The sequence below is a fragment of the Coffea arabica genome, chromosome 3e, assembly GCF_036785885.1.
Source record: "Coffea arabica cultivar ET-39 chromosome 3e, Coffea Arabica ET-39 HiFi, whole genome shotgun sequence".
Classification (NCBI taxonomy): Eukaryota; Viridiplantae; Streptophyta; class Magnoliopsida; order Gentianales; family Rubiaceae; genus Coffea; species Coffea arabica.
In genome coordinates, this window is record NC_092315.1 from 8660945 (window position 1) to 8929893 (window position 268949).

Genomic DNA, 268949 nt, shown 5'->3' on the forward strand with positions numbered 1-268949 from the left:
TGGTTTTTCAATCAAATATTGTTGGTTTTGGTCATTGAATGTGAGATGTCCAATATTGCCGTTTGTTTCTATTGATACAACAGGAATGTCATATTCACAGTAGTACCTGTGGCTAGGCATAAAAAAGAAAAAAAAAATCCAGTCTATTGAGGCACTTGTAAGTGTCATGATAAGGGTTTTTTGTAGTAGAAATTTTCTTGTTACGTAGCAGGTTTTTGAGGCATTTTAAAACATCTTTTAAAGGTTAATATAGAGGCACTTGCCAATATCTACATTAAGATATATAGTGACACATTTGCGTGCCTCAATAACAACTATTTTCTGACAAATACTATTGTCTCAATAACCTTGTTATGGCACTTTTAGATGTCTGAATTGTTTTCTATGTCATGGCACTTAATTGTGCCTTTAAAAGCTTTTGTGACATAGGTTTTACATGGCACACTAGGTATGTGCCTCAATATATTAAGTGCCTCAACAAGGTGTGACTTGTGACATTTTGATGTGCCTCTATAAGTTGTTTTTCTTGTAGTGGGATAGGAATAAGAGCATATTCCCTCATGCGATTGTTGTGGTTGAATGTGAAAACAAAGAGACTTGGTCATAGTTCTTTCATTTCTCTGAAGAATACTTTGGTCCATTTGATAGCCAATTGCCTCTAACATTTATGAGTGATAGAAAAAATGTACTTTTTGTTCTACTCACAAATGTCCCATTTCTACTATCATATGACTTAACTGCCAATCTTCTATTTGCGCTAATTAAATTATGTTAAATGTGGGGTCTGAACTTAGCATATGAAGGACTGATACCATACACTAATGCAAGATACTACTGTAGGCATATTCAGAGTAACTTTAAACTGTCCTTTCGAGGGTAACTGCTTAGTAATTACTTCTAATAGGCAGCTATTCAGAGTAACTTTAAACTGTCCTTTCGAGGGTAACTGCTTAGTAATTACTTCTAATAGGCAGCTAAGAGCTTTGATGCAACTGGTCATAAAGAGGTAATGGAGAGAATTAAAGAGATAAATATTGAAGTTTGGAAATACTTGACAAAGATATGGCTAACAGCTTGGGCGATGATTACGGTGATGCACATGTTTAGCTGCATAGTCTACTTCATTTATGGTGGATTTTTCTTTTCTTTTGCAGATACAATTGCCGCTATTTAGCAACTTCAGATTTTGTTTTACTGAAAAATTAACACTTGTCTCACGGTAATTGAGAAATCTTCAATCCTACAACTGTAATGACCATGATATCCTTTGGTTTTGTTAGTCTTAACATGAATAATAAACGGAACGACCAACAATATACACATTTTACAAGTTTGATGAGTAATTTGGCATCTTTAATAATTGAAGGGCCAAAAGCATACAAACTTAATAATTCAAGGGCCATTTTAAGTTTTTTTGCCCTTTTCGAACTGATACCTTGAAATATAGATTTTATTTCATAAGTATTCAGTACATAGCACCTACCTCTCTTTTGCTGGTAAACATAGCAAAAGGTCTTTTCCACGTAATATGTAATGTTATGTTACAATCGTGGCGTAAGTAATTTAATTTATTTAGGTATCATAGTCGATCAACTTTAAAAGGAGATTTCAATCAACTTCTACGAATTGGTTTCGCGGCCTCCAATCAGGGAATCCCATACCCATACCCAATTGGGATTCCCTCAGTCGGCTGACTGGGTTGATAGGATGGTATCTTCTTTGTTGCATACACTTTGCCATTACTCCCGTATTCATCTGCAATTTCAAAAGTACAGGATAAAAAATAAATGATCGCAGTTTCTGTCACATTAGAAAAGAATCTGAAGTTTAAACTTTAGTTGGTATACTGTTTTGACTTTATCCAATTGTCTTCGATTATTGTGTGATTTTTATAAAACTTGGAATGTACGCAGACACATCGTTGTACTCCTTAAAAGATTATATATATATATATATATATATATATATATATATATATATATATATATATACACGAACAAAACCCACATAATCAGTAAAATAATAATACAAATCTACACCAAATTATGTAAAAATGACAACAGAAGCACATTACCGAACACACAGCCTTACCCACTCCATCCCCACAGGTGGAAGATGTAAACATGAATAATTACAAAGACAATTAAGACTTTTAAACGATGAGTACATATATACCAGTAATCTTTTTTCTCTTCTCTTTTCTTTTTCTGATCATTTTTATCAGTAATTTATAACTATGAGAGATGGAATTTTAGAACTGCAAAAGTGGGACTTACTCGTCTCTAGGATCTTTCTTGCTGATGAAGGTACTAGGATGGGTTGAGTTGAGAGAAAGAAGAGAAACAAAAGGGCAGTGATCAGAGCCTTGTTGTTGCCAGCCATGTTCGTTTGTTATAGAGAGGGTTGAGAACTTAAGATTGGTTCTATTCTAATATTCGTTTCTTGATGATTGTAGGCAGCGAACCAGACTTTTATAGCCGTTTCTGACCGGACCGACGGGACCGAGTTTCTCAGACTAATTGGCAATTTGCCGAGGTCCAGATGGGATGAGCTAATGTGATCCTATTCGAGTGGACAACATGAAATTGAGTGGCTCGAATTGGATCAAGCTGATGTCTACTATGGGATGTAAACTAGCGTCAGCAGTTCTGGGTCTATTTGGTAGGCCTACTTTTAGGACCAGGGCTATGGGGGACAGTGACAAAACAGTGTAAGGATTTTTGAATTAATAATTTTGCATATTCTTATAATAGACAAACAATTATTATACATGAAATTCATATAAATAATAATACTCCCTCTGTCGAGGGAAGGATGAAAACGCCAGACAATTAGTACTCTCCCAATTCCAAATTGTTTGTCGCATTTTTGGATTCCAATTTTTTAAAAATAATGACTTGGCGATAATATTAATAGATTTTTTTGTAAAATTGCACTAAAAAATTCAAATTTTAAATTTAAATTTAATATAAAATATGGATAAAGAGTATATGACATTGAAAAAAAGAAATCATAAATAACTTTGACTTTGATAAATTGATAAATATTTTAAAATATTTCAAAATAAAAAATATGAAACTTCCAATGTAACACTTTCAAAATAAGAACCCGTGGTTCTCTTGTTTGCAAGCAATGGTATTGTGATTTTTTTTTTTTTTTGATAATATGGAGGTGGGTTTACGCTTCCCGTCCTTTCATTTTTTTCTTCCCCACCAGGATCCCAACTTTATTAAAAGGCTAGTGGCGTGGTGTCCGCATGAGTAAATTTCTGAAGAGCGTGATTCTTAAGATATTCCAAAAGAATGATCTAAAAAGTGAAAAAAATTATTCACTGAATGCAACGTTTTTCAAAAATTGCATTGATAGGATGCATTCTTTAATTTGTCTCCATTTTTTTTTTCTTAAAAATACATTCATTGAATATTAAAAAATTCATTTCAAAAGGGAAAATGCACTTTTCATCCATAATGTTTAAGGTGTTAATCAATTTGGTCTCTAAAGTTTCATGCAATATACATTTCATTCTTGTAATTTTATAATATTTGACTAATTCCATCTTTAAAGTGTTTCACGCAAACACATTTCATCCTTCATAGTTTCATAATTTAGCTAACTGCGGACAATTGATATATTGTCAAGCAATTTGAATGGAATATCGTCGCTGGACCACAGCATGCCCATTAGTAAAATTAACATTGGATCAACAAAAACTTCAAAAAACTTTTCTTAATTCACTTTTTCATTTTAGTACATCAAAAACCTAAGAACCTTTTAGCGACCATTACTTTCTTCTTAATTACAATCGAACAAGAAGATCCATAGAAAACAAAGTCGTAGAAAAGAAACAAACCCACTATAACCAATTAGAGAAAAATGTCAAACAACTCCACTACAACTAATTGGAGAAAAATATTAATGCGATAGACAGAATGGTTTGGATTGTCATTTATTTGCAAAATTTTGTTTTGTTACATGATTTTCAATCATCTATTTGTTTTTATCTTAAATACATCATATTACAAATTTTTTTTTAAAAAAGGAGATAGTCTTCTATCCAAAAACACTTGTTGTTATTTTTGTAATTTAATTAATAACTAAATTAAGTATTAATAATACAATTACTAACGGGACATGTCATGATATTATATCCAAATTAGTTAACAATCATTTAATTATCCTCAATTGATAAAAATTATAAAATTATGAGGATGAAATGTGTTCTACGTAAACTTTAGGAATAAAATTAATCAAAATGATAAAATTATGAGAGTGAAACGTGTTTTGCATGAAACTTTAGAAACAAAATTAATTAACATCTTAAACATTGGTATGAAAAATGCATTTTTTCCGTTTCAAAAACCTTTAGAAATTTGCTCAAGTCCGCACGCCATAGTTGACCTCGTACATTCCCAATATGTGTCTTATCAATGGAGAGGACAAATACTGCCCTTCTTTTTTTGTCTTTTTTGATTAAATATACTACCCTTCTTAATCCATCTCCTTTCTCAAATACAACCTTTCAATCCGCAAAGAGAATCACTGACAAAACGGCAAATTTCCAATTTGTGGGCCCATGGAACTGATCAATCGAAACAAACTCAATAATATCACCCACACCAAAATAAATCCAAAAAATTTGGTCAAGTGTAGAATTAATTTTTGGGGAACTCAGTACCACCTGCATCAAAATCAATCCAAAATTTTTAGTCAAGTCTACAATTGATGAATGGGGCTCGGATGGTGAGGTTTTTTTTTTCTTTTTTCACCTAAAGGTGCAAGCTTTGTTTGGACTTTGGAGAGTGGTTGCCAAAGGGCTGTAGGAGAAAATAATGCAGGCTCGGTTCTTTCGCTCGGGGGCAATGATGTACACAAAAATATACACTAAGTGGATCGGAGGGATTCGCGTCAACTATAGAGCGTGAATATTTCCAAAAAAAAAAAAAAAAATTTCCAACATGGGTGTGTTTGGATAGGATTTATTTGCAAAATAATTATTTAGTTGTATCATAAATATATTTTTTAACACATTTTTTATCTTGGCAATCACTTTTTTATCTTACATATATCATATTACAAAAAGTGCTACAATAATTATTTCAAATGATATTTTAAATAATCTCCTATCCAAATGTCATTTTATAAAAATAGAAGTGTCTCTATCAATACTCATAACATTCTTTCAATTTTACCCTACAAAATCGAAATTCAAATAATATGGAGACAGTGGATAAGAGTGGAGGAAAAAGGTAAATGAATATGTTTTGAATTTTGGAATTAAAATAAAAAACTTTTAGAACATGGAAAACTAAGAAACATGAAATTTCAATGGGACAGAAAAAAGTACTTCAAGTTAACATATATCTAGTGGCTGTTACTATTAATTAGAATGTGAAAACTCTATTCATTCAGAAAGAAAAACTAAATAGAGAGAGAGAAGACAGAAAGTTGAAGTAATGTTTACGGGAAAATAAAAACAAAAAATAAAAGATAAGGGCCAATTTAGAGGCTTAGTATGCATGTACATGTACATCAAATGGATGTAACATGGGAGTCGCCTTTCCAACTTCTTAGATTCCACCCACACCTTATCTAAGGCGGCGGAAATTCTGACCCCATCCTCCTCACTGTCCCATGTTTCTTCTTCCAACTAGGCATGGCCACAGTTCCAAAACCGTCGGTTCTGGTTCTTCAAAGAGATAGAACCAGAATCGCACCATATAAGATGGTTCTGGTTCTGGTTTCAGAACTGTCGGTTCTGGTTCTTCAAAGAGGTAGAACCAGAACCGCATAGTTCTGATTTTGGTTCCTTATGATTCTGGTTCTGATTTCCGATTCCGTATAATTGTATACAATTTTATTTAATTCCTTATCCTTATCAATTTTAATACAAATATAACAATATGTTTAAAATTTCAAATAAAATGTAAACAAATAAATACAAAATAAAGATAGGTGACACCCATGTATACAAGTTTGGTGAGACTCCACAGCTGTTAGACTAGAGTACCATACAGTTAGTTGGGTACAAGTTGTTAGAGTACTAATGATTTTGTAAATATCAAACCAACGTTATCGTTATGTTAAACCAATTGTATGGTATTTTAGGAGTTTAGAGTTTCTTACAAGTTGCACTCAAATATATACACGATCAGCGCTAATACGAAATAATCTAGGCAATTAGTATTCCAAGTAGGAAAACAAAACAAAACAAAAATGCTTTACAAGCAACAACTATTTGTCTCCTGATAAACACATGTAACAATTAACCTCAAACAAATGTACACATTAGTATCTTAAAGATAAGAAAATCAAACTAGTAAAAACCTTCTAAAATATATCGCAATAGCATAAAATTACCTCCGATGAGTAGAAATTGTAAATAGAGGATTTGTTTCGCGATTCATTAATCAAGTCCTGAAGCATTAACTGTCTACCAAAAAATAAAATTAAATTGTGAAAGTAAGAAAGTAAATATCAAGTATGTGCGTAGATATCTTACTGTGTGTTTTGATGAGTGCCTCAAAGCATCAGCGAGAAAAATTCCAAAGTCAAAATCACTTGACCATCTTACCCCTCTTATAGTTATCACATTTTTATATTTTGGAAGGCTTATAAAAGTGGTTACCATAGATTAAAGTCATCATAATAGAGACTATTTGAAAATTATTGATGGAGGACAAAAAGGAGAGATTAGAAAAGGGGCAGCATTAGCAATACTTAGATATGCACAAGACTGGGAACAAGAGGGTGGAGAATTGACAATACTTAGCTACGTACAAGACTGGAGAGGGCTAAATTTAATTTCAAACACGTTGTTAGGTGGCAAACACTAATTTGCTAAGGACCCACTTGAAAAACAATAATGTTTTAATGTCAAGAAGTAGAAATTTCAAGATCTTGGTGATTGGTCACCCCCCCCCCCCACCTCCCATTTCCCACGTTGAGGATATGTTGATTAAAAAAAAAAAGAAAAGAAAGAAAGACTAGCAACACATCCTTATTCCTTAAACAGTAGGGTAGGGAACAACATCATTATCCTTAAAAAACAGGGTAGGCAATGTATCCTCATCTTGACTTGGAATTCCTCTAGACCTTTGTCAAGAAGAATTAAGGGTAGGAATGATACCATTCTTGAAGGTTGAAGGGCAGGCTTAGTCAAAAAAAAAAAAAATGTAAGACTCAGTCATTTTTTATGTATGTTAACTTTAGATCGTGTTCAAATAAAAGACTCGCAATTGGTTTGAAATGGACAAAATTGTATAACAATTATTCAGTTGCAACCATTTGCGCCCCTATTCTTGCCAACAAGGTCCATCAACAAATATATTTGAAAACAATCACAACTGTCGTGTCCAAAAATCATTTTTACTTGATCCTTATTTAATAGGAAGGTAGTAAATTCATACCTTTCTATTCTAAATTCACAATAAAATGGTATAAGGTGTAGATTTAGGATGGAGAGTTGTGGATTTAGTCCCTCTTGACTACTTTTTTTTTTTTAAACCTCGACTAATTTTTCTTGCAATAATTTATTCATCTTTGTTTGTCAATTATTCATCAGATTATATTGAAACAACTAAAATTTCTAATAGTTGTCCAATTATATCATTACTCTTTATCTTGATCAATAGATTAATATATTTAAAAACAAATCAAATCAATAATGTATAAGCAGCAAAAAAACACCAAAATTTGACAATGGTCATCGCTCCATCCACTATAAAATAAAATAAAAAAAGCTCCAATTAATAGCATAATTGTAACTTAGCAGACTTATTGAAAAAGACACTACTTGCATAAAAAATTATAAAATAAGACACAAACTGTAGACAAGTACTAAAATCTTGACTCTATACAAAAATATTGAATATTTAAATAAAAACTTTCACAATTGATTTTTAATAATTTTTTCCAGCAAATGAGGTGTGGGATTTAAGAAACGAGAAGGGGGCAGGGGGATTTGAACCCAAGACCTCTAGTAAAAAATTTTTAGACTTGGTTTATTTGTCATAATAATAGGTGATCAGTAGATATCAATAAATTCTATGAATTGGTTTCACACTCTCAAATTAAGGGCCATCTAAACCATTTGGGATTCCCTCCGTTGGCCGACAGAGCTCATAATTTGGTGTGAAAATAGCCAGTTTCAAATTTCTTTGCCGCATATATGATATACTTTTTCATGACTCTCAAATTCATCCGCAATTTTCAAAAGTAAATGATAAAAAAAAACACGATCCCAGTGTCTCTCACATTAGAATGGAATCTACGACACATTATATAGATGGTAGGCACGTTATCACTTATCACTATCAATTTAAAGAATCTGACGATGTGCTTTCAAGGTGCTTTAATAGTAAACAAATTGATTAAATTTTTATTGTCTTATTCAATTCTTTATTATGTCAATTCACCCTTTAAAATTTTAAAGCTGCTCTATTTTAGCCATTCTATTAATTTGCCTTAATTACCTCAAAGAGATTAACTAAGGCAAATCAATAGTGATAGTGCACTTCTTCTTCTTCTTCTCATTTTCTATTTTTTTTTTTTTGGAAAATGGTGCACTTCAATCTGAGATAGCTATCAAAAAGAAAATAATAACAAAATATCTTCAATAAGCAAATTAAAAATTTTGAATAATTTTGTCGAGTCTAATACACTTTAGCCTTTGATCCATTAATTTAATAAACTGAATGTCAACCATGGGAACTTTATCTATTGCCCAATTCATTCAATGTGAAAGGAAAAACTTTCCGATGGAAGTTAAATAGCTCAAACCACAAATGCTTAGAACTAATACATCTAAAGTTTCTACATGGAAAATATGCATATGCGACTAGACTCATTTAAACTTTGGCCTGCCCCATCCATATGGATCGGAGATCTGGGAAGCTAGGGTTTTGACTTCAATTGTTTTCGATTACTGCAATTCTTATAAAACTTGGTATATATGTGCACATATGGTTGCATTTCTTATAATAGTTATATACATGAGCAAAATTCACACATATAATAAAGTAATATAATTATGCATCAAATCATGTAAAAAAGACGATAAATATTCACTACCGTACACAAACACAACCATATCTACTCCATTCTCATGGGTGGCAGTTGTAGACATGAAATAATATTATTTCAATATGCCATCACAAAGATAAAGACTCGTAGGTGATGAGTACATATATGCCAGTAATCTTTTTTCTTTTTTTTTCAATCTTTTTTTTTTTTTTGGCAAGAAGTTCATCAATAACACCTAAATTAACCCCACAAGATACAACCCAAAGACTAACTTTTGGTTGCACCCATGGAACTTAAGTATTACTCACGCACACACTCAACAAATGATGTGAGACACAGGAGAGGGAACAGGGGAGTCTCTACTAAGCACTAACTAGCACTCACTCACTCTTGTTTTTTTTTCAATCATGAATATCAATAATCCATAAAAATGAAAGATGGACTTTTAGAACTATGAAGTAGGACGGACTTGTTCCAAGGATCTTTCTCGCTGTTGAAGGTGCGATTGATTGAGTTGACATCAAGAAGAGAAAGAAGAAATACAGCGATCAGAGCCTTGCTATTGCTAGCCATTGTCTTTTTTATAGAGAGGGTCATAAGAACTTAATAATGTTTCTATTTTATTATCCTTTCTTGATTTTTTTCATAAAAAAATTGGGTGGATACAATTTTGATTACCATAGTGGGTCAGAACATATTCTCGGGACCATAGGTTAGTTATAGGGATTCTTATAGATTGTTCATCAATGTAGTCCTCGCATCGGCAGTTGAATCCGAATATATGCCCTTTTGTAAAGTGATCTATTTTTATCAATTGAACCAACTTGTATTTGACTAATGATAGTTGCATGGAATGAATCATACTTTTATAGTCCGGACCGAGTTTCTCAACAATTACATTGACAATTTCTGTCTTAGGTTAGCAGTCCAAATGGGATGAGCTAACATGGTCCAATTAGAGGGGTCAACTTGAAACTTCATTTAAATTGAGTGGCTCGAATTGGGTCATGCTGACATCTAATATGGGACGTGAAGGGTATAGAGCCTTTCTAGTTCCAATTCTCTCCAATTGTGTAAACTAATAAAATTTTGATATAAATATAATTTATAATTGAATTGGTGCAAAACTCACGATTATACCAAAAATCTATTAGTGTACACCAAAATTGTGCCAGTTTATTCAATTAGACGGCATTCGATCGTACCTCAACTGGAAAAGCCCCGAATTCGAACGTAAACTACTCCCAGTAATTGCAATCGCTGATTGGACAAGAACCTTAAGACCCATAATCAGAATAATTCTATACGAAATTCATGCACAGAGAAATAAAGGCATCATCGAATTGGAGACTCGTGTCTTTTGTTAAGGAGGTTGAGGGAAGGACGAGGATATTAACGGATGAAAACGTAGGATAATTAGTATTTGTTTGCCTTGCCACTGCTTGTTGGGTAAGAACTGGTGTTTCTTTTGTTTGGAAGCTCTGGTATTGTAATTTTTTGATAACGTGAAGGTGGGTTTACACTCCCTGTCCTTCTTTTCTAACCCTGTCCTCCCTCTTACCCCTTTCGAGAACCCTAACTTTTTGAAAAGATTAGTGGTATGGTTTCCACACTAGTAAATTCTCAAAGAGTGTGAGTTTATAAAATTTCCCAAATGATGATGGTTCTTTAATTTGTCTAAATTTTGGAAATTTTCTCGTATCCACACTCCATATTTGACTTCGTGTATTCCAAGCATATGTCTTATCAATCGAGAGGACAAATATGATCATTCTTAATCCATCTTCCTTCTCCTATACAACATTTCAATCCACAAAGAGATTCGTGGACCATGGAACTCAATATCAGTCACAAAATAGCAAATTTCCAATTTGTGGACCATGGAACTCAATATCACAAATACAACCCTTCTTAATCCATATTCCTTATCAAAAGTTACGTTCATAAAATATGTACTTCTTTACTTTGTCTAAGTTTTGAAAATTTTCTTGTGTCCGCACTCCATATTTGACATTGTACATTCCAAGCATGCGTCTTATCAATGAAGAGGACAAATACGACTATTCTTAATCTATCTTCCTTCTCCTGACAACCTTTCAATCCACAAAGATATTCACTCATAGAATAGTGAATTTCTAATTTTATGGACTCGTGGAACTCAATATCAACTGTGCCAAAATCAATCCTAAAACTTTAGTCAAGTCTACCAAATGAAACTTGGATGGTGAGGGTTTTGGATCAACCAAAAGGTGGTGAGCTTTTGTTTGGAGAGTGGTTGCCAAAGGCCTATAGGGGAAAAACGATGTAGGCTTGGTTCTTTCATTATGGCAATGGTGTTAACAAAAATATGAACCAAGTGGATTGAAGGGCTTTGCATCAAATATGGAACATGAATATAATCTCCTTTTATAAAAATAGAAGTGTCTAAAGCAATACTCATAGCATTCTTCCAATTTTATCCTATAAAATTGAAATTCACATGATATGGAGACAATGAATAAGAGCGGGGGAAAAAGTAGATGAATACGTTTTGACCTTTGGAGATAAAAAATTTTTACAACATGTAAAACTAAGAAACATAAAATTTCAATGGGACAGAAAAAAGTACTTCAAATTAACATATATCTAGTGGGAGTTACTATTAATTACAATGAGAAAACTCTATTCATTTAAAAAGAAAAAAACACAGAGAGAGAAGAGAAATTTAAATTAACGTTTAGGTGAAAACAAATAAAAGAATAAGATAAGAGGCAATTTAGAGGCTTGATATGCATAATGTCACTGTGGTTAAGACAGCTCCAGTCAGGCTAAATAAAAAAAGGCTTGGTAAGCCTAATGTTTAATTGGGCTAAATAGAGATTAGACTTGAATATTAGGCCCAAATTAAAAACGAGTTGGGTTTTGACTTTGCTAGATTTAGGCTCAATTAATGCCCACTGGTGTATAAATATTATTATATACATAAAAATATATAATATAATTATATATTATAGCATCGAATATTAATAACTTATATATAAATTTATAGTAATTCATAATTATTAAATATATATTATGTATAGATATGTATTTAATTATGAGCTCGAATTGAACCCAAAACTCATCTAGAATTGTGAACTGAGTTTGAGCCTTTTAATTGGACTTGAGCTTGAAAGTCCGAAAATCTAAAAGCTCTCTTAGTTCATAAGTCAAGTTTGAACTTGTAAAGATCCAATTCAGAGGTCTCGATGAACAGTTCTACATATACATACATACATATATATATATACACACACATACACATTAAGGCTTTTCCAGCTTGTCACTTATGGTGGTGGCGGCGGCGCCCGCCCGGCAAAAGGGGGGGGGGGGGGTTTAAGGCGATCTCTCCCTTTACTCCCTGTTCCCCCATGTTTAACTTGCAACCCCATTGCCATTCCGATGGAGAGTAGTGCTCGCTAACAAGTCTGGGCGATCAAGTACCTTCTTCAATGGGGTATGATGCTGGGCTTGTTGCTTTGCTAGTGTTTATGTAAGGAAGAAAATAATGAAAAAATAGAAGGCAAAGTTAAGTAAAAACAACTAAAAAATAGAAAAGAGTTTTGCTATTTATGAAGGGATAGTACGGTATTTTCAAATCTTTGTGTAAATGTAGACAAATCTCGTCTATTTTCCACTACAGTTTAAAGCACTAGGGTTTCTCTAAATATTTTTAAGTGACGAGGGAGAATTCTGAATTTCTAAACCACAAAGGATTTTAACAAAATGAAAGAGGAGAAAAAATTACTTAAACGAAAGAAGGTCTACATTTTTACCCCCTTTCCAGCCATAGGAAATGAAGTAGACGCAAATGAAATTTTTGCAAACTGAAGAAAGAGTTTAATACATAATTGAGGGAGGGAAAGATCGAGTGATTTTGATGGTACTGTAAATAAGAGATCACTGGAATCCTTCCATTTACACCATAAAAAATAAAGCTTAATACGTAACCAGTTGATCCTAGTTAGTGGAGTACTTAGGCGCCCAATACAGTAATACCACAACAGCATGAATGATTATGACTAGTTCACCATGGATGGCAATGTATGTAATTCCTCTTCTGTTTTTCTATGACCATTAAATGCTCAAAACTCACAAGTTATAAAACGTATATAGTTCTTCTTCTTATACAACAATTTAAGAAGCAATGAATATGGAAGTTGTTTGTAGAAAAAAGTTGTACAAATTTCTCAAAGTAAAAATTCTTCCTCAAAAACTATGGGGCTGCAATAAAAAAAAATACAAAAAAGCAAGACAGCTGCAAAATTATAACACTCAAGCGACCTTCATATTTTGGGCGATATCCATATTTAGACATGGGCAAAAATTATAATCTACATGGCAGTTAAATTATTTACCCTTTTCCCGTGTTGAACATAATTTCTTGATACGAGTTGACATTCAGCAATTCACATCGTTTCTTCAATCTATTATTATAAAAGGAATATTATAAATTTTGCACATGAGTATTACTAAAATTGTGTTTAGAGGCCAAGAAATTAGAGAATTCGGGTTCAAATCTTTTTGTTCCCTTCTTTATTTCTTAAATCCCATCTCCTCTCTTTTAGAAAATTTTAAAAAAAAAATTGCAAGATGGATATTTGCGCGAGGGCGGAGGAAGGATACGAAGAAAAGTTGTAGGAATTAATTAATATTTATTTGGCAAAATCCCCTATTGGGTGTCCAACTCCCCTGCTAATTAACCAGATATCCTTAAAAGTGCTAAAACACTATTAAGTACCCAAAGACAATGTAATGCAAGTTGAGTTATATCTTAACCATTGGGCTAAAGCCCAACTTCAGATAACAAAATAAACATAATTGGCTCATAGTTCAGCCCAACAAAATTTATTCCCTCTCAGGTCTGGCGTCTTCTTTTTTCCCACTGAAATCAAGAAACTCACTGCAGCTGCAGAGTGTCCTCTCTGCAATGGAGCAACAGCCGTCCAATTCTTCAAAAATGGAAACGTTTCGCCTTTTTGATGGCAATCCCCAACCTGGGTTTGGCTTAAATTTTCTTGAATCTCCGGAAAAACCCTTTTCCCCTCTACCTCCTTGCGTTGAAGTCCTCCCCTCTCAGGTACTTTTTATTTCTTGATTCTTTTTGGTCTAAAGAAACTGATGTTTATTTCCTTATTGAGAGCTTGTATATGAGTCCTTATACCTCTATAGTCTATTTATCAATTTATTTTTGTGGGATGTTTTCATCTGGAGTAGGTATCATCAAATGTGAAGTATACGGTGGAAAGTGTAGATATTGATGGGATTACACTGATTAAGGTAATACTATCGTTTTTGGAACTTTACATAGTACTAAAAGTGTGAAATTTTGGATGAGTGTTGAGTGTGCATGTGTGTATCTGATTGGCGTCTGTGTGTGTTGTACTATAAGCGAAATGAAGCATTGGTTCAAATATGTTGAATGTTGATTGTTGCTTATCAGTAGGAATGTGAATGGCTTTAATTTTGCGTCCATTACTTGCAGGGAAGGGTGAACACTAAGGAGGTTTACGCCTTTTCTAATTTGGATTTAGTGCCAGGGAAATATGAAGGTTTGCTGCATCTTTTTCTTTTCTTCTTTTTTTTAGGGGTTGTTATGGTTTTCTGGTTTTACTGTCATACTAGCAAGAGCCTGCCATTGTAACAGACTCTCACATACACGGTTTGCAATTTTCTGTTTCTTGGCTCCTTTTTTTCTTCCTAGAGTCTTGTTACTGATTAGTGTAATTTATTCTGTAGGAGGGTTGAAATTATGGGAAGGTTCGGTGGATTTAGTGAAAACTCTTCAATCAGAGATGCAAGATGGGAAGTTGTCACTTGCTGGAAAGCGAGTTTTAGAGGTGGGCTTCAATTGCTGAGGTGATCGTACAATCTTCTGCTGCCATGTTTATCTATGACTTTTCAAAAACCTTGTTGCTGTTTGCCAATTTTTTACTGATTTTTGTGCTCAAATGTAAAACAGAGATGCTCTTTGGGTGGTATCAAAGTATTCTTGTGGTTGATATTTAATAATGCTTTACATTTTTCTGTTCTTCTCTCTCTCTCTGAATTTTTTTTATTACATTTCTCTGTTAAATTGATGTAATTTTTTGGTGCTGGTATGTGTAACTATCAACTGAGACTAACAGCGATTATCTTTGATTTTATGTCTTTAGAGTGAGTCATTGAGTTTTCTGCATGACGATTTATTGTAATTTCTCTAGAACACTTTATGGTAATCTTGTTGCAACTACTGGTCAAAATATCAAACTTTCTTGAACCCAGCAGAGCAGGAGGTTTTCTAGATGTGATCCTTCTTAGAATATTCACTCATATAGGAACTAGTAACCCCTAAACTGTTGGTATTTTCTTGATTTTTCCCAATTTTACTTATTTTAATTTTTCCTGCAGATTGATTTGATTTTAGGCTCAAAATACATATCTGCTTTTCGAATTTCTTTCACGGTGAATGCTCAAACCAATTTCTTAAACTGTTGGGCTTCTCCTTGGCAAGGGATCCGGACTGAGGAAGATATTCTTGTGCTGTTGATGCATCTATGCTTTCATATAAAATATTAACTTTTGGAGAGAAATATAATTGTCTTATTGGTTAAAAAAAACATTGTCTCAAAGAAGTCGTTCTCATGGTCTTGCTCTGCTTCAAGTTAATTCTTAACATAATTCAGCTAGAAACTGGAACAATTTTTGTGCCTATGCTTGTCAAACCAATTTGTAAATGATTGTAACTGGATGTAAATATCATGGTTTGATTGGCGGTAACCATGTATTTGTTTATCTGCTAACTCTCCTCTAATAGCTTTTCAGCTTGGATGTGGCCATGGGCTTCCTGGAATTTTTGCATGCCTTATGGTAAACCTACATTTCATCACTCCTAGATAGTTTTTGCCAAAATGCTCTATGTGCTGCATATTAAATGAATCTAAATGTTGTCCTGTTTTAGGGATCTAGCTCTGTTCACTTCCAGGATTTTAATGCTGAGGTCCTGCAAAGTCTCACCATTCCTAATGTAAATGCTAACATTCAACAGAAGCCAAAGTCCATAGGTACAGATATGACAGAATGTAACACTAAGACAGAAACTCGTTTCTTTGCGGGTGACTGGAGTGAAGTCCAAAATATTCTTCCTTATGTACGTGGTGATGACTGTGGAATCAACTCTGATCAAGAAGTGGGTAATGGAGGTGGTTATGATGTTATTCTCATGGCAGAGACAGTTTATGCAATCTACGCTCTTCCTACGCTCTATCAACTTCTTAAGAAGGTTCTTAAGTGTATTCTTTAGATACTTGAATTCAGATCTCTAGATTTTCTGTTGTTGACCTCCTTTTTTCTTTTTGTCTTGTCAGTGCCTAACTAGTCCTCATGGAGTTGTGTACATGGCAGCAAAGAAGCATTATTTTGGAGTTGGAGGAGGATCAAGGAGGTTTCTCTCTATTGTCGAGAAAGATGGTGAGCTACACTTTCTTTTGTTACCTTCTGCTGAACTCTATAAAGGTTTAGTTATTTGATTTCCCAGATGGCGAACAAAGCATCCTGATGTTCCCCAATTTTTGTTTTAGGTCCAGGTGTTATCTTTTATATGGCTATTGATATGTCAATTTTTATAGATCCTTGATTTAGAAATTCTTGCATTAAGTTAAGGTGATGATGCCTGAGCCCATACATGATTCAAGCACTAAGTTGGATTGTTTAGGTTGATGTCTATGCAAGGGAATTTCTTTTCCTGTTCCTAGTATGAACATCTTGGTGCAGGGAGGGGATAGCAATTTATACATTCATCAGTACCTTATCTTGTGTTTCCTCTTTTGCAGTTTTCTTTGTGTAAAAGATAAGTACCTTGATGCATGGATTATACAAATGGATCTAGACGGTATCTTGTATGCCATGTACCACTTTCACTCTCATGAAATAGCTGGCCTTTGTGCAATTATTATTTTTTCAGATTGATAATTTCTAAAATGTAAAATATCTGAAAACTGAGAAAGGGGGTCAGGGAGGAAGAAGAAATATCCTTGTTGGATCCAAAAGAATTGTTTAAAGAGAGAGTGGCATCACCAAAGAAGGGAAACATAATGTTTGTATTGTGCTTAATGTGCCAAGGATCTTAAGGCTATTGCACCAGTACATTCAGAAAGTGAGCTTTTAGGTTTCCTTATTAACCTTGAACTCCTTGTCCTAGGTGTTTTGGCATCGACAATGGTTGCTGAGATTGCAGACGGGTCCTCTAATCTTCGAGAAGTGTGGAAATTTCATTTTAGGTGAATTACTGGTTATACGTGAAGGAAGCTAATGATTTTGTTGTCTAATTGTTTACAGCAACTAGAAAGTTTGATATTAAAGCTAAAGTGTCTGCTCAAATGATTGCAAGATGTCTTTTATCATCAGAACCTTTACTCTTCATCTGTGAAGTGCTCTTTGTGGGCATCTTTTACGTCAAAATTCACATTTCTATTTGAGAGAATTCTAATTGAGGCTCAAATGCATTTCATTTTGATCTTGCCGGTCTACTTATGTAGCTTTTGATGTTTTGCACTTTGTCTCTGTTCTTTCTCCATGAGTACTGGATTTTGTACTTCCTGCAAAGCAGAGAAGATTTGTTTGACCTTCTAGGCTATTCATGTAGCAACCTTTATGATCATTATTAGGAAGCAAAGCAAATTTTTGGGAAAAAGATGTCGAATTTCAATCTTACTCCCTGGAAAGAGAAAAATGAGCAAAATCTATGGAAGAGAAATGAAAGCCATAAAATAGTTGAGAAGAAAACAGGTATGGAACAGCAAGCAAAGAGTACTTCCTCTATCCAATTGCGTTACCCTCCGAAATCTTGTTCTTCCTCCTCTACATTTAAACTTTAGGATGGCGAGAATAACTATTCTCATGTAGATTTGATTAGACTATGTCTCGAGTAAGATGTTAAAAGTGACTGCATATATGACCAGCTAAGATGTAGGTGGTACTTGGAGAAACAATAGGAAACTTTGATTTGCTCCTGTTTCTGGGAAAAAATACATGGAATGTTTTAGGAGTTCTTGGCGATCAATATTTTGTACAAAGAGTTGCACAAAGCCCCATTTGTACATAGCAAAAGCAGAATATGATAATCTTTTATCTCCAGAATCATGTGTCTACTGTACTCTAGGCATTTTGGCGGCACTTATAATATGCAGAACAACCTCGATTATAACGGTTAGATTGAGGAGGGAGACATCCTTCACTTGAAGAATATGGTTCACCCCTACCACCACCATTGCAGGCTGGCTCATCCCTCCTCAAAGCCCCATTAGAGATATACCTCTTTTCTGCAAGAAACCTTCTGCTTATCTCCGAATCCATCAGGGTTTCAAAGTCTTGACTACACTCTGCTATTGAGCCATTACATGTTGAGCGTGCATCATTGACACTGGAAACAGCAATGATGAAAAACAGGAGGGCTAGGAGTAAAAAGAAGAGACTGGAAAGAAGCTTTCTTGAAACTGATTTCATTTCCCCTGTGGATATAATCTTTGTTTTTCATCATCAAGCACTATATAGTGTGCTCTACTTTACTAGTGATAGTGGATTGCACACTACTGGCAGAGGGACCGCACTTCACCTAACTCAGTATGGTTGCCATTTTTGTTATTATCTTTGTTTCAAATATTGGAGATGCAGAATTAACAAAACATTTATACAGGGACTAAGAACATTTTTGCCATCAATACAGGTTTGATGGTTTTTGTTTAGAAGTATCTTGCTAATATGTAAACGAAATGAATTTGGTTCTTAGAATTAACAAATTACTTCAGGTTTGCTCTTTGAGCTGGTAAATCATGGATACCATTTTCAAAGTAGGAGAACATTATACAAAGAAGTAAATTTTACAAGTACAAACTGAGAGAATAGGGACAAAGAAAAAGTTATTTTGCTCAGAGGAAACTAACAGAGGACGCGTTAGGCACTTATACCAGTAGTTGTTAAAACTCTCAATCCTCTTCTTAAGGATGTTACGAATCCAGGTGCCGATTTATAAATTTGATTCCGATTCCAATAGGATCAATAGTATATATGGAATTATAACTAGATAATTTTGTAGTGTAACTCCATATTATGCAGATTAAGGGTGCATTTGATAAAACTGAAATCTAAAATTTGAAATTAATTATTATTAAATTATTAAGTATTAAAATCCTAACATTTGAGTATATTTATAGGTTTATCAAGTTTTGCCTCGGAAATTAGTATCACTTAACTAATTAAGATGTTCTATTTTTTTTGTTGTCAAATACGTCTGAATATGATAAAATATGAAATCATTAAATTTAAGTACTGAATAGAGTTATCTAACAGGTCTAAGAAAATGTTTTGATAATTGGGAGTTTGGAGTCTTCAATTCATGAATTTATATCAATAGTATTTTTTTTAATAAGTTTTCAGTCAAAAGTAGAATTAATTCTGACATGACTTCAACTTTATTGTTATCAACATAATGCTACAAAGTATGAATTTCAGTTGAAGAAATATAATTTTTGGCTAACATTGCGTTTTATTTTTTTTACATTTATTTGTACATGTATCCATGAATTATAAGGTTATAAACAAATAAAATATTGTACTTTTGCACTTTTGGCAGGACTTTAGGATTTGAGAATTTTACCTATGATCCGTTCTCGTTGTTTCCAAAACAATCGACTGGGGATCTACTTTAAAAGTTTAAAAACCTTGGCCTGCATACGCAAGCCCTGTATTTGATTCAGACTAGGACTGGCCAATATCCAGTAGCCACCATGTTTTACTCGCCGTTCGCCCTTGACTATGCTATCTAAAGTTCATTGTTTTTCTTTTTCTTTTTTTCTTTTTTATTTTTCTAATATGATTTTGGATGACCAGAGTTCCTGTAACAAATATATTTGTGAAAGCAGAAGAAAGTGCAAGTGGGAGCCTTGATTCGAGTTCTCGAAAGGGCAAAATGCCAAATAGCTCTCAAATCATTATAAAATTTAACTTTTGGCCCTCGAATTATTAAATGAATTGTTTTAGCTCTCTAACTAATTCAAACGAATATTGATAATCCTTCCATCAACTTGAGTTGTTATATCTAATAGAATAATAGAGGTAGTTCTTAATACTTATGACTTTTTTCCTGTTGGACATAACAATTTAAATTGACGAGAGGATTATAAGTATACGTTTTAATTAATTGGAGGGTTCAAATTATATATTTAATAGTTGAAGGATCAAAAATTAAAATTTATAACAGTTTTGAGGGCCACTAGAGCATTTTGCCCTTTTTAAAAATATAAGGAGACGCTGTATATATCTCACGGGATATAAATGTACGAAGCTCACTTGCTCTAGCAATTGGGATTGATTGTGGTCCTGTTATTGCAGTAATATTGATCAATTTGAGGGGCGTTTGGTTAGGGATAGGACCGGTTATGTTATAATTTTTTACAATTTCAGTGGCAATTGCTGTAGGCTTTCTTTAGTCTTTCGTGTGTGTGTTTTATGCTGCCAACAACTAATGTTCAGTGGACTGGTTATGCTGTAATTTTGGATAAATTTGGGGGGTTTATTGAATCTGGATGCAGTTAGTGGGTGCTGAGTCGTTGCTTTTTTACTGTTTGCATGTTGGTGGATTGAATTACAGCCGTTGATTGTGTGTTGAGTCTCCATCTCCGCTTTCGCTTCCGCTCTCGCTCCCGCTCCCGCTCCCGCTTCCGCTTGAACTCTGCCATTACCTTCCCGAAACTTCACTCTCCATGTACCTGCAACCCTCCTCCTTACTTGGCCTGCTACTGCCGGCATTCCGATTAACTTCAATCCCACCTCCCAGTTCTCCACAAAGCATTCAAATCAGAAACCATCATTTTCTTCTTGCATTCCTATGTAAGTTTTTGCTTGATTTATTGACAAAATGTTAAGTAAATTAATAATCTCATAATGTGAATGTTGTCAATCTTTACGTGAATTTATTGAGACAACTTGCTTATCAAATTAGCTAGGCGAAAGAATATTTGTGCCAACTACAACTTATGGAGATCTACGCGGACATTCGACATCTACGGGCGAGAAGAATGTAAGATTCTTGATTTTTGCTTCACCTCCGGCGGTGAGTTTTGTTTATTTGCATGTCTGAGTTTACAGGTATGATTGATCACATTCACACTACACAAATCTGTGTTTATAGTAAAGCTCGAATAGAGAAATTGCTTGATGTTTTTTATTGGTTTAATGTAATTCAATCAGTGCATGCTTCGTTTGTGGTCCGAATCAGCAGTGGGTCTCCCTCTAAATATTTCTTTTTACTTGTTGGTAGCAGACTTGACTACCCATGTCAATTTGTTAAGTATTTTCTTTATTTACTACTTTTAGCATCTGGGTTCTTTGAATATGATCTGCCCATCTGGAAAGAATATAGACTGGAAATTGTAATCTTGTAATTCAATAGTTCTTGAATGCCTTAAATATGGATCAGATAGACAGATTTGAAATATCCGTTTAGAGATTGATTTCATCTAATAGTAATTGGTCAGTATAGATAATATCTCACAATTTGATAAATCTACCCTGTTTTGTATAACACTTGCTCTTTCATAACAGCACAACATGAATAAAGAGAACGAAATTTAAGCTCGCAAGTTAGATACAACGACACAATTCTGAGTGAAATTAGCAGCTTGTACATTGTGTAGAAATACAACTAATAGTGGATCTTTTATCTGCTTTAGATCGTTTAGCACATAGAAAAGTTCAGTTTGAATTCATGTAAGTGATTTTGAAGAGACACCTTATTCTTTTTCTGTTTGCGAAAAGACTGAGTTATTCACCACTTCTGACGTATCAGTGGGCATTTTGTTTTTAACAAAATTTTTAATGTATGGTCTCTTTTCTAACATTCTACTTAAAATATCATTTACGAAGTTCCAGTTGAGTTAAAGCTTGAAGTTAATGTAATACATGTTATCGGGCTATTCAGATAGAAATTTGGCCACCTAGTAGGAGACAACATTTTGTTAAGAATTACATCCAAGCATCTTTTATGCCACATGAAGCTTGCTCTATATAAGAGGGAATTGTGGATGTAATAGGTGGCACAAAAAATATTAATGCTGACATTGAAAAGTTGATAATTTAACTGAGATAACTACAGAATCGCTTGAACTTTTATCCTTTTTTTTTTCCTCCTGTTTTCCTTTGGTAGTTGGGTCACTGTTTTTGGATATATGTTGATTGAACTATAATTGCATTTAGGTGCAAGAGAAGCAGTTGGACTTATTTCTCTGAACCAGAAGGTGAGCTTTGTATGCATTTTCTATTTCTTTACTTTTGTATATCCAAATCTCCAACTGTTTTGGCTAATCTTTACTTTTGGGTAATTGATTGTTTGTTGATATATGGCTGTATGATGGACATTCTCTTCAAATCTGATTTATATAGCAGAGAAAATATGCAAGCCTAGAAGAGGATCAGGTGGAGAGGAATAGAAAAAGGGTGCGAGCAGCGAGCTGCTTCAAATGCAAAAATCACGATACAGGGACAATTCCAAGTTATATTATGTACTATGGCCGTGACTGCATTTAGCGTACGCTAGCCAATGAGCAAAGTTCAGTTCTTGTCTATCATCATGGTAGCTCTTCAGTTGTTTCTACAAGTCCTGTCGTCGATCACCCTACCCGTTAACCTATTGATAACTTGGGGAATCAAAGCATGGTATGTTTAAACTTGGCAATTTCTGTTTCTTTATGTTAACATGTAAGAGACCTAATTCAATTGTTTATGCTTTATTTGAGTAAATTGTGTTAAGTCTTAGTCAAACATATAATGGAATTTAGATATTTTGGATTCAATGACAGATGTATCACCATTGTTGATGAATATTTGCTCCATTTGTACATGAATTTCCATATTAGAAAATTATGTGTATTGCATTATATATATAGAAACCTAAAATTATGTATGTTAAGCTTAAGCCTGGGCATTGCCGCTCCAATGTGTGGCAGCCAAAAACTAGTAGTATTACTTGAAAGACCTTGACACCAAAATCCCAAAGGTTAGTGATCAATAAATGAAAGTGTAGATTTACAGGTAAAAATGTACAATTACGACTCCAAAGTGTACTGATAGGTTGCAATTTTACCATTTATTTTATTATTAATTTCCCCTATTATCTGACATAATGTGGATTAATTGCTAGATTCTATTCACTTTTGATATTTTGCATTTATTTCAGGGAGTAGAATGAAAATATGATAATAAGTGCCAATTTAACAAGAAAAGAGCCCAAATAACAGAGCTTATCCCAGGGGCATTATTGGCAAAGGAACACTTGAGCCCATTTTCGTAATTACCGCAAAGGCTAGGACGGCTGGAGGGCTTCTTCTTGCTGGTAGGAGCCGCCGCACAGGGATCTTAGTTAGTATTTAGATAGAATAAGAATTGCAGAGGAGGACTATCTCGGGAGAGTTTTTGCTCTCTGACTTTTCTTTTGTTAGTTTAGGAATAGCTTCTCTTACGCATGGCAGAGGAGCACTAGCTTAGCTTTTTGAATTGTTGACTTTTCCTTAGTTTCTTGCAAGTGGAGTTCTCCTGCGGATGGCAGGAGCAATTAGGAAGACATTATTGTATCACACTCTGCAACTTTGCTTTGCTTTATAACTTTGACCGAATTGAATTTGTGCATTTCCCAATTGATGGCTGCGGCTTCCTCTTCAATTTTGCGTGGGATTTGTTCACCAAAAATGAACTAATTCCCTTTGTCTAGTCAAGGGACAACGGATGCTTTGGGTCACCTAAAAATTGTGAGATCGATTTAATTTTATCTTTTTCTCTATTTATTAGTATTCACATATTCCTTGGTTGCAGTGCTTATGATTGTTCAATTAATTGATTGTCTTGGATTCGGATAATTAGTTAATTTGATAATCTATTGTCAATTAGGACGTTGAATCCGTAATTGTTTAATGGTTTCAAAATAGTGATAACTGACATGATTGGGTTCGTGTCAGGGGGATATGCGGGCTAATCTAAAATAACCCTAGTAGTGCGTTATTTGGTTAGAATAGGGCTCCTCTAATACGTAAGGCAATTGGGGAATTAAATTCTATGGGCGTACCTAGGATTGTTTTTCAATTAGAGCAGTGATTAACGGGCGTACCTTGATCATCGATACAGTAAGGAGGGGTTGACTGTCATCGCTTGTTTGGCAGTTATAACCTATTTATTGGTAAATAATTGGAATTGCCTTTGTTTCAATGATCAATTAGGTGAACCATTGCTAAAGTTATTCCTTGGCTAGATCCTTTGATTTTAGTAAATTGTTATTTAATTTCTAGTTGGCTATTTTATTTTTATTATTTTACTTTTAGTTGAATTGCTTAACTTGTCATCCCTGAGATAAAAACACCCCCCTTTTCACTGTGAATTTGAAAAGAAACAATTACTCCCAGTCCCTGTGGATTCGACCCTGCTTTCCACTATTTACAGAAATTAGCTTTAGTTGAGCAGATTTTTATTATTGCACAGGCTGACACCCTGTCAATTTTTGGCGCCGTTGCCGGGGACTGGTGCCAGATTAATTTGTTTCTTTTTGAGTTCATCTTGTTTTTATTTTTTTTATTGATTTTTCTCTTATTTTTTTTATATAGTTTATGGCTTTTAACACTCCGTATTTTGGTGATAGACTGGATTTTGTTTCCAGGGAAGGCAATGAGGCTTGTTTTTTTCCTGAGTTTGCATATGCAGAGGCACTAAACTCTATTAGAGAAAGAATGGCTACTGCAACCTGTAAAATTTGTTATGCCAGAGATCATTCAACCGGTATGTGCCCCGAATATCAAGATAATCTGAGTGTCCCATTCAATAATTATGGAGATTTTTCACCCTGGTCTCAAACGTGGTATAACCCTAATCCAAACGAGTATGATCATGGATGGTGGGATAACTCCAATTATAATTATACAACGGGGCCAATGAATTTTCAGCAGTATGAGTCTCAAGAATCGTCATCTATGTCAGGTATGTCTCTTGAAAAAATAGTTGAATCAATAGCTACTAATACATACCAATTCCAACAGGAGACACAAATGAGGAATGAGATGATGAAGGATGCAATGAGTAATCTGGCAGATCAACTATGTCTATTGACATCCAGAATAAATCGATTGGCTTCTCAAATGGAAGAATTGCCCTCGAAAATCATTGTTGATCTGGAAGAAAATGAGAGTGCAATTTGCTTGACTAGTGATGAGGAGATGCAAGAGTGTCAAAATGAGAAATCTACAGATGCAGTTGAAAAAGAAGCCGAAAAGGAAGAAATGGAACCCCAACCGCAACCCATTCAAGTGAAAGAATCCAGTGAAGAATCATCAAATGTGGTGACACCACCTCCATTCCCTAACCCGCATTTTCTTAACTCTTACTCCATGATTTCTGTTAATGAGATTGATTTTGTTATACCGGAAGTTTTTGAGTCTCATGGCAGAAATAAGTTAAGAGTAGCTATGGTCAAATATCTTGAATCGTTGAGTGCTCTTGATGGAGGAGTGGATGAAGAATTGAGATCACTGCTTGATTATTTGGCGCCATCAACTAGTCCATGGAAGACCGTAGCTCGTGTGTTCAAAGATTACTCCATCTATGAGGGTTACCAGGATCACATTGAAAATGAAGCATTGAAGCGAGCCATAAGATTTTATCCTCCATGAGCAAAACATGATAATATCTAGCCAAAAACATTAAAGAAAGGCGCTCATTGGGAGGCAACCCAATTGTTTCTTTTAATTGTTTATTTTGATTTCGTGTGATAGTTTAAATATGTTTTTCTTGAATTTGACTGATTTCGGGTTTCAATTTTCATTTTTGATGATTTGTAGGTGTCTTTTTGTCATGACGCGCCAGCGTCATGACGTCTGGAGAGCTCACGGTCAGAATCGTCAGCAGGGGTTCCTGCCCTCATGACGTGCCCGCGTCATGTCATATGGAGAGCTCCAGATTCCGTACCTTCATGACGTGCCCACGTCACATTCGCGGAAAAGGTAAGTATTCAAAAAAAACTCAAGAACGGTTATTGATTTTCGGTTAATCTCTAATTTTGAATTTCGAAAATAATATTTGCAAAAAAAAAAAAAAATTATTAAAAAAAAACAAAAAAAAAAATTTTCAACCGTAGCTAGGTTTCTCAATTTCAAAAGAAAAAAAAACATTTTGTTTTTCTCTTTTTTCTTTCTTTTCTTCCTTTTTCTTTCTTTCTTTCTTCTTCTTTCTCTTTTCTTTCTTTCCTCTCCCCTGTTTCTTCTTCCTTTCTGTCGGCCAAGCACACCTCATGCCCGCTGCCATCTCCTTCACCCGCGACCAACGCCCAGCCCGTCTCCACCTCTGCCGCAGCTCACCTTCACGCACGACGAACAACGCCGCAACAGGCCGCCGTCGATCTCTCTAATTGCGCGCCGCCAGCAAAGCCACCGTCGCTGCCTGCGATCTCGCCGTCGCCAGGTGCACGGCTGCAGTGCCTCGCGCCCAAGCAGAGGGGCGCCGCCGTCCCTCACAGCCAAGCAACCGCAAGCCGCGCGCTACCACCTCTCTCTCTGCCCGCTGCCCACAGTCGCGCGACTCCAGCTCCAACATCGCCTTACGCCAGAGCTCCACCCGGCTGACTTTCTCTTCTCTCTCCTCGCGCCTCCACCAGCGATGACCAGTCTAACACAGCAGCCTCTTCTCATGCGCACCACCCTTCCGTACTTGTCTCCTCCCTTGCGACAGCTCGCACGCCACCAGTCCAGCCACACATCTCCACCACAGCGCTGCTGTCGCCCCTTGCCGGTTCCATTACCTACTACCACCACTGACACCGTTGGGTAGTAGGCAGGTATCTCTGAGTCCCTCTATTTCCGAATTGCCCTTTAGTCTATTGCATTCTTAGTTATCAATTTTTGGGCTCCATTGAAGGTTTTGTGATTCATTTGCTCCGTGAGACATTCCAGTAGCCGATGTGAGCTTCTGCAGTGCTGTTAAGCTGAATTGTTGATTTCTTGAATTGGGGACATTTGTTGATTTATTCGAACACTAGCACTGTATCTAGTCCTGTTGAGTAGAATTGATGCATTATTTGGGGGTGACTTGGGGAGTTACTTGTCAATTGATTTCCGTTTTAATTTCTGCTATTCTCCGGTACTGATTGGTGTGTTTGAAATTGTCAAATGATTTCGGCTAGCCATTTGATTTAATTTTTTTTCTCTGTGCATTCACCAGTGGTACTGTGATGGTAGTTGTTTAACATTTGTTAATCCTTGTGCATTTTGTTAATTGCGTTGACCGTTTGAGTTATTTCATTATCTGTGGAGTACACCAGTGGTACTGGTTAGGGTATTTTGCCTAGCATTTGTTATTTCTAATTGGTTGGCTGCCTGATTGAAAAGAGAAAACTTGTAATTGTGTGGTTATTCTCCAACTTCTCTACTGCTATTACTGGAATTGCTGCTTTTGAGTTGAGAAATTAACTGTCTAATTGGAGGCTTTGTTGAGATTTTGGGTGGACAGAGTTTTGCATTTGCTGGTTGAATTGAGTTGAGATGTCTCAGACCTTGGCCGCGTACTTCTATCACATCAGTTTCCGTGCACCATTCCCGCCTACCCTTTCGCCACTCGTGAGGGAAGTTTCGTTGCCCTCTTCGTTTTAATTGCTTTAATCCCTCCATTGAGGACAATGTAGGATCTAGGTGTGGGGGGGACAGCTATACTAATTCTTTATTTTTAGTTTGTTATTTGTCCACCTCTCGTTCATTTTTTTTTTCTTTCTAGTGATTGGCTCGTAAGTGCATGCCAAGGTTTGATGTTGGATTATTGCCTCTATTTCTACTTTTGCCAAGTTTTAATAATAAAAGGGTATCAAGTTAATGTGGTTGAATCCAAAAACATCTCTTTGGTGAATATCGATGATTGTTTTACTCTTATAATTTTTGGTTAACTCTCCTAGGCATAGGGAATGACTGTTGGCATTTTCATGTGAATTGGTCCGGTCATTAACCTTAGTTCTTCATATTTAAAAATGAGGCTAGCAGCTGCAAAGTTCCTTTTGATTTTTGTGTTATTTTGAATTTTTGGCATTATTTGGCTGTGAATAAGGGTTGACTGTGCTCCGCTAGTATTTACTACCGAATAACCGGGGATCTTCACCAAAAGTGTTGATTCTCGCGTCAAAAAGTAGTAATTGCTATGAGTGCGTGGTCACGTGGCAATAGAAGCTGAGTAACCGGGCTCTTTCATCTAACAAATGTCAGAGTTCGCGTCAAAAGGATCTAATGGCTAGCTACTAAGTCTTTGTCGAATATGAAGAAAAGAAAAAAAGAGAAGAGTAGAAAAATGTGAAAAAAAAGTGAATGTTGTGTTAGTGTATAATAAAAGTCAGCTTGCCGATTTATGGATTTAATATTGAGATTTTGGTTAATAGTTGGACCATTTGCTGATAAATGTTATGCGTCATTTCTTTTTCTTAGATTAGTTAATCTGAAATTAGAGGTGTCTATGGTTTAGAAGCTAACCGAAGTGATGTTTCTTGGATTTTGATCGCTGATGCTTGATATATATTTTTCTTGGTATCTTGACAATTTGGTAGATAGAACAATAGCCATTGTCGAATATTGGTGTTTGTTTACTGTTCTTATGCTTGAGGACAAGCATGATTTAGGTGTGGGGGGAATTACGACTCCAAAGTGTACGTTGTCACAAGCTATTAATAAGTTGCTTTTTACTTCAACTGGTGTCCCTTACAATTTGACCTTAATTTTGGGGTCCTTTTCGACTTGCATTCACTAGAGGCACTGATCCTTTGACAGACAAAATTTCTGGTCGGTTTGTAATGCAAATTCCACAATCAATTGAATTTTCAAAGTCTCCATTCAATAATTGAATTTCTGAATTTCACTAAACCTGTTTAGAAAAAGTAAACACTAGGGTGAGAAAGGAAAAACAAATTGTAGGCTCGACTTGAACTCTACTGACTTGGTTTTTGTCTCAATAGAGAAAGGAGAAACATTTTTTTTTTCCTTTTTTGCTTACTGGCACAGGCCTTTTTTCATGTTTCATTAACTTCACAAATAGAGGTGTCAAAATGGGTGATTTGGACGGGTTTGGGTTAGATAAAATGGGTAATGGGTATAAGTGAGTTAACCTATTTATACCCATTTAATTAGATGGGTATAAATGGGTAAGTCAAAAAATGAATTGGGTAATTCAATTACCCATTTATAACCCATTTAGTTTTAACTTTTTGTAAATTCATTTATATTCATTTTTACAAACTAAGTTATCAATTTATACCATCCTTTGACCCCATCATTAGTTTTAAATATTTATTTATAATACTCAATAAATCTAATTATTAATTTTTCCCATCTGTACTCTATGTCGCAAAATTACAAACTATTTAATAATTAAACAATAGGAATATAAAAATTTGAACTAAGTACTATAAAAGTTAAAATAAAAACTTAATCCAAAAATTTTGAACATCTAGCATTTTTTCGTGTGTAAATTTAAAATTTCATTTTGGAAAAGTAAAAAAAGAGACTAAAACTTGTCATAAATTGGTAATGTTGAAAAATGAGCAAGTTAACAAACTAAAAGAAAATAAAATGATAAGATAAAACCAACAAATAATGATAATAATGAAACAAAAGTAGTTAATATCATGGCAAAGTGAAAATTTTGAAAAAAAAAATGGGTGGAGGAAGAGAGGAGGTTTGAGGGAAGACAATTCTAAATGGGTTAATTGAATTTGATGGGTTACCCAATAATACCTATTTAATAAAGGGTATTATTGGGTAACCCATTTATACCCATATGAAAAAATTTAAGACACCCATACTCATCTATTCATGGGCGGGTATGGATAAATTTAGTTAAATGGGTTTGTTTGACAGCTATATTCACAAACAATTAATCTTCATTTAACAAACACAAAATTACAGTATAGATGACATTAGAAATTGTATCTAAGTATTTAATTAGATGGGTGGATCGGATATCGAAAATAAGAGCTTTATAAATTTTGTTGGCAAAAATTTTAAAAATTTTTCTAAAACGTTAAATGTTTATATACTTTATGCTTGCAAATAATTAAAAAAAAAAATCAATCCATAGGTTGTATATTTCATCATAAATTTGTATGCTTGTACTTTGTAGCCTTGTAGGTTTATCACTTGTGCGTGATTATCCGCTTCTGAAACTATAATAGAGAATTAGCTAAGATAGACCAAGAAAAAAGATGATTTATCAGAAATTTTGAAATTTCTAGAGGATCACCATCAATAATGCATCTACAGAAACCTACTAGAGAGTCCACAAACATAATACAGAGAAAAGATGAAAAGAAGACGTGTAATATGTCATGAAGATTTGAAGGTCGAATATTATGAATTCCACTCCAAATTTGATTGAATATTGAAATAATACTCCTTAATGACTGATAAGCTTTTCTTGATCTTAATAGTTATATTCATGTCAACCTACAGGCACGGTTGGACTTTGTACTCATCAACTTATTAAATTGAGAAAATTGTTTAAAATATCTTTCACATTTTGTCAAATGAATTTTTGGTTCTTCACTTTTAAAATGCTAATTTTACGTCCTTTACAAATTCAAATCAACAAAATTTGATCCCAACTTAAGTTTTCAACCATTTTTTAAGTCTGAAATCAGCATGTGATCTAATGCAGTCATTTTTTATTTGCAAAAAAAAAAAAGAGTCAGATATCACTTTTTTTAATGGCAGAAATGAATATAAATTAGCCTAGATCTAGCTTTCTTAGAAGAAAAATAAATATAGTTCGGATTAAATTCATGAAGATTTGGAGGTCGAATATTATGAATTCCACTCCGAATTTGATTGAATATTGAAATGCTATTACTCCTTAATGAATGATAAGCTTTTTCTTGATCTTGCCAGTTGTATTCATATCAACGTCTAGGTACGGTTGGAAGTTGTACTTAACCACTTACCAAATTTTAGTCTCTAACTTTTTGGGAGACTTGACTGACTTCCTGTTTAGTCTCATTCAAAGTAAACTGCAATTATACAGTAATGCTGAATTCATAATATGTTGAATAGAACCGAAATTATCAGTTGAATTTATCATGACAACATTGTTTCATCCTCAAATGCATGAAATAGTGATAATCCAATAACTATAATAAGCCATTAAAAATAAATGAGAAGACCTTTGAATTCTTGCCAAGTGAAGGGCAGAGCAATAATTACCTGTTTCACCAGTATTTATAACCAATATCTGCACCTCTTGTTGAACCAAGAAAAGAAACCATGGATTACTTGAACATAAGAAAGTCTTTCTTTGCATTCCTATTGGTCCTGTTTGTTTCATCATATTCTGCTAAAGCTAATGCATCAACTTCTGATGAAGAGGCTGCTGCTCTTTTGAAATGGAAAGCAAGTTCTGGAAACGAGAACAATAGCTTCCTGACTTCATGGAATCTTCAGCCTACGAATGCCAAAAATTCTTCAAATCCTTGCACATGGGCTGGTGTTTCATGCATTGATGGAAGTGTAAACAGGTTGAAACTCACAAATTCAAGTGTCAAAGGTACACTCGAAGACTTTCCGTTTTCATCCCTCCCAAATCTTGAATATTTGGATCTCAGCTTGAATGAAATTTCTGGCAGCATACCTCCTGTGATCGGTAATCTCTCGAAGCTCATTCATCTTAATTTGTCTTCAAATTTGTTGTCCAAAAAAATCCCACCTGAAATCGGCCTGTTATCAAAACTTGAAACCCTCCTCCTAAGTTTAAACAACTTTTGTGGCTCAATTCCAATGGAAGTAGGCCAATTAAGGTCACTTATGCAGCTTTCTTTGCATGCAAACAACATCCATGGTCCTGTTCCCAGTTCCCTTGGCAATATGAAAAACTTGACTTTTCTCTGTCTCGGCTACAATATGCTTTCAGGTCCGATTCCCACAGAAATAGGAAATCTGACAGGTGCCGAACCTGTACAATAATAAATATCTACTCGAGAAAAATACAGATTTTGTATATAGCGGTGAGTAGGGTCGAATCCACAGGGACTGGGGATAATTCGTTTTTTCTAGAGTCCAAAGTATGGGGGGTTTTTGGATTAAATACTAACTAAATAAATTAACTGCAGGAAATAATTGATTAAGAGAAATAATTAAGGGAAAACTCTAGCCAAGGGTACACTTCAGAAATGGTTCAGGCACTGATCATTGATGCAGAAATAATTCCAACATTTAGTAATAGATTGGTTATAGTTGTCATGCACGCGATAAACAACCAACCCTTCCTTAATTTCTCGATAGCTAAGGTACGACCGTTAGCTATTTCTCTAACCCAAAAATAACCCTAGGTACGACCGTAGGATTTAATTTCTAGATTGCATTAATAATTAGAAAGGCCCAATCCTAACCAACAAACACGCTACGAGGTTTTGTTTAAACTAGATCATATGCTCCCCTGACATAAACCCAATTACGCCAGTTGCTACTAAGATAGAGATAACGAACAATTACGGATTCAATTACCTCTATTTAGCAAAATAGCCTATATGAATAATTAATTATTGCGCACTAATCAATCATACACAAGGTCATAGCAATTAAAATCAAGGAACATATAAATATCAATAAATGAAGAAAATAATTAAAACAGATTCGATCTCACAGTAATTGTCGAACCAAATCGTCAGTTGTCCCCTTGACTAGAAAAACTTAACCACGCCTCATGAGAAAATCTCCCCGTTAGGGAATATTGTCGAATACCTGGCGTGTGTCAGAGGCCAGTCCAAAGAAAGAAAACTAGAACTCAACTAAAAAACCAAAACTAAAGCCCTAGATATCTTTTGCTTCTGTACGTTGTCCCCTTTTAAAGCAACAAAAGAAAGATGACTAAAAGCTATCTAGGTGGTCCCCACACATGTGGACAAAGCCTCCCAAGTACTTCTTGTTCCAAGTCTCTCTACGTTGCTTTCTTTGAAGCCCAAATGACCAAATGCCTTTCACTAGCTTGTGGTCCCCCCACCAATTCAAGGGCCCAAGGATTGAAGCCCTTAGAAGTCTCCATATTTTTCACAAAGTCCCTCCTTTTTGGTAGTTTTCTGCTTCATTCCTGAAATTGATTCCAAATACCAAATATGAGTAAATATCAGCAATTAACACAATATTTGTCAGGGATAGAAGGGAAAATTAATAATAAAAATACTAACAAATTATACTCTATCAAAATCTTTCCAATCTAGCTTACATTAATATGCAAAGCAACTATTTAACAGGTCCTATTCCCCCAGAGATAGGGAATTTGAAAGCACTTGAAAGTCTGAGCTTGTCTGAAAATAATCTCACAGGTTCAATCCCAAAATCACTAGGTAGCACAACCAACTTGGCTCTTCTTTCCCTGGACAGAAACCAATTTTCTGGTTCAATTCCTGCTTCCTTAGGCAATTTGAGTAAACTGGAAATTCTGGAACTCCACGATAACAAACTTTCTGATGCCATTCCGGAAGAGTTGGGACAAATACCAGAGTTGGTTATGTTGGAGATGAGGGAAAATCAGCTCTCTGGTCAGCTACCCAAACAACTTTGTCAAAATAGCAAATTTATGTACTTCAGTGTGAGCAACAACTTGCTTACTGGTCCAATCCCAAGATGCCTGAGAAACTGCTTAAGCTTAATTAGGGCCACTTTTAGTGGGAACCAGCTAACTGGTAACCTGAGAGATGTTTGATATACTTCCAGGCTTGAATATGATGGACCTTAGCAATAACCATTTCTACGGGGAGCTCTCAGGATATTTGTTGAGATCTGCAAATCTGAGAATTTTGCGGATGGCAAACAATAACATCTCAGGTTTTATACCTTCAGGATTGGGGAACTTATCTCAATTAAATGAACTTGATCTTTCTTCAAATCAATTAACTGGTGAAATTCCAAAGGAAATTGGGAAAGTAGCTTCTATTATATATCTGCGTCTGCAAGACAATCAATTTTATGGAAGCATACCTCTAGAAATAGGAATCCTAACAAATCTGCTTTATCTCGATGTGTCCTCAAACACCTTGACTGGATCCATTCCAGGATACTTGGGAGATTGCCAGCAACTTTCTTATTTAAACTTGAGCAACAACAATTTAAGCCAAAAGATTCCAGTTCAAATAGTTAGGTTAGATCACTTATCCCTTTTGGATTTAAGTAATAATTTGTTATCAGGAGAGATACCTTCTGAACTAAGCAGTTTGGAGAACCTCGAAGTGTTGGATCTCTCACACAATAACCTCTCTGGCTCTATTCCTAGGGGCTTGGGAAAATTGCCTGACTCAGTTCATATTGACCTATCCTTTAATAACTTAGAGGGTCCAGTTCCAAATGGAACGGCTTTCAGGAATGCCACCATAGAAGAGTTAAAGGGAAACAAAGGCCTGTGTGGCAACAATGCAGGGCTAAAACCTTGTGAAAATCCTCAAAGGAAGGAGAAGGGGCACAAACGTGTTCTCATAATTGTACTCCCTCTTGTGGGATCTCTCATACTAGTTTGTGCATCTTTGGGAGTTCTTATCTGTTGTGAAAGAAGAAAAAGTAAAAGAACAACCAATGGACATGGCATGGATGTAAAGGATGACAATCTGTTTTCTATATCCACATTTGATGGAGAAGCAATGTACAGAGAAATCTTAAAAGCAACACAAGAATTCAGTGACTTGTTTTACATTGGAGGAGGAGGTTATGGAAGTGTTTACAAGGCACAACTTTTGTCTGGTGCCACACTGGCTGTAAAGAGACTTCATGACTTGTCCGAAATGGCAGATCATGGAGGTTTCTTGAATGAGATAAGAGCTTTGACAAGAATCAAACATCAAAATATTGTCAACCTTTATGGTTTCTGCTCAAATGCTACACATTCTCTTTTGGTTTATGAGTACCTCGGACAAGGTAGCTTGGCCAAAATTTTGAGAATAGATAAAGAAGCCACGGAGCTGGATTGGGAAAAGAGGGTGAATATCATTAGGGGTGTTGCTGATGCTTTATCTTATATGCATCATGATTGTTCACAACCAATAGTTCATCGGGATATTTCCAGCTACAATGTCTTGCTTGATTCAGAATATCAGCCTCGTATTTCTGACTTTGGCACTGCAAAGCTTCTCAAGAAGGGCTCGTCTAATTGGAGTGCTCTTCCAGGTAGATGTGGATCTATTGCACCAGGTATTAACTTTGCAATTTTTGTTGGTGGGCTCTATTTTGGTATAGCTTGTTCGTTAGAGCATAAGCACCAGCAATCCTGACATGATTTTTGCTGCAGAACTTTCATACACGATGAAGGCAACAGAGAAGTGTGATGTTTATAGCTTTGGCATCCTGACATTAGAAATAATCAGAGGGAGGCACCCTGGGGACCTAATAGATGTATTGATGTCTCAAAAACAGGGAAACATAGAACTGAAGGAGTTGCTGGATCAGAGACTTGCATATCCCTCACCAGAAAATGAAAAGATTTTGGTATCTATCCTCAAAATAGCAAGATCATGTTTAGAGGTTGATCCAAAATCTAGGCCAACAATGCTTGTCATTTATAGGTTGTTATCAATCGGAGCACCAGTTGTGCAGCATCCTGGTGAGTAACAATGGAAGTTTGGAAGTATTTCTGTTACATTATTTAGCTGACAAGTAGAATAATTCAGTCAATGTTCTTTTTAATTTGGTTATGCATTTTGCTTGATTTGCTATGAAAATCTCTTATTTCTTTCCTTTCCATGGTAGGGCAAACAGCAGTGTGGATTGGAGATGAGACAATGGATGTCTAGAAGATCTTGAGGCATTACTGCATGAAAATCAAATTCCAACATTGTTAGACAAAGTTTTAATGGGCATGTGAAGATAGTTACTTGGAATAATCTATTGTCTTGAGTTTCATTGGCAAATTTATCTGGTTTTGAAACCAGAGGATTCCCTTTGATTGTTTAGATGTTTGCTGTAATTTAATTTTTTTTATTTAAATGATTGATTTTACCATGGAGATATAAATAAAAATTTGAAGTTGAGAAAAGGAGGTTGTGAATTTGGAGATAGAAAAGTTGCATATAAGTTATTTCATTACAAAAAATATATATATTCAACTTTTTATATCTTTTTGTTTTGAAAGAAAAATTCAATCTTTTTGGTCGATTAAGAAATTAATACAAACTTAGCAAAAAAAAATTTTTTTTTTTGGTCGATTCCACTGGAGTATGTACCAAGAAATTTAGAGGACAAATGTACTCGGGAAATTGAACACGATTTTCATGTATTATATATTACTTTGCTATATGGCTACGCACTATTATAAGGAAGTAATCCTTTATGGAAAGAGTGACACAATGAATAAAAATAGAATACCAAACATATTTAAGGGGCAGAAAGAACTCAAATCTTTTTGAAGAAATAGTCAAAATCTCCAATTTCTTCCTTTCTGATAGGCTTGAGAGTAGAGCAGATGGGAAATTTACTTACTAGTGAACTCTTCTGTATTTTTTTGATTTGATGTATTCACCTCCAAATATATATTCTCCCATACAATCCATTATCGGTGTATATTTCCCACTCAGCAGGAAAAAAATAGAAAATATATCAAAAGATATGTAGGACAAATTACAAGTTTTTTTGTCAATTTAATTCATCATATCAATTACCAAAGAGAGGATATCATGGTGGGCAAGAAATCTAAGGCAGTTTCAAGGGCAGCTCCTACATCTGATTCATTAGCCAAACATATTGTTATTACCATGAGACGCATTGTTGTGGGTTGGAGGAAAGTGCAAAGGATTCGAGCTAACAGGGAATTTAGATTAGAATAGAATTTTGATTAGCTGATGTATTTAATTTTAGTGATAATTTTAGAAACCTCCTCTAAGATTTTTGACACTTTCACTAATCTCCGCTAAGGTTTTAAAAATTACACTGATCTTCCTTGTAAAAAACTTTGGCCTATTGCTTGCATGAGTTGTAGTGAAAGTACTACTTTGCCCTAAAACATATGCTTTATTACAAATAGATATTTGACAAAAAAAGAAGGTTAGAACACTAAATAAATGAGATTAACTAATTAAACCAGAATAATGGTTGTTTCATCTCAAATTAGCAATCATAATTACAATAAAAAAATGGTGTCAATTACTACCCTAAGATGGCGCCATTTTTGTGATTGACATTACTTGACAAGGATAAGGACAGTCAACCTTATATAATCTGCATAGAAGGATTTTATGAGCAAGAAAAATAGAAGGAATTTTTGATTGGTTGTTTTGTTGAATTTTGTGTCAAAACAAAATTAATTCATGTTTTTATTGCTGATTTGTTGACTAAACCCATATTTTTCCTGTATCAATACTTTACTTTCATCTTGCCAACTACAATAAAAAGGTTAATTTTTCTACCCCAAATTTAGATGCTTATATTGATAATTTGATAGCTTTAGAGAATTAGTTGCATCCTTTATACGTAGTTGTAATGGCTAGAAAATATGGGCGTTGTAGTTTGTGCTAACTGTTGCAAAGATCATTATCGCTTCACGTTGTTGCTACTGCATCTCTATGAATTTCACTTATACCTCCTAAGTTTTATTAATTATTTCATTCTTTAAGAATGCAACTTGAGGACAATTAGAAAAGGGTATATATGGAACAAAATTATCATCTCATTCCTCAAAATACTTTTTTAATAGCACTTTGTCTGAATTGAATTGATTCTGTCACCTTAAGTTCAAAGGAGGTTAGTATAATTTTTAAAACCTTAGAGGAGGTCAATGAAAGTGTTAGAAACTTCGGGGGAGGTTTTTGAAATTATCCCTTAATTTTATTTTTAATTTATCATTTATTTATTTATTTATAATATTAGCTGGACTACTTTCATGCTTTATCTAATAACAGGTAATTTTCGCCTAAACAAAGGATATTGTGATTCATGGAAGGCTTAGATTTTTTTAATTAAAAAATCATCTCTTCATGCTTATTGTTCTTTGAAATTTATATCATGCAAGGCGTACTAATTTTTGGAAACTACTTCGTATTTTGAGCTGTAATAAGCTACCCCTATCTTCAGAATTTGTATTTTTCGGGCAAAATGTCTTAGTGGTCCTCAAACTATTACACAATTTAACTTTTGGTCCTCCAACTATTAATTTATAAGTATTAGCTCTTCAAGTAATTAAAACATATAATTCTAGTTCTTTTATCGACTTGAGTTGTTATGTCTAATAGAAATAGCCCAATGTACATCCCAGTGGCCCTTAAACTATTACAAATTTTAACTTTTGACCGTCTAACTATTAATTGATAAGTTTAATCTTTCAATTAATTAAAATGTATAATTCTAATTCTTCCGTCAATTTGAGACGTTAGGTCAAATAAAAAATTACCATGTGCTCGCTAGGGGCCACTAAAATATTCAATTTATTCACTTACGTCACATACTTCTTTTTGTGCTTTGAAAACTTTATGTTATGTAGAAGTGTTCAAGAACTCTTTTGCAGAAGTATGCTTGGCCCCTTAGAATGCTCATTAGGCACTAGTGATTTTCTAAATATTAAATTCCTGTCCTATATTATTTAATTTGTACGCTGCAAGATTAAACTATATCTTGGAAAACCGTTAATATCTGAGTAAACTATATTTATTGTGTCAATTCGTGAATAAACAGGTGATGATCCATGATTGGGTTCAAAGTTTCTAACAAGATTCAGGAACACGATAACTAAATACAATATTGACACTATACTGGCAATCGCCACAAACCCCCCTTTATTTTTTATTTTCTTTGGGGGCAATGGCCACGGACCCTAGAGACATTGACCGTTGACTATCAAAACTTGTGTTCAGATTGTGATGTGAACGCCGCATGGCTGCTAACCATTTTCATTATTCAATAACTGGAGTTCTGAAATCGATAAAACGTGGTTTGAACACGAAAACACAAAGGTGAGAAAGGAAAACAAATTGTAGGCTTGAAGTAAAGTCATTTGCTTTCGTTTCAATACTGAAGAAGAAATGGACTACCTTTTATTTGTACTAAAATTGGCATAATACCAAGAGAATAGACGGGAGAGGATCTGACTCAACCCCCAAGCCCCGAGGAAAAAGAGAAGCGAAATTTAATCATAATTCGGGTGAAATGGTTTTTCACTGCAAATTTGGCATTGCATTGAGAATAAACCGTGAATATATGTTATTTTTAATTTGAATAAGCAAACGACGCACACGGATTCTTCTTTAATTCCAAACAGGCGTCTGTAGACGATGATCACGCATTGTTGTGGGCTGGAGGAAAGTGCAAAGGACTCGAACTAATAGGGAATTTAGATTAGAATAGAATTTTGATTGGCTGATGTATTTAATTTTAGCGATAATTTTAGAAACCTCCTCTAATATGTCTGACACTTTTACTAACCTCCACTGAAGTTTTAAAAATTACATTGATCTCCCCTATAAAAAATTTGGGCCCATTGCTTATTTGAGTTGTTGTGAAAGTACTACTTTGCCCTAAGACATTATGTTTTTATTACAAATAGATATTTGACAAAAAAGAAGTTTAGAGCACTAAATAAATGAGATTAACTAATTAAACCAGAATAATGGTTGTTTCATCTCAAATTAGCAATCATAATTACAATAAAAAAAATGGTGTCAATTACTATCCTAAGATGGTGCCATTTTTGTGATTGAAATTAATTGACAAGGATAAGGATAGTCAACCTTATATAATCTATATAGAAGGATTTTATGAGCAAGGGAAATAGAAGGAATTTTTGACTAGCTTGTTTTGTTGAATTTTGTGTCAAGACAAAATTAATTCATGTTTTTGTTGCTGATTTGTGGACTAAACCCATATTTTTCTTGCATCAATACTTTACTTTCATCTTGCCAACTACAATAAAAAGATTAACTTTTTTTACCCCAAATTTAGATGCTTATGCTGATAATTTGATAGCTTTATAGAACTAGTTGTGTCCTTTATATGTAGTTGTAATGGATAGAAAATATGGCCGTTGCAATTTGTGCTATCTGTTGCAAAGATCATTATCGCTTTAGGTTGTTGCTGCTGCATCTTTTTGAACTTCACTTATACCTCCTGAGTTGTATTAATTATTTCATTCTTTACAAATGCAACTTGAGGACAATTAGAAAAGGGTATATGTGGAACAAAATTATCAACTCATTCCTCAAAATACCTTTATAATAGTACTTTGTCTGAATTGAATTGATTCCGTTACTCAAACCTTAAGTCCAAAGGAAGTTAGTGTAATTTTTAAAATATTAGAGGAGGTCAGTGAAGGTGTTAGAAACTTCGGGGGAGGTTTCTGAAATTATCCCTTAATTTTATTTTTATTTTTATTTTTATCATTTATTTATTTTTAATATTAGCTAGACTCCTTTCATGCTTTATCTAATAACAGGTAATTTTCGCCTAACCAAAGGATATCATGATTCATGCAAGGCTTAGATTTTTTTTTTAATTAAAAAAGTATCTCTTCATGCTTATTGTTCTTTAAAAAATTATATCATGCAAGGCGTACTGATTTTTGGAAACAACTTCGTATTTTGAGTTGTAATAAGCTACCCCAATCTTCAAACTTTTTATTTTTTGGGCAAAATGTCCTCAAACTATTATAAAATTTAACTTTTAGTCCTCCAACTATTAATTTATAAGTATTAGCTCTCCAATTAATTAAAAGGATGACAATAAAAAAGCCCCCTGTGGTTTAGCTATCATACAGAAAAGCCACCTGTGGTTTCATATCATACGCATCGGTACCCCATGGTTTGAATTATTCTGAAAAGTAGACAGAAATCATTAAAACAAACGGAGCTGAGTGAAAAGACAAAAATACCCTTTTGAAATAAGCAAAAATTGCAGAAATAATTTTGCACTTTCATTCTGTCGAAACCAACGAAGAGAGAGAGAAAGAAATAGAAAACCCTAGATAGAGATAGAGAAGCCCCTTTTCTAGCCAATTTTCAATTGTTATTTCAATCAAATATCAAGATCAACGGAAAATACGAGGAAGTGAAGATTTGCGGTGAAAAATCGAAGAAAAATGGGTTAGTATATCATCTCTCATCTATTTCGATTCGGGTTTTGGGGTATGTTGTGGAAGGAAAATTGTCATTTACTGATTTCAGATTTAATTGGGAGGCCATTATTTAACAAAGATAAGTTTTTCGATGTATTTACGTATGTTGTTAATGAAGATGAAGGTTTTTGATGTATGCCCAGCAAACCTAGCTGCCTAGATAGACAGCTTAAGCGTCCCTTTCAAATTGCTAAAGTTTTGATAATTATTGAAAGCTTAAAAAGACATAGCTTTATAGAAGAGGTCCCTCCAAAAACGCGTTTACCAACTTCAGTTCCAATGCCTCAATTGTTTGGGATGATAAGGCTACGCGTTTCAGGTCCTAATCTGGTCACCCCTTCTTTTTGGTCAGACTCAATTGTTGAGTATGACAGTCCGTCTTTTTGGCTTGAAGTTATACTATCAAAGTGCAGTATTACTTCTATTGAACAATTACTACTGTTAAATGCCATGACTAGTCAAGCACGCCAGCTTCTATAATCTCTCATTATCTTAATGTGGCTTTATATCGAGACATGTTGTGGTCCAATGTGGTCCCCAATTGTTTGTTTTGATTGTGTTATATTAGTTTTTTTGTGTACTTGTGAAAGACAAATTACTAATATCTGAGAACTTTATTGCTTATCATGCTATAGCAGAGGAGAAATCTGAGGACAAAGTTGACATACACATGTATTTTGGTGAGAAATTTAGAGAAAAACCAAGGCTCCACTACACAGTAACCCACATGGCTATTTTCAAAGACAGAATTGAAGATCAGTTATCGATAGTGAGCCTGTGCAGAATGTTTAAAAAAGTAGATGAAGGAGCAACTAGAGTAACGTTTTGGTTTTGTGTCCCAGATGTTGATTTAAAAGGTGGTCTACACCCAATTAGAGACCATAATGATATTAATTTAATGAACCAGTGCTACTGGAACTTGCCTAAGGAAAGGCTAATTTATGCTTGCAGTGGGGATGAGCCATTTGAAAAAGAGCCAGAAGATGGTGGGGTCAGTGATGGAATAAAAAATAAAAGCCCTGATACAGGTGCATATGAGGATGGTGGGGTCACTAACACTACGGGGACTGGTGCATGTGAAGATGATGAAGAGCCAGAATAGTTAAAAGATAGGTTGAAAACAATAGAAAATGAAGACATCTTTAGCCCGAAGAAAGATGCTGTTGGAGATAGCAACTATAACAAAAAAGGTGGGGCAGGGGCAGGGGCAGATGGAGACATAAAAAAAAGGTGATGGCACCACTGCTTCCTCAAAATTGCCAATGCATTTATTTTCATTTGCTGGAAAGACAGATGAAAAAGTTCTCCTAAAAGGGGTTCTGTGAGAAAGAAAAGGGCTAGTAAAACTTCACAATCTAGAGGGCCTGATGTGATTCAGTAAATTACACCACTTGTTTCATCTCAAAGGCCATCAGAAGTTGAAGATGTAAGCATTAAAAAAGGACCTGTTTTATCTCAAGGACCATTAGAAGATGAAGCTGTAAACATTGAAAAACCACCTGCAACATTTAGAGAATTAGATTTGAGAGAAGAAGACGAAAGGGTAGGGAATGCTGAGATGACTGAAAAGAATTGGCAAGAACTTGTGGTTCAGGATGAAGAGTTGCTGGACAAATTTAGATCTGGTGGTGGAGAAGAAGATGATTGCCTTGACTTTAATCCTGAAGTTGAGTTTAGCAAGCCACACTTTGAGCTGAAAGTGGGGCAGAAGTTTACTAATTTTAGAGTGTTTAGATCTGTGTTGTGTGAATGGCTAGTAAGAGAGGGTTATGAAGTTACTTGGGTGAAAAACTACTCCAAGAAAATTATTGCCAACTGTACAAAAGGTTGTAGCTGGAGGATTCGGGCAACACCAATTCAAGATGAATCAACCTTCCAAATAAAGTCACTGAAGGGTGAGCATGTGTGTGCTCGAGAATATCAAAATAAGCATGCATCAACCACATATCTGAGTAACAAATATCAAGATAAGATCAGGGATAATTCAAAAGTTGATTTGATGGGATTGAAGAATGACATCAGAAGAGATTTAATGATTAATGTGTCAATTGCTAAGGTTGGTAGAGCTAAGCGTAAGGCAAAGGATATGATGCTTGGCATAGACATGGAGCAGTATCAAAAACTCTGGAGTTATAAAGCCATCGTCCAAGACACAAATGCTAGAAGTACTGTAAAAATTCAGATTGACAAACCACCTGATGGTTCAAGAGGTATATTTCAAAGGTTATATTATTGCTTGCATGCCTGTAAGCAGGGTTTCCTTGATGGTTATAGACCAATAATTGGTCTAGATGATTGTTTTCTTAAGACAACATTTGGTGGACAATTATTGTCAGCACTTGGCAGAGATGGCAACGACAACATGGTGCCAATAGCAATTGCAGTGGTAGAGGTAGAGCGGTATAACTCCTGGAAATGGTTTTTGGAGTTGCTAATGGCTAATTTAGGCATGTGAAGAGATAACATTCCTTGCACCTTTATCTCAGATAGACAAAAAGGGCTTGTGCATGCCGTGAATTAACTGTTTCCAAATTCAAAACATAGATTTTGCTTGAGGCATATGTACCAGAATTTTAACCAAAGGTTCAAAGGAAAGGAAATGAAAGACATGTTTTGGGCTGCTGCAAGTGCTGGCAATGAAAGGGAATGAAAAGTGGCAATGAAAGGGAATGGAAAGTGGCAATGATTGAACTAGAAAAGCCCAACAAAGAAGCTGCTGAATGGTTGAGTAGAATTCCACCAACTCTTTGGAGTAGATCACATTTTACAGGAAGTAGTAAATGTGACATTCTGGTAAACAACCTAAATGAGTCATTCAGCAACTATATATTAGAAGTAAGAGAGTTACCTATCATTGGGATGCTTGAATAGATAAGGAGGAGATTGATGCAGAGAATTCAAACAAAGAGATCTAGAATGCAAAAGTTTCAAGGAGAAATCTGTCCTAATATAGCAGAAAAGATTGACAAGAATCAGAGGTTGAGTAGGACGTTTGTTGCGACTTGGGACGGTGATCACAAGTATGAGGTTGACTGTGGTGTGAGAAAATATGTAGTAGTAGACTTGCGTGAATGGACATGTACTAGTAGGTATTTTCAATTAACAGTTTATCCTTGTACCCATGCATGTGCTGCGATAGGAATGTGTAGATTACCTATAAAAAATTATGTGCATACTTGCTACACTAGAGCAGAATATCTGAAAACATATGCATATACTATCACACCCGTTCCAAGTGATATTTACAGGATAAATTGCGAATAAGAGGCCATAAACCCCCATGTGGTTAGGAGAATGCCTAGTAGACCAAAGAAACTGTGCCAAAGAGGACAAGATGAGCCGAAGAAGGGTCAAGTATCAACTAGAAAGGGTCTTATAGTACATTGCAATAGATGTTTTCAGCCAAAGCATAACTCACGGACGTGCAAGAATCCCATTCACCCTAACTCCAAATTTTACAAGGTAATTTTCCTTGTACGCTTAAATGTCATTGTTATAGCATCTGTATGTATTAATAATGTTAAATGGCATTTATAGGCACCTGAAGCAAGCGTAGCTGAATCCATTCAATCACAACCAATTGCTGAGTCGTTCACTCAATCACAGCCAACTATTGAAGGAGCTCCTGCTGCTCGAAGTACTACAATGACCAACAAACAGGCTAGGAAGGTGCGCACTCAATCAAGCTTTTATTGATTTAATAAGTTACATAAAAATAGACGGAGTACTGGTATACATCTAAGTTCTTTTTTTATTTTAATTGCAGTATGTGGATGGTACAAATATGAATGGGGGTAACAGGGCTGATGCCACCACTGCAACAACAAAAAGAACTAGAGCTCCAACTGTTATTGATGTCCTGCGGAAGTTAAGGTTAAGATATCAAAAGCTATCCAGGCTTAATTACCTGCCTAATAGTTGCCTAGCTGTAGTTTGACCTTCATTTTGGAATATTACATGTAGTTGCAATGATGCCAGCAACTATCTTTCCTGTAGAATGATTGATTGTCCATGGAAATGTAATGTCTACTTTTTCATATACTTGGCTTATGTATTACTATTTTTGTAGTGACTAAATGAAGTTCTTGGCAACCAGATTAATGTTATGTGAAATGGTAACCAGATTTTGTAGTTATTGAATGAATGTGGAAACAGTTCTGAATCTATGTTCTGGAAACAGATTTTGTAGTTATAGATTTTGTAGTTACTGAATGAAGTTCTTGGCAAATAGAGATTAATGTTATGTGAAATGGCAACTAAATTCATTTTTGTCTTCTTTTTTTGTCTTCTATATCACTTGTTGTCCAATTTTAAGCAGGTGTATTTCTTAGCTGTAGTGGAAACACTAGAACAAATCTAACCATTATTTGATGGGTAGACATCAAAAAAACTCCACAACTAGTTGAGCTAAGACTACCTGCTGAAATGTAGATTACCAAACAAAACTCCAACTAGCTTATTTCATTCAATTTTTGGTGTTTTCAAAATGCAGATTACCAAAACAAAACTCCAAAATGCAGATTACCAATTTCGTTCATTTTCACTGCAACAAAACTCCATACATCAACAGCAGCCTACCAACTAGCAATTTGGTAGATGAAGAACTACATCATCAACAACAGCTTAACATTATCTTATCTGGTAGACATCAGCAACAGTAAAGTAGAAAAAATAGATACCATAACACAACCTCCAACTAGCAATTTCAAGTTCTTCATTTCATTGTCCAAATTTTCCTACAAATTTTCTTGAACAGGTTGGCTCATTACGGGGACAGGTGCATCTCGATCTGGCTCGTCTCTGTAAATTGGATTACACCATGAAAAGAACCCACATTCATCTTTTTCACACACAAAATATAACATTCCTTTCGATGGCTTTTCCGACTCAGCAATCTTTAGCTTTGCCTTCCTTCAACAATTACATATCTTGTACTGCTATCGAAGACCTCTACCTCCGTTTCCCCAACTGGTTGGTCGAAAACTTGAGGAAGACATCGTGGGGGTACTTTCTGCACTTTCCCTTCAGAATTTACAAACAAAATATATACAGATAGAGTTCACATTTTTACCTTAAGGCTTTGTTTCCTGCAATTCCTTTGTTGGCTTGCAACCTCTGGTTGATTGATTACTTACAATTTTGCACAGGCATCGAATGCTGCCTTCAATTTTGGTCGAAGTCGAAGACTCGAAAGCTCGTCTCTTGTTATTAAAGTGTGAAGAGTAAAGTAGGCATATCAGGTGAAAGTTTGTGGTAGAAATCTATTTTTCGCAAAAAACACGCGCCTTTCTAGTGCATTTAAGACACACGCCGTACATTTGACGATTTTCGTCGAATTTTCAGAATAATTCAAACCATGGGGTATCGACTCGTATGATATGAAACCACAGGGGGCTTTTCTGTATGATGGCTAAATCATAGGGGGTTTTTTTGTTGTTAACCCTTAATTAAAACATATAATTTTGGCACTTCTATCAACTTGAGTCATTATGCCTAAGAAAAATAGCATGATATGCGTCACAATGGTTCTTGAACTATTACAAATTTCAACTTTTGACTATCTAACAATTAATTGATAAGTTTTAAATTTTCAACTAATTAAAACATATAATTCTTATCCTTTCATCAATTTGAATCGTTATGTCAAATAGAAATTACCACATGCATGGCAAGGGGCCACTAAAATATTCAACTTATTTGCGCACATCACATACTTCTTTTTGTGCTTTGAAATCTTTATGTTAGGGAAAATTTCAGAAACCTCCCTTGAGTCAGTCACCTCCTCTGAAGTTTACAAACTATTAGTTACCTCTCTTGTCAAATTATTGGGCCCTAATTGTGACATCATGGATGATGAATTGACAGAAATATCCTCAGTAGTTATCATATATTCTGAAATGGGCAATGAAATAATTAGTGAAATGAGTAATACATAGAATTAACTAACTTAACTGGAATTTGGATGCAAAATCAATTCCTAGTTTCGATTTAGAGAAAAGATGCCAAAGCTGGGCTAGTCCCTTTTGCTGATTGATGTGACAATAAGAGCTAATTGATCGTTTATTTTGGTGAGAAATATAGCTTCATCAGCCATATTGAGGAAAAATAGCTAAAGAGTTGAAGTGGGAGAGGTGAAGTTTTGCTGGAAGAGGTGAAGTATTCCAGACCTAAGAGCATATGAAGCAAAGCAAGGTTAGATACTACAAATTTCTACTATAAACTGTATGAAAATTGCATACTTTGGTTGAAGATGTTAAGATGTTTGTCATTGATATGTCTTCTTATTTTTGGCCGTCTAGTTTGTGTGATGTGTTGTGTTAAAGTTGATTTTATGACAACTTTTTCGTAATTTCTAGTTATAATAGCTATAAACTGGAATGTGTATTCATGCATATGTGATAGTGCTATTTATATCAATCATAGAAAGTTTTTTACATGAGATCGAAGGAGTTACAGTGAGCTGGTATTATATGTTTTGTTTATATCATTCATAAAAAGTCTACTAACATTGTAGGATAGTGACTGGTGATATTCATGACATTGTGCTCCATTGTGGGGGGACCAAAGTACGAATTCCTAATATGGATCCTCAAAATTATTTGTTCATTAATCTGCTGAATGATATTGCTGAGAAGGCATTACATGAAATGCCTGGAAATGTTAATCTTCTGCTACATATGAGGTGTGCAATACCTGGAACAGAAGGTTACATTGATGTGAATGATGATGAAAGCTGTTCATGAAATATTCAAGGTATATGAAGGTCAACTAGTCATCAACATACAGGTGTTCAATATGGACATTATCCCTGCTAAACAGGGTGACATGTTGAACAGAAATATTGATGGTGACTATAAGAATTTAGGAATTCAGAATAAACATGTTGTGAGGAAAGAGCAGCATATTGATGGTGTTATCAACTCTGAGGATAAGGGGTATGGATGTGAATCTACTAGTTGAACCAAGGTTCCTGAGACTTTTTCTCAGCTTTAAAGGACAAAAAGATGGCTTTTTGGCAGGTTGTAGAGCCTTTGTTGGATTTGATGGATGTCATTTGAAAGGCAATTTTGGTGGAGTATTGTTGACTGCTGTTGCATTGGATGCTAATAACAGCATATTTCCCATTGCATTTGCTATTGCTGAGGTCGAAAACAAAGAGATATGGAGTTGGTTATTTCATTTCTTTGAAGAATTCTTTGGACCATTTTATAACTATATTCGCTTAACTTTCGTGAGTGATAGACAAAAGATATTAAACACATTATCTTATCAGTTTAAATTTCTACAACCTATTGTGTACCTTGGTATCCTCTGACTGGTTTTGCTCTTCATGTAGGGGTTGAACCTTGCATATGAACAGCTACTGCCATCTGTGACTAGAAGATATTGTTGCTGACACATTTGCAGTAACTTCAAAGCTCTGTTTCTTGGAGTGTTATGGACCAGCTTCTTTTGGCAGGCTACTAAGAGTTATGATGCAATTGGCTACAATGAAGCAATGCAAAGTATCAAGGACATGAATGTAGAATCATGGAGATACTTATCCAAGATTCTAGTCTCTGCTTGGACTAGGCATGCATTCTCAACAGAGATGAAATGTGATCTTGTCACAAGCAATTTTCTCAGTTTGTAATAGTAACCTTGGTTTTTTCCATCAATTTCATATACACCCCCTGAAATTTCATTGTTGTACCTTTGTACTATTCAACATAAATTAACTCACTGATGACAATCTTGAGGGCAGAGGTGGAATATAATTATTTTCTCTCTCCTGATCATATTTTATATTGATTGTCCACCTCAAATGGGTTGAATTTGATACCACCTATTTAGTTCTAGGGGAAGTTGCTGATAATTTGCAAACTTCAAGAGAGATGACTGAGACTGGTAGAAATTTCAGGGAAAGTTTCTGAAATTATCCCTTTATGTTATGTAGAAGTGTTCAAGAACCTTTTTGCAGAAGTATGCTTGGACTCTTAGAATGCTCATTTGGCACTAGTGATTTTCTAAATATTAAATTCCTGTCCTATATTATTTAATTTGTATGCTGCAAGGTTAAACAATATGTTGGAAAACCGTTAATATCTAATTAAATTATATGGATAATTTCACAAACCTCTCCTGAAGTATCTAATAGTTGCAGAGTGTTTCTCTCAAGTTTTAGAAATTACGCCTAGTTCCCTTGCTTTTACTATTTAGGTAACAAGATAGACCCATCAGGCTAAATTTTTCCTCAAATACCCTAAATTACCTTTGTTCTATTAAAAACAAAGAAAACTAGTTTCCTCAACATTTTCTTCCAAATTTGCAACAACACCACCACCATGCAAACACTTCAAACTTCAATGCCAAATCTAATTATTTCCAAACATGCAACCAACCTACTAGGCAAACAGTTTGAATAATTCAAGAATTTCAGTAGCTTCAAAAATCCCAACATCTATCTTGTAATATCATCCCAGCCTAAATGTTTTTGAAAAATCAATCCTCCCTTGACAACTAATAACCAAACTCATACTCTAAACTTCAATTCAATACCTACCACTATCTTAAAACAAGTAATAATCTAACCAACCACTACCAGTAGAATAATATTCTGACCTCCACAAAAATATATATTAACATTGTAAAACAGAGTAAAGCCATCCAAAACAAAATAGAACCAACAATATTAATCAAGTAAAGAAAATCAAATGCATTTATTAACATCCTATACAAGTTTTCAGGATAATAACCAGCCCAACAATTTTCCCACTAATCCCTCATCTTCCATGCTTCTTAGTTATCAATTACATTATTTATTTCTTTATCATCACTATAAGCATATTCCTTTCTATTTAGTTGACAATGAAATTTGCTTTTGCGAGTAAAATAGTGCCATATTCATCAAGTAAATAGAAATGGTTATGGTATGGTGGGTCATCATTAAGATAAACATAGATATGGATATAGCAAAAGCATAAGAGGAAAGGAAAAGCAAAGAGACAATAAGAGAAAGGAAGAACTTTACAAGAGTGAGAGAAAGGAAGAAAGAAAGAATGGTTATTGGTGGAGAATAGAAGAGGTACGGTTTCTTTTTCTTTTTTCTTTTTCTTGGTTTTTTTATCCCTTGCATCATAGTGTAAATTATTTATTAAATGAAGGACATTATAGTTGTATTATCACACCAAGGGAGGTTAGTGCAATTTCTTAAACCTGAAAGGAGTTGAGTAAAATTGTCAAAAATCTCAGGGGAGGTTTGTGAAATTATCCCTAAACTATATCTATTGTGTCAATTCGTGAATAAACCGGTAATGATCACGAAACTTAATGGTCCATGATTGGGTTCAAAGTTTAAACGAGAACGCGATAACTACTCAATACAATATTGACACCATACTCCCCCCGGTTTTTTTTTTGGGGCAATGGCCACGGACCCTAGAGACATTGACCGTTGACAATCAAAACTTGTGTTCAGATTGTGATGTGAATGCTACATGATTGATCACGAGTTTGATTATTCAATCACTGGAGTTCTGAAATCGATAAAACGTGGTTTGAACAAGAAAACACAAAGGTGAGAGAGGAAAACAAATTGTAGGCTTGAAGTAATGTCATTTTGCTTTAGTTTCAATACTGAAGAAGAAATGGACTACCTTTTAATTGTACTAAAATTGGCATGATACCTATCAGACCAGGAGAATATACGGGAGAGGATATGACTCAAGCCCCAAGCCCCAAGGAAAAAGAGAAGCGAAATTTAATCAGAATTCCGGTGAAATGGTTTTTCACTGCAAATTTGCCATTGCTTTAAGAGTAAATCAAGAATTTATGTTATTTTTAATTTGAATAAGCAAACGATGAACACGAATTTTTCTTAAATCCCAAACAGGCGTCTGCAGACCAATTTATCGCTTTTGAAAGAAATTGCTAATATTAGTGTCAGTTAACCACGCATTGACTAGATGATCATGATAATTGTTTTCTTGGATTCTGAGCTTGTGGAAAAGATTGTTGGGAAAGTTGGCTAAAAACATTTTTCAACTTTTTAAAAATTTATCTCTTATGCTAATCCGGACAAATGACTAGCTTGGGAGTATGTGCATTACAATGTGTGTCTCTGCCGTTTGTCGTAATTTTTAAAATTTAAAATTAATGAAGTGAAAGAAAGAAAGTCTACATCTTTCATATGTTTCTTTGATTTTAAATGTGATCTGAAATGTTCTTAAATTTTATTGACTTCGATTTTTTGTAATTTAGTTTTAACACTTGAATTTTTTTTTTTTTATTGGTTTAAGGCATTGCTGACTGCTTGTACTTGAGCCTAGCAGTCAGCAATGCCTTTAATTAACTATATTAAATTATAATCTATTTAAAATTCTATAAATAATCAAACTTCAGATAAATCAAATAAGAATGGAACGAACGACTCAGACTCCAACATCAATCAAAGTCTACTTGTCCAGCGATCAATCGATGGCCATGAGTTTATTTTAGGGTTATATATATTTATCTGACTCATAACTCAAACTCATCGAGTAAGTAAGTATCACAAGTCTTTTGAAACAATTTCCTAAACATGATTTTACAGCAAGCATAATTTCCAAAGAACGATATGAGCAAAATCTTTTATTTACTTATCAAACTTTTCTTTAATAGGTTATTGTGTAAAAAAAAAAGTTTTTTACCTTCAAGATTTTTGAAAAACTAGCATCCGGACCTGTGCTACGCACGGTTTTATATTTCAACCTCCAAACTGAAGAGTTAAAATTTGAAGCAAGAAAATATTCTCATAACTTGCAATTTAGTTTTACACTTTGAATGCTCATTAGGGACTAATGATGCTCTAAATATTAAATTCATGTTCTGTTTATACTAAATTGCCGGGTTTATTTTAGGTTAATAGTATGGCCTGTGATTGCGTTCAGGTTTTTAACAAGAACACGGTAACAACCGTTGATTTTCAAATTCTGTTTCAGTTTGTAATGTAAACGCCACTGATTGATTATCAATAATTGAATTCTGAAATTTATAGAACGTGTTCAGGAAAAGGAAACACAAGGGTTGAATATTTCAAGTCATTTTGCTTTCAAGTCTCGATGCTGGGAAATAAAATGGACAGCCTATTATTTGTATTGAAATTTTCAAATCGGGCCAAGAGAACACACGGTACCAATGGAGGTCCAAAATTGACTACCTAATTATTTTCAACGCGCAGTTCAAAGAATAGAAAGAGAAGCCCTCCAGAGCCTTGTATTTAAATAAATCAGAAAGAATTCCACGAATTTCTTTTAACAAGGGTCCGAGAGTGATACATGATCAACCCTCAAACAAGATTTACCGATTTCTCCAGCACACATGGACACCAACGCTCTCACCACAATTTTGTTTCTCATCTTACTTTCAACTTCATCCATGCCATCTGCAACATCAAGAACACTTCCCGGGACACCAGGTGAGTTTTGTAGACCATAAGTACCTTAATAACATTTGAGATCCTGGTTTACTTGCTTATGTATGTTGTAATCTGGTCTTATGCAGATGACTTCAGGGGCAGCGGTTCTAATATTCATCCGAAGTTAAAGATTTCCCGACCTGCCTACCATTCACCACATTCACCCGGCCGCATCCACCCTCCTCCATGCTGCATTTGATGATTGATTTCCCACAGGAGACGATACTTCAGGATTCGGGCTGGGATGTTGGTTCTTTTTATAATAGTTTCTTGTAAGCCTAGAAGCGAATATGCATGTAAAGTATCAAAATGATATGAAATCATGAAAATTTGTTTTCATATGTCCTCGTTTCTTCACTCAATGGAAAACTTCAATAATCAGTTTTCTGTTGTTTGTTTTGTGGTCCATTTGGACAGTGCTTGATCTGTTCATGTTTGGTACATATCTAAACAATCATCTCATGATTGAAGTGTCATGGTGATGCTTCCTGATAACATAGCTTCTTATATCCATATAAATTGAATCTTATGGTAAGTTGATGGATTTGAATCGATTATCATGTCATCAACATAAATCTAATTTTAAAAAAAAAAAAGAAAAGAAAAGATCACACAAAGTCTATGGAAGACTGTTTGACTTGAACAATGCAATCTCGATCGGAGATGGCTAATAATCGCAAGGGTGCAAGCAGATCAGATATCTGAGCCGCAGCTCCGGTCTGCATTCATATGATTATTCGTGTATAGCAGACGATATCTGCTAGAGCAGATATCTGGCTTTGACAGATCCGGAGCTGGACCCTCTTATATGTTTAGCCAAATAAATTGCAAAAAAAAAAATTCAACTTGCATTATCATTAATGCACTGGAACAAGTATCTACTGAAGAATGAACAATGATGAAGAGTGTCTCTGACATAGACCATCGATTGATGACATCGAAGCTTCTTCAAAATGGTACAGCGGTTTCTACCATTTCATTGGTATTAGACTGACACAATTGTACATGGTATTCTGCCGCACATCAAGTCAATAGGAACCAAAGGACAACAACTGACAATGGTGACTTCACCTTGAAAAATGAAGCACAAAATAAAAGAATAGAAATAAAAGATTACCGGTAACCTGATAAAGAAGTGTGCTGAGAATTGCGCACAAGATAGGCAGGTTATGAATGTGAATGTTTAGTTATATATTAAAATGATAATATTTCAATAAAAATAAATTTGGTCTCTAAAATTTATAATTTTAAGCACATTTAAAACAATTGATGGAACTTAACATTTACTCAAAATCGATTTAGCAATAAAATCCTATTTCAATTTTTCCTATACTACAACCTCCTATATCAAATGTGTATTATTATTCAATTTTAACTTATTTAATAAAGATATACTTTCTAGCTTAGATGATAATTGGTTTGTTTGGATAGCTTTATTATCCCAAAAAATATTTCGCTTGCATCATAAACACATTTCCCAACCCACTTTTTTATATTCCCAATCACCTTTTTATCTCACATACATCACATCACAAAAAGTGTTACAGTAATTATTCCAAATAATATTTCAAATGATACCCTATCCAAATAATACAGAAATTAATGTTGTGCCTATATTATTCTATATAAAGTACATAGTGGTTAACAACATTGTGTCATCTTATTTGAATTATTTATCTATAGAACCAAAGAAGTAAAACAATCAAATATATTTCATAAAAAAAAAAAAAAACTATAGTAGGTCAACTACATATAACCAACAGACATTTAAAATACTTTGAACTCGTGCTAAATTGCTCTCTTAGTGGGGACACAATTTATTTACTTTTCAATCTATTAAATCCAATTAATTTATTTTTCTATCTATTAAATCCAAAGTTTCAATGGAAAGTTTTAAAATAGTTACTTCGCTATTTTGTTTACCTTAATATTTTACCCTACACCTTTCTCCTGTTACCTTAATTATTTTATTGAATGAATCAAACAATTATACAAAATATTAATTTCATCTTAAATTCAACTGATAATCTATTAAAATTGAAAAAAGAAAACGAATCTGATTTACTTATAGTTCATATTCTTTATAGTTTGAATGGATATCTAATTGAGCATTTAAATATCAATACAAGTAACAAAAAAATAATAGAATCCATTATCAATTAATTCTCCATAATGCAAAACCATACATACATATATTATGCTACATTTGAGACCAGTTATGCAAGAGTAAAAGTCTATGAGAACAAATGGGATGAATACACAAAATAAAAGAAAGAAGTTTCTTGAACTTTCGCATATTTTCGACAAAATTTTAATCTAATTTGCATTTCTTTTCCTTTGAAACCATTAATATCACTATTTAAAATCTAAAACACCATGATGATCCAAATTCGAAACATTGCTATAAAAAATGCAGAGTCAAAACTATTGAGTAGTGGCAAATTGACTTTGATCCTTAATCATCATTTTTTCGTCAATTATCCTAAATATGCTTAAGATTTGAAACTTTGGGAACCAAATTTGTTTTTATCCAAACATTAATGATCAGTCCTACACACATGCAAAGTATTATAAACAAAAATTGTATTTCTTCCAAAATTTTGGATATATGTCATGTATTGATTTAAGAAATAATTTTTCCTACAATGACAGTGTATACATTATCAGCGTTGGATGAATGACAACTATGCAGAATTTGAATTTGAAATTCAATCTTTACACACATGTCATGAATCAAACGGCTATAGTATATATACTGTCAGTATATATAAGATTTACTCTTGATTTAAATTACAACTTTTAAACTTATTTTCTTCATAATGGTTGGTTAGTAATGATTTAGTTTTAATATTATTGTGATATCATTTTCTAATAAAGTGGAGTTGATTTTGTCACTTAATCATAAATTTTTATCTCCTTTTGCCTAAAAATATGTTCAAGTTCGGGAGTACCAACTGTAAAAAGTTTTTTTATGTTGTTTGAAAGAAAATTATTCATTCATTAGTAAATTCGGGCATGTCATCTTGTATTATATTATCCATGAAAGTATATGGAATACTTTTAATGTGAAGATTGTTTGTTGTCCTACTTTTAGAATAGATAATGAGGAATTATATTTTTGTATTTACACCTATTAAAAATATTCTTAATTGTATCACCACATAGTCTAATCAATACGGATATTTGATTTCAAGCATGTATACATTAGTGCAAATACCATTAGTATTACTAGTGATAAAGGGCACACTCAATCTACGTGTAATTTAAAACAATCACGTTATATATGGAAGAAATTGGTATAAAATCTTAATAAACAAAAAACCTTTGATCTTTTAAAAGCTTTTTTAATATTATTTTATGAATTAGGTAATTATAATGTTTATGGTTGGTTATCGATGAAAGTTAGTTGTGCTATTGAATGACAATACATAGACAATATGTTAATCAAATGATAAAAGTATAATTAAGTGATTATGATGATAATGTTGAAAATTTAAAAGTGACAAGTGTGGTCTAATTAAATTTCACCTATTTGCACTTTGGTTATTATGTCATCACTTTATTCTCATTAATTTGGACTAATATCATTACAAATGCATTTTTTAAACATTTATTTATGTTCTACCCACAAATATAATAAAAGAATCATATTAATTAATTCTCATATAATAAAACAACATATTACTTCTCCTACAAATATTCTATCTCAACTAATTAATTAACCATTCGTTTACTCCTTTACAATTATTAATTCCTATGATTGGTTTAATTAATTGTACATATTATTCCAAAATTTCTTCTAAAATATTTAAATTATCTACTATTTTGTCAATTTATGTAATTAAATGAATCAAAGTTTATCTAATTTTGCACATACATATATTATTTATTTTTTTAATTTCTTTTTAGTTATGTATCTAACTTTGCATTTTCTTCATGTCTATTGTTCATAAATTAGAAAAGGGATAATTTCATAAACCTCCCCTGAGGTTTTATGAAATATCACCTACCTTCCTTGAGGTTTTCAAAATCTCACTTAGCATCCTTTGAATTGACATTTTGGTAACATTGAAAGGCCTTCTAACCAAAAGTAATATTAAAAAATTCATGTTTGAGGAGAGAGATTATTTTAGTGCCTTTAATACCCTTAGGCTATAAAAAAATGAACATTTTACAAACCAAGGAAAAAAAGTACTAAATTGGAACAATCTTAAAAGTGAGGAGATGAAAATTGGTAAGATTTTATGTTACAGCCAAATCCAATAGTCACTTCTGCAGTGGGAAGAGATAGTAAAAGCAAATACTATTTTTTAAACCATTTCTATAAATAGAACCCTTCATAGCGTTGAAGGTAATTAGCATGTAAAATCATACATTTGAGCAAAAAAATTAGTAATAGATAAAATTTAACTTCAATATCATACAAAAAATTTACTCAAAATAGACAGACTTTTTTTATGGGTGTGAAATATGAAAATTTTATTATAGAAAAAGTCAGAATTTGAAAAACTTTTTGGAGTTTCAATTACTTTATTTCTCTTGCGCTCTACATGAATAGGAATAAATAAATAAATTTGTGAAACACCAAAAAAGGGACAAAATAAAAAGAACCTGCAGTTATTCTTCTCCAAATGCATTGAATATTTTATTGATTAAATCCTATATTTTATTGACATTTGCAATTTAATTATACATATATATGTATATATATGTATATACATATATATATATATATTTTATTGATTAAATCCTATATATATGTATGTATATATGTATGTTTGTATAGACACTGTTAAAGAAAAGTAGGAAATTTAGAGAAAGAAAAACAAGTTCAGAAAATTTAAATATGAGGGTATTATTGACAATTCATCACCTTTGATATTAGTATATAGCCCTACTATCACTTCAAGGGTACTAAGTGAGATTTTGAAAAGTTTAGGGGAGCAAGGTGATATTTCATGAAACCTCAAGGGAGGTTTCTGAAATTATCCCATTAGAAAACAATAATAATGTCTTGGGTCTTTTCACATGGGTTGACGTGGGTGAACCCACAGTGGAGGTGAACCCATGTGACTGACAAATTGTCTTGATCATTTCAATGTGGAACCCACCATTACAACACTCATTTAAGTTCCGGCAGCCATAGCCCACACCAAAAACAACCTTGAAATTGGTTTTTCCTAACGTGTTTTGCTCCTACCACATCCGTACCACATCAAACCACTTTACAAATGCATTGGTACAAACCACTATACCAATCCTTAGAATTTTCGTTGATGACATACGAATATCTTTTGACTAGGTTGAATGTCTTGGATATGGATTGGATCCCTAAGGAAGCCAATAGAGTTACACATGAGTCAGCAAAATTTGTCAAAAAAAAAACCACACACACACACACACACACAGGGCTGCAAATGAGCCGAGTCGAGCCGAGTTTTGACCTAATTGAACCGAGTCTTGATTTAATTTCATCGAACTCGAACTCGAGCTTGAGCTCGACGAGCTGACAATTTCAAGCTCGAGCTAGAGCTCGAGCTCGAAAAAAATTAAAAAATAATTATTTTATATTTAAAAAATAAATAAAATAATATTTTTTCTTAATAAATAATAAAATATTAAGGATATATATGTAATTTTACTATTAAAATTAAAAAATATATATATACTTAAAATAAAAAATATATATATATATATACTTAAAATAAAAAAAAATATATATATATATATATATACTCGAGCTCTCGAGTCGGCTCGCGAGATAACAAGCTTAATATTTTGAACTCGAGTTCGAGCTCGATTTCGACTCGAGCCAACTCAAGCTGCTCGCGAGCGGCTCGATTCGTTTGCAGCCCTACACACACAGATACATCTCGTTTGTTTCCTCTAGAATAGCGACTCTGATTTTCTAAATCATGCTGGATATTTTCCAATATTTTTGTTAATAAAAACTTCTCCTTTTATCAAATGCACTTGCCAACAGTTTTTTCTGCATATTAACTCGCTCTTCATCGCCTATATCACTTGGTTTATTCTTATCCTTTACAACATATTCAAATAAATCTCTATAATACAAATAATCTTTCATTCTAATTTTTCAAGTCGAATAATTAATTACATTTAATTTTATTATACAGCCACTATTTGAGTCATCCATTTTAATCAGTATAAATGAGCAACCCAATATGATTGCTCGGATACCACTTTGTGAATCAGGCACACGATATTAGAATTAACCAAAGATAAATTACTCTTTCCTTAAGTGCTAATGAAAATAGATTTAACCAATTTACCAAACAATGACATCAATAACAATAATAAAATGTAAAAAAGAAAAAGTCACAAGACACCAAGAGTTTAATATAAAAAATCCAAATTGAGAAAAACTATGAGACCTAATCTAGTCAAAGAATCTCTATTATAACAATGGGATACACAAGTCTTTTTAGGAAATATAAAATAAGAATGGTAGATTAGTAGAGTTTGATAAAAGGGTCACATCTCTAAATTTTCTTCTCAATCATATTTTAATTCACCATCCAATCAAGGTTTTGAAGATTCACGAACTTCTCTCTTCTGGTCTTGTCTCCCCAGTCTCACCCATTATCTCTCTTCGTCACCTCACTCGGTTGGCGGCTGCTCACAATTCTTGTTTCAAGTGAAATCCACGGCTTTAAGCAAGATTTCACAATAATCCAAGTTGTTAGCAAACATGTTTGACTTTAGAAAATTAACACCATAGAACTCGAAGCTACAGCAGACTTCCACGCACCATTCCGGACCTATGACCTATCCGGCCCACTATTTCGTCCGAATTGCTACAAGGCCACCACCGTAGCAACACCTCAACTGGTCACTTAATTCCTGTCGCACATGCTGGGGAAATTTTTTTTTTTCAAAGTTCTTATTAATTTTTTGTAAAACCTCTTGACTGTTCTTGTTGCAATAGACTAACCCTTGTTTGATAGTTCAATTTAATATTTAAATTTAATGGGTTCAAATTTTAACATGTTTATACACGTTTGATAATAAAAAATAGGGCAAATTCCACTTTACCCCCATGTGATTTAGTATTTTTTCACATAACCCCCCTATAGTTTCAAAAACTATACATAACCCCCTTATGATTTGGATTAAAGTGTCAAAGTGACGGAAATGATCATTCATAACGGCGTCACCTAAAATATCAAAAATACCCATATGTAAAGTTGAAATTTATGTATTAACCAAGGAGGGTTATGTGTATATTTTGAAAATCATAAGGGGGTTATATGATAAAGTATTAAATCATAAGGGAGTTATATGGTAAAATATAAAAATCATACGGGGATAATGTGTCATGTATTTATAAGGGTAATTTCGATATTTTTAGAAGTTCCGTTACGAGTGACTATTTCCATTACTTTGACACTTTAATCCAAACCATGAGGGGGTTATGTATAGTTTTTGAAATCATAGGAGGGTTATGTAAAAAAAGGGTAGACCACAGGGGGGTAAAATATAATTTACCCTAAAAAATAAAATATCTGAATTAATTAAGTAGTACTTAATTTCTTAAGTAAAATTTATTTCCAAAAATAAATATTATTTATCACTTAATGTGATATACACTCAAATGTATCAGATTTAGTATTTAACAATTCAGTAATTTAATGTATTCATATTTCAATTTTCAATTTTTACAGTTCGGTTTTATCAAATGCATCCTAAAAGAATTATTGTTCTAAGAATTTGGCGAAAGTGCTTGATTCTTATTTTGATACCACAAGTATAGCCATAGAAACTTCTAAAATCCTTCCCTTGGAATTGCTTCCAAATATGAACTTTTATTCTTCAAGAAAATTAAGGTAATATATTTCAATATCAACTTTATTTCTAAAATTACATAAATAAACTCAAATAGCATAAGTAAGGCAAGACTAAAAAAACTACATTAAATTATACTAGGGGGGGAGTGCTCGCGCATCGCGCGAGTGTTTCGTACCTATAATTAGAGGGATAATTTCAGAAGAAATAGTTAAAGAAGCTGGAGTTTGATATTTTATGTAAAACGTGTTTGCTGTACAAATGTTAAATGGCATATTCAGGGCATGGTGCGGAGGAGCAGCCGGTACCGGTGATGGTATCATAGAAGTAAGCGCTCTTGTCAAAAGGAGTAAGGACTCAATGCCCAAAGTCAACTGCTAGTGGTTCAAGAAATTAATCAGATTCATCCTACATAAAGTAAAAAGCGCCAATACAAAAGTGTGTAAACTATAAAAAGAAGTCAAGGTGAATAAGCTTACCTTTATAATCAATTAGCAAGTGACTACAGTTACCTAAAGGCAAAGAGGAGCTCATCAAGGCTAACAGGAATGGCTAACCCCAACCGTGGTAGAACCTTCCTTTTTCAATTGAGGACTAATTTGCTTAGCCAGCTTAGGAAAGAAAGGCAGGTAGCCGTATTCCCGTTAAAGGGATATTCCCTGATGGCTACTAATTTAGCAAGAAGGTTTACTATGTCACTAAAAGAAAAAGAAAGAGTTTGTTGTAGGAATTTTTGACCTCTCAACAGTAAATTAGTCGCTTAGTTTTCTAAGAAAGCAAATAGCTAGCACATCTCTTCCCCCGTCAAGCAAACCATTCACTTTCTCTAACAAAACGAGCGAGGAAAATGCTTGAAAGCCAAAAACTCTATAAGATCCCAGTCGTTCTCCTGTCCTGCCTTACATCGATGGATTTCTGTCCTGCTACTGGCTATTCCCAAAAGGAAAGAGGAAGTGAATCTCTTATTTCATATAGCAGAAAATACACCATGACCGGATTAATGTAGTAAACTAGAGGACCCTAGAAAGCTGACCTTGTTCCAAATACCTCCAGGGAAGTTTTTTCTTAAAGTTCTCCGAACCTATCATTATAAGCAAACCAGTTAAATTTCAGAGGACACCGATTCTGTGCAAAAATCTTCATCTTGCAGCTAAACTACACAACCAAAGTTTCAAATTTTAGGATTTGACCACACATTGATGCTACAAACCACAAGAACCACCCACATAAACAACAAAATTGAGGAACTAATCTAATCTCAAGCTAAACCACCATGAATAGCTGCGGCTGAATACCATTCTGAGATGTTTAGTATAAAGGCCGCAAAAAATATCCCAATTCCAGAAACCGAAAGGGGAGAAACTGAAGAAGGTGAAAGGGGAAGCATTGAAACAACCATAGCGATGCTCAGCCGTTTATTCATTCAATACCCATGTTTTTGGCTATTTAATTGAGATATAAATGGGAAAATGAATGGGTTGTTTTAGACGTGAGCTCATATGAGTTGGGAAACGATCAGACAAGTTGTTTCAAACAAAAAAATAATCTCAAATGAGTAGTTATAGCAACATGTCTTTGTTTTAATTGCACAACAAAACCACAATTAAATTAAATGTATCTATAATATCATTCCAGTAATTACACCAACATATAAGCATATATGAGTTGTACACGGTGCAAAAATGGTTGAAAAATAATTTTACCTTCCAGAAATACCCAGATGCCTATATAAATCAAAACTTCTAATGTACCAAAATAAGAATATTTCGGTAAACATACCCAAATACATGCTCCACTCAATTGTACCAAAAGTTTTAAGAAAACCAAACAACATCCCACATTCCCAAAAAACCCCTATCACGCGGTTGAAATTCAACCCGATCTTTGACCAAAACTCAATCTTATATAATATAAGGATAAGGATATTGAGGACATCGTCGGAGTACGAAATCTAATGCACCAATCAGCTACTAGATAGTATAATAGTATAATATAGAAGGTCTTTTCAACTGCCCTTTAGAAGCATTGACTGTTGACTATTAAAATCTCTGGTAGGTTTGTAATGTAAAATCAAAATGCCACATTGATTTACTTTTCAAAGTCCTTACTGAATAATTAACTTCTGAAATTTGATAGACGTGTTTAGAAAAAGAGAATAGTGGGTTTTTATTAAACTCTACTGATCTACTTTCGTTTTCATACAGAAAGGTGACAAGAATGGCCTTTATCAGAACCGGGAAACTACCTAACAGGCCAAGACAAAACTTGGGTCCAATTAAGGACAAAGAATCAATTTTCAATGTGTACTTTATCTGTATGACAGAAGAATAGGGAGAAGAAAGAAAGAAAAGGACGACCTCTGGAGTCTTGTATTTAAAGGGATGAACCATCAATATCTCATCATGCAGTTCATTAGATAAACAAAGTGAACCAATTTGATCCAGCTTCAGCTGAGCGTGAGCTAAAGAAATCATGCGTACTGGCGTGACAAGAGAAGCCTTTTTCATGTTTCTTTTTGTGCTATATACACTAGCCCCATCATTTCCACCCGAAGTTTGTGCGTCAGCTTTTGCGGAAGAGGCTGCTGCCCTCTTAAAATGGAAAGCCGGTTTTGCCAACCAGAATGGTCCCCTCGTGATTTCATGGAATATTACGCCTACCAAAGCCAAGAATTCTTCCAGCCCTTGCACTTGGGCGGGTGTCTCATGCAACATTGGTGGAAGCGTCAACAGATTGAACCTCACAAATTCCAAAGTCAGCTCTACACTCTATGACTTCCCATTTTCATCCTTGCCAAATCTTGAATACGTTGATCTGTCCATGAATGAACTTTTTGGCAGCATACCACCCCAGGTTGGTAATCTTTCCAAGCTCATTTATCTCGATTTCTCGGCCAATATGTTGTCAGAAGAAATCCCACCGGAAATTGGCTTGTTAAAAAATCTTCAAGTCCTTCATCTAAACGAAAATCACTTGTCCGGTCCAATTCCCGAGGAATTAAGCCATTTAGTCCATCTTACTGAGCTTGACTTGAATACCAATAACATCAGCGGCACTATTCCATCTTCCTTGGCAAATCTGAGAAACTTGACATACTTGTCTTTGTATGAGAATCAATTTTCAGGCCCCATTCCTCCAGAAATAGGAAACTTATCCAATCTAGTCACTGCTTTTCTGAGCTCTAATCATTTAACAGGTTCAATTCCACATGTTCTAGGTAACCTCAATAAGCTAGAGACATTGTTCCTTTTCCAAAACGATCTGTCCGGTCCCATTCCAGTAGAGTTAGGGCAGTTGAAATCACTCCAGAGTTTGAGCTTGTTTGGAAATAATCTCATTGGGACAATTCCAACATCACTGGGTAATCTGACGAATTTGACTGTCCTCCATCTCTATGATAACCAACTCTCAGGCTCAATTCCCCAAGAGTTGGGCAACCTAGAGCTACTTACAGATTTGGAACTAGACAGGAATGAACTGAATGGTTCTATTCCTAAATCATTTGGTGATCTGAGCAACCTGGAATTTCTGTTTCTCCGTGAAAACCAGTTTTCTGGTTCCATTCCAGTGGAGCTCGGGCAATTGACAAAGTTGGCTGTGATGGAACTGGATACAAATCAATTGTCTGGTCATCTGCCAGAACATCTTTGCCAAAACGGAACACTTCAAAACTTCACAGTAAGCAACAACAGGCTAACTGGTCCAATCCCTGTAAGCTTGAAAAACTGCTCCAGTTTAATCAGAGTTCGATTTGATGGAAACCAACTAACCGGGAACCTGTCAGAGATGTTTGGTATCTATCCAAACTTGAATTTCATGGATCTTAGGAACAATGATTTCTTTGGTGGACTTTCTGGCAACTGGGGTAGATGCCCAAACTTGGCAGCACTTTTGCTTGCAGACAATCACATCACAGGTAGAATCCCTTCGCAGCTGGGAAACGCGTCTCAACTTCAAAGGCTTGATCTTTCTTCCAATAACTTGATTGGGAAAATTCCAGAGCAAGTTATGAATCTGGCTTCTCTGCTAAATCTAACTCTTCAATATAACCACCTTTCTGGCAAAATACCTGAAGAATTAGGTTTGCTAAAAAATCTGCTTTATCTAGACCTGTCAGGAAACTTCTTGAGTGGATCTATCCCAGAAAATTTAGGACGTTGCCAACAATTGTTTTACCTGAACTTGAGCAACAACAATCTAAGTCAAATGATTCCACCTCAGATGGCCAAGTTAACTCACCTTTCTATCTTGGATCTGAGTCATAATTACATCACGGGAAAAATACCATCTGAGTTCAGGAGTTTTCAGAGTCTAGAAATATTGGATCTTTCTCATAACAACCTCTCTGGTTTCCTTCCAAATGCTTTGGCAGAACTACCTGGTTCATTGCATATTAACATATCTTTCAATAACTTAGAGGGGCCAATTCCTTATGGAGGAGCCTTTAAAACTCTCGCCATAAAAGAATTGAGGGGAAACAAAGGATTGTGTGGCAATATTCCTGGTTTACAAGCTTGTGAAAGTCCTCAATTAATTAGAAAGCATGTAAAGAATAAGGGGTTGAATCTTGTACTTGTAATTGTGCTCCCTCTTCTAGGATCACTCTTACTTCTTTCTGCATTCTTTGGAGCTCTTAAAATATGTCGACAAAGAAAAAGGAAGACCACAGAGAATGTCAAGGATGCTGATTTGTTTTCCATATCCACATATGATGGCAAAGCAATGTACAGAGAAATTATAAAAGCAACAGAAGAGTTCAGTGAAATATTCTGCGTAGGTGAAGGAGGTTTTGGAAGTGTCTACAAAGCAATTCTACCACCTTCTAACTTAGTAGCTGTAAAGAGGCTTCACCTGTTGCCCGAGAAGGTGTGCTTCAACAGTTTCTTGAACGAGATAAGGGCATTGACAAACATCAAGCATAGAAACATTGTGAAGCTCCATGGTTACTGCTCAAATTCTAAACACTCCTTTTTGGTCTACGAGTACCTCAAGCGAGGTAGCTTGGCCAAAATTTTCAGCATTGACGAACAAGCTAAGGAACTAGATTGGGAAAAGAGGGTGAACATCATCAAAGGTGTCGCTCAAGCACTATCTTACATGCATCATGATTGTTCACCTTCAATAGTTCATCGAGACATTTCAAGCAACAATGTGTTGCTTGATTCAGAATATGAGGCTCATGTTTCGGACTTTGGCACTGCTAAATTTCTCAGGAGGGACTCATCCAATTGGACCACTCCAGCTGGCACATTGGGATACATTGCACCAGGTAATTAACAGGGTTATAATTTCTCTCTATTTTCGAGTATTATGTGTACAGGTTTCGCTGATAACATGATTTTCCATGCAGAATTTGCCTACACAATGAGAGTCACTGAAAAATGTGATGTTTATAGCTTTGGGGTACTGACATTGGAAATAATCAAGGGGAAGCACCCTGGTGAATTTGTTGCCCATCTAATGTCTTCAACAACTGGAGACATAGAATTGAAAGAGTTGTTGGACCAGAGACTTTCGCATCCCACACAAGAAATTGAAAAGATCCTGGTATTCATCCTCAAGATAGCAGAGGCATGTTTACATGTGAATCCAGAATCTAGGCCAACCATGCATATGATTTCTAGTTTGTTATCTGTGGGTGCAACATGTGGCCAACAAGTAGGTAGGTATTAGTTAACAAATGGCCCCAGAAAGGATATTTCTTATTTTTCTTTTTTTTTTGGTAACAAATAAATTAAGGTGTAATTTCATTTTGCCTTGAATCTTGCCTCCTTTTCATTCAATATCTCGTGTTTATTATTTTGTCCGTGATAGGACAGTGAGCAAAGCAGATGAGCATTTTACTTACTAAGCCCAGTTGGCTCCTCTACATTTTTGGGTGCCATTCAAGTATTTTTTCCATATCATTCCAGCCATATCAAACATCACGTTTACCTTTGAAAAATCATTCTCTATAATATACGTCTTACATAAGCACTTTTTTTTTTTACCCTAATAACTTCAATTCATCACATGAATTGCCAAACATGAAAGATATACAACATCACGTTTACCTTTCTAAGATCAAATCTCTATAATATAATATTTTGTATCTGAGAACCAAATTGATCCTGCCTAAAACTTACCTAAGTTAAGATTCGAAACATATTATTGCAACATTATTCTAGTCAAACAATTATTCTTTGTCTATTACTCTTGTTCATTTTTGTAAATTTATCCAAAATACTATTGTTAATTAAAGAAAAAAATCGCCCAACACGTAGTAATAAAACTTGACTTGGTCCGACGGTCAAACCGATCAACTTGGTGAATCAGTCATAGGGTCGGGTTGGGTCAATAATTAGATCGGTCAAGTGACAAACCCGTTGACTAGTCAGCGACTATACGGTCCAATCGGTGAACCAGGAAAAGTCCGTCCAAGCACCGTTGATTGAGAGTTATTGTGGAATCTGCAATTGAACCGGTAATCTGATGAACTCATCACCTTTCTGACTCGAAATTCAAGTCAGATTTAATAACTATGCCCCAATGACTTAAATCAGTTATGAACATCAAGATATGAGTGGTTCATGGATTTTGCCTAAATTCACTCGGGCCCAATCAGCACAGAAATAGCCTAAATTGACTCTTGAACGTCAATGTATCAGTCATCTTTAGATTTAGACCCAAATCTGCATAAACCGATAGACCCAAAAAATTTGGACCATTTCTCAATCTGTGCGTGTGATCGTTGCACAGGGGTCATGCTAATCTTTTCTGTATCATTCCAATTTTATAGAATGTGATGTTTAAGGACAGGCAATTATAATTTCATGTACACGACCGATGAGGGAACTAAGCAGCAATTAGAAGGATTTAACGTTGTTTATTGCCATCAAAACTGGCTCAAAACATTCAACATTGAACTATTGAATGGATATGCATTTTGCCTAATTTTCAATCCACAAAAGGAGAACTTGACTTCATATGAATCGTTCTAATTTCCCTGTCCCCTCTCTGTTGCTTAAATTCCACCCTTTTCCGACTAGAAAAAAATTATACAAACTCCATCTAAATCTAATCATCGGATCTGGTCTACTATTAAGCCAAAATATGAGAAGAATTCATCTCAAGACAATAGTATTTCTTTGCTTGGTTATTTTGTAAATAAGAGTCTCCATCTCTTGTAAAAAATTGCATTATATTCATATTGTTTCTACAATAAAAAAAATCCCACAATTTTTTTTAAGAAATACTCACACAATTTAGCTATATATATATATATATATATATATATATATATATATATATAAAGCTTGTTCAATTTATGAAAAAAATTTGAAATTTTGTCAAGGATGATGTCATTTTTTTTAAGTTATAAAGCACGTAGTTATGATACATAAGAAAATTCAGATAAATTTATACACATAAAATTCAAAAGATGATGAAAATTAAAATACTCTTTTGTCTCATACATAAGGATATGAGTTAAAATTGATATTAATGTAGCATAATCTTTTAAATTCATAATAATTCACCAATTTTTTTTAACCTGATAAATTATGAATTTGGTCATACTATTCACACAGACATTTATATGTGCTATTTCCTTCAACTCATAATTTTGTATCAAATTTTTAATCGTACTTAAAAAAAATTTTGATAAACGTATGTGGAATAATTGATATTATAATCGTTCAGTGTTTTACTAAATATGTCTCTCAATTAAATACAAGGAAATCCAAGTAGAACAGAAAGTGTTACTGCCAGTGTGTGAATCAGTTCCAAACATCATTGAACAATAGTCATGATCCATTTTGGTGTCTCCAATTCCATATAGAGATTTTGGAAAATTTCCCCTTCACCATTGCCCTTTTACTCTTGGAAATAACGCCAATAGGGAATATCTTCTCCCATAACATAACAAACACGGACTAATTCAGAAAGGTAACTAACAACACAAGTACTAAGTGTTACATACATTTTCTTGAATTTATAAAGGGACACAAGTACGATTCCTTTTAATGTAAAGTAGTAAAGAAGTAAGCATGACTAATCATCAAGAATAGAACTGGCGACAAAACCCATAACCTAACAACTCACCCCCATTGATTAGTTGGGTCGTACGGTAACCAGTTCACGGGCCCAGATACCCACTGTCGACAAAAAAAAAAAAAAAAAAAAAACTCACCCTCATTTATTTTAAAGGATAGGTTAGGTTAGTTGAGTTATGGGTTTTGTTGGGTTGAGTAATAACAAACTAAATTATTCATTTGGCGGATTGAGCTTTTTATTAGGGCATCCAATACCCAACTTGTTTAAAAATAGTTCAAAACAATAAATATAAAATTCAATATACATACGCCAAACCACTTGCATTTGGACATGTGTTAATAATTTATTGACCAATTTGTATTCAAAATTCTCATATATATGTTTTCAATTATTTTTTAGTTTTTATTTAAAAGAAAAAAAGAAACTTGAAATAAAATATCATGCTCATTCTTCTTTTACAATAGTGTTTATAGTTGCTCAACTTCTATAATAGTTTATTATGCCTTTTAAGAGTCTGTTATTTTCCTCCCCTTTTTTTCTTTTTTTTTATCGCTAATCTCCAATTGCTACTTGATTCTATTTGTTAATATTTTTGTGTACCTAGAATAGAGTTTTAAATTTGTTCTAATTGCATTCTTTCACTTTTCTCTAACTTGTTTTATTTCATTGTTAATAATTCCTCATCAATATTATAATACAACAAATTATGTCTTTTAATTACATTTTCAAGCATAATATAATCTAGCATTCAATAATTTAAATACATTTTAGAACTTACAATAGAGAAAATATGAATGGTTAAAGTGTTAAATAAGTTGTGACAAAAAAAAGTTTCAATCAATTAGTAGTTTTAAATAGTATAACGTAAACGAATTTTTTTTAGCTAATCTATTTAAATGTTGAATTTATTATCTAAAATTCACAATACAACCAATATGAAATATTATTCTATTTATGATGTGTTTCCGAGAAGGTTAATAACTGAGTGTGCGTTTGTGTGTGTGAAATATATTTGTGTAAGTGAAAATGTGTTTATGTATGTCAAAAAAGTCTTTTTGTGTGTGTAAATAAATGTAAGAAGTTTATATATCAAAATGTATTAATTAAACCTGGCAATTATGCTCAAAACCCAACAACCCACCCAACCCTTGCTTTCATAACACAATTCCTTCTGCATTTTACTGCAAAATACACACTACGCTAAATCCATTTCTGACACCACTAACCCATGCCAAAACCCCCCATCTCTTCCCATATCATACATGTGTATTTTAGTGTGTTTGTATGTGTAAACATAAAGTATTTCAAAAGAACTTAAAAAGTGAGTATGCGTTTGTATCTGTGAGTGTTTTAGTATGTGAAAATATGTCTATCTATGTAAAAAATGTGCTTATGTGTGTGAAATTTTTTTTTTTAATGTGAAAATATATTTGAGAGAGTTTATGTATCAAAATCTATTAATTAATATATTTGGTCATATTTGGGTCATGGGTTTGAGATGACCCAATATGAGCAAACCCAAAATTAACCCAATCTAAAGTTTGATAGATTGGGTGTAACCCATTTAAATGAAAACCTAATAGTAATCCATCCAAAACCCGTCCAACCCGCCCAATTGCCAGGTATAGTATTAATTAATAAGTTGGGCCATGAATTTGACATGATCTAATATGATCCAATCCAAAATCAATCAAATCTAAAGTTGGGCTAATTGAAGATAACTTATTTAAATGAAAATCAAATATAAACCCACCTAAAATAAGCCGAACCCGCCCAATTGCCAGATATAATCAATAATGTAATTTATCCTCCCAGATGGATTGGTCAATTGCTGGTTGTAGTGTACAGCCCAAATTGGCCCCTTTCCGATGATCCGTTGAGTCCAGTTACTCCAGTCCACTCTTATCTAGTTTCTCATTCACTGCTTCATTGGAATTCATGATAGCTCAAGTTGACTGAAATCTTGTACTGTCTAATCCCGTATAACTTAGAAACCAGGGCGAAGAAGACCTTTAATTTCTAGCCATAGATGTACAGATTATATATTTAGAAAGAAACTCCTCAGCCGTCTTGAGGGGTAAAGAAATCATGAATTCTTTGTTAATATTTTCACTTTCATTTTCGTCCTACTTGTGTGCTTGTTATTTTCTCTTCTAAGCTATCTAGTCTACTCTTAAAATTATAGTTTTGCACATTTTTAATTACTCATCATTCTTTCACAAATTTATCCAAATTATACCCTTTTGATGAATATCCACTCTTTCTTTTTCCATTTTCCAAATCTTCCCTATATATAATTGTTGGTTTTTAGAGTATAAACTAAGAAAGAACATCTTAGTTATTGTTACAAAAAAAAACTTATAATAGACTTGTATTAAGGGTTGGAAAATGAACTTGAGTTCTTCATTCATCAGTAACCTATTTACAGTATTTATAAAACAACAAACTAGCACAATTTCAGTTAACAATTCTCTAAAAAAACTCAACAAAACTACTTGATAAATTAATTCTCTGCTTAGCAAATTTTAGCTAAAATATATGTTAACAAACCAACATCATCTTCGATTAACAAATATCCTAACAACAAGACGTATTTAGCTACTAACTAAATTATTCTAATATAAAAAATAATTTAAAAATTTATAGAAAAAGTTGGCATATCTCAACAATAATTGAGCATTTGCATCAAGTGTTCCATCAAATCCTTCTTTAACCATTTCCTAAATCTTCCCTATACATAATTGAGCATTTGCACCAACTTTTCTAATACGTGGTGGCTACAAAGAATTTGCCGCTCTCTCCAGAATTCATGAATCCCAACGCTCTCACCACACTCTTCTTTCTGGTCTTACTTTTAACTTCATCCATCTTATCTGCAGCATCAAGAACAGTTTCCGGGACGACAAGTAAGTTTCGTAGTTCAATACCTTAAATAACCCCTGATATCTTGGTTTATCGTTTTATGTATGCCGTACTTTGGTCTCATGCCGGTGAATTTTGAGGGTTACCTCTAGAACCTACTGGACTAAGTTCCACATTGAACTAGAGGAGTGCTGTAAATGAGTTGCGTTAAGTCGAATTTTGGTCTAATTGAGCTAAATTTTGATTTAATTTTATCAAGCTCGAGCTTGATGAGCTCTCAATGTAAAGTTCAAACTTAAGCTTGATTCAAATTTGAGTGAGCTTGAGTTTGAGCTTAAAAAAATAAAAAATAATTATTTTATTTTTTAAAATATGAATAAAAAATAATTTTTCTTAACATATAATAAAATATTAAGAATATATATGTAATTTCGCTAATAAAATAAAAAAATATAAATATAAATATATAAAATTAAGTCGACTCACGAGTTAATGAGTTAAATATCTTTGAGTTTGAACTTAATGAACTTAATAAAGAAACAAATAATAACGCCAGTCCCCGGCAACGGCGCCAAAAATTGACAGGTGCCGAACCTGTGCAATAATAATAATAAAATCCTAACTACCACTAAAAGCAGTCGATAATTAATCCTAGGTACTGGAGCAGGGACTCTAGGTGTGCAATGGGTTACTTGATTCACCCTGTTCCCGAAGAGTTTGCTTAACCCGATATACCAGAATTAATTAGGTGACAAAGATTACTGAATAGTAGACAGTGGCAAGTAGGGTCGTCTCCTCAGGGACTGGGGATATTTGTCTCTTTTTAAGTGCCAATTGGTAAGGGGGGATTTCACCAGAATGAAACTAAAATCAATTGAATAATTCAACAAAAATAAATAAATAACTAACTAGCACAACTAAAGCAGGAGTTAAATCAAGAATGAATAAATTCTAGCCAAGGATGCAACTACTCAGGCACAGTCCATTTATCCGATCATTGATGTAGGAGAGGTTCACTTAATTTATTAATAGGCTAGTTATAGTCTGACGACCAATTTTTCCTTAAATTATTGATAACCAAGGTACGACCATTGATCACCCCTAACCAGAAAATACTCCTAGGTACGACCGTAGGAATTAATTTCCCAATTGCATTAGTATTAGAAAAACCTAGCCCTAACCAATAACGCGCTACGAGGGTTATTTAAATTAGATCGCACGTTCCCCTAATGTGTAAACGCACCAGTTGCCACTAATATTAATCAATCAAACAATTACGGATTTAATTAACTAAATTGGCACGAGATTAATAAATCACATTGAACATCGGGCCCTTGACATCCAATTAATAAAATAATCTCATGAAAATTCAAGTAGACAACGTGCAAATATTAATAAATAAAGGAACACGTGAAAACTAATTAGATCTCACAGATTTCCGGGACTGCGCTGTCGAGTTGACCCTTGACTAGACGGAAGACTTAGCCACGCCGCATAATTAAATCACCACATGCATTAATAGATTGCAAAGGCATTGCGTTTTCTATTAAGAAGCAAGGAATAAAAGATGTTTTTCCCGTTGGGAAATATTATCGAACACCTGGCGTGTGTCAGAGGCCAGTCAGGAGGAAAGAAGAACTAAAACTAAAACAAAAGACTAAAACTAGAGGTCCAAAATAAAAGCCAGCCGTCTTCTGTACGTTTGTTCCCTATTTAAAACCAAAAGAAAGATATCCAGTGGTCCCCACCAGTTGGCCACAAGCTGCCGAATTCATCTCCTTGTTTTGAGCCTCTGCGCGGTCCCCACCAATTAGCCACAAGCCTGCTGAATTACTTCTTGTTCCTAAGGCTTTGTACGTTGCCTTTACTAGCTCTTGTAGCTCTTGTGGTCCCCGCCAATTGAGGCTTTCTGCTGGAGTCTCCCAAATTTGCATCCAGAAGTCCCTCTTGTTGTAGTTATCTGCTCCACTCCTGGAATTGGATCCAGATACCAAATATGAGTAAATATCAGCAATTAACACAATATTTGTCCGGAATAGAAGGGGAAATTAATAATAAAATTACTAACAAATTATACCCTATCAGTGCTGTAAATGAGTTGCGTTAAGTCGAATTTTGGTCTAATTGAGCTAAATTTTGATTTAATTTTATCAAGCTCGAGCTTGATGAGCTCTCAATGTAAAGTTCAAACTTAAGCTTGATTCAAATTTGAGTGAGCTTGAGTTTGAGCTTAAAAAAATAAAAAATAATTATTTTATTTTTTAAAATATGAATAAAAAATAATTTTTCTTAACATATAATAAAATATTAAGAATATATATGTAATTTCGCTAATAAAATAAAAAAATATAAATATAAATATATAAAATTAAGTCGACTCACGAGTTAATGAGTTAAATATCTTTGAGTTTGAGTTCAACTTGGTTAACTCGAACTCAATTCGAGTTCGATGTTAACTGAACTCGAGTCAAGTTTTGAGTCAAGCTACTCGCGATCTATTCGTGAATAGCTCGACTCGTGTGAAGCCCTAGATGGAGGCCACCTCTAGAGTTCGAACATGATAAAGTGGACAGTTTAGATTTTGATGGGTTTTACGAGAACGCAAAGTCTTAAAAGTGGGAAAAATGTAGCATTCCACATCGGAAGAGGAAGAGCAAAGTAAATGGTTTAAGAACTAGAGTTCATGGGCTACTATGTAACTTGGGTTAATCATTTTGGGCTAGTGGATTTCAACCCAAAAATTACTTGGGCCAGCTCTTGGACTCAGGTTGTGACAAAGATCACACGCGTCAGTCACAGGTCATCCGGCTCAGTCCCCCTAGTAGCCTCCTCCAGGCAGCCTTAGATGATTGATTTCCCACAATCAGATGATACTTCAGGACTTGAGCTGGGATGTTGCTCCTTTTTATAGTTGTTTGTAAGCCTATATTCGAATATGCATGTCAAGTATCAAAATGATACGAAATCGTGAAAATATTCAGTTTTCTGTTGTTTGTTTTCTGGTTCATTTGGGCAGTGCTTGATCTGTTCATGGTTGGTATGTATATCTAAACAACCATCTCATGACTGAAGCATCATGCCATGCAGACAAGATAGTGAACTCACCATAGTGATGCTCTGAAATTAACATAACATAACATAGCCTATGTTAAGTTGATGGATTTGAATAAATTATCTTGTCATCCGTATAAATCTAATTAGAAACCAAAAAAAATTAAAGAAAAGAAAGGACCACACATATGAAAGATGGCGTCTAATTCCAGGGATGCAAGCAGATGAGATATCTAAGCCACTGATCCAATCTGCATTCATATGATTATTCGTGTATAGGAGAGGATATCTGCTCAATCTGCTTGAGCAGATATTGAGCAGCTATCCTGTTTTAACGGATCCGGTTCCGTGCATGCGCAAACTGCACACTGTTATATGTTTTGCCAAATAGATTTAAGGACAAAATTCACATCACATTATCATTAATGCACTCGAACAAATATCTACTGAAGAATGATGAATGATGATATAGAAATATCTTTGAAAAGGTTGATTGTCTTAGCTACGGATTAGATTCTTAAGGAAGCCAATAGAGTTGCATATGAGTTAGCCAATTTTGTCAAACAAGATAAGACATCTCGCTTATTTTGGCTTAGCTATGGATTGGATTTCTCGGATTTACTAATTTTTGCACACCCCTACCTAATTCCACCCAAACAGCGGGTATAGCCATACCAGAATTTTTCCAAAAATTGATTATCGGAAGTGTCAGCGGCAGCAATGAATCAACTCACTATTCGAGAGGTACATATACAAGTAGCTAATTACAGTAATTTAATCTAGTTTGAATGTCAACATGAATTCGTAGGGTGGGTGTTTTACACGCTACTAAAGTGAGTACCACTGCGGAAGGCCCATGACTGACTGAGAATTTTTTACTTGCTCGTGTATTCCAATACCAACGTAAACTATGGACGTCAAGTAGAGTAGTCACTTGAGTCAAGGGAAAAGAGAAGTGGAATTTGGTCTGGCTGAAGTGGTTTTTCCAAAATGTAAAAATTGCAATTGAGTTCATTCAACATGCCGACTTATCCACTCATGAATATGCACCTACCTATTCTTGCTGATTGCAGTCCCTCATCGCATCACTAAACCAAATCACTTCTGTGCTGATTGGCTAGCAAGAAAAGGAAGGGACCAACAAGAAGACTTTTTGTTATTGAATATAATGCCATCAGATGTAGCTTCCTGACCTGAAGCAGATTTCTTAGGAGTATATACTCCGCGTTTTGTACTGGATGATGTTTAATTTCAGTTAACGTTTCTTGTTTTACCAAAAAAAAAAAAAAAGTGGTTTTTTCAACGTAAAATCGTAACAGCCTCCAAGTAAATGCCAAACATAGAGAAAGCCAAATATCTGAAAGCACCACAGGTTGAAATTCTTGGTTCAGGGTTTCGCAAGAACATGGAATTTAACACGGCACAATAACGACACTACACAAGGCATTATCAGCCCCTACCGTCATCCCTCTGAAAATGTGGATTAGAATAAATTGCCATTTACTTCAACTGTTGTCCCAAACAATTGGTGCTTAGTTTATGATGTTGTCTTTTTCAACTTGCTTTTAAAGGAGCTGACCGGTGACTGTCAAATTCTACTTTTGATTGACTTCACAGTGTCTTTTATACTCAATACTTGAATTCTGAAACTTCATGAAACTTGTTTAGAAAAAGAAACACAAAGGTGAGAAAGGAAGACAAATTGTTGGCCTGAATTAAACTCTATTGATTTCGCTTTCGTTCCAATTCGGAGGACAAATGGATTTCCTTTGTCTGCATTGGAAAGGGATAATTTAAGAAATCTCTGTCGAAGTTTTTAAGAATTTCAACTAACTCCCTTCTAATTTCAAAAAATTACACCTTCACCCCTTATTTCGATGAACTCGATCACTAATAAGCCCCAGTTTGCTTATGTCAACAAAAGATATTAGATGAATATCCAATATATCATTGTGGAACTTTATACTAAAAGTTAAAAAAAAAAAGTAAAGAAAAGATAAACTCTTTTTCGCTCCTTTGTCTCGCACCAAAACTATGACCATAGCTATTTTTTTTAGAGTAGAATTGAACCACTATTGGGGGAGAGTTGGATTGGATGGTATGGGAAGAGAGATTGTAAGTAGGAGATCCTAAATTCAAAATCTTTCACTTCTAAAAAAAAAATATAAAAACACACCACTGTCACCAAGTCCGCGTTTATTACTAGTATCATAGACTATAAGCAAAAGAAAAAGAAAAAAAATAGAAAACTCAAGAAAAAAAAAAAAGCAATAGAAAACTCTTTGTTCTACTACTAGAGCCATGACCACCACAATCAATTCCACTATGTTTCTACTATCATAACCCAAAGGCACAAATTGCCGCCCAAAGAAGAAAATATCTCAAAAAGATATTCCAACAACCCAAAATGCACATTCTACAAGCCAAAAAGCAAAAACTCAAGCACAGTGATGTGCTTGCATATCATCTTTATTACATCCACTTCTATGTTCCTCATCTTTATTGCATCCACTTCTATATTAGTTATTGTTAATAAAATTCAATATATCATTGCTGAGTTTATTTTTCGTAAACAAAGAAGCGAAGGAAGGTTGAATTGGATGGTAAGATAGAAGAGATCATAAATAAGAGATCCTATTTTCAAAACCTTCCACTTATCCAAAAAAAAAAGGTGACTACTGCCCTCTTAAAATGAAAAATTAGTAGGCTTGCCAATCGGGCCTTGTAAATTGGGTTTTAACAAATTCAATCTCAACTCATGTAATTAGTACCACTTTCGGGTTTACGATTATGAATTTTAGATTGATAAATATGAAACTCATACTTGGTCATAAAATATTCGGATTGTGAGTCTAATTCTGGCTCAACCAAACTTACTTATTACTCTTTAATTTTCTTAATATAATTACTATAACTATTAAGTTCTAAAGTTAATTTAACATCCATAAGACCACAATATTAAAATATACACGAACTAGTAATATTTCATTGAAAAGTACATAAATCAAGAATTTTTTAACAATAATATATCCAATTAATTCAAAATACATGAAAAATAGTAATAAAATATAATCAACAGTTAATACATCTTGAAAGGTCCTCAATTTGTTCATACTAAGACTCGTCCAGTCCCTTTGATCACATTGACCAGATTTAAAGAGAAATACAGTTTTTGAATCCAAATAGAAGTAAACAAATTGATTTGTCTCATGAATCACAAACAGAACTTACAAAAAAGAATAAAATGGATCAAGAAATGATGGTGGTCAGTTTTACTAGAGTTTAAACAGGTGGAGTATATAAAAGGCATGCTTTGTCACTGAAACTACCCATGTATGTTTAGTTAAAATACAAGCAGCTATTACAAAAGGCAGTGAATCAGTATCTATATAACATATTAAATATATTGAGATAGCTAAACCAAGAATTTGACTACTTGGCATTTACTAAATAAAAAAGAAAGTTAGAATTTAAGCTATGAATTATCAGTATTGACCCTCAAGAAAGCAAAAGAATTGTTGATTCTAACTCACAAGTATATTTAGGGATTTGTATAGTTGCCTATGTTTTGAAACTTTTGACATAATTTTGTATATTTAATATTTCTTATGTATATTAATGTATTTGGACACATAACTCAAAAGTATAAAGTATTAATATTACATATCTAGATATATAATTATATATGTCAAAATATGAATATATTATAATAACTATTTATATAGATACAAATCATAAGGTTGGACATATATCGGGTTTGGCCCTAATAAAGTTTAAACTCAACTTACAATTAATTCGGCTTATATTTAGGTTCAACCTCAACCCAATTCAACAAAAATTAGGATCATCGGACTTTTTTTCTTGAGTCAAACGAGCCAAATTTGGGTTGGCCGGGCCTTATTGCAAGCCCTAAAAGTCAGTTTTGCCAACCTGAATAATTCCCTCTTGATTTCAAGGAATACATAGCCGACCAAAGCTAAGAATTCTTCCGACCCTTGCACTTGGTGTTTCATGCAATAATGATAGAGGTGTCAAATGTCAACAGATTGAACCTCAAAAATTCTACCATCAGCACTACACACTATGACTTCTCAAATTCATCATTGCAAAATACTGAATACGTTGATCTGTCCATGAATGAACTTTTTGGCAGCATATGACCCCAGATCTATTTGGCAGCATATCAGCACTACACGCTATGACTTCTCATTTATCTCGACGTCACGTTCAATCTGCTGCCACGAAAAAATCCAACCTGAATTTCGCTTGTTATGAAATCTTCAAGTCCTCCACTTAAAACGAAAATCACTTGAATAATTCAATTCCAAAGACAATAAGCCAGCTAGTCTCGGAAACTCATCATTGCACGCTTTTTGGACCTCTAACCATTTTTTTTTATTTTTTAACAGGTCCAATTCCACCTACTTTACATAACCTGAATAAGCTGGAGACTTTGTTCCAATTGACGGCAAAATATTAAGTTTCAACTTGTACGTTCATAAGGAAAGAAGAATGGCCAAAAAAAATAAAAAGATAAAACGACCTCCGAAGTCTTGTATTTAAAGGGAGGATCCATCAATGTCTCATTTTGTAGTTCATACAAGTAAACAAATTAACCAATTGGTCCATCTTCAGCTGAGATAGAGCAAAAGCAATCATGCTTCCAAATTTCATAAGAGAGGTTTTTTTCATGTTTATTTTAGTACTACATACACTAGCGCCAACACTTCCTTCCAAAGTTTGTGCATCAGATTTTGCTGAAGAGGCTGCTTCACTCTTGAAATGGAAAGCCAATTTTGCCAACAAGAATAGTTCCCTTTTCATTTCATGGAATATATCGCCAACCCAAGCCAAGAATTCTTCCAGCCCTTGCACTTGGGCTGGTGTTTCATGCAATATTGATGGAAGTGTCAACAGATTGAACCTCACAAATTCCAATGTCAGCACGACACTCTCTGACTTTCCATTTTCATCCTTGCCAAACCTTGAATACGTTCATCTTTCCATGAATGAACTTTTTGGCAGCATACCGCCCCAGATTGGTAATCTTTCCAATCTCATTTATCTCGATTTCTCGTTCAATCAGCTGTCACAAGAAATCCCACCGGAAATTGGCTTGTTACGAAATCTTCAAGTCCTCCATCTGAACGAAAATCAATTATCTGGTCCAATTCCTGAGGAATTAAGCCATTTAGTCTGTCTTACTGAGCTTCTTTTGAATACCAATAACATCAGTGGCACAATTTCATCTACCTTGGCAAATCTGACAAACTTGACATACTTGTCTTTGTATGAAAACCTATTATCAGGTTCCATTCCTCCAGAAATAGGAAACCTATCCAATCTTGTCACTGCCTTTTTGAGCTCTAACCTTCTAAAAGGTTCAATTCCACCTGTTCTAGGTAACCTCAATAAGTTGGAGACCTTGTTCCTTTTCCAAAACGATCTGTCCCGTTCCATTCCAGTTGAGTTCAAATTTTAGAGGTGGAAAATAACGAACAACTCAAATTTCATTTTTTTTTTTAAGAAAAAGGCAATAGTGGTAAACTATACATATGTCAACAAAAAATGACAATAATACTAGTCCAAAAGTATATATAAAATAAAATAATAAAAAAATTATTTTTTAAGCTAAAATCAAGTTTAGTATTGCCTTTGTTTCAAAATTTTAGTAATTGTGTTTATTTTTAGTATTGTTCTATTTATCCATTTTGATTGACATAAAGTCTAATAAATTGACCGAAGCATATATAAGTGAATAGTAGTCCAATAAAAAAAATTTTAAAGATATAAATTAAATGTAAATTTTTTAGCTTTTCCAATTTTATATTTTTGTATAATTGATATGATAGGGAAGATGTATATCTTTTAAGAATGAAAGAAAATAATTCTAAGTTATAGTTAATTTCATAACAAAAGGATACTAATTTTTGTTTTTGTATTTCCAACCTTGACTTAGGGCTGTGAATCGGTCATTTGAGCCGAGTTTTAACAAGTCCGGGTTTGACTGATCCTACTAGTAAGACATTTAGGTTTCGAACCATGAGTTTTGGACTAATAAATGTATAACTCATAATATGTTCAAGTTTTGAGACTAATTCGAGTTTACCCAAACTTGTTATTTCTTAATTTCCTTAAGGTAATCACTATAACCACAAAGTGGTAAAGCTAATTTGAAATCTATGGCATTAAATCTACACATAAACCAATACTGATTACTAATTATACATTAAATATATTTAAGGTTATACATTAAAACTACACATAATATATTCACCAGTCCGGCTTGGCCCTACTGTTAGCCCTACTTTGACTAGTTTTTATGAGGGTATAGTGCATATATTTAAGGTTGACAGAGAGTAAAGTGTGACGATCTCCTAAATTCAGGAGGGCAAAGTGTTATTAACCCTTGTTAATTTTTTTTTTTTTTGTTCTCACAGTACCTGTAAGTGCTATATGAGTAAATGGATTAGAGTTTTCGGGTATATTTGAGGTGAGCGTGTCGTCAATCATAGTAGACCATTAATATCTTGGAAAACGTTTAACGGATTTAACTATTTGTAGAGTGTCAATTCATGAATAAACAGGTAATGATGATGACAACTTAATAGCCCGTGATGGGGTTGAGGTCTCCAACAAAAACACCATGACAACCCGGCAAAATATTCACACCACGCCGCCAACGGCCACTGACTGTTTTTTTTTTTTAGGTAATCAGGCAGATGTATCACATATCCGTATATGAATTTAGAACAAATCTCATATTGAGACACATTAATGGGAAGTAAGATTTGAGCCTTTGACTTCCCACCTACAATTAATGTGATAGCCAACTCGATTAGTTAATGGCCACTGACTGTTAATTAGTTAAATTTGTGTTCAGTTTGTGATGAACACCACATTTGACCATTCAAATTCATTATTCGATAACTGGTATTTTGAAATTCATTAAACGTGTATAGAAAGAGAAAACACAAAGGTGAGAAAGGAAGACAAATTGTAGGGCTTGAACTAAAGTCATTTTGCTTTCGTTTCAGTATCAGGTGAAGAGAATATACGGGACTAAGTGTGGTCCAAAATTAACTACGGAATTACTTTCAATGTGTAGTTTAAAGAGTAGAAAGAAAGCCTTAAGTTGGCCTTGTTTGGAAAGCAATTTTTCAAAGAAAAAATACTACGTTTTCCGTGAATACATTTTTCAATCACTTTTTTACCTCACATATATTTAATCGCTACAGTAGTTTTCCTACAAAAAATTCAGAAAAATACAATCCAAACATAACCTTACTTTTGCACTCACAAGAAAATTTGGTTAAAAAAAATTCGAAGATATTTGATTAATAATGAGAGTAGTTTGAAAAATAAAGTCCTAACGAGACCTATTTATAGCCCAATATGCCCGAAACTAAAAAGGAAAGAAAAATTGAGCTCTTGCCAGTAACAAAATTGGTAAAAAAGTTGCAACAGCGCTTATATATTTTGGGCTTTAATAAAAGGATATTTTTTTATTTATAAAATTTGGCCAAAATATGAGGCATACCACTAAAAGCTTGGCGGCAAAGTTTTAGTTGCAGCAATTCATATTATTTTTTTTTTTTTTTTTTTGTCTTTTCAGTAAACTTTTCAAGGTTTCGTGGTAATTCCGATTGGCATACTACACTTGTGAACTTCAAACCTCTCTCACCATTTCCTAAATCTTCCTATATATAGTTGAGCAATTGCACCATCCTTTCGATAGGTGGTAGCTTCCAAAATTTACCGGTTTCTGTAGAATTCATGGCCGCCAAAGCTCTAACCACACTTTTCTTTCTCGTCTTACTTTCAACTTCATCCACCTTATCTGTAGCATCAAGAAAAGTTTCTGGGACAAGAAGTAAGTTTCGTAGTCCATTACCTTAAATAAGCTCTGATATCTTGGTTTATCGTTTTATGCATGTTGTTCTCTGGTCTCATGCAGATGGATTTCGGGGTAAAGTTGCCAATCTTCCAGAGGTAAAGATAGGCCCACCTGTCTATCATTCACCATCTTCTCCGCGAGGACACGTACCAACAGGCGGCCGAAGATGATTGATTTTCCCCAGTCGGACGATACTTCAAGATTTGGGCTGGGATGTTGCTTCTTTTTATAGTTGTTTGTAAGCCTAGATACGAATGGGCATCTCAAGTTTCAAAATAATCTGTTTTTATGTGTCCTCGTTTTGCTTATGGAAAGCTGTATATTCAGTTTCCTGTTGTTTGTTTTTGTGGTTCATTTGGACAGTGCTTGGTTTGTTCATGGTTGGTAAATATCAAAACAACCATCCCATGACTCATGCATAACGTAATCGGTTCTATCCATATAAATTGATGCCTTTGCTAAGTTGATGGATTCGAATCGCTTATCATGTCATCTATATAAATCTAAGGATTTTTCTAACGAGTGTTTCATAAACATTCATTAGCACTCACCTAATCTACTATATTATTCTCTGTTATATTTATGTACTTTCTCTATTTAATCTTATCTACTATTCTTTGTATTTATTTCCTTTTCCTAACTAATCTTGTATTTTAAAAAATAGGACACATGAAATATGTCTCACAAGTGCTATAGTTGACAAACCCTAAATGTAATAATTAAAAAAAAACCCCAAAATCTATGGAAGACTGTTTGACTCAACCAACCCAATCTCGATCAATGATGGCTCCTAATCTACGGTCACAAACAGATCAGATATGTGAGCCTAACATGATTAATCCGTATATAGAATAGGATGGGCTTATTCTCAATGATAGGTTGAAATTTTATCATTTATTTTATTATTAATTTCTCTTATTATCTGACCTGATGTGGATTAATTGCTATATTCTACTCACTTTTTAGTATTTTGCATTCATTTCAGGGAGTAGAACGAAATTATGATAATAAGTACCAATTTAGCAAAAAAGGAGCCCAAGTGATAAAGCTTGCCCCAGGGGCATTTTTGGAAAAGAAGATGTCACGCCCATTTCGGTAATTTCTGCTGAGGAATGACGGACGAAGGGTTTCTTTCTCTTGGGAGCCGCCACACATCTGGGAGAGGCAGAGGATAAAAACCAAAAAGAGAGCAGAGGAAGGATGGCTGATTTTATTCTTAGTCTTTCGTCCTGTAGCATAGACTCACTTTTTGACTTTTCTTCTTAGCCTTTTGTGGGCATTCTCACGGTTGTGAGAAAAACAACGAGGAGTACTAGCTTAGCATTTCATTAACTTTTTCCTTTAGAATTCTTTTTGCTTGTTCTCACGCATGTCAGGAGATTGGAGGCTATCCTCTTTGACTTTTCCTCCTTGTACCTTTTGAGTGGCGTTGCTCTACGGATGCTGGGAACAATAAAGAGATTCAATTGTTACCTGTGACTTTCATTTGCTCTCTAATTGTTCGACGAATTGTGGCTTCCTGAAATGCAGACAATGGCAGTGACTTTTGCTGAAATTTCCCGTGGACTTAGTTCATCAAATAGAACTAATTTCCTCATTCTAGTCAAGAAACGACGGATACTTTGGGTTGCCTAAAAATTGTGAGATCGATTTAATCTAATCTTTTCCTTTTATTTATTGGTATTCGCATATTCCTTGATTGCTATGCTTATGGTTATTTAATTAATTGGTTGTCTTGGATCCGGATAATTAATTGATTGGATAATCTATTGTCAATTGGGGCGTTAAATCCGTAATTGTTTAATTGCCCTGAATTAGTGACAACTGGCATGATTGGGTTTGTGTCAGGGGAACACGCGGGCTAACCTAAAGTAACACTGGTAGTGTGTTATTTGGTTAGAATAGGGCTCCTCTAATACGTAAGGCAATTGGAAAATTAAATCTTACGGGCGTACCTAGGATTATTTCCTAATTAGAGTAGTAATTAACGGGTGTACCTTAATCACCGGCACAGTAAGGAGGGGTTGACTGCCATCGCTTGTTTGGTAGTTATAACCTATTTATTGATGAATAATTGGAATTGCCCTTGCTTCGATGATCAATTAGGTGAACCATTGCTGAAGTTATTTCTTGGCTAGATCTTTAATTAATATTACCTTGATTTTAGTGAATTGCCATTTGACTTTTAGTTGCCTACTTTATTTTATTTTTAATTGTTTTCTTGTTTTAATTGGTTTAGGCCTTTAATTATTGTTATTCTAAGTTCAGTGAATCGTGGTTTAATACCTAGTTAGTTATTTAGTTTTATTTTCTTATTTGAATTTATTTGATTGTCATTGTCCCTACAAAATCACCCCCCTGTGTTACTCTGGATTTCTTAAGAAACAAATATACACAATCCCTGTGGATACGACCCTACTCGCCCTGTCTACAATTCATAATTATCTGTGAAAAGAAATAACCATTCCATTCGGGTATATCGGATCAAGCAAACTCTTCGGGAACAGGGTGAATCAAGTAACCCATTGCACACCTAGAGTCCCTGCTCCAGTACTTGGAATGGGTACGTTTTCAATTGATTTTGAAAACTTGATTTAACTTCTGATTTTCGAAAAACTATTTTTGTGCTATCATCTGATTTTAAAATTTTTGATTTTTTTTTTGTCTAAAAAAGCTTAAAATCAGAAGCATCTCTTTGACTACTTTTGGCTTTTCGATTCTAGGATGCTCTTTCATACAGACAAACATACCTTTCAAACTTTTTAACATAATTACTGAGGCCGGGAAAAATATTACTTCCATACACATCTCTGTCATTTATTACTATTTGAACCTCACTTCTAAATTCGCCTTTGTCTCCACTCATCTTCTTCTTTTCCAATATTTAGTCTTTACAAGAAAAACAATTAATTACATAAAAAATACCATTTAATTAGTACAAATGTCATTACTTTGCCAACTATTGAACCCCTCTTGGCCAGATTGGAAATGAGATTAGTGTACTTGCCTAGGAAAATTGAAGTAGCTGGTATCTAAATTTTCTTTCTTGTTTCTTTTTCTTCCCCATTCTTCTTTTTTTAAACGGACACATAAAGATCAATACTTTGCCAATTATTGAACCCTTATATGCTCTTGGCCTGATGGGTTGTTTGCCATTTTGCCATTTTTAATACAAGTAAAGGCAATCCATTTCTCCTTCCGGTAGCGCCCCCCCCCCCCAAAATAAAGAGTAATTAATTTTCTTTAATCTAAGCCTGCAATTTCTTTTCCTTTTCTTCCCGTTTTGGAAACGTTTAACAAATTCCAAAAGTCAATAATTGAACGTTGCACTATCACATTGTCACATTTGGAACAAAACTAACGCAGGACTTTGAAAATTTGGTCAATATGGCTATTATATTACAGAGTAATAATTGACAAGCCGAACTCCAACCCATCCGAATTCACTCTAACACCTCCAAGAATCTACGGTAATGGTGATCGAGCTCCCGGCCAACTCCAGTGAATCAAATTTAACGCGTGGAGGGGACTGACCGGATTACAAGAAACTTTAGAAAATACACTATTTTAATGCTTTTTGTTTTCACATCAGCTACAGGAATTGCATGAATAAATGTGTTAGAATTTTCTCAAATCTGTGGTCTTCTATCAATCAGATCATTAGAGGACCTGAAATGGTCCATTTTGACTATTCTGTCTAATAAATGCCTCAGGAATTTTGGAAGGGATTCTTGGGTCGTTTCTTGTGAAGACATGAACGCAATATTTTGAAAATTGGATCGAATCGGTTGGTTCGATCGATTGAATCGTGAATCGGTCATAACATCGATTTGATTCTATGTTAGAGTTGACTTTGTCAAAATTGGAATAGCTTTCAAAGTAAATGCCAAACATAGAGAGAGCAAAATGTCTCAAAGCACGGCAGAGCTTGCAATTCTTGAGTGCTACTTTTGATTGACTTCACAAAGTTGTTGTACTCAACACTTGAATTCTGAAACTTCATGAAACTTGTTTAGAAAAGAAACACAATGGTGAGAAAGGAAGACAAATTGTAGGCCGGAATTAAACTCTATCGATTTCACTTTCGTTCCAATTCCGAGGACAAATAGATTTCTAATTTCAAAAAATTACACCTTCACCCCTTATTTCCATGTATTTGATCACTTATAAATCCGGTTTGCTTATGTCAACAAATAGATATTAGATGAATATCCAATATACCATTATGAACCTTTATACTAAAAGTTTAAACAAAAAAGAAAAGAAAAACTCTTTCGCTTCTTTCTCTCCCACCAAACTATGACCACAACAGTTTTTTAAGGAGCAGAGTTGCACTATTGTTGGGGGAGGGTTAAGATAGATGGTAGGGGGAGAATTGTAAGCAAGAGATTCTAGATTTAAAATCTTTCTGTTGCCAAAAACAAATAAAAAAAAATAAAAGCACACCATTGTCGCCAAGTCCACGTTTATTAATGGTATCACAGGCTGTAAGCAAAAAAGAAAAACAAGAAGAGCAATAGAAAGCTCTTTGTTCTACTACTAGAGTAACGACCACCACAGTCAATTCCACTATGGTTCTACTATCGTAACCCAAAAAGATATTCCAACAACACAAAATGCATATTCTATAAGCCAGAAAGGAAAAACTCACGCACAGTGATGTGCTTGCATATCATCCTTATTACATCCACTTCTATGTTACTCATCTTTATTGCATCCACTTATATATTAGTCATTGTTAATAAAATTCAATATATCATTTCTTAGTTTATTCAAATAAATAAAGTGACGGAAAGGTTGGATTGGATGGTAAAATAAAAAAAATTATAAGTAGAAGATTCTGTTTTTGAAGATCTCCCACTTACGGAAAAAAAAATATGACTGCTGCCCTCTTAAAATGGAAAGTTAGTTTTGTCAACCAGAATAATTCCCTCTTTATATCATGGAAAAATGGCTAACCAAAACCAGGTGCTGGTGTTTCATTCAATAATGATAGATGTGTCAAGTGTCAATAGATTGAACCTCAAAAATTCTAATATCAACACTACACTCTATGACTTCTCATTTTCATCATTGCTAAATATTGAATACTGAGGAGGGTATTTCCAGCTCGGATAGTATTGGGGCCTCACCCTGTGGTACTTCTGGAACCACCGCCTCGGCAAGGCCCCTCGTGCCGTGACCTCAGCCCAATTATCAACTCGGCCAAGACCTTCGGTCATAAAGCCGAAGTGACGTTTAAAGACCTGACCGCCGAAGAGGTGGGACATGACCTCTGACACCTCTGACAAAGCTGTTCTGACACATGCGCCGCCTGACGCTGACAACTGTTCCGGCGCACCTTTCCGCAGAGCCCATCAAATCACCTTGATGCACTGCCCCTATCAGATCTCTAGGGACCTGCGCTAGCAGTCTCTCTCTCTCTCTCTTCCTCGTCTCTTATAAATACCCAATATTTCCCACTGAGAAGGGGATGACCAATTCCTGGTAAAACACTTCACTGATTCTCTGTTATTACACCATTTTTCTAATCCCGAACTGACTTAAGCTTCGGAAGTATATCGGGGGACCCAGCCCCTCTTGTAATCTAAGCAGGTGATCTAGACCACCGTGACCTTTTCAACTGTGGTGCCGTCAGCTCACGGTTCACTCCCGCCGGTCAGAATTCGCCTCTTCAATTGGCACCGTTTGTGGGAACGCGAAGACATTGGAGAATGAAGCCTACGCGTTCTAGGAGTAGGAAAGCTCTCACTATTGGGGCTGAGCAGAGTAATGCGGCTCAGTAAGAAGATATTTCCGAAGGGCAGGAGTCCCCGAGAACTCAGCCCGCAAACGAAGAAGCCATAACCCGTATGGCCGAGTTTGTGACCGAGAACTCTAACATCTTTGAGGAGTTAGGGAGGTATCTTAAGAGACAAGGCAAGCAGAAGGCCGAGTCCTCTAAAAGGAAGTCAGATGGATCTCCTGAAGGCTCGTCTGAAGAAGAATCTGACGGGAGGCGCTTGAGCCGAAGTGTTTCAAAGAGAGCATTCTCCAAGGCCATTTCTAAGGTAGCCTCCCTGACCAGGTCATTGTCAAGAGGGCTCTTGGGCCGACGACCTGAGGAACCTCGACCCATGGAGAGAGCTGGGGTGGATTACCAAAGGGCTCCACCCTTCACGGATGACATAAATGAGGAGAGGCTTCCTCCCAACTTCAAGCTCCCCTCGATACCATCTTACGACGGCCGAGGTGATCCTGAAGACCACATTCATGCCTTCATCTCGGCCTTCCGCCTGTATTGCATCCCTGACCCCGTCATATGCCGGGCTTTCCCAGTATTCCTCCAGGGGACAGCTCGAAAATGGTTCTGGGATTTAGAACCTAGGAGCATTTCAACCCTGGAGGAATTAGTGGAGAAATTTCTTCACCGTTTTGTCTCCTCCCGACCTACGACCAGGACCTCGGCTTATCTGTTGAACATGCAACAGAACCCGGGAGAATCACTTCGATCGTACGTCCAGAGGTTCCACGAAGAAAGCGTGCAGATACCTAATCCTAATGAGCAGGTCACCATTGCTGCTTTTACCTATGGGCTCGTTGCCGGAGTATTCAATACGGGGATTCACAAGAAGTATCCCCGCACACTCCATGAACTGTGGTTGAAGGTCGAGAAGGGCATACAGGCCGAAAACCTCAACTGCATGAAGAAAGAGGTCCAGACCACCCGCTCAAGGACCGATCCCCGAAGGGGAAAAGAGGCTGGCCGAAGTGAAGTGGGGGTAGGGAGTGGCTTCCAAAACCCTAACCGAGACCGCCGCAGCATGTTCGACCGAATCTCCAAGGGGAAAGCATCCATCCCCGGGTCCGAGTTGACCCCTTTGAACACTATTCGGTCCCGGGTGTTGTCCATGATGGAACAGAACAACCTCGAGAAAGCACCTCTGAAGATGTTCGGTAGCAGGGACAAGAGGAACTCTAACCTCTACTGTCTGTATCACCGAGACATCAGGCACGAGACCGAGGACTGCAACGACCTTAAGAAGGAGATTGAAAACCTTATCAGGCAGGGGCACCTGAAGCAGTTCATCCGTCGAGGTGGAGGTCACCAACGTAGTGAACCCCGATGTGACAGGCGGGGTGATCAACGCCGAGACGAAAGGCGGACGTCTAGAAGCAGTTGCAGGCCCCCAGACGATCCTAGGGAGACAAAAAGGCCTCCCCGAGACGGATCTTCAGGTCATGGATTAGGGTATGGACCCAACATAGTCGGGGTCATCAATACCATCGCCGGAGGTCCGACGGGAGGAGATAGTCAAAACTCCCGGAAGAGGACCTATAGGCAAGCCAACCCGGATCAGGCCGAGTCTAGCTCTCGCCTATCCGAGGTGTTCTCTTACAGATCTAGTGATCCTGTCCCAGTTGCCTCGAGTAGCCATGAGGCTTTGGTGACTGAAGTGCTCACCAACAATTACATTGTGAAGAAAGTCTACATTGATCCAGGAAGCTCGGTGGACGTCATGTACCTCCGCACGTTTGATAGCCTTAAACTGGCCAGGGAGCGCATGATCCCAGTAAGAACCCCCTTGGTAGGGTTCGGGGGACACGTTGTGCATCCCGAAGGGATGGTGACCCTGACGGTAACCGTGGGATGTCACCCCCGTTGCCGAACTATCCCTGTCAATTTTGTCGTGGTAAAGGCTGACTCCCCGTACAACATGCTCCTGGGACGACCCACGCTCAACGCTTTGCGAGCGGTATACTCAACATTCCATCTGAGCTTTAAGTTTCCCACCTCCGCAGGGGTCACCGAGGTGAGCAGCGACGTCTGCGCTGCCCGGGAGTGTTACCTCGTCACTTTACAAGCGGCCTTTCCATCTACCTCTGATAGAAGGTCCGAAAAGATGTCGGACATTCTCTCAATTGATTGCATCGACCCTCAACAAACGGTGAAGCTCCAGAGGCTGGAAACCGGAGATGAGGTGGAGGAGATCCCCATGGACCCCACGAATCCGGATCAAATGATCCGCGTTGGCATCTGTTTGCCTGACTCAGTTAAGAAAGGAATGGTGGATCTTCTCAGAGAATACCGGGACGTCTTCGCTTGGGCCGCAGATGAGGTCCAAGGAGTCCCGCATCACCTCATGCTACACGAGCTTAACGTTGACCCCCAGGCACGGCCGGTCAAACAAAAAAGGAGGCACCTCGGCCCTGAGCGTAGCCGAGCTATTGGTGAAGAAGTGGACAAGCTCCTGCCCGCAAAGATAATCCGGGAGATCCAGTATCCGACCTGGTTATCCAACCCGGTCATGGTCAAGAAGGACGCAAGAGCTTGGAGGATGTGCGTCGACTTCACCGATCTCAATAAGGCCTGCCCCAAACACTGCTACCCATTGCCCAAGGTCGACACCTTGGTGGACTCGGCAATGGGTTATGAAGTCCTCTGTTTCCTTGATGCTTTCAAAGGGTATCACCAGATCGGAATGAGTCCGGATGACCAGGAGAATACGGCCTTCTATACTGACCAAGGCACCTACTGCTACACCACCATACCTTTTGGATTAAAGAATGCCGGGGCCACATATCAACGCTTGGTTAACCAAGCTTTCAAGTCCCAGATCGGGCGAAATGTCGAAGCCTACGTGGATGACATTCTCCTCAAGAGCCAGACAACCTCTACTTTTCTTTCTAACCTGAGAGAAGTCCTTGAAGTCCTCCGGGAAATGCGAATGATGCTAAACCCTAAGAAATGTGTCTTCGGGGTCATTTCGGGAAAATTTCTGGGCTACCTTGTCTCCAGACGAGGCATAGAAGCGAATCCGGATAAGGTGAGAGCGATCCAAGAAATGTCCCCACCTCGGTGTATCCGCGACGTGCAGAGGCTTACAGGGCGGTTGGCAGCCCTGAACCGGTTCTTATCGCAGTCGGCCTCTAAGGCGTTGCCCTTTTTCAAAGTTCTGAAGAAGGCAGACAGCTTCTCCTGGACTGAAGAATGTCAACGGGCGTTTGAACAGCTGAAGGAGTACCTTCACTGCCTCCCGACGCTCACCTCACCTCGTCCGGGGGACAAGTTGTTCTAGTACTGGTAAGGGAAGAAGGTGTACAAGTTCCAGTTTACTACGTCAGCCGAGTCCTCCGAGGTCCGGAGACCAGGTACACACAAGCGGAGAAACTTGTGCTAGCCCTGATCCACGCTGCCCGCAGGCTCAAATCCTACTTCTTAGCTCACCACATTTGTCTGAGAACTGACCAACTCCTCAGGCAAGTCTTATCACGACCGGAGGCTTCCGGATGTCTTACTAAATGGGCTATTGAGTTGGGGGAGTATGACCTGTCTTACGAACCTCGGACGGCTATCAAAGCTCAAGCCCTGGCGGATTTTTTGGCCGAACTCACGTTCAATGAGGTGAATAAGTCCACCCCGACCACCACTGACCCTCAACGATGGATTCTGCATGTGGATGGCTCATCCAACAGTGAGGGTAGTGGAGCAGGTTTGCTCCTCGAAGACCCTCAGGGAGAGGTGTGCTCATATGCCTTAAGGTTTGACTTCGTTGCTTCTAACAACGAAGCCGAATACGAGGCAGTCATTGCCGGACTCCAACTAACCCGCAAACTCGGCGCCGGGCACATCTTGGTTTAGAGTGACTCCCAACTGGTCGTGTGCCAGATACTGGGTGAATATGAGGCCAGAGAAGAGGTCATGCATCGCTACCTCTCCAAGGTCCACCAGTTGATCGCACACTTCGAGTCTTTCGAAATCCAAAAGATATCACGGTCGCAGAACAAACGAGTTGACGCTCTCTCTCGGCTCGCCTCCACCTCGTTCTCTGACTTGAACAAGTCGGTACTCGTGGAAGTCTTAGTCGAGCCGAGGTACTTAGAAGAAGTCGTGTGCCCCGTTTACCTAGGTGACACCTGGATGGGCCCCTTGATCCGATTTTTCAGTCGGGGGGAGCTCCCTAATGATCGAGCTGAGTCAAGAAAGCTTCAGCGTAAAGCAGCTCGGTATGCCCTTCGACAAGATCTCTTGTACAAGAGGTCCTACCTCGGCCCGTGGTTACGGTGTGTCACACCAGAGGAGGGTGAACGGATCCTCCAGGACATACATGAGAGATTTTGCGGGGCTCACGTCAGCTACAGGATGCTCGTCAAAAAGGCTCTGTTGCTTGGGTATTTCTGGCCCACCATGAGGGTAGATGCCCAGATCATGGTTCTTAGTTGTCCTTCTTGTCAGCACCACGCCCCTGAGCACCACCAGCCGACCAACCTCATGATCCCTATCACCTCACCATGGCCGTTTGAACAATGGGGTACTGACATAATTGGCTCTTTCCGTAGGGCTTCAGGGAATTATGTTCACGTAGTGGTGGCAGTAGACTACTTCACCAAAAGGGTCGAGGCTGAGCCTCTGAGAACCATCACTGGGTTAGCAGTCCAAAAATTTTTCTGGAAGAACGTAGTTTGTCGCTTCGGCCTGCCCCGGATGGTCATCTCGGATAACGGCAGGCAGTTCGCTGATAATCCATTCAAGGCGTGGTGCGAGAACTTTGGGATTAAACAGCATTTCACCTCGGTTGAATACCTCCAGGCCAATGGGCAGGCTGAAAATTTCAACCGCACTCTCCTCCATGGCCTCAAAACCAGGCTGCACCGAGCCGGATCATCTTGGATGGAGGAACTCCCTAGTGTGTTGTGGTCTTACAGGACCACCCCGAGATCGGCAACACAAGAGACCCCGTTCTCTTTAACGTATGGGTCCGAAACTGTGGTCCCAGCCGAGTTCATCACGCCGAACCCACGAATGGCCGCATATGCTGCCGAAGTTAATGAAGAATAGCGGCAAGTTGACCTCGACCTCGTCGAAGAGAAGCGTGATATGGCAGCGGCCAAAGTTGCCCTTTATAAAAATATCTTAGCTGGCTACTACAATGCCCGGGTCAAAAACCTACGGTTCAGTCCGGGAGACCTAGTACTCCGGAAGAATTCGTTCTGCCGAGCTGAATCTCAAGGAAAACTTAGCCTCAAGTGGGAGGGACCCTACCAGGTTGTCGAGTCCAGCCAAAACGGATATTGTAAATTAACTTATCGAGATGGTTCTCGGGTGCCTCGACCGTGGCACGCTGAGAACCTTAGATTGTATTACCCTTAAATGGTGCGTGCTTTAAATTTTAAGTTTGAGTTATTTCTCACTTATTCTCATTTCATCAAGTGAAAAATAAGGGGACAAGCAGCAGCAAATAGAAGAAATAAAGAGAAGAAAATCGAGCTCAATTAAAGAGGCAAAAATACAAAGTTATATTGAAGTACAAAAAGAAGACCGAGGTCCGGAATGCTCCTAAGCATCCACGACCTCGGCCCTTAGGTACAAAAGGGATTGTCTCTAAGCATTCCCTGCCCCGGAGCCTTCTCCACCCATAGTTTCTTCTCCTACCCCGTCGTCTTGCTGACCTTCAGCCTCTCCGCCGGTCTTGTCCCCTTCGAGACCATCGCCATCCAAGTCGAACTCTTGAAACCACTTGTTGAACTAGGCGCGGACCTCGATTAGGTTACTTCCGGCTTTGATGCCTTCGGCCATGCGGTCACACAGCTCTTTGGCATCCTCGTTGTAGTTCGGCGCATCTTGAAGAGATTCCAGCTGTTCAGAAGAGAGGAAGGGCGCCGCGTCATTGACTGCTGTGGTGTAGCCAAACATGAAACTCGGCAGCGTCAGCTCGTTGAGGTCGCGGTTGAAAGACTCCGACTTGCGGAAGGCTTCCAAGGCTGACACCCCGGCCATCTCTATTGCTCTTTTGGATGACTGCTCCTCCTGGACTCTTCTCTCTTTTTCTTCACCAAGGGCGGTTATCAGAGAGTTCTTTGTCACCTCGGCACGGTCTCTGGCCGCCTCGGCTTTATCTCGCTCCAGCTCGGTTGCTCTTAATCTCTCTTCCAGTTCGGCAATTTTCTTCTGAAGCGCGTCTGGTGGCTCGTATGTCTCCATTAAATTCCCATAATGCTGAATCATCTCGGCGAAAAAGGCCGTGGTGGATGCCCATGAAACTAAGGCACTCTGCATCAGCTCGCTAGGGGTGAGCTTCCTGGCATAAGTGTTGTCTCGCGGCAGCACTGAATGCACGAGGAGCTCCTGTGCGACCATAGGGTTTTTGTAACGGTCGTTGACATTGATGCTCCACTCCGAGCACCACTGTGCTCCGGAGTGCCTCTTGTCCTCCCCGACCTCTTGAGAAGGTACGTGGTGGAGATTGAACAATGAAGACCCCGTGACGGGGCGAGTTGGAAAAGGCGTTACACCCTGGCCCCGGGGTGGAGAAGCTATAGTCACTCCTCGAACGGGAACCCCCACCGAAATGGCTGAGGCTTGGGATCCCCCTGGAGTGGCCGAGGTGCGTGAGCCTTCCCCCACAATCACCACGTGTCGCGGCAGTCTTCTTGGCCGGCCTGGTGGAGGGCTCGGCAGTATCCTTGCGTTTCTTTGGTCTTTTGGCCACCTCGGCTGCCGTCCCGGTTGTTATCAAGTCAGAAACCCTCGTCACTGCGAAGTACGAAAGGAGAGTTAGTTAGAATCAAGGAAAAACAAACAAAGTAGGGAATGAAAAAGTACAAGGTTTCTGTAGCTTAGAGGAGAAGAAAACGGGGTAATCCGAGCTGATCAGGGCTCGACTGAGCCCGCCGTCGGCAAGAACTGCCTCGGGAAAATCCTAGCAGTTGATTCTGAGGCCCGACCCCGTCAGTTTCTTGAAGTTGTCCTCCTCCAGTTTACCCGGAGAGGTTTCTTTGACCGAGGTGGGAGGTCTCCACCAGAACCCTCTAGGGAAGTCCTCAGCTGGAACGAAGATGAAGTTCCCCTTCCACTCCTTTATCGAAGTAAGGGCATCCACCACCAACTTCGGGATCTTGTTCCCGAAATAAAACCAACCCTTTTCACTTCCGCTGTTTTTGAGCGAGTAACATCGGCGGAAGAGGTTGACAGTGGGTTCTATTTCCTGATGTCGGCAGAGCAGTTGAAAGCCGATGAGAACGCGAATGGCATTGAGGGTGAGTTGAGTGATTCTCACCCCCCAATACCTCAGGCAGTCCCGGAGGAACCTCGTGGTGGGCATCCTGAGCCCGGCCTCCAGTTGATCCACATAAATAGCCATCCTACCCCTTGGCGGTAGTGCGGCTGATTGATGTGACCGAGGCGGATAGAGGCTGTAATTTCTCCTTCAGGGATACCGGCGAATCACCTTGGCTACCAGCGTCTGATTCATGACGCTGTCGAACGTAGGCATCTGGCCGTAGTTGAGTGCTGATATATCCGGAGGGGTGGTCGGCTCTTGCACACCCTCATCCCTGGGAACCTCATTGTCGAGGTCGTCGTTATAAAGGACCTCAGCTTCAACCTCTATCTCCTCTTCCTGCTCTTGGAGTACCTCGGTCTGGTGGGACGCTCCGGCCTCCCCTTCCTCGGCCTCAGAAGCGGTTCTCTCCTCGGAAGGGTCGGGCCTCTCTACCTCGGTGAAGTCGGGCCTCACGATTTCTTTGTGGGTACGAGCTGTTCTAGCCATTACTAAAGAGGGAGAAGTGAACTTACTCAGAAGATGTAGTTTAAGAGATTGTCGAAGTGAAAAGACAGAGAAACAGAGCTCTGAGGTGATTTTTGATTTCCGGTAAAGAGTGAAACGGTAAAAAGGGACTCCTATTATAGGCCAACAGGGGGAAGATGAAAAGGCGGAACCTTTGGAATTCTCGAGGGCACGACCTCTCTCCTCATTAATGAGAGTGCTGTTCATCTGACCCTTTATTTCGCGTCTATCCATGGATCTGTCAATAAAGCTGACAGCCATCATTTCACCTCCTTCCCAGTCCCATCCGCACAGTCATGACGTGTACTTGCTGTATTCCGTGTCCTACACACTTGTCAGCCTCGGGAAGTAACTATCTCGGGAAGCAACGACCTCGCCCTTCCCAAGGTTTGGGGGGCTTAGTGAGGAGGGTATTTCCAGCGCGGATAGTACTGGAGCCTCACCCTGTGGTACTTCTGGAACCACTGCCTCGGCAAGGCCCCTCGTGCCGTGACCTCGGCCCAATTATCAACTCGGGCAAGACCTTCGGTCATAAAGCCGAAGTGACGTTTAAAGACCTGACCGCCGAAGAGGTGGGACATGACCTCTGACACCTCTGACAAAGCTGTTCTGACACATGCGCCGCCTGACGCTGACAACTGTTCCGGCGCACCTTTCCGCAGAGCCCATCAAATCACCTTGATGCACTACCCCTGTCAGATCTCTAGGGACCTGCGCTAGCAGTCTCTCTCTCTCTCTTCCTCGTCTCTTATAAATACCCAACATTTCCCACTGAGAAGGGGATGACCAATTCCTGGTAAAACACTCCACTGATTCTCTGCTATTACACCATTTTTCTAATCCCGAACTGACTTAAGTTTCGGAGTTATATCGGGGGACCCAACCCCTCTTGTAACCTAAGCAGGTGATCTAAACTGTCGTGACCTTTTCAACTGTGGTGCCGTCGGCTCACGGTTCACTCCCGCCGGTCAGAATTCGCCTCTTCAAATACGTTGATCCATCCATGAATGAGCTTTTTGGCAGCATATTACCCCGGATTGGTAAGATTTCACGTTCAATCTGTTGCCACGAATATCGAGCCTGAATTTGGCTTGTTTTAAAATCTTCAAGTCCTCCACTTGAACGAAAATCACTTGACTGATTCAATTCCAAAGCCAATAAGCCAGCTAGTCTCGGAAACTTATCATTGCATTCTTTTTATACCTCTAAACATTTTTTTTAGGTCTAACCATTTACCAGCTCCAATTCCACCTACTTTACATAACCCGAATAAGCTGGAGAATTTGTTCCTCTTCCAAAACAACATTTATTGTCTCATTCCAGTTGGAGTATGGCAGTTGAAATCATTTTTACTAATTCTCATTAGATGATTTTACTAATTAATCACAACAATTGAATTAAATACGATTCTACCGGAAATATTCTGGTTGAACAAAATTAATATGTTACTCACTAATTGAATAATCTTAATTGAAACTACAAATTATTTTTTGTTATAGTCATGAATTAACAAGTTGGTAATCGAATAATTCCCGGAGAACATGAGTTTTGTTAACTTATAATTCATTTTGGAATAGCATGTGCAAGAAATGAAACCAATAGTTGTCACTGGTTGTCTTTTAAAGCAAGTAGCATCGGTTTAATTCAATTCAAGGCTACTTAAACATTTTCTTTATACAAAATCGGTATTTTATGCACAAATCGATGTACTGTTTGTGTAATTTGACAGGTTGTCGAAACCTGTGTAATAATAAAAATAAACCTAATTGCCAATTAAAATAGCCAAAACCCGATTCCAAGTACTGGAGTAGGGACTCTAGGTGTGCAATGGATTACTTGATTCACCCTATTCTCGAAGAGTTTGCTTGATCCGATACACCCGAATGGGATGACTTTTACACAAAAATTATTAATTTGTAAACAGGGCAAGTAGGGTCGTATCCTCAGGAATTGAGTGTATTTGTCTCTTTAGAAATCCAAAGTAACATAGGGGGTGTTTTTGTATAGAGGATGATAATTAAAACAATTCAACTAAAAATAAAGTAGCCAACTAAAAATAAAATGACAATTCACAAAAATCAAGGCAATAATAATTAAATGTCTAGCCAAGAAATAACTTCAGCAATGGTTCACCTAATTGATTATCGATGCACAAGCAATTCCAATTATTTATTAATAAATAGGTTATAACTGCCAGACAAGCGATGACAGTCAACCCCTCCTTACTGTGTCGGTGATTAAGGTACGCCCATTAATCACTACTCTAATTAAGAAATAATCTTAGATACGTCCATAAGATTTAATTCCCCAATTGCCTTACATATTAGAGGAACCCTATTCTAACCAAATAACGTACTACCAGGGTTATTTCATATTAGCCCCCGTATCCCCCTGATACAAATCTAATTGTGCCAGTTGTCACTATTTCAAGGCAAATAAATAATTATGGATTTAAATGCCCTAATTGACAATAGATTACCAAATTAACTAATTATCCGGATCTAAGATAATCAATTAATTAAATAATCATAAGTGCTGCAATCAAAGAATATGCGAATACCAATAAATAAGAGAAAAAGATAAAATCAAAGAATATGGCCGCTACTGTTCCTTGACTATTGTGATAAAATTAGTTCATCCTTGATGAACGAAGCCCACAGGAAATTGAAGCAACAGTAGCGGCCATTAGCCTTGTTCGTGAGAGTTCAATTTGATCGATTGAATAAGGAAAAACCAGCAACTATAGAGAATGATTCAATTCTTTATAAGATTTCTGACATGCGGAGGAGTACTCCACAACCAAAAGCTAAGAAGGAAAAGTCCAAAAAGAAAATGCTAAGCTAGAGGTCCCTTATACGAAGAAGGAAAAGCTCCCAAAGAAAAGTCAACAACTAAGCTTCCAAGTAGTCCGCCAGTTCTCTGCGTTTCATTCTAATCTCTATCCCCCGCTCTCTGCTGTGCGGCGGCCAAGGAAAATAATATTTTAGCCATCCTTTCCTCTCCAGCAATTACTAAAATGGGCAAAAAATTTTCTTTGCCAGCAATGTCTCTGGAATAAGTTCTGTGACTTGGACTCCTTTCCTGTCAAATTGACACTTATTATCATATTTTTGTTATACTCTCTGAAATAAATGTAAAATGCTAAAAGTAAGTAGAATTCAACAATTAATCCACATCGAGTCAGGTAATAGGGGAAACTAATAATAAAATAAATGATAAAATTGCAATCTATCAATCCCCCCCACACCTAAACCATGCTTACTCTCAAGCATGAAAACAGCAAACAAGCACTAATATTTGACCATGGTCATTGCTCCATCTACCATATTGCCAAGATACTAAGAGAAAATCATATATCAAATATCAGTGATCAAAATCCGAGAAACATCACCCCGGTTAGTTTCTAAACCACAAACTCCTTCAATTTCAAGTTAACTAATCTAAGAAAAAGAAATGACGCACAACATTTATCAGCAAATGGTCCAAATATTAACCAAAATCTCAACATTAAATCCATAAATTGGCAAGCTGACTTCTATCACACACTAACACAACCTACGTTTTTTTTCACGTTTTCTATTATTTATTTTTTCCTTTTTTCTTTTTTTTTTAAGATAGCACAAAAGGCTTAGTCTCTAGCCATTGGAGCCTTTTGACGCGAACTCCAACATTTTCAGATGAAGGAGCCCGGTTACTCAACTCCTATCGCTATACGACCACGTACTCATAGAAATTACTACTTTTTGACTCGAAAATTGATACTTTTAGGTGAAGATCCTCGGTTATTCAGTAGTAACTAATAGCGGAGTACGGTCAAGTTTATTCACAGTCAAATAACATAATAATGCAGAATAACACCACTAAAAACAAAAATAGGAGCAGCTAGCCTCATTATTGCCAAACATGGAGAACTAAAGTTAATATTGGACCAATTCACATGAAAATGCCAACAATTATTCCTTATGCCTTGAAAAATTAACCAAGATCTCAAAAAAGTCAAGCAATCACTGATATTCACCAAAGAGATGTTATGGACTCAACCACATTAACTCGATACACTTTTATTATTATAATTTGGCAATAATAGAATTAGAGTCAACAATCCAATATCAAACTTTGGCATTCACATGAGAGCTAATTACTAAAAAAAAAAGAAAGAGACTGAATGAAAGATAGACAAATAATAAACTAGAAATAAAGGAAAAACACCTAAAAACTAAAAACTACTAAAAACTAGAACCACAACTGATCCCCCCTACACCTAAACGATACATTACCCTCAATGTAGCAAATAAACATCAAAAGTAGGAGAAAGGGCAACAAAACTTCCCTGAAATCGGATCAAAGTGGTGGGTGATAACCAAAGTGAGGCGTAAGACCTGCATGATAGATGAGGGCTACCAAATTCAAGTGCGTTTCCGAAGCACGATGATGGAGCGGTTGGAAGTGGCGGCGAAGCGACGTGGATGGTGAGTGAGCAGCAACGGCAGGCTTGGTGGCCACGCGAGTTGCTATGGGTGGCGTCGGCGAGAGAGTGAGAGAGATTGGAGCTGGCGGCTGGATCGAGAAGAGAGAGACAAAGGGCGAGCTGGAGGAGGGTCACGCGCCAGGTGGTGTGCGTTGGTCGCGCGCTCAGGATGGCGGCAGGCTGGACTACAGCGGCTGGTTCGTGGCAGACAGGAGCTCGCGGGTGGCGCTGGGGTGGATCGATGAGAGAGAGAGAGAGAGATGGTGAGAGAGAGAAGCGTGGCAGTGGAGAGAGGAAGACGGCAGCGGACGACTGCGGACAGGGAAGGACGGCGGCATGCAAGCGAGGTGGAGGAGATGGTGGTGGGCATAAGGGGTGCTCGGTCGAAAGAGAAGAAGGAACAGGGGAGAAGAAAGAAAGAAAAGAGGAAGAAAGAAGAAGAAAGAAAGAAAAGAGGAAGAAAGAAGAAGAAAGAAAGAAAGAAAAAGAAGAGGAAGAAAAAAGAAGAAAGAAAGAAAGAAAAAGAAAAGAAAGAAAGAAAGAAAAGGAAGAAAAGAAAAGAGAAAAACAAAAGCAAAATAGTTTTTGTTTTTTTTTTCATTTTTAGATTTTTTGTAAATTCTAATTTTGAAAATCAAAAGTTATAACTAAACGAAAAGTCTTTTTTTTTGTAATTAAATTTTTGTATAAAATTTTTTATTTTTTTTAATATTATTATTATGGACAAAACTTATTTTCAAAATTCAAAATTAGAGAGTAACAGGAAATTGAAAACTGTCTTCGAGTTTTGAATACTTACCTTTCTCGCGAAGGTGACGTGGGCACGTCAAGAGGGTAAGAACCCTTTTGACTATGAGCTCTCCTTACAACTTGACGCGGGCGTCTAAAAAAGGCAAGAATCCTTCTGACCATGAGCTCTTCATACGACTTGATGCGGACGCGTCATGTCAGAGAGACACCTACGAATCATCAAAACGAAAATTGAAACCCGAAATCAATCAAACTCAAGGAAAACATATTTAAACAGTCAAACAAATCGAATAAACAACTAAAAAAAATTGGGTTGCCTCCCAATGAGCGCCTCTCTTTAATGTCTTTAACTAGACATTAAACACCACTTTTCAATTTGGATGTAATTCAATTTTTCTTGTAATCGGTGGTCATCCTCCGGAATCCAAATAACCATTGAGTGCAGCCTTCTTTCTTGATTTTTTATTCATTTTCATTTCATAAATTGCTTTCATCCCCTGATACTTACTCGTAGCAACTTTGAATTTATCCCTACAAGCGAACTCATAAAATTCTTGTACAGAGGAATTAATAGCATGAATAACAAACACAGAGTGAAAATTTACAAGATATTCCATTGTATCAAAAATATTAAAGTAGACTATTTCTTCATCAAATTCCATGGACAAGGTACCCTTATTAACATCAATTTTTGTCTGTGATGTGCTCAAAAAGAGTCTACCTAATAGCAAAGGTGAGGGGTTAGGGGAATGATCATCATCCATGTCAAATATATAAAAGTCAGTTGGAAATACCAAATCATTAATTTTGACCAACACATCCTCAATCAACCTATTAGGGTATGCATTGGTTCGGTCAGCTAACTGAATTATTATCCCAGTTTCTTTTAATAGACCAAGACTTAGAGAAACATAGATAGATTTAGGCATTACATTAATCGATGATTCTAAGTCCAGCATGACCTTCCTAATCAAAGTGTTGCCTATTCTACAGGGGATAGTGAACATACCTGAATGCCCACACTTCGGTGGGAGTTTCTTTTGTAGAACCGCTGACACATTCTCCCCCACGATAACCCTTTCATCTCCCCTCGCCTTCTTTGGTTGACGCATAAATCTCTCAAAAATTTTGCATACTTTGGCACTTGTTTGATTGTGTCTAGCCGGAGGATATTGATCTCTACCTTGCGAAACACCTCCAAGATCTCTTTCTCTTTGTCCTGCTTCTTCGGTTTCTTCAAACTGTTAAGAAATGGAGGGGGATTAGTTTTAATGTCTTTGATCAGGTCAGGGAGTACCACTGGATTTTTTCTGCTTGTGTTCTCTGCCTTAAGCTCTTTCTCAATCTTCTCTTCATCCTTGTCCTTTGGAGTCACGAGTTTGGGCTCCTGAATTTCCTTCCCGCTCCTTAAGATTATTGCACTTACATTCTTCAGGTTCAATTCAGGTTGAGATGACAATTTTTCATAAACTTGGGATTCTAGGCGGTTGATTGCCACTGCCATCTGACTCATCTGACTTTGCATTTCTTGTATCTTGTCCAGTTGATTCTTCATACTTTGTAAGTCAGAATCCTTCTTTTGTTGATTAGCAATTAATTGTTTCATCATCTCTTCCATAGATAGACTTGAGTTTGAAGGGGGTGGTGGCGGACAAGGTTGGTACTATTGTTGGTACCATTGCTGCCTATTTGGTGCAAAATTGGGCTGCCTATATCCTTCATAGTTAAAGTTGGGGTGATCTCTCCAGCAGGGATTATACGTATTCGAGTACGGGTCATAGGGCTTTCTTAGCGCGGGCGCGTGACCAGCCATGTTCACTTGCTCCGCACTTTCCTCTTGAATCAGTGGGCACATCGCCGTAGAATGACCCATACCAGTGTAAATCCTGCACACTTTGGTCTGAGATGCATTTCCTACAGCCAGTTGCCTAACAAAAGAAGTCAACTCAGTCAACTGCTGCTGGATAGACGATGTCTCTACCTCATTCACCTTGCGTATCGGGACATCTTCCCTTATACCAAATTATTGCGAATTCTCAGCCATTCGTTCAATTAGCTCCCATGCTTCCCGAGGAGTTTTGTTCACCAATGTTCCTCCACTTGCAGCATCAATTATGCTTTTGTCTCTGAAAAGTAACCCCTCGTAAAAATATTGGATGAACAGTTGCTCACTTATTTGGTGCTAAGGGCACTTGATGCACAACTTCTTGAATCGCTCTCAGTGATCATAAAGCGACCCCCTTGGGTGCTGCTTGATACCACAGATCTCCTTTCTTAGACTTGTAACTCGAGACGAGGGAAAATACTTGTCTAAGAACTTTTTTTTCAGCTGGTCCCACGTGGTGATACTACCTGGTGATAGATAGTATAGCTAGTCTTTTGTAGAGTCCTTCAAGGAGAAGGGGAATACCCTCATTTTTATTTGCTTTTCTGTGCTTCCCGGGGGTTTCATACTGTTGCACATGACATCAAACTCTTGCAGGTGTTTGTATGGCTCCTCACTTGATAAATCATGGAATGATGACAAAAGATGAATTAGCCCAAATTTTAATTCAAATGGAGTGTTAACACTCAAACTCGGGAAAGTAATGCATAAAGGCTACTGATTTAAATCAGGAGCAACCAACTCCCTTAATGTTCGTGCATTAGCCATAGTGACTTTTTCTTGATCCGAATCACTCGAAGTGTCATTAAACGAATCTGTTGGTTCAACTTCTGGCTCAGGTCTCTGAGATGCAGCACAAGAGTGCTCTTCTCAGAGTTGTCTGGTTTCTTTTCTTATTCTACGCGCAGTCTTCTCTACCTCGGGGTCGAAAATTAATTCACCTGTACGAGAAGAACGAGACATACATTCAAAAAGTACCAGAAAATTAGAACAAAGATGAGCTCAAAAAGAAACAAATAACTAACACCAGTCCTCGGCAACGACGCCAAAAATTGACAGGTTGTCGAAACCTGTGCAATAATAAAAATAAAGCTAATTGCGAATTAAAATAGCCAAAATCTGATTCCAAGTACTGGAGTAGGGACTCTAAGTGTGCAATGGGTTACTTGATTCACCCTGTTCTCGAAGAATTTGCTTGATCCGATATACCCGAATGGGATGGCTTTTACACAAATAATTATTAATTTGTAAACAGGGTAAGTAGGGTCGTATTCTCAGGAATTGGGTGTATTTGTCTCTTTAGAAATTCAAAATAACCCAGGGGGTGTTTTTGTATAGAGGATGACAATTAAAACAATTTAACTAAAAATAAAGTAGCCAACCAAAAATTAAATGACAATTCACTAAAATCAAGACAATTATAATTAAATGCTTAGCCAAGAAATAACTTCAGCAATGGTTCACCTAATTGATCATCGATGCACAAGCAATTCCAATTATTTATTAATAAATAGGTTATAACTGTCAAACAAGCGATGACAGACAACCCCTCCTTACTGTGTCGGTGATTAAGGTACGCCCATTAATCACTACACTAATTGAGAAATAATCTTAGGTACGCCTATAAGATTTAATTCCCCAATTGTCTTACGTATTAGAGGAGTCCTATTCTAATCAAATAACGCACTACCAGGGTTATTTCAGATTAGCTCGCATATATCCTTGACACAAATCTAATCGTACCAATTGTCACTATTTCAAGGCAAATAAACAATTATGGATTTAAATGCCCTAATTGACAATAGATTACCAAATTAACTAATTATCCGGATCTAAGATAATCAATTAATTAAATAATCATAAGTGCTGCAATCAAAGAATATGCGAATACCAATAAATAAGAGAAAAAGATAAAATTAAATCGATCTCACAATATTTTTAGGCGAACCAAAGCCTCCGTTGTTCCTTGACTATTGTGATAAAATTAGTTCATCCTTGATGAACGAAGCCCACAGGAAAATGAAGCAACAGTAGCGGCCATTAGCCTTGTTCGTGAGAATTCAATTTGATCGATTGAATAAGGAAAAACCAGCAACTACAGAGAATGATTCAATTCTTCATAAGGTTCCTAACATGCATAGGAGAACTCCACTACCAAAAGCTAAGAAGGAAAAGTCCAAAAAGAAAAAGCTAAGCTAGAGGTCCCTTATACGAAGAAGGAAAAGCTCCCAAAGAAAAGTCAACAACTACGCTTCCAAGTAGTCCGCTAGTGCCACTGGCCATTTGGTCCAGTGGTCATCACCATTAAAGGTGATGCTGGAGGTCAGGGGTTCAATCCCTGCCTCCCACAAATTTGCCACAATTTGTGGCGGTCTTAATTGACTTTCATCGATGGAGTCTGTACTCACATCGAACCCCCTCCCCTTCCCCTTAGACTAGGCTAGATTAGGTTATAGGACATCTATCGTTGCGACAAAAAAAAAAAAAGTAGTCCGCTAGTTCTCTGCGTTTCATTCTAATTTCTATCCCCCGCTCTCTGCTGTGCGGCGACCAAGGAAAATAATATTTTAGCCGTCCTCTCCCCTTCGGAAATTACTAAAATGGGCAAAAATTTTTCTTTGCCAGCAATGCCCCTGGAATAAGTTCTGTGACTTGGACTCCTTTCCTGTCAAATTGGCACTTGTTATCATATTTTCATTCTACTTCCTGAAATAAATGCAAAATACTAAAAGTGAGTAGAATCCAACAATTAATCCACATCGGGTCAGGTAATAGGAGAAATTAATAATAAAATAAATGATAAAATTGCAACCTATCACAATTATTTGTACTTTTTCTTATAGACAGAAATCAATTTAAGCTAGTGTTTAAATACATTTCACTAAAATGTTGTTGAGTTTGCCACATGGAATTCATTTAGAGGCGGTGAACGTTGACTATCAATTCTCTGTGATCGGTTTGTAATGTAAATGCCACTGATAGACTTTGCAAAGTCTTTATTCGATAATTGAATTCTAAATTTTAATAAAAATTTTTAGAAAAGAAATTGCAAAAGGTGAGAAAGGAAAACAAACTGTACGTAGGCTTGAATTGAACTCTTTTGATTTTGCCTTCGTTTCGATGCAGGAAGGAGAAATGGACTGCTTTTATCAGCATTACAATTGGCACAGTATCTATCAGGTCAAGAGTATAAGAGTCCAATTAACGGCAAAATATTAAGTTTCAACGTGTGCGTTCATAAGGAAAGAAGACCTCTGAAGTCCTGTATTTAAAGGGAGGATCCATCAATGTCTCATTTTGCAGTTCATAGAAGTAAACAAATTAACCAATTGGCCCATCTCAGCTGAGATAGAGCAAAAGCAATCATGCTTCCAAATTTCATAAGAGATGTTTTTTTCATGTTTATTTTAGTACTACATACACTAGCGCCAACACTTCCTTCCAAAGTTTGTGCATCAGATTTTGCTGAAGAGGCTGCATCATGCCATGCAGACAAGAGAGTGAACTCACCATAGTGATGCTTTGAAATTAACATAACATAACATAGCTGGTTATATCCATATAAAATTGATGCCTATGTTAAGTTGATGGATTTGAATAAATTATCTTGTCATCCATATAAATCTAATTAGAAACAAAAAAAAATTAAAGAAAAGAAAGAACTACACATAGTCTATGGAAGATGGCGTCTAATTCAAGGGGTGCAAGCAGATGCGATATCTAAGCCACTGATCCAATCTGCATTCATATGATTATTCATGTATAAGAGAGGGTATCTGCTCAATCTGCTTGAGCAGATATCCTGTTTTAACGGATCCGGTTCCGTGCATGCGAACTGTACACTGCTACATGTTTTGCCAAATAGATTTAAGGACAAAATTCACATCACATTATGATTAAGGGAAATTTGCCAAATTGGTCCCTAACATTTACCAAAAACACTTTTTTAGTCCTTAACATATAAAATCAGCCAAAATGATCCTTCACATTTAAATTATGAGCCAATTTGGTCCTATTGCTCGTTTCTGCTCATTTCTCCCGCTAAAAATAGCATACCCCCCTCACGTGGTCATATTTTTAGGAGCAAAACTGGAAATACATTTCATTACCGGTCGAAAAAAGCCATCTTTCCTTCATCTAATCACCTCACTAACCCATGAAATTGAAGAGGGAAAATACAGTAGCAAGAAATTGGGAAGAAGAAGCTGACCTTTGAAGAGTAAAATGGATCCAAACGAGCGATGTCTTTGTGGAAAGGAACCCATCATTGTGACTTCTTGGAAACCTGCAATCAGATACTTACAAAATAGTTGTAATACTTGGGGAGGGGGGGAGGGTGAGGCATCTGATTTTTTGTTGGTTGGGGGAAGGGGAAGAAGAGATAGAGAGAGGTAGTTACTCTTGGCGCTGGAGGGATTTGAGGATGGAAGCTTTGGAAGACTCGATCTCCCATCCATGTATCCGAAGTCCAACCCGCCCGTCCGGCAGCAACTCCGCTCCGGCTTCTTTCAATTCTTTCTGGTCTGCCTCCCACTCCATGCCCCCTACCTCACAAAACAAGCACCGTAACGATTTATGTCCAGTCCTGTTCCAGATTCTGCAACCCCCCTTCTGCTGGGCTGGCGACTAGAGCTGGTTTTCTACTTCCACAAGGATGGTTTCCGAACGGCGATGGATTCCAGCTACCGCTTTTTGTGAAAGGTCAGAATCGTCATTGCATCTTGTTTGTGTCTCTGTGTGTGTGTGTGTGTGTGTGTGTGTACATGCCCTCTTAATTTTCTTCACGATTTTTTGGCCAAACCTTCAATCTTTTCTCAATCACACCCTACAGGTTTGTCCTCGTCATCATCGGCAGTACATTTCCAAGTTATGCTTGTTAATTTGGGGATGCAATTAGGGTTTCTTCAAACTGTAATTTGAGGGCCAAAGGTGAAATGTGTATTTTGATGGTGGTCCCCTATCCTTTTACCTTCAACCGGTAATGAAATGTGTTTTCCGGTTTTGCCCCTAAAAATATGACCACGTGAGGGGGACGTGCTATTTTTAGCCGGAGAAATGAACAAAAACGAGCAATAGGACCAAATTGGCTCATAATTTAAATGTGAAGGATCATTTTCGCTGATTTTATATGTTAAGGACTAAAAAAGTGTTTTTGGTAAATGTTAGGGACCAATTTGACAAATTTCCCTATGATTAATGCACTCGAACAAATATCTACTGAAGAATGATGAATGATGCAGAGCGTCTCTGCGACATAGATATAGAAATATCTTTGACAAGGTTGATTGTCTTAGCTACGGATTAGATTATTAAGGAAGCCAATAGAGTTGCATATGAGTTAGCAAATTTTGTCGAACAAGATAAGACATCTCGATTATTTTGTCTTAGCTGTGGATTGAATTTCTCGGATTTACTAATTTTTGCACACCTCTACCTAATTCCACCCCAAGTAGAGATTTTAGAGGTAATTTTTTCTTTTTTTTTGGTTTCGTTGGCTGGGTTGAACTAAGTGACTTGGAATATTGGACCTGGTTGGCCTCCTCCCTCGTATAATTATGCCAAACAGCGGGTATCGCCATGCCAGAATCTTTCCAAAAATTGATTATCGGAAGTGTTAGCGGCAGCAATGAATGAACTCACTATTGGAGAGGTACATATACAAGTAGAAGGGAAAGTAAATGGTCAAAGGATAGATAATGGTTTTGCATTATCCATCTAAATCCAATCAATTTGTGTTCATTTATAAAAGGGCAAATTACATTTTACCCCCCTATGGTTTACCCTTTTTTACATAACCCCCTATAGTTTCAAAAGCTATACATAACTCTCTCATGGTTTAGATTAAAGTGTCAAAATAACGGAAATAGTCACTCGTAATGTAACTTCTAAAAATATCGAAATTACCCTTATAAATACATGATACATTAACCCTGTATGATTTTTATATTTTACCATATAATCTCCTTATGATTTAATATTTTACCATATGGCTCCCTTATGATTTTCAAAATATACACATAACACCCCTTGGTTAATACATAATTTTCAACTTTATATAAGGGTAATTTTGACATTTTAGGTGATGCCGTTACGAATGATCATTCCCGTCACTTTGACACTTTAATCCAAACCATAAGGGGGTTATTTATAACTTTTGAAATCATAAGAGGGTTATGTAAAAAAAAGCTAAATCACAGGGGGGGTAAAGTGGAATTTGCCCTTTATAAAACGGCAAAATAATGGTGAGATTTAAGAAGCAAGGAAGGTGAATTAGAGTTTAAACTTAAAACCTCTAATTTCTAGAACCCCAACTTTAACCACTAAATAGGATATCAGCATTTCATTCACACAGCCAATTACAATAATTTAACCTAGTTTGAATGTCAACATGAATTCTTAGTGGTTTACACGCTGCTAAAGTGAGTACCACTAGGGAAGGCGGATGACTGACCGAGAATTTGTTGACTTTTCAACGCCCACCACGGTTGAATTGGTGGCAAAATTTTGCATCCCACATCGACAAAGGCTTGAGGAAAGCCTTCTCTGGTTTCCTATAAATAAGGAAGCTTATTGAAGGAATTAACTCGCACCACTCAAGAGAGTTATATGGGCTATTAGCTTCTTGAGTCATCTAACCCATTCAGTTAAATATTTTAGGCTCTCTTGATTTGAGTTTAGGAATATTTTCTAAACTCTTTTGTAAGTGCCTATTGGCCTAGGAACCACTTTCCTACGGTCTTTTGTATTTCTTCTTCATAGTAGAAATATTGCTCCTCCCTCGCCCGTGGACGTAGGTCAATTTGACCGAACCACGTAAATCTTCTGTGTCTTTTATTTGCTTTGTTATCCGTCTTTATATGGTCGGTTTTACCGCCTAATTATTATATGGCTGGTATCTACCGCCTATCTATTATATGGTCGGTTATACCGCCTACTTTGTGCTAACTTGAGTTTGTCTATTCCTGGCCCGGTCCTAACAAACTGGTATCAGAGCTAGTTGTTATATTTTGCAAGACAGGTTCATCTGGTGGGGCCCGTTCATCTGGTGGGGTCCGTCCATCCTGTGGGGTCCGTTTATCTGTGGGGCCCACTCATCCTGTGGGGTCCGTTTATCCGTGGGGCCCGCTTACCTTGTGGGGTCCGTTCATCCCCGTGGGGCCCGCTTATCTCGTGGGGTCCGCTCACCCTGTGGGGTCCGCTCACGAGACTTGCATATTTGTTTGGCCAGTTTTTTGAGACAAACTTCACGTTACAGATTTTGTGGCAACAATGACGATAACAAAGACGGTTGTCGAGAAATTCGACAGGAATGTCAACTTCGGAATGTGGCAGCTCAAGATGGAGGCCATTCTTGTTCAAGACGGAGTTGATCTAGCAATTCACGGAATCGAGAACAAACCAGAAGAAGTCAAGGATGCGGATTTCGCCGATATGGATAAGAAGGCCAGATCCAGCATAATCTTAAATCTCTCCGATGAGGTATTGCGTGAGGTAGCAACGGAGACTTCGGCCAAGGCTATGTGGGATAAATTGAAAGCCTTGTATATGAAGAAGACAGTCGAGAATCGACTATATCTGAAGCAGAGTTTGTACATGCTTCGGATGTCTGAAGGTACATCTATACTCTCCCATCTTGATAAATTTGATTCCATTATTATGGATTTGGGGAATATAGATTCGAAAATTGATGATGAAGATCAAGCCCTATTACTTTTGTGTTCCCTTCCCCAGTCTTTTAAGCATTTCCGCGATACTATGATTTATGGAAAGGAAACAATTTCGTATCGGAAAATTAAATCTGCATTAAAATCTAAAGAGCAGATAGATAGGGACATTACTGGGGAAACTAGTGGGAGTCAAGCCGATGGCTTGTTTGTTCGGGGTAGATCTGAAAAGAGAAACACAGAAAATAGAAGTAGATCCAAATCCAGACATAAAAATGTGGTGTGCAATTATTGTAAAAAGAAGGGCCATGTTATCTCTGATTGCTTTAAATTGAAAAATAAAGAAAAGCAAAAAGGGAAATTTGTTGAGAAAAATACTGAATCCGCTGAGGCTAGTATAGCAGCTGATGAGAATGATGGAACTATTTTCTGTGCAACGGAAAATAATTTTAGGTCTAACAATGAGTGGATTTTAGATTCGGGTTGTTCATATCATATGTGTCCCAATAGGGACTGGTTTTCAACATATGAATCAGCTGAAGGTGGAGTTGTCTTAATGGGCAACAACGCTGTTTGTAAAGTTGTTGGCAAAGGCACAATCCGGATTAAAATGTACGATGGTATTGTGAGGACGCTCACAGATGTTAGACATGTTCCAGATTTGAAGAAAAATCTCATCTCTTTGGGCACTCTTGAGTCTATCGGGTGCAGGTATTCAGGTGGAGACGGAGTTCTCAAAATTACTCGAGGAGCTCTTGTTGTTATGAAGGCACACAGATCTGGTACTTTATATATTTTGCAGGGATCTACTGTTACAGGTGCTGCTGCTGTTTCTACATCAACTTTGTCTGACTCTGATTTTACCAAATTATGGCACATGAGATTGGGGCACATGAGCGAGAAAGGCTTATCTATTTTATGCAAACGAGGTCTTCTTGGTAGTCAAAGTATTGGAAAGATGGGACTCTGTGAACATTGCATTTTTGGAAAGCAGAAGAGAGTTAGCTTCTAGTTGCCGGCAGTTCACAGGACAAAAGGAACTTTGGACTACATTCATTCAGACCTCTGGGGGCCTTCTCGTGCTCCTTCTAAAGGAGGTGCCAGGTACATGTTGACTTTCATTGATGATTATTCAAGGAAAGTTTGGGTATATTTTCTTAAGCATAAAAATGATGTTTTCCTAACTTTCAAGCAATGGAAAGTTTTGATTGAGAAGCAAACAGGAAAACACATTAAGCGGTTGAGAACAGATAATGGCATGGAATTTTGTGGAGGTGAATTTAATGAATTCTGCAAGAATGAAGGAATTGTTCGGCATCACACCGTCAGGATGACGCCTCAACAAAATGGTGTGGCCGAACGTATGAACAGAACGCTTTTGGAGAGAGCAAGATGTATGATCTCCAATGCAGGGTTGACAAACGACTTTTGGGCAGAGGCGATCAATATGGCCTGTTATATTGTCAACCGTTCTCCTTCTGCATCTCTTGATTTCAAAACTCCTGAGGAAGTTTGGTCAGGTACTCCTGCTGATTACTCCAATTTAAAAGTTTTTGGCTGTCCAGCATATATGCACGTGAATGATGGAAAATTGGAGCTTAGGGCTAAAAAGTGCATTTTTCTTGGGTATGCTTCTGGGGTGAAAGGATACAGATTATGGTGTCCTGATCCCAAATCTCCAAAATTTGTGATCAGTAGAGATGTTACTTTTGATGAATTGTCTATGTTATCTTCCAAGAAGGAGTCTTCCAGTCCTTGTACTACTGATAGTACACAGAAGCAGGTGGAGCTTGATATTGGCAGTTCTGGTCCTTCTCAGACCAAATCTTCTATTCAACAAATGCCAGTAGATGCACCTGAGTCTACTGTGGAAGATAGTTCAGAAGAAGAGGAATATTCCATAGCCAGAGATAGACAAAGGAGAGACATTCGACCACCACAAAGATATGCAAATTTAGTTGCATATGCTTTGTCTATTGCAGAAGAAACTGATGCAGTTGGTGAGCCTTCCACCTATTCAGAAGCAGTTTCTTGTGATGATTCTGCAAAGTGGTTGATTGCGATGAATGAAGAAATTGAATCTCTTCATCGTAATGAAACTTGGGTTCTTGTAAAGCCGCCGTCAGCTAAGAAAATTGTTGGATGCAAATGGGTCTTCAAGAAGAAGGAAGGTATTCCAGGGGTTGAAGATGCAAGATATAAAGCACGATTGGTTGCAAAGGGCTATAGTCAGGTACAAGGTATTGATTTTAATGATATATTCTCACCTGTTGTTAAACATAGCTCTATTCGTGTTTTGCTTGCTTTAGTAGCCATGTATAATTTGGAGTTAGAGCAGCTTGATGTTAAGACAGCTTTCTTACATGGCGAACTTGAAGAACAAATTTATATGAAACAACCCCAGGGTTTTGAAATTGAAGGTAAGGAAGACCATGTTTGCTTATTGAAGAAATCCTTATATGGATTGAAACAGTCTCCAAGACAATGGTATAAAAGGTTTGATTCCTTTATGTTGGGTCATGGTTATTTGAGGAGCATGTATGATAGTTGTGTTTACTTCCGGAAGTTAAATGATGGTTCTTTCATTTATTTGCTGCTTTATGTTGATGACATGCTCATTGCTGCCAAGAATTTGTCAGAAATTCACACTTTGAAACTGCAGTTAAATAGTGAATTTGAAATGAAAGATTTGGGAGCAGCTAAGAAAATTCTTGGCATGGATATCAAGAGAGATCGAGGAGTAGGGAAGTTATTCTTGACCCAGAAAAATTACCTTGAGAAAGTTTTGGAGCGTTTTGGCATGAAAGATGCTAAACCAGTATCTACTCCTCTTGCTAGCCATTTTCGGCTATCTGCTGCTCAATCACCAAAATCAGATGAAGAGGAAGATTATATGGCACGGGTTCCTTATTCCAGTGCAGTCGGCAGTATTATGTATGCAATGGTTTGTACTCGTCCAGATATTGCACAAGCAGTCAGTGTTGTTAGCAGATATATGTCTTGCCCTGGTAAAGCACATTGGCAAGCTGTGAAGTGGATTCTCAGATACTTGCGAGGTACTTCAAATGCATGTTTGGAGTTTGGAAGAAATAATAACACTTTGGTTGGTTTTGTAGACTCAGACTACGCTGGAGATCTTGACAGGAGAAGATCACTTTCAGGCTATGTATTTTGCATTGGCGGTTGTGCTGTTAGTTGGAAAGCTACTCTACAACCTGTCGTAGCTTTGTCTACTACAGAAGCAGAATATATGGCTGTGACCGAGGCAATCAAAGAAGCCTTGTGGTTGAAGAGTTTATTTAGCGAGCTAAGTCTATATCAAGGTGTTATTGATATTCACTGTGATAGTCAAAGTGCCATACACTTGACTAAAGATCAGATGTATCATGAGAGGACGAAACACATTGATGTGAAGTATCACTTCATTCGGGATATCATTGCTGAGGGAAAAGTCCTTATTCAGAAAATCAATACCAAGGACAATCCAGCTGACATGTTTACGAAACCTCTTCCAGTTTACAAGTTCAAGCAGTGCTTGGACTTGATTGGTGTTCGTTATTGGTGATTTAAGCCCATTGGGGCTTATGTGAAGAAGGTGGAGCAGTTTTTTGGGTGGAATCCAAAATTATGCCAAGGTGGAGATTTGTTGACTTTTCAACGCCCACCACGGTTGAATTGGTGGCAAAATTTTGCATCCCACATCGACAAAGGCTTGAGGAAAGCCTTCTCTGGTTTCCTATAAATAAGGAAGCTTATTGAAGGAATTAACTCGCACCACTCAAGAGAGTTATATGGGCTATTAGCTTCTTGAGTCATCTAGCCCATTCAGTTAAATATTTTAGGCTCTCTTGATTTGAGTTTAGGAATATTTTCTAAACTCTTTTGTAAGTGCCTATTGGCCTAGGAACCACTTTCCTACGGTCTTTTGTATTTCTTCTTCATAGTAGAAATATTGCTCCTCCCTCGCCCGTGGACGTAGGTCAATTTGACCGAACCACGTAAATCTTCTGTGTCTTTTATTTGCTTTGTTATCCGTCTTTATATGGTCGGTTTTACCGCCTAATTATTATATGGCTGGTATCTACCGCCTATCTATTATATGGTCGGTTATACCGCCTACTTTGTGCTAACTTGAGTTTGTCTATTCCTGGCCCGGTCCTAACAGAATTTTTGAGTAGGTGCTCTTTTGTGTATTCCAGTATCAACGTAAAATATGGACGTCAAGTAGAGTAGTCAATTGACTCAAGGGAAAAGAGAAGTGGAATTTGATCCGGCTGAAGTGGTTTTTCCAAAATGTAAAAATTGCAATTGAGCTTATTCAACATGCTGATTGCACGTCCTTCTGTGCTGATTGGCTAGCAAGAAAAGGAAGGGACCAACAAGAAGACTTTTTGTTATTGAATGTAATGCCATCAGATGCAGCTTCCTTACTTGAAGCAGATTTCTTAGAAGCATCCATTCCGCGTTTTGTACTGGATGATGTTTAATTCAATTAATATTTCTTGTTTTACCAAGAAAAACAAAAAGAAGTGGGGTTTTCAACTCAAAATCGGAATAGCTTTCAAAGTAAATGCCAAACATAGAGAGAGCAAAATGTCTGAAAGCACCACAGAGCTTGCAATTCTTGAATTCTACTTTTGATTGACTTCACAAATTCTATATACTCAACACTTGAATTCTGAAACATCATGAAAGAAAAGAAAGACAATGGTGAGAAAGGAAGACAAATTGCAGGCCTGATTTAAACTCTATTGATTTCACTTTCATTCCAATTCGGGGGACAAATGGATTTCTAATTTCAAAAAATTACACCTTCACCCCTTATTTCCATGTATTTGGTCACTAATAAATCCAGTTTGCTTGTGTCAACAAAAGATATTAGATGAATATCCAATATACCATTATGGAACTTTATACTAAAAGTTTAAACAAAAAAGAAAAGAAAAACTCTTTCGCTTCTTTCTCTCCCACCAAAACTATGACCACAACAGTTTTTTAAGGAGCAGAGTTGCACTATTATTGGGGGAAGGCTAAGATGGATGGTGGGGAAGAGTGAAGAATTGTAAGCAAGAGATTCTAAATTTGAAATCTTCCCGTCATCAAAAACAAATAAAGATAAAAATAAAAGCATTCCATTGTCGCCAAGTCCACGTTTATTACTAGTATCACAGGCTGTAAGCAACAAAGAAAAACAAGAAGAGCAATAGAAAGCTCTTTGTTTTACTACTAGAGTAACGACCACCACAGTCAATTCCACTATGGTTCTACTATCCTAACCCAAAAAGATTTTCCAATAACACAAGATGCATATTCTAGAAGCCAGAAAGGAAAAACTCACGCACAGTGATGTGCTTGCATATCATCCTTATTGCATCCACTTCTATGTTACTCATCTTTATTGCATCCACTTATATATCAGTCATTGTCAATAAAATTCAATATATCATTTCTTAGTTTATTCAAGTAAATAAAGTGACGGAAAGGGTTGGATTGGGTGATAAAATAAAATTATGTTATTCATCTTTATTTCATCCACTTCTATATCAGTCATTGTAAGTAAAATTCAATATATCATTTCTTAGTTCATTCAAGTAAATAAAGCGGTGAGAGAAGGTTGGATTGGACGGTAAGATAGAAGAGATTATAAGTAGAAAATTCTATTTTGAAGACCTCCCACTTACGAAAAAAAATGTGGCTGCTGCCCTATTAAAATGGAGACTCAGTTTTGCCAACCAGAATAATTCCCTCTTTATTTCATGGAACATATGGCTAACCAAAACCAAGTGCTGGTGTTTCATGCAATAATGATAGATGTGTCAAGTGTCAATAGATTGAACCTCAAAAATTCTAATATCAACACTACACTCTATGACTTCTCATTTTCATCATTGCTAAATATTGAATACGTTGATCCATCCATGAATGAACTTTTTGGCAGCATATTACCCCGGATTGGTAACCTATCCAAGCTCATTTATCTCGATTTCACGTCCAATCTGTTGCCACGAGAATCGAGCCTGAATTTGGCTTTGTTTTGAAATCTTCAAGTCCTCCACTTGAACGAAAATCACTTGACTGATTCAATTCCAAAGCCAATAAGCCAGCTAGTCTCGGAAACTTATCATTGCATTCTTTTTTGACCTCTAAACATTTTTTTAAAAGGTCTAACCATTTACCAGCTCCAATTACACCTACTTTACATAACCTGAATAAGCTGGAGAATTTGTTCCTCTTCCAAAACAACATTTATTGTCTCATTCCAGTTGGAGTACGGCAGTTGAAATCACTTTTACTAATTCTCATTAGATGATTTTACTAATTAATCACAACAATTGAATTAAATACGATTCAATTAAAACTACCGGAAATATTCTGGTTGAACAAAATTAGTATGTTACTCACTAATTGAATAATCTTAATTAAAACTACAAATTATTTTTTGTTATAGTCATGAATTAACAAGTTGGTAATCGAATAATTCCCGGAGAACATGAGTTTTTACTTATAATTCATTTTGGAATAGCATGTGCAAGAAATGAAACCAATAGTTGTCACTGGTTGTCTTTTAAAGCAAGTAGCATCGGTTTAATTCAATTCAAGGCTACTTAAACAATTTCTTTATACAAAATCGGTACTTTATGCACAAATCGATGTACTGTTTGTACAATTATTTGTATTTTTTCTTATATACAGAAATCAATTTAAGCTAGTGTTTAAAAACATTTCACCTAAATGTTGTTGAGTTTGCCACATGTAATTCATTTAGAGGCAGTGAACGTTGACTATCAATTCTCTGTGATCGGTTTGTAATGTAAATGCGAAGCTGATAGACTTTGCAAAGTCTTTATTCGATAATTGAATTCTAAATTTTAATAAAGATTTTTAGAAAAGAAATTGCAAAAGGTGAGAAAGGAAAACAAACTGTACGTAGGCTTGAATTGAACTCTTTTGATTTTGCCTTGGTTTCAATGCGGGAAGGAGAAATGGACTGCTTTTATCAGCATTACAATTGGCAAAGTATCTATGAGGTCAAGAGAATATAAGAGTCCAATTGACGGCAAAGTATTAAGTTTCAACGTGTACGTTCATAAGGAAAGGAGAATGGCCAAAAAAACAAAAAGATAATGAAGACCGCTGACGTCTTGTATTTAAAGGGAGGATCCATCAACGTCTCATTTTGTAGTTCATACAAGTAAACAAATTAACCAATTGGTCCATCTTCAGCTGAGATAGAGCAAAAGCAATCATGCTTCCAAATTTCATAAGAGAGGTTTTTTTCATGTTTATTTTAGTACTACATACACTCTGGCCAACACTTCCTTCCAAAGTTTGTGCATCAGATTTTGCTGAAGAGGCTGCTTCACTCTTGAAATGGAAAGCCAATTTTGCCAACAAGAATAGTCCCCTTTTCATTTCATGGAATATATCGCCAACCCAAGCCAAGAATTCTTCCAGCCCTTGCACTTGGGCTGGTGTTTCATGCAATATTGATGGAAGTGTCAACAGATTGAACCTCACAAATTCCAATGTCAGCACGACACTCTCTGACTTTCCATTTTCATCCTTGCCAAACCTTGAATACGTTCATCTTTCCATGAATGAACTTTTTGGCAGCATACCGCCCCAGATTGGTAATCTTTCCAATCTCATTTATCTCGATTTCTCGTTCAATCAGCTGTCACGAGAAATCCCACCTGAAATTGGCTTGTTACGAAATCTTCAAGTCCTCCATCTGAACGAAAATCAATTGTCTGGTCCAATTCCTGAGGAATTAAGCCATTTAGTCTGTCTTACTGAGCTTGTTTTGAATACCAATAACATCAGTGGCACCATTTCATCTTCCTTGGCAAATCTGAGAAACTTGACATACTTGTCTTTGTATGAAAACCTATTATCAGGTTCCATTCCTCCAGAAATAGGAAACCTATCCAATCTTGTCACTGCTTTTTTGAGCTCTAACCTTCTAACAGGTTCAATTCCACCTGTTCTAGGTAACCTCAATAAGTTGGAGACCTTGTTCCTTTTCCAAAATGATCTGTCTGGTCCCATGCCAGTTGAGTTAGGGCAGTTGAAATCACTTCAAAGTTTGAGCTTGTTTGGAAATAATCTCATTGGCACAATCCCAACATCACTGGGTAATCTGACGAATTTGACTGTCCTCCATCTCTATGATAACCAACTCTCAGGCTCAATTCCTGAAGAGTTGGGCAACGTAGAGCTACTTACAGATTTGGAACTAGACAGGAATGAACTGAACGGTTCTATTCCTAAATCATTTGGTGATGTGAGCAACCTGGAATTTCTGTTTCTCCGTGAAAACCAGCTTTCTGGTTCCATTCCAGAGGAGCTTGGGAAGTTGGCAAAGTTGGCTGTGATGGAGATGGATACAAATCAATTCTCTGGTCATCTGCCGGAACATCTTTGCCAAAATGGAACACTTCAGAACTTCACGGTAAGCAACAACAAGCTGATAGGACCAATCCCTATAAGCTTGAAAAATTGCTCAAGTTTATTTAGAGCTCGATTTCAGGGAAACAGGCTGACTGGGAATCTGTCAGAGATGTTTGGTATCTACCCCAACTTGAATTTCATGGATCTTAGCAACAATGAATTCTATGGTGGACTTTCTGGCAACTGGGGTAGATGCCCAAACTTGGCAGCTCTTTTGCTTGCCGACAATCACATCACAGGTCAGATCCCTTCAGAACTGGGGAATGCATCTCAACTTCATGCACTCGATCTTTCTTCCAATGACTTTACAGGGGAAATTCCAAACCAAGTTATGATGCTGGCTTCCATGCTCAATCTAAATCTACAAAATAACCAACTTTTTGGCAATATACCGGAAGAAGTCAGTTTGCTCAAAAATCTGCTTTACCTTGACCTGTCACGAAATTTCTTGCGTGGATCTATCCCAGAAACTTTAGGAGGTTACCAACAATTGTTTTACCTGAATTTGAGCAGCAACAACTTAAGTCAACAGATTCCACCTCAGATGGGTAAGTTAACTCGACTTTCTGTCTTGGATCTGAGTCATAATCACATCACAGGAGAAATACCACCTGAGTTCAGAAGTTTTCAGAGCCTAGAGATATTGGATATTTCCCATAACAATCTCTCTGGTTTCCTTCCAAATGCTTTGGCTGAACTGCCTGGTTATTTGCATATTGACATATCTTTCAATAATTTAGAAGGTCCAATTCCTTATGGCAGAGCCTTTAAAAATATCACCATAGAAGAATTGAGGGGAAACAAAGGTTTGTGCGGTAATATTACTGGTTTACAAGCATGTAGAAGTCCTCAATTGAGTATGAAGCGTGTAAAGGATAAGGGGTTGAATCTTGTTCTCGTAATTGTGCTCCCTCTTCTAGGATCGCTAATTCTTCTTTGTGCATTCTTTGGAGCCCTTAAAATATGTCGACAAAGGGAAAGAAAAACCACAGAGAATGTAGTGGATGCTGATTTGTTTTCCATATCAACATTTGATGGCAAAGCAATGTACAGAGAAATATTAAAAGCAACAGAAGATTTCAGCGAAATATTCTGCATTGGGGAAGGAGGTTATGGAAGTGTTTACAAGGCAATGCTCCCACCTGGTAACTTGGTAGCTGTAAAGAGACTTCATCTGCTGCCGGAGAAGGTGTACTTCAACAGTTTCTTAAATGAGATAAGAGCCTTGACAAACATCAAGCACAGAAACATTGTTAAACTCTACGGTTTCTGCTCAAATTCCACAAACTCCTTTTTGGTCTATGAGTACCTTGAGCGAGGTAGCTTGGCCAAAATTTTCAGCATGGAAGAAGAAGCTAAGGAACTAGACTGGGAAAAGAGGGTGAACATCATCAAAGGCGTGGCTCATGCCCTATCTTACATGCATCATGATTGCACGCCTTCAATAGTTCATCGGGACATTTCAAGCAACAATGTGTTGCTTGATTCAGAATATGAGGCTCGTGTTTCAGACTTTGGCACTGCTAAATTTCTCAGGAAGGATTCATCTAACTGGACTACTCTTGCTGGCACATTAGGATATGTCGCGCCAGGTAATTAATAGGGGTTATAATTTCTCTCTTTTATAGGTATTAAGTGTGAAGGTTTTCCTGATGATATGATTTTCCGTGCAGAGCTTGCTTATACAATGAGTGTCACTGAAAAGTGTGATGTTTATAGCTTTGGGGTCCTGACATTGGAAATAATCAAAGGGAAGCACCCTGGTGAATTAGTTGTCCATCTGTTGTCTTCAACACCTGGAGATATAGAACTAAAAGACTTGTTGGACCAGAGACTTTCGCATCCCACACAAGAAATTGAAAAGATTCTGATATCAACCGTCAAACTAGCAAAGGCATGTTTACATGTGAATCCAAAATCTAGGCCAACTATGCACATTGTTTCAAGTTTGTTACCTGTGGGTGCACCATGAGGGCAACATTTTGGTAGGTAACCATCAAGGGAATTTTATTTGAGTGGGAAACATTGTTTGGAGTTTACATGCGAATAACATTGATTTTCTTTGTACCTTGGTATATCTCAAAATTGAATACTAAACCTAAAAGACAAACAATTTTCCTTGTAATACTTACTATATCATTAGAAATTTCCATAAAGCTTGAAATATAATTTTTTTGAAAGTTTCATATTGTTATTGCAAGTCTTAGAGAAATTTCTAAAATTATGATGAATTTTTAAAAAATTCTACAAAGGGGGCATTTTGTGTATGGGATTCCGTCCAAGAGGTCTTCGCATTCAGCAAATGCAAGCTCAAGGAACTCGCATTTGCTGAATGCGAAGTCTCCTTGAATTTTCCGACCACCAAAATCCAAAAAAAAAAAGAAAAAAAACAAACCTCGCATTTGTTAAATGCAAGGTATATGACCTTGCATTTAAGGAATGCGAGGTAAGTGACCATTTTCCCTTGCTTTATGATTTCACTGCAAATTATAAAATGATTTACAATTTGCAATGAAAATTTCTACAAATTTTACTACTTAAGGCTCTAAATTCATCAGAACTGGAAAAAAAATCCCATAATATTGCCGTCAATACTTGATAATAAATTGGGGCAATAAATCTTAAGCGAACTAGTAGGCTTTCAGCTTTACTGTATCTCGCATTTGATAAATGCGAATTCCTAGAAAATTATATTCAAAATTTGCTTTTTTTTTTTAATTAGGAGCACACAATCATTTTTGTTTTTGCATTGACATTTATCATAGAGGAATAAATCCTTTTTATTTTAAAACTCACACGAGTTAGAAGTTAGCAAATGTGAGCTCTCAATACAAAATTTTATCTACTAGTAATTCTTTGTATATAAATAACAAAAAAGTTATATTTCTTATAGATTAAAAGATTTGATAATTTCTCGGTTAGAAAGGCTGTATGATGCTCAAAAGCTGTTGGGTTGATGGTTTTTAGTAAGATTATGGAGCAAAAATGAAGATTTGTGAATTGGGTGAGTTTGGAAGAGAGAAAACGCAAGGAAGAAGAAGAAGAAGAATGAAGAAACTGACCGCATATTCGTTTTGTTATGGCCGAGGGATCAATACGCGACCCCATGGTCGCGTTTTTAGCTTTGCGGCTGCGGGTTGTAATTCGTGACCACTGAATACGCGACCTCATGGTCGCGTATTGTGGTTGACCTCAAGGGCTTTGCATACCTCGCATTCGACAAATGCGAGGTAACACAGCTCGCATTTGCTCGCATTCGCCAAATGCGAGCTATTTTTCCTTTTTTTCCTGAGAGACTGACCTCACATTTGTGAAATGCGAAGTATCTGAACTCGCATTTCACAAATGCGAAGATCATAATCCTGGAACTAACTTCAAAAATTACCCCCCTTATAGAAAAACTTTTTTTTTTCATCACAATTTAAGAATTTACTCCAAGTTTTAAGATTCTTCCAAGCTCAATTGGTATTTTTTTTCACGATTGTTTAACTAATAAAAGGCAAAATGCTTTAGTTTATGTCTTGAACTTTATTTGAGGTGATCTCATGGTGCAAAAAAAAAACTGTCATCCTGATGGTGAAGAATTCAGATGAGTTTAAGAGCTTTTTTTAATTGTTTACAAATCTTCATTTAAAACACCAAGACTATTGGCCTATCTCACAGGCCTACTCCTAATTAATCTTCAATTAAAGGAACATATCGGCCACATATTTTAAAGTTAAGAGACTAAAATTGATTTGCCACAAATAATTTGCAAGACCCTTATGATAACAAACCGAATTAACACTTTTGGTACACAAGGAGGAACCATGGATTCATGAGTCCTCATTTATATCCAATAAAACTACTTGAGAATCATTTAGAATTCTCATAGTTTTGCTAGCATTTTTATTTATTTTAATTATCAATATTAATTATTGCGCCAATAAGGTTTTACTCGAAGAAATAGTAGAAGAAAGGTCTAATGGGCCTTTAATCCATCCATGAATTATAGAGCTGGATTCAAGGCAGACAGTAGTAGCAACACGAATCCGCGAGGCGGATCCATGCCTAGCCAGCTTAAATCCATCCGCAGATCCTCGTGGCGGCCAAACCCGAAGTTTTATGTGTTTTAGGCATTTTGTGTGTTTTTGTTTTGTTTTTAGTTTAGATCTTTGTAGCCTATAAAGAGAAGTATTTAGGATACTGTAAACAGCTTTTAACAAATAAATCAAATTAATTCTTTGAGTTGTTGGCGTTAACATGTCCCTGGAAGTGCGCTTTATATTTTAGATTCTGGTTGAATCTTGTTATTTTGAGGTTTTAATCGTGAATCAACCCTTCGATCCTTCTTCTGAGAAGTGTTCGTCGAACCCCATCTAGTTCTATGCTTCCACCCCGCGTCACTTTTCCTTTCCCTAACCTTACGGTATACGAAGTAGTAGAATTGGGTACAGCAGATGGTAAAAGAAAGTGCAAACCGCATCATCAATTAGTACAAAAGAAGAAAAAAAATTAGAAAAATAGACTTGTAGAATTTATTTTTTTGTCAGTAAATTAAAGTGGAAAATGTGGGATCAAAGATGGAAAAAATGTCCAATAGGATTTAGACGCATGGAGAGAAAATGATGATAAGGAGACGGATGAAAAACCACCATCTAAGGTGCGCTAGTTGGAAACTAGGAGATGTGAAAAATTAACCCACGAAAGCTCCAATCTGTGGGAGAGTACGTGCTGTCATCTTTCTATGAATCCATATCATTACTGGCATACACATTGAAAAGAAGACTGCCATCAATGATGTTATTTATGTACTAATCTATTTGTGGCAGGCATATTGAAGAATTAAAGTGTAAAAGCGCACTAAAGGGTGGGAAAATGGACGTTTACTTGACCTTGATGAAGTGCTAAAAGGCCAATTTGCCAATGGGATGCTAACACTATAAGTCAATTGACAAAATACAAGATAATTGAGTGATGCAAAATGATTGGAAAGCTTCGTTTTAGTGCTGATAATAATCATTCCCACCCTAGAAAGTTTGAGCAGAAAAAACCAAACAAAATTGGAGGAGCAGGAAAGATAAAATGTTCAATTTAGTTGTTCATTACCAAATCTTGTGTGGCAGCTGCATAATAATACATTCATCTTCTTTCGGTGTTCTTTTTATAGCTAATGTTTATATTTTTCACTCTGGGTTTTTGCAATCTTTCTAAGGTAAAACTGTATTACTATTGGAGTGGTAAATATACAAGTATGAGGAAAGCATGGTAGAAGGTTGGATAACGGTTTTGCTTTATCCATTTAAATCCCATCATTAAATTTTAAATTCATTTATTAGATGCTATTTATACAATGTATAAAGTTAGAGTAGAGGCAATTGGTATAATTTTTTTTCTTTTTTTGAACTTTTAATTTTAATCTTATAAAAACTAATTTTTACCCTAATAACATAATCACATTTGTCAACATAACTATGCATAAGCATCCTAAATATATATTGTAACTACCAACCAAACGGAAGGGGTACCAAAGCTCCAATCCGGGGGAGAGTACGTGCTGTAAATGTGGCTGTTATCTTGCTAATATTCTATATCATTACTGGCATACTTATTCAAAAGGAGAATGCCAATGTAGATGTATTTATCTATTAATCTATTTGTGGCAGCCATAATAAAGAATTAAAGTGTAAACCTGCACTAATGGGTGGAAAAATGAATATCTACTTAACCTTAATGAAGTGCTGCCAATTTGCCTATGAGATGCAAACATTATAAATCAATTAAAGAAAACTAAATACAAGATAATTGAATGATGTGATATGATTGAAAATTTTGGCGTTAGTGCTTAATTATTCCCAACCCTAAAAGTTGGAGCAGGAAAAACCAGTCAAAATTTGAGGAGAAGGAAGGGCCATTGCTGTGTGGTTGCTGCATAATATATTCATGGGATAATTTTAGAAATATCACTCAGCTCCCTGAGATTTTTAAAATCTCACCCTTAGATTGATATTTTTTGTAACATTTTAACCCCTTTGGAAGAAATACAAGAAGAATAATTCCAATAATACCCTTATATTATCCTACTTATGAAATTTATGACAACAATACAAAATAAAATAAGGTTAAATTTTTATAAGGTGTAAATTTTTTGACGTAAACTATTTATTTTAGTTATATTTGAACAAAAGGAAAATTTACACCTTGAAAAATTCACATGTATGAAGAGATAATTTTAGTTTTCAATACAACTAAAATTACACAATGAATTAAAACATATTTTTCCAAAAAATATCTTGACTTCCTTAGTTGTAACTATGCACAAAATTTAATAAGGTTGTAATTACTATCTAAGATCCTCCTAAGTGGTTGATTTTGATTAGATTTAATTTATTCATGTCTTTTGTTATTTCACTATGACTCCAATGTAAAGAAATATGGACCATTATTAGCTAGCAATTTATTTTTTTTTACTTTACATTTTTTGCTTTTAAAATTTTATTTTGTTTTGACTTTTTGGTTAAATAGTTGTTAAGAGCAAGGGTAATGTTGTTAATTTGTAACCTTTAATAGGAATATTTAGTCTTGTCAAATTGACAAGGGAGGCAAGTGAGATTTTAAAAACTTGAGGGGAGCTGAGTGATATTAAGACAAATCTCAGGGAAGGTTTCTGAAATTATCCCTATATTCATTTCACGGTCATTTGGTTGATTAACTTCAAAACACATGGATATATTGTTTTTGGTACTTAGAACTGCTACGGAATAAGAAATGACGTATTTTTTTGAGGCAAAACATTTAATAAGAATAAGAAACCTCGGCTTCACATGGTGATGTATCTTTTTACCCTTTATTTAAGTAAGTAGTCATACAAAAAAGATTTCTATTTTTCTCTTGTTGAATTATTATGATTATTGTAAGGATAAATTTTTTATCTATTGTCAATGTATATATATATTTTTTATATTAGCAGCGTTTATAGCATGTAACATAACATGAATTCAAATTTGAAATTCAAATTATGAATATGTGGCATACATCCAAAACTACTAGTATAAAAATAATCACTAGACGGTCAATATAAAAACAATTAATCTTTACCGTAAAGCGTAATTATTCCAAAGCTTGAAGTGGGTAGACTTACTATAAACAAGTCGTGTGTGTTGAAGTCATTTCATGATATACACGAATGTTATTTTTTAGGACAAAAAAGTTAGGTGCCATTTATAATTAAATAAATAATGCAATCTATATTTATTTTATCCCTAAAAAAGTAGGACCGATATTCATTTTTTCTTCTAAAAATGTGTGATCTAATCCAATCTATATTTATTTATTACTGAAAAAGTGCGATATGACCTTTTTGTACATAAAAAACGACTATATGTGAATCACATGGTAATTTCAGACTAAAAAGTGATCAAAAATTTAGGTTGGGATTACATTTTTTTAACTTCTTTTAGTTAACTTAAATTTATAAGGGACATAAAATTAATATTTTAAAAATAAAGGACGAAAAAATTCATTTAACGAAATGTATGAAATGTTTTGAATCATTTTTCCAACAATTTAATACTCGAGGCCACTTTTAATCGGCACCGTTAGCAAACTTGTATGATTTTTATAAAGAAGAACAATGTTTATTAGTGTTGCATCTATCTTGTCGTGTAATGGTTTTCCCAAACTACCTATAATTAAAAAGTGACTTTACATTGCCCACTACCCCTACGCGTATGTTCTTTATCTTTTTTCTCGGACAGCATTAGTTAATATTTTTTTCAAAAACTTTTTTATTACACGTGTTTTTTAATGGATTCATCTATATAATCGGTGGTACCGGTTTAATTTTGTCTACAAAAATTTAGATTTGTAAAGAGAGAAAAAGAAAAAGAAAATCTCCATTCATATAGACTAAAATGAAAATGTGTATAGAAGAAAAATTATACTTTAGGTGTATAATATCAAAATTTTTTTTTATCAAATTTCAAAACCAGAAATTTATGTTACCGAATATTATCAAAATTTATTAAATTTGATAAAAAGCCCGTTTGTGAGTGGTGAAAATATCAAATTTATGCATGATACTTGATGGGTATAATAATGTTTAACTTTCATAATAATGAGTGTTACCTTGTTTAGGTGTTCTTATCATTTGCCCTTGAGATATAAATACAGTGTGCCAAAGTCACTAGCATACGTACCTGAGCAATTGCGCTACCGGAATCCGGTATAAAGGTAGCATCACAAACGACCTCTTCTGAGTTCATGGACGTCAAAACTCTCGCGAAAATTTTCTTTCTCGTCTTACTTTCAACTTCATCCATCTCATCTGCAACATCAAGAACAATTTCCGGGAAAACAAGTGAGTTGTGTAGTTCACAAATACCTTACATGACAATTGATAGTTTAGTTTATCGTTCGTGTTTGTGGTGCTTTGGTTTTATGCAGACGAATTTAGGGGCAACGATACCCATGTTTCAGAGGTAAAGGTACACCCAAGTCCCATCCGGTCACCAAGATCAAAGGCAATGGATGTTCCTTCTCCAATCGGCTTTTGTTGTTGATAATCCAAAATCAGACGAAACTTCAGGATTTGGGTTGGGAGTTGCTTCTTTTTATTGTATTTTCTTTGGGCGGGGAGGTTGCTTCTTTTTGTGTTTATTTAATTTTTTTTGTTCTGTAAGTACTTCTTTTTATTGTTGTCGATAAGCCTATATACAAATGGGCATGTCTAGTATCAAAATAATGTGAAATCCAAGATATTTGTTCCAATGTGTCCTAGTTTTTCAAACTTTTATCTAATAAGGAAAGAATGGGATTTAAAAAATGGGAAAGAAGAAAGGAGATTTGAACTCAATATTTCGAAGTCTCGGTGCTTCATTTGTAACCAGTGGATCAAAGTCTTCTCGACTAGTTCAATTTACCTAAGGAAAGTCAAGTTTCAATTTTTTTTTGCTTGTTTTGTGGTTCATCTGGAAAGTGCTAGATCTGTTGATGGTTGGTATTTCATAATCATCTATAATGCATACAAGATAGTGTACTCACCATGTTGATGCTTTGTGATAACATCTTCGCCAAAATGGAACACTCAACAACGGCCTCATACTCCGATTACTATTAAACCTGAAAATTGCTCAAGCTTATTTGGAGTCGGATTCGATGGAAACCCGCTAACTAGGAACCTGTCACAGATGTTTGCTATCTATCCAAACTTGAATTTGATGGATCTTAGCAATAATGAATTCTGTGGCAGACTTTCTGGGAAAAGGGCTAGATGCCCAAACTTGGAAGCACTTTCGCTTGCAGACAATTCTCAGAGCTAGAGAACGTGTCTTAACTTCATAGTCTTGATCATTCTTCCAATGCCTTGACTGGGGAAATTCCAAAGCAAGTTATGAAGCTGGCTTCTCTGCTAAAATACCTGAAGAATTTAGGTTTGTAAAAAATCTGCTTTATCTAACAAAAAAGATTGCCAACAATTGTTTTACCTGAACTTGAGCAACAACAATCTAAGTCAATTGATTCCACCCGAGCTAGGTGAGTTAACTCACCTTTCTATCTTGGATCTGAGTCATAATTACATCAGCGGAGAAATACCACCTGAGTTTGATCAGAAGTTTTCAGAGTCTAGAGATATATTGGATCTTTCCCATGACGACCTCTCAGGCTTCCTTTCAGAAGCTATGGCTGAACTGCATTTTGACATATCATTCAATTACCTTAGAAGGTCCATTTCCTTATGTTAGAGCCTTTAAAAATATAACCACAGAACAATTGAGGGGATAGTGCGGCAATATTACAGGTTTACAAGCTTGCGAAAGTTATCAATCAATTAGAAAGCACGTAAAGGATAAGGGGTTGAATCTTGTTCTCATAATTGCACTCCCTCTTCTAGGAGCACTCGTACTTATTCATGCAATGTACAGAGAAATATTAAAAGCAACAGGAGTTGATTATGGAAGTGTGTACAAACCAATGCTTCCACCCCACAACTTAGTTCCCGTACAGAAACTTCATCTGTTGCCTGAGAAGGTGTACTTCAACAGTTTCTTGAACGAGTTAAGAGGCTTGACAAACATCAAGCATAGAAACATTGCGAAACTCCACGGCTTCTGCTCAAGTTCCAAACACACCTTTTTGGTCTACGAGTACCTCAAGCGAGGTAGCTTGGCCAAAATTTTCAGCATTGACGAACAAGCTAAGGAACTAGATTGGGAAAAGAGGGTGAACATCATCAAAGGTGTCGCTCAAGCACTATCTTACATGCATCATGATTGTTCACCTTCAATAGTTCAGCAAGATGTTTCGAGCAACAATGTTTTGCTTGATTTAGAATACGAGGCTCGTGTTTCAGACTTTGGTACTGCTAAATTTCCTGCAGAAGGGCTCATGCAATTGGACTACTCTTGCTGGCATATTGGGATACACTGCAGCAGGTAACTAACAGGGTTATAATTTCTCTCTATTTTCAGGTATTAAGTGTATAGGTTTCACTGATAACATGATTTTCCATGCAGAGCTTGCCTATACAATGAGAGTCGCTGAAAAATGTGACGTTTATAGCTTTGGGGTCCTGACATTGGAAATAATCAAGGGGAAGCACCCCTGGTGAATTTGTTGCCCATCTGATGTCTTCAACAACAACTGGAGACATAGAATTGAAAGACTTGTTGGACCAGAGACTTTCGCATCCCACACAAGAAATTGAAAAGATCCTGGTATTCGTCCTCAAAATAGCAGAGGCATGTTTACATGTGAATCCAGAATCTAGGCGAACTATGCATATGATTTCTAGTTTGTTCCAAACCTATAAAATTGTACCCTTAATGCATCTGACAACCAAATTGAGCCGATTTAAAAATTGTCCAAGTCATGCTTCAGAGCATTTTATTGCAGCATTATTTGAGAAAAACAATTGTTCTTTGTCTTTTTTTTTTTTTTGGAAATTTATCCAAAATAGTATTGTCAATCAAATGAAAAAAATTCACACCAAGGAGTTTTGAAGTATCAAACGTATACAGAATTAGCCCAAATAGACATGGATCCCAATCAGCAAAAGCAAAAAATTCCCAAACTGACTTTAAAAGCAATCTATCAGTCATCTTTATGGGTAGATGAAATAGATTTAGACCCAAATCAGCATAAGAAAACCCAAAAAATTTTGAACAATTTCTCCATTTGTGCCCACCATTCTGGGACTGGGCCTTGCTAATCTTCTCTATATGACACCACTTTCATTGGGTGTCGCCGGAGGACACTAAAGCCTGTAGGCCGATCCGATTTGGTGTTCACAACTGATATGGGAACTCAGCAGCAATTGGAAGGTTTTTAAGCGCTATTGTTGTCATCAAACCTGGCCCAAAGCATTTAACCTTGGACTATTGGATACATATGCTTTTTGCCAATTTTCCATCCACAAAAGTAGAACTCAACTTCATCCGAATTTAATCATCAGATCTGGCCTACTATTAAGCCGAAATATGAGAAGAATTGATGTCAAGAATAGAATGTATATTGGCCTGGTTATATTGCTAAATAAGAGTCTCTATTTCTTTAAAAAAAAATTTAGTCCAAAAAGGGTGGGATTTAAGAAGTGGGAAGGGAAAGGGGGATTTGAACTTAGGATCTTTATCTTTAGGTTAAAAAAAAAAAACTCAAATTAAGTCTCTATATTTCATGTTTGTATCTATAATGAAAATAAAATTGTATTTTGTACATTTCAAAATTATTTTAAAAAATACTCATACTTCTAACTATTTATATAATATTTGTGATAAACTTGTCTCACGCTTTCCTTCATAAGCAATACTTCAATTTGTGAGAAAATGTTTAAAATTTGTTAAGGATGATATCCTATTTTTTTTTTCTGTTATAAAGAACATAGTTACGATACATAACAAAACTTCGATAAGTTTATGCATGTAAAATCCAAAAGAAATGAAACTTAAAACACTTTTATGTCGCATACACAAGGATAATAGTTAAAGTTGAAATTGTTCGTACTTAAAAAAAGAAAGAGAAGAAGAAGTTGTTCTTACTATTCACATACACATTTATATGCACTATTTAGTTCAACTCATATCTTGGTGTCGAATTTGTTTTATCATACTTTAAAAAATTATGATAAACGTATGTAAAATAATTAATATTATGATTATTCTGTATTTTACTAATCATGTTTCTCACAAACAAACACAGATAAATTCAAGTAAAAGGAACACCAAGTAGGACAGAAAGAGTATTGCTGCTAGTGTGTAAATCAGGCCCAAGCATCATTGACCAATATCCATAATCCATTTTGGTGTCTCATCCATTCCAGATAGAGATTTTGGAAAATTTCCCCTTCACCGCTGCCCCCCCTACTACTCTTCGAAATAACGCCAACAGGGAATATCTTCTCCCACACCACAACAAAACATGGACTAATTCAGAAAGGGTAAGTAGCATTAGCAACACATGTACAAAGTAGTGCGTGCATTTTCTTGAATCAAATTTGATCCCACTATCCCCAGACACAGCAGCATGTTCCTGATGTGACACCAGCTTAGTTTTGTGCATGTAAAATTCGTCTCACTCCCAAGAACAAAAGCAGATTGCAAGTAGCACATTATACTCTCCGTTTTGGGCTTTATTCATTTTAAACACGTTCTCGAGTATCTCTTCTACTAAAAGGTTACTCCACCTAAAACAAGAAAACGCTTCCAAGAGAAGATAATTCAAAATAAAGTGCTCTTGTAGGAGCATAAACTTCAGGTGGCTGAGACATTCATAAGGCATGCCTTAGTTGTCTATAGGTTAAAGGGCAAATTACACTTTACCCACGTGTGGTTTAGTATTTTTTTTTTTACATAATCCCTCTATGATTTCAAAAGCTATACATAACTCCTTCATGATTTGAATTAAAGTGTCAAAATGAAGGAATTTGCAATCCATAACGGAGTCAACTAAAATATCAAAAATACCCCTATATAAAGTTGAAAATTATTTATTAACTACATGGGGTTATATATATATTGAAAATCATAAGGGGATTATATGATAAAACACTAAACTATAAGAGAGTTATATGGTAAAATATAAAATCATACTGGGTTAGAGTGTTATGCATATTATATTTATATATTTTAGTCACTTCAGTTATTTTAGTTTTTAAACAAGGGTAATTTAGACATTTTTTTAGGTTCTATTACGGATGATCATTTTCGTCACTTTGACACTTTAATCCAAATTATAAAGAAATTATATATAGTTTTTAAAACTAGAGAAGGTTATGTGGAAATTAGCTATATCACAGGGCGGTAAACTGTAATTTACCTTAGGTTAAATATGGACTTGTAGGAAGTTGATTGACGAATCCATGCAAGCGCATAAGGTCAATCATAGTGATAAATTACTTGGAGTATTTAGGGTCGAATCCACAAGGACAATTTAATTCTCTACTCTAATTATTCTAACAAAAATAATAAAATTTAAATTCAAGGAGTTGTAATTACTAACTAAGCAATAAAGTAATAATCAAATCAAGTCAAGTACTATTGAGAAAACAATAGATGCGAATTTAGGGTTTCAAGTTTTAATCCAAAATTTGAGTCAATTATCTAGTTAATTTCTTAACAAACCATGAATGCATCATACAATTATATTTTAGATTATCTCTCGATACATTTAAAGTGTGCCTAATTAAATCCTACGTCTCTCTTGAGTTTGCAAGTATTTAATTAAATCCTTTAAGAACTTTGGTGATATAAGTGCATTATACAAATCCTAACTTACTCTCGTGATTAACCTAAATATGTTTATCTATCTAGTGCACGACTGAATCTTGCTTCTCAATTTGATACAAACCCAAAAATCATGTCTATCGTGATCAAGCACAAACACGTAATTAAAATCAAGATAGATAAATTATAGCAAAAGATAAGAAATTAAACTAGAAAATGAATCAAATTTCTTCATAAAAATCCGAACGCTAGAAGTAAATTTAGTTTAGTTCAGCATAATTGGAAAATTAAAACCACGAATCCAAAGAGTTGCTACAAAGATAAGAAAAAAAATAAGAAAACTTCTCAGTTGCTCGCTCTAGTCCTCTCGTTGTGTGCTCCTTGATTCGCTCACGTTTGATCTTGATTTTTTAAGAATAAACTATGAAAAAAATGTTAGAACTAAACTAGGCTAATGTTTTCTAATCCTTTAAAAATGACGTAGAACACCCCTATTTATAGTTTCTTAAAGTAATATCCCAAACGGGGTAGGATTAGGTTTATTGGAATTGAAAAACAACGTTTCTGTGCATTTTTTTCAACGAAGACAGGCCCAAAATCTAGTGCCAGTCATTGGGACTAGAGAAACTCCAGTGTGAAGACCAAACTGATAATTAGCACGGATTATAACTGATCCACATAAAGATCACCAGGGATCCACGATATGGATCCTCTTTGAAGCCAAAAACTCTATCAACAAGGCCGAATCAGTTCTTAGTCGAAATATACAATTTATAACTCTATGAATTAAATTTTTAATGCCATACGAATCATGTCATTTGGAAGTCTGAACGTTGAGATATGTCCAAAATACTGAGAATTGGTCAAAAAATCATCAAAGCAAAATTATACTTCAATAATTTGGACTTTTGACCATGAAAACGTGAGAACCAGACTTTAATATTTTCATAATAATTATAGAGCATTCTCTTAGTTTCAAAAGGAATCAAGAATCATCTCAATCCAATTTTGTAGTTCAAGTTATTGCCAAAATACTTTAAAAAGTCAATTTTGCCAAACCCCTTCCTCTTCGCTTTTCTTCTTCCATTGCTTTTTTGCACTACATTTTTTGTCCATTTTCTCTCCAATTAAGCCCTTCACCTATTAGAACAATATGAGAACAAAACTAGGTAGTTTTTATTCAAAATAAAGCTCAAATAAACTAATTAGCTAATAACTTATGCATACAAATGCACTACAATCTACGTCCTATCAAAAGTACATTCATCAGGAAGCCAAGTAAAAAGATTCAGGAGAAGAAGAAACTCCTTGGGACTTGGAAACTTTGATTGATGATAGTATTATGTTCCAAAGGAGCAAAAGCTGTTTATCTTAGTAAATTACGATCTTGAAATTTTTTATATTTTTCAGAGCTGTTCATAATTTTTTAGATCTATTGTATCTATTAAATTGCAAATTTATTATTTCTAGTGCATGTTTAACATCTCATTAGAATAGTGATTTAAATCAAATTGTGTTGAATGATTTTCAGCAATCTTTTAGTGAATTTTACTTTTTATTTAAAAAAGAATTAAGTTCCCAAGGAAACTGCTGGAGAAACTTTGGTGAATTGGGAATAGTACAAGACATGTACTAATAGCTTAGTTAGAATACAAAATCTCATCAAATAGTTGTAGGGATTAATGAGTGAACGGATTCCTGGCCTCAAATAATTTAATTGATTAAAGACCACATATTTGGCAAACAAATTTGATCATCAAAATCTAAAGTGTAAAGGGACAAAAATATGATCCCCTTTAACGTAAAGTAGTAATAATAGTAAGCATGACCAATCAGCAAGCAAAATGTAATTTACCCTTGCACGTGTCAGGTCACGTAAGTGTGTAATGCAAATTGTACCTTTCAGACGACCCGCTGACTCCACTCAAAAAGTCTGTTCTTGTCTAGTGTCTCATTAACTGCTTCATTGGAAATCATGGCAGCTCAAATTGACTGAAATCTTTCAGCAACCTTCCTGAAAGTTCACGGAGGATATTTGGCTTGAAAAAAAAAAATGTAAATCTTGTATATATGTATGGCTCACACCATGTGTAGCCCCACGTCATTTTTTCACACTATGTGTAGGACTCATAAAATTTTATTCTATAATTATACGTTATTGAAAGTGAGGCCCCGTTTGTGAATTTTTTACATATTTGTCTAAAACTTTACTGTAGTTTACTGTAGAAGTATGAAAAATTTTTGAAACATGTAAATTTTTGGATATTTTAAAGTATATAGTTTAAAAACTTTGAGAAGTTTTTTGAAGTTACTGTAGTTAAAATTATTAAAAAACTTGTAGCAAACAAATTTGACCAAAAACTTACTTGCCAAACGAGCCATGAATTACACCATGTATAAAGTGAATTACATCTTGTGTATTTTGTACAAAACCAGCCCGAACGATTTTACTGACAACCGTTCGGGCTCGTGTTCCTTAGAAACCAGTGCGAAGAAGACCGTTAATATTTCTAACCATGCATGTACAGATTATTTAGAAGCAAACTCCTCTAAACCATCTTGAGGGTAAAGAAATCACGAGTTCTTTGGCAGTAGAAAAGAATATTTTCACTTTCATTTGGCAGTAGGTTTTTATTTTTTTTCTTTGTTTTTGTTTTTCTTTGTTCTTTTTGTCTATGACAAACAAAATTTCATCATAGAATTACAATCATTAACTATTTAAGAATAAATTATATGAAAAGTATTTATTTTTTCTTTAGACTCATTTTTTAAAGCAATTTTCATTATATATAAAACCTAATTGTTTGCATCTGTTTTGTGACAATCAAGCTACACTTCATATTGCTGCTAATCTTGTTTTCCACGAGCGTACCAAACACATTGAGATTGATTGTCACTTTGTTAGTGAATGGATTCAATCCAATGAGCTTTGTACCCATTTCATTCTTTCAGAGGATCAACCTGCTGACTTGTTCACCAAAGCGTTTGGTTTTAATCCTTTCCAACAATTGTTGTACAAGCTTGGTGTTTCGTTCATCCACACTCCAGCTTGAGGGGGCCTGTTCGCGTACTTCACCCTTATTTCTTATCTTGTTATCTCTTGTAACAACTATAAGATTAAGATAGAATTAGTTTTCGTATTCTTATATGATAAAGATAAAATTAGTTGTATGATTATGATAGAATTAGCGTAGCAGTACGTACGTTAGGCTAGAAATCTGCTATTTAATTTTCTATAAATTCTCAGTTGTACACAACACTTATAAATAGATGAATAAAATCGCCACCTTTTGTCATAAATGTAGAGATCATACTTGTCTCACAATATATTCAAGTTTTGAGACTAATTCATTCTTATCCAAACTCACTTGTTATTCCTTAATTTCCTTAAGATAATCAATATAACCATGAAGTGGTAAAGCTATTTTGAAATCTACAACATTAAAACTACACATAAACCAATACTAAGTACTAATTATACATTAAATACTTCCAAATAATACATTTACCGGCCCGACTCATCCTTATTGTCAGCCTTACTTTGACTAATCTTTATGAGGGTATAGCGCACATATTTAAGGTTGACAGAGAGTAAACTGTGACTATCTCCTAAATTCAGGAGGGCAAAGTGTCATTAACCTTGTTGTTAATTTTTTTTTTTTTTAGGTTCTCACATTACCTGTAGGTGCTATATGAGTAAATGGATTAGAGTTTCCGGGTATATTTTAGGTGAATAAATATCTTGGAAAACGTCTAAGGGAAACGTGTCAATCACAATAGCCATTAATATCTTGGAAAACGTCCAAGGGATTTAACTATTTGAATAGTGTCAATGCATAAATAAACAGACAGGTAATGATGATGACAACTTACTGGGCCGTGATGGGGTTGAAGTCTGACAATCGTTTCGGAAGGTTCAAGGTCATGATTAGGCAAAAAAAATTTGTGCGGCTCAAATCACTCCTTGTAACTCGATTTTCACGCCGTATGGAATTCACAAAAATGTTGTTTTAGTATTACTCACTGTTATTCTATTGTTACACTTTGTATAGATGATGTTACATTGTGTGTAAATGATGTTACACCTTTCGAAACGGTTATTCTGACAACCGTTCCGGCCCCGAATCCCCTCCACAAGCACACGATAACAGCCCGGCACAATACTGACACCACGCCGCCAACGTGCCATTGACTGTTGATTAGTTAAATCTGTGTTCAGTTTGTGATGAACACAACATCTGACCGTTCGAAGTCAATATTCGATAACTGGTATTTTGAAATTCATAAAACGTGTATAGAAAAAGAAAGCATAAAGGTGAGAAAGCAAGACAAATTGTAGGGCTTGAATTAAAGTCATTTTGCTTTCGTTTCAATATGGAAAGGAGAAATGGACTGCTTTTTATCTGCATCGAGAAAAAAAGGCTAACTATATATCAGGTGAAGAGAATATACGGGACTAAGGGTGGTCCAAAATTAACTATGGAATTACTTTCAATGTGTAGTTTAAAGAGTAGAGAGAAAGCCCTGGCCTCCAGAGCCTTGTATTCAAATAGAGGATCTGATGCGGAAGATCAAGAGCCTTAAGTTACTTTTGCACTCACAAGAAAATTTGGTAAAAAGAAATTAAAGATTTTTGATTAATAATGAGAGTAGTTTGAAAATAAAGTCCTAACAAGACCTATTTATAGCCAAATATGCCCGAAACTAAAAAGGAAACAAAAATTGAAACTCTTGCCAGTAACAAAATTGGTAAAAAAAAAGAGTTGCAACAGCGCTTATTTTGGGCCTTAATAAAAGGATATTTTTTTTATTTGTAAAATTTGGACAAAATACTGGCCAAAATATGAGGCATACCACTAAAAGCTTGGCGGCAAAGTTTTAGTTGCAGTGGAGTAACTTAAGAAGAAGAAAATTGTAGCACTGTTGGAATCTTAGTGGAGAAGATGCAAGACAGAACCGGGTTTATTTTTAAAAAAAGTATTCATATTATTTTTTCTTTTCTTTTTTTTTGTCTTTTCAGTAAGCTTTTCAAGTCTTTGTGGTAATTTTGAATGGCATACTACATTTTTGCATTTTTGTATTTTTATATTTTTACATATTTGTCAAGTGCATCTTATCTCTCTACGTGGTTGACGGGTTATTGCGCGGAGTGGAGTTTATGCTCATTCCCTTGTTAAAAAAAAAAGAAAGGAATAGTTACTCATTTCTGTTTCACAAATTTACCCAGTTTGAAGACTTCTTATGAATTTCAAACCTTTCTTTCACCATTTCCTAAATCTTCCTATATATAGTTGAGCAATTGCACCAAACTTTCGATAGGTGGTAGCTTCCGAAATTCACCGGTTTCTGTAGAATTCATGGCCGCCAACGCTCTCACCACACTTTTCTTTCTCGTCTTATTTTCAACTTCATCCATCTTATCTGCAGCATCAAGAACAGTTTCTGGGACAAGAAGTAAGTTTCGTAGTCCAATACCTTAAATAAGCTCTGATATCTTGGTTTATCGTTTTATGTATGTTGTACTCTGGTCTCATGCAGATGGATTTCGAGGTAAAGTTGCCAATCTTTCAGAGGTAAAGATAGGCCCAGCTCCCTATTATTCACCACCTTCTGGCCCTTCTGGGGCACCCCAGGCAGGCTTAGATGATTGATTTTCCCCAGTCGGACGATACTTCAAGATTTGGGCAGGGATGTTGCTGTTGTTTGTAAGCTTAGATACGAATGGGCATCTCAAGTATCAAAATAATCTGTTTTTATATGTCCTCGTTTTGCATATGGAAAGCTGTATATTCAGTTTCCCGTTGTTTGTTTTGTGGTTCATTTGGACAGTGCTTGATTTGTTCATGGTTGGTAAATATCTAAACAATCATGCCATGACTCATGCATAACGTAACCGGTTATATCCATATATATAAATTGATGCCTTTGCTAAGTTGATGGATTCGAATAGCTTATCATGTCGTCTATATAAATCTAAGAATTTTCCTAACAGGTGTTTCCTAAACAGTCGTTAACATTCACCTAATATATTGTATATATACATATACTAATAATTATTACCCTTTATTATATTTATATACTTTCTCTATTTAATTTTACCTACTATTTCTTATATTTATTTTTTTTCTAATTAATTTTATATTTTAAAAAATATGACACATGAAATATATATTAATGAGTGCTATAGTAGACAAACCCTAAATCTAATTATTAAAAAAAAAAACCCAAAGTCTATGGAAGATTGTTTGACTTGACCAACCCAATCTCGATCAATGATGGCTTCTAATCTACGAGCGCAAGCAGATCAGATATGTGAGCGCCTCACATGATTATTCCGTGTGTGGGATAGGATGAGTCTATTCTCAACTAATTTTTGAAACTTGGTTCTAACTTTTGATCTTCGAAGAGTTAATTTTTATGCTCTCAGCTAACTTTTGAAAACCTGATGATTATTCTGTGTATAGGAGAGAATGGGTTTGTTTTCAATTGATTTTGAAAACTTGATTTAACTTCTGATTTTCGAAAAGCTATTTTTGTGCTGTTTTTGGTCTAAAAAAGCTTAAAATTAGAAGCATCTCTTGAGCTAATATTGGCTTTTCGATTCTAGCATACTTTTTCATACAGACAAACATACCTTTCAAACTTTAACATAATTACTGAGGTTGGGAAAAAATTTTCTGCCCACACATCTCTGTCATTTATTACTATTTGTACCCCACTTCTAAATTCGTCTTTGTCTCCATTCATCTTCTTCTTTTCCAATATTTAATCTTTACAAGAAAAACAATTAATTACATAAAAATACTATATAATTAGTACAAATGTCACTTTTGTAGGACATAAGGGCAATTTGGTCATCATATTGTCAAAACCAAATTTTAACTCTTTTTGTGAACACCCATGCATTTATTAAAATAATTTTTTTCAACTTTAAATGAGAGCACTAGTTATTCTTTAAAAATCTAATTTTCAAAAACCAATTCTACAAAATCAGAATTAGTTAAAAACCTGCCTATTTTCTTGAATAGATATCCGGTTTTAATGAATTGGGTTCCGCGGATATCTGAACTAAAGAATCTTATATGTTTTGCCAAATAGATTTAAAAACAAAATTTATCTTGCATTATCATTAATTCACTCGAACAAGAGTCTATTGAAGAATGAAGAATGATATAGGGGCTCTGTTTGGATTGTAAATTATTTGCCAAAATTTATTTGTTTACATCATCGTTACAATTTCCAACACACCTTTTTATCTTCCCATTTACCTTTTTATCTTACATACATTACAACACAAAAAGTGCAACAGTAAAAATATTTCAAATAATTTACAATCTCAAATCATTTTCTTTACTTGTCGCACTCTCATCTTCATCCTTACTACTTCCTTCACTGTTCGAGTAGACTGCATACTTTTTTTGACACCTAAGTAACCATCGTCGCCACTAGAAACTCTTCAAAATTTTGTTAACTTCATTAGACTAGTTAACTCTCCAAAGGTAAATCGCATGTTCTCTTTTTCCGGGTAAAGATGCGTCAGATACAAGAAGAAGCAAAAGAACATTGTAGTTTGGGATGGGTTTTTACTTGATTTATAGTGAAAGACTTGAGTGGGCGAGGGGGCATGAAGGTGCCTAGGGATAGGTAATCGAAACTAGGGTTTTTCATGATTGGAAGAGAAAATTGCTATCCAAGAGGGGATACGTGGATCCAATCAACTATCTGAATCATGAAACTTGTGTGAAAATCCAATGCTCATAACCTTAGGAATTCGTTTAGAGCTGTAGTGGCTTATTAAAAAAAATATTTATATTAGTTGAGTTTTTGGTCAAAGTATTTTTGAATTAATCATATTGTATGGGTACATACTTGTATAGTATTTTTTCTATTTCATAACGTACAATTTTAAATTTCTAAAACATGTTTATCTCTTCATTTAGTTGAAAATTTATAATAAATTGTAAAAGTTAAACGTTAATTTTTTTTTTTTGAAAAACAAAAGTTTCTCTATAAACATATTTTGAGCTTGTACTAAAGGTGTTTCAATGGCTAAAAACTCTACTCCTAAATTTGACTAAGGAAAAATTGTAATTTTAGAACTCAATATTTAGTAACTGTATGGTTTTAGTCCTTAAAAGTGTTTTTATCCTCTAAAAGTATTTTTTAATAAAGTACCATAACCCCAAAACGGATCGAAGATTTGGATTTGGTGACAGATTGGATATCCACTAAAGTCAGATCAATCGGATTGGATTTCTCAGATTTATTAATTTTTTTTATTATTTGACCCACCCCTACCTCTTTCCACCCGAAGTAGAGATTTGAGAGGTTTGGTTTTTTTTTTTTTCATTTCCCTTTTTGGGTTCTTTGGCTGGCTGGAACCAAGTGACTTCAAATATTGGACCTGTTTGGCCTCTCCTCTTATGTAGAGCTATAAACGAGTCGAATCAAATCGAGTATCTCATGTTTGAACTCTGTTTATTAAGCGATTCGAACAAGGTTCGTGTTTGTTTGTTAACGTTCGAATTCCAAACCTATGTTCGTGTTCGACTCGTTAAGCAAAGTTCGTGTTCGAATTTGAGTTCGTGTTTGGCTCGTTTAACATAAACGAACCGTTCTCGAACATGCTCAAAAGTTCAAATCCATATTATTTTGAACCTTAAATATGCCATACAAATCATTAATTATCCAAAAAAAACAATTGAAGTACTAAGTGACTAAATTTTATTATTCATTAACTATATAACTAACATTAACATAAAACAACAAATAAAATAAAGCAATTTGCCCTCCAAATATAAAAGTCCAGCCATAAAATTAACCCTAAAATTTATCAAATGGCAATTATATCCATTGTTGCAAACGTTTGTCAAAACTTGCGAATATACTCGTGTTCACTCGATTATTAATCGAATAAAAAATTCGTTTGAACTTGATTCGTTTAAAGTTTCGAATGAGTCTTTCACGAATATGAATGAGTCGAAACGAACAGAACTACCGAACAATTCGGTTCGTTTAACAGCTCTACTCTTATGTAATTATACCAAACAGTAGGCATTCACATACCGGAATTTTGCCACAAATTGATTATCGGAAGTGTCAGCTACAACAGAGAACACTATTCATGCGATAAAACACACATTAAATTTCTACTAAATTACAATCGTATCCTTACACACATTAAATTTCTACTAAATTACTATCGTATCCTTATTCACTTAATATTCTTGTTGCTAATTTGAATACAAGGAAACCCAGGGAAAAAAAGGGTTTCTCTTTTAGGTGAAATGAGATAGGGAATCAGAAAATTTCTCTTTTACCTCCCACCATAGTACCAAATCCCTAAATCCTCAAATATGAATTCTCAAATCTTACACCTAATTCTCCAAACTCCAAAGCTGTGAAATCTGGATTGGTTTGTGGTTGAGAGATGAAGTGGGTTGGATGCACTTACAATGTGGCTGAACGTGAAGGTGTCGGACATTGGAACAAAATGTTTGGATTGATGTTTTTCCAAAAAAAACTTGTACTTTTTCCGTGATCACATTTTTTAATCATCATTTTACTTCATATACATTAAATTGTTACAATATTTCTAAAAAAATTTCAAAAAATAGCAATCCGAACCGGAGTAAAAATTGTGATATAATACACAAAGCTATTGTGGTAATACGGAGGATCTGAAAAAATAAGTATGGGAAACAGTATGACGGGCATGTGCATACCCTATGTTATTGTTAATACTTAATATTCTTAATTCCTATTTTCTTTTATACCTGTTTCTATCTTTTCAATTTTTCCTTTTCTTTCTCTTCATCAATTGCAGTTCGTGTGTGTGTATGTATATGTATCTATATACACATGTATATAATTATATATAATAATAACAATAATAATCATAATCATAATAATAATAATAATAGCAATAATAATAATAATAATAACCCACTGTTTAATTCCCATTTTAGTAGGTTGTTGAATTGACTACTTTCATTTTCCACTGAGTGGAAGCTCAATATTTTTGTCATGTGGCCATATTTAGTTTTTTTTGAATTTGAATATATTTTGAGTATTTTATTTTTTTTGTAACAATCAATTCCATCCATTTATTTTCACCCACTTATTCCCCTTTCTTTTTCACTTTCTTAACTATCTCAACTTTCAGTCCTTTTATTTAATTCTTACTTTACGTACCAAAATTTACCAAATTGTGCAAAATGGCACTTGTGAGGCCTGTTCTCGTGAAATATACATGGCGCTTTTGGCATTCGACATAGTAAATGATTGAACAGTTGGTGATTATCTTTTTTTTTTTTTCAAATAAATTTAGCTACATGTAGTTAAGTTTTGTGGTGACTATATTCACATATATGTGGCGAAGATAAGAGCAAGAAGAGATGATTTTCTCTCACATTATTAGAAATCCGCCTATTAGCAGGCATTACTCTGGCATTTGATCAATAAATTTGATTACCAAGAAAACCATTTAAATGTTGTGTTCGATGCTATAGTAATTGTTAGGTATGTCAAAAAATAGTGTAAACCTTAAAATACACATTATGCTCCTTCAATTTTATAGGACATTATCCAAATTTGTGTGGAGAATCCATCCTTTGAGAATCTTGTATGGGAAATGAGATTAGTCTAGTGACAGTACTTGCCTAGGAAATCGCAAATAGCGTACTATAATCTAAGCCTGCAATTTCTTTTCCTTTTTCTTCCCGTTTTGGAAACGTTTAACAAATTCCTAAAGTCAATAATTGAACGTTGAATTATGACATTCTCATATTTGGAACATAACTAACGGAGGACTTTGAAAAGTCGGTCAAAATGGCTCTTAAATACACAACTGCCTTAAACCATTTGACACGTTAATTTGAGCGGATATTTAGTAGTAATATTTAAGTTCAAAACTTGGGTAGACCTAGTGTTCACAAGCCTAATGGTCCACATTGTGCTACATTATTTGTTGAAATGATTTGAACGATTTGGATTATTGGATTTTTGAATACCGGATCTATCTAAACGTAAGCCAATATTTAATCAATGTAGTGGGCATTTAATGTGATTTAACATCCTAGGTGCGATTTCCATACATACTTTGTTTTATATATTGAAGACTTTGTATCATATAAAGACGTTGATAACTCTTTTAACAACATGGCTATGCTTTGGCTCCTAATTAAGATGCTTATTGATTAATCATTAGTGATGTTCCCAATAATAGATTCATGTCCTATTTAATTTAATTTTTTATGTTAGAGGGGCCTGACTTGATTGCACAAGACTTTAGAAAGGATGTGTTACACTAGTTTAATATATTTTGCTCTCACATTAAATTTGAATTCAACAATGTGCTAAACAGATTGGAAGGGTTTCTTGGGTTTAATATGTTTTGTTGTTGTTGTGTCTTGAATTCTTGGTTTTAATTATGATATGATGAACTAAATTATATCTAGGGATAGGATTTTGTGAAGGAGTTTGATTATTTATCTTAATTAAATTTTTAACTTTTGTCTTGATTTATTTATCTTGATTTAATTTATGTTTATATTGGCTACCATAGACATGCTTTTAGGATTTGTATTGAACTAAAAAAGGATATACAACTATGGACTAGATAAATAAGCATACTTCTCCTAATCATTAAAGTAGGTTAGGATTTGTGTGACATAAATATATTACCTAAGATTTTAAAGGGTTTAATTAAATACTTTTGATCTCAAAATGTACGTGAGATTTAATTAATCACAACTTAGATGTATTTAGAGATAATCTAAGGTACTTGCATGGAATACATTCTTGGCATGTTAAGAAATTAACTAGATATTCAACTCAAACTCTGGATTAAAATATGAAATCCTGGTCTTTTGCCAATTGTTTTCTCACCTATATCTTATTTGATTTGAGTGTTTATTTAATTTCTCAAGTAGTGATTAAAATACCCATTGAGGTTAATTTTTGTTATTTTTGTTATCGTTCTTGTGGGTTCGGCCATGGAATATTTCAGATAATTTATTATTACGATCGACCCTATGCACTTGAAACAATTCTTTGATCACTACCTGCCCTAAATTTGTGGATTAAAAGAAATTTCATGTTACTTTTGCACTCACAAGAAAATTTGGTAAAAAAATCATAGATATTTGATTAATAATAAGAGTAAGTCCTCACAAGACCTATTTATACCGCCAATGTGCCCGAAACTAAAAAGGAAACAAAAATTGAAACTCTTGCCAGTAACAAAATTGGTAAATAAGTTGCAACAGCGCTTGTTTTGAGCTTTAATAAAAGGATTTTTTTATTTATAAAATTTAGACAAAATACTGGCCAAAATATGAGGCATAACATTAAAAGCTTGGCGGCAAAGTTTTATTACCATTAAAAGACGCAAATTGTAGCAATGTAGGAATCTTAGTTGAGAAGAAGGAAAACAGAACCGGGTTTACTAAAAAAAAAAAGTGTTCAGCAAGCTTTTCAGGGCTTTGTGGTAATTCCGAACGCCATAATACATTTTGCATAAAGTGAGTAGTTACTCATTTTTCTTTCACAAATTTACCCAAATTATATACTTCTTATGAATTTCAAACCTTACTTTCACCATTTCCTAAAAGTTCCTATATATAGTTGAGCAATTGCACCAACCTTTCGAATAGGTGGTAGCTTCCGAAATTTACCGGTTTCTGTAGAATTCATGGCCGCCAACGCTCTCACCACACTTTTCTTTCTCGTCTTACTTTCAACTTCATCCATCTTACCTGCAGCATCAAGAACAGTTTCCGAGACAAGAAGTAAGTCTCGTGGTCCAATACCTTGAATAACCTATGATAACTTGGTTTATCGTTTTATGTATGTTGTACTCTGGTCTCATGCAGATGGATTTCGGGGTAAAGGTGCCAATCTTCCAGAGGTAAAGATAAGCCCAGGTGTCTACCGTACACCACCTTCTGCAGGCACGGGTCGTCCTCCCCAGGCAGCCTAAGATGATTGATATCCCCCAGTCGGACGATACTACACGATTTGGGCTGGGATGTTACTTCTTTTTATAGTTGTTTGTAAGCTTATATACGTGCATCTCAAGTATCAAAATAATCTGTTTTTATATGTCCTCGTTTTGCTTATGGAAAGCTGTAAATTCAGATTCCTCTTGTTTGTTTTGTGGTTCATTTGGACGGTGTCTGAACAATCATCCCATGACTGCTGCATAACATAGCCGGTTCTATCCATATAAATTGATGCCTTTGCTAAGTTGATGGATTCGAATCGCTTATCATGTTGTCCATATAAATTTAAGAGTTTTTTTAATGGGTGTCCTATAGACACTTGTTATCATTCACTTATTCCATTGTATATATATATATATTGACAGGTGCCGAACCTGTGCAATAATAAGTACCTACTCGAGAAAAATACAAATTTTGTATATAGCGGTGAGTAGGGTCGAATCCACAGGGATTGGGGATAATTCGTTTCTTCTAGAGTCCAAGGTATGGGGGGTTTTGGATTAAATGCTAACTAAATAAATTAAATGCAGAAAATAAATAAAAGGAATAATTATTGGAGAAACTCTAGCCAAGGGTACACTTCAGAAATGGTTTAGGCACTGATCATTGATTCACAGATAATTCCACATTTATTAATAGATTAGTTATAGTTGTCATGCACGCGATAAACAACCAACCCTTCCTTAATTTGTCGATAGCCAAGGTACGACCGTTGACTATTTCTCTAATCAGGAAACAACCCTAGGTACGACCGTAGGATTTAATTTCTAGATTTGCATTAATAATTAGAAAGGCCCAATCCTAACTAACAAACACGCTACGAGGGTTTGTTTAAATTAGATCGTATGTTCCCCTGTCATAAACCCAATTACGCCAGTTGCGACTGAGATAGGGATAACGAACAATTACGGATTCAATTACCCCTATTTAGCAAAATAGCCTATATGAATAATTAAATATTGCGCATCTATTCAATCACTCACACGAGCTATAGCAATTAAAAGTAGAAAACATATAAATACCAATAAATTAAGGAAGCAATTAAAATAAATTAGATCTCACAGTAATTGTTGAACCAAATCTTTAGTTGTCCCCTTGACTAGAAAAGCTTAACCACGCCTCATGAGAAAATCTCCCCGTTGGGGAATATTGTCGAATACCTGGCGTGTGTCAGAGGCCAGTCCAAAGAAAGAAAACTAGAACTAAGCTAAAAAACTAAAACTAAAGCCCTAGATATCTTTTGCTTCTGTACGTTGTCCCCTTTTAAAGCAACAAAAGAAAGATGACTAAAAGCTATCTAGGTGGTCCCCACACATGTGGACAAAGCCTCCCAAGTACTTCTTGTTCCAAGTCTCTCTACGTTGCTTTCTTTGAAGCCCAAATGACCAAATGCCTTTCACTAGCTTGTGGTCCCCCACCAATTCAAGGGCCCAAGGATTGAAACCCTTAGAAGTCTCCATATTTTTCACAAAGTCCCTCCTTTTTGGTAGTTTTCTGCTTCATTCCTGAAATTGATTCCAAATACCAAATATGAGTAAATATCAGCAATTAACACAATATTTGTCAGGGATAGAAGGGAAAATTAATAATAAAAATACCAACAATTAACACCCTATCATATATACTAACAATTACAACTGTTTATTATGTTTATATACTTTCTCTATTTAATTTTTACCTACCATTCTTTGTATTTATTTCCTTTCCTTAATTAATCTTGTATTTTCAAAAAATGACACATGAAATATATCTTAACAAGTGTTATAGTAGACAAACCTATGGTTAAAAACAAAAGGTTAAAAACAAAAAAGCTCCTATGGTATATCTAATATATAAAAAATTCCCCCATGATTACAAAATATAAAAAACGACACCTCATATTTTGAACTAAATTATAAACTAACAGAATTCGTTAAATTTAACGGAATTCGGTAAATTAACGGAAAACTTAACGGAATCTGATAAACTTCACGGTAAATTTAACGAAATCCAATAAATTTAACAACCGAGACTGTCATTTTCGTTAGATTTAACGAATTCTGTTAGTTTACAATTTAGTTCAAAACATAAGCTGTCGTTTTATATGTTTTGAAACTATAAGAGGGTTTTTTGTGTATTAGGTATATTTTTTTTTTCAGAGAGATATAAACACACACACGGACCCAGTTAGAATAACACTCGGGAAGTCATCGCCAAATTGAGTCAGAAACTAATCTAAGGAGGACCCACAAACCAACACCATCCAACCAATTGGTGACAGGAGTCAGGAGGTGCGGCTGAGAACCTTAAACCCAAGTTGAAGAACCCACAATCTTTCGATATGTATTAGGTATATCACAGAGACTTTTTTGTTTTTAAACCATCAAATTATTACCCAAAAAAAAAAACCCAAAGTCTATGGAAGACTGTTTGACTCGACCAACCCAATCTCGATCAATGATCGCTCCTAATCTACGGGAGCAAACAGATCAAATATGTGAGCCTCGCATGATTATTTCGTGTATAGAATAGGATGGGCCTATTTTCAACTAAAATTTGAAACTTTGTTCTAACTTCTGATCTTCTAAAAGTTAATTTCTATGCTGTCAGTTAAATTTTGAAAACCCGATGATTATTTCGTGTATAGAAGAGAATGGATATGTTTTAAATTGATTTGAAAACTTGATTTAACTTCTGATTTTCGAAAAGCTATTTTTGTGCTATCAACTGATTTTAAAAATTTTGATTTTTTTTGTATGAAAAAGCTTAAAATCAGAAGCATCTCTTGAACTACTTTTGGCTTTTCGATTCTAGCATATACTTTTGTCATACAGACAAACATACCTTTCAAAAAAAAAAACTTTAACATAATTCTGAGGCCAGGAAAATTTTTACTGCCATACACATCTTTGTCATTTATTACTATTTGTACCTCATTTCTAAATTTGCCTTTCTCTCCATTCATCTTCTTCTTTTCCAATATTAGTCTTTACAAGAAAAACAATTAATTACATAAAAAATACTATTTAATTAGCACAAATGTCACTTTTGTAGCACATAAGGGCAATTTAATCATCTTTTTGTCAAAACCAATTTTCAACTCTTTTTGTGAACACCCATGCATTTATTAAAATAATTTTTTACAACTATAAACGAGAACACTAGTTATTCTAAAAATCTAATTTGAACACAAGCAAAAAATTACTACGATATCCTTATTCACTTTTATACACTTGTTGCTAATTTGAATACAAGCAAACCTAGGGAACAAAAAGTTTCGCTTTTAGATGAAACGAGATAGGGAGTCAAAAAAATTTTCTTTTACCTCCCACCACATTACCAAATCCCTAAATCCTTAAATATGAATTCTCAAATCTTACACCGAATTTTCCAACTCCAAAGCTGTGAAATCTGAATTGGTTTGTGATTGAGAGATGAAGTGGGGTGGACGCACTTACAATGCGGCTCAACGTGTAGGTGTCGGGCATTGGAACAAAATGTTTGGATTGATGTTTTTCCAAAAAAAATTTTATTCCATGATCACATTTTTTAATCACCATTTTATTTAACACACATTAAATTGTTACAATAATTTTTCTCAAAAAAATTCAAGAAAATAACAACTCAAATGGGGAGTAAAAATTGTGATATAATACACAAAGCTATTGTGGTAATATGGAGGATCTGAAAAAATAAGTATGGGAAAAAGTATGACAGGCATGTGCATACCATATGTGTGTTTATGTATATGTATAATAATAATAATAATAATAATAATAATAATAATAATAATAATAATAATAATAATAATAATAATAATAATAATAATAATAATAATAATAATAATAATAATAATAATAATAATAATAATAATAATAATAATAATAATAATAATAATAATAATAATAATAATAATAATAATAATAATAATAATAATAATAATAATAATAATAATAATAATAATAATAATAATAATAATAATAATAATAATAATAATAATAATAATAATAACAAATTATCCGGTTGGCCATTAAACTTTTGCGATCGTCGAGTTTTGGTCACTCAACTTTTAAAGGTCTGGTTTTGGCCACTAAACTGTATAAAGATGAGACGCGAGACCATTATGTTACATTTAGCCGTTAAGTACTTTGATCTGTCCGTTAGCGTGGTTTCCAAGACAAAAGACAGGGTCTTTTTAGGAAGTTCAAAATAGCACTTCTTCTTCTTTTTGCATAAACCTAAAGAAGGCAAATTCACCCGAGAAACTACAAGAGAGAAGGAAATGGAAGAAGCCTAGCTTGGAGCGCTGAACTCCGGCGATCTGGTCCCGGCGATTGACATAATGCAGTATAACATTTGGAGCTCAAAGCCCATGAACTCGTTCGCATCTGCTACAAGGACTACTTCTCTAGCTTTCTTTTTTTTTTTTCCTTTTCCAACCACTCGATTCGACCTTTCCATATAGACAGGTCATTGGTCCATTAGCATGGTGGAGAAACCGAGAAATCATTTTTATCCCTGGAAGATGCTATTGCAACCCAAGATGCAGTTTAATCAGAATTGATCGGAAAGGTTCGGAAAAATTCTAATCAGAATTAGATCAAAAAGGTTAAAAGACAAAAATAATTATAATTCTGGCCAAATCCTTCATGTCTATTCTTCCTGAATTATCCTAATTTTCGACAAGCATTTTCCAGATAGGAAACTGATTTCAAGCTTTATCCACGCCCATCCTTGCACCGGCAGCCACATCCAAAGTCCAGATGGAAGAAACAGAGTGGAAAAAGCAGATGCAGAAACTTAACTTTGAAACTTGTACACATTTTTTTCGCAACCCACAGTAAAAAGGTACAGGTGTATGCCGTAATAATCCAAGTGGACACCGCTCAATCTTCAGATCTATCTGCCATTGTAGATTATGCTGCAAAGTTCCCATAACAATTTGATTTAAATGATGGGTCACCCCACAAAGGTTTTGACGCAGGGTATAAAATTACCCCTCTGGCTTTCAAAGTAGAACGACTTCTCCGGGATGGTGGTCTTGGCATTTGCAGGTGCAGCGAAGAATTTGATGCTCGGAAATCCACTGGTGGCGTTGGAGGAGTGATGCCTGCGGTGGATGAAAAGGGTCTGACGAAGATTTGAGGAAGGGGAGGAAGAAAAGCGACAATTTTTGAGAGAAGCATTGAATGCTACCATGAACTTCCTAAAAAAACCCTGTCTTTTGTCTTGGAAACCACGCTAACGGACAGATCAAAGAACTTAACGGCTAAATGTAACAGAATGGTCTCGCGTCTCATCTTTATACAGTTTAGTGGCCAAAACCAGACCTTTAAAAGTTGAGTGACCAAAACTCGACGATCGCAAAAGTTTAATGGCCAACCGGATAATTTGCTCTAATAATAATCCACTATTCAATTCCCATTTTAGTAGGTTGTTGAATTGACTACTTTTACTTTCTACTGAGTGGAAGCTCAATACTTTTGTCATGTGGCCATATTTAGTTTTTTTTTTTAAATTTGAATAGATTTTGAGTATTTTATTTTTTTTGTAACAATCAATTCCATCCATTTATTTTCACCCACTTATTCCCCTTTTCTTTTTCACTTTCTTAACTATCTCAATCCATTTAATTCTTACTTTACATACCAAAATTTACCAAATTGTGCAAAATGGCACTTGTAAGGCCTGTTCTCGTGAAATCTACATGGTGCTTTTGGCATTCCACGTAGTAAACGATTGAACAATAGGTGATTATCTTTAAAAAAAAATTAGCTACATGTAGTTAAGTTTTGTGGTGACTATATTCCCATATATGTGGCGAAGATAAGATCAAGAAGAGATGATTTTCTCTCACAATATTAGAAATCCACCTATTAGCAGGCATTACTCTGGCATTTGATCAATAAATTTGATTACCAAGAAAACCATCTAAATGTTGTGCTCGATGCTATAGTAATTGTTAGGTATGTCAAAAATAGTGTAAACCTTAAAATACACATTATGCTCCTTCAATTTTGTAGGACATTATCCAAATTTGTGAGGAGAATCCATCCTTTGAGAATCTTGTATAGGAAATGAGATTAGTCTAGTGACAGTACTTGCCTAGGAAATCGCAAATGGCGTACTATAATCTAAGCCTGCAATTTCTTTTCCTTTTTCTTCCCGTTTTGGAAACGTTTAACAAATTCCTAAAGTCAATAATTGAACGTTGCATTATCACATTGTCACATTTGGAACACAACTAACGCAGGACTTTGAAATGTCGGTCAAAATGGCTCTTAAATACACAACTGCCTTAAACCATTTGACACGTTAATTTGAGCGGATATTTAGTAGTAATATTTAAGTTCAAACTTGGATAGATTTGGTGTTCAAAACCTAATTGTTCATACTGTGCCACACTATTTGGTGAAATGATTTGAACAATTTGAATGATTGGATTTTTGAGCATCTGATCTATCTAAACTTAAGCCAATATTTAATCATTGTAGTGGGCATTTAATGTGATTTAACATCCTAAGTACCATTTCCATACATACTTTGTTTTATATATTGAAGACTTTGTATCATATAAAGTCGTTGATAACTCTTTTAACTTTAGTCCCTAAAATGCTTATTGATTAGTCATTAGTGATGTTCCCAATAATAGATTCATGTCCTATTTAACTTAATTTTTTATGTTAGAGGGGCCCAACTTGATAGACTTGATTACACGAGAATTTAGAAAGGATGTGTTACACTGTGCTAAACTGGTTGGAAGGGTTTCTCGTGTTTATTGTAAGTTAACAGGTTAAATGGGTCGTATCTTGTGAACACATGGAAAATCAAGTCTTGTTTAGTCTTTTTGACAACACATACAATAATGGTACAATATGACACCCTAAATTCTACTTGACTACCCTAATTAGATATTGATGCTTCACAACTCCCTAATGCCTACCCTAAATTCTACTTGACTTTAGAGGCAGCGACTATTGATTGTCAAAAGCTGCGGTCGGTTTGTAGTACAAATGCCATGGTGATTGCCTTCGCAAAGTCTTTACTTGATAATTGTATTATTAAAAAAGAATTAACAAAGGTTAGAAAGGAAAAAAAAATCACATTTTTCTTGATGATTAATCATGCTTATTTTTATTACTACTTAACATTAAAAGGAATTATTTTTTGTCCTTTTATACTTCATTTTTGTGATGGTCAATTTTGTTTCTCAAATATGTGGTCTTCGATCAATCAAATCCTTGGAGGACCTGAAATGGTCCATTCTGCCTAATAAATGCCTGAGGAATTTTGGAAGGGTTTCTTGGGTCGTATCTTGTGAACACATGAACAATGTAGTCATGAGACAAATAACACGTGCTGGTTGTATTTGGTTCATTCTTTTTCAACTTGACTTTAGAGGCAGTGACCTTTGACTGGTTTGTTTGTAATGTAAATGCCACGGTGATTGACTTTGAAGTGTGAATTCATTAAATGTGTTTGAAAAAAAGAATTCACAACGGGAAGGAGAAATTGACTGCTTTTATCTGTATTAAAATTGGCAAACTATCTATCAGGTCAAGAGTATATAAGGGTCCAATTAACGGCAAAGTATTAAGTTTCGACTTTTATGCGTATACAGAAAAAGAAAAAGAATGGCAAAAAAAATTAATTAATTAAAAAGAAGACTTTTGAAGTCTTGTCCATAAAGGGGGGATCCGTCATGTCTCATTTTGTAGTTCATGCAAATAAACAAAGTAACCAATATGTCCAGCCTCACCTGAGCTAGACCAAAAGAAATCATGCTTCCAAATTTCATTACAGAGGTTTTCGTTTTTATGTTTATTTTAGTGCTGCATACACCAGCCCCATCATTTCCTCCCAAAGTTTGTGCATCAGATTTTGCTGAAGAGGCCGCTTCACTCTTCAAATGGAAATCCAATTTTGCAAACAAGGATAGTTCCCTCTTCATTTCGTGGAATGTACCGCCAACCAAAGCCAATAATTCTTCCAGCCCCTGCACTTGGGCTGGTGTTTCATGCAATGTTGATGGAAGTGTCAACAGATTGAACCTCACAAATTCCAGTGTCAACTCTACACTCTATGACTTCCCATTTTCATCCTTGCCAAATCTTGAATATGTTGATCTGTCGATGAATGAGCTTTTTGGCAGCATACCAGCCCAGATTGGCAATCTCTCCAAGCTCATTTATCTCGATTTCTCGTTCAATCAGCTGTCACGAGAAATCCCACCCGAAATTGGGTTGTTACGAAATCTTCAAGTCCTCCATCTGAGACAAAATCACTTGTCTGGTCCAATTCCTGAGGAATTAAGCCATTTAGTCTATCTTACTGAGGTTGATTTGAATACCAATAATATCAATGGCACAATTCCATCTTCCTTGGCAAATTTGGTTAACTTGACATACTTGTCTTTGTATGGAAACCTATTATCTGGTTCCATTCCTCCAGAAATAGGAAACTTATCCAATCTTGTCACTGCTTTTTTGAGCTCTAACCTTCTAACACGTTCAATTCCACCTGATCTAGGTAACCTCAATAAGTTGGAGACCTTGTTCCTTTTCCAAAACAATCTGTCCGGTTCCATTCCAGTTGAGTTAGGGCAGTTGAAATCACTTCAAATTTTGAGCTTGTTCGGAAATAATCTCATTGGCACAATTCCAACATCACTGGGTAATCTGACAAATTTGACTGTCCTCCATCTCTATGATAACCAACTCTCAGGCTCAATTCCCCAAGAGTTGGGCAACCTAGAGCTACTTACAGATTTGGAACTAGACAGGAATGAACTGAGGGGTTCTATTCCTAAATCATTTGGTGATCTGAGCAACCTGGAATCTCTGTTTCTGCGTGAAAACCAACTTTCTGATTCCATTCCAGAGGAACTTGGGAAGTTGGCAAAGTTGGCTGTGATGGAAATGGATACAAATCAATTCTCTGGTCATCTACCGGAACATCTTTGCCAAAATAGAACACTTCAAAACTTCACGGTAAGCAACAACAGGCTGACCGGTCCAATCCCGATAAGCTTGAAAAATTGCTCGAGTTTATTTAGAGCTCGATTTCAGGGAAACCAGCTGACTGGGAACCTGTCAGAGATGTTTGGTATCTACCCCAACTTGAATTTCATGGATCTTAGCAACAATGAATTCTATGGCGGAATTTCTGGCAACTGGGGTAGATGCCCAAACTTGGCAGCACTTTTTCTCGCCGACAATCACCTCACAGGTCGGATCCCTTCAGAGCTGGGAAATGTATCTCAACTTCATGTACTTGATTTGTCTTCCAATGACTTTACTGGGGAAATTCCAAAGCAAGTTATGATGCTGGCTTCTATGCTCAAACTAAATCTACAAAATAACCAACTTTTTGGCAATATACCTGAAGAAGTAGGTCAGCTCAAAAATCTGCTTTATCTTGACCTGTCAGGAAATTTCTTGCATGGATCTATCCCAGAAAATTTTGGAGATTTCCAGCAATTGTTTTACCTGAATTTGAGCAACAACAACTTGAGTCAACAGATTCCACCTCAGATGGGTGAGTTAACTCGACTTTCTATCTTGGATCTGAGTCATAATTACATCACAGGAGAAATACCATCTGAGTTCGGAAGTTTACAGAGTCTAGAGATATTGGATCTTTCCCATAATTACCTCTCGGGTTTCCTTCCAAAGGCTTTGGCAGAGCTGCCTGGTTCTTTGCATATTAACATATCTTTCAATAACTTTGAGGGTCCAATTCCTTACGGCAAAGCCTTTAAAAATATCACCATAGAAGAACTGAGGGGAAACAAAGGTTTGTGTGGCAATATTACTGGTTTACAAGTATGTGAAAGTCCTCGATTGAGTAGAAAGCATGTAAAGGGTAAGGGGTTCAAACTTGTTCTTGTAATTGTGCTCCCTCTTCTAGGATCACTCTTACTTCTTTGTGCATTCTTTGGAGCTCTTAAAGTTTGTCGACAAAGAAAAAGAAAGACCACAGAGAATGTCGAGGATGCTGATTTGTTTTCCATAACCACCTATGATGGCAAAGCAATGTACCGAGAAATTATAAAAGCAACAGAAGAGTTTAGCCAAATATTCTGCATCGGGGAGGGAGGTTTTGGAAGTGTGTACAAAACAGTTCTTCCACCTTCTAACTTAGTAGCTGTAAAGAGACTTCATCTGTTGCCCGAGAAGGTCTACTTCGACAGTTTCTTGAACGAGATAAGAGCCTTGACAAACATCAAGCATAGAAACATTGTGAAACTCTATGGGTTCTGCTCAACTTCCAAACACTCCTTGTTGGTCTATGAGTACCTTGAGCGAGGTAGCTTGGCCAAAATTTTTAGCGTGGATGAAGAAGCCAAGGAACTAGACTGGGAAAAGAGGGTGAACATCATCAAAGGCGTGGCTCATGCCCTATCTTACATGCATCATGATTGCACGCCTTCAATAGTTCATCGGGACATATCAAGTAACAATGTTTTGCTTGATTCAGAATATGAGGCTCGTCTTTCAGACTTCGGCACTGCTAAATTTCTCAGGAAGGACTCATCCAATTGGACTACTCTTGCTGGCACAATTGGATATGTAGCACCAGGTAATTCGCAAGTGTTATAATTTCTCTCTGTTTTCAGGTATTTAAGTGATAACATGATAACATGATTTTCCTTGCAGAGCTTGCCTATACAATGAGAGTCACTGAAAAATGTGATGTCTATAGCTTTGGAATCTTGACATTGGAAACAATCAAAGGGACGCACCCTGGTGACATAGTTGCCAATCTAATGTCTTCAACACCTGGAAACATAGAACTCAAGGACTTGTTGGATCAGAGACTTCCGCATCCCACGGAAGAAACTGAAAAGATTCTGATATCCACCATCAAACTAGCAAAGGCGTGTTTACATGTGAATCCAGAATCTAGGCCTACTATGCATATGATTTCTAGTTTGTTATCTGTTGGTGCACCATGTCGCCAACAAGTAGGCAAGTATTAGGTAACAAATAGCCCCAGTAAGGATTTTCTTTTTTTTTTTTGGTAACAAATAAATTAAGGTGTAATTTCATTTTACCTTAAATCTTGCCTCCCTTTCACTCAATATCTCATGTTTATTACTTTGTCGGTGATGGGACGGTGAGCAAAGCAGATGAGCACTTTAATTGCTAGCCCAGTAGACTCTTGTACATTTTTGGGTGCTATTCAAGTATTTTTCCTAATCATTCTAGCAGTATAAAACGTCACGTTTACCATTGAAAAATCAAGTCTCTATAATATACGTTTTACATAAGCACTTTTTTCCCTAATCACTTCAATTCATCACATGAATTGCCAAACATAAAAGATATTCAACATCATGTTTACCTTTCTAAAATCAAATCTCTACAATATAACGTTTTATATCTGAGAGCCAAATTGTGCCCAACTAAAAATTACCTAAGCCAAGATTCAGAACATGTTATTGCAACATTATTCTAGTCAAATAATTATTCTTTGTCTATTACTCTTGTTCTTTTTTGTAATTTTATCCAAGATACTATTGTTAATTAAATAAAACAAATCGCCCCAGTGAGTTAAACTAAGTCATGATCAACCAGGTATCAGTGGTTCATGGATTTATCCCAAACAGACTCGGCAATCAGCACAGAAAAGCCCAAATTCTAACATCATTGTATAAGTCGTCTTTAGATTTAGACCCAAACAAACATAGATGAACCCAAAAAAATTCGGACCACTTCTCAATTTGTGCGTGTGATCCTTGCACAAGGGCCGTGCTAAGCGTCTTTGAATGGTTTCAATTAGGAGTGCAAACGAATCGAGCCGCTCGCGAGCGGGTCTCGATTCAAGCTCGACTTGAACTCGATCAATATCGAGCTCGAGCTGGTCGAGTCAAAGTCAAATTCGAACTCGATTTCAAAATATTAAACTTGTTAGCCTGCGAGCCGGGAGCTCGAATATATATATATATATATATTTTTTTTTTATATATTTTTTTTATTTTAATAGTAAAATTACATAAATATCCTTAATATTTTATAATTTATTAAGAAAAAAATATTATTTTATTTATTTTTTAAAAAATAAAATAATTATTTTTATTTTTTCGAGCTCGAGCTTCAAAATTGTCAGCTCGTCGAGCTCGAGCTCGAGTTCGAATTCGATAAAATTAAGTCAAAACTCGACTCGATTAGGCCAAAACTCGACTTGACTCGGCTCGTTTACAGTCCTAGTTCCAATTTTATCAAATGTCCACTGAAGGCTGGGATGTCAATTGGGCTTCTTTAGTTGAGTTTTAGCAATTTCAAACTCAAATCACAAATTATACGGATTTTTGGGTTTTGGGTTATTGGGTTTTGGATTCATGTTAAAAGATTCAAACTTAATTCACACTATTATATGAGTTTCGGGGCCAAATTGGGATAGGCCCAAGCTCATAATTAAATACCTAATTTATATTATATAATTTATAATTATGAATTAATATAAATTTATAATTATAAATTTTATATATAAATGATCAATATTTTATATCTTAATGTGTATAATTATAAATTATAGATATTATTATATATTTATATATATATAATTATAGTCATATATGGGCAGGGTTTTAATCAAGTTTGAGCCTTGTTTGGCACTGCTAAATTTCTGCAGAGGGACTCGTCCAATTGGACTCCTCTTGCTGGCACATTAGTCAATATAAACAACCACTAACATGTTTTGCTTGATTTAGAATACGTGGCTTGGTTCAGACTTTGGCACTGCTAAATTTCTGCAGAAGGACTCATCCAATTGGACTCCTCTTGCTGGCACATTGGGATATATTGCACCAGGTAATTAACAGGATTATAATTTCTCTCTATTTTCAGGTATTAAGTGTACAGGTTTCGCGGATAACATGATTTTCCATGCAGAATTTGCCTACACAATCAGAGTTACTGAAAAATGTGACGTTTATATCTTTGGGGTCCTGACATTGAAAATAATCAAGGGGAAGCACCCTGGGGAATTAGTTGGCCATCTGATGTCTTCAACAGCTGGAGACAGAGAATTGAAAGACTTGTTGGACCAGAGACTTTCGCATCCCTCACAAGAAATTGAAAAGATTCTGGTATTCGTCCTCAAAAAAGCAGTGGCATGTTTACATGTGAATCCAGAATCTTGGCCAACTATGCATCTAATTTCTAGTTTGTTAAAATTGTAATTCTTAAAAAGGTTCCAAACCTATAAAATTGTATTCTTAAGAAGTTCCAAACCTATTATAGGTATTTTATAAATAAATACCCCCCACTGGCCAACACATTAATGATTTTTTTAGTTCTATTTTATTTTTGTTTTAACAAATGAATCAAGGAACTTACGGTCCCTGTTATTTCGGGGAAGGGTTGGATTGGATGGTACGGAAGTAGGGAGTATAAGCAAAAGGTCTCGGGTTCGAGTTCTCCCGCTTACACTAAAAAAAGACGGTCCCTGTTATGTCATTTGGCCTTGAATCTTGCCTCCTTTTTACTCAATATATCATGTTTCTTACATTGCCTGTGATAGGACAGTGAACAGAGCAGATGGGCATTTTATTTGCTAGCTAACTCTTGTACTTTTTAATATTTTTATGGGTGCTATTCGAGTATTCTTCTTTATCATTCTAGCTGTATAAAAACATCACGTTTGGCTTTGAAAAATCAAGTCTCTATAATATAATTTTTACATAATCGCTTCAATTCATTACATGAATTGCCAAACATAAAAGATAGTGTACAACATCACATTTACCTTTGTAAAATCAAATCTGTATAATAAAATGTTTGCATAAGCAAGTTTTGCATCTGAGAACCAAATTGACCCTATTTAAAAATTACACAAAGTCATGCTTCAGAACATTTTTTTGCAACAGTATTTGAAATAAACAATTATTCTTTTGTCTATTATTCTTTTTCTTTTTGGGAAATTTATCTAAAATAGTATTGTCAATCAAATGAAAAAAAAAAATCGCCCCATGAGTTAAACAAGGCATCAGATGCATGCATATTTAGCCCAAATAGAAATGGACCCTAATCAACAAAAAAAAAAAAAAAATGCACAAAATGAGTTTGTGAACTATCTACCGGCCATGTTTAAATGTAGATGAAATACATTTAGACCCAAATCAGCATAGAAAAGCCCAAAACAATTTGAACAACTTTTCGATTTGTGAGGTCATTCCTGCACTGGGCCTTGCTAATCTTCTCTGTATAGTGCCAATTTCATTGGGTGTCACTAAAGCCTGTAGGCCGATCCATTTTGGCGTTCGCAACTAATGCGGTAACTGAGAAGCAATAGGAAGGATTTTAAGCGTCAATATTGTCATCAAACCTGGCCCAAAGCATTAAACATTTAACTATTGGATACATATGCTTTTTGCCTATTTTACATCCACAAAGTAAAACTCAACTTCATCCGAATTTATTCATCAGATCTAGTCTACTATTAAGCTAAAATACGAGAAGAATTGATCTCAAGAGAAAAATAATATTCATTGGCTAAATAAAAGTTCCTATTTTTTTTAATGGTTTTACTAATTTAAAAAATAGGGAGAAAGAAGGGGAATTTCAGGTCACGATCTCTATCATATATGTATATGTCATGTTTGTAACTACAATGAAAAAAATTCTGTATTTTGCAAATTTCAAGAAATACTCATGCTTTTTAACTCTAATGATAAAGTTTGTGTATATGTCATGCTATAAATTTATACATATAAAATCCAAGAGAGGATGAAACGTAAACATACTTTTATGCCTCATACATAAGGATAATAGTTAAAATTGACATTAAAAAGCATAACTTTTATTCATAATTCATAATAAATTCACCAATAACTTTTATTCCATAACTTACAAAGTTGCTCATACTTAAAAAAGAAGAAGTTGTTCCACCGTCCACATACACATTTATATGCACTATTTCGCTCAACTCATATTTTGGTGTCGAATTTTTAATCATATAATTTTAAAAAAATATATTTGATAAACGCATGTAGAATAACTAATATTATGATGGTTCTGTATTTTACTAACTTTGTCTCTCACAAACGAACGCAAATGTACAAACATATAAGATAAAGTCAAAGTACAAGGAACACCAAGTATAACAGAAAGTATTGCTGCCAGTATGTAAATCAGATTGCAAAATAGCACATTATACTTTCTGTTTTGAACCTTGTTCATTTTAAGCACTTTCTCGAGTATCTGTTCTATGAAAAGGTCAGTTCGCCTAAAACAAGAAAAGGCACATAAATTTCAGGTGGCTGGGACAGTGATTAGCTCCAAGCTTAGCAACTGTTGTGGATGATATTGTTCAATTAAGACTTTTGTTTCATATGTGCTCCTTTTATTTAGTTCAAAATGATAAGAATCAACTAAGCTCCAAACTTAGCACCTATGCGTTAGGCATCATCTTTGATGACGAACTTTCGTTTTCTTAGTGGTATTAGTACCGCTTGTAAAGCTATATCAAGCCTTTGCTCGCACTTGTACATCTTTTGACAAGAAATACAAGCATTTATCGTTTCGGAAAAAAAAAAAAAGGGACAGTGATTAGCTAGGCATATGCCTTACTTGTCTATAGGCTGAATATGGATTTGCAGAAAGTAGATTCATCACGAAGCCAGTGAGAAGATTGAGAGGAGAAGAAGGACCTCATTGGGACTCAGAAACTTTAATTGATGATAGTATAAAGTTCCTAAGGAAACTGTTGGAGGAATTCTGGTGAATTAGAAACAGTACAAGACATATACTAATTGCTTAGCTAGATTCTCATCAAATAGGGACTAATGAGTGAATGGATTCGTAGCCTCTAATGATTTAATTGACTAAAGACCACATATTTGGCAAACAAATTTTACCATCAAAATCTATAGGGATAAAAATATGATTCCTTTTTAATGTAAAGTAGTAATAATAGTAAGCATGATTAATCATCAAGCAAAATGTAATTTACCCCTTGCAGATGGTCAGGTCAATTGCTACTTTTGTATCTTTCAGACGACCCGCTGAGTGGAAGACTCAGAAGTCTATTCTTGTCTGGTTTCTCTGTAACTTCTTCATTGGAAATTACGGTAGCTCAAATTGACTGAATTCTTGTATTGTCAAATCCATACAACTTAGAGACAAAGGCGAAGAAGGCTTTTAATTTCTAGCCATAGGCGTACAGATTATTTAAAACAAGCTCTTCTAAGCCATCTTGAGGGTAAAAAAATCATGAGTTCTTTGGCAGTTGAAAAGAATATTTTCAGTTTCATTTTGGTCCTACTTTTGTGCTTGTTATTTTCTCTTCTTCAAGAAAATGGTGGTGCTTGTGCTTCATCTGATGAAGCTGCTGCACTTTTCCATTGGAAAACCAGCTTTCAAACCCAAAACACCTCCCTGCTAACTTCATGGAACCTTCAGCCGATGAATCACAAGAATGCTTCTGGGCTTCCACAGCAATGCACTTGGTTTGGCATTACATGCATAAATGGAAGTACCAACAGATTGAACCTCACAAATGCAAGTGTTAAGGGTACACTCTACAACTTCCCATTCTCATCCCTCCCAAATCTTGAATATCTTGATCTAAGCTGCAATGAACTTTTTGGAACCATGCCCCCTCAGCTAGGTAACCTTTCCAAGCTTATTTATCTGAATTTGTCAGCTAATCAATTTTCACAAGAAATCCCACCTGAAATAGGCCATTTAACCAATCTTCTGGTCCTCCACTTAAGGGAAAATCAGTTAAATGGCTCAATTCCTGCTTCTTTGGGAAATTTGAAAAATCTGAGTTATTTGTCTCTCTATAACAATTCACTTTCAGGTGTCATTCCTCCTGAAATAGGAAATATCTCTAAGCTACTTTATTTAAGAATGAGCATCAATAATTTATCAGGTCCCATTCCCCCAGAGATAGGGAAGTTGGCATCCCTTCAGAGTTTGGGTTTGTCCAAAACTAACCTTACAGGTTCAATCCCAAAAGCGTTAGGTAATTTGACTAACTTGACTATTCTTTATCTCTTTGGGAATAAACTTTCTGGTTCAATTCCTAGGGAATTGGGGAATTTGAAGTCTATTATGACCATGGAATTGCAGAAAAATCAACTTACTGGTTCAATTCCCACTTCTTTTGGGAATTTGAGTAAATTGAAAACTCTGTTTCTGAACCACAATCGACTTACTGGTTCCATCCCACAAGAACTTGGGAAATTGACAAAGTTGGTTGTCATGGCAATGGACCATAATCAGTTCTCTGGTCATTTGCCACAAAATCTCTGCCCAAATGGAACACTTGCGTACTTCGCTGTACACAACAACTTGCTTACCGGTCAGATCCCAAGAAACTTGAAAAACTGCTCAAGTTTAGTCAGGGCTCGTTTCAGTGGGAACCAGCTCACAGGAAACTTATCAGAAATGTTCGGCATATATCCACACTTGCACTTCATGGATCTTAGTAACAACAGTTTCTATGGTGAACTTGCTAGCAGCTGGGGAAGGTGTACAAACCTGACTACTCTATTGATTGCCAAGAACAAAATTACAGGTTCCATACCGCCAGAATTTGGAAATTTGACTCTGCTGCATGTACTTGATCTTTCATCAAATAACTTATCTGGTGAGATTCCAATCGAGTTGGGAAATTTAATTTTTATGCTAAAGCTCGATTTACATGAAAACCTGTTTCATGGTGGTGTGCCCCAAGTATTAGGATTGCTGACAAAACTGCTTTACCTTGACCTGTCTATTAACTCCTTGAATGGTCCCTTACCAGGAAATTTGGGATATTTTCAGGAATTGTATCTATTGAATTTCAGTTACAACAATTTAAGCCAAAAGATTCCTATCCAGATAGGTAGGTTAACTCAGGTTTGTTTGTTGGATCTGAGTCATAATTCCTTCAGAGGAGAAATACCGTCTGAATTTGGAAATTTGCAGAATCTAGAAGCTTTGAATCTCTCCCATAATAGCCTCTCAGGTTTGATTCCCAAGAACATTGCCCAACTGCCTGGCCTATTGAAAATTGATGTATCTTTCAACAACCTCGAGGGGCCTGTTCCATATGGGAAAGCTTTTCAAAATGTCACCATACAACAGTTGCAGGGGAACAGAGATTTGTGTGGCAATATTACAGGGTTGCAACCTTGTGGAAGCTTGTCTGAAAAACCTGTCAGGAAAAAAGGCCATAAACTAATTCTCCTAATTGTGCTTCCTGTTTTGGGAGCAGTGCTGCTTAGTTATGTAGTCGCAGGAGTTATCATTTCATCTGCACGTAGAAAAAGATGCAGAAGAGCCAAAGACGGAAATGTGAAAGATGATGATCTGTTTTCCAGATGCATTTTTGATGGCAAGGCAATGTACAGAGAAATCTTAGAAGCCACAGAAGCCTTCAATTCATTTTTTTGCATTGGGGAAGGAGGTTATGGACGTGTATACAGGGCAGAACTTGAGTCCAAAAAGATAGTAGCTGTAAAGAGACTTCATCACTTGTCTGAGACAGCAGACCGTAAAGCTTTCTTGAATGAAGTAAATGCTTTGACAGAAATCAAGCATCGAAATATTGTGAAACTTTATGGTTTCTGCTCAACTGCTCAACACTCCATTTTGGTTTATGAGTACCTTGAAAGAGGAAGCTTGGCCAAAGTATTTCACATCGATGAAGAAGCTAAGAAACTGGATTGGAAAAAGAGGGTGAATATCATCAAAGGCGTAGCTCATGCGCTGTCTTACATGCATCATGATTGTTCACCACCAGTAGTTCATCGAGACATCACAAGCAACAATATTTTGCTTGATTGTGACTATGAGGCTCATGTTTCAGATTTTGGCACTGCTAAGCTTCTCAAAAAAGACTCAGCGAATTGGAGTGCTCTTGCAGGCACATATGGATATGTTGCACCAGGTAAACAAGGTTTAATTCCTCCCCGTTTTTGGTATTACTTCGAGTAACTAAAACCGTCATCACAGGCCATCATAAATTGATATTCCTTGCAGAGTTTGCCTACACAATGAAAGTAACTGAAAAGTGTGATGTATATAGCTTCGGAGTCCTGATCATGGAAGTGTTTAAAGGGAAACACCCTCGTGATTTAATCCCTCGTCTACAGTCTTCAGCACCTGGAGATATAGAGCTGGAAGACTTGTTGGACCAAAGACTTCAGTATCCTGCTCAAAAGATTCTAGAGATTATGACGTCCATCATCAGAATTGCTAGGTCATGTTTACATGTTGATCCACAATCCAGACCAACTATGCACTTCATTTCCAGGTCGTTATCAGTTGCTACACCATTTCCAGGTGATCTTGGTAAATAAACAAGGCCATTGAATTAAATAATTGACAATTTATAGAATTTGGTCGATGCTCTTTTCTTTTGGTTGTTATATATCTTCCCTTCCTTCGAACTCACAATCAAATACTTCTTCTTTCTGCATTAGACAAGTAAGCAGTACCTGCAAGAGATTGAGATGATGAACAATGCAGAAGATTTGTAAGGCCTGGTAACATATGATCACATGCATTTCCCATGAAATTCAGCATACGTTTTTCAGTCAGTTTGGAGGCATTTGTTTTATCCTCCTTCCATGATCAGTACTTTACAATTGTAAGACAGAAATTGAGAATGTTTTGAGTCATTATGGGGAGGTATTAAGCAGTTTGCTACAGTGATGCGCGTGTACGAGTATCAATCAAAGGGTGTAGTCCGCTAAAGATTTCTGCAAGTTCAAAGGTCACATAATTTGTATATTATGTTTTAGAAAAGATTCGTATCGAATCAGTGGTTGTACATATGATTTTATTGTTAATGTCTACTTGCATTGTCGAGTTCATATCCATCGCGGTAACAGGCAAATGCAATACCTGCTCCAATAAAGAATTACTATCAATTATATAAGGCTTATTAAACTAGTGCAGTATTGGGTGGTACGGGGGAGGGAGTGTAAGCAAGAGGTCTCGAGTTCGAGTCCTCCCACTTACACTAAAAAAAAAAAAAAAAAACTAGTGCAGTATTTTTAAATAATTTGGTTTCGGAGACATGAAATAGTTGGCCCTCATGAAGGTTTGCCAATTATTCTTAGTGGACCGAACCATTCCGATCATCTCCTATTCTTTTTTTTTTTTTTCAATTCCAATATATTTCTTTCATTGTATGGCTAAAACTTTCTAGTTTTAATTGCAAAGCCAAATGGTAGTTATATTCGATAAAAGAATAAAGCTATCAAAGGAGGGCTCTTGAAATTCTCCCTACTATTAGATTCATGATTCGAATCTCGAGTTTGACAGTTGAAAGTGGGAAGAACTATGGACAAAGGGGTGGAAGGTAAAAGAAGAAAAAAAAAAGAATAAAACTCTTAGTGAATTGGGAAAAGAAATTTAGAATATTCAAATTATTTGACACTCTTCACGAGGCATCTAATGGTACGTCTTTGTTTATCCTTGTTCACATATCAATGTCCCATATAAATTATTTACAAGATTGGAAAAGTACCCAATTGCACAATGTGGTTCCTATCAGTAGAATTGGGAACTTTCGTAGATATTGATACCCCTCAAATATAAGAAACTCCATGGAAGAACATTGACAAATAAAGCATCCAAAACCTCAATTGAGTAAATATATCATCAACATTATAATCTTATAATAAAAAAAAATGTAATCAGCTAACGATAATATATGTGTACACACGAGTTTCATTAGTTTTAATGATGTTGATGTGTTAGTTAAAAATTGTAGAAATCTTATAAGGACAATTGAATTAGCTAAGTTATTAGCCTAAAAAAAAATCCAATTATCTAGCTAGGTTAGCTCACCAAGATGCCAGATTCTTTCCACCAATTATTTCATGGCAAGAACTTAAGACCGGGATGGAAAGTCAAGCCATCGTAACATATAGTAATATTACAGGACACATTCATTTTAAATTTGTCAATAATGCTTTGATTCTTGAGACTTGCTGATCTAATTGCTCTGGCATGAAAATTCTTGAATTCAAGACACCAAAGAGAAAAACAGGTAGTAGGAGATTCTCACTCTTAATCCTCTAAAGCAGAGAGAAAAACAGTTTAAAAATGAAAGGCTACAAACCAGAATAAATGACTATAAATGATTAGAAACAATACTTTTTTTCTTTTGGGTTAACGACAATGCAAGAGCATGAATCTTTTTTGCCAAAGCAATTTTAATCTTAAAGTAAAAATAATTAAAGCCCGTCCTAGTCAAATCCCACTGGTCTCAACAAATTCATCAGTGGAAGCTCAGCCACTGAACTCAAGATATGTTTATTAGGTAACAATTGTTACTTTGCTGTTTGTAACTTGCAAGTAACTACACTTATTCGATTTTCTTTTTGTTATACAACCCCATCACGTTTAACATCCCAAATGATTCTTACGTATTGATATCCATGGGAAAAAGAGATATGTTTTATGTTCCAATGAAGAATCGATTGCTGCGCTGTCCCTATTCTTTCAGAGCACCTTACTATTCCCAAGCAAACTGAGTAGGTTTATAGTGCTACTTTACTTGTGTTGGTAATTTTGAGTGTGTTGGCGGATAATTTATAAATAACACTTTTTCAGACGTATTGCTGATACTAAATAGCAGTAATAAAAATTGGGATAATTTTAGAAACCTCCCTTGAGGTTGTTATCAATTTCATTTAGCTTCTTTAAATTTTTAAAAATTACACATACCTCCCTTATCATTTAAAATGATAATACTACCCTTAAATATTTTAATGAAATTCTCTTGTTTGGTATGCTTATACTTAGAATGTCTTTTAAAATTAATTTTTTTTTATTTTTTCTTCTTATTTATTTTTTTTATTTTTTGCCAATAAAATTGAAGAAATATTACTATTCCCTTTAGTTTCTATTATAACCAAATGTCGAATTAGTGATCTTTTTATGAGTTAACTTATATATAATGCAATGTTTTTACTGATCTTTTTTTTCCTATTTTTTGGTATTAAAATTAACAATAAATAAAAAAGAAATAGCCCAAAACCACTATTAAATTATGATAATCCCACTATTCAAAAAATTCATAAACTCTAAATGAATTATTTCAATATTTTCTTTTCTATCTTATAAATTTAAATTCATAATAAAATACCATCTAAGGTATCCTATCATAGTGATAAAATTATTATTAGAGTTAATCTTATATACATTGAAAGTGTATACACTGTTAATGTATAGAAAATTAATTCTTATTATTATAGTTGTTTATCAAATAGTATGTATGGATATGAAAATTTTGGCACATTTTCTTTATAATTATACTAGATAATCTTATAATTGTATAGAAAAATAAATTAAAACTCATTACACAAGGGTATTTTTGGGTATTCATTTTAAAATTTGACCAAATCAATATTATTTTAAGGTTTTGTAACTAAAACTATCAAATCAAGAGAGGTAGGTGTAATTTTTCAAATCTCAGAAGAGTTTAGTGAAATTGTCAGAAACCTCAAAGGAGGTATCTGAAATTATTCCTAAAAAATTAGTATTCAATTTTCTCCTATAAGTGATCTATCATTTTATAAACATGCACTTACTTACTCGTGATATTGACCAAAATTAAAACCATTCAAAAACATTATCTTTTCTACCACTGAAAGAAGATAAGGTTACTTTAGTTTAAAGGCTGGCGCGTGACACTAGTGGCCCCGAAATCCTTTTTTTTTTTTTCCACTTAGGGGTGTCCCAGTCCTTTTTTTTTACCCGAAATCCTTTTCAGTACCAAAATTTTCAACAATTACAATATATTTCCACGCTAGTGGCCCCGAAACCCTTTTCAGTGCCAAAATTTTCAACAATTACAATGTTTCCCCACTAACAATTACAATATTTCCACGCTAGTGGCCCCGAAACCCTTTTCAGTGTGCTAACAATTGTAAATTGTTGCAAACTGGATTCATAAGTCAATTACGCATGGGAATCAAGTGGATGCTTATAAGTCATATCTACAAGTTGGTGTTATTGTCCAACAAAAAAGAGTCAAAGTCGTTAGCCATCAAGCCAAATTACATAAGCATTATTTCAACAAAGTACTGTACAAGTCTATGGTCTATAATGCTGATGTTTTATGTGCTAAGCACAAAATCTGAGATCACAGCATTTTCCTGGGGTTTGTTTATTTAAACCCGCTCAAGAAACTTTGCCTTAACTGCATAGGATTAAAGGCATGGAATCCACGGATGAACATCAAGCCCTGGCAGTGGAAGAATTGGCTATTAAAGCCAATAGCCCTCCTACAAGTTACATCGTCAAAGACTCTGAAAGCACCATTTCTACCACCCTTCCAATATTGGAGATTCCAACTATTGATACCACTCTTCTGAGCTCTTCTTCATTTGAGGCTGCAGGCGAACTGAGGAGATTGCGGACTGCTCTAAGGTCGTGTGGTTATTTTCAGGTTTATTCAAAACTTCAGCCCTCGACAAGTTGATTCTTAGTCAATACCATGTGCTTCCCCTCCACTCTAATAGTTAATTAATGTCTCATTTCTTACTCAAACGGTTTTTCGTGTGTTTTTGGTATTATAAGGGTGTATTTTAAAAGTTTTGGAGAGTTTTTTTTTTTTGAGGTTATTGTAGTTACAGTTGTTAAAAAATTTGTAGGAGAAAAACTTAACAAAAAATTCATTTGCCAAATAGGGATGTCATTGATTGAAATACTTATTTTACATTTATTTAGATATATGGGCTACTCACTTTGCATAACATCATAGAATATGTGCAAACTAGAGCAGGATTAAATGGATATTATATGAAATCATAGGGAATTAATTTGGATATTATAATATCATCACGCACATTTTTAGATGTCTGAGTCGATTGTATAATTGAGGGGCTTTCTGTCCATTTTTCACTTCACATAAAATTATAAGGAAATTATGTGGATATTTTGAAATATTAAGGGAGTCATACGGTAACATGAAATTATTAGTAATGACCCTATTCATCAAGATACTATATGGTAGAAGAAAGAAAACAACACTAAGGAAAACTATGTAGAATCATTTATCCAAAGAATCGTAACATTCACTAAATCTATTAGGACTATTGATCCCCAAACCAATTTGTTCTTCTATATTTACCAATTCATTTACAAAAGTAGTGCTTGGTATTTCAGGCAATTAACCATGGAATGAGTGCTTCATTTCTGGATGAAGTGCTTGAAGTCACTGGAAAATTTTTCAAACTTCCATTGGATGAGAAAAGGACATATTCCAGGGATGAAAACGGGATTGACGGCTATGGGAATGATGTAATCTATTCAGATCGTCAAACCCTTGATTGGAATGATCGGCTGTATCTTCATGTGCTCCCGGAGAGTATCAGAAAATGCGAAAAATGGCCTCGCCTTCCTCAAAATTTTAGGTAAACCTGCCACATCTCACCATAGAATTACAATTTTTACTTGCCATAGTCTATGCTGCAAAAGGATTTCAGTGTAAATCACCGGTTTTTACTGTGGCTAGGACCTAATCTAGAGTTGGCAAAAAAGCCCAAAATCCAACAAATCGCCCAACCCATTCATTAATTTTAAAGGATGGATTGGGCCAATTGGGTTATGGGTTTTGTTGGGTTGGGTAAGAACAACCCAACTTATTCATTAGACGGGTTGGATTTTTATTTGGGTATCTAATACCCAACTTGTTTAAAAGTAATTAAAAATAATAAATACAATATTCAATACATATATGCCCAACTATTTGTATTTGGACATGTGTTAATAATTCATTGATTAATTTGTATTCAAAATTCTCATATATATATATATATATATATATATATATATATATATATATTTCAATCAATTTTTTTAATTTTTATTTAAAAGAAAAAAGAAATTTAAAATAAAAACTCATGCTTATTTACTTTTATAACAGTAGTTAAACTTATTCAACTTCTATAACAATTTATTATGCCTTTTAAGAGTATGTTGTTTTCCTCCCTTTTTTTTCTTTTGTTTTGTGGTTGTTTTCAAGTTGCTATTTGCTTTTGTTTGTTAATATTTCGTGTACGTAAATAGAGTTTTAAATGTGTTCTAATTGCATTCCTTTTTAATATTTCGTGATTGCTTTTGTTTGTTAATATTTCGTGTACGTATAATATTGTACAAATTTCTTTTTAACATTTCAGCATTATATAATTTCAGATCCTTCAAATTTACAAATAAAAGCTTACTTTGTATCAGCCTAATTTTTCGCTAATTCAAAATAATGCGATCCCGATGTGGTAAAAATGTCAGAATAGTTCATGAATTCTCCTCTCATAAACAGGATTTCAACTAAACTTACGACGCACATCATTTTACTCCCTAATTCTAACAACAAACAAACAGTTTGGCTAATGGAATTAATAGATATTCCTATAATCAAGAGAACTTTTAGGTGTTACATTTTTTTAGAGAATTACAATTACTTTAAGAAAGTTTTTTCAAAGGAGGAGTGTAATAATTGTAATTGTGCATATTCACATGTTAAATTATGATATAATATGAGCCTATTAACAACATCGTTAGAAATATCATATTCATAAGTAATCGGGCATTCAACAAAGAGTTGCTTATTAAGATACAAAACAACCAAGCATAGTCTCACACAATCTCAAATATAAATTCCCTATATAACATGTCTTATTTATTAAGAGTAGATGCACAGCACAAATCAAAGTTTTTTAAGGGACACAAAAATTGATAATGGATCAATGGAAGAAATTATTGAAAAGATTAAGGTGGTGTTTTGTGGGGAGGGGGGTGGGGGGCGCTATGCTCTTCGTTAAATGTACAATTTATTATCTAAAATTCACAATACAAGCAATATAAAATATTATTCTATTTATGTTATGTTTCCAAGGAACTTAAGAAGTGAGTGTGTGTTTGTGTGTATGAAAATACATTTATGTATGTGAAAATGTATTTATATGTGTGAAAAAAAATCTTTTTTGTGTATTAAAATGTATGTGAAAAAATTTATGTATTAAAATGTATTAATTAATATGTTGGGTCATGAGTTTGAGATAACCCAATATGATCCAACCCAAAATCAACCCAATCTAAAGTTGGATGGATTGGGTATAACCCATTTAAGTGAAAACCCAATATTAACCCGTCCAAAACCCGTCCAACCCGCCCAATTGCCAGCTAATCTGTTGAAAGTTGAAACCCCCCCCCCCCCCTCCCTCTCTCCCCCAAAAAAAAATCCCCCACAAAAAAGACCGATTTAATTAGTCATCACTCCGCCAACTTTGACTAAGGTTTTTACTAATCCATGCAGAATAGACAACCAAAATAGAGGGAGTGAGTCCACTACAAAATTTCAAACACTATCATTCACCTCTTAAAATGAAGAAAGTTTAGAGAAGGAAATTCAAGCGTTGTGTACCCTGCCGTAGAACAGAATAAAAGAACTCTTAACATAATACATATTGCTCCTATACACAGGGAATTATTATTAAGTAGATGTCCTAAGTGTCCGATCCCATCTTTCAGTCATACTTTGATTTAACACATATGAGCCATAAAATTACGAATTTGGCCCACCAGCAACCTATATGCTCGGACAATTAACGTAATTGGACTGGAACTAATTGCGTCAAGAACACTTAAAAATGTGTCCGATTTATCAGTACACCAGTGCAAACTAGGAAATAAGCTTGTATGCATACACATTTTATCTACTTAATTGTAGTAGCAGCTTCCAAATTGGATTTATCCAGCTACAGTTAGTGATTTCAAGGTGTTAAATGAAAGAAAAAATGGGCTAGCTTATTACCTGTTAGGCCCTTAAAAGATAGGACAAAAATATACAAGTTGCAAAAAAAAAAAAAAAATTGTAGATGTAATACTTTTTAGGTTGATTTCTTGAAAATGTAATACTTCTTTCTTGACTTGCCAGAGAAATCTTACTTGAATTCACAGAAAGATTGAGGGTGATGAATGAAATCATTGTTAAGGCCATGGAAAAGTCACTTGACTTGGGAGAAAATTGTTTTCTTGATCAATTTGGAAAGAACCCAATTTCTCTTACGAGGTTTAACTTCTACCCTCCATGTCCGTGGCCCGATCGCATACTTGCTGTCAAGCCACATGGAGATGCATCAGGAACCACTTATCTCTTGCAAGACAAAGAAGTGGAAGGCCTTCAAGTCCTGAAAGATGACCATTGGTATCGAGTTCCACTTACTCCGGATGCCATTGTCTTCAATTGTGGTGATCAACTTGAGGTAATTAAAGATTCTGAGATCAGTATTTAGTTTTTCCAATTCTTAACGAATGAAAATATATGAATTAAGACTAGATAATTACCAATTTTCTGGTCACCTAATCATTTGGGGCATGTATCAATATGGTCTTTCAAGAAACTTTTTATTTTTAATTTTTTTCTCTTTTGAATTACTTTAGTTCCCTCCTCGAGCACAATTTGGTGCCTCAAGTTTTTCAAAACCACCAATTGCTGAACCATTTTGTTGAATTAATTAAGTTGAGAATGCTTCACAAATCTTGTAATCAATTTGGTGGATTCTTCTCAAAGTCACTTCAATTGGTATAAATTAATTCACATAATGCTATATTAAAATGGTTTTGCTGGAAAGACGAGGACCATGCCAATGCCCGTCAACTCAACAAGACCTACAATGGCAGTATTGTTGAACTGCGTCCGTACAAACAACTCAAAGCAGAACTATTCTTTGTGTTCATGATTTCTCTCCAATATCTACCTTGTATATAAAAAGAAAGAGAGGTTACTGTAGCAATTTCTTTTTTTTTTTTTTCAAGTGTATAGTCTCTTATTTTGACAAGTGTCAGTTTTTATTTGTAGTTGAATTTTTGTTTCATTATTTTTTTTGGTTAGTCAAAAATCATAAATATCTCTCCTTTCAATTCTTCTTTTCTTTATCTTTCTGCCTCTGCTTTTAACCTTCATCTTCCTCTTTTTTCTTCATCTTTCTTTTTACCCCTTCAAATTTTTTCTTTATAATTAATTATGCTAAGATTATTTTCTTGCAATTTTTTTAGATGATTATTGTTGACGATGGAGAGGTGTCGCAGCAATCAACTGATTTATACTGTCACTTCATATTCCATCAATTTAACTCTTTTGCTTTTTCTTTTCATTTTTCCTTCATCCTGATTTTTCTCTGCCTTTCCTCGTTCCGCTCAATCGATGAATTTTTTCTTTTTTCCTCTATAATTAATTGAATGTATGTTTTTCTTGCATAGGAATGGATATTTCTTTTATTCCATTATTCAAAAATCATGATTCATGACTCATGATCATCCTTTTTTAGGAGAAACATAGACAATAGACCTTTTGCCTCTACTATCCCTATTGTCCGGTATATTCCATTTTATTTTTATTCCTATTCTTCCCTCGTTTCACGCTGCCAAATATGGACTTAACTTTTTTTTTATTAACTGTTATTTTAACTTTTTTTATTAACTGTACTTTATTTAGCCTTTATCATTTTTCTTTTTTTGCCTCATTATTCTGTTACATTGGTGTATTTATTTATTTTGGCTTGATCTTCTTGATATTCATTAAACCTTCCATTATTTTGGTTCTGCAAATCGATTTTCTTTTTGTGCGGTTTGTCTTAAATCTAAATGCAAAATTTATTTTTTGCAATTCTAATGTTTTAGTTCCTTTTTAATGCATAATTGGATCTTGCACTTCTTTTACTAATTCTTTGGTACTATATTTTGTACTCTTTTTATGCATTGAAAAGCCTTCCATTCAACTTTCTTGCAAGTTTTATTGTGAATTTGTAGGATAGAAGTTTTTACATGATGGTGTTTTGTTTGAAAAAGAAATAGTGGTGAAATTTTATGCATTTGTAACTATAATAGCATGATACTTGAGTTTTATGAATCATATATCATTCATGTTAATATTGAACCGGTTTTGCATTTTTCATGTGTTTGGTTTTTGAATTCTTTTCTGTTGTTTGTCCATATAATACAGTATATATCTCTATTGCATCACAATAAGCAAGTTAGAGCAAACTTTTGGAACATTCCACTAAAGAAAAACTTTTTTAGGCTCATTTTTTGACAATTATAATTTTTTTTATTTGAAAGCAAATTATAGTGTAATGAATTTTAGCCATAATTTTATAGATGGGTCTTGACTGTGCTTGTACAGTCTGGTTCCTTCTAGTGTATATATATCTTTCTTAACTTTTAGTTGGGTTTTTATGTCTGATACATGCAGATAATGACAAATGGGATATTCAAGAGCCCAATACATAGAGTAGTAACAAACAAGGAAAAGGAGAGGAGAAGTGTGGCTTTGTTCTTTTCTCCTGAGCTTACAAGTGAAATTAAACCAGCAGAGGGTCTAATTGATGATAAACACCCAAAGTTGTACAAAAGTGTCATAGATTATACACGGAACTATTTTGAGCACCTCCAAAATGGAAGAAGACCAATTGATGCTCTAAAAATATGATTATGTTATCATTTGACATGAAGAATAAATATTTGGTAAGTCGTTGGCTCCTTGTTAATTACCTTTGATTCATGCGCATTGACTACTTACAAAAGAAAAAGAAATAAAATTTGTAGCACTGGGTTAAAATTTAAGGTTTTGAATTTATACTGGTTCTGACAATCTTAGGTTTGTTTCTAACAAACACTATAGCATCTCAAAGAAAAAATTTCTCTTATATAGTATATAAAAGATAAAATTAGAACATACAAATTAGCCCTGTACACTTTCTGGATGTCAAAATATTTTCTAGATACTTTGTAATCATGTTTGTTTTGGTGAAACAAATTATTGCAACGATATATTTATTGTAAAAAAAAGTTTCAAAAAACCTGTACGAACCTTCTCATTGACCACATATTTCAATGTACAAAAAGTTTATTTTGTGCAAAATTCACTCTAAAGTTGATAACGACATGCCATAAAGAATTTCAATGGCGTCCATGGGTACTAGAATTCTGGAATGTGTACAAGTTTATCTTGGATTACGTAAAATGAAAAAGCAGAATATTCCATAGTTTAGCTAATAAGGCAGTTTCGGCTTCATTCAAAAATTATTTTCGCCAAACAATAAAACATATTGTAATTTCTTCCCTCAGACAATAAACAAATTAAAAACAAGTACTTAATTAAATATTTAGCTAAAGAAGGGAGGAAAGTTTGGTATGAATTTGAATACTTTAATAGACTTAAATACTTTGAGTTGATAGGCAAAATTGTCCTTCAGTTGAAATCGTTCGCCCTGACACCCAATATTTGCTCTGAGAATATTGTCGAGATTAATCTACATTTAGGCCCGTGTTTCATGGGATTAGGCAAAATCAGATTCAATTATTTGATCCCCTTTAATATTTTGTTTGGTTAGATTTTTTACTTCGGTTTACTATAATTTCTCTCTATTCCCATGCGAGGTTAAATATGGTGTAGTCGAGCTGGGTTGGTAACTTCAAAGAAATACATTTATCCCATCAAAATGCATAATGATAATTATAAGCCCTATTTTAGAATGAGTCCACCTAAAAAAAATGATTGAAAATCACGACAATCTTGAATGATAAATACAAATATGGGAATTTGACTTTAACTTTGGGTCCGTTTGTTTCGGGTGAAAATGTTTTCCAGGAAAATATTTTCCTAATTTCCGGTGTTTGGTTGCACAAAAGTTATTGAAAACATTTTCCTATGTAAAATATTTTCACTCATCTTATGGAAAACAACTTCCCTTCCAAACTTACTGAAATTGTTTTCCGAAATGCATGCATCTCGCCTGTAGTATGTTCCAAACTTACTGAAAACATCTTGTAGTATGTTCTTTTTTTTTTAGTGTAAACAGGAGAACTCGAACCTAAGACCTCTTCCTTACACTCCCTCCTCCGTACCACCCAACCCAACCCTCCCCCTAGTATATTCAAAATAAAAAAAAACCTCATCCTGCTCATCCTATACTAGTAATTAATTATGTATAATAGGGACATTCTTTTCTAGAGAAACTTTCAGCAGTGAGAGTGCAAGATATATATCACAATAAGCATTGCATGTGATTGATATTTGACACTAAATGGCCAGCAATTTGTTTATTGCTTAAGGAGATATTTTTTATTTATATATACATTTCTCCAAGATTTTTTAAAGTTAAACAATGAGATAAATTTTCTTATTTTGCATGGGAAGAAGTATATAGTTATAATGTGTAGAAAGTAAAGATAGAGATAAAAGTGAAAATATTTCAAAAGTTAAACAAACACCAGAAAAATGAAGTAAGAAAATATTTTCAATAAGCTAACCAAACACCTGAAAATGATGAAAGGGAAATGATTTTCATGGAAAATTACTTCCACGGAAAATATTTTCCCAAGGAAAACATTTTACTTCCAACCAAACAGACCCTTTATGTTTGTCATTTAAGTCATACATCACCTAATATAGCATTTTTCTTTTAGAATTTTGTCTCAATCCATCTCCACCGAATTATATTTTTCTTAACAGCTTCTAGTGTAGCACAACATGGGATTACTAATTTAGATGAGATCAAGGACCGACCTAAGGATCTATTGTACAAGCTTATTCATATATTAATGACTACTAATCCAAGAAAACTTAATTCCGCTTAATCCACACATGTGCCAAATGAGAAGTATTCTTAATTATTGATACTTTGCCAAATGGGTGCAAACTCCTATGATTGTGAAATTGCTTTACTCCCTGCTTAATTTACATGTCAACATCAACCAGCCAATAATTGTGTCCTTCATTATTGAGACACAGTAATAATCCTGCGATTGGAAAAGATCATAACGGATCCTTTTTCACTAATGCATCAAAATCCATGAGAACTGATACATGCAAACATACAAGAGAAATCTACATCAGAAACAATACTTTAACGACAATGCAAGAGCATGAATCTTTTTTGCTAAAGCAATTTTAATCTTAAAGTAAAAAACCAAAAAACTACCTAGTCAAATACCACTGATCTCAACAAATTCATCAGTGGAAACTCAGCCATTGAACTCAAGATATGTTTATTAGGTAACAATTGTTACATTGTTGTTTGTAACTTGCAATTAACTACACTAATCCGATTTTCTTTTTCTAATACAACCCCATCACGTTTAACATCACAAATGATTCTTACGCATTGATATACAAGGGGAAAATGAAGGAAATTGAATCAAACTATTTTAGTATTTAGTTTCCTAATCCTTTTAGTTTCTTGTTTTGGTATCCTATTTGTTTAGTTTCCATATTATTTTAGGAAATGTCAAATCAGTTTGCAAGTATGTTTCAATTTATAATTATGTTTGTTTTAGGAAGTTTTGCAATTTATAAACACTACCAATCCAGTAGTTTATTACTCGAAGAGTTGAGTTGAGTCGAGTCCTGAAAGTGAATTTGATAGAAAGTCTCATAGTTGAGATTTATGACTTGTCGTGAGCGAAAAACTGTGACTTGATATTGTTGTTTTTGAGTTTTGAGTTAATAAAATCATTAATTATTTGTTTGTGTATTTATTCTCCTCCTCTTCCCACATATTTTTATATGTGCTAAAATTGCTTTCATTGTTTGTGCGTGTATTTTTTATGCTAACAAGTGGAATCAGAGTTCTAGGTTTTAATCCTCGGGCTTGTTTGTGAAGTTAAAGTATGGATCTGTATTATTTACTACACTGTGACGCTTTTTATTTTTGGTGGTAAAAATAAATTTGAGATTTAAAGTTGGATGATGAAAAGTCTTTTTCTTCAAATTATTGAAATTTGGGATATTATCCCAAAGGGATTCATGAAACCTATACACGACACGAAATTATCATGTGATGCAGTTAAAAAATTAGAGAGCAATAAACAGTTGGATTATAAGGCATTTTACTATCTCAGCACCCAAGTCTAGTTGCATGTAGCGAATAAATTTGAACATGCAAAGACAACAAAGGAGGTTTGAAAATTTTTTATAAACTCTTATTGTGATCATGGTGGAAAAGAAATTTGTGACACGGAAAAGAAACAGAATTTTTTGATGAGTCAAGAAAAGAAGAAATTGCAAAAACTGTGGGTGCCCATTGATAAGTGTGTATTTTAGATATTTTTAGTGTGTTTTATTAGTTAATTTTGGTATGTTTTAACTACTTTTATAGCTAATTAACTAGAATTCTAGTGAAAATATGCATTTTATGGTTTAAAGTGTGAAAATTGCATTTCTATGGATTTTAATAGTGAAAACTTCATGCTTTTTTAGGTTTAATGATTCAATTATTAAATGGAGTGAGTTGAAAAGATAATTGGATGATTGATGATGGTTTGAAGTGATAAAAGGAGAATATGAACTGCAAGAGATGAAATACAATTAAAGGAAGTTTTCCAGCTTTGACATCTTGTGGTGTTTTGTCTATAGTTTGAGCTACAAGTATTGGATTGAGGCAATTCTTATATCATTTTGAAGCTAAAGATATAGATCTACATTTGGTATAAAGACATCGAAATCCATTTTAGTTGTTTTTATTGTCAAAAAGTCGAAATACAGAAGTGCATTTTCATGGTCGAAAGCTGAAACAGGAGATTGACCAGTTAATGGTATTTTGGTCATTTCTCAGCCATGGAGCTTTAAATTGTATGATTCTTGATGCATTGGAAAGATAACTCAAAGGGCTACAATTTTGATGTTTTATACAAGAGTTAGTTTAGCTTCTAACATTGAGAAAATATTAGTTGAAGTTGGACAAAAAACAAAGCAAGGATGAATTCTGTCCAGAAAGTGCAAACCTGCAGAAGCAATACGTGGGGTACAATACGCTACCTAAGGACACGTATTCGAGGTCGCGTATCTGCTGCAACTTACTTTGCAACTTATTCTTTGTTCACATGACTTTCCAGCTCAATTCTAGCAAGTAATTTTGGCTGTATCTGACCAAGAAGAATGTGGAAAGTTGGATAACTAACCTTTGGGAGTTTCAAGGGCCAAATATAACAACTAGAAACAACTCATTTGGCTCTTGAATCTTCTATAAATAGCAACATTTGGAGACCATTTTCACAACTTTGGAAGGCTAGAGAAACTCCACAAAAATGTAGACTTTCACTAGACTTTCCTTAGTTCATTAGTTAGAGTAGTATAGTATAGTTAGTGTAGTTTTTCCTTCTTGTATTTGTAGTTAGATTTGGATGAAGATTAGAGGAACAAAGATAGAGAGTTAGAGCTCATGTAACAAGGGTGATTTCTCTCCTATCACTTTCTCTTTTATATTTAAGTTCATGTTTAGCTATAATACAAGTTTGTATCTTGTTCTTTATGTTTAATTAAAATTTATGCCTAGAGTTATGGATAAACTTGCTATATCTTGTTATTAATATTTACTTGGTTATTTGATGATACTGTTTTGAGCAAGTTAATTGCCACTTTTGCTTTTTTAATCATGATTAACCGGCCTTTAGTTGTGATTATCTCAAGGTAGGGGTGGCAATCGGGTCCAAATCGGGTTGGCGAGTCAGGTTGAGACCTGGGTATAACAGAAAACCCGTTGACCTGAACCCGAAAATTTCGGGTTGGCGGGACGACCCGAAATGACCCAAAACTTAATTTTAATTTATTAATTTATCCCTGTAATTTCTAATAAAACCAATTTCGCACAAGACTAATTACATAATCAAGTAATAAAATTTTAAATAAATAATCCCAAACCAAATTTAAAATAAATTAAAACACCATAAAAGTGTTTTATTCCAAACCAAATATAAAATAAATTAAAATAGTATAAAAGTAAAAAAAAAATATACATTATTTGTCTAAATATAATAATTTCAACTTCACACAAGGTAAGTAAATTCATTTAGGATTAAGTGATTAATGCCTTTGGAAAAAAAGAATAACTTAGTTTAGTTAGACAAAATATTTTTATGTTTATTAAATTATTTTTAATTCGTAAACGGATTATCGGGTCACCCACGAGTTGACCCGAATTCGACCCGTTTTCTTTTCGGATTCATCGGGTTCGACCTGATTCTGACCCGAACCTGCGAAACCTCAATCCAAACCATTAATTTCGTCTTAGATTCGTGTCGTGTTTTCGAGTCATGTCGAAAATTGTCATCCCTATCTAAAGGTGTTAAGTTTGCAATGAGAATTGGAAGTGATAAACCTAGAAAGTACATTCACGAGAGTAGAGGTGCACTTTTGTGACTTTAGTGATTTGTTTCATATAATTTCATAGAAGAAATGAACTTGTAGTTAATTTCATAACTACGAGAGTAGGTATGGTTTAATTACAAGTATAGTTAATTCACTACAAGACTAGTTTTCGCATACATTAGGGAATTACACCATAACTAGTCAATATAATAGCATTCACTTAACCGGTAACTTCACTTGCAAGAATAGTAAGGAATTTCAAACCTCTAGGAGTTTTCTACTGTATTTTTGTTGTTTTTATAGTGTAGATTTAATTTCTTGTACTTGTGATAGTCTAAATAATAAAGGAATTTGAAAATCACCGGTAATTGAAAATTTTCCCTGTGGGATCGACACCTAATACCCTTATACTCAATAAACGACTCGTATACTTGTGAAAACTCGCGTGTGGGGTATTTAAGATTTTATAAATGTAAAACTTGACTGTGGATGAGTTAATTGTTATATGTATACTCCGCGCTCATCACCCATGAAGATAAAAAATTTGTGACTCAAAAAGAAATCTTACAAGTGGTCGAGAAAGAAAGTGAAATTATTAGTGAAATTAAAGATGTAATTGAAGATCGTGGCAATGTAAAATATTTTTATTTTGTCGTGGCTGGTGAATTTATTGAAGAGAAAAATCAAATAGTTGACTTAGTTGATATCAATTATGGAGTGGAAAAAAAAAACAATTATGGAGTGGACAATTTAGTTGAAAATTGTGGCAGTGCTAAAATTGATATGATTGTCAATGTGAATCAATCAACACAAAAGTCTGGTAATGTTGAAAATATTAGTGGTGGCAACTATGATTTTGTGATTTCAGGAGATTTTTTTTTTTTGGTGATGTGGATGAATTAAATTATGGAGTATCTAATGAAGCATGGGTGAATATGTTTCAGTTTTTTGACAAATGTGATTAAACGAAGAAATTATTTGAGAAGTACAAGTTTCGTCTGCTACTGCACATAAAGATGAAATTGGAGATCCATTACAAGTTAGAGTTCCACGTCATCTATACAACAACTAAGTTTTCCATGAAGATTCAAACTCAAAATGGTATTGGAGGTGATGACATCAAGAGTGTGGTTTAAGGAGGCAATGAAGTAAATTAAACCAAACTAGTTTAGTATTTAGTTTCCTAATCCTTTTAGTTTCTTGCTTTTGTGTCCTATTTGTTTAGTTTCCATATTAGTTTAGAAAATCTCAAGTTAGTTTTCAAGTATGTTTCAGTTTACAATTTTATTTATTTTCTAAAGTTTTGCAGTCTATAAATACTATCAGTTTAGTAGGAAATTATTTGAAAAGCTGAGTTAAGTCTTGAAAGTGGGTTTGAGAGAAAACATCATAGTTAAGATTTATGAGTTATCATGAGCGAAATGCTATGACTTGATATTGTTATTATTGAGTTTTGAATTAATAAAATTATTGATTATTTGTTTGTGTGTTTATTCTCCTCCTCTTCTCACATATTTTTATATGTGCTAAAATTACTTTCGTTGTATGAGTGCATATTTTTTGTCCTAAGAAAAAAGAAATATGTTTAATGTTCCATTCAAAAATCGGTTGCTGCCCTGTCCCTATTCTTTCAGAGCACCTTACTATTCCCAAGCAAACTGTGTAGGTTTATAATGTTACTTTAGTTGTGTTGGTAATTTTGGCTGTGATGATAGGTAATTTATAAATATTACTTTTTCAAATTTATTGCTGATACTAAATAGCAATAAAAAAAATTAGTATTCATTTTTCTCCTATAAGTGATATATCATTCTGAAAACATGTATTGTTAGCACAACAAATCACACAGCGAGCGGAAGGAATTTTGACATATATAAAAATATGTAGGAAGAGGAGAAGAATAAACACACAAAGAAATACTTAACTATTTATTAACTCAAAACTTAACAGTAACAAATATCAAATCGTAATCTTTCACCCACGATAACGCACATTCTCAACTATGAAACTTTCTCTCAAACCTATTTTTAGGACTTAACTCAACTCTTCAAGTAATAACTTACTAGACTAATAGTATTTATAGATTCCAAAGCTTCTTAAAACAATTACCATCATAAACTGAAACTTATTTAGACATTGACTTGAGATTTTCTACACTAATATGAAAACTAAATAAATAGGATACCAAAACAAGAATCTAAAAGAATTAGAAAACTAAATACCAAGATAGTTTGGTTTAATTTCCTTCATTACCTCATTTAAACCAAATTCTTCATATGGTCACCTCCAATGCCATTAAGAGTTTAAATCTCCATAAACAAATTCAGTCGCTGTATAGATGATGTGGAGCTTCAACTTGCAATGGATCTTTAATTTCATCTTCACCTGTGGTAGTGGACGAAACTTGTACTTTTCAAACAATTTTTTCGCTTGATCACTCTTGTGAAGAAAAAATTCAAACATTTTTACCCATTCTTCATCCAATTTTCCATAATTTAATTCATCTGCATCACCAAGAAAATTTGGATATTATAATATCATCACACGCATCTTTAGATGTCTGAGTTGCTCGCATAATTGAGGTGCTTTCTGTCTAATTTTCACTTCACATAATATTATAAGAAAGTTATGTGGATATTTTGAAATATTACGGGAGTCATGCAGTAACATGAAATTATTAGTAATGACCCTGTTCATTAAGATTCTATAGGGTAGAAGAAAGAAAATAACACTATGGAAAACTATGTAGAATCAATTATCCAAAGAATCACAACAATCACTAAATCTATTAGGACTATCGATCCCCAAACCAATTTGTTCTTCTATATTTACCAACTCATTTACAAAAGTAGTGCTTGGTATTTCAGGCAATTAACCATGGAATGAGTGCTTCATTTCTGGATGAAGTGCTTGAAGTCACTGGAAAATTTTTCAAACTTCCATTGGATGAGAAAAGGACATATTCCAGGGATGAAAACGGGATTGACGGCTATGGGAATGATGTAATCTATTCAGATCGTCAAACCCATTCTAGTTAATGATCGGCTGTATCTTCATGTGCTCCCGGAGAGCATCAGAAAATGCGAAAAATGGCCTCGCCTTCCTCAAAATTTTTAGGTAAACCTGCCACAACTACCCCCACCCCCCCCCCCCCCCCCCCCCCCCCCCCCCCCACAAACAAAAAAAATGCACTCCGCCAACTTTGACATAAGGTTTTTACTAATCCGTGCAGAATAGTCAAACAAAATAGAGAGAGTTAGTCCACTATAAATTTCAAAAATTATCATTCACCAAAATCCTTGTTGGTCAAATTCTTGATGTTACAAGAACTTTTGTGACTCGATTTGTAGGAGGGTTTTGCTTGAGTACACAGAAAAACTGAAACTGAGGATGTTGAATGAAATCATTGTTAAAGCTATGGCAGTCACTAAACTTGGATGAGAATTGTTTTCTGCATCAATTTGGAGGAAATCCGAGATTGCTCTCGACTTTTAATTTCTATCCTCCATGTCCATGGCCGGATGTTTTAGATGCCAACAAGCCCCGTTAAGATCCATCTGGGATTACTTTTATCTTGCAAGATGCTGAGGTGGAAGGCCTTCAAGTCTTTAAAAAAAATCAGTGGCATAGAACTCCACTTACTCCGGATGCCATTGTCGTCAATGTTGGTGATCAAGTTGAGATGACTAAATCTTTTTTTTTTTTTAAACCATATAGTGTTTGTTTGTGTCTTTTTAATTAGACAAAGGCTAACAGAAAAAACCCCCAAAAAAAGAAAAAAATAAAATAAAACTTGAATAGTGCCGTTACCTGCACATAACTTGACAAACTAAAGAAGCACACAAGTTTCATATGAAGTCGCAATCATCATGTTTTAAGGGGTAAATTGCATCAGGCCCTGAAAAATCAATTTTACTTCAAGCTTGTCCTAAACAATTAATTTAACTAGTAGAAATATTAGTTAGAGTACCCTGAAATCTTTGGTTCCACTTTTAAATTCTCTCATTTTTTCCTCGTATATAAGGCTTGAGGTCTGTGATAGAATCCCCCTGTCCCCCCACCCAAAAAAAAAAGAAGGCATATTCCGCCGCAGCAACTAAATCGTAAATGACCTCACTTGTTATTCATGTAATTTCAAAGATCTCTTCTATCTTAGCAAGAAGAAGCAAATTGTGAAGTTGATCATGTCCCCTCATAGAAAGCATGATGAGGGATATGTTTAATTACTTGATAGGTATTGAGATTATTGTACTTATAAAAAATGTCATTGGTGGTTAGAATAATTTGCCATTTTTTCCAATTAAAATCAACAGTTTTATATAGTTTCTAGGTGACTCTTATTTTTAACTTCGATTTTATTTGATTTGCAGATAATGAGTAACGGCATATTCAAAAGTCCAATACATAGAGTTCCCACAAACAACAAAAGGGAGAGAACATCGCTAGCTTTTTACTTTTGTCCTGAACCTTCGTTCGGTGAAATCAAACCCGCTGAGGGACTCATTGGTGAAAAAAATCCGAGATTGTACAAGAATGTCATAGACTATCTTCGACACTTTAGAGAGAACATTCAACATGGGATCACAAGGCCTTTAGATGCTTTGAAAATTTGACACTGTTGAGATGAAGATTATGTGACAGGAAAATGAGGCTTGCATGTGGATTATTTCATGCAGGATTGTGTTGTTTTCTGGCATTGAATTCCTTTGGTTTAGGTAAAGGAAAATTATCATGCAATAATTAAACTCTTTTATACCATTTTATATAATGCCATTATGTCTTTAATTAGCTAATATTATCTCTCCTTATTTTTTTCTTTCAAAATTATACATTAATAACTTGATTTTGTTTTGATTAAAGAACATAAAAGAAAAGATAACGTTAATTGCATCCTTTAATAATTGTAACTTACCAAATTGCCTAAAGGTTGATATTTGTCAAAAGTATAAAACTAAGTTGAGTTGTAAATAATAGATGAGAAATGATATGATTAATTGTTGAGAAATAAATACTCCAGATTTTCAAATTAGCTTTAATTCTTATGAGTATGGGTAAATACAATTTTCCTTTTCGAAATGAATGTGGATTCTGAAAATAGGAAGTAGTCCAACTTATGGACAGTCAAACACACAGGCAGAAAAATGCTCAGATATACACAGACATACATATGCATAGAAATCTATTTTCTTTTTATCTTCTAAAGCTCATCTCACATAAATGGAGTCAAACTCTTTGGTGTTGTTCAATTCCCATTGAGTTATAAAAAAATAGTTGTTATGCAGATTTTCAAACGGAGTTTGTTAACGTCAATCTTCACTATTTCAAAATAATGATTCTTGCAAATGCAATTTGTATTCATGTCACAAGTTTTTTTTTTTTTTTTTTTTTGAGGATTGCTTATACAAGAATTCGAAAGCCTTGGCTTTTTCTTTTTATTTATTTTTTCTAACAGGAGAGGGATGAGTTGTTCTTAATTGTAGATATACCAAGGGGAAGGACGATTAAGCAAAACCATGTCTATAATCGTGCTGGAGTTCATAGGATAAAGCTTCCAACCGTAGGGGTGAGGACCTCTGGGATGGTTTTGGTGGAAATGGTTGACAAGAATGGGCTCTATTTTTCTGATGACTTCGCCCTGATATTCCATATGCACAATTACAAGTTTCTGAGCTACTTTTGATATCGGATAATAGTAGAAAATTTTGCTAATACAGCCGGACAGACTTCTGAAATGTGATATTTATCCCAAGTTCGCAACAGATGTAATATCATGGAGCCGAGACCAAATCAGTCTGTTAGGGAGGTCACCTGAACCATGCCTGAGATACATCTCACTGTAGAAAAGCAGGATAAGGGTTTTGAAGCATATCTCCAAATGTAATTCCCCTTTTGATACTCAAGTTAGGAACAGGAATTACTGGGAAATTGAATACTCATTCAAAATAGACACACACACATCCACGTATGTTGAAGATACTCACTCTCTACATAGATAACCTTATCTTCTCAATTGGTTCCTAAATCATTTCTTTAAACTTTGTAAAGTCTTTTGACTAGTGTTCAGTCAATTTTCGTTAATACATCTAAACTAAATCCTAGTTATTATGTGAATACTGATAATCACATCCACCGGAAAAATCCATGATTTATATAACCCTCAAATACCTAACACTTAGATACTAGTTAGAAGTAGAAAGCCACCAAAAATAAAAGGTCGTGCTCGTTATTAAAATTCCAAAATTATTATTTACTCCATGAATTTCATGCATTTTCACAAAGTAGATTTTTCATAGAGGTTCTGGATTCTAATTCTCCTGTCCCCTTTCAATTTATGGATTTTAATCCGCCTGTCCCCTTTCAGTTTATTAAATTCCACCTCTCTCTCCTACTAAAAAATTTTCAACAAAAATTCTCCTTTAAACCGAACGCCCTCATGTGGCTTTTTTTTTGTTACACTCCACAATGCTGACAGAAGTTACAAACACATTGATTCTGAAGCCCCGTGAAATACCTCAAAAATCGTCAGTTGCTAATTAGCTCTAGTTAATGGCCTTGAGTTTGGTATTAATATAATTTATGTGTGGCGGAGCAACATAGAAGTGAGGGTGGACAATTACCGCCTCCCCCCACCTCCCTTTTGTTAAATTCGATAAAATTATGTAATAGCCTTAAAAATTTTTTAAAAAAATTTTTAAGTTTGTATTATATTTGCACCCCCTACATTTTATAAAGTTCTCTTCTTCAGTTGCATGGTCCCCCTTAAATCTAAGAAAATTCCTTTCTATACATAGATTATCCTCTTAATATCTATATATTCCCTCCTCATTCTACATTGACTGCTTAAAAAATAAGATCTTTTATTAATTACCTCCTCGAACAAAAATTTTGGACCTATTCTAAATTAAACATTAATGATACTAATGGGGAAATGGATTTGGCCTTTCAAATCAAAGTACATATTATATTTTTATATAAATCTAAGAACATGATTTGTGTTGAAATTGACCGTTGTAATTCCAGGTCGTGACTCCACCACTGTGTAAAATCATAGTAGAAAAATTGATAATTTGTGAAGTAGATAGAACGTTTTGGGGAAATTCTTCCTTTTTGTAATTTAAGAGAAACTCCGAACTGTACAAGGAGAAAACAAAAAACGAAGGATTTAAGAGTTAAACCAATCCTGTAGTATCCTCTCTAATGTTTCTATTTACAATTCGACTGCTGCGTTTTTTGGTCTGAAAATCAGAAGTAAGAGACGAGGTCTTTGAGGCCCAATATTTTTGGATTATACAACTCACCATGGATCAGCTTTGAGGCCCAATACTTTTGGATTTTTGACCAGGTATGATCTCAAATTTTTCAAACCGTCCCCGGAGTTTCGCAATTACAAACAGAATTCAGAAGGCCTCAAATTTTCAAAATTCCAACTTGCATCCCTTGGCAGTTCAAAATTGCTACGGTAACCGTTACAAAATTCTTACATAGACCTCTTAAAAAGGAAAAATTAAAAATAGGGAAACCAATAATTTGAGTTATCTAGACAAGTTTATGGGCCGATAAATAAAGAATTTTTATCTTTGAAACCCATTTTGTATCCACCGATCTAAAAGAATAGAATAGGTCGATGTCTCTAGTAGATCAAGAGGCGTAGAAAATTGAAGAAGCAAACATTGACAATACTAAAAGAATCTTTTTTACATAGGAAAACTATTGAGGAGGCGTAGAAAATTGGAGAAGTGAACATTGACAACCAAATTAATTATATTGGATTCTGTATGAGGTTAAACATTTTATTATTTTCTTCAAGTTATTGTGCGTCGATTGCTAGAATGATCGTTTGCGATTAAATTGCATCATATAATTGTAACAAAACATTTTCACCATGGCCAGCAATTGAACCCCAAATATTTTTAGGCGCATTCCTTCGAGCGAGAAAATTTATGGAACAAAATTTTGTGCAAGTTTGGGATAGATGATAGAGGTCCCAAATTACCAATTTTTATGAAGTCTGATGAGTCAAATTTTTTGGAATGGAAGCTTGAAATGCCCAGATATTCAGAAGCATCGATTAATTTGTAGTATTTCGGTGAGTTGTCTGTTGATTTTCTAGCCTTAATACGTTAATTTCTTGGTAATTAAGTTATCCTCGTACCATTATTTCATCAACTTGTAGAGATCAGTCTCTACTATTGTAGTACTCGTGGGTTTGTTGACCCGAACACGTGAGTCCAAAGCATTATTCAGTAGTTAAACAAATATCTACAGAAATGATCAAATCAGATTGTCCAAATCGTGGAACCCGCCTTCAATAATTTCATGCAGGACTGAATTTCAGTTGCAAAGTAGATGTTCTCTTTCATGTATCTAGAACCATTACAATACTTATGCAGTCTGTCTCCTTCCAAAATTTGTCTTCTGATTTCTAGCATTTGTACAAGAGCATGTTCAAGTTTTTCTTCAAGAGGAGTTGTGTTTGCATGCAGATGACTGTTTTCTTCCTTGTTTTACAAGATTTAAGGATCCTACCTTGTTTTTGAATTGGATTCAGAATTATATACCCGACCAATGCCAAAGAAATTGAAAAAGAACACCGGTAGAAATCTTTTAGCACTATTATCTTGATTCTTGATTTCTATGAGATAAGTCAATCTAGACGATTTTTGGAAAGAAACTTTGTGGTTGAAAAGGCTCAGCCTTTTCCCATTCCATAAATTTTAGAATTGGGATGGTAGAATTTTCTAAAGCAATTCTTAAGTGCAAAGATAAACTTTTAACAGAGAATTAAACAATCTAAGCATATAGAGATTGCATAATTCTTATCTTATGAAGGTACCTGACTTCTGTACCACATTCAAGTCCAAGTTCGAAATTTAGGGTGAGAATACTTAAAACGTAACTATTCAGTTTTATTGCATCTAAGTTTTGAGAGAATGCTTAAAAACTAATTTAATTAGCTTTCCATAAAACATATTTTAAAAGTTGATAAATGTCATTCAGTTCTTCACCAGTTTATTAAGATCTTGTTGGTGGGACTGGGCTGGATAAAATCGGCTCAGAAATTTGATATTTCCTTCTTCATTTTTCCTTACCAGCTGCACCAGCAATGGAGCTTCAGGATTATGTAGTAGGATTGCACCAGCATACATGTAAAGTAGCATAAATAGGAAGTACAAAAACAAAAAAGGAGAAAAACTTAGTCTTTTGAGTATACAATAATAATATGTTTGGCAAATCCCATGGTCTGGTCTAATAATCAAACATTCTGATTAGTTGATAATATTAGTATTAGCAGGGAATTTTGTGACAGATTATTATGAAAAGTTTCATTAACAGTTAATTCGTGTCGAGTAGATTTTCTTGTTACGAGACTTCTTAATTCATGAGTTGTAAAGAGGAATTTATATCACCATAAATAGAGACTAAAGCAAGTGTTGGATTCAAAAATCGTGTTAAAGGGCATAAATTGACTTATTATACTCCTGAATAGGAACCGAAAGATACAGATATCTTTATCTTGACAGCATTTCGAGTAACTCCCCAACTGGGAGTTCCATCTGAAGAAGCAGAGGCTACAAAAACTGCCGAACCTTCTACTGGTACATGGACAATTGTGTGGACAAGCATAAATTGTTAGTAAAGAGCTCAAATCATTTGCAGCCATATTTCCAGTCAAAAGAATTGTATACAATTTTCCATCTTGCTTTGACTTTTATTCACACGTCTGATAGAAAAAAAAATCGTAAAAGTAATAGTATGCTAGCTTAAAGTCCTAGAACTTTTCTTGAGAAATCTTTTTGAATGGGTTATATCACCCTTGAATTTTGGGTTACATAGCACATGTACAAATTATTCAACTTTTGAATTTGATTTTGTAGTTTTAGCTGTAATTGGCAAACAAATCAAGAATTATTTCTCTACAGAGTTATGTATTTTTTTTTAGAAACTTTTATATTCTTTTTAGTTTTAATTTATGGATCATGTTGATGATTTCACCAACATTTTCTCTCCTCTTTAATTGTGGTTTTACAACCATTATGTGACTTTGATCTAAAATTTTAACAACTTCTACAAGATATCAAAAGCCATCATATTCCAAAATAACAGTTCCTACTTTCAAGAGTAAAATCAAAAGTCATTTATTTAGTCACTATTATCGACAAGATCCGTTGCTTAATTAGCAGCCTAAAAGCTCTGAACGAACTTCATCAACCTCTGCACTGTATATATGTGTGGTGAGTCTACGAAATAAAATGTCCCTGGCCCAACTGAATAAAATCACTACTTGATTGATGAGAATCGTTGCTTTTATGAGGTTAATGATTATCCCTTTTTTTTTTCTCAAGCAAAAAATGTGATGCAAAAAACAAATAATTAAAGTAGAGCTATGAAGCATAAAGTTTGATGTCAATGAACAAAAGAGAGCATGCTTGTCCCCTGTGGAGCTATCAATTATCCTTTCCCTTACCTGCCTTTTAAGCAACTTTTTCCTGTCCACAGCTATAAAACTTTCCGACTATTCCATTGTATGTGGTGGATTTTCTTTTCGACTTAAAATCAAGTGAATACCTATCATAAACATTTATAAAAGGTACTCGAAATCCAGAAAATGCAACCACCAGCGCAAAAAGAAAAAAAAAAAAAAAAAAGAGCTAACCCCACCCTCACCCACCAAAAGAAAAAAAAGGGCAAATTATACTTTACCCTCCTGTGGTATAGCTAATTTTCACATAACCCTCATATAGTTTTAAAAGTTATATACAACCTCCTCATAATTTGTATTAAAGTGCCAAAATAACAGAAATGATCATTCGTAACAGAACCTATAAAAATATCGAAATTACCCTTGTTTAAAAACTAAAATAGCTGAAATGACTAAAATATATAAATATAATATGCATGGCACTCTAACCCTGTATGATTTTATATTTTACTATATAACTCTTTTATGAGTTAGTGCTTTACCATATAACCTCCTTATGATTTTTAATATATATCCATAACTCCCCCATGGTTAATAAATAATTTTCAACTTTACATAGGGGCATTTTTGACAATTAGCTGGCTCCGTTATGGATTGCAAATTCCGTCACTTAAACACTTTAATTCAAATCATGAGGGAATTATATATAGGTTTTGAAATCATAGGGGGTTATGTAAAAAATACTAAATTATAGAGGAGTAAAGTGTAATTTATCCAAAAAAATCTTAGGGAAGGTACCGTATAGACAGAACATGTCCCAAAAAAAAAAAAAGAAAGGCACAAGGGTCCGGATTGTCTGTGGTGGTTTGCACCAGCAATCGAAGACAATTTTTACAGCATTTAACAGTCGAGATCAGCCTGAAAGAAAACATTGGTCTAGCTAATTAATTGATTCAAAGCCAGATGTTCAGATGGCATATACTATTTTTGGTACAACGAATTTCGATCATAATTTTAGAAGAGAAAAGAGAAGTAGAGAGATTAAAGAGAAACCTGATCATAATTTTGGAAACTAATGTACAATTAAGAAGACAAACCTGGTTTTTGTCTGTTCCGATTTCAACTCACCGGAGAAAAAGTCCACTAATAGTTTAAGAGTGCTGCTTCTTTGTCCCATTCACCTAAGTGAATTTGAGGATTAAGCTTTGTCTGCTTTTGCCATCTGAATAAAGGGTAAATAGTCAAAGAAAACGTTAAAGCAAACATGCAAAAAAACATTAAGCTTTAGAAATTTTGACAGCTTGAACAACTATGGTCAATTTTTTTAGATTGAACCATTATTAATATCAAGCACAATTGATTTTATATACATGTTAGAATATATTAGTGCTGGCCTAAATACGCTTACAATGTACAAATCATAGAAAATTGAAGTACTAGGTTGGCATGTCTATGGGGAGTAGACAAAATGCTTTCCAGCGTACCAAACTTGTCCACTAAGATGATGAATGCATTCTGGACATTCCATACTTTCATTTCTGATTCCGCCCATCATGTATTCTATTATACGATGCAGTCAAATTGCAGCAGTAAAAGTGTCTAGATATTACTAGTCAAACCGATCAAATTTAAGTGAGAATTCGGCAGACAGGTAAAGTAAGCAACACGAAAATTACCACTTATAGTCATTCTAAAATTTAAAAAATAACCAAGGATGTTATAAATTTGTGTGAAGGGATAGAATAGTTCTAAGAGTATGGAGAGAGCATCAAGCGATGGTGTAACTCTGTGGACCAAGGGTAAAACGGTTACCAAGTGAACGGTTTCTGAACGCTTTTGCTCAATTCAACGGAATGTAAATTTATTTGTTCAGAATGTAAATCACTTCCAACATGATGTAAATATAGAATAAAATTCTATAAACCCTATATATAGCATTAAACAAGATGTACATAGTGTGATCTAAACCTTACTTTTTTTTTGGACAAATTCCACTTTACCCCCTTGTGGTTTAGCATTTTTTTACATAACCCTCCTATAGTTTCAAAAATTATTTATAACCCCCTCATGGTTTGAATTAAAGTGTCAAAATGACGGGAATGATCATTCATAACGGAATTACCTAAAATGTCAAAAATACCCTTATATAAAGTTGAAAATTATTTATTAACCAAGGGGGTTATGTGTATATTTTGCAAACCAAAAGGGGGTTATATGGTAAAGTATTAAATCATAAGAGAGTTACTCCCTCCCTTTTTTTATAACTGACGTTTAAGGTTTTGCACACCAATTAAGAAAAGTTTTTCATTGTTTAAATCTATACACTACTTTCCTTTTGTACCCTCATTAATTGTCCAATTCACCCATGTTTTCTCTCACTAGAGTATTAAATGGTGCTGTTTTACTAGGCCAAAAGCAATGCAAACTAACTCCCACCAATTATGAAAAGAGAGATAAAAGGGTAAAATTGTGAAAAAATAATTAATGCTGCATGGGGATAATAAAACGACAGATAAAAGTACTTAAGAGCAAATTTCTTAAACGTCAGTTATAAAAAAAGGGAGGGAGTATATGGTAAAATATAAAAATCATACGGGATTAGTGTGTCATGTATTTATAAGGGTAATTTCGACATTTTTAGAAATTCCGTTACAAATGACTATTTCCGTCACTTTGACACTTTAATCCAAATCATGAGGGGGTTATGTATAGCTTTTGAAACCATAGGGGTTATGTAAAGGCTAAACCACAGGGGAGTAAAATATAATTTGCCCTTTTTTTTTTTTGGCCAATCTTAGACCTTAACCTTTCAGGAATGATTGTTATAGCAATTGTCCCTACCCCGCACTCCCAACTTTGTACACAGGCAAGTGAATGGGATGCATTGTGACACTTTGGACACCGAACTTTTAATTGCATATAAAGTTAGAGAACTCAAAGTTTGTTGCCTATATTTTTCAAAAACAAAAAAAAAGTTTGCTGCCTATTTAGTACTTTAGTGTTTAACATCCATTCCAAGATTGAAATTGCACATATTAAAATAGACTTGTAGTAATTGATACATGCACATTGATTGCAGGTGTAGACTAAAAATATTCATTTGAAGTACAAAATTATGAAATACATACAAAAGTTGAAGGATAAGAACAAAGAAAAAAAAAGTTGTAATCAGTAGTGCTGAATTTAATAATTAATAACACATGAGATCATGAGAAATTAAACTATCATGGACAAATTACATTTTACCCCCCTGTGGTTTAGCATTTTTTACATTATCCCCCTATAGTTTCAAAAGTTATACATAACCTCCTCATGGTTTGGATTAAAGTGTCAAAATGATGGAAATAGTCATTCAAAACAGAACTTCTTAAAATGTCTAAATTACCCTTATAAATACATGACACACTAACCCCGTATGATTTTTATATTTTATCATATAACTTCCTTATGATTTAATACTTTACCATATAACCCCCTTATGGTTTTCAAAATATACATATAACTCCCCTTGGTTAATAAATAATTTTCAACTTTACATAAGGGTATTTTTGACATTTTAGATAACTCCGTTACGAATGATCATTTCCGTCACTTTGACACTTTAATCCAAACCATAAGGGGGTTATGTATAGTTTTTGAAATCATAGGGAGGTTATGTTAAAAAAGCCAAACCACAAGGGGGTAAAGTGGAATTTGCCCAACTATCATCGGAGTAATGATTGTTTTCGAACCTACGTATCCGAAGCCATTTATCCCTCAAAGTTTAAAGCCTACAAGAATTGAATACGATCATGACTATTTCAACAAAGATCATGAACATCATCTGAGTTGAAGAGGATCAATTAGCATGTTGCTAGATACATAAATGAGTTAAAATAAGATTGAGGAATCAAGTGGTAGAAAATAGAGCGTTATATAATTGTATAGTGTATACTAACTTGTTATATTAGAGATTAATAATATTAGGAAAATGCAAAAGGAACTCCACAGTTGGCATGTCGTGGGGTCTGCAAACATAAAGCTTCCCAGGTTAGCAAGCATGTCTATTCATCTCATTTTACAGCCATATCTCTGTGTCTCCCAAACATAGTATAACCTTTGACACACATCTGCATACGATCTTCATCATTTTCATAGTAAACAAACATTGATACATTATCCATAATCGTATACCGACTAAGTTTGTCTACTGATCTGATACAGATAAACATGATTCCCCACCCAAAAAGTGAAAAGAAAAAATGATAGTTCCTTTTACTCAATTGAGATTATGCTTATGGACAAATTCATGTCCCCACTCCTCACACACACAGGTCACAATGGCCTTCTGCTATCACTATGTACCTTCATCCCATTTGTGGCTAGAAATGTTACATATTCACATTTGCCTGTCAAGGAAATGACTTTAATGTTTATAATGGCGGAAAAACAAGTGTAAAATCGTGTGCATGCTAAAGGTATGGGTAAATTGTTACATAGCCCTCTATTATTTCATCTATTACCACATGATACCCTAACATTTTAAAATATCCACATGATCCATTGTAATTTTATACAAAGTGGAATTTTAAAGAAAGAAATATCCGTAATGTCATTATTTGAAATGTTACTATATCTCTTATTTAATATTGAACATAATGGGGGATTAACTACATTGCATAAAATCAAAGGAAAAATTATATAAAATATATGAAAATAATGTGCGACTTAAGTGGATATTATAATTTTAACGTACATTTTTTGAGCACGTCTAAGTCAAGGAAAGTCATGTAAATATTTTGAAATATCGGGTAGTGATGTGGTTATATGTTAAACCACAAGGGGTTAAACAATAATTCATCCATTAAATGCTATAGATACAAAAAACATTATATATCATGCAAATATCTTTTCATCCTTTCTCTTTTGCCTTTGTTAATTAAAAGCAGAATAGAAAAAACTCAGCACTCAAATCCAACTCTCCTTGCCCTTAACAATCCCTCAGGCACTGTCTATATCTTCAAAGCCATAAGAAAAAAACATCCCAACCCCAAACCCAATTCTTCTTCATGAGCTCCTATCGCCATTTTAGTACTCCACAAGATCATTAATCCAGGACAAAGAAACAGGCCTGCTTTTTTGGTTATAATCATCAATCCATCATTCTATCCACTTCAACTACCTTCTTGTATAACTTCATCTCCACACAAACCATGCACCCAATAATTTACCATAATTTGTAGGCCTTTCTACCGAACATAATTTGCAACAAATACTGGTGCAGTGATCGCTTGATTAATACTTGCTTTTGCAGAAGAAATGGACGAGTCATGGAGAATGAGAATGGGAATGCCAACAACAACAAAAACAGGACTGAAGCACAATCCCCCTCCCCGGCGATCCACCGAGGACACTTCCTACCGGCAAACCTCTGAAAGCCCTCTTCTAGACCCTGAAGACTTCAACGACGTGTTTGGTGGGCCGCCTCGGACAGTCATGTCACGGCAATTTCCCAGCAATGAGTATTTTCCCCGGTCATCCTCGACTTCTTCTTTCTACGAAGAGATTTTCAGGCCACCCGAGAATGTGGTTCCGGCACCAGCACCGGTGAGGAGTGGCCGGAACTTGCCGGAATTCAGGATTCCAGCTGAAAAGGGTGCAAGGAGGAGTAATCAGTTTGAGGGCTTTTATGGCGATATTTTTGGGTGGAATGAAGAGGATTCGAAGAGGTCGAGGTCACGGACGAGGTCAAGGTCTAAGTCCAAGACCAGCACATCGTCGGTGTTGAGTTCGGAGGAGTTGAGCCCTTTACGGCCGGCCATTGGAGGTGGTGAATTGGGTGATGAGGATGTTTCATTTTTTGCTTCCAGGCTGAGGTTAGATACTGTGCTACATTAACTAATTAACTCAGTATTTTATTTTTTTTTGGTTCTTTTGCAACTGTTTTTGCTCGATTGACAATTCTGCCCCGGACATCATATAAAAATTTCAATATTTACATGGGCTAGTTTTTGAACAAATAGTGGAGATTTTCAACTTGTTTAAATTGTGTTTCACAAACATTGAATAATTATTCTTTCATATGTTGAAAGCTCTTAACTTCACTGACCTCGATCGATTATAATTGTTATGGTTAGTATCACAATTGTAATTGTTATTGTTATTATTTGTCATAAAAGGAGGAACTACAGGGGAGGGATTTGGCCACTGAACTGTCTTAATTAATGTGACAGAAGCAAAGTTGGAAACTAAGTAAATTGTAGATAGAATGGTTCTTCTCTACTACTAAAAATTACTAACCAAAATGCTAGCTAATGTATTAATTTGTGGCAATCAAAAGCTTGCTTCAAAACTTTTTTGGTGAAACTAAATGAGCAATGGATTTTTCAGGCCATTAAATGTCCCAAGAAGATGGACTTCAAACACAGCCATCCATGAGGAGCTTCAAGAGCAGCAGTCCATGTCAGCATTTGTGTCCTGCGGCCCTTCTTATGATGCTGAGTTTGATTACAATGAGAACTTCAGAGGCTCTAATTTCAGATTCTGTCGAAGGAATCCATCCCCTGAAACAATTAGTCTTGAACCGAACTCATACCGTAGTCTAAAAGTGTCAGCAGATGATTTAGAGCACCACAACTCACCATCGTCAGTTATTTCTTCCCTCTGTCAAGACCAGGAGGCAGTTGATGTAGTAGCCAACAGAACTGAGGATCAGATGTCGCGAGAGCAAGCCATGGAGCAAGATGAAGATGAAGTTGTGAGCTCTTATGTCATTGAAATTAATGCTGGAAACAGGGAATGGGCTGAGGAAGCAGTTGGTGTTGATGATGCTATTGCTTGGGCAAAAGAGAAGTTTCAAACATGTTGTTCAGAAGACATGCTTGGTGCAGATCAAATTTCAGATGGACATAAAGATGTCAATGAATCAACGCATGTTGCAGGGGTAAACTCTGCTCCCCTGTGCTGTCATGATTGAGTAATAGCATCTTATACTCTTATTCTGGATTTTATGAGGACACTCATATTTAGATTAACCACTCCTAATGATTGTTTGACTAGGACTTCTTTAAGCCCTGATTGCATACGTAGGATTAACATAGTTTTTTATTTGAATTATTTGTTTACAGGATGAAGAACAAGATACATGGACAAATGCAGAACAGAAACGAGAATTAGGGACAGATGTAAGCTTCCAATATACAGTTATTTTATCACTGACTTGGGAGCAGAAAATAACAGTATGATTCAATGTTGGTTTTCAATTTTGCATTGATAGAAACAAATGTTGCAAATTAGACATCAGGATATTGATATTACCCTCACTCTTGCACATGGTTAGAATTGCATGCAGACCAATATCCTACAGAGAACTGTGTGTCTTAAGTTTTCCTAAGATGCTTTGCTAATTATAATATGACAGTTGTCATCATAGTCATGGGAGAAAACTGCTCCTTTCAGTTTCTAACCATCAAATTAGAAGCTTTAAGCAATTTATGTTACAGTTGCACTTCTCTACCAACAATTTATGGACTTAACTATTTGCTCAAGCAAACCACTTGATTACTGAATCTCAAAGCCCATTTTAGTTATCCAAGTCACTAATAGTATGAGAGCCAGACAATTTGCATTGTCCTTTGACATATTTTCTACCTACACAGGACTCCTTTTAATAGCAAAAGGACTGCTATAGTCACCACGAAAGTGGGAAGTCTTACACTTGAGTCTTGCAATGTGAGGTGCAATCTATACATGTGTTTGTGTTCCAAGATGCATTCTTAACTATGCTATTGACATTCATCATCACAGTCATAGGAGAAACACCCCTATTAGTTTATCACAAGGAAATTAGCAGCCTTAAGAAATTTATGTTGCAGTAACAGTTCTTCACAAACAATTTATGGACTCTTAACTATTTACTCAAGCAAACCACTTGATTACTGAATGTCAAAGCCCACTTTCCTTTGCCAAGTCACTATGATAATATCTATGTGAGAACCGGGCTTCTTGCACTATCCTTTGATTTTATTTTTAGCTACACAGGACTCCTTTTCATGGCAAAAGGACTGCAATAGTCACCCCAAAATTGAAAAGTCTCACCTTTGATTCTTTTAGTCTCAGCTGTAATCTGTACATATGTTTGTGTCATAAGGTACATGCTTCTATGGTTGTCAGATTAAAAAAAAAAAAACTATCAACTTGAATATTCTGGAACTTTAGATTCACCCTCTCTCAATCTATAAGTAGATTACTGTATAATATATTGTGTATGATGGAATTTTATTAAAGGGCAGGTTGCATCCTTAAGTTTTTTTCCAAGTATGCTAATAACTACTTACTTTCCATGTTGATGGCAGATGGAAATGGAGCTACTAAATGAAAAGATAAGGTTGTGGTCTACTGGAAAAGAAGCAGATATTCGATTGCTGCTCTCAACTCTGCATCATGTAAGAGAGAATTAGTAGAATTGGCATATATTCTGTATGTGCTGAAGTGTATGGAATTTATTTGATTGAACTGCCATTTCTTGATGAGTTCAGATATTGTGGCCTGACAGTGGCTGGTTAGCAGTACCATTAACAAATCTGATAGAAAGTTCACATGTCAAGAAGGCTTATCAGAAAGCTAGACTTATTCTGCACCCTGACAAATTGCAACAAAGAGGAGCATCATTCCCCCAAAAATATGTTGCAGAAAAGGCATTTCCCATCCTCCAGGTATGTTATGCTCTTGGTTCTTTATTTGAAGCTCCAAGTCCATCATATGCTTAGGAAAGTTCATACCTGAGCCACCAATGGGCTTCTTGATGTGACATCGGCACCAATCTGCATTCAACTTAATAAAAACTTTTTCTTAGGTAACCACAGAGTTTTTATATCTCAATTAATACTAAAACTTCCAAATATATATAACTGTTGGACTTAAGTGTAATGGTGAAAAAACAATGAGAATAGGAAAGATGAAGCAGAACTGTCATTTTGGTTGTGATTATTGCATTATTCTCTTATATGAAGTCAATCTTACTGAGAATATGGAAGTTAAGGAATATATTATTGCAGTACATTTTCCAGGTTTAGTAAATTGTGAAATCTTTAGTAACCAATTTAGCTGATGATTATTATGCTTACTTGTCTGTTGCAGGATGCATGGGCTGCATTTGTATCTCAAGATGTCTTTTGCACTTGATGCTTCAGTGTCTACTCAAAGCCGATAATACTCCAGGGATGGCTAGCAGATTGGACTAAAGAAAATGTGGCTGGTCTTGTAATGATTTGTGGTGTTGGTCTTGTAATGATTTGTGGTGTTGTGACTTGCATGTTGTGAGAAGGGTAAAAGTACTACCACTTTACATTTTGGGGTACATAGTTAATGTCTGAATGAGATTTTCAATTATGGTAAATATCGATATTTGTGTATACTCTAGAGAAATGTATGATTATGATTACCTCACTACAGCTCAATTGTTTCGTAGTATCAATCCAATATCCAATTTGCAAAGCCAGATAGATGTTAGTGCCTCATTTGCAAAATTCCAGAGATGACCTGCTTTAACAGAAGAGCCTAAAAGATAGACTGTTTGATATGTCATAACATTTCATCCTTGAAATATTTTCTTCAGTTACATTGCATTCTGTATACAATTTCCTTGTGTTGTGCTTAGAGGACAGTTTCTTAACATCAAAGGCAGCAATATTTTCTTGTTCTGTAACTGATCAAAGAAGCTAGAATGGAGGTTCTTTTGTCCTCATCTTCATCTATATAAAGAAAACAAAAAGTTTTTTTTTTGAAGGAATTCTATCAGACAAGTCCCAACTACAAGGCCAGGAAGGTTTATTTCCTGACCAATTTCATATGTAGACAAATCTGATATAAAGAAAAGGGAAAGAAAGATGAAATTAGCTGCTTAAGCCATTGTTAATAGGAATACATGTTTTAGGTGGCAGATCTTTTTAATAATAGAGCAGCAAGCTTACACAAGCAGAGAACTACATCCATATTATCTGTAATAGACAAAACGTCAACTAATTACGCAATAAATTAGAATTTTTTGTAGTTTTCTGCTGAAAAATCTCGGCTAAAGCTTGCTCAGCACTCATCTGATGACCATGGTTAACCATCTCGGCCGAGTCTGATATAACTGGAATAGAGGAGACCGGTACGATACCGATCCCCGAATCCTCAATAATTTCATATCTATGATGACTTGTTTTGGCTTGGCCGATATTAACTGATTCGAATCCGTGATGCATAGAATCAACCAAAATATCCGAGTCAACCCTGAGTGGACTTGGATATTTTTTTCAAATTATACCTTTTTATGGTATTTTCTATTTTTAGTAAATTTTTATATGCTATAATATGTGTATCACTTGATATCCAACCGATATGCCACGATGGATGTGGAACAACTGTGACTGTGAACCATACTGATGACTTCAAGTTCAAAAGTGCTTCAGGAAGGCTAAAATTCTGCTGATAGGTTTTCCACTCTAAACTGAGTTCTCAAATCCTCTTCCTCAGTACATTCATCCATCCATTTATCATAATCTGAACTTTATCCACAATCAAGTCTGCTAATGATTGTGTATTCCAGGCCTGCCTAAGTATTTAATTTCTTTCGAGTAAACTCGTAAAATCCTTTAGTGAGTGTACATATCTTTTATTATTTTAATTGCATCTATTGAATATCTAATAATTTGATAATTGTGTCTATTCAGCACCTCATTTCTGGCGCGAAGCTGTATGTGGAATTAGTCACATCACCACCACATGTGGTCAACACAGGGGAAGTTTTGGAACAAAGAAGTCACCACTTCAAGCTAACAAAAATAAGGAAAAATCAAACAAGATCAGCAGCAAGGACCCGGGAAAGATTTATTTGCCAGTTTATTATTTATTATGTGGGGTTTCAAGAATTTATGATTTGTGTACAACCTAATTAACTATTGCAATTGAGAGAAAAATGAATACCACCAGCTATGAGAATTTCAACTTTCACTAAATGTAGTGGCAAATGTACGTTTCTTTGGAATCAGCATCAGGTGTTCAATTTTCTTACTCAAACACATCATCGGATCATGTTGCCAAAGATAAACAAACTTCAATGGACTACTACACATTTCTTGTCAATTCCTTCGTCTACTGAAACTACTTTTAAGAAGTAATATAACAATCTTTCTAAAATGGCATCGTATATCATTTATCATCCACCGCAATGACATTAGATGCATTTGTATGAACTTTCTTGAATAGCAAACTAATTTAGGTTGAGACTCGATATCTATAAGAGTTGAATCGATAAGTTCGTAAAGTGAATAGAAAAAAACTCTAAAACACAAAATGTGGTCATAAATGGCAAGTATATTATTCCGGGTTTTAATTTTTTTGGTTCGTATAGTTCTTTCAAGATCTATGTATCTTTTCGTGTAATTGTTAATCGTCTTCTTTTACATCAACTCACTAAGAGATGCATCAAATCCTGAAAGAAATACAAAAAATATAAGTTATTACTTGATTGGAATTAGTAGATTCAAGCCGAAAGTTTTTTTTTTTTTCTTTTTAACTCTCCCTCCCCTTTCTATAACCCTTTCCGCTCACAATTATCAGTCTCAAAATTCGAATTCTAAACATGATAGTAGGGGAGATCTTAGTCACTTACCAACCCGGCCTAGTGGTATGAAGCCAAAGGTTTGAATGATGATAAAACAATAACAAAAAAAAAAAACAGGCTTTGCTATAGTAATTAGGTGATGTTGGTGTATATTTTCACACTGACCTTATCACGGACGTGTAAAAACATGTTCCATGCTGGTGGGCCAAGATTTTGGTGATTAGGTCCGACATTACCACAAATTAATTTATGGGATGCATTACCACATTTTTAGGCCTATAAATACAAGGAGTCTGGATCTCAACTATACCAAGTTTTCGACAGTAACCAGTTACAAATATCGATTTTCATCCTTATTAATTAGCTAGCTAGCTCTTTAAGGAAAAAATGGCCGCAGCCAAATCTGCTATTGGCACTGGAAAGGTGAATAGTGATTGTATGCCTGGCTAGACATAGATTTCTTTTTTTTTGTTTCTTCAAGTTTGTGTGTGGTTTTGAGAAGCAACTCATAAACAACTTGTACAGAAACGTTTGGAAGAGTATAAGGAATTGCAAATTACAGTAACATTAACATTCTTGAATTTTCTTAAGCAATATTTTATGTTTTCTAGTTGTCTACATGCATTAATTGGTCTCTTGAATTGTCTGAATAAGCTTCTTCTGAGTGATACAGTTTCTTATTAATTGGTCGGATTTAGTTTTCTGGTTGTTTGTTTATTTGAAAGGATTCTAATTGATTTTGGGAACTCAATTGTTTGGTGTTTACAGAACGACATCAGTTCACTAGAACCGGTGAAGCCGGCTGACCCTCATGTGATCCAGATCGGACAATTTGTAGTGGAACAATGTCACCACGGCCAGCTGCTTTTCGTCGCCGTGGTTGGAGGATTCACGTGGAGCGGTGATGGAGGTTATTACTACGCACTTATCATTGAAAATCAGGATAGCGACGGTGCCACATATCTCCATAAAGCACTTGTTCTTGAGACCCCAAGTGAAACCAAACTCATCTGGCACATGAAATAATCAAGCACTGCTGTTGATCAACTGAGGATCAACGACTTTAAGTACTCTAATTATATAGTGTCTTTGGTGTGGTTTTCAGTTTCTGCATGGATGATGTACTGCTGGCATGCATACATCTCCCTGCTGTTGTACTAGTATGTAAGGTGCTGTTCTACCAACAAAAATGCACCGTCAAATAAAAAATCCGCTGTGTGTTTGAGTTTGTGTCATTGTACTAGTATGTCAAAGGTGCACTTATACGAACAAAAATGCACCATGAAATGAATAAAAACAGCCTTCTGTGTTTTTCTCGATTGCTTGGAAGCAGGTTCCAATCACTGAGTTTTGTATGTCAATTAGGTGCTATATTCATGACTAGTTATAAAATCTTATTAGTTAAGCATTACTTAAAATGAATCCAAATCTGGAAAGGAAATGAAAGATGAGTTGATATATTGAGAGAGACATGTAACTCAAAAGTTAGAGTTCAAAGATGAGAGTTTCTGCTTTCTACAACCATTCATTTGGACATCTCTAAACAACGTGTATCATACCGTGTCAAATAAGTTTAAAATGCATAGATATGAGCAAAGAATCATCTGCTCTTTAAAATGTGACAACAAAATTAATAGATCTACATGCTGTTGGATTTTAATACTTATCCCCATATTTTGTTTAACATTCAATGAATTAGAGATTGTGAAATTCAACAGAAAATCATTCAAGAAATTATGGCAGTTATGAATATAATGAACTTAAATGAGTTTAATTATACTCATGGCACTAGCCCAAGTGACATATGCACAAGTCCAAGAGAGTTTTGGGGGCTCACACCCTAGTCTGAGAGGAGTTTTGGTTTGGCATCAAACCAAAAGAGTAAGCCATGTGCCTTTGGGCCCTTAAGTATTTAGTACTATTTAGACACTTTTGTGTTTTCAGTTTTAGGTGCCTTTTGAACCTAAAAATTATTTTTTAGGGTTTTATACTCTCTTTTTGTTATAGTAAATCTGCTACCCCTTCGTTCGTAGATGTAGGTCAATTGGACCGAAACACGTAAATTCCTGTGTTTCTCTGTTTAATTTATTTGTTTTATTATTGTCATTATCGAGTTGGTAAGAACTCTATTATTCTCGTTGGTCAATTTCCTGGACCAGACCTAACAGTTTTAGTGAGTTTTTTCCTTTATTATTTCTATTAATGGTGGAATGTAAAATGATCCATAGTGCTATTGCAATTATTAAAAAAAAAAATCAATGCTTTTACTAAAATGACAGGTGTTATAGCTATATACTAATTTGAAGAGCTGTAGCTTTGTAGTCTTGGTACAACTGTACGTTTTGTTTAAATACGGGGATTGAAGATTGAGTATATGAATATTTAATTTATTGGCCAAGCTAATTAATATTTAATTTGAGGATTGACCTAATCACCAATGTGTAAAAACGTGTTCCACATTGGTCTTTGTCAAATTTTCACACGTATTAAAATAATTATAAGATGGCGCAAAATTCAAGTTCATCATAGTAGCAGATCCGACCATGACACTGGATAACACCATATGCACCGTATGATTTAATACTTAGATTTCTGAATTACTTCTATAAGATTACCTGATCTTCCATGTATTTATGACTATACTAAACTGCAACCATGACCATGTCACAATAGTCTTGCCTCTTCCGTAACTTTTTGAGTATCAATAAAAGTGATATTTGCATGAAATATTGGATTAAAAACAGAATAGCTATTATGCGATTAGAATTTTTACATTTTTTAGAAAATATATCTAGTAAAGCGGAGATAATTATGCCTAAATTTTGCATGTTTGATGAAATTTCTTCTTTTAATTGATTTTATATAGTTAAGTGATTAATATGGTCAATAACTGTGATACTCTTCTCATGATTATTCTTTTGAGGGAATAATTTTTATCTTTCCTTTGGTATCTTTTCTTTACAAAAAGGGGAAAAAGTAGAAAAAAAAAAGAAAAAAGAAAAAAAAGAGAAGAGAATAAGAGTTGTTCTACTCAAATGGCTCTTGTACTTAGTAACCAAAAGTCTTCATCTACAAATGTCAACTTTCGTAGAAAATAGTATTTGAATTAAAAGTATGCAAAGCAACTTCAGAATGTGAAATGTTGAGTAACTGGCGATTTTTATCTAAAATTGTCGATTTTCGCGTCAAAAGTCACTTTCACAACTTGAGTAAACATTTAGATATATTGTAAATCCCTCTTTGAACTTAGAAAAGAAGATGATCATAGACTTAGGAAGTTTTTTTTTATTGACCATAGGAGTAACTTGCTTTTGAAATTGAAAAAAGATGAGGAATTGATTTGAACTAGTTACAATTATGGCATAATTGGCTCTCCTTTACTTGATATTATGATTACTTGAGCTTAATTGAATGATCGCATAATAGTTATTTACCTTGTTTTGAGGAGGTGAATTTGAAGTATTCACATATGTTTACTTTCAAAGTTTTGGATCATTGTTGGTTTATAATTCTTAATTGATTAAGGACAAGCAATGGTTCAAGTATATGGGATTTTGATAAGTTTGTATTTTGAGTGATTTAAATATGTTTTATTATTTAGTTTTGATGTGTTTTATTCACTTTTATGGCGAATGAACTAGGTTTCTAGTGAATTATGCATTTTGTGGTCAAAGTGTGATAATTGCATATTTATGAATTAAAGTGATAAAAACTTCATGTTTTTGTAGGTTTCAATGATTCAATCATCAAATGGAATGAATGGAGGAGATAGTTAGATGAGTGTTGATGATTTGAAATGATATAAAGAGAATATGAAGTGCAAAATGTTTTAAAGATGGATTGCAGTCAAGTGTAGAAGAAAGGGAGTTTGATAGCTTCGATACCTGTTGGCATTTCGGCTATATCTTGAACAACAAGTATTGGTTGAGGTGATTCTTAAACCATTTTAAAGCTAACACATAGTTCTACGTTTCTTATGAGACATCAAAATTTAGTTCATGCATTGTCCTAGTCAAAATGTCAAAATACAGTTGGCCATTTTGTTGTCAAAAGCTGAAACAGAGTTTTGATCAATTAAGGGTATTTTGGACATTTCTCAGTCTACATAGCTCCAAATTAGATGATTCTTAAAGAATTGGAAATTTAGCTCAAAAGGTTACAACTTTCATGTTTTACAAAAGAGTTAGTTCAGCCTCCATCGTCAAAACAATATCAATTGAAATTGATGCAAAAACAAAACAAAGTTGAAAATTGGCCAAATTTGAGAAAACCTACAAAAGACACAAAACGTGGGGTAATACGTGACCTCATGCCCGCGGTTTCAGAGCTCACGTATTCTTATATTGCAACTACAACTTGCTCATCAACTTGTTCTGCATTCACATAACTTTTCCATCTATTCACCATAAGGGTGTGCAACGAATTTGAAATCAGTAAATCGAAAGTTTGAATTCGAAATTTTTTGAAATTTTGGCATCTGAATTACCGACCGAATTTGATTTTGAATTCACTAATTTCGATTTCAAATTTGATTTCGAATTCAATTTGAAATTTGTTAATTTCCGATTTCATCGAATTCGGAAGCCTTTTTTTCTTTTTTTCCTTTTTTTAAACAATTTCTCAAAATTTACTCTTTTTGCTCTTTTTGGTAAAACTTCTCATCGAATTCAGACAGAATTAGGTTATGCTCTTTTTGTCCTTTTTGAAGTTTTGTTTTGTTAGATGTATTGTTATTATGTTATATAATATAAATTTTATATTACATACATTATAAAAAAAATATTATATTATACATATATAAATATTATAAAACAAATTTGAAATCGAATACCGATTTCGATTCTTGATTTTGAATTGTGAATTTGAAATCGAAAACTTTGATTTCAAAATTTTCATTATCTTATGGAATTCCAACTGATTTCGCATAATTTGAAATAGGAAAAACCGATTTCCATTCCAAATTCCAAATTACCGATTTTGAAAATTTCGAATTAAATTCGAATCCGGTCGATAAATCAGTATTTTTCGATTTTGTACACTCCTAATTATCCAACTCAGAATTTCGGCTGCAGCTGTAAAGAACAGTGTAGAGACTTCAAGAAAAAACTTTTGGTGATTTTAAGAGATAAAGCCCTGTTTGGCATATGAGTTTTTTGCTAAGTTTGTCTGCTACAAGTTTTTTAAGAACTTTAGCTACAGTAATCTCAAAAAACTTCTTAAAGTTTTTAAACTATACACTTCAAAATGTTCAAAAATTTACACACTTAAAATTTTTTAAAAAAAACTTCTACAGTAAGTTACAGTAAAGTTTTAGACAAACACCCAAAAACTCACTTGCCAAACGGGACTCACTTGCCAAACGGGACCAAAATTACCAACTAAAAACAACTCACTTGGAGCTTTAATTCCTCTATAAATAAGGACTTTCTTGAGCTTGTTTCCTAACTTTGGAAAGCTAGAAACACTACTAAAATATAGTCTTCACTAGTTTTTTTTAGTTCATTAGTATGGTATAGTTAGTATAATTATCCATCTTGTACTTGTAGCTAGATTTGTATGAAGAATTGAGGAGTAAAGATGAAGAGTTGGAACTCATGTGGCAAGGATGACTTGTTTCCTATCACTTTCTCTTTTGCATTTGATTTTATGTTTAGTTATAATACAAGTTTGGATTTTATTAGGTTTTACTAAAGTTTATACCTAAAGTTATGGATAAACTTTCTATATCTCGTTAGTGATATTTACTTGGTTATTTGGTGATAGTATTTTGAACAAATTATTTATCACTTTTGCTTATCTAATCATGATTAACCGGCCATTAATTGTGATAATCTTAAGGTGTTAAGTTTGTAATGAGAATTGAGATTTGACAGTAGTTCAGAAAAGTGCTAAACTTAGAAAGTACACTCACGAGAGTAGAGGTGCACTTTTGTGGTTTTAGTAATTTGTTTCATATAATTTCATAGAAAGAATGAGTTTGTAGTTAATTTTATAACCACGACAGGAAATATGATTTAGTTATAAGTATAATAGATTCACTACGAGAGTAGGTTTCACATACATGAAAAAATTACACCATAACTAGCCAAGATAATAACATTCAATTAATCAGTGATTTCACTTGCAAGAGTAGTGATGAATTCCATACCTCTGTTGACTTTCTATTATTATTTGTATTACTTTTATTTCATATTCATAATGTAGATATAATTTTTTACATTTGTGATAGTCGAAATAATAAAGGAATTCAAAAATCACAGGTAATTGACAATGTTCCTCTGGGATCCACACCTAATATTCTTGTACTCAATAAACTATATGCATACTCACAGAAAATGAGATGTTTAGGTTTTATTAAAATTTGATACGTGGTAGAATCTCGTCAGCATCATGTATCATTAGTCATCCACTGCAATGACATTAGATGCATTTCTAAGGACTTTCTTGAATAGTTAAACTAATTTAGGTTGAGAGTTGAATCGGTTAGTTCATACAGTGAATAGGAAAAACTCTAAAACACAAAATGCAGTTATAAATTGCGGGTATATTTGTCTGATCTTTTATTTTTGCGTTGGTTCGAATAGTTCTTTCAAGAGTCTATGTATCTATTCGTGTAATTGTCAATGTCTTCTTTTACATCAACTCATTAAGAAATACATCAAATCTTGAAAGAAATACCAAAAATATAACTTATTACTCAACTAAAATTATCAGATTTAAGCCTAAGGTTTTTTTTTAACCCTCCATCTCCTCTCCACATCTCTTCCCATCCCCAACTATCAGTCTTGTGATTCAAACTTTGAGCCTTACAGAGGAGGAAGCTCTTAGTCATTGGACCAGGCCAGGGGCATGAAGCCTAAAGTTCAAGTGATGACAAAACGGTAACATAAAATTATAGGCCTAGCAACAGTAATTAGTATATTTCCACACTGACCTCATCATGGACGTGTAAAAACGTGTTCCATGCTGGTGGACCCTGATTTTAGTGATTAGGTCCAACAAGACAAACTAATTTATGGGGTAATTACCTCATTTTTAGGCCTATAAATACAAGGAGTCTGGTTTGTTATTTCAATGTGCTAAACTCAGCTACCAAGTTTTCTGGAGTCACAACCAGTTACAAATATCTATTTTCATTCTTATTAATTAGCTAGCTAGATCTTTAAGGAGAAAATGGCAGCAGCCAAATCCGCTATTGGCACTGGACAGGTGAATAGTGATTTTATCCCTAGCTAGATTTCTTCCTTTTTCAAGTTTATGTGTGGTTTTGGCAATCAACTCATAAACAACTAGTATAGGAACGTTTGGAAAAGTACAAGGAGTTGCAAGTTAAAGCAATTTCCAACATTCTTGAATTGTCTTGAGCAATATTTTATATTTCCAGCTGTCTACATGCATCTGTGGGTAGGCGGTCCCTTGCATTGTTTCGTTAGGCTTCTTCTGAGTGATATAGTTTCTTATTAATTGGTTGGATTTAGTTTTCTGGTCGTTTGGTTGTTTGAAGGATTCTAATTGTTTGCGTTTTCTTACTGGAAAAAATGTTTTGAATTTACAGACCGACATCAGTTCACTAGAACCAGTGAAGCCGGCTGACCCTCACGTGATCCAGATCGGACAATTTGTAGTGGAACAAGCTCACCACGGCAAGCTGCTTTTCGTCGCCGTGGTTGGCGGATTCACGTGGAGCGTTATTGGAGGCAATTACTACGCACTTATCATTGAAAATCAGGATTATGAGGGCGCCACATATCTGCACAAAGCACTTGTTTTTGAGACCCCAGATGGAGTCTTGAGACTCATCTGGCACAAGAAATAATCAAACACTGCCGTTGATCAACTGACTATCAACGTCTTGAAGTACTTTAATTATCTATCACTGTCTTTGGTGTTGTTTTCAGTTTATGCATGGATGATGTACTGCTGGCATGCATACATCTCCCCATTGTTGTACTAGCATGTAAGGTGCACTTGTACCCGCAAGAATGCTTTTGAGTTTGTATCTTTGTACGAACACAAATGCAACATTTAATAAATAAAAACAGCCGTCTGTGTTTGAATTTGTGTCTCTGTTTTACTGAGTTTTGTATGTCAACATTTAATATTTTGTTTGAAATTCAATGAATTAGAGATCGTGAAATTCAACACAAAATCATTCAAGCAATCAAGAAGAAAATAACATCTTATGGTTAATATTAAGGAAAAAAATTAGATTTTCCTCCCCTTTCAGTTTTAAAACTATGTTTATTTTTCCTTTTAGCCCAACACTCTCTCCTGATTTCACTGTAGCTAAATGCTTTAGGCACTTGACATATTGTAGGATACACACGTATATATACGTACATGCATACACACAATATATATATATATATAACACACACTCGCTAGTAACAAAGTAGGTGCTTTCCATGTGAATATGATACTTTTCGATTTTCCTTTTCTTCTCAAAAATTTTTTAAAAAAAAATCAATGAAATTGAGATAAAAATAATGTGATATTAAACATTTATATCTTTTTTATATTTTTTCAAACTTGATTTATCCCAACCAACACAGATGCACAAGTAACAAAGTATGCTTTATCCCAAGTGCCCTTTTGTTTTGTATCAGTATCAATGTTTTCGTCTTTTGGTTGAATTTGGATGACTTGAATGTTGTTCTTTTTTATGCCATTTGAGTTAAAATTTTTATCTTCTTGAATAATTTATTGTTCCCCTTTATGTCATTCTATGTATTTTTTGTTAGTTTTAATGAGTTTTTTCCTTTATTATTTCTATTAATAGTGGAATATAAAATGATCCATAGTGCTATTGCAATTATAAAAAAAAAATAATGCATTTAAGGTAATGACTGGTGTTATAGCTGTACACCAATTTGAATAGATGTAGCTTTGTAGTGTAGGTAGAACTATACGTCTTGTTGAAAAATGAGGATTGAAGATTGAGGAAATGTAGCCAGCAAATTAATATTTAAATTGAGGATTGACCTAGTCACCGATGTGTAAAAACGTGTTCCACATCGGTCCTTGTCAAATTTTCACAAGTATTAAACTAATGGGAAAATCGTTCAAAATGTTACTCACATTTTGTAAAATAACTTTTTTAGTCCCTTACTTTTAAAAGTGTAATATTACGTCCTTTACAAATTCACATTAATCAAATTTGATTCCTACTTAGGTTTTCGACTAGTTTTTGGTCGGAATCCACTACGTGCCTTGCACGTGATCATTTTTTGGGGGTAAATTTGTCAAATCAAATTTCACATAATTTGATTTTTTCGTCCCTCACATTTTACAAAATAAATTTTTTCGTCTCTCACATTTCAAAAAAAATAAATTTTTCCATCCCTCACATTTAACAAAATAAATTTTTTTTATCCCTCATTGATCATGTGTACGAATAGTTTTTTTTAAACCCATGTATATATCTATTTGATTTCACCTAAACAATACGAATAGCATGTAATATATCTGTATTTGATTTAATTTACAACTACAATTAGGTTATTCAGTTGAAATTAAATAGAGAAATATTACATGTTATTCGTACTGTTCAGGTGAAATTAAATAGACATATATATGTGAGTTTTCAAAAATAAAAAAAGACAATCGCACACATGATCAATGAGGAATGAAAATTTTTATTTTGCAAAATATGAGGAATGAAAAAATTAATTTTGTGAAATGTGAAGGACGAAAAAATTCAATTTGTGAAATGTGAGGGACTATAGATCAGATTATGTGAAATGTGTTTGACAATTTTACCCCTAAAAATGATCGTGTGCAAGACATGTGGTAGATTTCAGCCAAAAATTAGTCAAAAATCTAGATAGATACCAAAATTGATCAATATGAATTTGTAAAGGACGTAAAATTACACTTTTAAAAGTAAAGAACGAAAAAAGTTATTTTACAAAATATGAGGGATGTTTTGAAAGATTTTTCCTTTTAACTAATTATAAGACGGCGCAAAATTCAAGTCCATCATAGTAGCAGCTCTGACCATGACACTCGATAACACCAATTGCCCTGTGATAGGTTGCAATTTTACTATTTAATTTATTATTAATTTCCCCTATTACCTGACCTGGTGTGGATTAATTGTTGGATTCTACTCACATTTTCGTAATTTACATTTATTTCAGGGAGTAGAACAAAAATATCACAATCAAATCCAAAGCCAATTTGATAGTCATCAGGAAAGAGTTCAAATAGCAAGCAATCAAGGGCATTCTTGGAACAAGGAGATGCAAGACCTTTTTGATAATTTTGACCGAAGACAACAACTAAAAAAGGAAAAAGAAAGCAAACCTGGGGAGGCGTCCAGAGGCTTTGTCCTCTCCACAAGGGGAGCCGCCGGACAGATTAGAGTCAAGGAGAATAGGAAATAGCAGTAGACTTTAGATAGAAAAAGTGTGCAGAGGACTAGCACTATTTTTAGCTTAGTTTTTAGTTTTGACTTTTCCTCTTTTCGTCTTATTATGCTGTTGCTTCCGTCGGATGTGAAGGCAAAGAAAAGCAATTGGGCATTCTTTGTAATCTTGAACTTTCCTTCATTGCCGAAGTGAATTGAATTTTCCCAATTTCGGAGTCGATGGCCGCTATTGTTAAATCGATTTCCTATGGATTTTTCGCACTAGGGATGAACTAAATTTTCTTTTCTAGTCAAGGAATAACGGAGGTTTTGGTTCACCTAAAATTTGTGAGATCGATTTAATTTTATCTTTTTATTTTATTTATTAGTATTCGCATATTCCTTATTTGCAGTGCTTGTGATTATTTAATTAATTGATTGTCTTGGATCCAGATAATTAGTTGAGTGGATAATCTATTGTCAATTAGGGTATTAAATCCGTAATTGTTTAATTGCTCTAAAATAGTGGCAACTGGCATGATTAGGTTTGTGTCAGGGGAATACGCGGGCTAATCTAAAATAACCCTGGTAGTGCGTTATTTGGTTAGAATAGGGCTCCTCTAATACGTAAGGCAATTGGGAAATTAAATTCTATGGGCATACCTAGGATTATTTCTCAATTAGAGTAGTGATTAACGGGCGTACCTTGATCACCGACACAGTAAGGAGGGGTTGACTGCCATCGCTTGTCTGGTAATTATAACCTATTTATTGATAAATAATTGGAATTGCCTTTGCTTCAATGATCAATTAGGTGCACCATTGCTGAAGTTATTTCTTGGCTAGAGCCTTACTTATCACCCATTTTATTCTAGTAATTTATTATTTAATTTTTAGTAGCTTCCTAGATTTTATTTGAATCTCTTTGATTGTCACCTTCTGCACAAAAACACCCCCTTTGTTATTGTGAATTTGAAAAGAAACAGTTACACCCAATCCTTGTGGATTCGACCCTGCTTACCACTATCTACAAAAATTAACTTTTGTTGAGCAGGTTTTTATTATTGCACAGGCTGATAACCTGTCAATTTTTGGCGCCGTTGTCGGGGACTGGTGCCAGATTAATTTGTTTCTTTTTGAGTTCACCTTATTTTCATTTTTAATTTATTTTTCTCTTATTTTTTTATATAGTTTATAGCTGCTAACATTCCGTATTTTGATTATAGACTGGATTTTATTCCTGAATGGGGTTATGAGACTCATGTTTTTCCTAATGATCAATGGGCTGTTGCAAATTGTGGAACTTATTTTGACTCAGGTTATTCAACCGACACATGCCCCGCATTTCAAGATAATCTAAGTGCTCCAATTGATACTTTTGGAGATTTTTCACCTCGATTTCAAACGTGGTATGACCCTTACCCAAACAGGTATGATCAAGGATGGTGGGATAATTCCAATTTTAATTATGCGACCGGGCCAATGGATTTTCAACAGCAAGAGTCTCAACAACCATCATCCATGTCAGGTATGTCTTTTCAGGAATTGATTGAATTATTTGATACTAATACATATCGATTTCATCAGGAGACACAAGCGAGCATGCGTAACCTGGTAGATCAAATGAACCAATTGACATCCAGGATAGCGTGATTAGCTTCTCACCTTGAAGAATTGCCCTCACAAACCAATATCAACCTTGAAGAAGATGAGAGTACAATTATCCGGCCAAATGACATGGAACTGCAAGAGTTTCAAGGAGACGAATCTAAAGATGCAGTTGAAAAGAAAGTTGATGTGCAAAAAATGAGCCCCCAATATCAACCCGTCCAAGTGAATGAATCCAGTGAACAACCTTCAAATGCGGTGACATCGCCTCCATTCCTTAATCAATATTCTCTTGACTCTTATTCTTCAATTCCTGTTAATGAAATTGATTTTATTATACCAGAAAATCTTGAATTTCATGACAGGAATAAATTAAGAGTGACGATGACAAGATATCTTGGACCAATAAATGCATATGAGGGAGGAGTGAGTGGAGAATGCAAATTATCGATGACTTGTTTGGCCCCATTTACTAGTCCATGGAAGCCCGTAACTCGTGTGCTCAAGGATTACTCTATTTACGAGAGCTATCAAGACTATATAGAGGATGAAGCATTAAGACGAGCCACAAGATTTTATCCTCCATGAACAAAACATGATAATGTCTAGCCAAAAACATTAAAGAAAGGCGCTCATTGGGAGGCAACCCCAATTTCTTTTAGTTATTTGTTCATTTTTGTTCGTTAGTTTAAATATATATTTTTCCCTTGGATTTGAGTGATTTTTGGCTTCAATTTTCGTTTTTGATGATTCATAGGCATCCCTGTGACATGACGTGCCCGCGTCATGACGTATGAAGAGCTCATGATCAGAATCGTCAGAAGGGGTTCTTGCCCTCATGACGTGCCCGCGTCAAGTAACCTGGAAAGCTCTAGATTTCATGCCTTCCTGACGTGCCTGCGTCATGTTCGCGGGAAAGAGACCGCCGCCTCCACCTCAGCTCAAGCTCCACTCCAGCGTGCCTTGCCGTCAGCCGCTAGCCGCCTGAGCTCGCGCGCCCCTAGCAACCTACGGCCTGCCACCAGCTCGCTCTCACTCTCTCCCTGCCGTGAGCTCCGCTCCAGAGCATGCCAGTCCTTGCACCAGCTCCTCGCGGCCCCCAGCTCTTCCACGGTAGCGGCTATGCGCTCCACCAGCTCACAAACGCCACCACCACTCTTCCTCCATCTAGTCTCGCGTCCGCCTCCATCACCCACCATCGTGCGCCTATCTAACTTCAGCAGCCGCGCGGCCCCAAATCGCGCACACCCAGCAAGCATTCGCAGCTGTCGAGCCCCTCTCTATCGCGCGCCACCTTCTCCAACCGTGGCACACGCCAGGCTCTTCTCCCTCTTGTGACACTTGTGCTCCACCACCTCTCCTTTTTTCGCTGCCATGCGCACCGTCGCTACTTGTCAAATTTTTGACAGGTAGAGGTATTGTATGCTCCCAATCGCTAGTTCATTTTCTGGGACATCATTTTCTGGACTATCGTATTTTAATTTCTTGCTGCACTTGCTTACTTGGTTGCCCTGTATTGCACTAGTGGGATTGATTTGCTTGATTTTACGCCTATTATTTGGGAATTGTTTGGGAGTTCTGTGCACGGTGGTTGCCATTTTGATTCCTTTTTATTTCTGGTGCCGTTTGCTATTGGTTGGAATATCAAGTGATTTGGGTTGACCGTTTGAGATTTTACATCAACTGTGTGGCACACTAGTGATACTGGTTGAGGTAATTGGCCTTGATTTTGTTGCTTCTATTGGGTTGGTTGCCTGCCTGATAGCTGAGAATTTGTAATTGAGTTATTATTGTCAAAGTTCTAAACTGCTATTGCTGGAATTGCCGATTTTGAGTTGAGATATCCACTGTCCAATTGGAGACTTTGTTGAGATTTTGGGTGGACAGAGTTTTGCATTTACTAGTTGAATTGGGTTGAGATGTCTCAGAACTTGGCCGCGTACTCCATCACATCGGTTTCACTCCACTGTTCCCTCCTATCCCTTAGCCATTCGACAGGGAAGTTTCATTGTTCTCTTCGCTTTACTTGCTTTATTACCTCCATTAAGGACAATGTAGGATTTAGGTGGGGGGGGAACAAATGGGGGTGCTAGCGTTTCTAGTTTTTCCTTTATTATTGTTACTTGGCCATCTTTCGTGCATTTTCTTTCTTTTTTTTTAGTGATTAGTTCACATGTGCATGCCAAGGTTTGATATTGGATTGTTGCCTCTATTTCTACTATTGCCAAGTTTTAATAATAAGAATGTATCAAGTTAATGTGGTTGAATTCAAAAACATCTCTTTGGTGAATATCGATGATTGTTTTACTCTTATAATTTTTGGTTAACTTTTCTAGGCATAGGGAATGATTGTTAGCATTTTCATGTGAATTGGTCCAGTTATTAACCTTAGTTCTCCATATTTGAAAATGAGGCTAGCGGCTACAAATTTTCTTTTGATTTTTGTATTATTTTGAATTTTTGGTGCTATGTGGCTGTGAATAAGAGTTGACTGTATTCCGCTAGTATTTACTACCGAGTAACCGGGGATTTTCACCAAAAGTGTCGATTCTCGCGTCAAAAAGTAGTAATTACTATGAGTGCGTGGTCATGTGGCGATAGAAGCTGAGTAACCAGGCTCTTTCATCTAACAAATGTCAGAGTTCGCGTCAAAAGCCTCCAATGGCTAGCGACTAAGTCTTTTGTTACTATTGAAAAAAAAGGAAAAAAAGAAAAAGAGAAAAAAAAGAGAAAAGTAGAAATATGTAATAAAAAAAAGTGAAAGTTGTGTTAGTGTATAATAAAAGTCAGCTTGCCGATTTATGAATTTAATGTTGAGATTTTGGTTAATAGTTGGACCATTTGCTGATAAATGTTGTGCGGCATTCCTTTTTCTTAGATTAGTTAACCTGAAATTGGAGGAGTTTGTGGTTTAGAAGCTAACCGAAGTGATGTTTCTTGGATCTTGATCACCCATGCTTGATATATATTTTTCTTGGTATTTTGGCAATATGGTAGACGGAGCAATAACCATTGTCAGATATTGGTACTTGTTTGTTGTTCTTATGTTTGAGGACAAGCATGGTTTAGGTGTGGGGGGAATTGATAGGTTGCAATTTTACTATTTAATTTATTATTAACTTCCCCTATTACCTGATCTGATGTGGATTAATTGTTGAATTCTACTCACTTTTCGTAATTTACATTTATTTCAGGGAGTAGAACAAAAATATCACAATCAAGGCCAATTTGATAGTCATCGGGAAAGAGTTCAAATAGCAGGCAATCAAGGGCATTCTTGGAACAAGGAGATGCAAGACCTTTTTGGTAATTTTGACTGAAGACAGAAACTAAAAAAGGAAAAAGAAAGCAAACCTGGGGAGGCGTCCAGAGGCTTTGTCCTCTCCACAAGGGGAGCCGCCGGACAGATTAGAGTCAAGGAGAATAGGAAATAGCATTAGACTTTAGATAGAAAAAGTGTGCAGAGGACTAGCACTATTTTTAGCTTAGTTTTTAGTTTTGACTTTTCCTCTTTTCGTCTTATTATGCTGTTGCTTCCGTCGGATGTGAAGGCAAAGAAAAGCAATTGGGCATTCTTTGTAATCTTGACTTTTCCTTCATTGCCGAAGTGAATTGAATTTTCCCAATTTCGGAATCGATGGCTGATAGGTCATAATTTGTTACTACATTTATAATTATTTTTCCCCTTGATTTTAGCCAAATATTGTTTTAATTGTCGGATTCTACTTATATTTGATTAATGGTGCCAATTGTAGGAAAATGAGCAAAACGTGATTAAAAGTGGCAATTTTTCAATTCATTGGATGGTGGCACGTTTGGGGTTGGTTTCCAAGTCCGAGTCGAATTCAAGGCAATTTTTGAAGGAAGATTTTGAAGATTTTAATCTTCATTATTAGTTTTAATATTGGATTAGAAAACTCGGAATATTTTCTTTTATGGTTTGTTTTCCTATTTAGGAGATTAGTTTTATTTGCTAGTAGACTTCAATTAGGAAACAAAAATAATAAGGGAAGCCAGATTCCCGTTTGATTAGGACTTCAGCCAAAAAAACAAGAAAAAGAGCCGTGACTCTTCGGGGAAAAGGAGAAGGTCGGATCCCGCGTGATTAAGAGTTGTCAAGGCAGCAACAAATTTGGGGGGAGAAACGCTTGGAATAAAAGGACGGCCGTCACTTGCTGCGGGGGATTTTGTGGGCTTGCTCTTAGTTAGTTTGTGGAGAAGGAAGCAATGGTTATCAAGGGAGTCCTGAGGATTCTCCTTGAGAATGTGTAGCTAAATCTCCGTATTCTAGTCAAGGGGACAACTGAAGATTTGGTTCAATAATTACTGTGAGATCTAAATTATTTTAATTGCTTTCTCCATTTATTGGTATTCGTATGTTTTCTGCTTTTAATGGTTGACATAGCTATCGTGTATGATTGAATAGATGCGCAATATTTAATTATTCACATAGGCTATTTTGCTAAATATGGGTAATTGAACCCGTAATTGTTCGTTATCTCTATCTCAGTAGCAACTGGCGTAATTGGGTTTATGTCAGGGGAACAGACGATTTAACTTAAACAAACCCCCGTAGCGTGTTTGTTAGTTAGGATTGGGCCTTTCTAATTATTAATGTAAACCAGAAATTAAATCATACGGTCGTACTTAGGGTTGTTTTTGGATTAGGGAAATAGTTAACGGTCGTACCTTGGCTATCGATAAATTACGGAAAGGTTGGTTGTTTATCGCGTGCATGACAACTGTAACTAATCTATTAATAAGTGTTGAAATTATTTTTGCATCAAGGATCAGTGCATGAACCATTTCTGAAGTGTACCCTTGGCTAGAGCTCTCCTGATTATTTCTTTTAATTAATTACTTTTTTGCAGTTAAATTGTTTAGTTAGCATTTAATCCTAGAACCCCCTATTTGTTTTGACTTGAAAAGAAATAAATTTCGCGTTAGTCTCTGAGGAGACGACCCTACTTGCCAATGTCTACTAGTTAGTGGAATCAGTTGAATAATTGATTCAGGTATATCGGATTAAGCAAACTCTTCGAGAACAGGGTGAATCAAGTAACCCATTGCACACCTAGAGTCTCTGTTCCAGTACTCGAATTGATTATTGACTGTTTCAGGTGGTAGTTAGGTTTTATTTATTATTATTGCATAGGTTCGGCACCTGTCAATTTTTGGCGCCGTTGCCGGGGACTGGTGCCTAATTAATTTGTTTCCTTTTTAGTTCATTTTTTTCATTTTTTTTATTTTTCTCTTATTTTTTTTATATATATAGTTTATGGCTGCTAACATTCCGTATTTTTGTGATAGACTGAAATTTATTTCTAGAAAGGGTTATGAGGCTTGTGCTTTTTTTAATAATCAATGGGCTGCTGCAAATTGTGAAACTTATTTTGCCTCAAATCATTCAATCGACATATGCCCTGCATTTCAAGATGGTCTAAGTGCTCCAATCGATATTTTTGGAGATTTTTCACCTCAATATCAAACGTGGTATGATTCTTATTCAAACGGGTATGAGCAAGGATGGTGGGATGATTCCAATTTTAATTATCAACAAAGGCCAATAGATTTTCAACAGCTAGTGTCTCAAGAACCGTCATCCATGTCAGGTATGTCTTTTGAAGAAATAGTTGAATTAATAACTACTAACACATATCAAATTCAACAGGAGGTACATCAACTTCAACAGGAGACACAAAGGATGAGTAAAGAGATGAAAGAAGGAAGGCGTGAATGGGCATCTAAAATAAGCAAATTGATTTCTCCAGTTTATGAAGAATTGCCCTCACCGACTATTATCGACCATGAGGAAGATGAGAGTGCAATTATTCTGACAAATGACATGGTACTGCAAGAGTCTCAAGAAGAAGAATCTAAAGATGCAATTGAAAAGAAAGTTGAAGCGCAAGAATTGAGACCCCAACATCAAATGGTTCAAGTGAATGAATCCAGTGAACAATCTCCAAATGCGGTGACATCTCCTCCATTCCTTGATCAATATTTTCTTGACTTTTATTCTTTAATTCCTGTTAGTGAGATTGATTTTATTATACCAGACAATTTTGAATTTCATGCCAGGAATAAGTTAAGAGTCATGATGACAAAATATCTCGAACCAGTAAGTGCTTGTGATGGAGGAGTGAGTAAAGACTTAAGGTCATTGCTTGATTGTTTGGCGCTATCTACTAGTCCATGGAAGACCGTAACTCATGTGCTCAAGAATTACTCTATTTACGAGAGCTATCAGGATTATATAGAATATGAAACACTGAAACGAGCTACACGATTTTATCCTCCATGAATAAACATGGCAATGTCTAACTAGAGACATTAAAGAAAGGCGCTGCTTGGGAGGCAACCCAAGACTCTTTATTTTAATTTTCTTATACTTTTTGGAATTTTTGTTAAGCGTTAGTTGCATTTAGTGATTTGTTGCTTTTGTGATAGGAAACTGACAGTTAGACTTGCCCACGCTAGGTGGTCACGCCTAAGGAAGGAAGTTTTAATTTGGTGGACAGAAGACTAACCAGCAGTTAGGCGTGCCCACGTTAGATGGTCACGCTTAAGGAAAGCAATTTTCGTCTGCGATCAGAAGACTCTATAGTAGTTAGGCATGCTCACGCCAAGTGGTCACGCCTAAGAAATTCAATTTCTGAAAAATGGTTAGAAAACTCTCTAGTAGTTAGGCGTGCCCACGCCAAGTGGTCACGCTTAAGGAGTTTAATTTCCGTGGGTTGGTCAGAAGATTCAAGGGCAGTTAGGCGTGCCCACGCCTAACACAGGGTTGCAAGACCACAACCAAAGGACTTCAAATTCCACTGCCACCGTTGCACTGTTCAACGTGGGTCGTCAGTTCCTGATTATCGCTGCTCATCGCGTGTACTTCTTCCTCATCCATTGTGAGCCACCTGACATCCTTAGCTGCCGATCATAGCTTTCATCGTCATCAGTTTTGCCATTGAGCTCTACATATCTTTTGCCTCTCACCTACAGTTGTGCCACAACCCCCTTTGATGATCAGGGAAGTTTCGTTGTCCTTTTTTTTGCTTTGAATTTTATTCTTTAGTACTTACATTGGGGACAATGCAAGATTTAGGTGTGGGGGGAGTAGTATATTGGCATTTTATTGAAAAAGTGCATGTGTAGGCATTTTTGTTGGAATTTTTGTTTGACTTTGTCGAATTTTGTCCAATTTTTGCCTATCTTTGTGCATATTTGTGATTATTCCTGATAAACGATGGTTAGATGTCTCAAAATTTTCTATTGCTATGATTTTACACTTTACTAAGATTTTACACTTTAAGGTGTTGAGTATGACATAGTTGAGTTTAAGGGTATCCCTTTGGTGAATATTTGAGATTTTGTGACTTTTACACTTTTTGGTTAACTTCTCTAAGTATTGTAAATATTTGTCTAGCATTTTTTTTTTGTGCAAATTGGTTCAACTATTAATTTTAGTTTTTCATGTTTAAGAAATGAAACGATTTTGTGTGGTATTTAATTTTATTTTTGGTGCTTATTTATGAATAGTATTAGGCTATACTCCTCTAGTATCGTTGCCTAATAACCGGGAGTTTTCACTACAAGTGTCGACTTTCGCATCAAAAAGTGACGATAGCTATGAGTATGTGATTTTTAAGCTATGATGGTTGAGTAACCGGGCTCCTTCATTTGGCCAATGTCGGAGTTCGTGTCAAAACGCTTGAATAGCTAAAAACTAAGCATTCCCCCTGAAGAAAAAAAAAATCAATCAAGTGGGGATATTCTAAAAAAGAAAAAATATATGCTAATAGTGAAAAATGTGGAAGTATTTGAATGAATTGTTAGCCCGCTGATCCATGAATTTTAATGTTGAGATTTTGCTTAATAGTCGAACCATTTGCTTATGGATGCTGGTTGAATATTTTATATTCTTAGATTAGTTAGTCATAAATTGGAAGAGTCCTTAATCTTGAAAGCTAGCTGGAGAGATATTGCTTGAAAAATTACCACTAATACTTGACATATGTTTTAATTGTATCTTGACAATAGAAGATTTGAGCAATAGCTATTGTTTGAATTTGATTATTTGATTCGTTGTTCTCATGCTTGAGGACAAGCAAGGTTTAGGTGTGGGGGAAATTGATAGGTCATAATTTGTTACTACATTTATAATTATTTTTCCCCTTGATTTTAGCCAAATATTGTTTTAATTGTCGGATTCTACTTATATTTGATTAATGGTGCCAATTGTAGGAAAAGGAGCAAAACGTGATTAAAAGTGGCAATTTTTCAATTCATTGGATGGTGGCACGTTTGGGGTTGGTTTCCAAGTCCGAGTCGAATTCAAGGCAATTTTTGAAAGAAGATTTTGAAGATTTTAATCTTCATTATTAGTTTTAATATTGGATTAGAAAACTTGGAATATTTTCTTTTATGGTTTGTTTTCCTATTTAGGAGATTAGTTTTATTTGCTAGTAGACTTCAATTAGGAAACAAAAATAATAAGGGAAGCCAGATTCCCGTTTGATTAGGACTTCAGCCAAAAAAACAAGAAAAAGAGTCGTGACTCTTTGGGGAAAAGGAGAAGGCCGGATCCCGCGTGATTAAGAGTTGTCAATTGATAGGGTATAATTTGTTAGTAAATTTATTATTGATTTCCCCTTCTATCCCTGACAAATATTGTGTTAATTGCTGATATTTACTCATATTTGGTATTTGGAATCAATTTCAGGAGTGAAGCAGAAAATTACCAAAAAGGAGGGACTTGTATGGAAAAATGCAGACTTCTAAGGGCTTCAACCTTTAGGTCCTTGAGTTGGTGGGGACCACAAGTTAGTGCAAGGCATTTAGTCATTTGGGCTTTTCAAAGAAAGCAACGTAGAGAGACTTGGAACAACAAGTACTTGGGAGGCTTTGTCCACATGTGCGAGGACCACGGATAAGAAGCATGAGTCATCTGGACTCTAGGAAAAGAAACGTACAAGACTTTGAATTTGGTGTGGGGACCACTAGAGATAGCATTAGACTTCCTTTTGGCTTTAAAAAGGGAGACAAACGTACAGAGAAGAGGGAATCAATCAATAGTTTTAGTTTAGAGCTTTTTAGCATAGTTTAGTTTTCTTTTCTTTCTTGGTTTTTTTGATGGCCTGGACCTCAGTGGAATTACTTGAAGATTTTCTCATGAGGCGTGGCTAAGTTTGTCTAGTCAAGAACAACGGAGGATTTGGTTCTACTAAATTTGTGAGATCGAATTAGTTTTTATTTATTCCCATTATTCACTGGTATTTGTCTATCTTCTGCTTTATGTTCATATGGTTGTTTTATTATTCGATTATCCAGGGCCCGGATTCTAGATTAATTCAATAACCTGAAGCCAATTAGGGTAGTTAAATCCGTAATTGTTTAATTATTCTAAACTGGTGGCAACTGGCATGATTGGGTTTGTGTCAGGGAGATAGGCAGGCTAACTTAAAGAGACCCTCGTAGCGTGTTGATTGGTTAGAATTAGGCTCTTCTAATTATTCATGCAATTAGGGAATTGAACTTCTATGGTCGTACCTAGGGTTATTTCCTGATTAGAGAAATAGTCAACGGTCGTACCTTGGCTATCGACAAATTGAGGAAGAGTTGGTTGTTTATCGCGTGTATGACAACTATAACTAATTTATCAGATAGTAACTGGAATAATCCTTGCATCTGTGATCGAATTAAGTGAACCATCTCCGAAGTTGTCTCTTGGCTAGAGTTCGTCCATTATTATTTTTACTGTGATAATTAGTTATTTGAGTTGTAGTTATTTTATTTTAATTAATTTATTCCAAGTAATTTAGTTACTATCATTTTCAAAACCCCCCATATCTGGAACTTGAGAAGAAATTAAATTATCCCCAGTCCCTGTGGATTCGACCCTGCTTACCGCTATATACAGAATTTGTATTTTATTTAAGCAGGTATTTATTATTGCACAGGTTTGACGCCTGTCATCAAGGCAGCAACAAATTTGGGGTGAGGAACGCTTGGAATAAAAGGACGGCCGTCACTTGCTGCGGGGGATTTTGTGGGCTTGCTCTTAGTTAGTTTGTGGAGAAGGAACCAATGGGTATCAAGGGAGTCCTGCGGATTCCCCTTGAGAATGTGTAGCTAAATCTCCGTTTTCCAGTCAAGGGGACAACTGAAGATTTGGTTCAATAATTACTGTGAGATCTAAATTATTTTAATTGCTTTCTCCATTTATTGGTATTCGTATGTTTTATGCTTTTAATGGTTGACATAGCTATCGTGTATGATTGAATAGATGCGCAATACTTAATTATTCACGTAGGCTATTTTGCTAAATAGGGGTAATTGAACCCGTAATTGTTCGTTATCTCTATTTCAGTAGCAACTGGCGTAATTGGGTTTATGTCAGGGGAACAGACGATTTAACTTAAACAAACCCTCGTAGCGTGTTTATTAGTTAGGATTGGACCTTTCTAATTATTAATGCAAACCAGAAATTAAATCCTACGGTCGTACTTAGGGTTGTTTTTGGGTTAGGGAAGTAGTTAACGGTCGTACCTTGGCTATCGATAAATTATGGAAAGGTTGGTTGTTTATCGCGTGCATGACAACTATAACTAATCTATTAATAAGTGTTGGAATTATTTTTGCATCAAGGATCAGTGCATGAACCATTTCTGAAGTGTACCCTTGGCTAGAGCTCTCCTGATTATTTCTTTTAATTAATTACTTTTTTGCAGTTAAATTGTTTAGTTAGCATTTAATCCTAGAACCTCCTATTTGTTTTGACTTGAAAAGAAAAAAATTTTGCGCTAGTCCCTGAGGAGACGACCCTACTTGCCAATATCTACTAGTTAGTGGAATCAGTTGAATAATTGATTCAGGTATATCGGATTAAGCAAACTCTTCGCGAACAGGGTGAATCAAGTAACCCATTGCACACCTAGAGTCCCTACTCCAGTACTCGAATTGATTATTGACTGTTTCAGGTGATAGTTAGGTTTTATTTATTATTATTGCACAGGTTCGGCACCTGTCAATGGCCACTACTGTTGCTTCGATTTCCTATGGGTTTTTTGCATCAGGGATGAACTAAATTTTCTTTTCTAGTCAAGGAACAACGGAGGCTTTGGTTCACCTAAAAATTGTGAGATCGATTTAATTTTATCTTTTTCTTTTATTTATTAGTATTTGCATATTCCTTATTTGCAGTGCTTGTGCTATTTAATTAATTGATTGTCTTGGATCCAGATAATTAGTTGAGTGGGTAATCTATTGTCAATTAGGGCATTAAATCCGTAATTGTTTAATTGCTCTAAAATAGTGACAACTGGCATGATTAGGTTTGTGTCAGGGGAATACACGGGCTAATCTAAAATAACCCTGGTAGTGCGTTATTTGGTTAGAATAGGGCTCCTCTAATACGTAAGGCAATTGGGGAATTAAATTTTATGGGTTTACCTAGGATTATTTCTCAATTAGAGCAGTGATTAACGGGCGTACCTTGATCACCAACACAGTAAGGAGGGGTTGACTGTCATCGCTTGTCTGGTAGTTATAACCTATTTATTGATAAATAATTGGAATTGCCTTTGCTTCAATGATCAATTAGGTGCACCATTGCTGAAGTTATTTCTTGGCTAGAGCCTTACTTATCACCCATTTTATTCTAGTAATTTGTTATTTAATTTTTAGTAGCTTCCTAGATTTTATTTGAATCTCTTTGATTGTCACCTTCTGCACAAAAACACCCCCTTTGTTATTGTGAATTTGAAAAGAAACAGTTACACCCAATTCTTGTGGATTCGACCCTGCTTACCACTATCTATAGAAATTAACTTTAGTTGAGTAGGTTTTTATTTTTGCACAGGCTGACAACCTGTCACCCTGTATGATTTAATACTTAGATTTCTGAATTTCTTCTATATGATTACCTGATCTTCCATGTATTTATGACTATACTAAACTGCAACCATGACCAACATTGAAATGATTTCTCCTTATTCTATAATCTTGCATAATATTTGTTTAAAAGATTTTTTTGTGAAAAACAATTTGTTGCCTATTGGGAGGCAACCCAATATTTTAGTATTTTATTTCAAGGGTTTTGAGAAGAAGGTGAAATAAGATTACTATGTTGGTGGTTTTTAACTCGTTGGAATCTATTTAACCTTTTATGAGATTTGGTTCATTGGGACCTGTTGAGCCTTTTGCATCTTGGTTCGTTGGTGGCTCGTTGTGGTTTGTTAGGACTTTTGTGGTTCGTTGAGATCGTTAGAACTTTTATGGAGAAGGTGGAGTTTGTTTGCTATTCGTCGATTATTTGCCGATGTTGGATACACTCCAAGGTAGAGATTTGTTAAGTGCGTTTTTGTATCCCACATCAAAAGTTTAATAAAGAAATCTCTCCATGTGATAGTTATAAATATAATGGACTTAAGTGAGTTTAATTGTGCTCAATGCACCAGCCCAAGTGCCATATGCACGAGTCCAAGAGAGTTTTTGGGGGCCCACACCCCAGTCTGAGAGGAGTTTTGGTTTGGCCGCAAACCAAAAGAGCAAGTCATGGGCCTTTGGGCCATTAAGTATTAGTGCTATTTAGGTTCTTTTGTGTTTTTAGTTTTAGGTGCCTTTTGAACCTGAAAATTATTTCGCTAGGGTTTTGTACTCTCTTTCTGTTATAATAAATCTGCTACCCCTTCGCCCGTGGATGTAGGTCAATTGAAGCGAACCATGTAAATTTGTGTGTTTCTCTATTTAATTTATTTGTTTATTATTGTCATTATTGAGTTGGCAAGAACTCTATTATTCTCATTGGTCAATTTTCTGGGACCAGACCTAACAAACTGGTATCAGAGCTTCAAGTTTTGGATTCAACTTCAGGCTTTGGGTCAGGTTAGATTTTGGATTCTTGATGACAATAACAAGTTTTTGGGGGCTACAGAGAGTGAAGAAAAAAAATTTCGTTGGAGTTCAGCTGGGTTTTGAAAATAAGTTATTTGGCCCATTGAAACTCGTTAAGGGTTTTGAGAAGAAGGTGGAGCATGATTACTATGTTGGTGGTTTTTAACCGTTGGAATCTGTTGAATCTTTTGTGAGATTTGGCCCATTGGGACCTGTTGAACCTTTTGCATCTTGGTTCGCTGGTGGCTCCTTGTGATTTGTTGGGACTTTTGTAGTTCGTTGAGATCCGTTAGAACTTTTATGGAGAAGGTGGAGCTTGTTTGCTATTCATCGGTTATTTACCGATGCTGCATACACGCCAAGGTGGAGATTTGTTAAATGCGTCTTTGTATCCCACATCGGAAGTTTAACAAAGAAATTTCTCCGTGTGGTAGTTATAAATATAATGGACTTAAGTGAGTTTAATTGTGCTCAATGCACCAGCCCAAGTGTCATATGCATCAGTCCAAGAGAGTTTTTGGGGGCCCACTGATAGGTTGCAATTTGATAGTTAATTTTATTATTAATTTTCCCTATTACTTAACCCAATGTGAATTAATTATTAGATTCTACTCACTTTTCGTAATTTGCATTTATTTCAGGGAGTAGAACAAAAATATCACAATAAAGGCCAATTTGACAATTATCGAAAAAGAGTTCACATAGCAGGCAATCGAGGGCATTTCTGGAATAAGGAGATACAAGTCCTTTTTGGTAATTCGCAGATGGCAGCATTAAAAGGAGGAACGCAGGGCTGAAGTGGAGAGTCTCTTTTTCCCCCTGGGGGAGCCGCCGCACAAGGCAGAGGAGAAGCACTATCTTGGAGAAAGCTTTTGCTGTTTGACTTTTCTTTTGTTAGTTTAGGAGTAGCTATAATGCTGCGCATGTCAGGAGTAATTGAGAATTGCTTTCTTTGACCTTTCTTTCTTTACCTTTTAGTACTTTGCTCCCCTCGGATGAGAGGACGAATTGAATTTCCCCAACTCTTGGAGACAATGGCCGTAACTACTGCCGCAATTTTGTTTGGGTTTTATTCATCAAATATGAACTAATTCTCTCACTCTAGTCAAGGAGCAACGGAGGCTTTGATTCGCCTAAAAATTGTGAGATCGTTTTAATTTTATCTTTTTCTCTTATTTATTGGTATTTGCATATTCCCTGATTGTAGTGCTTATGGTTGTTTAATTAATTGATTGTTTTAGATCCGGATAATTAATTAATTTAATAATCTATTGTCAATTGGGACGTTAAATCCGTAATTGTTTAATTGTCTCAAAATAGTGACAACTGGCACCATTAGATTCGTGTCAGGGGGATACGCGGGCTAATCTAAAATAACCCTGGTAGTGTGTTATTTGGTTAGAATAGGGCTCCTCTAATACGTAAGGCAATTGGGGAATTAAATTCTACGGGCGTACCTAGAATTATTTCTCAATTAGAGCAGTGACTAACGGGCGTACCTTGATCACCGACACAGTAAGGAGGGGTTGACTGCCATCGCTTGTTTGGTAGTTATAACCTATTTATTGGTAAATAATTGAGATTGCCTTTGCTTCGATGATCAATTAGGTGAACCATTGCTGAAGTTATTTCTTGGCTAGATCCTCAATTATCACTTATTGGATTTTAGTAACTTGTTATTTAATTTCTAGTGGGCTACTTTACTTTTATCATTTTATTTTTAGTTGAATTGTTTAAATTATCACTTCTGATATAAAACACCCCCTTTGTCACTGTGAATTTGGAAAGGAACAATTACTCCCAGTCCCTATGGATTCGACCCTGCTTACTGTTATCTACAGAAATTACTTTTAGTTTGAGCAGGTTTTATTATTGCACAGGCTGACGACCTGTCAATTTTTGGCGCCGTTGCCGGGGACTGGCGCTAGTTATTTGTTTCTTTTTAAGTTCATCTTGTTTTCATTTTTTTTTATAGTTTATGGCTGCTAGCATTCCATATTTTGATGATAGACCGGACTTTGTTCCTGAATGGGGTTATGAGACTCATGTTTTTCCTAATGATCAATGGGCTGTTGCAAATTGTGGAACTTATTTTGACTCAGGTTATTCAACTGACACATGCCCCGCATTTCAAGACAATCTAAGTGCTCCAATTGATACTTTCGGAGATTTTCCACCCCAATATCAAATGCAGTATGACCCTTATTCAAACGGGTATGATCAAGGATGGTGGGATAATTCCAGTTTTGATTATGCGACCGGGCCAATGAATTTTCAACAGCAAGAGTCTCAACAACCATCGTCCCTGTCAGGGTACCAGCAGCAATACCAACCCCGACCACCTCCGCCCCCTCAATCTGGTTCATCTACGGAGGAGATGCTGAAACAAATGATGACAACCATGGCGCAAAATCAGCAAAGGACGGAGGCAGCTATTATGCAAAATCAGCAAAAGACGGACTCCGAAATGCAGGACATAAGGAATCAGATAGGTCAATTGGCCACCAGAATGAACCGTTTGGAGTCCCAGAACCAAGGGAAGCTGCCATCTCAACCGGAGTTGAATCCGAAAAACGGGAGCGCAATGATCCTAAGGAGTGGGAAAGAGGTTCAAGGGCCTGAGCCTGTGATCCCTAAGGACAAGGATGAGGAGATGCAAGAATGTCAAAATGAGAAATCTACAGATGCAGTTGAAAAAGAAGCCGAAAAGGAAGAAATGGAACCCCAACCGCAACCCATTCAAGTGAAAGAATCCAGTGAAGAATCATCAAATGTGGTGACACCACCTCCATTCCCTAACCCGCATTTTCTTAACTCTGACTTTATGATTTCTGTTAATGAGATTAACTTTGTTATACCGGAAGTTCTTGAGTCTCATGGCAGGAATGAGTTAAGAGTAGCTATGGTCAAATACCTTGAGCCGTTGAGTGCTCTTGATGGAGGAGTGGATGAAGAATTGAAATCACTGCTTGATTATTTGGCGCCATCAACTAGTCCATGGAAGCCCGTAGCTCGTATGCTCAAGGATTACTCTATTTACGAGGGTTATCAGGACTATATAGAGGATGAAGCATTAAAACGAGCCACACGATTTTATCCTCCATGAACAAAACATGGCAACGTCTAGCCAAAGACATTAAAGAAAGGCGCTCATTGGGAGGCAACCCAATTGTTTCTTTTAGTTGTTTGTTGGTTTCGTGTCATAGTTTGAATCTGTTTTCCTTGAATTTGACTGATTTTGGGCGTTAATTTTCGTTTTTGCTGATTTCTAGGTGACCTTCACTCATGACGCGCCCGCGTGGTGACGTGCGGGAAGCTCACGATCAGGAATTTCTGAAACTTCTGGGAGCTCTCTTGGCCTCATGACGCGCCCGCGTAATGATGTGCAGGAAGCTCACGATCAGAAATTTCTGAAACTTCTGGGAGCTCTCGTGCTCTCTTGACATGCCCGCGTCACGTTCGCGGGAAAGGTAAGATTCAAAAAAAAAAAAAAAAAAAAAAAACAAAGAGAATTTTTCTTATCACCGTAGCTTTAGTTTCCAAAATTCAAAAAAAAAAAAAAAAAAAATTTTTAAAAAACATTGATTCCCGTAGAAAAAAGAAAAAACAAAAAAAAACAAGAAAAAAAAGAAAGAAAATAAATATTTCTCACCGTAGCTCCAATGGAGCCTAAAAAAAAAAAAAAAAAAAAAAAAAATCTTTTTTTTCTTTTTCTTTTTCCTTCTTTTCTTTTCTTTCTTTTTCTTTCTTTCTTTTTTCTTTCTCTTTTCCTCCTTTCTTCTCCCCTGTTTCTTCTTCTCTTTCGGCCGAGCACACCTCTTGGCCGCCGCCATCTCCTTCGCCCACGGAGACGCCGCTGCCCGACGCCATTGACGTGTGCCTCCTTTCCCCCTGGCGTCCTCCACAGCTCCTCGGTCCGCCTCCAACCTCGCTGCTCCACCCAGCTCATCCGCCTCCAGCAGCACCAGAGGCAGCGCCCACCTCGCGCCTCCACCAGCGACGACCAACTCGTGCGCCGCCGCTGCTCACCAACCACGCCGCACGCGGCCATGAAGCTTCGTCGCCCACGACCAGTTCGCCAGGCCCAAGCCGCTGCCCGCGCTCATCTCTCTCTCTCCGCGAGCTCCGCCACCAGCTCCTCGCGTGCGGCAAGCCAACCAGCAGCACGCCGCCACATCTCCCTCCATCTACCTCCTCGTGCGAGCTCCACCTACTCGCAACTCCCCTCCACCAGCGACGACGGCTCACCCTTCACCGCATCTCTCTCCCTTTCATCGAACCACTAGCCGCGGCCCACCCCACGCGGATGTCACTCGCGCCGCCCCTTTCCAGACCCAGCATCTCGCGCCCATCTACCCAGTCTTCAGCCGCGCATCCCTCACTGTCTGCGATCCACTTTGGACCGCTGCTGCCTTCCACCAGCCCAGCGCACGCCTCTGTTCGCCGCCACCGGTCCACCTTCTTCAAGCTACACTACTGTGGAGGTATTTGTAACTCATTTCCCAACTCTTTGACAGTGTGTGGTGCCGTTTGGGTTTATCATTAGTCTTCTTGCTATGGTTTGACTACTGGAGTCAATTGTTGAACTTGGGGGTGCATTTGTTGAGGTTGAGGGCGTGCAGAGTCTTGCGTTTGACTGTTGAATCAAGGGAGCACCAGTGCACCCTTCTTTGCTTGTTGAAAGCAATGGTTTTACCTATCTTGCTGGGGTAGTTTGCATTTGGACTACGCGCCACTTTGCTTTGAATGCCTGTTGTGCCTTTGGATGGATATATTTTGCATTTGTCGATTGAATCACCTGGCACCTGCAACACTTGATTTGTTTGGTGCACTTGGTTGGGTTTAATTGAATTGTTGGGGGCATATTCTGGCTGATGACTTACATTGCTGATTTGGAGGGCGTAGTCTATGATTTTGGTCTAATTATTTGTGCAAGCCATTGCCTCATGTCCGGATTTATTTGTTCCCTCTGTTGACTTTCTTTAGCGCTTTAGAATCTCTCTGTGGATTGGGTTGACTGTTTGAGTTGCTTCATTATCTGTGGAGTGCACCAGTGGTACTGGTTGGGGTATTTTGACTAACATTTGTTCTTTCTAATGGGTTGGCTGCCTGATTAAAAGGGAAAAACTTGTGATTGTGTGGTTATTGTCTAATTTCTATACTGCTATTGCTGGAATTGCCGCTTCTGAGTTGAAAATTAACTATCCACTTGGAGACTTTGTTGAGATTTTGGGTGGACAGAGTTGTGCATTTGCTGGTTGAATTGAGTTATGATGTCTCAGAACTTGGGCATGTACTTCACCACATTGGTTTCCCTCCGCAGCTGCCAAATACCCTTAGCCACTCGAGAGGGAAGTTTCATTGTCCTCTTCACTTTCATTGTTTTATTCCCTCCATTGAGGACAATGTAGGATCTAGGTGTGGGGGGGACAACTATACTAGTTCTTTATTTTTAGTTTGTTATTTGTCCATCTTTCGTTCATTTTCTTTTTCTTCTTTTTAGTGATTGGCTCGTAAGTGCATGCCAAGGTTTGATGTTGGATTATTGCCTCTATTTCTACTTTTGCCAAGTTTTAATAATAAAAGGGTATCAAGTTCATGTGGTTGAATCCAAAAACATCTCTTTGGTGAATATCGATGATTGTTTTACTCTTATAATTTTTGGTTAACTTTACTAGGCATAAGGAATGATTATTGGCATTTTCATGTGAATTGGTCCCGTTATTAACTTTAGTTCTCCATGTTTGAAAATGAGGCTAGCTGATGCAAGTTTTCTTTTGGTTCTTGTGTTATATTGAGTTTTTGTGATTTTTAGCTATGAATAAACTTGACTGTACTCCGCTATTAGTTACTACTGAGTAACCGGGGATCTGCACCTACAAGTGTTGATTCTCGCGTCAAAAGGTAGTAATTCCTATGAGTACGTGGTCACGTGGCGATAGAAGCTGAGTAACCGGGCTCTTTCATCTGACCAATGTTGGAGTTCACGTCAAAAGGCTCAAATGGCTAGCGACTAAGTCTTTTGTTACTATTGAAAAAAAACGAAAGAATCAAAAAAAAAAAAAAAAAAAGAGAGAAAAGAATCAATCAAAAAAAAAAAAAAAAGAAAAGTAGAAAAATGTGCTAAAAAAAAAAAGGTGAAGGTTGTGATAGTCAGCTTGCCGATTTATGGATTTAATGTTGAGATTTTAGTTAATAGTTGGACCATTTGCTGATAAATGTTATGCGTTATTCCTTTTTCTTAGATTAGTTAACATGAAATTGGAAGAGTTTATGGTTTAGAAGCTAACCGGAGTGATGTTTCTTGGACTTGACCATTGATGCTTGAATATTATTTTTCTTGGTATCTTGGCAATTTGTTGGATAGAGCAATAGCCACTATCAAATATTGGTGTTTGTTTCTTGTTCTCATGCTTGAGGACAAGCATGCTTTAGGTGTGGGGGAAATTGATATGTTGCAATTTGATAGTTAATTTTATTATTAATTTTCCCTATTACTTAACCCAATGTGAATTAATTATTAGATTCTACTCACTTTTCGTAATTTGCATTTATTTCAGGGAGTAGAACAAAAATATCACAATAAAGGCCAATTTGACAATTATCGAAAAAGAGTTCACATAGCAGGCAATCGAGGGCATTTCTGAAATAAGGAGGTACAAGTCCTTTTTGGTAATTCGCAGATGGCAGCATTAAAAGGAGGAACGCAGGGCTGAAGTGGAGAGTCTCTTTTTCCCCCTGGGGGAGCCGCCGCACAAGGCAGAGGAGAAGCACTATCTTGGAGAAAGCTTTTGCTGTTTGACTTTTCTTTTGTTAGTTTAGGAGTAGCTATAATGCTGCGCATGTCAGGAGCAATTGAGAATTGCTTTCTTTGACCTTTCTTTCTTTACCTTTTAGTACTTTGCTCCCCTCGGATGAGAGGACGAATTGAATTTCCCCAACTCTTGGAGACAATGGCCGTAACTACTGCCGCAATTTTGTTTGGGTTTTATTCATCAAATATGAACTAATTCTCTCACTCTAGTCAAGGAGCAACGGAGGCTTTGATTCGCCTAAAAATTGTGAGATCGTTTTAATTTTATCTTTTTCTCTTATTTATTGGTATTTGCATATTCCCTGATTGTAGTGCTTATGGTTGTTTAATTAATTGATTGTTTTGGATCCGGATAATTAATTAATTTAATAATCTATTGTCAATTGGGACGTTAAATCCGTAATTGTTTAATTGTCTCAAAATAGTGACAACTGGCACCATTAGATTCGTGTCAGGGGGATACGCGGGCTAATCTAAAATAACCCTGGTAGTGTGTTATTTGGTTAGAATAGGGCTCCTCTAATACGTAAGGCAATTGGGGAATTAAATTCTACGGGCGTACCTAGAATTATTTCTCAATTAGAGCAGTGACTAACGGGCGTACCTTGATCACCGACACAGTAAGGAGGGGTTGACTGCCATCGCTTGTTTGGTAGTTATAACCTATTTATTGGTAAATAATTGAGATTGCCTTTGCTTCGATGATCAATTAGGTGAACCATTGCTGAAGTTATTTCTTGGCTAGATCCTCAATTATCACTTATTGGATTTTAGTAACTTGTTATTTAATTTCTAGTGGGCTACTTTACTTTTATCATTTTATTTTTAGTTGAATTGTTTAAATTATCACTTCTGATATAAAACACCCCCTTTGTCACTGTGAATTTGGAAAGGAACAATTACTCCCAGTCCCTGTGGATTCGACCCTGCTTACTGTTATCTACAGAAATTACTTTTAGTTTGAGCAGGTTTTATTATTGCACAGGCTGACGACCTGTCACCCACACCCCAGTCTGAGAGGAGTTTTGGTTTGGCATCAAACCAAAAAAGCAAGTCATGGGTCTTTGGGCCATTAAGCATTTAGTGCTATTTAGTCTCTTTTGTGTTTTCAATTTTAGGTGCCTTTTGGACCTGAAAATTATTTTGTAGGATTTTGTACTCTCTCTTTTGTACTCTCTTTCTATTATAGTAAATATGCTACCCCTTGGTCCGTGGATGTAGGTCAATTGGAGCGAACCACGTAAATTTATGTTTCTCTGTTTAATTTATTTGCTTTATTATTGTTATTATTGAGTGGGCAAGAACTCTATTATTCTCATTGGTCAATTTCCTAAGACCAGACCTAACAGTTTTACTAAGTTTTTTCCTTTATTATTTCTATTAATGGTGGAATGTAAAATGATCCATAGTGCTATTGCAATTATTAAAAAAAAATTAATGCATTTAAGGTAATGACAGGTGTTATAGCTATATACCAATTTAAAGAGCCGTAGCTTTGTAGTGTTGGTAGAACTGTCCGTTTTGTTTAAATAAAAACGGGGATTGAAGATTGAATATATGAATATTTAAGGATTGACCTAATCACCGATGTGTAAAAACGTGTTCCACATTGGTCGTTGTATAATTTTCACACGTATTAAAATAATTATAAGATGGCGCAAAATTCAAGTTCATCATAGTAGCAGCTCCGACCATGACACTGGATAACACCATATGCACTGTATGATTTAAATTTCTGAATTACTTCTATAAGATTACCTGATCTTCCATGTATTTATGACTATACTAAACTGCAACCATGACCATGTCACAATAGTCTTGCCTCTTCCGTAACTTTTTGAGTATCAATACAAGTGATATTTGCATAAAATATTGGATTAAAAACAGAATAACATATTTTTGCTTCTTTTTAAGATTACGGATAAGACTGTGTTTTAAGTGATGACTCAACTCAAATGCACCTTCTTGAATGGCACTTAATGAGTTTATAAATATATGCAATAACAATAATTGCACTCCTTGCATTTTGATATGTTCCATAATTAACTATACATTTCTAAAAAAAAGACTAACACCTAGTTATATTTTTCTAAAAAAAACACCTAGCCAAACTGAAATTTTAACATCAGAAAAATGTATAATTAAACTGAAATTTGAACATTAAAAAAATGTATATTGAATAGAAAAAATAACTATAAGGTGTGAGACGTAATTTAGTGAAAGGACAAATTTAATTTCAATGTTGTGTCACTAGAATCTAACTTTTGACCTAAAGTTCTTTTTTTTTTAATTTTCCTTGGAACATATTTAATTGATCAATATTTTCTCCTTATTCTATAATCTAGGATAATCTTTGTTTGAAAGATTTGTTTTTTGTGAAAATCAATTTGATATATATTAAAAGATGGTTTCAATAAAAAGTTGCACCATTATTAGTTTTCAAATTTAGAAAACTTAAAAAAACTCGTAAGTCCAAGGGTAGACTCCAAACCATATAAGGTATAGACTTGAGGGTCAAACCATAAATCTCACAATTACTGTCTAACATCTTTCTCTTTTTAACGGTTTCTCTTTTAATGCTTGTAGTATCATGTACCTGTTTGCCCAACTTAGACAAAACTCCTGATTCTGTCCCGCCCTACATCCATTTGGACTAGACAATTATTAAGTTTCCAGTTCAACCAATCAAACCGGTTGATTCATTTCAAGTTTAAATCGCTTATCTCTATATAGTTTTTTTTTTTTTGTTGGTAAGCTCATTACTTTTCGTTGATCATCAATGAAGCAATCTCAAGAGATGTTTACAGCCTATGCACAACTAAAATTACAAGGAAATGTAATCATAAACTAATAACAAAAGCAAACACAACCTATACATAAAAAATAGTAACTGGCAGATCCAAAGCAAAGCAAAAATCTCTGTTGTTTTGAGTCCCCGCAATATTCTCCCAACCAGCAGCGAATAAGCGAAGAGGAAATGAATTGCAGAGTAAGTTTGGGAGAAGAAGAGGAGAAAGTGGATAAGAAAAGAAACGGGATGAGAAGGAAAAGGGACTTTGCGCAAGAGATTAGGGACACTCTGTGATATGTTTTGCTCATAAACCGATCCATTTTTTTCATTTTCAAAAATTTCCCCGTTTTGTGCAGAACCGCCATATTGCTGTTTTATCTTTTCCAAATTATGATTGATTAATAAATTATGGAAAAATGGTCAATCACTTCTATAAAATATTTTGTTAGTGTCGATTTAATCCCTAACTTTTATTTATGGCCAATTTGACACTTCAATTTATTTTGTAGTTTCAAATCACTACTTAAAATCGATTTGGCTCCTAATTTATTAACTAAATAGGGGTATTAAGAGAATGTCACTCACAAGACTATAATACAAGTAAATTGTAAAAGAGATCACCAGATAACTCTTTCAAATTGTGTAAAAAATCACTAGATAAAACTTTTTAAAAGTTTACTCTTGTGATTTTTACATGATTTACTTGATTCATTATTATCCCATGAGTGATATTCCAAAAATACCCATGTTTAGCTGGTTAATTAGGAGCCAAATCGATTTTAGGTGGTGGCGCTGTCACGAAGATCCTTAATTGAACTGCAAAATAATTTTACATATCAAATTGGTTAGGAATAAAAGTTAAGGACTAAATCGGTGCTAATAAAAATTTTTAGGGACAAAATTGACCATTTTCCCACAAAAATTATTTCAAAGTTTCATGTTTTGCTCTCCAACATCCATTAATTGAACTAAACAATTTACTTTATAGCATAGACATTGTGGCTTTACAGTATTAGTTTAGGGTTATTATCACTTTACCCTTTAACGTTTGGTGTCACTATCGATTTCCTTCTTAACATTATTTTTTAGTCATTTTACCCTCAAAATTAACGGTCAAATTTAATGGAGTTTATTAATCTAACTGATAAGACATGTTTTAAAATTATTATCACTTTACCCACATTATTAAACTGCAACTTTATTATTATTCACCCACCAGAGTTATTTGTTAGACAATTTATCCCACCATTAAACCATCTTAAGAAGTTAAAATGCTTTAGAAGATAGTACCTCTTTTTTATATAGTAAAAACCATAAAAAATTTAGAATGACTCTTTTCCTTTTTAGTATAAAAAAAAAGTCAAAACATTAATCTCTTTTTTCTTGGCAATCTTATTAATATTGAAAAAAAAATAGGGGAGGGGGAGAGAGAGAGCCCAATTCCTTTTTCTTAATACAAATAAGAAAGAATTCAATATTTTTATTATTTTAAAATTACTTTATTTAACTGTTTATTACCCAATTCCAATCCTAATCCCGTGGATATTAAAGTAATATGATAATATTAGATTCTTTCTTACTTTCTTTCTTTACAAAATCCAATTTTATATATTCTTATTCTTCCTTTCCTATCTCCTTTTCTTTTCCTGGTAGTAACAAGTGTGAAAAAATAAATTTAAGAAAATACTTTTATTTTAATGTTTTTGAAATCTTAGAGTGAAAAAAAGGAAGAATAAATATTCCAAAATTTTTATTTTTAATTATATATGAAAAAGGTAAATATATTTAAAAAAATTTTGACATGCTTTTTAAATTAACGAGAGGGTAAAATATCTAGAAAATAATGTTAGATAGTAAAGTGATTATATTACTATAATTTTAAGGGATAAAGTGATAAGAATAATGTAGTAATGCTGTTAAAAAGGGTATTTTTGTCCAAAATTTATTAGCATGTAGAGTTGAATTACTTATGGGGTGAAGCGACTAAAAGATAATATTAGACGATAATCTAACCGGAGTGATATAGTTTAAGAGGATAAAGTGATAATAACCTCTTTTTTTTATAACATTACAAGTATTTTTATTTTTATTTCTTAAAAACTAAAAAAATTGTGGAGCTTATGCCCGCGCCTTAGGATTTACACCCTGTCTAGGCGGAGAAAATACACCCCATATAATGGTTTTGCATTTTAAAACACTGCTCTCGATCAAATTTGGATCAATGATTTTAAACACTTTAATTGTCTGGTGTCTATATATGGTGTGGTTTTCAGTTTATGCATGGATGATGTACTGCTGGCGTGCATACATCTCCCCAACGGATGTACTAGTATGTTAAAGGTGCACTTGTACCTACAAAAATGGTCTAGAAATGATATATGCGTTAAAATAATGGTCTAGAATTGGAATAACATATTTTTCTATCTTCCATAAAAGCTGGAAATAAGATGTTTTATGTGAGCAACGATCTTGATCAAAGTTACTTCAACTTTCATGATCCTATGTGCATTATTAAAAAAAAAATGTTTTAAGTTATAGAGTTGCCATCTCAACTCACAAATATTACATCCACTCTATATCTTTCTCAACTTCATTCCTAGTCATGCGAGTAGAATTAATTTGTAATCCTTGAAACTCCTTATCTTATAGCTACACTATGGTTATTTCCACGAGTGAAAGTCTGAAACTGAACACGTTGACTTTGAAGAAACCTATTTAAATGACAAGGAGAATTTTCATAACGCGATTAAATATCACATAGGCAGCTTTAAGAAGTAATATAACAATCTTTCTAAAATGGCATCGTATATCATTTATCATCCACCGCAATGACATTAGATGCATTTCTAAGAACTTTCTTGAATAGTTAAACTAATTTAGGTTGAGACTCGATGTCTATGAGAGTTGAATCGATAAGTTCGTAGAGTGAATAGAAAAAAACTCTAAAACATAAAATGTGGTCATAAATGGCAAGTATATTATTCCGGGTTTTTATTCTTTTGGTTTGTATAGTTCTTTCAAGATCTATGTATCTTTTCGTGTAATTGTTAATCGTCTTCTTTTACATCAGCTCACTTAGAGTTACATCAAATCCTGAAAGAAATACAAAAAATATAAGTTATTACTTGACTGGAATTAGTAGATTCAAGCCGAAAGTTTTTTTTTTTTCTTTTTAACTCTCCCTCCCCTTTCTATAACCCTTTTCGCTCACAATTATCAGTCTCAAAATTCGAATTCTGAACATGATAGTAGGGGAGATCTTAGTCACTTACCAACCCGGCCTAGTTGTATGAAGCCAAAGGTTTGAATGATGATAAAACAATAACATAAAAAAACAGGCTTTGCTATAGTAGTTAGGTGATGTTGGTGTATATTTTCACACTGACCTCATCACGGACGTGTAAAAACATGTTCCATGCTGGTGGGCCAAGATTTTGGTGATTAGGTCCGACATTACCACAAATTAATTTATGGGATGCATTACCACATTTTTAGGCCTATAAATACAAGGAGTCTGGATCTCAACTATACCAAGTTTTCGACAGTAACCAGTTACAAATATCGATTTTCATCCTTATTAATTAGCTAGCTAGCTCTTTAAGGGAAAAATGGCCGCAGCCAAATCTGCTTTTGGCACTGGAAAGGTGAATAGTGATTGTATGCCTGGCTAGACATAGATTTCTTTTTTTTTTTTTCCTTCAAGTTTGTGTGTGGTTTTGAGAAGCAACTCATAAACAACTTGTACAGAAACGTTTGGAAGAGTATAAGGAATTGCAAATTACAGTAACATTAACATTCTTGAATTTTCTTAAGCAATATTTTATGTTTTCTAGTTGTCTACATGCATTAATTGGTCTCTTGAATTGTCTGAATAAGCTTCTTCTGAGTGATACAGTTTCTTATTAATTGGTCGGATTTAGTTTTCTGGTTGTTTGTTTATTTGAAAGGATTCTAATTGATTTTGGGAACTCAATTGTTTGGTGTTTACAGAACGACATCAGTTCACTAGAACCGGTGAAGCCGGCTGACCCTCATGTGATCCAGATCGGACAATTTGTAGTGGAACAATGTCACCACGGCCAGCTGCTTTTCGTCGCCGTGGTTGGAGGATTCACGTGGAGCGGTGATGGAGGTTATTACTACGCACTTATCATTGAAAATCAGGATAGCGACGGTGCCACATATCTCCATAAAGCACTTGTTCTTGAGACCCCAAGTGAAACCAAACTCATCTGGCACATGAAATAATCAAGCACTGCTGTTGATCAACTGAGGATCAACGACTTTAAGTACTCTAATTATATAGTGTCTTTGGTGTGGTTTTCAGTTTCTGCATGGATGATGTACTGCTGGCATGCATACATCTCCCTGCTGTTGTACTAGTATGTAAGGTGCTGTTCTACCAACAAAAATGCACCGTCAAATAAAAAATCCGCTGTGTGTTTGAGTTTGTGTCATTGTACTAGTATGTCAAAGGTGCACTTATACGAACAAAAATGCACCATGAAATGAATAAAAACAGCCTTCTGTGTTTTTCTCGATTGCTTGGAAGCAGGTTCCAATCACTGAGTTTTGTATGTCAATTAGGTGCTATATTCATGACTAGTTATAAAATCTTATTAGTTAAGCATTACTTAAAATGAATCCAAATCTGGAAAGGAAATGAAAGATGAGTTGATATATTGAGAGAGACATGTAACTCAAAAGTTAGAGTTCAAAGATGAGAGTTTCTGCTTTCTACAACCATTCATTTGGACATCTCTAAACAACGTGTATCATACCGTGTCAAATAAGTTTAAAATGCATAGATATGAGCAAAGAATCATCTGCTCTTTAAAATGTGACAACAAAATTAATAGATCTACATGCTGTTGGATTTTAATACTTATCCCCATATTTTGTTTAACATTCAATGAATTAGAGATTGTGAAATTCAACAGAAAATCATTCAAGAAATTATGGCAGTTATGAATATAATGAACTTAAATGAGTTTAATTATACTCATGGCACTAGCCCAAGTGACATATGCACAAGTCCAAGAGAGTTTTGGGGGCTCACACCCTAGTCTGAGAGGAGTTTTGGTTTGGCATCAAACCAAAAGAGTAAGCCATGTGCCTTTGGGCCCTTAAGTATTTAGTACTATTTAGACACTTTTGTGTTTTCAGTTTTAGGTGCCTTTTGAACCTAAAAATTATTTTTTAGGGTTTTATACTCTCTTTTTGTTATAGTAAATCTGCTACCCCTTCGTTCGTAGATGTAGGTCAATTGGACCGAAACACGTAAATTCCTGTGTTTCTCTGTTTAATTTATTTGTTTTATTATTGTCATTATCGAGTTGGTAAGAACTCTATTATTCTCGTTGGTCAATTTCCTGGACCAGACCTAACAGTTTTAGTGAGTTTTTTCCTTTATTATTTCTATTAATGGTGGAATGTAAAATGATCCATAGTGCTATTGCAATTATTAAAAAAAAAAATCAATGCTTTTACTAAAATGACAGGTGTTATAGCTATATACTAATTTGAAGAGCTGTAGCTTTGTAGTCTTGGTACAACTGTACGTTTTGTTTAAATACGGGGATTGAAGATTGAGTATATGAATATTTAATTTATTGGCCAAGCTAATTAATATTTAATTTGAGGATTGACCTAATCACCAATGTGTAAAAACGTGTTCCACATTGGTCTTTGTCAAATTTTCACACGTATTAAAATAATTATAAGATGGCGCAAAATTCAAGTTCATCATAGTAGCAGATCCGACCATGACACTGGATAACACCATATGCACCGTATGATTTAATACTTAGATTTCTGAATTACTTCTATAAGATTACCTGATCTTCCATGTATTTATGACTATACTAAACTGCAACCATGACCATGTCACAATAGTCTTGCCTCTTCCGTAACTTTTTGAGTATCAATAAAAGTGATATTTGCATGAAATATTGGATTAAAAACAGAATAGCTATTATGCGATTAGAATTTTTACATTTTTTAGAAAATATATCTAGTAAAGCGGAGATAATTATGCCTAAATTTTGCATGTTTGATGAAATTTCTTCTTTTAATTGATTTTATATAGTTAAGTGATTAATATGGTCAATAACTGTGATACTCTTCTCATGATTATTCTTTTGAGGGAATAATTTTTATCTTTCCTTTGGTATCTTTTCTTTACAAAAAGGGGAAAAAGTAGAAAAAAAAAAGAAAAAAGAAAAAAAAGAGAAGAGAATAAGAGTTGTTCTACTCAAATGGCTCTTGTACTTAGTAACCAAAAGTCTTCATCTACAAATGTCAACTTTCGTAGAAAATAGTATTTGAATTAAAAGTATGCAAAGCAACTTCAGAATGTGAAATGTTGAGTAACTGGCGATTTTTATCTAAAATTGTCGATTTTCGCGTCAAAAGTCACTTTCACAACTTGAGTAAACATTTAGATATATTGTAAATCCCTCTTTGAACTTAGAAAAGAAGATGATCATAGACTTAGGAAGTTTTTTTTTATTGACCATAGGAGTAACTTGCTTTTGAAATTGAAAAAAGATGAGGAATTGATTTGAACTAGTTACAATTATGGCATAATTGGCTCTCCTTTACTTGATATTATGATTACTTGAGCTTAATTGAATGATCGCATAATAGTTATTTACCTTGTTTTGAGGAGGTGAATTTGAAGTATTCACATATGTTTACTTTCAAAGTTTTGGATCATTGTTGGTTTATAATTCTTAATTGATTAAGGACAAGCAATGGTTCAAGTATATGGGATTTTGATAAGTTTGTATTTTGAGTGATTTAAATATGTTTTATTATTTAGTTTTGATGTGTTTTATTCACTTTTATGGCGAATGAACTAGGTTTCTAGTGAATTATGCATTTTGTGGTCAAAGTGTGATAATTGCATATTTATGGATTAAAGTGATAAAAACTTTATGTTTTTGTAGGTTTCAATGATTCAATTATCAAATGGAATGAATGGAGGAGATAGTTAGATGAGTGTTGATGATTTGAAATGATATAAAGAGAATATGAAGTGCAAAATGTTTAAAAGATGGATTGCAGTCAAGTGTAGAAGAAAAGGAGTTTGATAGCTTCGATACATGTTGGTATTTCGGCTATATCTTGAACAACAAGTATTGGTTGAGGTGATTCTTAAGCCATTTTAAAGCTAACACATAGTTCTACATTTCTTATGAGACATCAAAATTTAGTTCATGCATTGTCCTAGTCAAAATGTCAAAATACAGTTGGCCATTTTGTTGTCAAAAGCTAAAACAGAGTTTTGATCAGTTAAGGGTATTTTGGACATTCCTCAGTCTACATAGCTCCAAATTAGATGATTCTTAAAGCATTGGAAATTTAGCTCAAAAGGCTACAACTTTCATGTTTTACAAAAGAGTTAGTTCAGCCTCCACCATCAAAAAAATATCAATTGAAATTGATGCAAAAACAAAACAAAGTTGAAGACTGGCCAAATTTGAGAAAACCTACAAAAGACACAAAACGTGGGGTAATACGTGATCTCATGCCCGCGTTTTCAGAGGTCACGTATTCTTATATTGCAACTACAACTTGCTCATCAACTTGTTCTGCATTCACATAGCTTTTCCATCTATTCTCCATAGGGGTGTGCAACGAATTTGAAATCAGTAAATCGAAAGTTTGAATTCGGAATTTTTTGAAATTTTGGCATCTGAATTACTGACCGAATTTGATTTTGAATTCACTAATTTCGATTTCAAATTTGATTCCGAATTCAATTTGAAATTTGTTAATTTCCGATTTGACCGAATTCCGAAGCTTTTTTTTCTTTTTTTCCTTTTTTTAAACAATTTCTCAAAATTTACTCTTTTTGCTCTTTTTGGTAAAACTTCTCATCGAATTCAGACAGAATTAGGTTATGCTCTTTTTGTCCTTTTTTGAAGTTTTGTTTTGTTAGATGTATTGTTATTATGTTATATAATATAAATTTTATATTACATACATTATAAAAAAAATATTATATTATACATATATAAATATTATAAAACAAATTTGAAATCGAATACCGATTTCGATTCTTGATTTTGAATTGTGAATTTGAAATCGAAAACTTTGATTTCAAAATTTTCATTATCTTATGGAATTCCAACTGATTTCGCATAATTTGAAATAGGAAAAACCGATTTCCATTCCAAATTCCAAATTACCGATTTTGAAAATTTCGAATTAAATTCGAATCCGGTCGATAAATCAGTATTTTTCGATTTTGTACACTCCTAATTATCCAACTCAGAATTTCGGCTGCAGCTGTAAAGAACAGTGTAGAGACTTCAAGAAAAAACTTTTGGTGATTTTAAGAGATAAAGCCCTGTTTGGCATATGAGTTTTTTGCTAAATTTATCTGCTACAAGTTTTTTAAGAACTTTAGCTACAGTAATCTCAAAAAACTTCTTAAAGTTTTTAAACTATACACTTCAAAATGTTCAAAAATTTACACACTTAAAATTTTTTTAAAAAAACTTCTACAGTAAGTTACAGTAAAGTTTTAGACAAACACCCAAAAACTCACTTGCCAAACGGGACTCACTTGCCAAACGGGACCAAAATTACCAACTAAAAACAACTCACTTGGAGCTTTAATTCCTCTATAAATAAGGACTTTCTTGAGCTTGTTTCCTAACTTTGGAAAGCTAGAAACACTACTAAAATATAGTCTTCACTAGTTTTTTTTAGTTCATTAGTATGGTATAGTTAGTATAATTATCCATCTTGTACTTGTAGCTAGATTTGTATGAAGAATTGAGGAGTAAAGATGAAGAGTTGGAACTCATGTGGCAAGGATGACTTGTTTCCTATCACTTTCTCTTTTGCATTTGATTTTATGTTTAGTTATAATACAAGTTTGGATTTTATTAGGTTTTGACAGGTTGTCAACCTGTGCAATGATAAAACCTGCTCAAGCTGAAAGTAATTTCTGTAGGTAGCGGTAAGCAGGGTCGAATCCACAGGGACTGGGAGTAATTGTTCCTTTCCAAATTCACAGTGACAAAGGGGGTGTTTTATATCAGGAGTGACAATTTAAACAATTCAACTAAAACAAAATGATAAAAGTAAAATAGCCAACTAGAAAGTGAATAACAAATTACTAAAATCTAACAAGTGGTAATTAAGGATCTAGCCAAGAAATAACTTCAGCAATGGTTCACCTAATTGATCATCGAAGCAAAGGCAATCCTAATTATTTACCAATAAATAGGTTATAACTACCAAACAAGCGATGGCAGTCAACCCCTCCTTACTGTGTCGGTGATCAAGGTACGCCCGTTAATCACTGCTCTAATTGAGAAATAATCCTAGGTACGCCCGTAGAATTTAATTCCCCAATTGCCTTACGTATTAGAGGAGCCCTATTCTAACCAAATAACACACTACCAGGGTTATTTTAGATTAGCCCGCGTATCCCCCTGACACGAATCTAATGGTGCCAGTTGTCACTATTTTGAGGTAATTAAACAATTACGGATTTAATACCCCAATTGACAATAGATTATCAAATCAACTAATTATCCGGATCCAAGACAATCAATTAATTAAATAACCATAAGCATAACAATCAGGGAATACATGAATACCAATAAATAAAAGGGAAAGATTAAATTAAATCTATCTCACAATTTTCAGGTGCCCCAAAGCATCCGTCGTTTCTTGACTAGAACGAGGGGATTAGCTCATATTGGATGAACTAAGCCCGTGGGAAATTTCAGCGAAAGTCACGGACATTGTGTGTATTTCAAGAGCCGCAATTCGTCAAGCACTTAGAAGGCGAATGTAAGGCACGGGTAACAACTGAAGCTTTCTAATTGTTCCTAGCATTCGTAAAGCAAATTCACTCCAGAAGTACAATGAGGAAAAGTCAAAGAAAGTGGGCCTTAATTCCTTGCTCCTGACATGCGTGGAGACAAGCCAATGCAAGACTACAATAAACTAACAAGGAAAAGTCAAGAATTGGAGCTAAGCTCCCCTGCCATGCGCAGGAGTCCCAAAAGCAAAAAGTAAAAACTTCAAAGAAAAGTCAACAATTCTCCTTAAGCTACAGACCGAAAAACTTCCCCCTCAGCTTCCCCTTTTTCCCTCTTTTAATTGCGGCAGGACCTCCACAGGAAGCGCAGCCCCTCCGTCTGTCATTCCCTTCCGAAAATTACCAAAATGGGCATGACCTCTTCTCTTCCAAAAGTGCCCCTGGGACAAGCTCAATCATCTGAATTCTTTTTCTGCCAATTCGGTACCTGTTATCATATTTATATTCTACTCCCTGAAATAAACGTCAAATACTAAAAGTGAGTAGAATCCAGCAAATCAGTCCGCATCAAGTCAGGTAATAGGAGGAATTAATAATAAAATAAATGAATAAATTGCAACCTATCAATTCCCCCCACACCTAAACCATGCTTGTCCCCAAGCATAAGAATAGTAAACGAACACCAAAATTCGATGATGGCCATTGCCCAATCTCTTATATTGCCAAGATATTCAAGAGAAAAACATATATCGAGCATTGGTGATTAAAATCCAAGAAGCATCCCCCCGATTAGCCCCTAAACTGCAAATTCCTTCAATTTCCAGGTTAACTACTCTAAGAAAAGGGAATGGCGCACAACATTTATCAGCTAACGGTCCAGATATTCACACAAGTCTCCATATTAAGTCCATAAACCGGCAAGCCTTCCCATTATTCATTCTCTCTTTTTCCGTTTTTTCCTTTTTTTCCTTTTTTTTTTCTTTTTTTTTTTCCCGTTAAAGAACAGTAATAATTAACACAAAAAGACTTAGTCGTTAGCCGTCGGGGCCTTTTGACGCGAACTCCAACATTTTTAGATGAAAGAGCCCGGTTACTCAGCTCCTACCGCTATACGACCACGCACTCATATAAAGTACCACCTTTTGACGCGAGAATCGACACTTTCAGGTGCTGATCCCCGGTTACTCAGTAGTGACTCATAGCGGAGTACAGCCCAGCTTATTCACAGCCAAACAATGCGCAAACGCAAAATAACAGCACTAGCAATCAAACATAGGCGCAGCTCGCCTCATTATTGCCAAACATGGAGAACTGGAGTCAATATTGGACCAGTTCACATTAAAAGCCATAGTCATTCCCTATGCCTAGAAAAATTAACACAGAAATCAAAAGAGCCAAGCAATCCGATATTCACCAGGGAGATATTCTAGATCCAACCACATTAACCCGATACATTTTGTATTTTAAAAAAACTTGGCAAAAGTAGACTTGGAGTCAATAAGTCCACATCTCAATTTTTAGCATTCACATGAAGGGTAAGCACCAAGAAAAAAAAAACGAAAACAAGCAACTAGAAGTAATACTAAGAAGTACTACTAAAAAGTAAAAACTAATTTTTGCTTTTTTTTTTTTTTTAGTTTACTAAAAACGGAATAAAAACGGAAAACACTAGAATAACTTCAGATCCCCCCCCCACACCTATAGGACACATTGTCCTCAATGTGTCAAATAAAAAGTAAAAGTGAGGGCGAAATCAACTGAACTTCCCTGAAACTGGATCAAAGTGGGGGCTGAGGTGTGATCGGGGGTGGAAAACCCGAGTGCCGCATGAACGCCTCCAAATTCTGTGCTAAGGCAGCCACATTGTTGTCAATGTTGACCATCCAGGCCTCCAAATTCGCAACCTGCGTCTGTAGCTGGCGCCAGTCTCCAGCCTGCGGCGACGGAGGGGGGTGAGCGGAAGTCGAGGGGCTGGGATCGCCGCCAACTGAGGCTGGCTGGGCAGAAGGTCGTCGAGGTGGGGCGTGGGATGGTCCCGGGGGAACCAGACGGTAGCAGCCCTCAACGAGCTCCAGAATACCCATCCTCTCCAAGCGTTCAGCGTTCAGAGGTTCCATGTCGCAGGCCAAGTGGAGGTTATGATCCTGTAGGTTCAGAACATCTAATTGGACCGCCAAGTGCGTGATATACGACCCAAGGATCAAGGGTCTGTTCTTCTTCGCCATTACGGACTTGAACTGTGCCGCCAACCAGCACCCCAAATTGACCTTGAAACCATTCTTCATGCACCAAAGAAAGAAGAGCTCCGGACGAGAGACGATACCGGAGCTGTTTTTTCTGCCTGAGTAGCTGTATGCTAATAGCCTCTGAACATATCGAGCGCTTGGGTCCTCAAGATAGGAGCTCCTAGACCGAGAGGGGTCATAACGCTTCTTGTCGGCAGACATATCCTCCCACACCGCATGGTAAGCGGAAAGAAAAGGCTCCACATAATCGCCGGCACTCTCGGCATATTCTCGAGTCTCAGAGTACTCCCGAGTGATGAACCCAAAAGCCAGATTGAACTGGGTAATAGAAAAATCAAATTCGTGACCCATGAGGCGGAAATGGATGACATTGGGAGTCTCAAACGTAAACCGAGCAGGTAAATTGAACTCAAAAGTGGAGTAAAACTCCCTAGTCAACTCGACAAAGGCGGGCCGGGAGATAGTGAGATAAGGGCGCCAACCAATGGCGGTGTACATTCGCTCGACCTCCTCCTGGATGCCCAGAAAAGCCATAGTCCTGTAATCCGCGCACTTGGACGGAATGATACGCCGCTCACATGCTTGAGCGTAGCGCCGCTTATCGGCGGCTCTAGTGAACTTCAAATGCCCTCCCAAGTGGGTGGCGGAAGCCACGTGGGCACCTCTACCCCTACCTAACCGGGTTCGGACACCGGGAGCAGTAGGTTGATTTATAGGTGTATTGGTTGGAGTAGAGGCTTGGGGTTGAGATTGCGAGGTTCTAGGGGTCCTAGACCTGGAAGCTGATTTGGGTTTCACCATGCCTCCCAACAGTCAGCTCAAAGCCACAGAAAATCCAATAGGTATCGAAACCCAGCAATAACAAAGCAAAAACCTCCCAGTAGTGACCCAATCAATATCAAACAAAAGAGTCCCAGCAAGTAACAATGCCCAATACCCCCCAGAAATCACTAAGTAACCCGAGATATTCAGGCCCCGCCCAACTAACAACTCAACAAGTAATTAAACCGAATATTACCAATCTCAATGAATAATTCACGCGGCCAGCCTTTCTTATTCAACAAATGATTTCAGAAATAATTGAACGAAAAATCTCAAGATAAACCTCAGCAAATCTCCCAGCAATTCAAGCAATTCAGCTCACCCAAAATCCCAACAAATGGCTCCAGTTGGCCAATGAAATGAACAATTTATATTCAGCAATAGTAGGGCAGCAAGGGGACAGTAACAACGCACTAACACAGCTACTCAGACAGTCAAACCAATGCAGTATTGTAACTCACCCAGATTCCCTCCAAATGGCTCCAGTCAGGCCAATTAAACGCACAATTTACCACACCCCAAGAGAAATAGCAGATTCAAGCAAAAAGGGACCAACTAGTACCACTGGCGGAAATCACCCAAATATGCACAAGCTACTACCAAAGATCACCGACTAACACTGAGAAATTGGGGAGGCAAGTGTCAAATACCTCCACTGGGACTACCCCAGGCGGCAGACATAGAAGCGGCGTTGAAGCTGGTGGTGGATGGCTGCGTACGTGGGCAGAGCGTGGCTGCTGGACCGACGCTACTGCACGCGCCTTGGGCCTATGGCTGCACGCGGCGGCGCTGGCTTGGGCTGGCACCGGGGCGAGGTGACGATGGCGAGAGGCGCGCAGAGCAGCGGCGGCGGACAGGGGGCAAAACAGAGGAGAAGAAAGAAGAAGAAAGAAAGAAAGAAAAGAAAGAAGAAAGAAGGGAAAAGAAAAAAGAAAGAAAAAGAATGGCTATGGTTATAAGGGGGAATTTTTTTTTCTTTTTTTTTTTTTTGGCAAGGAAACGCGACTCGAATGAAAACGCGAGTGGAAGGCGCGTTTTCATTCCTGCAAGTTTTGTGAATAAAACGCGACTTCAGGAAACGCGAGTTGCAGGCGCGTTTTTCTGAACCTTGATCCAACACCCACTGAAATCGTGGGCTTCCTGCACCACATCACGTGGGCGTGTCAAGAGGGAATGTCACCTGCAAATCAGCAGAAACGGAAACCAGAACCCAAAATCAGTCGAATTCCCATAAAACAAATCTAAACTATAACACGAAATCAACCAAACAATTAAAAGGAACAATTGGGTTGCCTCCCAATGAGCGCCTTTCTTTAATGTCTTTGGCTAGACATGGTAAACTGTCACTGATTAGGACACGGTGGCTCGTCCAGCCTTATTGTCTCCCCCTCTTTATCTGAAAATCCTTCATAATATAATTTGAGACGGTGTCCATTCACCACAAATTTGTTGTCTGTCTTAGTACTTCGGATCTCAACTGCACCATATGGAAAAACGTGAGTAACAATGAAAGGTCCAATCCAACGGGAACGTAGCTTACCTGGGAATAGCTTAAGCCTTGATTGGTATAGGAGGACCTTCTGACCAACTTCAAATGTTTTTCTTGAAATTTGTTGGTCATGAAATGCCCGGCTTTTCTCCTTATAAATCAAGGCGTTTTCGTATGCTTCGTTCCGGATCTCCTCCAATTCTTGCAAATCCAGCTTCCGTTGAACACCGGCCTCTTCCAGATTCATATTACATTGCTTTATCGCCCAAAAAGCCTTGTGCTCAAACTCCACTGGAAGGTGACACGGCTTCCCAAATACCAACCTGTACGGTGACATCCCTATAGGAGTCTTGTACGCCGTCCGATAGGCCCAGAGTGCGTCCTCCAACCTTTGGCTCCAGTCTTTCCTATCAGGGCGCACCATTTTCTCTAAAATGGACTTAATCTCCCGATTCGACACCTCCGCTTGACCATTGGTCTGAGGGTGGTATGACGTTGAGACCCTGTGGAGTACACCATACTTGCGAAACAACGCAGCTATGGTTTTGTTGCAAAAGTGCGTTCCCCTATCACTGACAATAGCTCTAGGCATTCCAAATCGCACAAAAATATTAGACCTGATAAAATCTGCAACTACCTTAGAGTCATTAGTTCGAGTGGCCTTAGCCTCCACCCATTTAGACACATAATCAACTGCCAGCAAAATATATAAAAAACCAAACGAAGTAGAAAAAGGCCCCATAAAATCTATACCCCAGACATCAAAAATTTCAACAAAAATCAACGGGACCTGGGGCATTTGATCCCTGCGGGCTATATTACCTACCCTTTGACAGCGATCACAGGACTTACAAAACACATAGGCATCTTTAAACAATGAAGGCCAATAAAATCCACTTTCTAAAACCTTATGAGCAGTTCTCTTAGGTCCACAGTGACCTCCACAGGCAAAAGTATGACAAAAAGCTAAAATCGATTGAAATTCCATCTCACTTACACATCTCCGCATCACTTGATCTGCACACCTCTTCCATAGGTACGGGTCGTCCCAGATAAAATACTTGGCGTCACTCTTCAATTTATCCTTCTTCGATTTTGGCCAACCTGCAGGAAAATCACCCGTTACTAGATAATTGACCAAATCAGCATACCAAGGCAATTGAGAATTTAAGGAAAATAAATGCTCTTCAGGGAATGCATCCTTCAATGGCTCCTTATCCTCCCCAATTGGTATGCGACTTAAATGGTCTGCTACTAGATTTTCTGAGCCTTTCTTGTCCCTTATCTCCAGGTCAAATTCCTGTAGTAGCAATATCCACCTGATGAGTCTCGGCTTTGCCTCTTTCTTGGTCATTAGGTACCTTAATGCTGCATGGTCAGAAAATACAATTACTTTAGCGCCTAACAAGTATGACCTAAATTTTTCCAAAGCAAAAATAACCGCAAGAAGCTCCTTCTCAGTGGTGGAGTAATTCAACTGGGCTCCGTTCAATGCTCGGGATGCGTAATAGATGACATGAGCCGCCTTTCCTACTCTTTGCCCCAACACAGCCCCTACGGCATGATCACTGGCATCGCACATAATCTCAAATGGTAGACTCCAGTCAGGGGGCTGGATGATGGGCGGTGAAGTCAACAATTCTTTTAACTTGTTGAAGGCTCCCTCACACTTATCATCGAATTCGAAGGTCACATCCTTTTGTAGAAGTTGGAACAGCGGGGCCCCAAATTTTGAAAAATCCTTGATGAACCTTCGATAGAAACCTGCATGTCCAAGAAAAGAGCGTACCTCCCGCACACTCGCGGGGTAAGGTAATGCAGAAAGAATGTCTATTTTAGCCTTGTCAACTTCTATGCCCTTAGACGATACAATATGACCCAGGACTATCCCGTGCTCAACCATAAAATGACATTTTTCCCAATTAAGCACAAGATTAGTCTCTATACACCTTATCAGGATCAATTTCAGGTTATCTAAACATGTATCAAAGCTATCACCATACACACTGAAATCATCCATGAAAACTTCAATAATTTTCTCAACATACTCAGAAAAGATGCTTACCATACATCTTTGGAAAGTCGCAGGTGCATTGCATAACCCAAATGGCATTCGTCTGTAGGCAAAGGTCCCGAACGGGCACGTGAAGGTTGTCTTCTCTTGATCCTCCGGAGCAATTGCTATCTGAAAGTATCCTGAAAATCCATCCAAAAAGCAATAATAAGCTCTACCAGCTAAACGTTCAACCATTTGGTCAATGAAAGGGAGAGGGAAATGGTCCTTTTTAGTGACGGCGTTCAGCCTACGGTAGTCTATACACTGCCTCCATCCCGTGGGTTTGCGCACTGGCACGAGCTCACCCGTTTGGTTGGCTTCTACCGTTACTCCTGCCTTCTTCGGGACTACCTGGACCGGACTCACCCAAGGGCTATCAGATATTGCAAAAATAATTCCCACATCTAACAATTTCAAAATTTCCTTCTTCACCACCTCCATCATGAGGGGGTTAAGCCTCCTTTGAGCCTGTCGTACAGGTTTGGCATCCTCATCCAGTCTAATCCGGTGCATACAGATGGCCGGACTGATCCCTTTAATGTCTGCGATTGTCCAACCTATCGCCTCTTTATGCTCTCTAAGGACCCGGGTCAATTTCTCCTCCTGGGTTTTTGACAGTGCCGATGAGATAATCACCGGGAGTGTCTCATTATCACCCAGATATGCATATTTCAGGTGCTCTGGTAGAGGTTTCAACTCCAATACAGGTGCCTGCACCACAGATGGCAATACCCTTTGGTGAGGCTCAGGAGTAAAAATAGGTAAGACTTCATACCTTTTCGTGGTGGTCTGCAATGAGTGTAATGCACCTATTGTGCATTTTAGATCCTCGCTCCACTCCACCTCAGGAGTTGTCTCCAACTCGAGGTGCTTGGTCAAAACTACCTCCAACTCATCCCTGCCAACAGTTTCAAATACCTCCTGCACCGCAGGGTCAATAGCACTCACAGAGAAAACTGAGCTAAAATTGGAGTTTGAGGGATATTTCATAGTATCAAAGATATTAAAGTGCACAGTTTCCCCATCAAATTCCATGGATAAGGTACCCTTATTAACATCAATTTTTGTTTGTGCTGTGCTCATAAAGGGTCTACCTAACAACAAAGGTGAGGGATCGGGGGAGTGTTCATCATCCATATCAAGTACATAAAAATCAGCTGGAAACACCAAATCATTAACTTTCACCAACACATCTTCAACCAACCCATCAGGATATGCATTAGTGCGGTCAGCTAATTGAATGATTATTCCAGTTTCTTTTAATGAACCTAACTTAAGAGAAGCATATATAGATTTAGGCATGACATTAATTGATGCTCCCAAGTCCAACATGGCCCTTCTAATCACAGTGTTCCCTATCCTACAGGGGATAGTAAACATACCTGGATCCCCACACTTGGGTGGAAGCTTTCTCTGCAAAACCGCTGACACATTCTCCCCAACTATAACCCGTTCATCTCCTCTCAACCGCCTTCGGTTGACACACAAGTCCCTCAGGAATTTGGCATATTTTGGTACTTGTTTGATTGCGTCTAAGAGGGGGATATTTATCTCAACCTTGCGAAAAACCTCCAAAATCTCCTTCTCCTTATCCTGTTTCTTTGATTTTTCCAACCTGCTAGGAAAAGGAGGCGGGTTAGTTTTAACTGTAATTATTGGGTCAGGAAGTACCTTTGGATCTGCACCATTGCTGTCCTCCCTTTCGAGCTCATTTTCGATCTTCTCCTCATCCTTGTCCTTGGGAATCACAGGTTCAGGCCCCTGAATTTCTTTCCCACTCCTTAGGATCATTGCGCTCACGTTCTTCGGATTCAACTCCGGTTGAGATGGCAGCTTCCCTTGGTTCTGGGACTCCAAACGGTTCATTCTGGTGGCCAATTGACCTATCTGATTCCTTATGTCCTGCATCTCGGAGTCCGTCTTCTGCTGATTTTGCATAATAGCTGCCTCCGTCCTTTGCTGATTCTGCGCCATGGTTGTCATCATTTGTTTCAGCATCTCATCTGTAGATGAACCAGATTGAGGGGGCGGAGGTGGTCGGGGTTGGTATTGCTGCTGGTACCCTGGTGGCTTATTCGGCACAAAGTTAGACTGCTTGTTCGGCGTGAAGTTGGATTGCCTATTCCCACCATAACTGAGGTTGGGATGATCTCTCCACCCGGGGTTGTAGGTGCTTGAGTAAGGGTCGTACTGCTTCCTTGGCGCGGGCGCGTGGTCAGCCATGTTCACCTGTTCCGCAGTTTCTTCCTGAATCATTGGGCACATGTCTGCAGAGTGACCTATACCAGTGCAAATCCCGCATACCCTAGCTTGTGATGCATTTCTCACAGCCTGTTGCCTAACGAACGCAGTCAACTCATTTAGCTGCTGCTGCACAGAGGGTGTCTCTATCTCATTCACCCTACGTATTGGGACATCCTCTCTTGTACTGAATTGCTGTGAATTCTCTGTCATCCCCTCTATTAACTCCCGTGCTTCCAGAGGGGTTTTGTTCACCAGTGCCCCTCCACTTGCAGCATCAATGATGCTCCTGTCTCTAAAAATGAGCCCCTCATAGAAATATTGTATGATCAACTGCTCACTTATTTGGTGATGGGGGCACCTGCGCAACAAGCTCTTATACCGTTCCCAATACTCGTAAAGTGACTCCCCGGGATGCTGCTTGATCCCACAAATTTCTTTCCTTAGACTCGCAGCCCTGGACGCAGGAAAATATTTATCCAGAAATTTTTTCTTCAATTGGCCCCACGTGGTGATGCTACCTGGTGACAGGTAGTACAACCAGTCCTTCGCAGAATCTTTCAAGGAGAAGGGGAATGCCCTCATTTTTATCTGCTCTTCTGTGATTCCCGGGGGTTTCATACTGTTGCAAACGACATCAAACTCCTGCAGATGCTTATACGGCTCTTCACCTGGTAAACCATGAAAAGAGGGTAAAAGCTGAATCAGACCAGATTTTAGTTCAAATGGAATGTTGTCATTTAAAGCGGGGAAAGTAATGCACAAAGGCTGCTGAGTTAAATCAGGAGCAGCCAACTCCCTTAATGTTTGTGCATTAGCCATGGTGAACTCCTCCTGGTCAGAGTCACTCGAAGTGTTACCAAACGAATCTGTTGGTTCAACTTCTGACTCGGGTCTTTGAGATGTAGCACTAGAGTGCTCTTCTCTGAGCTGTCTGGTTTCCTTTCTCGTTCTACGCGCGGTCTTCTCTACCTCAGGGTCAAAAACCAAATCACCTGTGCGACAAGATCGAGGCATACACTAGAAGAAAACCAGAAAATTAGGACAAAATTGAATTTAAAAAAAGAAACAAATAATAACGCCAGTCCCCGGCAACGGCGCCAAAAATTGACAGGTTGTCAACCTGTGCAATGATAAAACCTGCTCAAGTTGAAAGTAATTTCTGTAGGTAGCGGTAAGCAGGGTCGAATCCACAGGGACTGGGAGTAATTGTTCATTTCCAAATTCACAGTGACAAAGGGGGTGTTTTATATCAGGAGTGACAATTTAAACAATTCAACTAAAACAAAATGATAAAAGTAAAATAGCCAACTAGAAAGTGAATAACAAATTACTAAAATCTAACAAGTGGTAATTAAGGATCTAGCCAAGAAATAACTTCAGCAATGGTTCACCTAATTGATCATCGAAGCAAAGGCAATCCTAATTATTTACCAATAAATAGGTTATAACTACCAAACAAGCGATGGCAGTCAACCCCTCCTTACTGTGTCGGTGATCAAGGTACGCCCGTTAATCACTGCTCTAATTGAGAAATAATCCTAGGTACGCCCGTAGAATTTAATTCCCCAATTGCCTTACGTATTAGAGGAGCCCTATTCTAACCAAATAACACACTACCAGAGTTATTTTAGATTAGCCCGCGTATCCCCCTGACACGAATCTAATGGTGCCAGTTGTCACTATTTTGAGGTAATTAAACAATTACGGATTTAATACCCCAATTGACAATAGATTATCAAATCAACTAATTATCCGGATCCAAGACAATCAATTAATTAAATAACCATAAGCATAACAATCAGGGAATACATGAATACCAATAAATAAAAGGGAAAGATTAAATTAAATCTATCTCACAATTTTCAGGTGCCCCAAAGCATCCGTCGTTTCTTGACTAGAACGAGGGGATTAGCTCATATTGGATGAACTAAGCCCGTGGGAAATTTCAGCGAAAGTCACGGACATTGTGTGTATTTCAAGAGCCGCAATTCGTCAAGCACTTAGAAGGCGAATGTAAGGCACGGGTAACAACTGAAGCTTTCTAATTGTTCCTAGCATTCGTAAAGCAAATTCACTCCAGAAGTACAATGAGGAAAAGTCAAAGAAAGTGGGCCTTAATTCCTTGCTCCTGACATGCGTGGAGACAAGCCAATGCAAGACTACAATAAACTAACAAGGAAAAGTCAAGAATTGGAGCTAAGCTCCCCTGCCATGCGCAGGAGTCCCAAAAGCAAAAAGTAAAAACTTCAAAGAAAAGTCAACAATTCTCCTTAAGCTACAGACCGAAAAACTTCCCCCTCAGCTCCCCCTTTTTCCCTCTTTTAATTGCGGCAGGACCTCCACAGGAAGCGCAGCCCCTCCGTCTGTCATTCCCTTCCGAAAATTACCAAAATGGGCATGACCTCTTCTCTTCCAAAAGTGCCCCTGGGACAAGCTCAATCATCTGAATTCTTTTTCTGCCAATTCGGTACCTGTTATCATATTTATATTCTACTCCCTGAAATAAACGTCAAATACTAAAAGTGAGTAGAATCCAGCAAATCAGTCCGCATCAAGTCAGGTAATAGGAGGAATTAATAATAAAATAAATAAATAAATTGCAACCTATCAGGTTTTACTAAAGTTTATACCTAAAGTTATGGATAAACTTTCTATATCTCGTTAGTGATATTTACTTGGTTATTTGGTGATAGTATTTTGAACAAATTATTTATCACTTTTGCTTATCTAATCATGATTAACCGGCCATTAATTGTGATAATCTTAAGGTGTTAAGTTTGTAATGAGAATTGAGATTTGACAGTAGTTCAGAAAAGTGCTAAACTTAGAAAGTACACTCACGAGAGTAGAGGTGCACTTTTGTGGTTTTAGTAATTTGTTTCATATAATTTCATAGAAAGAATGAGTTTGTAGTTAATTTTATAACCACGACAGGAAATATGATTTAGTTATAAGTATAATAGATTCACTACGAGAGTAGGTTTCACATACATGAAAAAATTACACCATAACTAGCCAAGATAATAACATTCAATTAATCAGTGATTTCACTTGCAAGAGTAGTGATGAATTCCATACCTCTGTTGACTTTCTATTATTATTTGTATTACTTTTATTTCATATTCATAATGTAGATATAATTTTTTACATTTGTGATAGTCGAAATAATAAAGGAATTCGAAAATCACAGGTAATTGACAATGTTCCTCTGGGATCCACACCTAATATTCTTGTACTCAATAAACTATATGCATACTCACAGAAAATGAGATGTTTAGGTTTTATTAAAATTTGATACGTGGTAGAATCTCGTCAGCATCATGTATCATTAGTCATCCACTGCAATGACATTAGATGCATTTCTAAGGACTTTCTTGAATAGTTAAACTAATTTAGGTTGAGAGTTGAATCGGTTAGTTCATACAGTGAATAGGAAAAACTCTAAAACACAAAATGCAGTTATAGTTGCGGGTATATTTGTCTGATCTTTTATTTTTGCGTTGGTTCGAATAGTTCTTTCAAGAGTCTATGTATCTATTCGTGTAATTGTCAATGTCTTCTTTTACATCAACTCATTAAGAAATACATCAAATCTTGAAAGAAATACCAAAAATATAACTTATTACTCAACTAAAATTATCAGATTTAAGCCTAAGGTTTTTTTTTAACCCTCCATCTCCTCTCCACATCTCTTCCCATCCCCAACTATCAGTCTTGTGATTCAAACTTTGAGCCTTACAGAGGAGGAAGCTCTTAGTCATTGGACCAGGCCAGGGGCATGAAGCCTAAAGTTCAAGTGATGACAAAACGGTAACATAAAATTATAGGCCTAGCAACAGTAATTAGTATATTTCCACACTGACCTCATCATGGACGTGTAAAAACGTGTTCCATGCTGGTGGACCCTGATTTTAGTGATTAGGTCGAACAAGACAAACTAATTTATGGGGTAATTACCTCATTTTTAGGCCTATAAATACAAGGAGTCTGGTTTGTTATTTCAATGTGCTAAACTCAGCTACCAAGTTTTCTGGAGTCACAACCAGTTACAAATATCTATTTTCATTCTTATTAATTAGCTAGCTAGATCTTTAAGGAGAAAATGGCAGCAGCCAAATCCGCTATTGGCACTGGACAGGTGAATAGTGATTTTATCCCTAGCTAGATTTCTTCCTTTTTCAAGTTTATGTGTGGTTTTGGCAATCAACTCATAAACAACTAGTATAGGAACGTTTGGAAAAGTACAAGGAGTTGCAAGTTAAAGCAATTTCCAACATTCTTGAATTGTCTTGAGCAATATTTTATATTTCCAGCTGTCTACATGCATCTGTGGGTAGGCGGTCCCTTGCATTGTTTCGTTAGGCTTCTTCTGAGTGATATAGTTTCTTATTAATTGGTTGGATTTAGTTTTCTGGTCGTTTGGTTGTTTGAAGGATTCTAATTGTTTGCGTTTTCTTACTGGAAAAAATGTTTTGAATTTACAGACCGACATCAGTTCACTAGAACCAGTGAAGCCGGCTGACCCTCACGTGATCCAGATCGGACAATTTGTAGTGGAACAAGCTCACCACGGCAAGCTGCTTTTCGTCGCCGTGGTTGGCGGATTCACGTGGAGCGTTATTGGAGGCAATTACTACGCACTTATCATTGAAAATCAGGATTATGAGGGCGCCACATATCTGCACAAAGCACTTGTTTTTGAGACCCCAGATGGAGTCTTGACACTCATCTGGCACAAGAAATAATCAAACACTGCCGTTGATCAACTGACTATCAACGTCTTGAAGTACTTTAATTATCTATCACTGTCTTTGGTGTTGTTTTCAGTTTATGCATGGATGATGTACTGCTGGCATGCATACATCTCCCCATTGTTGTACTAGCATGTAAGGTGCACTTGTACCCGCAAGAATGCTTTTGAGTTTGTATCTTTGTACGAACACAAATGCAACATTTAATAAATAAAAACAGCCGTCTGTGTTTGAATTTGTGTCTCTGTTTTACTGAGTTTTGTATGTCAACATTTAATATTTTGTTTGAAATTCAATGAATTAGAGATCGTGAAATTCAACACAAAATCATTCAAGCAATCAAGAAGAAAATAACATCTTATGGTTAATATTAAGGAAAAAAATTAGATTTTCCTCCCCTTTCAGTTTTAAAACTATGTTTATTTTTCCTTTTAGCCCAACACTCTCTCCTGATTTCACTGTAGCTAAATGCTTTAGGCACTTGACATATTGTAGGATACACACGTATATATACGTACATGCATACACACAATATATATATATATATAACACACACTCGCTAGTAACAAAGTAGGTGCTTTCCATGTGAATATGATACTTTTCGATTTTCCTTTTCTTCTCAAAAATTTTTTAAAAAAAAATCAATGAAATTGAGATAAAAATAATGTGATATTAAACATTTATATCTTTTTTATATTTTTTCAAACTTGATTTATCCCAACCAACACAGATGCACAAGTAACAAAGTATGCTTTATCCCAAGTGCCCTTTTGTTTTGTATCAGTATCAATGTTTTCGTCTGTTGGTTGAATTTGGATGACTTGAATGTTGTTCTTTTTTATGCCATTTGAGTTAAAATTTTTATCTTCTTGAATAATTTATTGTTCCCCTTTATGTCATTCTATGTATTTTTTGTTAGTTTTAATGAGTTTTTTCCTTTATTATTTCTATTAATAGTGGAATATAAAATGATCCATAGTGCTATTGCAATTATAAAAAAAAATTAATGCATTTAAGGTAATGACTGGTGTTATAGCTGTACACCAATTTGAATAGATGTAGCTTTGTAGTGTAGGTAGAACTATACGTCTTGTTGAAAAATGAGGACTGAAGATTGAGGAAATGAGGGTTAATTCCACTTTGTCCCCCCAAACTTTGGACGATTACCCACTTAAGTTCCTAAACTTCAAAATGGGACACTTAGGTCCCTAAATTTATAAATACCTCCCACTTAAGGAAAATTGTTAACAAATCATGAATGCCGTTGGTGGTCGAAGTGTCCCATTTTATGAGGGTTTAGGGATTAAAGTGTCCCATTTTATAAGTTCAGGGACTTAAGTGGGAGGTATTTATAAGTTTAGGGACTTAAGTGTCCCATTTTGAAGTTTAGGGACTTAAGTGGATAATCGTCCAAAGTTTGGGGGGACAAAGTGGAATTAACCCAGGAAATGAAGCCAGCAAATTAATATTTAATTTGAGGATTGACCTACTCACCGATGTGTAAAAACGTGTTCCACATCGGTCCTTGTCAAATTTTCACAGGTATTAAACTAATTATAAGACGGCACAAAATTCAAGTCCATCATAGTAGCAGCTCCGACCATGACACTGGATAACACCAATTGACCTGTATGATTTAATACTTAGATTTCTGAATTACTTCTATATGATTACCTGATCTTCCATGTATTTGTGACTATTCTAAACTGCAACCATGACCATGTCACAAAAGTCTTGCCTCTTCTGTAACTTTTTGAGTATCAATAAAAGTGATATTTGCATAAAATATTGGTCTAAAAACGGAATACACATTTTTACTTCGTTTAAGAGCATGGATAAGACGCGGGGGTTCATTGGGGCGGGGGTGGGGTGGGGACGGGGGAAAAATTTTTCCCCCGTTTAGAAACGGGGCGGGGGGTGGGGGTATACTCCCCCGCCCCACCTCCCGCCCTGCCACCCGTTTGAAAATATATATATATATGTACATAATTATATATATATATATAACGATATTATCAATTATACTACTAATTATACATGTCTATTAATAAATTTTATTAATTATTTATACTAAATTTATTAATACATTTATGTTAAATTCCTAACTACACTTAATACAATAACACTTTTTTCTAAAAAAACACAATAATAATTTAGTGGTTGTATTTGTATCAAAAGTGAAAACTTGATTATTGTAGTTATATTTGTTTTATCATATTAGATTGTGTTCAAATAACTTTTGTTTAATTATTTTTATGAGTTTCAATTGTGAAGTTACAATGAATAATAATTTGGTGATATGTTGATATTTTAGTGCTTGATTATTTGTTCAAATTTAATTATAATGAAATTATATAATAAAATTTTTTTAACCCCACGGGTGCCCCCGTGAGGGAAGCGGGGCTGGGCGGGGGCAGTGCGGGGGAAGCCGGGGGCGGGGGGAATTAAAATGCAACGGGGCGGGGGTTGGGGGAGGTGTCCCCCACCCCATTGCCACCCCTATAAGTGATGACTCAACTCAAATGCACCTTCCTCTCTCTTTTTTTTTTTCGGCTAACCCCATTTATGGGGGTGGGCGCCACTCCAAATGTTATTCAAAGGATCCGCAACGTACATCAAATACAGCTGGCAGTCCGCCAGTTAGGCTAAGTCAAACGGACATAAGGCATCTGTATCCTATCTAGGCGGGCTAACCCCCCTATATGGGCAGGCAATAGGGAGGGGGGAAAAGACTGACAAATATGCGTGGTGCTTGCCAGACGCGCCAAGGCATCGGCAACCGCATTTGCTTCTCTGTAAACATGAGTGAAGGTGACCTGGCGACCCAGTACTAAAGATTTGATACGCAAGATAGTAAGCCATAATCTCCAAGGCACTCCACCATCGCCGTTCACCATATTCAGCAATACCTGAGAATCCATTTCGACGTGCAAAGAATGAAAATTAGCGGAGAATAACAAGCCCTCCAGTAATGCCATGGCCTCCGCTTCCATATTTGTCCGCGATCCCAAAAACAACGAGAAGCCACACAGGATGTTACCACCTGAATCACGAAGTACCCCTCCTGCTCCAGAGTGTCCTGGATTCCCTAAAGATGATCCATCAATATTTAACTTGACATACCCGATAGGTGGCCTCGTCCATGCAACCCACCTTCCTCAATTGCACTTAATGAGTGGATAAATATATGCAATCGCAATAATTGCACTCTTTGCATTTCGATATGTTCCATAATTAACTATACATTTCTAAAAACGACTAACACCTAGTTATATTTTCTAAAAAAAAGTAAGACTTAGCCAAACTGAAATTTTAACATTAGAAAAATGTATAATTAAATTGAAATTTTAACATTAAAAAAGTGTGTATTGAATAGGAAAATAACTATAAGGTGTGAGACATAAGTTGGTGAAAGGACAGATTTCATTTCAATGTTGCGTCATTAGAATCTAACTTTTCACCTAAAGTTCTTCTTCATTTTCTTCCTTGGAACATATTTAATTGATCAATGTTTTCTCCTTATTCTATAATCTTGCATAATATTTGTTTAAAAGATTTTTTTGTGAAAAACAATTTGTTGCCTATTGGGAGGCAACCCAATATTTTAGTATTTTATTTCAAGGGTTTTGAGAAGAAGGTGGAATAAGATTACTATGTTGGTGGTTTTTAACTCGTTGTAATCTATTTAACATTTTGTGAGATTTGGCTCATTGGGACCTGTTGAGCCTTTTGCATCTTGGTTCATTGGTGGCTCGTTGTGGTTTGTTAGGACTTTTGTGGTTCGTTGAGATCGTTAGAACTTTTATGGAGAAGGTGGAGTTTGTTTGCTATTCGTCGATTATTTGCTGATGTTGGATACACTCCAAGGTAGAGATTTGTTAAGTGCGTCTTTGTATCCCACATCGGAAGTTTAATAAAGAAATCTCTCTGACGGGTATTTAACATACGTACAAGTTAAAAAACCGAATTACACCCGTTCACTGCAAGTATACAGGTCAACTAGTAGTTTAGGGTATATATCGGGTCGATCCCACAGGGAAGAGTGAACAATTACCGGTATTACTAAAGTTTATCTATTATTTAGACTATCAATGAATTATAACAAATTAAAACCTACTGAAATTATACAAGAAAATAACAAATGACAGCTCCTTAGGTTGTGGTATCCCTAACTACTCATGCAAGTGTTATAATTGGATCATTGAATACTACTATCTAGGCTAGTTATGGTGTAATTTCCTTAAACATGTGAAACCTACTTTCGTAGTGAATCAATTATACTCATAACTAATCCATACCTATTCTCATGGTTATGAAATTAGCTACAAGTTCATTTCTTCAGTGAAATTACATGAAATGAATCACTAAAACCACATAGATGCACCTCTACTTTCGTGAGTGTACTCCCTATGTTTAGCACTTCTTGAACTAGTATTAAATCTCAATTTTCATTGCAGAAACAACACCTTAGATAATCATAATTAATGGTACCAGATTAATCATGATTTAAGGAGTCAAAGTGCTAAATAACTTGCTCAAATCATAGCAATCAAATAACCAAATAATAAACACTAACAATGATAGAAAGTTCAACCAAACCCAAGGTATAAACTTTAAAAATACATAATGAACACAAAATCCAGAACTTGTATATTAACTAAACTTGGAATCAAGTACAAAAGATAAAGAGTTTGGAAGGAATACAACCCTTGTCACATGAGCTTTCTTCCTTGCCTTCTTCATCCTAATCTAGATAATAAACAAGAATGGACAAACTATACTACTCTATACTAAGCTAAACTAACACTAGGGAGATGAAAGAGCTACATTTCTGCAAATTCAAGCTTCTCCCGTATCTCTTTCTATTCTATTGTTGGATCCCCAATCCCCCTTCTCTTGCAATGAATTTGGCTATTTAACGATGAACATTGGTCAAGAAATGAGGCTTTACACTTTCTCCTTATAGCTGGTAATGTTTCTCACATGTCTAGCATCGCATGTGAGTTGGTGGGAGTGAAATTGAGTTTTACGCGTACAGAGCAGCCTTTTCTGACCGCAATCCGGCCAGAAATCCGGCTCTAAATCCAGCCAAGTTCCGGCCGGATTGCTACAGTAAATCTGGGCTGCTACAGTGATCCCGATCTACTGCAGTACCTCGGATCCGTATGGATCCGAGCACGGTTCCACTTACCCAGAAACAGCCGAGGGTTCGGATGAATAGTGGATCCGAGTGCGGATCACTTGCTCTATTTTTGGCCCAACTTCAACCGATCTTTTCTTGATGTTAGAGGCTGAACCAGCTCATGTCTAAAACACAAAAGTTGTAGCCTTTTGCGTTATCTTTCCAATGCATCAAGAATCACCTCATTTGGATCTGTGTAGGCTGAGATATGACCGAAATACCCTTTCCTGCTCATTGCCCTGTTTCAGCTTCGACCAAATGAAATTGGCTACTGTACTTCGGCTTTTTGACTTGGAAAACCTTCAAACTGGATTCAGATGTCTTCACCAAAGTTGTAGATCTATCTCTTATCTTCAAATTGGTTTAAGAATCATCTCAATCCGATCATTGTAGCTCAAGTTATAGCCAAAATACGAAAATGTGTCAAAACTGTCAAAATGCGCAAAATTCCACTAAAAAGTGATAAAAGCCTCATTTAATCACTTAAAAATATTTTTCACCAATTATAGCCAAAATGATTCATTTTCTTCCAATAATATAACTAAAGTGACTAAATAATATGAAATATCATACAATTATTACGTAAATTAGTCACTTATCAAACTCCCCCACACTTAAATCATTACTTGTCCTCAAGCAATCCACACATAAACTACAATGATTCAAGAGGTGAAACAATATATGCATTTTTGTCAAATTTAATTCCTCAAGACCTGGAAAATAATCATTATACAATTGTTCAAATTACACTAAATACTCATAATATCAAGTAAAGGAAAGATAATTATACCCTAATTTATCAAGTTAAATGTAATCTCTTACCCTAATCTAATTTCACAAATAAGTAAATTACATAGTCAATTTATAGCATTCCTCCTCCTATAATCATCTTTTTTATTATTATTATTTTACAACTAAGAGGGATTTATTCATACTAATTTTACTTAAATAGTGAGAACGCCTTTTTACGCGAAAATCGACACTTTTAGGTGAAGATTCCCGGTTACTCAACATTTCACCTATTTAAGTTGCTATGCATACTCATAATTCAAGTACCTTTTTACGCGAAAATCGACATTTGTAGATGCCAACCCCCGGTTACTCGGTACGAGAATCATTGGAGTAGAACAAATTTTATTTTATTTTCTTCTCTTTTTTTCTTCTTCTTTTTTTTTCTTTTTTTTAAAAAAAAAACAAAGGACAATAAATAGATATTCCCTCTTAGAAAATATATAAGAATAATCAAAGGAGGAGTATAACCTTTTATCAACTATATCAATCACTTACTTATAAAATTAAGTAAAGAGAAGAAATCTCATTAAACATGTAAAATTATAGGCGTAATTTTCCTCACTTTACCGAATATATTTTCTAAAATGTAAAAATTCTAATTGCATAATAACTATTTCCGAGTTAAATGAGGACTAAACTTTCCAAAATACATATAAAGTTTCAACAATTGGAAGAATTAAACACTTAAAGTTGGAATACTTTGGCCCTTTTTGAAATAAAAATGAAGAAATTAAAGAACTTTTGGGCCATAGTGAAATATTGGACAAGATGTTAGAAAAATTTTGACGGAGTTTCCCCATATAAATGGAAGAAAACTCCCTGCCAACAAACCCAATTTCAGGCAAATTATCCACATGGCAAATAATTCAAATACAACTCCAATATTTCTAAGCATTTAAATCCACAAAATATCATCACATAGAAAGTATTTGCAAGTTCAAATATTTCCTCCCCCACACTTAAACTTCACATTGTCCTCAATGTGAGAAAAGGAAAATAAATAAAGAGTAAAAGAAAATACTCCCCTTATGACTTGCGCGATCCAAATCCATGGCAATGTGATGAATTTCCAACCGTATTTGAGAAAGAATGGGGAGTTCCCTGAAAAAGACAAAATCAAAACAAATGAATTTCTTAAAAATAAAAGGTTGCAATCAACAAAAACATGCAATTCAAGGAAAAAGGAAAAATGATCAAGCATGTGGAACCATACAATGTTCAAGGGATAAAAACATGAAATGAGCTAATCTTTGCTAATCAAATATATGCATTAGTATCCAAAGCAAAGGGAAGCTAATTTCACACAAAAAACCCACAATCATGAACAAAATAAGTTCCATTTATACATTTTGTCATCAATGATCAAATCCCTTCAAGTACAAAAGTAATCTCAAAATGGAGGCAAACACACCAAACCAAAATATAAATGACCTTCGTGAGAATTCATGAAATACTAAACACTATTGAACCACAAAAATTATAAGTGCATTTATGAATTTCATCAATTAAGGCCATCTTCAATTCACATCTTCTTTTAGAATTACCTAAGAATTCAAGAAATCATTCAACCAAACATCTTTTCATTCATTAGGTAATCTAAATTACTCATATGAATATCAAAAACTCCCACTAAACTAATTAAAATGCTACATTGGCCACTTAATATGCAACTTCGTCATCAAGCCAAATTAAGCATAAAACTAGCAAGAATTCACCAAATAAGTACAATAAATGCAAATCACAAAATTTATTCATCACTAACAATCACCAGTAGCATCAATAAGCTCAAATAAATGCACCTAACTTCACATATTAAAAATTGCCTAAAAATAGAAAATATTCAATCATGGCAAAATTCAAATACCAAAGTTAGATGAAGAATTGTTACCTCAAATTGATTTGGTGATGTTAAGTGATGAATATGATGTGAAAACCCCCAAGAAACTTACTCCAATTTGACCTCAATTGAGTGATTCAAGAAAGTACAACCCTAACTATTGGTAAGGTTGAAACTACTTTAGAGTTGTTTTTGAAAGAATATGTACTATGAAATTCACTCTAAAAGATGGGAGGAAGTGATTTGGTGAAGGTTATTTGAAGATTAAATGGTGAAAAGTGATGTTTTAGTGAGTAGTGTGTGTTTTAGGTGTTAGTATGTGAGTTGGGTTGAAGAAAAAGGAGAAAAATTGTGAGAAATCCGTGAAACGGATTCATCTCACGCTAGTTACTGTTCACAATCCGGCCAGAAATTGGAGGGATCCGAGGAGGGATTCGAGGAGGGATTGCTGGAGGGATTCTGGGGCAAAATTTTTTTTTTTTTGACTGTTACATATCCGGCCGGATTCTGGCCAGA

At 35.6% G+C, this 268949-nt stretch overlaps 8 protein-coding genes, 10 long non-coding RNA genes, 4 other non-coding genes and 2 pseudogenes across 23 annotated transcripts; 19 read left to right on the plus strand and 5 right to left on the minus strand.

Annotated features, from left to right (window-relative positions):
- Positions 1–1432: 1432 nt before the first annotated feature.
- LOC113738116 (uncharacterized) lies at positions 1433–2585 on the minus strand. Its single transcript, XR_003460036.2, has 2 exons — positions 2277–2585; positions 1433–1755 (listed from the first exon to the last, which is right to left on the minus strand). It is a non-coding gene; the product is annotated as an uncharacterized lncRNA (long non-coding RNA).
- An 11295-nt stretch (positions 2586–13880) lies between these two features.
- On the plus strand, positions 13881–17533 carry LOC113736641 (uncharacterized). The gene is made up of 8 exons (XM_027263701.2): positions 13881–14119; positions 14257–14319; positions 14525–14591; positions 14779–14879; positions 15844–15888; positions 15980–16300; positions 16386–16488; positions 17219–17533. The coding sequence occupies exons 1-8, from the start codon at positions 13970–13972 to the stop codon at positions 17299–17301; spliced, it is 933 nt and encodes a 310-aa protein (XP_027119502.1). The 5' UTR covers positions 13881–13969; the 3' UTR covers positions 17302–17533.
- Positions 17534–17808: 275 nt separating this feature from the next.
- On the minus strand, positions 17809–18522 carry LOC113736642 (protein RALF-like 32). Its single transcript, XM_027263702.2, has one exon. The coding sequence runs from the start codon at positions 18520–18522 to the stop codon at positions 18175–18177; it is 348 nt and encodes a 115-aa protein (XP_027119503.2). The 3' UTR covers positions 17809–18174.
- A 1882-nt stretch (positions 18523–20404) lies between these two features.
- On the plus strand, positions 20405–23705 carry LOC113738206 (uncharacterized). Its single transcript, XR_003460052.2, has 5 exons — positions 20405–20904; positions 21017–21094; positions 22270–22310; positions 22459–22728; positions 23249–23705. It is a non-coding gene; the product is annotated as an uncharacterized lncRNA (long non-coding RNA).
- Positions 23706–52430: 28725 nt separating this feature from the next.
- LOC140038635 (uncharacterized) lies at positions 52431–53068 on the plus strand. The gene is made up of 2 exons (XR_011842210.1): positions 52431–52573; positions 52660–53068. It is a non-coding gene; the product is annotated as an uncharacterized lncRNA (long non-coding RNA).
- Positions 53069–67071: 14003 nt separating this feature from the next.
- Positions 67072–67175, minus strand: LOC113738337 (U6 spliceosomal RNA). Its single transcript, XR_003460122.1, has one exon. It is a non-coding gene; the product is annotated as a U6 spliceosomal RNA (small nuclear RNA).
- Positions 67176–88075: 20900 nt separating this feature from the next.
- On the plus strand, positions 88076–91282 carry LOC113737292 (uncharacterized). Its single transcript, XM_027264543.2, has one exon. The coding sequence runs from the start codon at positions 88076–88078 to the stop codon at positions 91280–91282; it is 3207 nt and encodes a 1068-aa protein (XP_027120344.2).
- An 11880-nt stretch (positions 91283–103162) lies between these two features.
- On the plus strand, positions 103163–103269 carry LOC113738342 (small nucleolar RNA R71). Its single transcript, XR_003460127.1, has one exon. It is a non-coding gene; the product is annotated as a small nucleolar RNA R71 (small nucleolar RNA).
- A 15996-nt stretch (positions 103270–119265) lies between these two features.
- Positions 119266–121045, plus strand: LOC113737293 (MDIS1-interacting receptor like kinase 2-like). Its single transcript, XM_027264544.2, has 2 exons — positions 119266–120580; positions 120662–121045. Exons 1-2 carry the CDS (start codon positions 119320–119322, stop codon positions 120958–120960), a joined length of 1560 nt encoding a protein of 519 aa, XP_027120345.2. The 5' UTR covers positions 119266–119319; the 3' UTR covers positions 120961–121045.
- A 5983-nt stretch (positions 121046–127028) lies between these two features.
- Positions 127029–127740, plus strand: LOC140038636 (uncharacterized). The gene is made up of 2 exons (XR_011842211.1): positions 127029–127326; positions 127413–127740. It is a non-coding gene; the product is annotated as an uncharacterized lncRNA (long non-coding RNA).
- A 1142-nt stretch (positions 127741–128882) lies between these two features.
- LOC113737294 (MDIS1-interacting receptor like kinase 2-like) lies at positions 128883–136877 on the plus strand (annotated as a pseudogene).
- Positions 136878–137924: 1047 nt separating this feature from the next.
- Positions 137925–138617, plus strand: LOC140038637 (uncharacterized). The gene is made up of 2 exons (XR_011842212.1): positions 137925–138139; positions 138224–138617. It is a non-coding gene; the product is annotated as an uncharacterized lncRNA (long non-coding RNA).
- Positions 138618–145353: 6736 nt separating this feature from the next.
- Positions 145354–145950, plus strand: LOC140038638 (uncharacterized). The gene is made up of 2 exons (XR_011842213.1): positions 145354–145476; positions 145561–145950. It is a non-coding gene; the product is annotated as an uncharacterized lncRNA (long non-coding RNA).
- Positions 145951–153549: 7599 nt separating this feature from the next.
- On the plus strand, positions 153550–156823 carry LOC113737807 (uncharacterized). Its single transcript, XM_027264978.2, has 2 exons — positions 153550–156249; positions 156327–156823. Exons 1-2 carry the CDS (start codon positions 153801–153803, stop codon positions 156647–156649), a joined length of 2772 nt encoding a protein of 923 aa, XP_027120779.1. The 5' UTR covers positions 153550–153800; the 3' UTR covers positions 156650–156823.
- A 547-nt stretch (positions 156824–157370) lies between these two features.
- Positions 157371–157478, minus strand: LOC113738294 (U6 spliceosomal RNA). Its single transcript, XR_003460080.1, has one exon. It is a non-coding gene; the product is annotated as a U6 spliceosomal RNA (small nuclear RNA).
- A 2334-nt stretch (positions 157479–159812) lies between these two features.
- On the minus strand, positions 159813–159918 carry LOC113738296 (U6 spliceosomal RNA). Its single transcript, XR_003460082.1, has one exon. It is a non-coding gene; the product is annotated as a U6 spliceosomal RNA (small nuclear RNA).
- A 1936-nt stretch (positions 159919–161854) lies between these two features.
- On the plus strand, positions 161855–165481 carry LOC113737820 (uncharacterized). 2 transcript variants are annotated; one of them, XM_027264989.2, is made up of 3 exons: positions 161855–164553; positions 164646–164957; positions 165089–165481. In XM_027264989.2, exons 1-3 carry the CDS (start codon positions 161886–161888, stop codon positions 165094–165096), a joined length of 2988 nt encoding a protein of 995 aa, XP_027120790.2. In that variant the 5' UTR covers positions 161855–161885; the 3' UTR covers positions 165097–165481. The 2 variants fall into 2 exon arrangements, with proteins under 2 accessions (XP_027120790.2, XP_027120791.2); XM_027264990.2 differs by having other exon boundaries at positions 161856–164553; positions 164646–164948.
- Positions 165482–168666: 3185 nt separating this feature from the next.
- On the plus strand, positions 168667–175171 carry LOC113737296 (protein LATERAL BRANCHING OXIDOREDUCTASE 1-like). The gene is made up of 4 exons (XM_027264547.2): positions 168667–169071; positions 169791–170038; positions 172561–172888; positions 174877–175171. Exons 1-4 carry the CDS (start codon positions 168841–168843, stop codon positions 175111–175113), a joined length of 1044 nt encoding a protein of 347 aa, XP_027120348.1. The 5' UTR covers positions 168667–168840; the 3' UTR covers positions 175114–175171.
- A 6616-nt stretch (positions 175172–181787) lies between these two features.
- LOC140038349 (jasmonate-induced oxygenase 4-like) lies at positions 181788–186451 on the plus strand (annotated as a pseudogene).
- A 9666-nt stretch (positions 186452–196117) lies between these two features.
- LOC113736390 (uncharacterized) lies at positions 196118–200669 on the plus strand. Its single transcript, XM_027263332.2, has 6 exons — positions 196118–197046; positions 197561–198113; positions 198298–198354; positions 199525–199614; positions 199708–199884; positions 200309–200669. Exons 1-6 carry the CDS (start codon positions 196490–196492, stop codon positions 200351–200353), a joined length of 1479 nt encoding a protein of 492 aa, XP_027119133.1. The 5' UTR covers positions 196118–196489; the 3' UTR covers positions 200354–200669.
- A 2430-nt stretch (positions 200670–203099) lies between these two features.
- On the plus strand, positions 203100–204107 carry LOC140038958 (uncharacterized). The gene is made up of 2 exons (XR_011842469.1): positions 203100–203201; positions 203547–204107. It is a non-coding gene; the product is annotated as an uncharacterized lncRNA (long non-coding RNA).
- Positions 204108–209860: 5753 nt separating this feature from the next.
- Positions 209861–210835, plus strand: LOC140038639 (uncharacterized). Its single transcript, XR_011842214.1, has 2 exons — positions 209861–209987; positions 210334–210835. It is a non-coding gene; the product is annotated as an uncharacterized lncRNA (long non-coding RNA).
- A 29931-nt stretch (positions 210836–240766) lies between these two features.
- On the plus strand, positions 240767–241778 carry LOC140038640 (uncharacterized). The gene is made up of 2 exons (XR_011842215.1): positions 240767–240871; positions 241218–241778. It is a non-coding gene; the product is annotated as an uncharacterized lncRNA (long non-coding RNA).
- An 18106-nt stretch (positions 241779–259884) lies between these two features.
- Positions 259885–260859, plus strand: LOC113737767 (uncharacterized). Its single transcript, XR_003459963.2, has 2 exons — positions 259885–260009; positions 260356–260859. It is a non-coding gene; the product is annotated as an uncharacterized lncRNA (long non-coding RNA).
- Positions 260860–268949: the final 8090 nt, after the last annotated feature.

What these genes read in the sequence shown, in the direction of transcription:
- LOC113737820 (XM_027264989.2), top strand. Translation starts at nt 161,886, where the DNA reads ATGAGTTCTTTGGCAGTTGAAAAGAATATTTTCAGTTTCATTTTGGTC. An exon ending in ATATGGATATGTTGCACCAG is followed by an intron (nt 164,554 to 164,645) that starts GTAAACAAGGTT and finishes TATTCCTTGCAG; the next exon opens with AGTTTGCCTACACAATGAAA.
- LOC113736642 (XM_027263702.2), bottom strand. Translation starts at nt 18,522, where the DNA reads ATGAAATCAGTTTCAAGAAAGCTTCTTTCCAGTCTCTTCTTTTTACTC.
- LOC113736641 (XM_027263701.2), top strand. Translation starts at nt 13,970, where the DNA reads ATGGAGCAACAGCCGTCCAATTCTTCAAAAATGGAAACGTTTCGCCTT. An exon ending in TTGAAGTCCTCCCCTCTCAG is followed by an intron (nt 14,120 to 14,256) that starts GTACTTTTTATT and finishes CATCTGGAGTAG; the next exon opens with GTATCATCAAATGTGAAGTA. An exon ending in ATGGGATTACACTGATTAAG is followed by an intron (nt 14,320 to 14,524) that starts GTAATACTATCG and finishes CATTACTTGCAG; the next exon opens with GGAAGGGTGAACACTAAGGA.
- LOC113737292 (XM_027264543.2), top strand. Translation starts at nt 88,076, where the DNA reads ATGGCCGAGTTTGTGACCGAGAACTCTAACATCTTTGAGGAGTTAGGG.
- LOC113737296 (XM_027264547.2), top strand. Translation starts at nt 168,841, where the DNA reads ATGGAATCCACGGATGAACATCAAGCCCTGGCAGTGGAAGAATTGGCT. An exon ending in GGTCGTGTGGTTATTTTCAG is followed by an intron (nt 169,072 to 169,790) that starts GTTTATTCAAAA and finishes TTGGTATTTCAG; the next exon opens with GCAATTAACCATGGAATGAG. An exon ending in ATTGTGGTGATCAACTTGAG is followed by an intron (nt 172,889 to 174,876) that starts GTAATTAAAGAT and finishes TGATACATGCAG; the next exon opens with ATAATGACAAATGGGATATT.
- LOC113737293 (XM_027264544.2), top strand. Translation starts at nt 119,320, where the DNA reads ATGATGCTGGCTTCCATGCTCAATCTAAATCTACAAAATAACCAACTT. An exon ending in ATTAGGATATGTCGCGCCAG is followed by an intron (nt 120,581 to 120,661) that starts GTAATTAATAGG and finishes TTTTCCGTGCAG; the next exon opens with AGCTTGCTTATACAATGAGT.
- LOC113737807 (XM_027264978.2), top strand. Translation starts at nt 153,801, where the DNA reads ATGAATGAGCTTTTTGGCAGCATACCAGCCCAGATTGGCAATCTCTCC. An exon ending in AATTGGATATGTAGCACCAG is followed by an intron (nt 156,250 to 156,326) that starts GTAATTCGCAAG and finishes TTTTCCTTGCAG; the next exon opens with AGCTTGCCTATACAATGAGA.
- LOC113736390 (XM_027263332.2), top strand. Translation starts at nt 196,490, where the DNA reads ATGGACGAGTCATGGAGAATGAGAATGGGAATGCCAACAACAACAAAA. An exon ending in AACGAGAATTAGGGACAGAT is followed by an intron (nt 198,355 to 199,524) that starts GTAAGCTTCCAA and finishes TGTTGATGGCAG; the next exon opens with ATGGAAATGGAGCTACTAAA. An exon ending in TGCTCTCAACTCTGCATCAT is followed by an intron (nt 199,615 to 199,707) that starts GTAAGAGAGAAT and finishes TGATGAGTTCAG; the next exon opens with ATATTGTGGCCTGACAGTGG.